Source organism: Ochotona curzoniae, unplaced genomic scaffold (assembly GCF_017591425.1).
Source record: "Ochotona curzoniae isolate NIBS_2020 unplaced genomic scaffold, NIBS_Ocur_1.0 contig_66, whole genome shotgun sequence".
NCBI classification, from domain to species: domain Eukaryota; kingdom Metazoa; phylum Chordata; class Mammalia; order Lagomorpha; family Ochotonidae; genus Ochotona; species Ochotona curzoniae.
Genome location: NW_024466512.1, coordinates 24,340,771 through 24,593,309, shown reverse-complemented (window position 1 = coordinate 24,593,309; position 252,539 = coordinate 24,340,771). Strand labels below are relative to the sequence as shown.

Below are 252,539 nucleotides of genomic sequence, written 5' to 3'. Positions count from 1 at the left end.
TTCATCCAGAAATGTTCACTGGCCCAATATTAAGTTAAATTCTAAAAAAACCAGTCAAATATTGAAGAAAATGTAATGGGAAATGCCATCAAGCATTTCTTGAATTTAGTCTCATTTTAAGAATTGAAACATAGGGCCCGGCACAATAGCATAATAGTTAAGGTCCTAACTTGAACGCGCCAGGATCCCATATGGGCGCCAATTCTAATCCCCAAAGCTCCATTTCTCATCCGGCTCCCTGCTTGTGGCCTGGGAAGGCAGTCGAGGATGGTCCAAAGCCTTGGGACCCTGCACTTGTGTGGGAGACCCAGAAGAAGTTTCTGGATCCTGGCATCAGATCGGCGCAGCACCAGCTGTTGCAGCCACTTGGGGAGTGAATCATTGAACAGAAGATCTTCCTCTCTGTCTCTCCTCCTCTCTGCACATCTGCCTTTCCAACAAAATAAAATAAAAATTAAAAAAAAAAAGAGAATTGAAACATAGTTTATGTAACATAACATCTGTGTAACAATTTCTGATTTTTCAGTTGTTCAATTCAGCTGTTTTTAGTTTATTGGCAAGGTCGTGCTACTACTGCTGCTACCAGCTATTTCCAGAATGTTCCATTTTTCCCAAAAGAAACTATGTATCTGTTAGGAGTCATTCTCAAGTCATTCTTTGCCCTGCTCTGGCAGTCACTGGCATACTCTGTCTATCTGGATTTGCCCATTTTGGACATTTCCTATACATGGAAGCAAATACCGTGTGGCCTTATAGACTTGCTTCATTTCACTTAGCTTAATGTTTCAAGGATTTGTCAACGTTTAGCATGTACCAATCCTTCATTCTATTTTGTGGTTAAACAGAGTACCTCTTGCTTGTCCAACATTTTATCATTAAAAAATATTATAGCAAAATACTATAATATAAAGTGTATGATCTTAGCCACTTTTAAAATATACATGTATGTCGGGGCTGCCGTTGAGTTACTGCTTGGGACACGGCATCCCAACCACAGTGCTGGCTGCTTGGCTTCTCATCCAGCTTCTTGCCATTGCACTTGGGATGGTAACCCCAAGTGTTTAGGCCTTGCCACACAGGTGGGAGGCCTGGATGGAGTTCCAAGCTTTTGGCTTTGACCTGGTCAAGCCCTGGCTGTTGTAGCCATTTGGAGATGGAAGATCTTCCTCTTGCCCTCTCTGTCACCTACCTTTCAAATTAACAACAAAAACAGCACATTTAGAGTATTTACAAACATCACCATCATTTGTCTGCAGAACTCTTCTCATTGTACAAAACCGATTTCCCTCTCGCTCCAGTCCCTGGCAGCTACTGTTCAATTTTCTGTCACTGAATCCTAGGTAGCTCGTATATAAGGATATTTCAAAAAACTGATGGGGCAGGCAATATGGCATAGTAGGTTAAGCCTTGGCCTTCAGCGTCAACATCCCATAAGAGCATTTATTCAAGTCTCAGCTCTTTCACTTGTGATTTGGCTCTCTGCTGACACACTTGGGAAAGCAGTACCAGGTGGCTCAAGTCCTCGGGTCCCACACCAATATGAGAGACCCAGAAGACGCTCCAGGTTCTTGGCTTTGGACTAGCTTAGCTCAGACCAACGTGTCCACTTGGGAGTGAATCAACAGGTGGAAGATCACTTTGTCTCTCCTTTCTCTGTAAATCTAAAAGAAAAAAAATTAAACTTTAATAAAATAAAACTTGGGCCTGGTGCATTAGCCTGGTAGTTAAAGTCCTTGCCTTGCATGCACTGGGACCCCATATGGGTGTCAGTTCGTGCCCCAGCTGCTCCACTTCCCTTCTAGCTCTCTGCTGTGGCCTGGGAAAGCAATCGAGGATGACTCAAAGCCTCGGGACCCTGCACCTGCGTGCGAGACCTGGAGGAAGCTCCTGGCTCCTGGCTTTGGATGGGCTCTGCCCTGGCCACAGTGGCCACTTGAGGGAGAAACGCCCATATTCACCATTTCCAAACCTAAACCACTTCAAGCCTCAAGCACAGTCAAACACACGCTAATTGTTATCTTAAGTCATTGAGTTCTGAAGGAATGTTTTACCCAGCAAGACCTCATGAAAACGGCTGGAAGCACAAAAACATGTGACGCACCGTGGAAATGGTGAGTTGGAAAGAGACGCCCCCAAATCACTCCGTTCCCGCCCCAACTGTTTCCTCCAGACGCGTGGGCGCCTCCTGGCGGTAAGAGGCGTACCTGCAGGTCCCTCACCATCCCTCCTTCCATCTCTTCACTGTTCTACATGTTTCTTCAGATTCATTTATTCTTATTTGAAAGGCAGACTTACAGAGAAAAAGAGAAACAAAAAGATCTTCCAACGACTGGCTCACTCCACAAATGTATAGCGGCTGCAACTGAGCTATTACCAAAGACAGGAGCCAGGAGCTCGTCCATGTCTCCCACACCAGTAAACCGTACCAAGGCTTTGGGCCATCCTCTACTGCTCTCCCAGGCCACAAGCAGAGAGCTGGATGGGAAGTGGAGCAGCTGGAACATGAACCGGTGCCCGTATGGGATGCTTGCTGCTGGAGGATTAGCCAGTTGAAGCACTGCACTGGCTTTTAAAAAGATTTATTTATTACTTGAAAGGCAGCGTTATACAGAGAGAGGGAGAGACAGAGTGATCTTTCACCCAATGGTTCACTCCCCAAATGGCTGCAAGAGCTGGAACCAGGCCAGTCCCAAGCCAGGAGCTTCTTCCAGGTCTCCCACATGCCTGCCTCGGCCCAAACATTTAGGTCAGCTGCGCCTTTCCCAGGCACAACAGCAAGGAGCTGGATTGGAATTGGAGCAGCTAGGACCCAAGGTGGTACTCATACAGGATGCCGGTGCTACAGGTGGTTGCTTTGCTCGTTATGCCACAGGTATAGGAGCAGAAGTTACTGAATAATACCTTTCCTTTCTTTTTAAGATTCATTTATTTTGGGCTCAGCACTTTAGCCCAGTGGCTAAAGTCCTCACCTTGCACACACTGGGATCCCTTATGGGCACTGATTTTAATCCCAGTAGCCCCGCTTCCCATCCAGCTCCCTACCTGTGGCCCGGGAAGGCAGTCGAGGATGGCCCAAAGCCTTGGGACCCTGCACCCATTGTGGGAGACCCGGAAGAAGCTCCTGGTTCCTGACTTCGTATTAGCTCAGCTCTGCCCATAGTGGCCGCTTGGGAAATGAATCGTCGGACAGAAGATCTTCCTCTCTCTCTCCTCCTCTCTGTATATCTGACTTTCCAATTAAAAAAAAATATTCACGCCACTTGATGCAGTAGCTCCTGGAGTGTAATGGTAACTGCTGTCAAACAAAGAAGTAAATAAATACCTCAAAAGGATGTGCGTGAAGAAGCAGGGGTGAACACAGACAGGCTTTGCAGGAGGGAGGTGAGCGCTGCGGTTAAGCGAGAAATGGTCCAGGGTTTCGCCTTCAGGATGGGGTGAGAGGCCAGGAGTTTGGATTTCTAGGCCTGCTGCACAGAGCAGGGCCTGCAGAAGTTGCTGAGTGTTGGGGCTGGAGGGGCAGGAGGTCAGCTGCACAGCTGCCTGCGGCTGGGGCAGTCCGGGAAGGGTGCAGGTGGCTGGCTGCTGCTTCCAGGCCTGGGCTGGACTCCTCAGGAGCAGCGTAGGGAGGGTCCCCCCCCCTCACAGCTCCCAGTGTAAGCAGTGCGACTCCTGATGAGTGCAGGAGGCGGGGCGGGGCTGGCTGACAGAGGCCCCTGGGGGAGAGCACCCAGTGAGGAGGCCACTACAGGCACAGTAAGGTGGGTGCTGTTATGACAGCCGGTGTCCGGGTCAGAATCCTCCTAAGTTGGAGTTGATGGAAGGAACTAAACATTTTACTGTGGAGGCTGGGAAACTCTCCACCACTAACTGCTGATACACACACACACACATATATTTGCATTTCTATACATATACATATTTAAAACAGGTTTGTTTATTTGTATCTTCCATCTGCTGGTTCCATGCCAGGCTCATGGCAGGAGCTCCATCAGGGTCTCCCACACGGATATCAGAAACCCAACCGTCTCTGGTCATCGGATGCTGCTTCCCGGGGCGTTAGGAGGCGGCTGGATCCGCAGACGTGTCAGTGTTAGAGGAAAAGAGAGAAAACATGCCGGTTGAGCTGAGCTTCTCTTCGACTGTTCCCTGCAGCGGGGCACCTCCTGGGCCCCACGGGGCTCTGCTCCCGCTCCCAGGGCAGGACCAGAGTTACCGAGGGACAGGGAGGAAAGGGGCGCAGGCGCACTGCTGACGCGGGCGCTCCCCCGGCGCGCCGTGGGCGGGCGCGGTGACGTCACGAGGACGCGTCCCGGAAGCGCGGCGGCCGCGGCGGAGGCGTCACAGGCTCCGGGACCTGCGGCTTTAGAACGGCCCTGGGAGGAGGCGTGGCGTCGGGCTGGGGCGCCCCGGAGGAGACGCTCCGGCGCCCGGCGGGCCTCCTGGTTCCCCGTGGCTGTGCGTGCCCTTCCACCCACCGACCCGGCGGCCGGGAAGGTGAGGCGTCCCCCTCCCGCCGGCGTGGCTCCGCCGCTGGAATTGGCGCCTAGGCCTCGCGGGGGCCTCCGCCTGCTGGCCGGGCGACCTGGGCCCTGGCTTTCCCTGTCTGGGCCTCAGGGGAGCCCCATCAGGCCCCCTGGGTTGCAAAGCTGGTGGGCTGGGCACTTGCTGGTGTTGACCCGCTAAGCACCTTCCTGGGCCGTTTACCTTGGCCCTGGGAACTTGGGGCTCCCCGCCGTCCCTTTGTCATGTTCCTTCCGCCCCACATCGCACCTGCCTACCTGGCATTGGTTTAGGTTGCTGTTTGTCTAGGGGTTCATTCCCCCCCTCCCGCCCAGCCTCCCCGTTTGCTGCTGGGCTTTGGCTTCAGGAAGTGGGGTGTGGGAGTCTGTCCCTTGTCAGAGAGGGAAAGTGGTGCAAGATGGTGATGGGTTTGCAATCTAGGCAAAGATTTTCCAGGGCAGGGTAGTGGTACCCACCCAGCTCCCTGCAGGGTGGGTGGGTAGAGGTGAAAGAAAGTTGAGACGACACACTGACTTGCCTGGGCAACAAGGTGCCCTTGGTCTCTGAGGTTTATCCACTTGATGGGTCCTTGGGTAGAAAAGCATTGAGTGCAGAGTCTGAAGACCAGGATTTTATGTCTGAGGACTTGACGTTGCTGTCCCGTGGGGCTGCAGGTTTGTTGTGGTCACCATGTAAGACGATGCACGTGTGTTGGGAATTGTGCTTACAGGATGCAGGCGTTGGAGCGGGAGGGCAGTGCGCCCGAGGTGGGCCCCAGCGTGGTGCCTGAAGCTTCGCAGGAGTCCCCGCCTGCCCCTACCAAGTCGTCGGCGTTCGATCTTTTCAACTTGGTCCTTTCCTACAAGCGGCTGGAGGTCTACCTGGAGCCCCTGAAGGATGCGGGGGACGGCGTCCGATACTTGCTCAGGTACAGCCGTGGTGGACCTGCCCCAGCCTGCAGGGGCCTCTGCCTTCCTGCTCGGTGAGAACAATGATGACGGTCACTTAGGCAATGACTGGACTGCCCTTCCTGCCCTGGTCTGACCTGGTCTGACCGGTTCTGAGAGGTCTGTCTGGCCCCTGGACCACCCTGGGTCCCAGGCTCAGCACAGCTAAGTCAGGTTCTGGGTTTGATCTGGTCCTTCTTGAAGTTTCTTCATAACTGGATGGGCTCCTACCTCAACCACCCTTAGTTTAGAGCAGCCTTATTTTATTTTTTCTTTTCTCCCATTATTTACATTAAAATTAGGAAATAGGGCCCGGCGCGGTGGCGCAAGTGGTTAAAGGTCCTCGCATTGCACGCCCGGGATCCCATATGGGCGCCGGTTCTAATCCCGGCAGCCCCGCTTCCCTTCCAGCTCCCTGCCTGTGGCCTGGGAAAGCAGTCGAGGACGGCCCAAAGCTTTGGGACCCTGCACCCGCGTGGGAGACCCGGAAGAGGCTCCTGGCTTCGGACCGACATAGCATCGGCCCGTTGCGCTCACTTGGGGAGTGAATCATCGGACGGAAGATCTTCCTCTCTGTCTCTCCTCTCTGTATATCCGCCTTTCCAATGAAAAAATAATAAAAATAAATCTTTAAAAAAAAAAATTAGGAAATAGCTGTGACTAGGCAGGTACCCTTTTTGTTAATCATTTCGGACTGTGAATCTTAAATGTTCTTTTATCCTTTTTGCTTTGCTTTTCATCCTCCATAATGTTTTGTTTTTCTCCTTTCAGTTTGCTTTACTTCTTCTTTTTAAGATTTATTTTTATTGGAAAGTCAGATATACAGAGAGGAAGAAAGGCAGAGAGGAAGATCTTCCACCTGCTGATTCAATCCCCAAGTGACCGCCATGGCTGAGGCTGAGCTGATCCGAAGCCAGGAGCCAGGAGCTTCTTCTGGGTCTCCCACATGGGTGCAGGGTCCCAAAGCTTTGGGCCATCCTCGACTGCTTTCCCAGGCCACAAGCAGGGAGTTGGATGGGAAGTGGAGCTGCCAGGATTAGAACCAGCGCCCATATGGGATCCCAGTGCACTCAAGACAAGTACTTTAGCCACTATGCAATCACGCCGGGCCCCAACTACATTTCTTAAAGAGAATAGACCCTTACAAGTACAAGTTCCCACAATGTTAATTGCTTCTCTTATTAGATATTTTATACATTCTTCCTTGTTGGAGAATGTTCTAGTAGATCATCTAGTTTGCTCACCCCTGGGGATGATCTGTGAGGTGTGGACTCCTTTATTGGTTGCCTGCTCAAGGGAGGCCCACAGTCCGCCCCTTCTTGGTTCAGGGTGTCCCAGGCCGTCGCCCTCTTGGCCTGGAGGTCCTGTCCTGCGCTGAGCTGCCCCGCTGTGTTGATGAAGATTCTCTGTGTCGTAGGTGGCAGATGCCTGTGTGCTCCTTGCTCACCTGCCTGGGCCTCAACGTGCTGTTCCTCACCTTGAACGAGGGTAAGAACTGCTTCCGGGAGCCAGAGGGTTGGTGGCGGTGAGGGAACACAGAGTGGCCGCTCCGCCTGAGGGAGCCACTCGGCTTGCCCTGGAGGGAACTCTTTCGTGTCTGCTGGTGGCCAAGCAGGGCTGCAGATGGTCAGTGCAGGCCGGGGGCCGCTGGTGCTCTATCATGCGCAGTGCTGTGCTGGCGCAGTGAGCAGCCCACGTGTCTGCTCCTGTTGTTAAAGTACTTCCTTCCAGACTGATTGCAGATGCAGATGCAGTGACCTTTTCCATTTTGGTGTCTGCACTGGTACAGGGGTTGTTTGGGTACGTGGCATGGGCTAAAGGTGTGGGAGGTGAGCTGGTGGGGAATGTCTTTGTTCTATCTCTTGATTGACTGAGGCGCCAGAAAGGGCTGCCGGGCAGTCACCAGCACTGAGAGGTGGTGGGAAGCCTTCGAGTTGGAAGTGTGAACTCAGTGTAGACTCAGTGTGGACTCGTGTGCTCCTGTAAGGTGTGGGCGGTGCTGTTTCTTGCAGACCTGTTACATTAGAGGTTGTGAAGAGCCCTTTTCCTGTGGTAACTGCAGTAAAAAGCCAGCCCCCGTTGGGAAATGCACGGAGGTCTGGGACAGGATATTCGGAGGAGCTCTGCCTTTCGCAGGTTGAACTGGTCTTTCCTAGGTGTCCCTTCATTTCCTGTGGGGACATGCTCTCAGTGGCTTGGCAGTAAAGCCAGTTCACCTAAGGTCACGTCCTGGTTCCTGGTCGAACTGAGCCTGATCAGACTTTCCCAGTCTCTGTGTGGCCACCTTCTCTGGAGGTTCGATTTTCTTCTGAGTGTATTTCCAGAGTAAGTCAGTTCATGTGGTGGCATTTCCCCAGTAGTTGCTGTGGCCACTGCTCTGTCAGCTTGATGTCGGGGAGCAAGCGCCGCCCATGAGTTTTCTCTTTGCCTCACTCCACAGTGCTCAGTGGTGTGCCAGATCCAGTGCTTCTGGGCTGCCCTAATGGCTCTGAGGACCAGATGTTAGTCATTGAGGCTCTGAAGGGAGCCGCTTCAGTGACCAAGTGACAGAGTCTCAGCCCTCGAGATCTACAACACCTATAAGGTGTCATTCGTTGTGTGGTGGATGAGGGCTGTAAGGAAAAATGGAGCTGGTTTGGACAGCTGGGACAGGGCTTGAGGAGCCATGTCCTACTGGGGGCCGGGGAAGGCCTCTCGGAGGAGCGGAGAGAGCATGTGGACATTTGGGCAGGCAGGCCGCAGGTCCTCACTCACCTGGGTTACCTGAGGAATGTTCTTGGACCCTCTAGGTGCGTGGTACTCCATGGGTGCCCTCGTGATCTCAGTGCCTGCCCTGCTGGGCTACCTCCAGGAAGTATGCCGAGCCCGGCTACCCGAGTCTGAGCTGATGCGGAGGAAGTATTACAGCGTGAGGCAGGAGGACCTGCAGAGGGTGCGCCTGTCACGCCCCGAGGCCGTGGCCGAGGTGAAGAGCTTGTGAGTATGGCAGGAGGCTCGGGAGTGGAGAGAGCCTGCCACGGCAGTCACAGGGCCGCCCTGCTCAAAGCCCGCATAGGTGCAGGGGCCCAAGTCTCAGACACATTGGCAGGGAGCTGGATCAGAAGTGGGGTGGCTGGAGCTCAAACTGACTACTGCATGGGACGCCAGTGTCACAGGTGAGGCTTAACCGGCTGTGCCTCGACACTGGTCCTACATGGCATCTAAGCTGGAGCAGTACTTCTTCAGTTTTTAGTTCTCATGACGTTGACGTTTTGTCATAGTTCAAGCTTATTTTATTATTTTTTTCTTGAATTTCCCTCAGTTTTGGGTTGTTTGATTCCTTGTGGTTCAGACTATGTGCTTAGGGCAGGAATATGACATGTGAGCTGTGCTGTCAGCCTGTGTAGTCACATGATACCAGCAGGTGCTAACTGCTCGGTCTGGGAGGTTTCAGCACTGCCACTGAGCATTTTACCCTTTACTGTTAGTGGTCAGATCTTTGGTGACTGCAAATATCTTGTTCCCCACCTTCACCCAACATCTGTTGGTCTTGCCTTCATCAGTTTATTGATGGTTGCAAAAGTGATTTTGTCATTATCATTCCATGTACAGTTATTGTCTGTTTATTGTTGAGAAGTCTTTTTTTTTTTTTTGAGATTTATTTATTTTTATTGGAAAGATTTACAGAAAGAATAAGAGACAAAGGTTTTGCATCTAATGTTCACTCCCCAAATGGCTGCAACAGCCAGAGCTGAGCCAATCTGAAGCCAGGAGCCTCCTCTGGGTCTCCCACATGGCTGCAGGGTCCCAAGGCTTTGGGCTGTCCTCTACTGCCTTCTCAGGCCACAAACAGGGAGCTGGGTGGAAAGTGGAGCAGTCAGGATATGAGCTAGTGTCCATTTGTATCCCGGTGCATGCAAGGTGAGGACTTTAGCCACTAGGCTACTGCGCCAGGCCCTGTTATTTATTATGCTATCAGCTGGTCCCACGTGTGTTTAGGGGTTGCTTCTGGGTTTTTTGGATGTGTCCATGTCCTTTCTGAGTATGTCTTCATGGTACAGCAGGACATTCCAACTTATATCTTCCTTGTACAGTCTGGAAGTACCCATTTTTCCAAAGAGCCCTATAGAAACCCATATCTGGGTTCAAGATGAGCTCATTGCTTTTTTTGGGGGGAGTGCAATTGTATTAAAAAATAATAAAAAACTAATTTCAAGTGCATCTACTGTATGTCATAAGGTGGATGCCATTGATCTGTATCCTGCCGCTTATCCTGCAGCTGCTGTGTACGTGTTGGCTAGATAATGCTGATCCTGCAGCCCTGGAAGAGCTAGCAGGAGAACAGAGCAGGAGCCTTAAACTCCCTGTAGCTCCAACAGAGGCCCCAGAAAGGGACTGAAATGTGAGTGTAGTGGCTTGGTCAGGCCCTTCCCTCTGGTGCTCTGCAGAACCATCTGGTATGTGTACAGAGGTTGGCCATCCCTCGCCAGCTGTGCCTGTGAGCCCCTGGGTTCTGCTTGCCCGTAGCATCTGTGTGTTTGGGTGCAGGTGGGGTGGGCCTGTCCACTCACAGACTCCCTGAATCGGCAGCTTGATCCAGCTGGAGGCCCTCCTGAACCGCCTGTGCTGCGCCTGCGAAGCTGCCTACCGTGTGCTTCACTGGGAGAACCCCCTGGTGTCCTCACAGTGAGTAGCTCCTCTCATACATGGGCTGACCTGGAGGAATTTGCACCTTGAGCCCCAAGCCAGGCCAGCTTCCTGTCTGAGGGGAAGAGTGCCTCTTCAGCAGGTGGATGCCTGTCTGCACTTACACGTCCAGGCTGTTAGGCCATGGGTTTTGTTTAGATACTTTTATAGGCATACAAATATTTTAATATTATGAAAATACTGCCAGCTGATATAGTCACCGATCTGTTTGGCTTGCCTTGTACAGTGGTTATGTGCATGTACTTTGAATAGTTTCATAATGTGGTATTTGTTTTGCTTCATTTATTTATAAGTGGTTTACTTTGTTGCTTTTTCCTTTGGGGCTATTTTTATATTAGGTTAATATAGAGCAAATATAATTTATGAAACTTTTTTCTGTTATAGGTTTTGTCCTTTTCATGAAATTTTTATGAATTTAGTTTGATATTTTCAAAAAGATTTTCTTAGAATAACATTTTAGGGGCTTGCACATTGGCTCAATTGACTAATCCTCTGCCTGACAGTGCTGGGATCCATATGGGCACCAGTTCATGTCCACTTTCCATCCTGCTCCCTGCTTGTGGCCTGGGAAGGTAGAGGGGGATGACCCAAAGCTTTGGGACCCTGCACCCGTGTGGGAGACCCAGAAGAAGCTCCTGGCTTCAGATCAGCTTGGTTTTAGATCAGCTCAGCTCCAGCTCTTCTGATCATTTGGAGAGTGAACCATCAAATAGACGATCTTTCTCTGTTGTTTTTTCCTCTCTCTGTAAATCTTACCTTTCCAATGAAAACTAATCTTAAAATAACATTAAAAGACATTTATTAAGGGCAGAGTTATGTTGAGGATAAGAGAGACAGGTCTTCCATCTGCTGATCCAGTCCCCAAATGGCCACAAAGCCAGGATGGGGCCAGGCCAAAGTGAAGAGCCAGGAGCTTTATTCTAGGTCTCTGTGGATTCAGAGGAGCTGAGTCCTTGGACTGTCCTCTACAGCTTTCTCAGGCATGTTAATAGGGAATAGGAATGGAGATGGAACAACTGGGCCTTGAACTGGTGCCCACATGGAATGCTGGCATTGCAGGCAGCAGTTTTGTTTGCCAGACGACAGTGTTGCCCCTAGAATAAATTTAAGGATGAAACAACTGCATCACATGGGTAAATGTTATCAAGACTCATCCTGTGTGAATAATCATGCTAATATTTAGTCTTCTCCTTGTGCCAGACAATGCTCAGCATGTTCTTTGTGTTACCTCACTGTGTAGTCAGCATTGTCCGAGTCTCCATTTCATCTGTGAAGGGACCTGATGTGCGGAGAACCCAGGACTTGCCCCAGTGCGCAGTGGCAGAGCTATATTTAAATGCCAACCTGGCCCACTCAGGGCTTCAGAGGAGTGATGACTGTTGGTTCAGTTTATTGCCCCCAGCCTCGGACACACCGTGGCCTCACCAGCTGCAGCAACTGGCTGCTCAGTGTGGCTTCATCACTGCTTGCCACGTGTTTGATGGACAGGTCTCCCTGGTTGACATCAGGTCCAGAGCTCTTTCTGTCCTGGCCCTTCTGTGGCTGTCTCTAAACATGTTTCCCTTGATCCTAAGGATTTCCTGTCCTGTGCTTCCTCCCTAGGTTCTATGGGGCTCTTCTGGGAACAGTTTGCATGCTGTATCTGCTGCCACTCTGCTGGGTCTTTGCCCTTTTAAACAGCACACTCTTCCTGGGGAATGGGGAGTTCTTCCGGGGTAAGTGCTTGAGAGTTGGAAGGCTGCTGCAGGCTCAGAGTCACCCTGCTGAGCCTCCACCAGGGGGAGCACTACACAGTGGAGTGCCTTAGCCCTTCCGAAGGTGGATGAATCTGGGCTGAGGTGATACCAGCCACAAATTGTCCTGGCATTTGCTGCCTGATGATTGTATGTTCCCAGAGTGCCCATCTGCTGCCTGTCGTATGAAGTGCTGAGACAGTCTGGAGGACCCCAAGTCACAGGGGCTTGGGCCTGTGAATGTGCTAGGGTGGTTGCTATATGCATATATGGTGTAAAAATTGTTTTATCATTAATATTTGAAAGATAGAGTGACAGAGAAAAGGATCTATTCTGATTCATCCCCCACTAGCCAGGACTGGGCCAGGCTGAAACCAGGAGCCTGGAACTCCATCTGAGTCGTCCACGTGGGTGGCAGGGGACTCAGGTACTTGGGCTGTCATCGACTGCTCGCCCTGGTATATTAGCAGGGAGCTGGACTAGAAGTGGTGTAGCTGGTGCTCTCGTATGGGAAGCAGGCATCACAATAGTGACTTATCCTGCTGTGCTGCAGTGAGGGGCCCAAATAGTCATAATAAAGAAACCATCGTTTGTTAAGCACTTCTACTTGACTCTCTAGGCAGTCTGGAGTAGCTGGTCGTGTGTGTTTATTCATGAGGCTTGGTGACATGCTTGGAGCAAGGAAGGTGACTTGTCCCTACAGCAGAGGGTCGGAGCTGGAGGGAGCTAGTGGGCTGTGGAAGTGAGCGCTTGCCCAGCACTGCTCACACTATGTCTGCTTCCTGCCGCTCCTCCTGGCCCTGGGCAGTGGTGTCAGAGTACAGGACGGCTGTGCAGCGACGGCTGAGCCCCAGGCAGGAAGAGCCTGCTTGCCAGAGTCTCCCACCACCAGATGCTGTGGCAAAGTCTGCTCTGCTGGACAGCACGCCTGACCCCACGCCCACGGAGGTGAGTACCTGAGTGCAGGAGCCGAACCCCTCTCATGCAGGGTCTGAGCCGTTCTTTACTGCTTGCTCCTGGGTTGCCTCTGCTGCAGTTCCTGCTGCTTCCCAGGCCTGATCTGAGTGCCTGCCTGGTGATCATTGTCATCAGAACAGCTGCTCTGTGCCTCACTGTGGGCTTGCTGGGTGGCACGTGCTGTGCTGCATACCTGATGTTGGCAGCACCATGAGTGTAGCGATCGCAGGAGAAGGCTGAGGCAGAGTGGCTGCCAGGGTTCCAGGGTCAGGCCCTGGCTCTACACCTGTGTGCAGCTGCCTGCTGTGTGGTCACCGTTGGTCTAGCTGTGGTCTCATCTCCTCCCGCTGTCCCTGGTGGGTGGAGGTTGCTGTGTTTCCTGTGACTTCCTTCTTTCCTGCGGTTGTGCCATTCTCCTTGGGCAGGAACAGATGCTTGGGGAGCCTGGCTGCCTGCTCAGAGAAGCCCTCTGCCTCAGGGAACTGGGCTGCCATTCTTCTCCTGTCATCGTCTCTTCTTAGGACCTCACGCCGGGCAGTGTGGAGGAGGCTGAAGAGGCGGAGCCAGATGAGGAGTTTAAGGATGCCATTGAGGTGGGCACTTTCTCACCACTCTCTGTGAACCAGACCAGAAGGGCAGTTCCCCTAGAGCTGATGGTTTTTCTTATGTCCCAAAGAGAAGGCCAAACTTGCTGTGAAGTAGAATGCACGGGTTGAAAGGATGCTGATGACTGCTGCCTCTTCAGTTGCCTGTCTGGCCAATTCTGGCTGCCCAGCCTAGGGCAGTTCTGGGGCCTTTGGGTAAACCTTTTCCAGGAGTTGTTTCACCTTTTCTGGAAGCAATGAGCCTGCTTTCTTTGAGGTGGGGAGGCCGCTGTCCTGCCTTTCTGTGCTTCTGTTCCTTTCAGGAGCAGGGAGCGGATGAAGAGAAATTGTATGTGGGTATGTGGCCAAGTACTGGGTCAGGAAAAGTTAGACAGCCTTCTTGATTTTAGGACAGTGGTTCAAACTGACAGTCTGAGAAATGGTTTTTTTTTTTTTTTTTGTTTGTTTGTTTTTAATAATCTTACTTAGTTGATTAGGGTACAAAGGGTCAAGGGCTGCAAGAAAGTGGATAATACCATTGTTTCCACACTAATGTCATTTTTTTCCCTGTATCTGGGGTCAGGGGAGAAACTGAGAAGTGTTTTATTTGGCATGCAAAGTAAAGGACCTTTTTTGTTGTTGTTGTTGAAAGATTTATTTTATTTTTTATTGGAAAGTCAGATATACAGAGAGGAGAGACAGAGAGGAAGATCTTCTATCTATTGATTGATGCCCGAAGCGGCTGCCACGGTCAGAACTGAGCCAATCTGAAACCAGGAGCTTGGAGTCTTTTTGGGTCTCCCATGCGGGTGCAGGGTCCCAAGGCTTTGGGCCGTCCTTGACTGCTTTCCCAGGCCACAAGCAGGAAGCTGGATGGGAAGAAGTAGAGCTGCTGGGGTTACAAAGGGCACCCTTATGGAATGCCAGCGTGTGCAAGGCGAGGGCTTTAGCCACTAGACTGCTGTGCTGGGCCCTTAAAGGACTTTTTAAAAACATTTATTTAAAGGAAACGAATTTCTTGTGGTTCAGTATAGTTTTAGGAACATAATGATACCTCTTACCCTGCCCTCCCTCCGTCTGGTAATGGTTTGAGCCAGTGTGTAAATGTGGGGTGTTGTAGTCAGAGTTCCCAATTTTCAGTTTCTTGGTGTCCCTGAGTCTGCAGCAGCCCAGGTAGCTGCAGACAGACTGTTTCCTTTTGGTAAATCACATGCTGTGGTTGTGAACAGTCCCTCACACCTTGTCCCCGGTCACTGAAGCCTAGTGGAGGTGGTTTTATTGTCACACTGACACTATTATTAGAGTAGGAAATCCTTTCTCTTCAGGTCTCTGTGAAGTGAGAAATAGAAATACAAGCTGTAAGGCTCGTGAATTTTCACTGGGCCTGTGATTTAGATGTGGCCTGCTGTGCTAGTCCGTCAGCACTGTCCCTCAAGGCATTTAAAGTTTCAACAACTAAAAGATTTGTCCAAGACTTTGATGTTCAGTTGTAGACTGATTCTAGCAGAGAGGAGAGATATGTATAGCAGGGATCTTCAAGCATATATATATTTTTTAATTTATTGGAAAGGCAAAGTTAGAGAGAGAGAAATAGAACTCCCATCCACTGCTTCGCTTCCCAGAAGGCTGCAGTGCTAGGGCTGGGACAGGCTGAAGCCGGGAGGTGAACTCTACTCTGGTCTGCCACGTGAGTAGCAAGATCCCAAATATTTGGGCCATTTTGCTCTTCCTTTCCAGGTTCTTTAGTAGGAAGCTGAATCAGAAATGGAGTAGCCAGGACTTGAGTATGGGATGCCAGTATTGCAGGTGGCAGCTTAATCCGTCGTGCCACCATGCCAGCCCTTTTCAAGCATTTTTGTTCATGACCCACAGTAAGGAACACATTTTGCATCTTGAGCCAGTTAACTCTTACATCTGTAAAACAGATAGACATAAGAAATTTTATTTATTTATTTATTTTAAAATAAATTTTAAAACATGTTTTCTTTCCTACTTTGTTCTCTTCTGTTCAAATAATGAGCCACTAAATTGAGTTTACTCTGGCCTGGTACAATGGCTCAATTGGCTAATTTTCTCCCTTCAAATACCAGGATCCCTTGTGGGCACCAGTTCATGTTCCATCTGTTCCACTTTCCATCTAGCTCCCTGCTTGTGGTCTGAGAAGGCAGAAGGGGATGGCCCAAAGCTTTGGGTCCCTGAACCCAAGTGGGAGACCTGGAAGAAGTTCCTGGTTCTTGGCTTCAGATTGGCTCAGCTCAACCGGTGCAACCATTTAGAGAGTGAACCATCAGATGGAAGATCTTTCTCTCCATCTCTCTTTTCTGTTAAAAAAACAAAACAAAACAAACAAACAAAACAAAACCCAACAGTGCAGTGTTCTCTAGTGTCTTATTTGGGGCATCTGTTAATATCTCCCTTTGGGAATACTCAGGACTCAGCAGTTCTGGGGTTCCTTTTGTCTGGAGGTCTCCTTCCAGCAACTTCTTCCTTCCTGCTATTTCTCTGTTTTCTCTCCTTCTCCCCTGCACCTCGGGAGGCAGGAGACCCATTTGGTGGTGCTGGTAAGTAGGAAGATGGGTGAGGTGGATGGGACTGAGTGGGCTGGGCCAGACCGGGAGAGCTGGCTGAGCCTGCGGTGCTGCAGCTGATGGGTTTGCTGTGTTGGGGTGGCTTGCATGCTGAAGCCTTCTGAGAGAGGCCAGGGCTGCAAGGAGCTGTTCCCGCAGGATGACGACGAGGGTGCCCCTTGCCTGGTGGAGGATGACCTGGTGCTGCAGGACAACGGCTTCCTGAGCAAGAATGAGGTGCTGCGCAGCAGGGTGTCGCGGATTACAGAGCGCCTCCGCAAGCGCTGCCCAGCCAACACCTTCGGTACTGGGCGGGGAGCAGACCGCAGGGACCGCTGGGGCTGCGGGGCTGTCAGTTAGGGAACTGGGCATAGTGCCTGTGGGACCGCTGAGGGAGGGAGTGTGGGTTCTTCCTTCTCCTCTCAATCAGACTTCATTTGCAGGAAGATGGGAACTGGGTTTAGGCCATGCCCTCCAGGCCTGCACAGGACTACGATCCTGAGACAGAGCCTTAGAAGAAGTTGTGCACCCTGCCAAGAAGGGAATCAGGTCTCGCTGCCTGGGTCAAGTTCCAGGTCATCAGAGTATCCTTGCACTTTAGCTCATGTCCCATGCCTCAGCTTCCCTTCTGTGCAAGAGGCTGATAGTTCTTATCCCGCAGGGCTGTTGTGATTTGTAAATGGTATGTTAATATGCAAGGCCCTCTCCGGTCATATAGATTTTCAGGAGCTTGTTGTGGCAGCTTTAGAGATACTGATTAAGCTGTTAACCCAGCTTGACCACCTGGCTGGCATCAGGAGCACCAGGAGCTGAGCCAGATACAACTGTAGTACATGTCTGGAGGAGTTGGTGACCCTGGAACCAGCCCCATGCTGAGGAGTGCAGAGTGCATGACTTCTGCCGGCTCTCAGCTGAGGGAGCAGTGCAGGGGGCTGTCTTTTGGTGTGGTGTGAGTGCTAAGGTCTGTGCCTGGAAGGGTGTGGGGTTTGCTCAAGGACTCCAGGGGCTGCCACCTCCTCATGTGGCATTCAGGGCAGTTGTTTGCTCAGAATATTTTTTTTTCAAATATTTTATTATTTTTTTAAATTTGAAAGACAGGTTTTACAGAGAGGAAGATAGAGAAAGAAGGTCTTGCATCCACTAGTTCACTCTCCAAAAAGCCACAATGGTAATTGCTGAGCTGATCTGAAGCCAGGAGCTTCCTTTGGGTTCCCGTATGAGCACAGGTTCTAAGGACTTGGGCCATCCTCTGTTGCTTTCCCAGGCCATTAGCAGAGAGCTGGATGGGAAGCAGAACATCAATGCCCATTTGAGATGCTGGCATCACAGATGGTAGCTTAACATACTTGCGGCCTCCAGACACCTTCTCTCTCTCTCTCTGTTAAATATTTTTAAAAATTTATTTTATTGGAAAGGTAGATTTTACAGAGAGAAGAAGTGAGAGAATGATCTTCTGTATGCTGGTTCAGTACCCAAGTGGCTGCAGTGGCTGGAGCTAAGCTGATCCAAAGCCAGGAGTCAGGAGCTTTTTCCGGGTTTCCCACGGGGGTGCAGGGTCCCAAGGCTTTGGGCCATCCTCCTCTGCCTTCCTAGGCCATAAGCAGGAAGCTGGATGGGAAGTGGACAGCTCTCCCTGTCCTTTGATGTTGAGTGGCGAGTTAGGAAGCCAGGACAGAACCTTTGTTGGGAATGGGGTCTGAAGCTCGGTAAGTGCTGGAGGGCGCCCAGGCATTCTCCATGGCTGCTGCCTGCCTCAGCCTGGGTCGGTGCGCAGTCCTCCTGGCCTCAGACCTGGGGTGCTGCTGCACAGTTGTTCACTGGACCACATGGCTAGTCCACGTGGTTCTGAGCAGTCTGACCCCGGCCAGAATATTGTCTTGGAGTTACTGCTTCTAATGTCCCATTCCCTTCTGCCCAGCCTAGGAAAGGCCTCCCCATTCTCGGAGTCTTTCCTGCAGCTGCATCTGCAGGTTGCTGGTTTCCTGGTTTGGCACCGCCAGGAGCCACAGAATCTGCTGTTCTCTCTCCTTGACACTGCTGGGTGATCTAACAGACAGTGTTGGGTATTTATCGTGAATGCCTTGGGCTACATTTCCCTTAACTTCAGCCAGTCTCTTTCTTTGAACCCAGGGACTTTAGTGAGAGCCAGGAGTGATTTCTGGCTGGGCTGAGGCAGCAGCCACGCGTTGCTGCCAGGATAGCTTTGGGACCTTTGTATGTACGTGAGGCCTAGTACTTGTTCCTGGCCTGCAGGTGAGCGAGACACTCCGCACCACTTCGGTCTTCATTTTGCAGAGATGTCTGTCTTCCCCATACTTCAGTTATTCTAACAGCCAGCCCCCTGTCCATTTTGATTTATTTCTTTGAGAGGCAGGGACATACCCTGCAAGTAAGAATTGATAGGCTGCACCAGGTCCAGGCTGAGTTGTTGGTTTATTCCCCAAATGTTCACAGTACCCACACTTGGGACAACGATGAGCCTAAAAGCTGCTCCCAGAAGCAGAAACCAGGTCTCCCGTGTGGTGGCAGCAGCCCTGGGAGCCGGCTCCACTGCCTTCCAGGGGCTGCAGTAGCAGGAGCTGTAGCAGAGGGTGCAGCCGAGAATTGAACACAGGCACTCGATGGGAATGTGGACACAACACTTGCTCCTCTCCCAGCAATTTTTCAAACTGTTGTTGCCTCCTCTTTGCCATTTTTTGGAAACATGCTGTCATTTCATCATTCACAGTTCTTTAGGCAGAGTCCTCCCAGCTCTGTCTTCTCCATGCCCCTTCACAGGACCTGTGCGTTCTGCCCTCCATGTCTTCCTGGTTCTGAACTTCTTTGGAATGTTGTAATGTCACAGCAGAGTCTGGGTTTCTTGGAGTCATTTCAGTTTTGTTCTGTCAAGTTTTTTTTTTTTGTTTTGTTTTTAAGATTTATTTATTTGTAAGTCAGAGAGGGAGAGATTCGTCTGTCTGCTGTTTCACTCCCCAGATAGCAGCAGCTTTATGGGCCAGGCAGAAGCCAGGAGCTTGGAATGCCGTGGTAGGCTCCCACTGGGTGGTTGGGGCCCAGGCACTTGTGCAGTGACCTGTTGGCTTCCTAGGCACTTCAGCAAGGTGCTGCGTTGGAAACAGAGCAACAGACTCCAGTCCATATGAGATTCTAGCTTAATTTGCTGTGCCATAGGGCTGGTACTTCTACGCTGTCAAATATTTGTAAGGCGAGGCCTTGGAGGTAGTCAGGGCAGGCTTCATCAGGCTCCTGCCAGCTGAGCTGGATTTCCAGGGGAAGGTTCTACAGCGTTCTCCTTGGTTTCAGCTGAGCCTACAGGTAGGGCCGCTAAGCTTCTGGAGAAATCAGGGGCCATTGGTCACAGGTGGCCTGGCAGCTGATTCCAGGGACTGTCAACCTTTTGTTCCAAGTTTGAGTCTTTCCTTTTGGCTCAGAATCTCGGCTGTGCTCATTGTTCACTCTGTCCAGCCTGATCTCCTGAGGGTCCTATTAAATGGACCTTTAATCACTTGCGCCACCGCGCCGGGCCCGGGTCCTATTAAATGGAAAACTGCCAGAAACAGTTGAGAATTGAGAGGCTGAGCTGGGTCAGGACTGAGCTGTTTCCTTGTCTCTCAGGGACCTGCACGGGCTGCTCTGCCACCTTCTCAATGCTCAAGAAGAGGGTAAGTCTCTCTGAGGGCTTGTTTCCCGGGACAGTGTCCGTGGGACCGGGTGGCACTTCATGTCCTTGATGGGGCAGTGGCCGTGTGCCTGGGCGTGCTTCACATCCTTGTTTTGCGGAAGTGAGTGTAATTCCCTTTGTCCCCATGCTCACATCTTCCGTAGCTTTCCCGGGTGTTCTGCTCGGTCTTTTACTCCGTGTAGGTACCTCCCCAGTTCTGCTTTCTGTGAATGCTACCAACTGGTGAGGGTGAGGGAGGCCCATCTGGCCTCAGGCTTCCCTTGACACTGGTTTTGGCTCTTGCCTACAGCGGAACTGCAGTAACTGTGGAAACAGCTTTTGCTCTCGGTGCTGCTCCTTCAAGGTGCCCAAGTCTTCCATGGGGGCCACAGGTGAGTGGTCAGGGTGGCAGGTGTTTGGGAAGTAGGGGACTTGGCTATTCCTGCCCCTGCAAGGGGAGGCTGCTTTGTGGGAAAGGAGTGAGGGGTCCAGGAAACCCAGCGTCCCAGTCTGAGGCCTGCAGTGACATCTACTCCATCCCTGGTGAACACGGGCAGTGGCTTGTGAGATGGGAGCGAAACACAGCAACAGAGTGACCATGGTGACTGCATTGCAGTTACAAGCTGGTGTCTGCAACATGAGGAGCTCACTTGCAGCTCCTCTTGCTGCTGCATTCCTCGGAAGCCACTGTCTTGAGGTTACTCTTTATTATCTTAGTAACAATTTTAACAAAGCTAAACTCATTTCTTTTCCTTGTACTGGACATGCTTGTAAATGAAACAAAATAAAACAAAACATACAGATAAGCAACAGGAAAATCTTCTTGCTTACCCGAGAGAATGGTCAGGTGTAGACCCTCAGGTTCCCCCGTTAGTGTAGGATAAACGCCTGTGCTCTTGAAAGCTGTGGTCATGTTTCACACGCTGCTTTATGTTCATTTACAGCATTAAAACCAAGTGCTTTTCCCTTCTGATCTTGATCTTGCAAGTAACACGTGCTTATTAACTAGAAAATTTGGAAATTACTATACAGAAGAAGAAGGAAGAGAAAAATAATCCTGTAATCTTACCACCCAGAGATAACCACTGCTAAAATGTTTTAGGAAAATTTCCCCTGCTATTTTATTTAAAAATCATTTTTAAGAGGTGTTCTGTTATTGCCAAAAGAATTTCTAGCAGAACACCTGGCAGAGGCCTGTGCTGGCATTCTCACCTCAGCGTTTCCTTGGAAGGAGGTGTCGGGGGCAGGCCAGGGCGCTGGGCTGGGAAGGGCTGGGCCGGGCTGTGGGTGGCCTGTGGGGTTTGGGGAGGATGGTTCTGTTAGTTGGGGCTATGAGCCAGAAGGCACCAGCAGACTTCTCACCGAGATCTTCCTTTCTTTCCAGCGCCCGAAGCCCAGAGAGAGACTGTGTTTGTGTGTGCCTCGTGTAACCAGACCTTGAGCAAGTGAGAAGGGAGGCCAGGTGCCAGCTGCCCCAGTCTCTAAGGCCAGCAGTAGGTTTCCCCTCTCTTCCAGCTGCTATGGGGTGGTCAGGCAGGGTGGCCTGGATGGTTAGAAGGCTTCCTCCTGCGTCCCTTCTGAGCTCAAACTGAGGGGAGAGAAGCCCCTGCGGGGCTTGTGGTCCTTCTCTGCCTAGCCTGAATGTCCTCAGGGCTGAGCCAGGAGTGTCCACTAGAGGGCAGCAAGAAGCCAGCCCGCTCTCCATCTGGCTCTGAGCAGGGCTGACCCTGCTGCGTCTGGGAATTCTAGACCTGAGGCTGAGGAGAGTTTCTTCCCTTTAGGGTGTTGGAGCAGTCCCTCGGCCTGGGAGAACGCACACAGGGCTTGGGAGTGCTGCAATTCTGTGATGCCAGGATCTGACCATTTTCTCTTCAGAAGATGTGACCAGAGCTAGCTGGACTAGCAGTGCTTCTAGAAACAGGGTTGCGGTTCCTAAGCTTCCCAGAGAGGAAAGTGTTTGGCAGGCCTGGCTGAGTCACTCAGTGTTACCTGGAGGATAGGGAGACCTCAGCCCTGCCTTGCAGTCTTAGCCCCCGCAGTGCTGTGCTCTTTCCATGTGCTGCTTGCTTGGTCACTCCATTCCCCGTCCATAACTCCCACCCCTTGGAGTCCATGGCAGCCTTCCTCAACCGGCCCACCCTCTTTGGACATGTGAGGCCAGATGACTGGAGCAGAGATCCTGAAGCCCTTGACCTTCAGGGGCCTGGGAAATGTAGGAACACGCTGGGTGAGTCCTGCATTCCATGGCAGTTCCCAAGAGAGGAGCCTCAGTTGTGGGATAGGGTGAGAGGGGTCCCCCAATTCTTCTCAACAATTTTATATTGACTCAGAGATGCTGAGGGACCTAGGTCTCCCCAAGCCATGAGCTGGCTCAGGCACTCCTCCCTCCCTCCCTAGAGCTGCCCTGCCTTTTTGAAGTATTTATTTATTTATTTCCTGGTTCCTGGGAACATGCAGCTTAAGGAGAGGAATGAACGAGACGAGGGGCCTGTCCTACCTGAGATGCCCCCGTGGTTAGGGGCTGCTTGGCATCCAGGAGCCACAGGTGGCTTCATGGTGGGCGTTTCTGGTCTTTAAGTGGGAGCAGGCAGGAAGGCTGCGGAGACAAGGCCAGCTTTGTCACCAGGCCCAGCACTGTAGGGCTCAGTAGCTCAGGTGCCGGTCCTGGAGAACCAGGCAGCCTTGGTGTATCTGCTGTGACCTGCTTTGAGAAGGAAGTGCCCTGTGCTTCATTACACTGGAGATGAACCAAGATGACCTCTGCGTACGGAGAGTCTCCAATAAAAAGGCCTCATACTCCTTGGGCTCTTGTCCTGTCCTTGTGCTGGCGACACTCTTCCAGAGCTGAGGTGCTGAGCTCCCGGGCACGGCCTTGCTTTGCATCCTGGTTTGGGGACCAGGAGGAACAAGGTTGTGCCTTGCACACAGGAGGGCATCTGTGTAAGCTTATCGGATTGACTGGAGGCCGTCTTGTGACCCAATCCTGAGGGCTGGGGTTGGTGCAGGTTCAACAGTGCAAGCTTTAGTAAATCCTTCCAAGAAGGCCGCAGAGGGTCAGCCCTGGGAAGCCGAGCGGCCGCAGGAAAGTGAGTTTGCTGAGAAGGGAAGCAGAAGCCCTGCTCTGGGAGCTGGTGTCGGCTGTACTGGTGCACCTTTCCTTCGTTGTTGGCTGTGGCCCTGAGCGGCAGCCACTGTTCTGCCCCTGCAGCTGCACCAGGCGCCGGCCAGGAACCAGCCAGGAACCAGCCCTAGCTCTGCACTGAATTACCTTGTTAGTTGCTGTGCGAAATCTCTGCCACTTATTTATCTGTGAAACGGGTGCAATGGTGCTTTCTGGGGCTGCTGGGAGAGTTCAGTGAGATGGTTCTGAGATGGTGCCGGGCAGACACCTGGTGCTCAGGAAATGCCAGTCTCATCCTGACAGGCTTTGGGCAGAACAGAGTGCCTTGGGGCCCTGCACCAGTGGGTTGTTTTTGAATTTGAGATTGTTAGAGAAGAGTGTCAGGGAGAAGGATGGGTGGGGAATGAAAAAGCAGTATCATTCTATTTTTGGAAAATGAAAACAGTGCCAGATGATGGTGAGAGATTCAGAAGGCACTATGGGAGCCCGGGCTGAGGCACGGCTTTCATCTTCATCCTCAGGTCAGCAGCCTCCTTGTCTGCTTGAGCTCTCTGGGAGAGCAGTAGCAGTGAGGTGTGCCTTTCAGCTCGTGGCTTCCCAGTAGGCACAGCACCTGTGCTTGGGCTTACCCTTGTTGAATTCTGAGAGCAGGAGCAGGACGGGGGCGCCAGGTTCTGGACAGTTGCCTCCCGTTCTCATGGCCTGGCTGGATGTAGAGTTCTGTGGGCCCTTCTGGTTGGATGGTATGTTGCACAGTCTTTGGTGAGCCCTTGGCAGCCATTGAACTCCTGGTTCTTTCTGGGGTCCTCAGGATTTGTGACAGATATGGTGTGTCTACTGGTCCCTGTCCCTGGAGGCTTGCAGTGCTGCAGCCAGGGGAGCCAGTGTGTCTTGCATGTCGCAGGTGCTTGTGGGGACCACGTAAGGGAAGCCTTGGGATGAGCATAGCTGCCCTGCATGTTGTCCCCTGGCTGCCGGGCCTGCTCCCCTCCCAACATCCCCACACCAGAACAGAGGCAGCCTTGTGCCAGGAGCTCTCCCCAAGGCCCCAGCTCCCAGCCACCCTCCCTCCTGCTTTGGCTGGGCTCCTAGAGCACCCCAGAGCAGCACATTCCATTCTGTGGCACAGCTGGGGGCAGGGGATTCCGGATTCCCCTGACCACCCCAGCAGAGCTGGCTGCTGTCTGGGCTGGGACACTGAGTCCTAGCCACACGCATTCCAACAGCAGCCACCCCTCCCCCCTGCTCCCTACCCTGTGTCAGATTTCCCCTGGGAGTGAACTTGATCCAGGATTACAGCCTACTAAACAGTTGTGGGATGTGAGCTGCCTTTGTGAGGACCTGAGGAGAGAGGGCTGGCGCACCCGGAGGGGAGGAGGACTTGTGGCTGGACTGCCTCTGGAGACAAGCCCTGGGCTCCTCTGCTTGCAGGAGTCTTGGGAGTGGGACTGGCGCAGGGTCCCCAGATACCTTCCAGTGAGGCAGGCTGGCAGAGGCATGGCTGTCTGCACCTGCCGGCTTGGGACCTGGCCCTACAGCCAGTGGTCTGGTGGCTAAGAGCATGAGGTCAGCCTCTAGCCCCCACGGTGTATGCGTTGGCTTGTTGGCCTCAGCCACCATCATTAAAATGCCACTGAGTGCCGCAGAGGGCTGTTGGGAAAGTGCCTGCCACCCAGCGTGCCTTGACAGTGACTGATAGCTAGTTTTGTGTCTTACTCCACAGTGTCGCTCACACACCACCTGAAGCCCCAGATGTAGGCTCTAGCTCCCTTCTTATTTATTTTTAACATTATTTATTTGAAAGAACTATAAAGAGTGAGAGAGCGCTTTCATCCACTGGTTCACTCCCAAGGTACCTAAATGGAACAGGACTGGGCTGGGCTGAGGGAGCTAGGTGCTCTTCTTGGGTTTCCAATTGGCAGTGGCAGGGCCCAGACAGTTGGGTCATCTTGCTGTTGCTGACCCAGACATATGGGCAGTGAGGCGGATGACAGTGGAACAGACGGGATATGAATTGGTGCCCACATATGATACTACTGTCACAGGTAGCAGCTTTACATGCTGTGCTACAAGGCCAGCTCGATCTAGCTCCAAGTAAGTCCTGACTTGGATGAGGTACTGTTGACTTACAAATGAAGTGTTTTACTGAGGATCTGTTACGCAGGCACTGCTTGCTAGGTTAGAGCTTTTCATGAATTAGCATACTAATTACCATCTAAGGAACATTTCCTAAATGATGTGCACTGATTTCAGGTTCTCTTGCCTTTCCCCAGCACATTGCTGAGCACTGGGCAAGTAGACTTCACTGCGTTGTGCAGCTGGGTGGTGGTCTCGGGGTCAGCCTTTTTCACTTAAGTGCTGGGCCTGGAAGGCAGGCAGGGTGGGGCTGTGCTACCCATGCCCACCCCAGCCCTGGTGGTGGGCTGTCTGCCCCTTGCTCTTTGCTGAGAACTGCAATTTTGTACCCAGCTGGAAAACTTGACTTCCTCTGCTCTCTTGCTGTGTGGCATCATTCTGGCCAGTGAGCTAGAAGTGGAAATCTACCAGGTGGGACTGGGTGGGAAATTACTGTTTTTTGGATCAGAAGGGCCGAGCCAGCTGACATGTGGGTTTTGCTCCTAGCCCTTCGCTGGGAGCTGCCTGGAATGTGGTGCAGGTGGGAGGAGGAGGAGCAGCACTTGAAAGCCAAAACAAAAGCTGGTAGGGGGGTTGGACCTCCCGCCCATTCACCTGCAGCCTCCTGCATGGAGAATCCCCACTCTGCTTGGGGTTTCTGCCCATGTGGTGGTCACGGAGCAGTGTTCACTGAGCCTGGGCCGTGGCTCCTGTTGGCTGGGTGCATCATGGAGGGAGAAAGGAATGAAAGAGGGAGCTCAGGCCTTAGGAGTATTCCTCTGGGCCCCAGAAAAAAGGTTGTTGATGGTGGAGTCTGGGAGCGGATCCTGGTGGGCACTGTGAGGAATGCCTTCCTGGGTGTCACGGGATGAGCTCAGGGAGCCGTCTCCCCACTACCCCACTCCTGGCTCTGCTGCCAGCACCTGACAGAGGTGGGTATTGTCCTTCAGCCAGCCATGGTCCCAGCCCTGTGTGCGCAGTGGAAAAATCACCCCTGCTCCTGGTTGACCGTAGAAGTGTCTGTAAATATTTGGTCGGGATGGAGGCTGGGAGACAAGGCGCAGCTTCAGGGAGCCAGGGGAGCTGGGCTGAGCTCTGGTCAGGGTGGGTGGCCATGGTTCCTCCCCCCACCTTCTCAGGAGAGGAGAAACAAACGAGCTTCTGCTGCTGCTGACCTGAGTGGAGGCCACCTGACTGCCCCAGGGAGATTAATGGGGGGGGGGAGCTGTCAGACCACCTGCTCGCTGGACCGCAGGGCAGCTCAGAATAGCTTGAACCAGCCTTACTGCAGGCTGAGCTTTGGGCCTTCATGGAGATGCTGCATTTCCGGGAAGGAGCTGTGAGAGCCTGGCTGTCCATGCCTCAACAGAAGCAGGCTTAATGGGACCTGGCAGCCTAGCCCCTCCCCACTGGCAGGAAGGCCTTGGGTGCTCTGCCCCCTGACCTGCCCTGTCCCTCAGCACCATTTGGCAGACCCCTGCAGGGAGCTCCTTCCTGGCACTGCCCTTTTCCTCCACTGGCTGTTTGAGGGTGGTGGTCTCTTGTCTCTCTGCCCTGTCCACTTTCATCTGCCTGCTGGAGCTTTCAGCCCCCTCAGTTAACTTCTGTATTCCGTGGATTTCAGCTCTGGCTGCACATCAGGGAGCATCTAAAAACAGGTTTCTGGGCTCTCCAAAGAGATTCTCATTTGGTTGCATTGGGGAGGGGCAGTGTTGTGTAAAAACCCTCCAGGGTCAGATGTGTATGTGTTAAAATGCAGGTGCGAGTGCACCCTGTGCCTCTGACCAACTCCCAGGAGATGCTGAGACCGCCTGTCAGGGACCCTGTGTGGGGCTGCGCTGGCTCCAGCCTTTGCTTCCTGTGGGGCAGGACTGTAACTCATGGTACCCGAAGGCTGTAGGGGAGGAGGGCCTTAACTCTGCAGTTCCCTGTGGGCCAGTCTTCCCAACTCCCCAGGACGGGGTGTCCACATGAGGGAGGCACTGCAGCGCTCTGGGAGGTCTTCTGACCATGGTGCAGGCTGGGTGAGGACTTGGTACCTCTGTCCCTCCTCAGAGGCAAGAGGATTGTCACCTCCATCCCCCAGCTCTTGGTCTGAGAGGGTGACCCTCACCACGTGCCCTCTAGGATCCTATAAGAAGAGGTGTGACTTAGATATTCCACAAAGGTCTTTGTGGCCAGGCAGTGTAGGTTAAATAAGAATCCCATTCTGAGCTTCCCCTCCCCCCACCGCTGCAGAACCAACAAGAACACCATCGGGTCCAAGCCAACTGGTGTTTTCTTTGATTTAATTAAAAACTTAACAAAAATTGAGAGCTGAGCCCCACCAGTAGCAGTTATCTAGTTCCTATGGCCTCAGAGCAGAAGCAACAACTCAAGCCTTCAGGGTCAGAAGTGACTGGAGTTGCCATGTGACCCTGGGCTGCCGACCTGTGGGAGGGGTCTGCATAGGTCAGGCGAGGCCACTCTGCAGTCCCTGGGCAGCTCCTGGCTTTGGGGTAGGAGAGTACAGACGGGAGGATGGCGTGTGCTGGAGGGCATCAACGACCTAGCTCCTATTCTTTAGGAGTGGCAATGAGGACACAAACAGGGTGGGCTCAGCTTAAGAACTGTGGCTTCCCTCTGCCACATGGGGCCCCTTCACCAGCACCGGGGCACCTGTACTGCCTCCACACTGGAAACCAGCTCCTTAGCCACTCTGGGCCCTGCCACCTGTGCCTCTCCCTCCCTAGCTTTCTGAGACCCTGGTGGTTCCCCCAACAAAACAGTAAGCTTCAAGGTGGCCAGCCCCTGCCACACACCCATCCTTCGGGGTCTGTGCCCAACACCTCTGCACAAAGCAGGGCTGGGGCATTCTGGGAGTGGGGACAGGAACTAAGGGCAAGGCGCAGCTGGCTGGGGAGCAGGGGGAGGAGCATCCTTCAGTGGGGTTCTGCAGCCCCATAGAAGAAGGGGTAGTAGAGGGAGCAGGGGTAGGAGAACATGAATTTGACTGCGAACTTCATCTCCTTATTCTTCTTGTCCCAGCGGTAGACAGCCATGAGCAGCAGCTGGCCGTCCACCTTGCGGCCCATGACCAGGAAGCTGCCTGTTAGGCTGTCCAGCTGCGGGCAGGGGCAGCCTGCCCCATTCTTCATGTGCAACACCAGCCTCTTGGTGTCCTTACGTTTCAGGGGGCCTGGCTTCAGCAGCTTCTTCTTTTTCTGCGCGCCAATCAATTTGCGGTCACCGTTCTCCACCTTGACTTCCTTGATGCGCATTTTGACCACTGTGGGAAGGGATGGGGCAGTTTGAAAATGGCCAGGTCTGCTCTGGATGCTGGTGGCTCAGCTTGGAGCAGGTGCATTCTGGGTGTACAAGGGATGGGGCTCTTAAAAGCTGTTGGATTTTGGTAGTGTGGCGTCCCAGCCTTGAGGCTCAGGACCAGGGGCCTGAGTCTTGCCCTGATTGCCTGCAATGACCTGAGGCTGGCCTGCTCTGCAGTTAGGGCCTTCCAGTGATAGCATGTGTGGGGTGGGGAATGGGCTGGGGTGTGGGGCCCAGCGAGGGGAGGGTGAAGGTGGGAATGCCACTGGGAGGAGGACCTAGGGACAGAGGATGCTGGGCCTGGGGATCTCAGGATGGCTCCCTGGGGGACTTGGGCTGTATGTGCAGGGCACATGAGTGGGTAGAGCAGTGGCGGGCTGGGAGTTGCTCAACAGCTGAGTCTGGGAATGGCCACCCTGTTGCATGCATACCGTTGCCACAGCTGACCACATCACTGAGTGGGGTTGGGAAGAGATGTGCACAGATCTGCTGCTGCTGGTGCAGACACCCCATGCTGGGCTGTGCGTGTGTGGCTGCAGGGGTGGGATGTGTGTGGTGTTTCTGTGTGTCAGTATGTGTGAGGGAATGTGGGGAAGCTGGCTACCTTAGAGATTCATACAGCTGCAGATTAGGAGCCTTGGGCTGTGGGGGCACAGAGGGCTACTCAGCGAACCTTTCTCTTCTTCAGGGAGAAGAGAGTACCCACTTGGGAAAGGAAGTTCTGTTAAAATCTGTTGCTCTTTCTCCTTCTCCCTGCCCCACATCCCATTGGTATGTTCTTTCCAAACAGGCCAGCATCATATACTACTTCTGTGAAGTCAGGATTTGGTTCTTATAGACAAGGGCTGGACATGGAACAGGTGATGGATTTGGCCAAGGTTGTGTATGGGACATGGGTCTCTATGAGTCAGGCCCTGATCAGACATGGCTCGCTGGTTCAAGTAAGGGAGAGGCTCTGTTTGCAGTGGTGGGGACAGGTGACCGTGGCACTCCTAGCCAGCGGTACACTGGGTATGAGGCAGAGACACCCCGGGTTAAAGTTTGCCTCCTATAGTGTCATCCACCTCTAGGCTAAGCCTGCATCCCTGAGAGGCCGTCGAGCCATGGGAGTCCCTCTATGGACAGCCGTGGTTGTAGTGGCTCAGGGGCCATGGCCTTGAGGACTTCTGAGGTTGCTGAGATGTGCAGAAAGAGGGCGAGAGTGTGTGGTTGTCAGGTTCTGTAAGGGATCTGTGGTGTGGTACTCCAGGAGACAGGATCCACTGAGGCAGAGGTGGGCATTGGTGGGCATGTGGGTCAGGGGTGGGGCTTGGGGGCACCAGGGCGCGGCCGCTGGACCTCACACTCACCGAAGTCACTGGAGCACATCTGCTCCATGAGGCCGTCAGCGCTGTGCTCCATTTCACACTGGGCGCAGATCTTGGTCACTGAAGAGACAGGCGGGGCGGGGTGGGGCAGTTGGTGAGCACAACACAGTCCATGGAGCTACATGGGGGCTAGGCCCTTCCACTGACCAGGCATCCTCCTGCCGAGTCTCCACTATCTGCCTGAGATGTGGGGTAACAGCAGTCATACCAGTGCCTGCTCTGCGAGTGGGTGTGATGACCACAGGAGGCTGTGCAGGTCATAGCTGCCAGGTGGACATAGAACTGCCCCATGGCCCTGCCCCGTGGGCACATGCCGAGCAAGTCAGTAGTAGTACTCTGATTTGAGAGAATAGGAACCTGAGGCTCATGGCGGTTACCCACGTCTGCAAAGCCAGTGAGGAGCTGGCTTCAGAGGTAAGGATTGGTTTTTCCCAGTCCTGGACTAGGGTGGCGGTGCAAGAGTAAAGCTAGTTGGGCTGGAAAGGGCTATATGAGACTCACCCTAACAGGTAGCTTAGTAGAACTGATTTTTACAGTGGTGCTCAGAGAAGATGGGGCAGGTGGAGGGAGGCTCAGGATGGATTTTGGGCCTGGGGTTTCTGTGCTCACCAGGATGTTCGTGTCTGGGCTCAAAAACGCTGCAGAAGGGTGGGACTTCTGCTCCCTCTGCTCCCTCCACCACCTGTTGCCCCAACACTCCCAGCACAGTACCCTATAGCAAAGGGCAGGATGTAGGTGAGGTTAACCTTGGGTGGGGTACTGCCCCTTTAGGGCAGCTTGGCAGTGCTGGGGGTAACCAACCAGGGGAGGCTTTCCTGCTTAGTGCTGCCCAGGTGGGCTTGGGAGGAATTTGGCAGGTGGTGGAGGAATGGGGAAGAGCTGTGTGGGCCAGCACAGGAGGGGAGACAGAGCAGGGAGAGATGGGTTGATGGGATTGGGGGTGCGGTGGGGAGCCAGAACTCCTGTCTTACTGCTTCTGTAGGAATTGGTTTGCTCCCTGTTTCAAGGATGGAGAAGTGGAATCTGAGAGGAGTGAGGAAAGTTAACAGCCTGTCCCAGGGTGGCCTTTGGACATGGATGGGCTTAAGGTGAAAGGCTCACAGAGGAGGGACTTGGGGAAATGTAGGAGTTAGGGTTCTGGACACAAAATTGGGGGGTGTGCCTCAGGAGTACTGAGTCCCCCCATCCCTGGGCTGCTCCTCTTCTAACCCCTCCCGCCTACCCAGGAGTTCTTCGGGAGTACTCAGAGGAATGGAGGCTGGGGAGAACCTGTGGGCACAGCTGGAGCGGCAGAGCTCCCTGGCCTGGCAGCTTTGGGGAGATGGAAGGCTGCAGGGGAACAGGGCTGAGCGGGGTCTTCCTGTGTGTGGGGTGGGTGAGAGTTTGGAACCTTTCAAGAGGCTCACGGAGCTGAGCTAGGGGGGCTTTGGGGAGCAACCTTCGTCCCTTCAGGTGCTCAGCTTGTGCCACCCAGGGAGCGGGGGCTGTGGCGGCGGCGCTACCTGGAGGCGCGGTGGCGGGCAGGTGCCCGAACTGCACGGCGATGCAGAGGTCGTTGTCCAAGGGGAACTTGTGACAATGCAGCATCTCGGGCCAGGGGAAGCCGTAAGCCTCCATGAGCGGCGCGCAGCCGGCGCGCACAGCCTCACACAGCGAGCGGCACGGGTAGATGGGCCGGTCGAGGCAGACAGGAGCGAAGAGCGAGCACAGGAAGACCTGCGTGTCCGAGTGGCAGCGCTTGGCCAGCAGTGGCAACCAGCTGCTTGCCTGCTGCTTCACTTCAGCCAGGCTTTCGTGCTCCAGCAAGTTGGGCAGTCGCATACGCTTGTAGCCCACAGTGTGGCAGAGCGGCAGGTCAGCGGGGATGTCGAGGCACTGCGGCGGCTTGGAGTAGGAGCGGCCATGCAACGGCTCGGCCTGCCAGCTGTAGTAGTCGTACTCCTCGCCTCTCGCCAGCGCACCCAGCAGCAGCGCCAGCGCGGCCGCCCGTGCGCCCACCGCCGCCCGCATGGCTGCGCTGTCCCCCGCGCACGCCCTGAAGACCCCGACGCCCGGTGTGCAGCACCCTCAGGTGTCCCAGCTTGCGTCCCCAACTCCGTATGCCTCAGCCCGTGCTGCAGCTGAGGGCGTCCAAGTGGGTGGCAGCCTGCACTCTGAATGCTGCTGGCGCCTCCCACCTCGGGGCTCCAACCCCGGTCCCGCCGCTGGGCCCAGCCAATCTGCGGCCGCCTGGCCCCCGCCCCGAGGCATGGGGCAGGGTGGGGCCCTCGCCCCTCCTGCCCTGGCCCAAGCCCCTCGATGGCTTCCCCGCCCGGACGCGCCTTGTCTAGCGCCTCTCTCCCAGGCTCCCTGGCCTCCCTCAACCTTTCCCTCGCCCCTCACCTTCCCCATCCTTTCTCCTTATCTCCAGCACGGTCTCTCCTGTTCCTCTTCTCACGCACTCACCTCGCTTATCTCTGTCCGGGCCCTCCCCCTCCACTCTGTTTTCTCTTCCCTGACACCTTGGTTCTTCGCCCTGGCGGGGAGGCTATGGCTGTCTGCCCCCTCCTGGTGCCGGTGCATATCCTCCATCCTCACCCTGGGTGTTAAGGCATTCATGAGCTTCCTCGTGGTGCCCGTGAATGCCTGCTGGCTGCCTAACGAAAAGGGTGATAGGCAGGCATCCCAGCCCGGAACGGCTGAAGGATAGAGTAGCGTAGGCCGGGTGGGGCAGAATACTGCTCAGCCTCACCAAGGACTGCGGGCTGCACCCTGTGTGCCAGGTGTGTCTGTAAGCACGTTGCACAGATTGAAGAGGGGCAGGTGTTCCAGAGGCTCAGAGAAATAAGGGTTTTACACCCAGGTGGTCTGACTCCTGAGTCAGCCCAGAGCAACCAGGAGGTCTGGGCTCCAAGTGTGTGCTTAGGGCTGTGAGGGGAGGGGTGGCAGAGTGAGGTCACAGATCACTTGTGCAGGAGCCAGGGTTTGAACTTAGGTGTTGGGTGCCCAAAGACCAAACACTGTGGGAGAAGGCAAGAACAGACCATGTCTCTGAAGAGGGTCTCTAGGAAGAGGTTGCCTCCTGTTCTTGGTGTCTCCCACCTGGCCCTGGCTTTGCCGTCCACAGTTGCTGTAAGAGGAACCTGGACAGAGGCTTGGAGGCAGGGAGGACTCCTTGAGGGCCCAGTCTGACATCACTCCTCCCCAGCTTCCGTGAGGAGGGTGCCCTGATGTGGAGTGTCTCAGAGGCGGGCTGGGGGCTGGCTTTGCCTGGAAGCTGGCTGCCGGGGCACTTACCCCTCCTGGCAGTATCCAGAGTTTCTGGCTTTCCTTGGATCCATCCTTACAGTTGTATGGGGAGAGGAGAGGGAGGGTCATGTAAGGAGAACCTACTCTGTGTGGAGCACCTACTACACACAAGCCATGGGGGGGAGATGGCTGGGGATGCAGGCGTACCTGATGTAGCCCTCTCCACCTGACCTAGTCACAGTGTGGGTGGAGGAAGATGTAGCACACAGAGCCGGAGAGTAGGGCAGGATGTCTTGTGATGTCCAGGTGAGCAATGTAGAGCCTTTCCTTCCCTCTTCTCCCTCTCTCAACCTCACAGGTTCTGTGAATGGCCACGCGACAGGTAAAGAACTGGCAGTGCCACTGTAGCAATGGTGCTGAGCCCCACCAGGCTCATATCCTGCCGCTGGCTGGCTGGTGTCAACACCTGACCCTGGATTTCCTTGTTTGTGAGGTGGAACTTCCCTGGCAATTATTGTGGGGAAATAGAATCAATGGGAAGAAAGTCCCCTACACTGAATTGCCATGAATGGGGGTGCGGAGAGGGTCATGTTCTGAAAACCCCCAGGCACACCTTGCCCCGACTGTGGTGTGGGGACTCTGAGCAGCAGTGATGGGCTGGCCAGGTTATGTCTTCAGAGGAGGTGTGGCTTTGGGCACTGGGAGGGGTGTGGCAGCCTTGCAGGGAGCTGTGCAAGGTGCTGCTCTTTGTGCAGCCTGTTGGCTCTGCTACTGTTGGCATCCCAGAGTCTGACCTGGACAGAGCTGCGCATGGTAACAGCAGCACATGGCCCGAGGGCTGGGTCTCTTTCTGGCAGCCTGAGGGATGCTAAGGGGTAGTGAGGTCAGGTTGGGAGCCTCCTGGAAGCGGAGATTGAGCAGACTTTACCTGGCAAGTCTTGGGGCAGCCCAGGGCTGAGGTGTAGACATGCCCTGCAGAGGGTCCCCGCCCTGGGCTGGCACCAGGAAACTCTTCCTGGGCGGCCTGCTCTCTGATGTGGTACTTTCTTGAGGAGGCTGAACTGGGACCTGTCAGCTGGGTGAACACCTGGTGTGCTTGGCATCTGTCCCTCTCAGAGCGCCTGCGTTTGGCCGGTCGCTGCCCGCAGCTGCCCATGTGTGCTCAGGGTTGGTTGTGAGCGGAATCCATGGAGAGACCTCTACACTTAGCACAGACTCTTTGCGGGGGTTGGGGGGGGGGGTTGGAGGGTACCAGGTCGGAACTGTACATAACTCAGAGGCCTGCTCAGTGCATGGAGTAGCCCAATGGATTTCAGGGTAGTAGAGTGAGAGAAGTGTGTTGATATGATTTTGGATTCTACATTTAAGAAACTGCCAAATGTTAATTCTTTGGGTAGCATCAAAGAATAGCCACAATTATCTGAAAAGGCTATTAACATTCTCCTCCTTTTTCCAACTTCATTTATGTGAGAAGCCAATTTTTTTTTAAGTGTAATTCAGCCCAAACATATATGGCAAGAGATTGAACACAGAAGCAGCTATGAGAATCCAGCTGTCTTCCATTAAGCTGGACATTAAAGAGATTTGCAGGGTCCAGTGCAGTAGCCTAGTGGCTAAAGTCCTAACCTTATATGTGCTAGGATCCCATATGACCACCAGTTTTAATCCCAGCAGCCCCACTTCCCATCCAGCTCCCTGCTTGTGGCCTGGGAAAGCAGTCAAGGATAGCCCAAAGCCTTGGGACCCTGCACCCACTTGGGAGACCCCGAAGAAGCTCCTGGCTTTGGCTCAGCTCAGCTTCAGCCGTTGCAGCCACTTGGGGAGTGAACCATTGGACAGAAGATCTTTCTGTCTCTCCTCCTCCCTGTATATCTGACTTTCCAATAAAAATAAACTCTTTAAAAAAACAGAAATTTGCCAAGTGTCAAACAACGTTCTTGCTAATCTGTTTTTGGAACATGATTTTAAATATAAATGCATGTCAATGTGTGATGTTCTGTTATTATTTTAAGTGAACTCATAAATAGATTTTCATTTTATTATTTGTTTTAAAGGTTTATTTTTTTTAATTAGAAAGTCAGATATACAGAGAAAAGATACAGAGAGGAAGATGTTCTGTCCGATTGTTCACTCCCCTACCAGCCTCAATGGCTGGAGCTGTGCCAATCCCAAGCAGGAGCCTCTTCTGGGTCTCCCACACAGGTGCAGGGTCCCAAAGTCTTGGGCCGTCCTCGACTGCTTTCCCAGGTCACAAGCAGGGAGCTGGATGAGAAGTGGAGCTGCCGGGATTAGAACTGGCGCCCATATGGGATCCTGGCATGTTCAAGGCAAGGACCCTTAACTGCTATGCTATCGCACTGGGCCCATTTCTTCATTTTAAAAATTGCAAATATGGCTAATAATTGTAGGTGTACACCTAAAAAAGAAAGAAAGCAAGCTCTTTAGAATTCCCACTCAGGTTTTTTTTTTTAAAGATTTATTTTTTTTTATTGGAAAGGCAGATATACAGAGAGGAGAGACAGAGAGGAAGATCTTCCGTCCGATGATTCACTCCCCAAGTGAGCGCAATGGCCGATGCTCTGCCGATCCGAAGCCAGGAGCCTCTTCCGGGTCTCCCACGCAGGTGCAGGGTCCCCTCCTGGGAGGAGGTCTTGCCTGCTTCCCAGGAGAGGGAACTCAAACCCTTGTGAGTATTGCCCGGTCTCCAGCGATCTCCTGCCTTTCTTCACGGCCCCTGCAAGGACTCTGTGTTCGCTGCTGTGGGTGCTAAGCAGAAGCCCAGGGTGAATGGTCTTTGTCAGTAACAAAACTATTATTGCTGCAGTTCTCAAGCAGCACGCTCTTTGTCCTCTACTGTTTTCTGAAAGTGGAAACCAAAACTCACCCTCTGGACACCCCATCTTCAGCACCTGTTTAATATCCAGCCCTCTGGCTTTATCACTGCTAAGTCAACATCTGTCCCCAAGGCTCCCAGCTGGGTAGGACTGCTGTGCTGAGCAACCAGCCTGTGCTCTGATCAGGACTGCCAGGCACCCTGATGGCATTGAGTACTGGCTCTCAGCATTGTAAGTGATCTGATGTGGCTCAGGGGTCAAAAGCTCAAGCCAGGCTTGTCTTGGGCACTGGAGATGGTCCAGATCTGGATGGGCCTGTGTCAGGGAGAAGGGCAAGTAGAATAGGCATCCCTGGCATTCTCTGGGCAGGCCTGTGGGTGGCAGGAAGACTGAGGGATGTTCTTTTCTTCCTGGGTTCCTGGCACACCCAGTAGGCAGCTCTGGCTAGAAGCATGTCAGAGAGACAGTGACATGCTTTGGATAAAAATGTGAACTCTGGAGCCAGAACTGGATTGTAATCTCAATAGTGTCTCTTGACAACCTCATATGAGTTCTTTAGCCTCTTCATACTTCAGTTTTCTACCTATGAAGTGGGAATATTAATAACAGTAATTCCTGATAGAATTGTTGAGAAGGCTAAGAATTACTTTGAGTTAGGTACACAGTAAGATCATCTATATAGTTATCAGTGGTTGCTAGAGACCATCCCCAAATTCTGGAGCTCTTCTCCTTGCTTTCAAGCTTCTCCTGGGTCCGCATGTGCTCTTGCTGTCTCACTCCGCCCATTCTCGCTGCCCCAATGGGCTCTCCGCAGCTGCCCCCAGGCTGTTGTTCCCCCACTCCAACTGCAGGCCTGCTAGCCTCTGCCTTCAGTCTAAGACCCTCAGTGGCTTCCACTGGTCCTGGGAAAAGGGGCAGACCTCCTCACTGCTCAGCACCTGCAGCCTCCCCCTTCACTGGTCGTCATCTGTTTGTTTCCTCCAGTCTTGGCTTCCAACTGGATTGAGAGTGGCCTGGGATGATCTGAGAATGTCTTGAGGAGTATCTTCTGGGCTTTCTGTGTGGATGACAGGGACTGAAGCGCTTGGGCCATCTTCTGCTGCTTTTCCCAGACTGTTAGCAGAGATTGGATCAGAAGTCGAGCAGCCGGGGCATTAACCAGTGCCCATATGATATGCTGGCTTTGCAGGCAGCATCTTTCTTTCTTTTTTTTTTTTTTTTTTTTTTTTAGATATATTTATTTTTTATTGGAAAGTCAGATACACAGAGAGGAAAAGAGACAGAGAGGAAGATCTTCTGGCTGCAAAGACTGGAGCTGAGCCAATCCGAAGTCAAGAGCCAGAAGCTTCTTCCAGGTCTCACACGTGGGTACAGGGTCCCAAGGCTTTAGGCCATCCTTGACTGCTTTCCCAGGCCACAAGCAGGGAGCTGGATGGGAAGTAGGGCAGCTGGGATAGGAACTGGCACCCATATGGGATCCTGGCACATGCAAGGTTAGGACTTTAGCCATTAGGCTACCATGCTGGGGCCTGCAGGCAGCATCTTAACTCATTACATTGTAGCACTTGCCATTGTTATCTTCTCTTGTGTCTAGCACACTGTCTGTCACATAGGATGTGCTTGGTGAGTGTTGCGAGAATGGATGGAGGGATAGACAAGGACTTGGGGGAGTTAATGAGAGAAGAAAGTGCTTTTTGAAACCACACAGACTCAGGCTGGAGCCTAGAGCTAGTCTGGGACTCTGTTGGGCTTCCTGAGACATCCAGAGACGATCAGGAGGCTCAGGGTGACTGTGCTGCTAGGACCCGAGTGGGGAAGGGGGTCGAATGGGGTTTCAGCTGCCAGGCTTGCTGAGGTGTGCATGGGTCCTGACAGATAAGCTCCTAAATTCAGGTTGACTTCCTTTCCTCTTTCCTCTCTTGAATCCTAGCTTAGGGGATGCTGGGGGGCTGGCATTGTGTTCTGGGCTGTGTGTAGCTTCCCTTTGTTATCCCAGCAGCACTGTGTCCTTCCAAGTAAAAATAGGCTTGGCCTGGCACAGTGGCCTAGTGGCTAAAGTCCTAACCTTGAACTTGCCGGGATCCCATATGGGCGCCAGTTCTAATCCTGATAACCCCGCTTCCCATCTAGCTCCCTGCTTGTGGCCTGGGAAAGCAGTCAAGGATGGCCCCAAACCTTGGGACCCTGCACCCACGTGGGATACCTGGAGGAAGTTCCTGGCTCCTGGCTTTGGATTGGCTCAGCCCTGGCCATGGTGGTCACCTGGGGACTGAATCATTGGACGGAAGATCTTCCTCTTTGTCTCTCCACTTCTCTGTATATCTGATTTTGCAATAAAAATAGATAAATCTTAAAAAAAAAAAAAGAAAAGAAAATAGGCTCAGAGAGTGCAATGCCTTTCCTAGAGTCATAGCCCATAGGCAGGACCAGACCTCCAGCCCTGGCTTTCATCCTGGGGCAGCGTGGGGCAGGTGTCTGGGTAGAGCACTGGCTGTGGAACATTGATTCAGGTGGCCCTGCAGTGCGGCTGGCAAGGCTGCTGCCCTCAGGGAGGCACCATGACGAACAGGTGCATGGGTTGTTCGCCATCACAACTTCAGCTACTTTCTGGCTGGGCTGCGGAAGTGGTGTGGAGTCACCGGGTGCAGAGACACGGAGGTGCCTGTGCTGTGAGGATTGGACCCTAGTTTCTTTGCTGAGTTCTGGGAAAGATTCAATGAGGAGTATTCGAAGGACCTTGAGATGGCTGTTGTGTCAGTGTTCTTAGTGTCTGTGCACACAGGGGAGGTGGACAGCCTGGCTGTGGTGGGGGGGGGGTGTCCCAGGGACCCCAGATGTATCAAATGCTACAACCGCAGGCTGCACTCTGGTTGCTGACCACCCAGGGTCTGGGAAGGCAGCACTGAAGGCTTAAGAATGGTTCCCCATGTTCCCATGGGTCAACAATGGGTGGCTCGTTTTCCTGAAGAGACAGTAGCTGATTTCTTTGTCTTTGGCTGGAGTTACATGCTGTCAGGACAGAACTACTGCCCAGCAGTTGATTGGCAGTCCCCGCCTGGCTGATGAATATAAAAACCAGGGATAGGGACTGGGCGTCGATTGACTGAGCCAGGGGACAGTAGGTTGGGGAGGCTTTGGGAAGGGCAGGCAGACTCTGTGCTCTGGGTGCAGGAGAGGAAGTCAGGCACCCCTGGGAGGACCCTGGGGTCAGGACTGTGAAGGGGAAACCCAGGACAGGAGTGTCAGGGGTGGGGGCCAGCTGTCAGGGAATCCTGGGCCAACAATGGCCTCATTAAGCAGAGGGCGGAGCTGGGCAGGGCCACAACTTGTGGGGCAGAGGACACAGCTGACTGGGTCTCCACTCCTTGTCCCCAGCCAATGGAGCAATTGTCCTCAGCTGGGAGGAAGCTGGGCTCCCCCGCCTGGGAATAGCTGGATGCCTGCCCTTGGGGCCTCTGAGCTGTGTTGGCCTTGCCTGGCCCCAGGAGGCTCCCCTGCACTGTCTGCGGGCACTCCAGGTTCTGTTTCTAATGACTGGCAGCACACGAGGCTCTCTGAAAGCAGTCCCCACTGGCCTTCCAGCTGTTCCTGCAAGACCTGGGCCCTGCGGGGGTTTGTCTCCGAGCTGTGATCTCAGGCCACTGTGCTCCAGGGCTTCTGGCTTGCCTCCTTGGGTCTCAGCTGCTGTACCTGTCCAGTGAGAAGGCTGAGTCAGAAGTTTCCTTAAGCTAGATGCTGGTGGGCTGCGTGCCTATGAGGGCTGTGGCTTGGTCATGGGGCTGTGGAGGCTATGACCAGCATGTGGTAGCTAGGAGCTGCTGACTGCCTGCAATGTGCAACACAGCCCCACACTACCCCAGTGCTGACGGAGTCCCTGATTAGGAGTATAGAAGGATCAGTGCTTTTTGCTGTGCTTATTTGCATTTTTTCATTTACTTAAAAAATTTTATGTATTTATTTATTTGAGGAGAGACAAAAAGAGAGGATCTTCTGTCTGTTGGTTCACTTCCCAAATGGCTGAAACATGTAGGGCTGGGCCAAGCTGGAGCCTGGAACACCGTCTGGGTTTCTCACTTGGCCACCTTTTACTATTTTGTCAGCTGTTATTGGCAGGGAGCTGAATCAAGCATGGAACAGCCGAGACTCAAAGCAGTGCCGGTGCATCACAATGCCGGCCCCCAATCCAGGAGCTTTCAATGTGAGGCTGAACGGAATGGCTGCCTCCTTACTCATTAGCCTTGCCTATGTCTCTTGTTTTTTTTTTTTGTTTTTTTTTTTTTTTAATTTTTGTTTAATGCTCAGAGGGCAATGGGCACATGAGGTTTGGGGATGGACTTCCTGTGGCTATGGTGTATCCTTGGCCTTCAGGGCTCACCTGGACTGCCTCCACCTTCCTGTAACTCCTGCAGAGAGGTTGGAAGTTTCCAAACTCTGTTTTGCAAAGCAGTCATCCCAGAAGCTGGGAGAAGCACATGTCAGATTGCTGGGCACCTGTGGGAGAGTCCCCCTAAGTCCAAGCCATTCCCATGTGCTGCTGCTGCTGGAGCTGCAACTGCGGTGGGCAGAGCTGGCCTTGGAACAGCTCTGCTTCCTTCCTCCTGGCATGCTACAGTCCTGTCAGCCTGAGATGAGAAATTTTCTCTTCTGGAAGCTCCAAACAAGCCAGAATTCCCTTCACTGTCCTGCTCTGCCTAGAACAGTCAGTTGGGTTTCTGTCCATCTTATCTACCCTTCCCGGAACATGAGTTCATTGTTAGCTGCATTTGTGTATCTAGCCCTGTGCTAAGAACTTTATTATCTCCTGTAAACCCTCTTGTGGGGGCAGACGTTCAGCCTCTGGTTAAGATGTCACTTAGGTTCCCTGCTTGCCATATCACAGTGCCTCAGTTCAAGTCTGGGTTCCACTCCCAGTCCAGCTTCCTGCTAATGCACACCCTGGAGGGAGCAGTGGACGTTTGGGCTCCAGTGGTAGGGCTCTTGTCACCCGCGTGGGAGATGTGAATTGGGTCCCAGCTCTGGTTTGGCCTGGGTCCTGCCAAGGCTGTGTGGACATCTGGGGAGTGAACCAGCAGGTGGGAGCTCTGACTGTCCTGTCTCTACCACACCCACACCTACCCACACGTCCCTACGTCCCCACAGACACACCTTCTGGCCAGTGCCGGGGAGGTAGGTGTCACTGTTATTGTGCTCTGTTTGCAGGTGAGTGAGGCGCTTGGCCATGATCACACGGTGGGAGTCTCCCAGGTGGGTGACTGCAGCACACGAGGGACTGGGGAGGACAGCCAGGTCTCACTGAGTCTGGATGTCCATAATTACCCTCCCACTCCCAGAGAGGGTTGCCTGGTGCTATTGGTTATACTATATGGATGAAAACCTGTAACCTGTATTTTTTTTTTAGGGCCTGGCACAATGGTTCAATGTTTATTTTATTTAATTAATTAATTTATTTTTGGCTCAATGATTAAATACTTATCTTGCAAATGCAGGGGTCCCATATTGATGCTGGTTTGTGTCCAAGCTGCTATGCTTTCCATCCAGCTCCTTGCTTGTGGCCTTGGAAAGCAGTCGAGGATGGCCCAAAGCCTTGGGACCCTGTACTCACTTGGAAGATCGGAAAGACTCCTGGCTTTGGATCAGCTCAGCTTTTGCTGTTGTAGCCGTTTGGGAAGTGAACCAGCTGATGCAAGATCTTTCTCTTTGTTTCTGCTTCTCTCTGTAAATTTGATCTGCCTTTTCAATAAAAATAAACAAATCTTTAAAAGGAAGATGCGTTTTGTGAGAGGCAAAGTCGTCCCAATGAGAGAATTAGAGAAATCCTTATCCGCTGGTTCACTACCCAAGTAGCTGCAATGGTGGGCGTTGGGACAGACTGAATCCAGGAGCCTCTCCCGTGTCTCCCATGGGGATGCAGAAACGCAAACACTTACGCCATCTTCTGCTGCTCTCCCAGGTGCATTAGCAGGGAGCTGGATTGGAAGTGGGACAGCCGACTTGAATCAGCACTTATATGGGATTCTGGTGCTGCAGGTGATAGCTTAATGCACTGTGCCACAATGCTGACCCTGAGAGCTTGTGTCTGAAGACTTCCCAGCGCTACTTGCTCAGGGGAGATCCCCACAGGGACAGTAGCTGAGAGAAGCTGGGTTCCTGGTGAGGGTGACTCATCTTCATGGGGTGTCAGGGATCCCATCCATGATCCTGTCTCAGCCTGCCAGCAGCTGAGGAAGACATGCATGAAAACTCCCCATTTTACAGATGAGGAGACTAAGGCTCAGAAATATTACCTTCCTCAAGGTGTCTTGGGCAGTCAGTGATAGTGCTGGAACTGAACAAAACAGATTCTCCAAGACCCCACACTTCCCACTGCTCCCTGAGTCCAGATAGTGTTAAAGTCAGGAAGAGGAAAGGCCTGTGCTTCCCCTCCCCCAGCCCATCCTGGGGTCTGATAGCAACATGGGGTCGGTGCCCTGCTGCCCCCATCGTGACGAGGCCACGGGGTCATGGCAAGGTACATTCCTTCCCCTCCACTCATATTACCCAGCCTCTGGCTTCCTGGAATTTTTGTGAAAATTCCAAATTGCTTGGCAATAAGTTCTCTTCCCTAGTGTTTGCAAATAGGAACTGAGCACCCTTCAGCTTCCAGAGCACACACGCACACCCTTTCCTGCTTTCAGCCTGTGCCAGGGCCCTGCTCAGAGCAAAGCAGAGCTGGTAGGGGACCAGCAGGCAGGGTGAGGGCAGCGGGGCCAGGCGGCTGGAGCCAAGTTAGCTGATGATTTCCTGGATCCCAGGCCATCTCTGAGGGAAGGAGAACTGTCCCTTGAGGAATCAGGACTCAGGGTTCTGGCCTGCCCTGTGCCACCCAGGCCCTGAACTTCTCATCTCCATGTCCTGGGGAGAGGAGCAGGTGTAGTCCCGTCCACCATATGATGGCCTGCAGGTGCAGGTCACTGCCTGGCAGTGCAAAGCCTGGCACTTGGGTAAGATACACATGCTCACCATCTGTGTGCTACCAAGGAGCCAAATTTCAAATTTAATTCTGTTTGAGTCAAGTAATGTGAAACCAGCTGCCTTCCTGTGGATACCTCCGTGGGACTTGAAACAGTCAGTGATGAGTGCCCTTCCCTTCTCTCTGGTCTAGAAACACATTTGTCATGGCATTCACCTGGGAGGCCTGGCTTGTTCCCTGCTTCTGGCTTCAGCCTGGCCTTGCCATGGGTGGGAGATCTCTGTCTCTGACTCTCAAAACAAAACCTTTTCCTTGAGCCACTGCTCCCTGCTATTTCCTTCCCCGGCCCCAGCCACCTCCCTGATGCTTCCTGTTCTGGACACTTTATATAAACCGCACTCTCCTCTCATGTGGCCTTTGGTGCCTCTTCCCTCTTCATGTCACAGGACGTTTTGAGTTCATCCATGTTGTAACAGTCAATTCTATGATTCCCTTTCAATGGCTCCATGGTATTCCCTCACTAAATTTTAATTTCTCTCTCTCTTTTAAAGATTTTTAAATTATTTTTATTGTAAAGTTAGATTTATGGAGAGAAGGAGAGACAGAAATATCTTCTGTCTGCTGGTTCATTCCCCAAGTAACCGTAACAGCCAGAGCTGAGCTCATGTAAAGCCAGGAGCTTCCTCGGGATCTCCCATGTAGGTGCAGAGTTCCAAGGCTTTGGACCATCCTCCACTGCTTTCCCAGGCCACAAGCAGGGAGCTGGATGGGAAATGTAGCAAGTGGGGCACAAACCAGTGCCCTGGCACCCATATGGGATCCTGGCAGATGCAAGGCAAGGAGCTAACATGTCAGGCTCTGAATTTTAATTTTTTAAAGACTCAGATAGCCAGGTGTGACCTGTGGCTGTTCTGGATGACTGGGAACTCCTGTGTCCTTGTAGACAAGGGAGGACACGGAGTCTCCCCAACCCCCCATGCCTGATGGCACCTGAGTGGGTTCCTGGGTCAGTGGAAGTAGCTGGAGAGGGGAAGGCTGCAGGCTGGTCTGGGGCCCCTGACACAGCCTCAGACTTTGGCCAGAGACCCACATAGATTTTGAGGTCTTACCAGGCCAGACCCTGGCTGTGTGTTGTGGATTCCAGTCCTACCCTTTTTTCAGGGTGGGGACTCAGAGGGACGAAGTCACTTGCTCAAGGTCATGCAGTTGGTGGGTGAGAGGAGACAGGACCATGACACTAAGTCCCCAACCCCATGGTCATCACTATCAGGCTGCACTTTCAGATTCCAGAGAAGCCGACCCAGAACCCAGCTCACGCTCAGCCATGTGACCTGAAACCCAGCCTTCCAGCATCTCTGAGTAGAAACTGCCTGGGTGATATGGGTGCCATGGGGAGTTGGGGAGGGGAGGCTGATGAGGGGCATCACTTGGTGGGACCCTGTTGTTATCAGTGCCCCGGCGCCCTTCGCTGCCCCCACTATTAATTGATCTGGCCTGGAGGCCCTGCTGACTGCAGGTCCAGAGTAAACAGGGCAGATAGCAGATAGCTGCCCTTTGCCCTTTGGGAAGGGGCAGCCCCAGGAATGCCTTTGGAGTAGGGGAAAGAAGCCTGGCTTCTTGGGGGCCCCCCAAGAGTCAAGCAGATATCCTCTGGTGGGGGCCTGCTGGGCACCCTCTTTGTTGTTCTCCATCAAAGGTCTTGGGAGCTAGGCGGGGCTGGTAGAACTCTGACTTCCCTCTCTCTTCCTCTGTCCACCATCCACCCACCCACTCATCCATACATCCACCTACTTAAATGCCTGCCTGCTTACCCATCCACCCTCTGGTCCACTCATTGATACATGTACTTGCCCAATTACCTACCTCTTTACCCATCTGTCCATTTATCCACCCACCTGTCCATCTGCTGATCTGTCCACCCATCAGTACTTCTTCCTTTCCTACATCCTTCCGTCCTTTTCACCCATTCTCTGTTCTGTCCGTTCATCTACTATTCCTCCTCTTTAGAGCATCCATCTTTACCTTGCTGCCTGTTCTCCCCAGAGCCTGCGCCTCCTACATTTCCTCCTTCTCAGCCCAGCCCCTCATTTATCTTCGTTTCTTCCCTGTTTATGGTGCCCGCGTTTGTTGAGGAAGCAGAGGAGATTGGTCCCCCTGAGTGAGGGAACGACTGGCCATGGGGCTTGGATTCCTGTGCAGTCCTTCCACAGCTGCCTGCCTTCAGGCATACTGGTGGTTCATGTGCAGAATGAAGTTCCGTTCCTCTCACCTAAGACTGACTTTTCCACCTGCAGGGACTCAGGGGGTAGTGATGTGGGCACTGGTAACCTTGCCCTGGGGAGGGCTTGTGACTCATCTGTCCTTTGCTCCCGGGGCTATGCCTGCTTTGGGTGCTGTCTGTGGGATAAGAAACTTCTGCAGTGTGGTGTGGGATAGTCCAAGTGAGCTTCCCAACAGTCCTGCTGAGGGGACAAAGTGGACATCCTTATTTATGCACCCCTTACAGAGGTTCAGAGTGTGAAGGGATTTACCCCATGAAGGAGCAACCACAAAACCCACCTGGGGACCCATGCTGTACGGTCATGCAGCTGGGCAGATTTGGGGAGTTGTGTTCCTGGTGACCCCTCCAAAAGCTGGGGATTGCAAGAGTTGCAGAGATCCATTCACTGAGCCCCGGTTAAGATCAGGTGTCGTCTTGGGTACCTCTCATATTTTAGGGGAACTCAACCAGTACTGATGGGAGAGTGATGGAGGCCAGGGACAGACCCTTTTGGAGCCCCTCCTGCTTCCAGTCTGCTGCAGAGCTCTTGGGTTGATCTGGGGGGACAGATCATGTCCTCCCCCAGCCCTGCCACCACCCATTAATCCTTAACCACTGCAGCTGGGAGATAAGATAGCAGCCGCCCATTAATCAAGGCTGCCTGACAGGAGGTGGGGGCAGGGAGACAGGGGGAGATAAGTCCCCTGCCCGGGGTGGCGGGTCCTCTAGGACAAGGCAGTGGAGGTTGCTGGAAAGTTTGGCCGCAGGTTCTGTTGGCTCTCAGGTATTTGGACAGGGTGGGCTCCAGGAAGGGTGGTCATGGGCTCCAAGAACTTAAATAAGTAACAGCACCTCTCTGAGCCTGTGCCTGTGTCTGAAAAGCCAGGTTGGGGTAGAAAGCAGATGAGATGTCCCGAAGGGTCCTTAGAGTTGGAGCTGCCTGGGGAAGAGGGCAGAGGGAGGGGTGCACTCACCTGCTGGCAGGAAGATGGACAGCAGGCTGTGATTCATCCCAGAACCCTTCTTAGTCACTCTTAGAGGAGAGTAAGTGGGTGGCAGCAGTGGTGCCTGTTAGGGGGACAAGCGTGGACAGATGGGCGCTTGAGCCACTGTGCCCTCCCTGGGCTGTGTTGCACACAGGTTAGGCACCTGACGCTGGAGTAGCAGAGTATGATTCAGATCCCAGCTCAGCCACCTGTTGGTGTCTTCTCATGTGGTTGACTGCTCCTAGAGGCACCTCGGTTTCCCCATCTGTGCCTCTTGAGAACAGGGGAGGTTTGCCCGGGAGGGGGATAGGAGATGCTCAGCCCCATCTCTGTCAGGTGCTTGCTGACGATTCATTCTGCTGCTGATTTCCTTCTGACCAGGTCCCTGGGCCCCTGGTGTCACACAGACACCTGGAGGAGGGGCCGGCAGCTCAGCTCCGAGCACATGCTGGTCTGCAGATGCCAGGTGGGAAGCACACTGGGGGTACGTCTGTAATGAGTGGAGAGCAAGCACAGCACAACCCACGGTCCTTGTCCCCCATGGCTTCTGTGGCTCAGGACCTCAGGGGACAGGGTGGCTGGGTAGCCCTCACTCAGGCTGTCCTGCGCAATTGAGACCCAGGTGCTGGCCAGGGCTACGGTCATGTGATGGCTTGGCTAGAATGGTGCGTCTGATGCCGGGGCTATTCAGAGGCCTGGTGGGCAGCACGAGTGTCCTCACAATGGGGCAGCTAGCTTCTGGAGCTGACAAGCCAAGGTTGCAGGCGTGGAGGGCAAGGGCGAGCTGCTTGTCTCATATCTCTGACATGATGACATGAACCAGCAGGGGCAGCCCACCCTCCAGGGAAGGGTGCATTTATTGGACTCCCCATCCCATCTCCCAGACACTAACAGCTGCCCCAGGCCCAGGTGCAGGTGCTGGGATTGCATTCCTTCCAAACTTTACCTCTACCTTCCAAATTAGGAATTACCCTTCTTTTATGGGTGAGGCCATGGTGATTCAGAGAAGCAAAGGGATTTGCCTGGGACCACCCAGCTTGGAGTGCCCACAGTGCTGTCTGGCCTGGGGGCCTGGCCTTTCCTGTCTACTAGGCCACTCTGGACCCCAGCTCATCCATACCCAAGCTAGTCTTGGCTTTGAAGCTACACAGGTCTGGCTGGGGGTAAAAGGAGGCTGTGTTGGTTTGGGGTTGGAATTGACATACAGGGCACAGGACTGTCACTGGGGACAACCACTATCAATGTCATACTATCTAGGTTTGCGTTCCGACTCCAGAATTTGCCACATGCCTCAGTCTCTCATCAGGATAGCGGGAGTGATAGTAGCCCCAGGCAGGCCTGCTGAAGGAGCAGGTGAAGTGTGTCTGCACTGGTGGGTATGTCGGCTACCAGCCACTTGGCTTGTGACCATCACTGCTACCTTCCAGGTCTGTGTTAGCAAGAACGAGAGCCAAGAACCAGACCCATGTGTTCTGATCCAGCATGCCAGTCTTTTACCCGCTAGGCTAACACCTGTCCCTTGCCCTCCCTCTTCTCCTGGTGGAAGCAGGGTCCCTCCCTCCCAGTCTGCACAGGCCAGTGCACATCTGGCTCAGCAAACCAGTATCTGAGACCTGTCGCTCTGTGTGAGGAGCTGAGTTGGACCCACGAACCTCAGGACAGGAGGCCTCCGGCCATGGCAGGATTCTGGCCAGCCTGCTGACTGCCCCAAAACTTTCCACTCTACATCTCCCTGAGTTCTGAGTAGCTTCTCTTTACTTATCTTTTCCACAGTGTAGAGGGAATTCCAGCTACCCACATTGGCCAGCAGAGGGAGCAGGTGCTGTGTCTGTAAACAACACAGGAGGCTCCAGGTGAAACATTGGCAACCCCAAATGCAGAGGCTGGCTGGAGTGGGGTGACTTGGTGTGGGGGTTGCATCCTGGGGCCTCCCCAGGGGCCCAGCCCTAACTCCCCAGAGCCCAGGAGATAGGACAGGAGGAAGGAAGAGACAGGGTGGTATTCCCTGGGCCTGGGGTGTCAGATCTGTTTCTACCTTTCATGGAGTCCCCAGGAGGAAGCGGAGGCACCACCTGTACCCCATGGTGCATGTCTGTGCTTGGTCACCTACAGGACCTGGTGGACTGGGATGGGATGCCGTCTGAGTGCCAGCTGCCTCCTCAATCACCACGAGGCAGCAACTGGGGATACATGGTCCACCAGACTCCTGTAGGATCATTTGGGGAGCCATTCCCTGGAGGAATTGGAGTTGGGTGGACCTGGCCCTGAGCCTGATGAAGCCATGCCCCCATATTTGTGACCTTGGCTGGGACACTTGGCATCTGTGGGCATCTGCAGGGCAGCGAAGAGGCTTCCTCCGTGGTGTGAGGATTGTGGCGTGCGCATTGCTGCTCTGCTTCTCATAGGCCTTCCACATGTGGGGATTAGTTTCCTTGCCTTGTGGTGGATCACCACAACACTGCACCTCAAGTCACACATGCACCAGTTTACACTTCCTGTGGGTCAATTGCTCAGGAACAGCTCCCTGGGGCCTCTGCTCAGGGTGTCTGTTGGCTGGGTCCAGGCTCAGTGAGGCAAGCCTTGCCAATGTGGGTTATCAGAACTCCTTCCCTTGTAGCTGTGTCTCCAGGGCCAGCTGGAGAGATCCTTCTGATGTGTTGCCTTCTTTGAAAGGGGGCACCTGATTTGGCCATGGCCACCTTGGGGGGGACTCTCTTGTTATGACCTCAGCACTTGCTGGCCACACACTTTCCCTGGGAGTCACTGGGCCTGGCCACACTCAAGGCGGCAATTTCAAGGCCATTCTGAAATGATCCCCATGATAAAATTCTCACAACAATAGTGTGATGACCAGTATAGTTATTTTCATAATTGGTTCTTTAGTTTTGAGACAAACTCAAAAGGAATGTCAATTACAAAGATATTGCTCAGCTCCCATAAAACAGTTCATGTGCAAATCCAAGATGCACTTCTCAGATGGAAGTAACCCACTTCTCATTCCACACTCCGTGTTAAACACAGAACTGCCTAGGAAGTGCCCCAGAATGAGACACAAAACTGTGGTTCTGTTTTGTTTCCACACTTGATGTTGGTTATTGGGGAATGTGTGCTTGGGTAGGGCTTTGGCGGAGGGGAGAACCACACCCTGCACCTGCAGCTGGCTGGCATCATGCTGAGCTGTCAGGAACATACTGCAGACACACAGGTGGGGAGCCAGTGGCACCTCCCTTTACAATGGGATATTCTCCGCAGAGAAAAAGGAGTTAAATGAGCAATCAAGCTATGAAAAGACATGGAGGCAACTTCAATACAAAATGCAAAAGGACAGAAGCCAGTCTGAAAAGGCTACATAGCCATGCAATTCGAGGGTGCAGCAGCCTTTGGAAGACAGCACATTGCAGATGATGAATGGATCAGTGGTTTTGAGGAGTTTTGGGTGGTCAGGGCTGGGCAGGTGGAGCCCAGAGGTTGCTGAGGGCAGTGGAGCTGGCAAGTAATGTTAGAATGGAGATGGTGGATACAGGTCATGATACGTGTGGCAACCACCAGCCATCCAAGGCCCTACTGCAAAACCACCATGGGTGTTACTTAGTAGCATTGTATCAGCAGGGGTGGTAGCAAATCACCCAAACAAGATGTTACTAATAAGGAAAACTGTGTGAACTTAATCGTACCTTCAGCCCAACACTGCTGTAAAAACCAGGTTGGGGCAGGTGTTGTTCCCTGGTCCAGCTGCCACTTGTGACAGCTGCATCCTGTGTAGAGCATCTGGGTTTAAGTCCTGCCTCTGCTTCTGACCCAGCTCCCTGCTGTTGTGCTTTCTTGAAGGCAGTAGGTGATGGCTTAAGTACCTGGTTTCCTGCTACCCGTATAGGAGACCTGGATACAGTGCCAGGTCCTTGGCTTCAGCCTGGCCTAGCCCAGGCAGCTGTAGTTGCAGACATTTGGGGAGTAAACCAGCAGACAGAAAGTCTCTCTGCCTCTCAAAAATAAATATATTGGGCCTGGCATGGTGGCCTAGTGGCTAAAGTCCTCACCTCGCATGCGCTGCCATCCCATATGGGTGCTGGTTTGTATCTTGGCTGCTCTATTTCCCTTCCAGATCTCTGTGGCCTGGGAAAGCAGTTGAGGATGGCCCAAAACCTGGGAAACCTGCACCTACGTGCGAGATCTGGAAGAAACTCCTGGCTCTTAGCTTCAGTTTGGCTCAGCTCTGGTGTTGTAGCTATTTGGGGAGTGAACCAGCTGATGGAAGATCTTCCTCTCTGTCTCTAAATCTTACAAAAAAAAAAGGTAAATAAATTGTCACTGACACAATTTATAATTGTTGATTGGTGATAAGATTTAGGCTGAATTTTTATTTGATTTACCGACTTTTAGAATTCTTGGTGAGCACTCCCACCCCTGCGCTTGTGACCATGCCTGCCAACCTCCCTGGCCCACCTCTGCCGGCATGCACTGCAGGATGTGGCCTCTCACAGCGTGAGACCTGCTCTCTAGGTAAGAGACAACTGATTTTTTTTTTTAAAAAAGATTTATTTTTTATTGCGAAGTCAGATATGCAGAGAGGAGGAGAGACAGAGAGGAAGATCTTCTGTCCAATGATTCACTCCCCAAGTGACTGCATTGGCTGCTGCTGTGCTGATCTGAAGCCAGGAGCCAGGAACTTCTGGGTCTTACACGGGTGCAGGGTCCCAAGGCTTTGGGTCATCCTCAACTGCTTTCCCAGGCCACAAGCAGGGAGCTGGATGGGAAGTGGAGCTGCCGGGATTAGAACTGGCGCCCATACGGTATCTTGGTGCTTTCAAAGTGAGGACTTTAGCTGCTAGGCCACCATGTTGGGCCCTACAACTGGTTTTTTAATGTGTGTCTTTTAAAAGCTTTCCATTTTAAAATAGGCTTTACATTTTAGAACAGTTTTAAGTTCATAGCAAAGCTGAGCAGAAAATACAGAGAATTTCACACCCAGATGTACATAGCCTCCCACACCATGGAAATCCCTGTCACTGAGTAGCCTACTGCCGGTTCTCAGTAACACTGACACAGCGCTGGTCACACCCAATCCACGGTTTGCCAGAGGCTTGCTGCTGATGGGTTTAGACAAATGGACAGTGGATGCAGAGCTGGGCCCTGGTGTCAGCAGTGAGCAAGTCCCAGGGCAGAGGAGCCCAGGCCCTTAGCACAGGGTAGCAGCCTTCAAAGTTTATTTAGTGAGGTTGGGGGAGGAAATGGCTGTGGAGTGGGTAACCAGCAACGTCTGCCCAAAGCCACACTTGTGAAAAAACAAGTTTATGTTTTGCTTATTAAATAATGCATTTCAGCAGATCTGAGAAGTATGCAAGCAAAGCTCACCACAGTCTGGGGCTCTTTACTCTGTCCTTGTGTGGTATCATCTCCTTCCAGAATTCTTTTTGCCTTGTGAGATTCCAAGTCAGGACCATATCCTGCTACTGATTGTGGCATCTTTAAATACATATATAAAATATTAAGGTGTATATATGATCATCATCTTCTGATTGATACCTCAGAGGCTTGAAATATCCCACATTCGGCCAGGCGGGAGTCAGAGTATGAAAACTCCATCCAGGTCTCCCACATGAGTGCAGGGATTCACTCGCTTGAGTGTCACCTGACCTGCCTCCGGGTGTGCATCTGCAGGAAGCTAAAATTGGGAACAGAGCCAGGGCTTTTTTTTTTTTTAATTATTTATTTTTATTAGAAAGGTAAATTTACAGAGAGGAGAGACAGAAAGGTCTTCCATCTGCTGGTTCACTCCCCAAGTAGCTGCAATGGCTGGAACTGAGCTAACCTGAAACCAGGAGCTTCTTCTGGGTTTCCCACACAGATGCTGGGTCCTGAGGCTTTGGGCAGGCCTTAACTGCCTTTCCAGGTTACAAGCAGGGAGCTGGATGGGAAGTGGAGCAGCCAGGACACAAACTGGAGCCCATCTAGGATCCCAGTGCTTGAATAGGGATGGTTAGCCTATTGAGTCACAATGCCAGCCTGACTTTTTCATAGTTTTGATCACTGCCAAATTTTTCAGACTTGGACCTACATTTCTCTGAGTGCAGTACACACAGTGGCTTCTTAGTTTCTGTCTGATCATGGTAATGTTTCCTGTAGTCTCAGCTCTCTTTCTGCTGCCCGTGGCTCCTTTTGTTCTTGTCGGGTTGGCAATAACATCGTCAAGGCTATGAATCAAAATCCAGAGAGCGTTTTTATTTGCTTCAGCTGAATGCTGGGAGATGTCACCAATTTGTGACTGTTGCAGTTCCAGTTTGGGGCACTATTGTTTCCTGCTAAGAAGCCAGGATACAGGTCTGCGTGGGGGCTAATGGGCATCAGGCTCCCACCACACATCCATCCAGGGGTGTGGGTCTCAGTCCTCTGCAGGACCTGGGTTTCCTACATTTCTACCTTTGACAAGCTCTGCGTTTTCACCTCTTTGCCTCCATCCCTGACAGGACTCCAAAGCATAGCCCTGCCCCAGGTAGACAAGTACAGCTCAGATAGAAGCAGCTTGGCTGGCTGGGCCTCAACCTTGGCTTTCCTGTGCTTGTTTCTGTTACCAACAGCTCCTGCATTGGCCAGGAGCGTGCTGACAGTGTCATGTGGGGAAGGGTGTCCTTACCATGTGGTCACTCTGCGTTCACACTTTTCTGTTCCTGCCAGCAGCCGTGCTGGCCGTCGAGGAGCTGGAGATGGCTGTCAGTGCCGACTTTGCTTCCTTCTCGTTCCTTGCCTTGGCAGAGGAAGCTGCTCCCCCTTGTAGGCCTTTGATTTCTTTGATCATTGATTTGCAGCATGATGCTACGAGTAAGATCTGCTCTGATTATCTCCTTTAGTAATGCCTGGGAGAAGCCCAGCGCACTGCTGGGTATGTGAGGGTGCTGGGGAAGTGTTGTGTGAATATTAATATGAATGTTCCGTTGCAGTTCAGTTGCAAATACTGGGCAAGTCCTCCAAGTAATGGTGGTTTCCCAACCTCTCTCTCTGTAGCTGGCAGTCCAGGGCTGCATTCACAACTGTACTTGCTCGTCCTCTGACACCTGCCGTCTAGCAATGCCTGTGTGATCAGTGTGTTACCTCTTGGTCCCGCTGGCTGCCTGGGCTGCACCTGCAGTTCCAGGCAGCACAGGGAGAAAGGGCAGGAAAAGGGCATGGCCCTCCCTTTCTGGGAGACTTCTTGGCTGACTTGCACAACACGCCCGCCTGACCTCCAAGGAGCCGGGCCTTAAACACAGCTCACAGAAGCTGCTGAAGAACTGGGAAATGGACTCGCCGAGCTGGAGCGCTGGGCTGTCTGTAGGCTTCTTTTTCTAAGGAAAAGGGGCCTTGGTAGGCAGCTGGCAGGTTCTGCAATGGCGACCTTGAGTGACCCCCTCATCCATGGATTTCACTTTCCCTTCGCTTCCCACTAGGCACTGGTATTTGGGGTGTACAGGGCAGAGCCCTGCAGGGGAGTCAGTGTTGCTGGGCCCTGCCTACTGACTGTTGTGGGCCCCACCTTCCCAAACAGTCCTATGTGGTTTCTAATTCCTCCTGGGGATAAGACTGCTCCTTATTTTAATTTAAACAAAAAGTTTATTTATTTCTTTTTAAAAAGATGTATTTATTTTTATTGGAAAGTCAGATATACACAGAAGAGAAGAGATAGAAAGATCTTCCATCCACTGATCCACCACCCCCCCAAGTGGCCACAAGGGCTGGAGATGAGCTAATGTGAAGCCAAGAGCCAGGAACCTCCTCTGGGTCTCCCATGTGGGTGTAGGGTCCCGAGGCTTTGGGTTGTCCCCAACTGCTTTCTCAGGCCACAAGCAGGGAGCTGGATGGGAAGCAGGGCCACTGAGACACAAACCAATGCCCACATGGGATCCTGGTGCATGCAAGGTGAGGACCCAGCCACTAAGCTACTGTGCTGAGCTCCCCCAAATTATTTATTTTTATTAGAAATGTAGATTTACAGAGACAAGGAGAGATAGAGAGAATTATCTGTCTAATTATTCCTTCCCCAAATGGTTGCAGTGGCCAGAGCTGAGTTGATCCGAAGCCAGGAGCTAGGACCTTCTTCCGGATTTCCCACATGGGTGCAGGATCTTAAGGGTTTGAGCCATTCTCTTCTGCCTTTCCAGTCCACAAGCAGGGAGCTGGATGGGAAGTGGAGCAGCTGGGACACAAACTGGTGCCCATATGGGGTGCCAGCACTTACAGATGGAGGATTAACCAATTGAGCCATTATGCTGGGTATCAAGACTGCTCTTGTAGAGCCCACAGACAAGTGGTTTTCAGTTCCTTCTGAGAGTGGCATGCTGCAACAGCCTGTGGTTCTATCATGCTTACATCTCAGGGAGTGTGCGTGGCAAGTGCTCCAGGTGAGGAGAATGGAGCCGAAGGCAAAAGGATGTCTACTTCACTGGGCCTCCCTGGCTTTGGGGTGGGGCAACAAGGGTCCTTCTGCCTTTAGGGTCAAGGTCATTGGTTTCCATGGTGTTAGAGAAAGAGAAGGGCTGGACAGAAGAAAGAGGTTGGGACAGGGAGGATGCAGAGTTAAGAACCTGGTATACTTGGCCTTGTAGGCCCCTCTGCCCTCTCCAAAGCCCTTGACTGTGCCCAGTGTGTGGGACACATGGAGAGCACCCGTGAGAAGCTGGCATGCCAGCTCTGTCTGTCACGATGTCCTCATTAGTGCCTCCCACATCCGTTGGCGGGACCTCATAAACGTGGCGCATCTGACCTTTCGGGCTGCAGATGCTGTGGCTGCCAGGGCCGATCAAAGAAGCCCCGGACAGAGGCCTGGGGGCCTGGGCCAGTGCCCGGGGCTCTTCCCCCTCTCCTGTAGGGCCCTGGTCCCTGCCAGGGTGGGGTGTGCCTGGGTGCGTCGTGCTGGGCTCACTCCAGTGGGTTCTGAAGAGCTACAGGGGAGGATGTGTGAGTCATGGTGCCTGGATCCAAAGCTGGCTCTGACCGCTACATACTTGGGCGACATTGGACATGCTGTTGTCTGTTCCCCAGTGTGCATTATGGAGACACTGGTAGCATATATGACACAGGGTTACTGCAAGATGGCCGTGAGATACGAGGACAGAGCATGCCTGGAGCAGGCAGGAGCTCCTGGGCAGAGGGGGCAGGGAGGAGTAGTGGCAGACAGCTGTGGGGCTGGTTGTTCTGCCCAGAGGGGCTGGGCTGCAGGGACTGTGTGTGTGTGTGTGTGTGTGTGTGTGTGTGTGTGTGTATGGCAGGGGGAAGATGCGCCACACAGCTTCCTGTGCCTAAAGCTGCAGGAAGTCTGCCAAGGCTGGGCAAGTAGGGACAAAGTATCTTTGCAGGAAGATGGGGCAGGATGCAGTGAAAGGGAGTGAGGGAGGAAGTAAGGCCGCAGGGCAGCAGAACCAAGCCAGGCTGCACTCAGAATGGACCCCTATGTCCCCAGCAGAGCTCAGGGCGCACAGGCAGCCACCAGCACAGACGCCAATGCAGACATGCATGGCCTGCCATGTTGTGTTAAGCCACACCCGGGAATGTGCTCCCAGAGCCAGGGGAGGAGTTGACTCAGGCCAGAGCAATGTTCTTGGAAGCTTCTGTGGCCATGGGGAGGAAGGCTTGGAGGGTCATGGTGGGTTCCATGGAGCAACCAGCATCTCCAGGTCGTGACCTGCTTATGGCTGGGGAAGTTCTCATGGTGCAAAGGGAGTGGGTCTCAATGGTTAACCATAGCCTGTGTGTGGCACCTGCCATTGCCCACTCCCTACTCTTCCTGCCTGTCCTGGCTTGCTGGTGGCCGATTGTGGTGTGGGAGAGTGAGAAGCCAGCAGGCACAGCAAGATTTTGGGCAGATATGCTGGGTCTGAGGTCAGAAGAGGCAAATGGCAGCCTGGCTGTGGCGTCTTGGTCACCAAGTGCAATGTTTATGCTAACTTAATAATTACAGTGCTGTCATTACAGATGCTGGTGAATAATGAATGTGAATTAATATTGAGACTAACTCTTGTCTAGTGCTTACTGTGTGCTGGGCATTGTGCCAAGCACTACCTTGTAGGAACTGCCTCCTACTCCTCCCTGGAAGCACACGAGAAAGGTGTCTCCAGTCCCATTTCCTCTTATTTTATTTTTATTGAAGACATTTATTTTTATTGGAAAGTCAGATATACAGAGAAAAGGAGATACAGAGAGGAAGATCTTCTATCCGCTGATTCACTCCCCAAGTGGCCGCAGTGGCTGGAGCTCAGCCGATCTGAAGCCAGGAGCCAGGAACTTCTTCCGGGTTGGCCACGTGGATGCAGGGTCCCAAGGCTTTGGGCTGTCCTCAACTGCTTTCCCAGACCATAAGCAGGGAGCTGGATGGGAAGTGGGGCTGCTAGGACACAAATTGGTACCTGTATGGGATCCTGGTGGGTACATATAAGGTGAGGACTTTAGCCACTAGGCTACTGTGCCAGGCCCATTTCCTCTTTTAGAATAAAATATTCTTATTTATTTGTAAGGTAGAAAGAGACAGATACACAAGAAATTTTTTTTACATAAATTCATTTTTGAAGATTTATTTGTTTTTGTTGGAAAGCCTGATTTACAGAGAGAAAGATCTTCCATCTCTGGTTCACTTCCTAAGTGGCTACAATGGCTGGAGCTGAGCCAATCCAATGCCAGGAGCCAGGAGCTTCTTCTGTGTCTCTCGAGGGCGCAGGGTCCAAGGCCTTGTGCCATCCTCTACTGCTTTCTGAGCCCCTAAGTAGGGAGTTGGATGGGAAATGGAGCAGGAGAATATGAACTAGCACCCATATGTGATTCTGGCTCATGCAAGGCAAGGATTTAGCCACTGAGCTATTGCACTGGGCCCACAAAGAGATATTTTTTATGTGCTGGTTTACTCCTTAAATGCTTGCATAGCTGGGGCTAGGCCAGGCTGGAGCTGGGAGATGGGTACTCAATCCAGGTCTCCCACCTGGGTGGCAGGGATCCAGGCATTTGGCAGCACCTGCTTCTTCCTGGCATGTACATTAGCAGGAAGCTGGAGCTGGGATCAGAACTAGGCGCTCTGGCATGGGTGCAGCATCCTGCATTGATTTAGCTGCTGTGCCAAAGCATCCACTTCTCTATCCCAAAGATGGAGCTGCAACCAGGGAGCCTAGTTAACATATTCAGGGTCACGCTGCGGGCAAAGGACGGAAACTGGGACTGCCCCACACTGTGTCTATCCCACAGACTGCATGCTGTGTGCCATGGACAGACTGCCACCTTCTTCCTTCTCTTCAGCAAGAGTGGGTTGAAGTGCTTTGATCCAGAGGAACAGAATCAACTGAAAGATGTGGTGAGTGTGACCTCCATCATTGTGTACTGCTTGTGATTGGTAGAGCCCCTGCTCGAGGGACCAGAGGCACTAAGCCAAGCACAGGCAAAGCCCTGCCCCTTGGGATCTCAACTCCAGCACCATGTGGGCAGGTGCTGTGGCATTGTGCGTAGCCTGGAACTCTGCACACGGTGACACATGTGATGGGCTCCACTGGCTTCTGGCTGATGGGGAGAGCCACAAAAGCAAGAGATGCTTGGGTTGCCCCCAGCCTCTGGGGGCCTTGGGAGCCAGCTGTGTGGAGAACCTTCCAAGGGAGGAACCTTACAGGGGAGGCCACAGCGAGGAGGGTGGGAATGCAGGAAGTAGGGGAGCAGAGCCCAGGCTGGACGAGGCCGGCAGCACTGGCAGGGGTTTGAGTTTCATCCTAGGGCTTGTGTAAGTTGAAAGTGCCTATGTGGCTGAGAATTGGGCCAGCAATGGCACCAGCATACACAAGCTAATTTTTCTCACTTAAAAAGAAGACTAGAGAGACTGTTACTGGCTTAGCAGGTAAAGGTGCCACCTGTGATGCTTGCATCCCATATGAGTGCCAGTTTGTGTCCCAGCTGCTCCATTTCTCATCCTGATCCCTGCTTAGGATTTGGGAAAACAGAGGAGGTTGGCCAAAGGCCTTGGACCCTGCACCCATGTGGAAGACCTAGAAGAGGCTTCTGGCTCCTGGCTTTGAATTGGTCATTGCAGCTATTTGGGGAGTGAACCAGCAGACTGAAGATCTTTATTTTTGTCTCTCCTTCTCTCTGTACATCTGCCTTTCCAATTAAAAAAAAAAAAAGACTAGAATTGGCCAACTGTTGGGACTAACTCAGTGGCTGGAGGGTGTTCTGGTGGAATTTCTGTCACCTTCCCTCAAGGCTCAAAGTGGCTGCAGCTGTTCCAGGCATCACATCTCCATGTGAGGCGGTCAGTGCCTGATACTGCTTTCCTCAGAGCTGTTCTTAGCTGCCAGAGATGCTGGGACAGGGAGTCGAGGGTGGGAATGAATCTGTTTTTGTGGGGAGGGGAAACGAATTTTTTTGGCTTGTAGTGGAGGCAGGAGGAAGAGCAAGGGCTAGGGAGGGTGTGGGTGTAGGGGCAGCTGCGATGGTGGTTCTCAGATTCTGGTGACTTTAGGATACATCCACGTGGCAGGGGCCTCAGCTCCTGCACTTGACACCTGCTCCCAGGAGATGCAGCTGTGCCTGCTCCGTTGCCTATGCTTGACTAACGATCACGGGCAGACTCCATTAGAGTTGCAAGTAAGAAGGTGGCTGCTTGATTTCTGTGGCTCTGTGAAGAGTGCTGTATGTGGAACACGGGAACACCAGGAGGCGCAACATGGGGAGAGTCTTTGTAGGGCAGGGTGACATTCTCCCCTTCCCCACAGATGTGGCACGTGATGTCCTCACATCCCTTTATTGTCGGTGTTTGGGTTGCCCCCAGCCTCTGGCTCAGTGACTAGCATGGTTCTGAGTGTCAGCGTACATGGACCTGGTGCCGCTGGCAGCAGGAAGCCAGGGCAGGGGTAGAATTCAGAATGAGTCCTGGGATTTTGGTGTGGGGGTGACTGAGGCCAGGAAGGAACTAGAAAGAACCCTGCACCCACTGGGTGGTATTTTATTCAGGGTTGTTTGTAGGAGTTAGCAGCTGTGAAATTACCTTAATCGGGGTGGTTGAACAGTGCCTTAATAAGCGACCCCTCTGGGACCTGGTCCATACTTGCCAGCAACTGCCTGATTAGAGTCAGCCCTCACCCCGAAGTCTGGAGACCTCGTGCAGCACTCTCGGGACTGGGGCAGCCTCAGAACCAAGGCTGGTTAACAAGGACCAGGGAACCCTTTGCTGCGAAAAGTGGCTTGATTTGGCCTCTTGGGTCACCAAGCTTAAAGCATTGACAACCCAGCCCTTAGCAGAAAATACCGGCTGAGCCCTGGTCCAGCTCAGTCAGAAGGCTTGTGTGTTCAACTGGAGCACAAAGGCAAAGCAGAGCCAGGCTGCGGCCGCTTCCCTGGACTCTGGCCTCTCTTGGGTCTCTCCTGGTGGCCAGCAGTGCTGCCCGCCCATCCTGCCCCACGTGACCAGCCCCAGTGGCTGGGCCATGGGGTAATTGATGCCAGCACAGTGCTGTTTACCAGTACAAGTGATTTATTCCACGTCTGAATTTTAAATGGGACCTGTGCTGCCTAGGCAGCTGTCTGGGTTAGAAAATTGCCTCTAATAAATGTGTGCAATAAATCGGTTCTTCGGAACTTAAAGAAAGGTATTCAAGTTTTATAAGAGAAGATCTGCGTCTCCTCATCCTCGCTAAGTATATGTTGCGTAAATAATTAAAAACAATGGTCTGAATGGGCACTAAATGATCAGCTTGCCAAAACGCAATCATGGCTTTTATTTTTCCAATTAATCATGAAAAAAAGAAAGAAAACAGACCACAGTTTCTCCCCAGTGAGGCCTTCTCTTTGCTCGCCAGGAGTCAGGGAGCGTGTGCATCCCTCGACACCCCCCATCCAGTGGCACTAGGAGCCGCCTTGCCTACAGGCATCTGCAAAGGTGAGTGGGTGAGTGGCCAGCATTTGGGTCTTTTCTCTGTTGGACAGGTCTGGACTTCACGGGGCTGCTGCAGCGGTGCCCTGGGCTGGTAGTCTGTGGGTAGCAGAGTTGCCTTCCTGTTCTCAAGCTCACCCAGCTCCCCGGGGGCTGGCTCTTAACAGGCGATCAGCTTGCAGCCCTTCCTTGAGGTCTCGGATTGTTGGGCTCAGGGTGTCCACAGACTGTCCCCTCGGAGCCTGCTGGGGTCATTCCTAGCAAGGCCATCTTGGCCAGCCTCCAGCCACTTCCCCAGAGGACCTTTGAGGGTGCTGGGCCAGGCAGGGTAGCCTTCTGGGAGGCATTTGGGACCTTTGGCAAATGTCTGTCCCTCAGTGGTGACCTCTGTGAGCTAAGGGAGACTGCCAGGGTGGCCTGGGCGAGGCCTTTGGAAGTCTGCTGGCCTCACTTCCCCCTGACCAAGTGGGGCTCCCAGGATCTCTGCTCCCCAGCTGAGAGTGTTGGTCCTGGGGTGACCTGCTTCACTGGGCCGCGGTGGCTGGCAGCCTCTGTCCTTCAAGATCCCTGCAGCAGCAGGTGTTTGTGCAGCATCCCCATCCTGCTGTCCTCGACACATGGGGCACGCCAGTGAGCAAAGCAGACATGGGGGTGCAACGGAAGTGTGTCAAGTCCTGCTCTTGAATAAGGTGCCATGCTGCTGGTATATGGAGGTGTGTGTCTCTATCTGTGTGTGTATGTGTCTGTGGAAATGTGTTTGTTATGTCTATGTGTGGGCATGTGTCTCTGTGCCTGTGTGTATAATGTTTATCAGTATGTGTCTGTGTGCCTATGTGCATGTATATGTGCTTATGCTTGTGTGTCTTTGTGTCTGTGTGCTTGTTGGTTGCTTGTGCAGAGAGGGCTTCCTGTGAGAGGAGCCGTGGGCCATGGCACTGCCTGCTTAGTGGGGCCCACCGAAGCATGCTGGCAGCACTGGGGCAGGTGCATGAGCAAGGGTGAGAAGTGACAGAAGTTGAGCCAGTTCAAATCAGCACCCCCATGGGGCTGGAGCCTGGCTCACTGTGGGGGCACAGTTTGCTCACAAGAGTTTCTTATATTTTCAAATAAATTCACTCCAGAAGGGGCTGGTTGGGGTTTTGAATCTTTTGTAAAATGGCTGGGGACATTTTCCTGCAGCCTGCTTCTCAGGGGCCCCAACAATGAGCGTTTCTGGGGCTGCTGGTCATGCAGACTTCAAGGCACGTGACGAGTCCAGAATGGGGCCCTGTCACCACTCATGTCCATCAGTTCTTTGGCTCCTTGAGTCTGCCCCCCGAGGGCTGGCTCTGTGGGTGCCTGCTGGCAAGCAGTATACTGTACTTGGTTTCACCCTGACCTTTCTAGCGGTCCTTGTGACTAACTTCCCTTCTTCCCAAGGTCTGCAGACCACACCTCCTGATTCAGGGTCAGAAAACTTTAGCACCTGCTCTGTGCCTTGCTCTGGCAAATCTGAGGCTGGGGTTGGTTACGCTTGGCCCAGACACAGCGGACTCTGTGTCCAGTTACTGGCCATGGGCTCAGCCCCAACAGCAGCAGCAGGTGGTTGTGGAACATGCATACCTGCATGGTTGCCTTGGAGATGCAGGGGTAGGTTAGCAGCCTAGGGGTTAAGATTCTGGTGAGAGACGCTGGACTTTATGCTAGATATGTGTTTGCAAGGAACGAATCTCAACTGAACTTGAACTGTGGTTATGCAACAAGGTGGAGGAATCCACCATGGGGGGAGGGGTATGGGAGGGGTGGGAGGAATCCCCAGTGCCTATAAAACTGTATCACATAATACAATGTTAACAACAACAACAACAAAAAAAGATTCTGGTGAGGACATCGTGTTCTACACTGGAGTACCCGGCTTGGTTCCCACTAAGGGCTCCTGCTAATGTGGACACTGGGAGGCAGCAGTGATGGCTCAAGCATTTGGGTCCCTGCTACCCAGGTGGAAGAGTTGAATTGTGTTCCCAGCTTCTGGCCTTGGTTCAGTTGGGGAGATTCCCAAAGAAACCTCGTTTGAGGTGATTCCAGACCTGATTCTTGGGTGTACTTGCCAATACAGGCTCTGACACAGTCTGTCACCCCAGTCGGCCCTCGCACGTACTGGTGGTTGCAATTGCTGGGTCTGTCTCCAGCCCCAAGTTTTACACAAACCAACGGAGTTAGAGCCTAGCCCAATCCTGCCCATCACATACTCGGCCTTCACACAAAGCAGTGGGAGCTGCAGTCTAGTAGGAGTGACCTGCAATAACCACCCCCATGCCTGCCCCCTGCTCTGGTTTCTGTGCTTGCCAATATGTACGGCAGACCGGCCCAGTCTATCCCACATATCATTCAGCTCTCATACAGCATTGAAGTCTAGTTAACCCCAACCAGCCCCACTATCCAGTCCACTCTGGTGCCAGTGGGTGCCACTCTCTGTCTAGCCATATCTGCCCCTAGTCCTGGTTCTTATGCACCAGCGGGAGTGGCAGCCCAAGAGGAAGGTGCCCACTGTTTTCCTGATGGACCTACTCCTACTCCAGGATCTTGCACTCTCCAGGTGGTTCTGCAGTTTAGCTTAACAGAATTTGCCCTCCATGCCAGCACCTGCCCAGCTGATGCTGCAGCAAAGACCAACTAACCCCTACCCACTCTGGCTTATGCATGCTCCAGTAGGAACAGTCAGCACAGACTGGCTTTCCCTTGATCCAGCTCACATGCAGGCCAACAGGTGTTGTAGCCCTGCCTGGCCTGGTCTGCACCAATCCCAGCTCTCATGCTCACCAGTGGGAGTAGTGGTCCAGCAGGGGAACTCCATGCAGCCCCCCTTCTGTGTTCTCTTCCTACCCCCCGGGTCTCATGTGTGCTGGTTGAGTGCTGCGGCCCAGTCTGGCATGGCCCGCCTCATCTCAGCATTTGCCAGTGGGTAATATAGCCTGACCTGGCCCACTCCCACCCTGCCAGTTCCAACTCATGCTGGTGGAGGCTACAGCCTAGCCCAACCCAGCCCCATCAGTCCCCAGTCCCAGCCCTAATTTAAACTGGCTGATATTGCAGCCCCACCTGGCCTGACCCACACACCATTTTGATTTTCGGATTTACCAGGCCCCCACCCAGCACAGCCTGCCCTTCTGTCCTGGCCTTTGTATGAGCTGGCCTGCTCCACACCCTGTTGTAGGGTGCACATGTGGATGCTGCAGTCCGGATCTACCCAGCCTGTTCCTAGCTCTAGTACCGTGAGTGTTGGAAAATTTCATGGTCATGCCTAGTTCAGCCCATCACCACCCCAATTCTCAAGCTAACCAGTGGGACTTGTATTTCCACAGGGTTTGGCTCACAAATCCCCCACAGAATCTACCCTGGATCTGGTTTTGTTGCATGCTGGTTAGTGTCATTGTCCAGCCTTGTGTGTTCTGACACTCAGTCAGGTACTAGGATCTAACCCTGCCAGACAGGCCCCCAGCCCTAGCTTTCATGTGGGCTGGCAATGTTCCGTGCTAATAAACCTAGCTCAGAACTCCCATATGGGCTTGCATATCAGTCTGTCCCAGAAAGGTCTTCTGGTTTCTCCTCTCCAAACCACCAGGTTTCAGTCTTCTTGCTTACCAACAGGTACAGTGAACTTGTCACTGGAGTCCTTCTGGAGTCATTCCTTACCTACATGTACAGTGGCCTTAGCCAAGGATGTCCTTTAGCAATAATTTCTCACCAGGGCATGAGTCCACAGGTCATCGCTGATCCTCACCTGTGCGATCTCCCAGTCACCCTGCAAATCCACAATCCCAAGCACCCAGGGCAGGCTGCCGGGTGGCCCGAGGATTTCACTCAGTGCCATTGGCACCCAGGCTACCCAAGCAGCCACTGGACCCAGGTAGGGGAAGATGCCTCCTTCTCCTACCCTTGGTGGCAGCCCATGGCCACCTGTGCAGCTGGCCAGACCCTGAGAAAGATTGACTTATTTATTTGAAAGTCAGTTACAGAGAGAGGGATACATAGATTCTACTTACTGGTTTAGTGCATCCTGCCTCCTGGTGGAGTAATCTTGCTCTGTTGCCTAACAAGGGCTAGCAGGTGCATAGCCTGCAGCCCAAAACTCTGCTGGTTAGTGGGATTATTGAGAGGATTCTTACCTGACTGCCACCCAAGGTGACACATGCATGAACACACATCCTTGTCCTGTCAAAGGGAATGCCTCTTCAAACTGATGTACGGTGTGACGTCATGGTCACTGTGGCTCAGGACAGGAGGCTGTGTCCACCGTCTCTCGGGGATGGCTGGCGCCACTCACTCTCAGCGGGTGTGTCGCTCTCTGGCTTCCCGCCCCAGTGCTGGGTGCTTATGTTGGTCCCAGGGCCATCCAATCACTGCTGAGTGTACCTCCTGGTTTTGTGCCGGTGTTGAGCAGTGTATATTTTGTGATCCCCTGTGAGCCCCAAACACTGGATGGAAACAGGCCAGCTCACTCTTTCTCCCTCTTAGTTGTGTGTGGGGATAGATGGACAGTGGCCTAGCAGTTGGGGAATGTGAATGGCTCCTAAGGCAAGGGGCATGGGTCGGGGATGGGAGTAGGAGTGGGTGAATGTTGTCTTTGACCATCACTGTGGCCCTTGGGATGTTTGTCATCGCCATAGGCCTCTGAACTTGTTGTGTCCTTATTCCCTGAGCTGCTGTAGTGGGTCATCCTGTTACTTGCAGCCAAAAGCATGACCCAGATGCTGGTGGTCTCCGAAGGGCCTGAAGGGCTGCTGGGGAGGCAGGAGCACATGTGGGAGTCCGGGGATCACTGCTCACAGCAATGCAAAATTCAGCAGCAGCTGTGTTCTTACAGGCACAGGTGTCCTGGGAGGGAGGAGGGAGCTGGGTGGGCGGGGTGAGACTAGGCTTAGGGGAGCATTCATAGAGGAGGAGTGGGAGAGGTGCCAAGGCACCGAGAGGGAGATCTGTGATTCAGAGCTGGGCTGTGAGACCTGCTTCTGTCATGTGCTTGTAGGAAGGGCATGGGAAACAAACCTTCTCTCGCTCAGCCTCAGTTTTCATGTAGGTGAAATGGAATGATAATAGGGTTTAAGTCACAGGGCTTTGGGAGGATCTGAAAAGAGTTTAGCATGGAATGTGAGAGCTGCTGTGTTGATGGCGCTGGAGCAGGAGGCCCTGCAAGGCCACTGTTTGTACTCCTGCACCTGCCCTTTCCCTGCTAGGACTTGAGAAGGGATCCTGTGACCTGGCAGTTTAGTTTCTCCCCATCTGCCAGAGCCTGCAGTCTGCCAAGACCCCAGGATCCCAGAACTTGGTGGCTCTGGGAGGGAGGCAGTGACTGATGAGACACCTGGCATCCCCGCCAGCTGCTGGGCCAGGAAAGCATGCTCTGGCTTCTCTTGCTAAAGCCAGCCAGCGGGAGCTGGTGAAGGAACATTCCTGGGATTTGCCTCCTCTGCCCTCCAGGTATGCAACTGGCCTGCCCCTGATTCTTCCCCAGCTTCAGTTTTGTGCCATGAATCCTGTAGCCTGTGTCTGTCTGCCATCGCCTTTTGTATCAGGTGGGATGCAGGTAGACAGTGGTTTAGGCTGTGATGAAACTGAATTATTTCCAAAGTTTGAACTAGAAAGGATGGACAGATCAAAACTGCCAGCAAGGACTCTACTTAGCCATTCACCCAGTACTTTCTTTTCTTAGCTTTTTTGGTGACAAAGTGGCTGCCACAGCTCCATCCATCGTGACCTCACTCAAGCACATCAAAGCAGGAAGAAGGGGCAGTTTCTTCCATTAAGTGTCTGTCTCTTCTATCAGAAAAAGAAACCTTTTGGCAGATTTGTTTGGGTGTTTCATTGATTATAACTGTATCCTGGGCCCGGCGCGGTGGCGCAGTGGTTAAAGTCCTTACCTTGCACGCCTGGGATCCCATATGGGCGCCGGTTCTATCCCGGCAGCCCCGCTTCCCATCGAGCTCCCTGCCTGTGGCCCGGGAAAGCAGTCGAGGACGGCCCAAAGCTTTGGGACCCTGCACCCGTGTGGGAGACCCGGAATAGGCTCCTGGCTTCGGCTCGGCATAGCATCGGCCGTTGTGCTCACTTGGGGAGTGAATCATCGGATGGAAGATCTTCCTCTCTGTCTCTCCTCTCTGTATATCCGCCTTTCCAATAAAAAAATAATAAAAATAAATCTTTAAAAAAAAATAACTGTATCCTGACTGCAAGGGAAAATGATGGAAAAGTAAGAACCCGACAGGAGTCATGTGGTTAGTGTGGCTCAGCTGTGGTTTATGTCTTGGGTCTTGCAGGAAAGCAGAGTCTGTAGCAACGAGGAGGAGGAAATGATGTTAGGGTACATATCAATTGTCTTTCTAAAGTCCTGTGTCACCATTGGTGTGACGGCCCAAGCTGTCAGATCTACCCCTGTCTGGGAGAGGTGTCCCAAGTTCCCGTGGAAGTGTGTGGGGGTGAAGGTGCTACACCACCAGCTTCTCCATGTGGCTACAGAATCCTTCACTTCGTTATCAAGGCTGTCCAAGGGGCCAGAGCTGCGCTGCGGCTGTCTGCAGCATGCACAGGTGTGAGATGGAGACGATGTTTGGCCTGTCTCATGCGGCCTGTGGCACGAGAAAAAGGCTGATTGTTACCACAATGACTGTCCTGTCCCTGGATATTATATCAAACAAATAATGGCACGCATTTACATTTTTTCCAGATGCACAGTGGCCTTAGTTGGGTATGCTTTGGCACAGCCCCTGAACCCTGGTGTGGCTCCTGTGACCAGGGCCAAGCCTTGGACGTCCCCGGGCCTCTCTCTGTGTCCCTTTAAGCAGGAAACAAGGCAGCCACCTTTCTGGGTTCCTAAGAGGATGACTGAGATGACCAGGAAGAAGGCCAGGCGACTGATGTGTTTGTATTACTTCCTGTCCTTGGTGTCCCTTTCACTCTGTATCCACCTGGCAGGCCCGAGTCTGCATCTCAGCTAGTCGAGTTGGGTGGGAATGGGAGATGGGCGGTGGGCCCGGGGCTCCTGTTGGCATGCACCCTTCTCTAGGGCTCCTTTGTTCCTGCAGGGACTCCTAGGACCCTCTCCCAGGGATGTGGGGGTGGGGTAGGCACAACAGCAAGATACTGAGGTGAAGGCACCGAGGCACGTGGGGGTGGTTCCAGACACCTGCTGGGGTCTTGTTCTGAGCAGCTGGCATTTTGGGCACAGTGGAGGCCCCACGTGGCAGGGGCACAGCAAGCCTGCCTCCCTGCCCTGCACCTGTGCAAAAGGTCACACCTGTCTTTTTGCAGCCTTTTTGGTCGATCACTCAGGCATGGGGCCAGCTCCAGGGAGCAAGACAGTGGCTGGTGGGCAGGGCAGAGCCACCTTCTTGGCCACGTGGCCTGACAGCTTCTGGGCTTGGGCCAGAAAGCTGTGCAGGAAAGAGGAGGGCGGGAGAGATGTGTCACAGGAAAAGTATTGTTCTGGGGTGGGGTGAGGTGGGGCAGGGCAGGGCGGGGCTGGGCAGAGCTGGGCTACTTTCCCCTTTGGAACTTGTAATGATGGGGGTGGTAGGGAGTGAGGGTCAGGACGTGAATCCAGGGGCGGGTAGGCAGGAACGAGGAAGTGGGGAGGTGAACATTCTTGCACTATTTTTCTAAAGTTTTATTTATTTTATTTTGAAAGGAAGAGACAGCTTCATTGATTGATTTTTCCATCTTCTGATTCATTCAACCAAATCTCCCCAAATGCCTACGGCAGCCCAGGTCTGTCGTAGGAGCTGAAGTTTGGACTCACACGTGGATGATACTGCATGCTGTCTTCCAAGGTACGCATTAGCAGGAATTGGAAACAGATCTGGAAATCAAGCCTAGGCACCCTGAGGTAGGACACGGTGTCCAAGTGGTGATGTAAGTCACCGTTCTCAATGCCCGCCCTGCTTGGTATTTTCTAGAGCTCCATGGGCATGGAAGGTGCCATACAGGCTGCTCACCTGCAATCTGGGTGGAGCAGGGTGGTGTGGCCCACTGGGCTTCTTGTGCTGGCTTAGGCTGTGAGCGGCTTCTCTGGGAGGAGCCAGAGAAGGCACACAAAGCAACCAGCTCTGAGGCCTGGAAGGCAGCTGGAGTTGGGGCCAGGGTCTGTGGCAGAGGCCTCACCATGGCCGCCGAGCAGCCTGCTCTGCGAATTGGTGATCCTCAGGATTGGCTTCCAGGCGAGGGGCCTCAGTCACAGCTTCCACACTATGTGGAACCTTACATGAGATTGACACATGTCAGGAAGCTTGTGGGAAGGCAAGTCGGTGCTGTGGCTTTCAGGTTCAGTTCTCAAAAATGTCCCTTTGGAGTCAGCAGGTGCAATGAAGGATTGGGAAAGAATTGAGCTTCCAGTTATTCTCTGCCTGTGGGGCCTGGAGTGGGGAGGAGCTGAAGGTTCTGCTAACTCCATTCCACTCAGCTTCTTTTGCAGTCGAGCCCGAGCCAGGTGCTTTGAGCAGCTTTCAAATATGGATTTATTTTCATTTTCATTGAAGGATAGAGAGATGGAGGTTGAGAGAGACACAGAAAAATCTTGTATCCACTGGCTCACTTCCCAAATGCTAACAGCCGCTAGAGTCAGGAGGCTGGAGCTCTGTCCGGGTCTGCTACATAGAAGACAATGTAGTCCTCACACTACTTCTGAAGCAGGTGACAATGCTCTGAGCAGGTTTTTGCTGGTGTGGCAACATTCTACTTCCTGCTGCTGCTGACAGCACTTTCTGCTTTCTCAGGGGTATTTCGTACAGGGGCAATGGACAGAGAAGGGAGTGCTGGTCTACCAGGAGACCTGCCTGCAGCTCTAGCCACCTACTGGTTGCCTGGCCTCAGGTGGGCTTGGCCTGCTGATCTTGGCTTCTTCATATCCACATTGGGGGATTTTGCTGTCATCTGCAGCCAAGCCACAGGAGCCAGATATACCTGCCCACCTGATTCCATTAAAAATGCAACAGGAGAAACATTTGAAGTCATGATCTGATGACCATGGATGGTCTGATGGTCTCCGTGTCCTGCCCCACCCCAGTGAGAGAGCTGAAGTCGGGATGGGAGGAACAAAAGTAAACCAAGGCCGGAGTCTAGTACAGATGGCAATCAGCACAGCCTCATTTGCATGTTGACTGTGAAAAAGTAAAAGTGGGGGCCTGATACGATGGCTCAGTAGCTAAATCCTTGCCTTGCACACACCAGGATCTCATATGGGCATCGGTTCGTGTTCTGGCTGCCCTACTTCCTATCCAGCTCTCTGCTTGTGGCCTGGAAAGCAGTCAAGGACGACCTAAAGCCTTGGGACCCTGCACCTGCGTGGGAGACCCAGAAGTTCCTGGCTCCTGTCTTTGGACCAGCTCAGCTCCGGCTGTTGCAACTACTTGGTGAGTGAACCGGCAGACAAAAGATCTTTCTTCCTGTATTTCCTTCTGTCTATAAATCTGCCTTTCTAATAAAAATAAAAATAAATCCTAAAAAAAACTTTTTAAAGTCAAGATGTGTCTTCCAAATGCTACAGCAATCACGGAGAGCAAACCAGGAACCAATGCCAACAGGTGAGCACATGGAAACACCAAGAAACTGTGTCCCAGTGAACACAGAACAAGGGCACACAAAGCTGATGGCACAAAGGGAACACTGACTGCAAGATGGCAGACTCCTTCCAACCCTCTCGACAGCTGCATTCTATGCAAGAGGCCTGCACATCAGCTAGAGGTCATCTTGGGTAGATGGAAGAAGCAGACCTAAACATGAGGACGCAGATGCCTGTCGGGTGAGAGGACAGAGAAAGACGTGCTAGGCAAAAGGAGGCTGGCATGGCTGCCTTCACCCAAAGTAGATTCCAGAACAAAGAATACTAGCTGAGAAATCTGTGAGGCGGTCTCAGAAAGTTCATGAGAAAAATCCCATATTATCTTGAAAACATCTTTATTTCTTTATTTTGGTCTACTTGAAAGGCAGAGAGATAAACAGAGATCTTCTGTCTGCTGCTTTATCCCTCTCTCCCCTCCCCCCAGACGTCTGCAAGAGCCAGGGCTGGCCTGGGGCTGGAGTCAGGAGCTGAGAATTCAGAGTGGGTGTTTTACATGAGTGTGAATAACACAAGAACTTGGGTGCCATCTGATACCTTCCAGAGGGACCAACTCAGAAAGCTACATCATAAGCAAAACTCGACCTCAAAACCATTCACTTGGCCTTGGGACATGGCATCCAAACAGTGCCAAACTTCCACCCCTATGTTATCTTCTAATTCCAATTTCAATACCTATCAATATCTAACCTAGGGCAACAGCAATCCTTGCCTCACTGGATTTGGGGAAGAATCAGGGCAGCTATGACTTGGGAGCTGGTTTCTTGGTTCATGAAACAGGACGCAGGGGCAGTTGAACCTCACTCACTTAGAAGAGGAGCATCTGCACCCCTAGAATCAGGCAGCTGAGTTCAAGCTGTTTGTCCTTAGGAAGTAGGAAGGAAGTAGCAGGCAGTGGCTTGGAGCAGGCCAGGCAATGTAGGTGGGAGCGCTGTAGCCCAGGGAAGTCAGTGCAGTGGCGCCTGGCTGGTGTCTGTAGGCCTGGAGAGTTTTCCAGAAGCTGTGGTGATGAAAGCTGCCCTCCTCTGCAGGAGGGGATGTGTGGGACCGGGCTGAGCCTCTATCCCAGAGGCATCCCAGCAAGAAGCCGGTGAACAGTTCCTGCGCTCTTTACTGAAGTAGCACCAGTTCGTGAGTCTGAACGGAGGAAGGAGTGGCTGGCACCATGGTGCTGTGCATTAAGCCACCACTCGCAATGCTGGCATCCCATATCAGGGTGCTGGTTTGATTCCTGCCCACTCCACTTCTGATCCAGCTTTCAGGAAAACAGTGGAAAATGCCCCAAGTTCTTGGATTCCTGCCACCCATGTGAAAGACGTGGATGGAATTCCAGACTCCTGACTCAGCCTCAGTTGTTTGGGGATGTGAACCTGTGAATGGAAGATCTCTGCATTTTCTTTTTTGGTCTGTCACTCTGCCTTTCAAATAAATAAAATAAATCTTTGAAACAAACAAACCGAGTCAGAGTGTGGATCCGTGAGGGATGGCAAAACTCAGCCAGCCGGAGGTTTAAATCCAGGCACCAAGGAAGGGAAGGGACAGAGCAAGGGATGTGAAGCTGAGTGAGATTCATTATTTTTAGTGTTTTTTGTTGATTGTTTTTTAAGTGAACTTCACATCACATACAGCCAACCATGCTGAAATGTGTAAGTCTGTGGTGTTTTGTGCACTCAAGATTCAGTGTAACCAATCCCTGTTTCCTCAGTCTGAACAAAATCCTGTCCCCTTTACATAATCCCTGCCAGTCCTTCCCTGCTCTTCCCCCAGCCCCGGCAGCCATGAGTCCATGTACCCCACTTCAGCTTTGCCTGTTCTGCTTATTTAGCGTAGAAGGGATCGTGCCACGGCACCCTTGAGCTCAGGCTGCTTTCACTTAGTGTACTGACTCACGGTTCATGTGTGGGCTGAGTGTGCGATGTAGTTTCACCTCATTCCTTTTTATGGCTGGATACTAGTCCAGTGTGTGTGAACACCATGGTGTGTTTTTCTGCTCAGCCTTGGGGGACCCTTGGCTGCTGCCCAGTGTGGGCTGTTGGGGTAACATTGCTGTGACTTCAGGAGAACTGCTGTGTGCAGGCCCCTGTTGGTTCTCTTGCATACCTGCTGAGGGTGCAGTTGCCCGGTCCTTTGGAAATTCTCTGTCTCTATCTCAGGGAGTCATTCAGCCATTTTTCACAATGGCCCCACCTCTAGCTATTCCAAGTGCTGGGATAATGTAACATCATAGAAATCTGGCAGCTTTTTCATGGAGCAATTTGAAAAGTTTTAAAGTAATTTTAAAAATCATGGTTCTGTGTGTAAGGGCTTATTGTAGCAATTCAAATAAAGAAACTTCTAGAAGAAAAAATGTCTTCCTCTGCTCCCCTGTCCCCATTGTGCTCCATATCCCCTAGTTGACCTTGTTAACTCTCAGGTGTATATCCATTTAGACATTTCCTTGGCTTTGGTACAATTTAAAAAGTTTTTAATGTCCTATTATTCATATCACCTTGCTTTGAAATCTTTCCAGCCATTTCCCATGCATTTCAATTGTTCCGGAGATGCACTGAGCCAGAGGGTCCTTGTGATCTGAGCCTTGTTTTTGTGTGAGGTCTGAGCTTTGGGGATGGACAAATCTGACTCTGTGGGAGGGTGTTGGATAAGGAATATATTACAATTCTTTCTTAGTATCTGTACACCAAATCCTTTGTAAGTAGCCCATGAATGGCTCTTATAAGGAGACAGCAGGAGGGAGGAGTTGGGGACCACAGGCTCTGAGCTCAGCTTGCACCTTAATTTAACACTTACTCATTCTTCCCTGTTGAGTGAGGAGTTGTTTATGTGTGCCTCTGCCTGATTCCTCACTCCTCACCCATGCACACAGCTGAGCAAGCTTGGGGCACCCCTGGGGGCTGGTGTGGCTGTTGTGTGGGTGAGCATGGGCTCCGACCTCATTTGCCCTCAGCTTAGAGTCACAAAGGGGTGTCCCTGGGGTCAGGCTCCCTGCTGGGTGTCTGGGCTCAGGCCCTGTGGGAGGCCAGTGTGAAAGCAGGTGCACTTGTTTATGGTGGCACAGGCTGTGGCACCCAGCTGGGCAAATAATTATCATTGCCAGGAGCTGGAAGCCAGGAGAGGCTGGGAGGCCTGGGTCCCTTTCCAGGGAGGTATAAATAGCCCGCCTGTAGGAGCGGAAGAAGGCAGCGCGCAGGAGCAGAGGTGGGAGTGCTGGCCAGGGGATGAATTCTGGTTGTTTGGGCAGGAATGGGTGGCATTGCGTGGTCTGTGGCCAGGAGAGTGCCTGGCAGGGGTGCTCCTTCCCGTGCCTGGGGTTCTTCTCCATTTGTCCCCCTGGAACCTGGCCTGCCAGGCTGGAGTTCCTGTACTGGCAAGGTGCATTGTGTATGGCGACAGACCCCTTTGGCCCAGCCTCCCGCCTTCCTGCAGGAGCAGGCTGTTGAGGTGGGGGCGTAGGGTCCTCCAGCTCCACAGGGCATACAGCATTTGTTCAGGAGAGGTCCCGACAGCGCTGGCCAGCTCCCAGCCTGACTCATCCAGAAACACTCTATAAATAACCCACTGAGGGGCTGGGCTGCTACCCTGAGCTCCAGGAGCAGGTGGCATCCCGAGGTGCTGAGAGCATGGCACTTAATGTCTGTCGGGAGCCAGGGTCAGGGATGCAGGTGGTAAGGGAGGCATGGCCATCCTGGGACAGCCTCCTGACAACCATGATGTTAGGGACCTCTCTTGGGGCACAGTGGGATGTCTGGCTGGATTCACTGAGCTAATACATGTTGGACTAGACATGCTGAGCTACCTGTGATGGGCCACTTCCCCTCTCTGGGTCTTAGACCCTCATTGGTGAAATGAGAGTGTTAACCTAGGTGGGCACTAAGGAGTTTCTATGTGGCGGCCAGCTTGGCCTTTCTAATTAGACTCCAAGGAGATTCTCTGGGCAACCCTGCACCTGGCAGTGTGCCAAAACCCCTGTGCCACTGCAGTGGGATCAGGCTTGTCTGCTGCCATTCACTCCAGTGCCAGTTAGGGGTGTCTGCCCATTGGCCAATGTCATGGTCCTAGCCACAGCTGTCTGGGTCAGCTGTGACTGTGGCAGAGTCAGTCAAGGGGAAAACACCTGCCACCTACAGAGGGTGCTGTGCTTGTTAGACTCATGCCTCCCCAACACTACCATACTCCCCAAGCAGCTCAGCCCACCAGGAGGGCCTGGGACCTGCTCCAGTCACACTGCCCCAAGTGGTGGAGGTCACAGGTGTTTTGATTCCAAGGAGGAGTCCTCATTCCTCCCCTCCTTGTTAAAAAGGAGTTGTTAATGACTGGAACAAAAAACATCCAAACCACAGCTTTTGGAAGAACCACTTGTTCTTGCTGGCCTTGTTCCTCTCTTTGAACTTGACCTCAGCCTTCCACCAGGCCTCATGTTTGAGAGCAGGGATCTGAAGACATCCTTGTTGACCATAGTTTTATTCAAAGGAGTATCCACAGGGCACCTGGCAGGTCCGAGGTGACTGCAGTTATAAACACTCACAGAAGACTCCATCTTTGACCCCTTGGCAAGTTTCTTCTTAACCATGGTGGCTATTACTTAATGGGAACAGCAGTCACCCCAGCTCCCAGAGTGTGGCCGAAGGGGCAGCCAGAGGGGCCGTCACCAGTGTTCCTTGCAACAGCCTTGTGTGCAGCGTTTAGCTGTCTGGTTGTGGTCAGCACCCTTTTCCCGGGTTTCTGAAGTTGGCTCATTTTGCAACCACCCAGGCCTGTAAAAAGGAAGATATTTTCGTTCTCTCTGAGTGGAAAGATCTAACATTGGCAAGTTGGTGCCAGGAGGCAGGTATCCCTGTGTGGGAAAGGTGGGCCCCGTTTACTCCTGACAAGCGCTTGTTCTGGTCTCAGGCCTGGCTCTCAGCCTTGTCTGTGGTATTTGAGTATGACACCCCTGTGGCACAAACTTGCGTGTATGTGGGCTGCATGACCTGCACCAAGGGTCTAGGTACTGACAAGGGGGTTCTGTCACCAGTCAGGGCGAGGCCAGGGTTCTGAAGAGCATGTGCAGACAGGGCCTGATGACTGTCCCTGATGATTGTCTTCAAGAAGGACGAGACCTTCCAGCTGTGGATAGCAGACTAGGACCTGGGAGGCAAATTTCATTGCTGTTACTGCTAGAACATTCTATTGGAGAGGTCATGAGTGGGGCATCTCTGAGGGTCCTCCTGGAAGGGTTGTGGCAGCCCCCAATATATCAGGCATAGAATCCCCAGGAGCTTGCTTGTAGGCTCCAGTCCTGCAGCTCCCTGAGTGGGGTGCCACAGGGATGGGACAGGGGGTGTCTCTGAGCATGCGGCCCCTTGGCTGGAGGGTGGCTCCTCTGCAAGTCTCTGTGGCTGAATGTTAAAACACAGGGCCCTGCTAAAGGCAGATGTGGGCTTTGGATGGGAAAGAGCAAGGAGGCGAGACTGCTATGTGCTGAGAGTACGCCCAGGACTGGGCAATGTGTTAGCAGGGGATCCAGCTTCCACTCAGTCTGTGTGAGAGGCTCTCCCTGGCCCCAGCTTATGGAGGAGGATGGCCCAGGGTAAATAGTTTGCTCCCAGCTTCACACAGCTGTGGAGAGGTAGAGCAAGAACTTGGTTCCAGCTGGTTCTAAAGTGCAGAGGGCTCCCTCTTTGGTTGCAAGCATCGTTATCCTACAGCATCGTGGCTCTACCTCTGTCTGACCAGAGGTATGGGAATGTACCCAGAAACTTGATGGAGAATGAAACTGCCTTGGAGAGGGGGCTGGCACAGTGGCATATTAGGTTAGGCCTCTCACTGCAGCGCTGACACCCCATGTGGATGCTGGTTTGAGTCTTGGCTGCTCCATTTCTGATCCAGCTCTCTGCTTAATGACCTGGTAAGGCAAGAGAGGATGGCTCAAGTTCTTGGGCTCCTGCACCCATGTGGGAGACCCAGAAAGAAGCTCCTGGCTATTGGCTTTGGATCTGCTCAGTTATGGCTGTTGTAGCCATTTGGGGAGATGAATTAATGATGGAAGACCTCTCTCTTTTTCCTTTTTTTTGTGTGTAAAAATCTGCCTTTCAAATAGAAATAAATTCATTGTTAATTTTTTTTAATGTGCTGCAGAAAGTAGAACTATCCTAGGGTAATGCATAGTGCTGGTAGCACTTGAACCTGAGACCTACCTGGCTGTTAAATTGATGGACTGGGGAGACTGACATGAATAAGCTCTGTCCGCTGACCTTGACCTGGAGTGTGTGTTGTGCAGCAGGCTGGCTGAAGGACCTGATGTCATGCCTTGCACTTTTGGGGAGGTGGGCAGCAGTGGGCATGTTGGAGACCATCGGGGGGGTCCACTGGAGAGACAGAGATGAACTGTCCTGGAAGATGGATTGGTGTGGCGGAAGACGGCTCAAGGCAGCTAGAAGAGCACGTGCAACTGTCTTGGAAGCTGGGAGCATGTGGGGAGTTGTGGAAGCTGGAGGGTAGCTTCCTGTGGCTGAGGGGTGGGGGCAGATGAGAAGAGGGGCATGAGTGGGACCAGCCTGCACTGGGGAGGGTGTGTGTCCCAGGGACTCTGCTAACTCAGGTGGAGCCTCAGTTTCCTCAACTAGAAAGCGGGAGAAGCAAATCCTTCCTGTCACCGGGTCACTGTAGGATTTAGACTCCATGGCAATGGCAGAGCCAGTGGCCCTGAGCTTGACACAGGTGTAGCTGTTGCTGCTGCTGGTGGTAATGATGGTTATGACTGTGGTAGCCATAACCTAGCTTCCTCACACAGGAGCAGCCCTGTTAGACAGGAGGCAGAGATGTCCATCCTCTGCCACTGTCCAGCACTGCCCTCTGCTGCGATGCCCTGTCAGCCAGCTCCTTCTGTCTCCTCCCTCAGGCATGCTGCTGCTCCTCACTGTCCCTCTGCTGTGCCCACACTGATCTCTTTGCCCTGTGTTCAGCTTGCGAGGTTGCTCCTGCCTCAGGGCCTTGGCACTTGCGGCTGCCTTTATCTCAAATCCTCCACCTCAGGCATCTGTCTGTCTCATTCCCAACCCCTTTGAGGGTATTTAAAAAATGATTTGTATTTATTTGGAAGGTATATTTTACAGAGAGAGAAGGAGAGACTGAGAGAAGGTCTTCCATCCACTAGTTCACCCCTCAAATGACTGCAATGGCCACTTCTACTGTTCTCCAGGCCATGAGCAGGGAGCTGGATCAGAAATGGAGCAGCTGGGACTTGAACCAGCACTTAAGTTGGATGCTGGCAGTGTAGGTGTAAGCTTAGCCTACTACACCATGGCACCAGCCCCTTAACATGTATTTCGATTGTCTGTTGCTTGCCATGCCCATTTGAATAGAAGCCCTATCATGGGGCTGGCATTGTGAATGCCTCTGCTCTTTATGAAGCCAGCATCCCAAATCAGAGTTCAGGTTTGAATGCTGGCTGCTCGTTTCCCATCCCGCTCCCTGCTCATGCATCTAGGAAGTGGAGAGTGGCCTATGTGCTTGGGCTCCTGCAACCATCCCCATCTCCTGGCTTGGGTATGGCTCAGCTCCAACCAGGGGTGGAAGATCTTGCTATCTCTGTGTGCCTCTCCTTCTCTGTGACACTCTGCCTTTCAAATAAACAAATACATTTAAAAAATAATAAACATTTTCCTTGTTGTATCCCATTGTATCCACAGGCTTGGTGCTTAGGGGGAGGGATTGTTAGGTTTGTTATTGGGGTTACTGGGGTGCTGGGGGGGCAGTGGCAGGAGCAGGTTGGCTCAGCAGGAGTCCTGGGCACTGTGGCTAGCCTGTCAACAGTGGGCTCCAGCTTGTTCCACTGCTCAGGGACCAGCTGTCTCCTTCAGTCTCTGCATGTCTGCAGCAGCAGCCAAGGAGTTAAGCTGCTTGCTGACTGCCTTCCTCTCTCCCCTCCCTTTCCCGCCCTCTCTGGAGGTTCCCTTCCTGCCAGGAGCATGTGGGCAAAGAGGGAAGGTTGGCAGCTCTGTGCCACTCATTCCCGAGGAATTTCCCCAGGTCCCCAAGCAGCCCTGCACCTGGGTGGCCTGACCCGGAGCCCAGGAGCAGACTCAGCTGTGGTGGTTGCTGGGTAGCCACCAGACCCTTCTGAGGTGTCGCAAAGCCTTCCTGGCCCGGCCTGGCCCGGCGCATCCTGCTCTGGGCAGCTGCTGTTTGTGGAGCCCTGGGCTGTGTCCAAGCATGGAGGAAATACTGTGATCACCCAGTCTCTCTCTGCTGGGGGTGCCTCTGAGACCCCTGCCCCTCCCTGTAGCCCCACATTTCAAACCGCATCATCCCCGCATTCCGTATGCTTATTGTCTCACCTGCAGTGTGGTCCATTGCCTGGTTACCGTGGCTGACAGTGTGGTCCATTGCCTGGTTACCATGGCCTCTGTGAGGCCTGCAGGGGTGAGGTTTTGAAGTGCATGCTGACCTTTGGCTTCTGGATTCCCATGAGGGGGACTGGGGACTCACAAGAAGCAGGGCCAGATCTGGAATCAGATTCATGATGAAGCTGTCGTCCCTGGGCAAGTTGCCAGATCCCAGCTGCATCTAAGGGTGCCCTGAGATGCTGTGTGTAAGACCTTAATGTCAGGCTTACCACAGGCTGGAGGCCCAGTGAGCAATCATGGGTGCTGCAGCAGGCTACAGGGCCTGCTGGTTTGCCTGCCCCTGGCTCAGCTGTTAAAAGAAACATGCTAGCCTAGCCAGCTAGCCAGCTGGCCCCCAGGAATCCATGGGCACAAGGCAAGGGTGCCATCTCTTGGGCTCCCCACGCAGAGCCTGGTCCCCCAGCCAGCTCCCTCTGCTTGGCTACCCTTGGCCGTGCTGGAGTGGGTTCCTGAGCTCAGGAGAGACCCCCTGCCTTCTGAGTATGGCACATCCTCTTACCCACAGTGACATCAGCCTCCCAGAGGCCCCACGAGCATCCTGCTTCCCTGCAGGGGAAGCCGCTGCAAGACAGAGGAATCAGAGTCTTGGGGGTCAGGCCTGGGGGGCCATGAGATCTACCACTCCCTGTAAATGATGAAGAATCTGCACTCCAGAGGGGGTTTAGGACCTGTCATCTGTCACATGTCACACAGTCAGTGGGTAGTCAGCTTCCTGCATTGCTTGCTCCTGTCAGGTAGTTGTTGGTGACCCCACCAAGGATTCTGACTGTTCTGTTCCCAAGTACAGGTCAGTGAGACAGGTCACATGCAGGCATGGACACAGCAGAGGGCAGTGAGGATTAGGGTGCTCTCTGCATCCAAGGGATCAGGTTCTCTGTCCCCAGTAGCCTGGAAGGCTGACCCCCAAGGCTGTTGCCAAAAATAGCCTTCCCTTTTCTTGCATTCTTGCTCTTGAAGTCCCCGACTTCACCCTCAGCAGCAGAAAGGGAGGGACTGCCAGGGACTGCTGTCTGCTCCCTTTAGCGCTCTGTTTATGCTGCTTTTGTGATCCTGGCTTCTGATGTTTTCCTTGTTGGCTGCAGGCCACGGCCTCCCTGATTTTCATTCCAAGAAGGATGGGAGCCAAGTCAGTCTCCGAGGCCACCGACAGGGCCTCTGCAGTCACCCACATCCTGCCCAGAACTCCCAGGACAGAGCCCCTGCTGGCCTGTGCCCTCACACCCACCCTTCACACCCACTCTTCCCAACCTGCTCGTCCATCTCCAGGATTCCTACAGGTGCTCACTCCGGCCTGGGGACTGTGTGTCTCTGCAAGCCTCTTCCAACACACTTGCAGACAAGGCTCATCTCTGCAGAAGGCTGCAGTCTGGCTGGTATCTCCTGCCTGGGAAGTACCGGGCAGGATGCAGTCTGTCTCAGCAGTCCCTCCAGCTCGGCTGCAGTGGTGGTGTCTGCCTGGGAGCCACTATCAGTGCGACACAGCACTTCCCATTGGCTCTGGTGGGAAGCCACAACTCAGAGCTGGTCAAGATCTTTGGCCTCGTGTCCTCATGGCATGGACCAGAGATCCAGCAAAGCCCACCACTCCCCTCCCGAGTGTCCCCGTGCAGGGCTTGTTGCTGAAATGCACTCTGACCATAGAGCCTGGGCCAATGACTGCTGCAGCACCCTGTCTCAAGAGGAGCTCTGTCTCTAGCACCCGCCCCAGCCCATTGGTAGAGTCTCCAGGCTTGGCTTAAGCTGAGGTTAGGTACCCTCAGGGGTGGTGCCCTGCTCCTTCCGTTAGGAAATGGCTGCCCAACCTCAGAGCTTTCCCTGAGAGGAAATGGTTCCTGCCACTAAGCTCCCAAATTCCCTGGGATTCACCTTACTCCCTTTCCCATAATTATACCCTCTTATGCCATCCCAGCACTTCCCCTGCTTTGTGGGGCTCCACACCTTGTGGAGCCTTGCATGGGATTATCCTGTTCCATTTTACTTGGCAAGGCCCCATGTGTGAGTCTTTTCTTCTGTTATAATTATTCCATCTCCCCCGTTGCTGCATTGTTTCAGCTATTTTATGTCTGAACATCCTCCAATTTGGGGTATTTTTCTGGAATGGTGGTTGCCAAGTACCAATGCCACAGTCAGGAAAGACCTCATTAGGATCAGGTCGGGGGAGGAAGCATACTCACGAGGAGTTGTGGCCTGCCAGTAGCAGAGCCATCTGGAGGATCTCACCTCCTTCCCTCGGCTGCCAAGATACAGCCTGAAGACAGAGGGTCCTCACCAGGCCCCTCCTAGGCACAACAGCCATGGGGCAGTGCCCTCTCTGAACATGAAATTGCATCTATCAGCATGTCTCTCATCTCAGCCTCTGTTCACCAGACTGGTTCAGCTTTTGTATTCAATCAGCAAGCATTTATAAAGTACGAGCCCTGTGCCAGGCCTGGAGCTCAGCAGTGGGGGGCCTTTGGCAAACCAATGACCGGTAGTCCCTGGGACTTAAGGTCAAGTCATGGGGAGACAGCAATACAACAGATTAACGTGGACAGCTTGGGACCAAAGGGACGTCTGCCAGAGTCCAGAGAGGGAGAGTGACCGAGGGGTCAGTGGGAGGGTGTGGCCAAGAGGGCCTCTGAGCAGCTAGCAACAAAGCTGAGCTCTGAAGGGGAATGAAGGTGTGAGAAGGTGGGTCCTGCAAGAAGGCAGAGTGAGAAAGAGCCAGCCTAGTAGCAGGATGGCCTGAGGTCGGTGTGTACGAGCCAGGGCTAGAGGGCCCAGTGGCCACAAAGGGAGGCCCTGTGCCAGTGTGAGCATTTGGCTTTTCAACTGACTTGCAGGCTGCAACGTGCCCTAGTGACTGAGCTTAGCCAAGTCTCTGTCCTCTCTCTATTGAGCTCAAGCCCCTGGTTTGTTAGAAGGTTGTGGGGAGATTGGTAGTTGAAGTAGCTGTGTCTGGCATAGGACATGGCCTCTGGAAAGGGGCTGATTCTTCCTCTTCTCAATATGTCCACACCCTGTTCATCAAGGAAAGATAGCCAGGGTCTGGCTTGCTGTCCATCCCACCTGAGTGGGGCTATCCTCTCTCATCTGATGCCCAGGCTCACTGAGCAGTCTCCTGGCCTCGAGGGGTGGTTGTCCAAGCCCTGGTGCTGGGCACCACACCATAACTACCACATGTGGTTATGCAGTGAGAAGGGCTCTGTTCCCGTGATGGGCTGGCATGAGTACCATCACCTCACTTGCATTCTCTCCCCTTTTCTAGTCTTTGAGATTCCACGGATATGAGAGACGCTTCTGGGAGGAGTGGAAGTCTTGACTAACAAGGACAGGGAGAACACCTGTGTGCCCACTGCCCGGCTTCACAGTAGGGGATTTCCTTCCCTGCGGGGGTCCCCTGTATTCTGGTCATCAAGCCTGCGTAGAATTCACCATTTTCTTGAATTTTGTGCTTTTGCTTTATGAGTGTGTGTGCTTTCTTCATGGTTTCGCACTTCTGTATATGTCCTGGATCACGTGTTGTTTTTATTTTTTGCTTGTTTTGGAACTGGATACACATGCGAGCACCGACTGTCACCATACTCCTTTTTGGTTCTGCCCCGTCTCTTCTGAGATTCATGCATGTTGTTACTGCTCTGTACTATTTCATTAGGGGACTAGGTCATGAGTAAATTATTATTTTTTTATTAAAGATTTATTTATTTATTTATTGGAAAGTCAGATTTACAGAGAAAAAGATCTTCCATCCTTTGGTTCACTCCCCAAATGGCCGCAATGGCTGGAGCTGAGCTAATTCGAAGCCAGGAGCCAGGAGCTTCTTCTGGGTCTCCCACGTGGCTTTGGACTGTCCTGTACTGCTTTCCCAAGCCACAAGGAGGGAGCTGGAAGGAAAGTGGAGCAGCTAGGATACAAACTGGTGCCCATATGGGATCCTGGCACATGCAAGGTGAGGATTTTAATTACTAGGGCCCAAGAGTGAATTATTTATCCTTGAATCTAACAATAATTGGATTGTTTTCAGTAGTTTTATGTCACAAACAATGCTGCTGTGGACATTCCCGTTGGAGTGGACATACAGGTGCAGTGTCTACACCTTGGTGTTGCATTCCTGGTTGTGTGATCAGCCTGCACACTTTCTCAAATGGCTGGACCTGCTGATAATCCCATCAGCATTACAGACATGCTGGTGTTACTCTGTCGCCTTCCCACTCTGTGGGTGGAATCTTTTTATTAAATTTTATTTATGTATGAGAAAGAGTGTGAGCAGTTTTCCATTTGTTGGTTGGTGTGCTCCCCAAATGCCTGCAATGGCTGAAGCTGAGCTGGGGCAGAAACTGAGAGCTGGGAATTTGCAGCAAGCCTCCCATGTGGCAGAGACCCACCTACTCAAGTCATCACTGCCGCCTCCCAGGATGTGTTAGCAGGAAGCTGATGACAGGAGTTCGAGCTAGGACTTGAACCCAGGTGCTCCAGTGTGGGACATAGGTGTCTTGACTGCTAGATTAAGGAACCACTTGGTCCCATTTGTGGATTTTTTTCTTCATTTTAGTTGATCTCTCTCTCTCTTTTTAAAAGATTTATTTTTATTGGAAAGGCAGATTTTCAGAGAGAAGGAGAGACATAAAGAAAGATCTTCCATTTCCTAATTTACTCTCCAAATGGCTGCAAGTGGCTGGAGCTGAGCTGAGCTGAAGCCAGGAGCTTCTTCTGGGTCTTCCACATGGATGCAGAGGTCCAAGACTTTGGGACATCCTCTGCTGCTTTCCCATAAGAGCTATATGAGAAGTGGAGCAACTGGGACACAAACTGGTGCCTATACGGGATGCTGGCACTTGAAAGGGGAGGAGGCTTAGCCATCTGGGCCATTGTGCTGGCCCCTTTAGGTCTTGGGGGTGATGTCTCATGCCCTCTTGATTTCCTCTCATGTTCTCAAAGCAGCTGTGCTTTGTTTTGTGGAGGTCTAGGTCTTTCCAATGTTGATTCTGTGCTCATGTCCTCCCTTCTTTCCTCCTTTCTTTCCTTTTTTTTTTTTTTTAAGATTTATTTATTTTTATTGGAAAGGCAGATATACAGAGAGGAGGAGAGACAGGGAGGGAGATCTTCTGTCCAATGGTTCACTCCCCAAGTGACCGCAATGGCTGGAGCTGAGCCAATCTGAAGCCAGGAGCCAGGAGCTCTTCTGGGTCTCCCACGTGGGTGCAGGAGCCCAAGGTTTTGGGCTGTCCTTGACTGCTTTCCCAGGCCACAAGCAGGGAGCTGGATGGGAAGTGGAGCTGCTGGGATTAGAACCAGTGACCATATGGGATCCCAGTGCGTGCAAGGCGAGGACTTTAACCACTGTGCTCTCACGCCAGGCCCATGTCCTCCCTTCTTGCAGCTGGTGGAGAAGAACAGGACTCAGTTCTCTGCCAAGGCCTGGTCCTCCCTGTTCTCCTTCCAGGGCCGAGTCCTTTCCTTCCTCCTCATCATCCTTAGCGTTCCCCTAGATTTTGCGAATGGGCATCGTGACACTGCAGACAGGGTTGGCCATAGGTGCAGTCTGTATTTTCAGCCTCTTTCTTGCCTTCCTTCTCCAGAGTATGACAACGATAAGCAGCTTCCTGGCTTCCCTTGCAACCAGAAGTGGCCATGTGACCCAGGCCTAGCTCATTAGATGTAAGAGCAGGTCAGCGAGGAGGCTTCTGGGAGAGATTTATCTCCCTGAGGGAGGAAGCAGGCCCTTTACTTCCTGCATGCCCTAGCTGCTTGCCTACAAGTGTGGTGTTGGGTGCTGCAGCAGCCTTCCTGTAGCTAGGAGGCAGCAGGTCTGAGAATGAGGAGCTAGTGTGCTCCAGATGTTGCTGAGATGGGATGGACAAAGACTGGGCTCTTGGGGTGATGGGAGCTAGTCACTGAGCTGCCTTCTCCAGCCTTCTTGTTAGGTCAGCTGAATGGCTTCACCACTCGGTTGATGTTAGTAGGACATACTATTTACTGCTGAAATATCTGGACTGATGGGTGTCTGTGTGCATCTTGTCCCTTGCTTTTTCAGTTTTTTTGTTCACTGGCTTCTTTTGGACTTTAAACAACTGCACTTTCTGGAGACTGTAATGTAATGCTAGTCCCTCTTGAACTGTCTGTGACAGCTGACCCTGTTGGGCCATTCGTGTGTGTGTGTGTGTGTGTGTGTGTGTGTGTGTGTGTGTGTGTGTGTGGTGTGGGCGGGGGTGGTTCCTTCTCTCTAGGCTGCTGTGTTGTCATCTCAGGAGGCTGCCTTTAGCTCCTCTCTTATTTTTTCTTGCTTTGGCACCTCCTCCCCATGAGCTGCCTGGACACCTGCTGTGGCCACAAGAGGCACTTAGCTCTTTGCAGAGCTCACTGTGCTGGCTCTTTATAATGCTCCTATCCCGACTCTATGGAGGTAGAGCCAAGGCTCACAGAAGCTCATGAACTTATCCAAGGCTCTCTGGTTAGAGGCAACACAGCTGGGCTTGGAATTGAGAGGTCTTCAAATTCGACTACACCATCTTGCCCAAAGTTAGACAGTCAATGTCCTTCTCAGAGCTCCTGTAATCCTCTCCTAAATGACTCATGCTTATGGCACCAATTAGGGGTTTTATGGAGAGTCCACTCCAGCTTTCACCTGCGTGGACCATCATCATGGTGCTGAACAGTCCCTGGGGCTGCTGTGCTCTCCACACACTTGGTATGGACTTGACTTAATCCGCCTTTGACTTTATACCATAAAGTCAAAGTATACCATACCTCCTGGCCCAGAGAAGGACGTATGGTCTTGTATTATTTCTGCTTTTCTCCCTTCTACACCTTGCATTCTTAGAGGCAGCAGCCTTGGGTGACTCTGTTGGAGCTATTCCTATCACCTGTCCCTCTGTTACCATTTTCAGGCAGTGCCTTGTGCCCAGCACCTGGGCTAGCATGCTGGCACCCTCCCTGCCCTCCCTGCTCCCACCCTTCCCCTGCTAATCCACCTCCAGTGCTGCTCCCACACTGCTCCTTTAACGCAGTGCTTTTTTCTCCCCTACAGGTCCTCAAGGCAGTGGGAGACCAAGTTCTGGCTCCCGCGGTTCTTCACAGCCGGTCCTTATTGGTTCTGTTTGGAAGCTTGTGTTCATTTATTTGAGAGGCAGAGTTACAAAGAGAAGGTAAGACAGAAATCTGCCATCTGCTGGTTCATATTTTAAACAGACATCTGGTTGGGGCTGAGCCAGGCTGAAGGCAGCAGCCAGGAGTTTCATCCAGGTCCCATAGGGGTGGCAGCAGCCTGAGCACTTGGAGCATTGCTGCTTTTACAAGGGCATTAGCAAGGAGCTGGATTGGAAGTGGAACAGCTGGGACCTGAACCCATGCCCATATGTGATGCCAGGCTGCAGCTTTACCTGCTGTGCCACAGTGTGGACTCCCACCTGAAGAGCTGTCAAGTAGAGAAGCAGGCAAAGGGGAGGGAGTGTGAATGGGAAGGTTCAGATGGGAATAAGGAGTTGCTTTTGAGGCACTGACAAATAGCCACCTCTGGCTGCGGTTGCCATGCAGAATGTGAGGGGCTGACTGGGGAGAAGGACTGGGAGGCAGAGCCAGGCTGCTGAGGCATGGGGCTTTAGTGAGGACAGGGTAACCTTTTTTTTTTTTTTTAATTTAAAAGGTTTGTTTATTTTAGAGGCAGAGTTACAGAGAGACAGGGAGAGACAGAGATATTGAAGCCAGGGTCCAGGGGCTTCATCTGGGTTTCCCATGTGGGTGCAGGGGTCCAAGCACTTGGATCATCCTCTGCTGCTTTTCTAGGCCATCAGCAGGGAGCTGAATCAGAAGTGGAGCAGCTGGGACTCAAACAAGCACCCACATAGAATACCAGTGCTGCAGGTTACCTAATAAGTCTAGGAGCACTGTCTTAAGGGGGTGAAATTTTTAGGCAAGGGGGCAACAGGTACAGGCCAATGGCCCAGGTCAAAAGCAAGGATGGCTGAGCTGGAGGCAGGGAATGTGAAACACCTGCAGAACTGGAAATTCTGTGGGATATGCCCTGTGCCCCGGACACTGCTCAGGAACCCCAAGAGCTCTGGGGAGCACAGGAAGATACAAGCCACAGAGCAGCATGTGGGAGGCCGTGGCTGTGGCTTTGGGATGGTCAGAGGAAGACGTCCTGGGATTGATGGGATTTTGAGGTGATTAGAGCAAGACGGGGTTCCTGGTGTTGGAGAGGAGGGGGCTGGGACAGCATCTTGTCCTTCCTACCTGCCCAGAGTGGTGCTGGAACACCGTGAATGTTCAAGCATGTCCCAGGGACGAGGGCTACTGGCTCTGGGCATGTCTGGGCTCCACCATCCCTGGTTAAAGCACCCCTGTCTCTGCTTGCCACAGCAGGGTCCATCCTTGGGAATAGGCATTCCTCTCTAGCCTCTACTGGCCTAAGTAGTTGCTTCCTTCCCAAAGCAACTGGACTGACTTGTCTCAACTTGTGAAGCCTACAAGGGGGCCTGGGCTGAATTCACGCTCTGTAATGGCATCATTCTCCTCTACCCCCTGCTCTGAAAAATTCTGTATCATTGACATATAAAATTCTTGCTTTTACTTCTTCTAGAAGAAACCAGATGCAGGCTGATGCTAGTAGAATCTCAAAGCAGCTGTTCTCTCTCCCCTTTCCAGAGAATTTTACCTGTACTAATTCAACAAGTGTCAGTTGAGCCAGACATTTTCCTAGACATTTAGGATCCATCAAGGGGCAGACAGCAAAGACCCCCTGCCCAGGTAGACAACCCAACAGGCAAGACAACAGAAGACACAAGGGATGAATCACTTTTCTAGGAAAAGTGTTGAATGCTGTAGAGAAAGCATGAAAGAGCTAAATCTGTTATCTACCAGTCAGTCAACTCACAGTGTGGGAAGGAGGGTGAAAAGCCAGGTGTGGTGGGGTTGTGCAGGGAGAGTCAGGACACAGCCTCTGTTTATTGTGTGTCTCTTGTCCCAGGCTGGAACCTTAAGCTCGTTGCATGTTCATTTTGGTTAAAATACAAATTAAGCCCAAATGGTGATGTAATGTATTGGGAGGTGAGGGTAGCATTGTGAGCCAGGTGATCTTCTGTCACCGCGGAAACAGGGCAAGGTTTCTAAAGTTGATAGCTCGAACCATGGAAGTATAGGCGGGTGGTCTAGCAACGTAAAGGCAACTGAGAATTGAAAGCAGGTGACATGGACAGACTGCAAGGTCATTTTTGCAGGGACAGGATGGAGCAGGTGGGGGACCCATGGCTCTCTCGTTTGGATTTTTGAAAGCATAGCCTGGAGTTACTTGGATGGTTCCAGAAATCATTTGCAGAGCCAAGGGGTGGGAGTGGGGAAGTGCTCAGAGAGGAGAGAGGCCTGGGAGGGGGACAGGGGGACTTCTGCAGAATAAGGAGGTGGTAGAGCCAGCACATTCTGTCTCCCTTCCTCCAGAACAACCTTCTTTCATTTGGTTCTGAGATCTGACGTCATGTGAGGCTATGTTTGAACAAAGGGTTCTGCAGCTAAAATTGGTTTGCACTCCATGATCCCTCTTGGTTCTCATAATTAATACTGCTTTATAGGCACCTGGTACCCTTTATGCCCATGCCTATTAACTCCCTGCAATGATTTCCGTCATGTAGTCAGAGGCTTCCAGTCTTCCCCTGCATGTTGTGGTTTGAGCGATGGTGATTCAGCTCTCAGCCTGCTTGGGGGGGAAGAAAGCAGCCGTTCGGTCACCCCTGTCTGGCATCCAGCATGGAGGCTGCTGAAATGACAGGTGACCATTGTGACGAAGGTCCCCTGACGTGCCCCTAGTACTTGCAGTCTCTCTGGGGATAGCTGGGAATTGCATTTACAGAACCTTGCCTCCCACTCCACTTCCTCTGAGGAGAGCAAGTGAGAGCTGTAACTATGAATGAAGCTAAGGAAGGAGACAGCTCCTGTGGCTTAGTCACCTGCTAGTGACTCCCCTGGCAGAAATGTCACGGAGCAGAAATGCCTGCTCTGACACTGTTTTTAGGACAGGTCTCTTCCATTTCATGTCTTGTGCCACAGCTGCTTTCTTGAATTAAGGGTTCCAGGGCTTTGTTGTTCCTGAGCACTTTGATCTACTCTTTGCTGGGGGTGTGGTGGGGCGTGGCAGGGTGCTCTGGGAAAGATGTTACACTAATCCTTGAAGGCCAAGTTCAAATGGCAAGCAGTTTGTAAAATCTTGTCTGGAACCCAACTCTGAGGAATCTGTCTTCCGGTTAGCCCTTGTTACAAACCCTACTGTCTCAGTCTGTTTGCTGTTGCTAAAAACATGATGCCACAGACAAGCAGCATTGCGAAGGGAGGTTTATTTTGGCTAGGGTTCAAGGCCAAGGCTAGGGGTCCACTCCTGGTGACTGCCTCTTGCTGACACCTGAGGCAGTGCAGAGCATTGCCTGCAGAGAAATAGGGAGAACCACAGAGACCCATGCTTGGATAACCTATCAGCCTATTAATTGCATGATGGATGAATCCATTAATGAGGGCTGGGCGCTTATCGCCTCTGAGAGGTCCCACCTGGTCCCCTCTCTTAATGGGGGTTACCCCTCAACCTGAGTTTCTGAGGGCACGGACTGTAGCACTGGCCATTACTGGTGTGCCCGGGGTTGGGAACAGCTTGTGGTCACCTTTCTCCCTCCAGCACATGGTACATGTTCAAAGATGGCTCATGAGTGCAGTGAAGCAGGCTTCCCGGTACCTGTTCTGTGCTCTAGGAAATCCTGCTAGCCCCTTGAGATGTCCCTGTGGGAGCATTTCCAGTGAGGTAGTTCCATAAACCTCGAAAAGACCCAAATCAGAAGAGTCAGGTAATGTGGAGAAAGCTGCCTGTGTCATATGGATCCTATCTGGGGAGAGAGAACTGTAGTTGTCCCATTTTACAGGTTGGAGAACTGAGGCCACTGAGGTTAGTCTGCGATCACATGGTGTAAACAGCAGAACCAGAGGTGGTGATGCGATCCTCTGGCTGTAGAGACACAGTGCCCTACCATAGACTTCCCATGGTCTTCACCATGTGCTGTGACATTTTCCAAGCATGCAGCATCCCCCAGCCTGCCCTGCTCTTCCTGTGTGTCCCTGAGGTCTGTCAGCTCTTCCCCGGCTCCTCTGCAGTCTGCAGCCGTTCATTTTTCTCTCATCTCTTTCCAGATCTCACAATTTCCAAATCTTTCAGTTGGTTTCTTTTCCTGGCTCTGGTCCTTTTTCTGTTGGAGACTTTCCAGTGCAGCCGCAGATTGGAGGATGATAACAGCGAATTAGTTCGTGGCTCTTCTTTGATGTTATTTTGTGGGCAAACTCATTAATTTATGACAAACACATCAAAGAGCTGGGCTCTTGCACAGGACTGGGCTGTCCCAGGGCTTGTGAATAATAGTGATTATTCAGATTAAATCTCAAAGGCCCCAGGAGTTGGACTCCATATGCCTGGAATGTGGGACTATCCCATCTTGCAACGTCCCCCCCCAGCCTTGAATTAGCACAAGTGAACTCTCCCCTCTCCCCACTTCCAGGATGGATCTCTGCTCGGGGCTTCCATGTTCATGCCCTAAGCCTTGAGATCTGTCAAGATTGTTATAATAACCCTCAGGCAATGTAGTGAAAAAAGCAGAGGCTGTTCCTGGCTGTTCCAGGTTAGAGCAGCTGGATGTTACCAAGGATCATGGGTGAGCTCAAGGCCCTTCCTAGATAGAGTCCCAGTCCTCCAATGTCAAGTGCAAGAGCTCCGGACTACACAACAGGATGGCTGAAATGTGATTGGCACTCAGAGAACTTTCTGTACACACTCGTCAAGGAAGAGCATGATAGTTTCTGGCTGTTGCTGTCTCCCAACCAGCTCACACCAGTGATTGTTGATCCTGCCTCTTTCACTATCCACGTGGGGAGGGGAACTGTGCACCTGTCCAAAGTCATTCCCTCAGCTTGCCCTGAGGGGGAATTGCAATGAATGCACTAAACAATGATTGACTTGAAAATCCCACCCCCACCCACCCCCAACACACTGAGAGATGTTCCATTTGCTAGCTCATTCCCTCAGTGCCTGCAGTAGCCAGGACTGGGCCAGGTTGAAGCCAGAAATTCCATCTGGGTGACAGGGACCTAAGGACTTGGAGCTATTGGGAGCAGAGTAGCTGGGACTCCAATTAGCACTCAGATATTGCATGTGATTAAGCAGCATGCTTATTCCATCAGGCCACAATGCCTGCCCCAACCGTCTCCTGGGTTAGCAATGTTTTTCCCTCTACTGGGCTCCCTTCATCAGCTTTCAAGGAGTCTCCAACGCCTCCCTTCTTTAAGGAACCTGGTCTGCTCCCACTCTTCAGACCACACACTGGCCTTTCTTCCCTCCCTTCCCTGCCAAGTGCCTCTGCCGAGTTGTCTGCTCTCCATAGCTCAACTTCCTCTCTTCCAACCTGACTCTCAGCCCACTTATATCAACATCCCTTCTCCACACAACTGGAATAACTCTTATCAACGTCCCTGGTGACCTTCTTGCTGCCAAGCCCAATGATTGGCTCTGGTCCTCATCATATTCCACATTTGAGCGCCATCGACACAGTGGGCAAGGCTCTCACCCAGCCTTCTTGGCTTGTCACTAAGATACCTCTCTCTTTTTCTCTCTGGTCACCTCCTTCACTGCCGCCTTTTGTCTCCTATCCCATAAGTCACGATGTGTCCAGGATCACTTGGACAGTGTTTCCAGCTTTTCCACTCCCTTGATGATCTCAACTACAGTCATGGTTTTAAATACCATGCTCATGCAGATGACTCTGGAAGGCAAAGCTCCAACTCCACCCTGCTCCGCCAGACCCCAGTGCCTGTTGCATTTACAAGCTGCCCCTCAAACCTCAAGCTTAGGCCAGTAGACACCAGCAACACACCACGGTCCCTACACTGTCTAGCTACTCAGCCTTTTCCTCCCCAACCCCGTCTCAATAAATGGCTCAGACCTCAATACTTGGAGTCACATCCAATCCATCTGAAGGCCCTCAGATTACTTTCGGCTTGTATCCAGAATGTGGTCACTTTTCACCATGCCTGTTATTTAAGGTTTAATTTTTATTTGAAAGGTCATTGTGGATGGAAGTAATTCTCTCTAGTTTCCCCTCTTTCTCTGTAAAGCTTTTATTTTGAATAAAAACAAAATAAATCTTCAAAAACTTTTAATTATGAGCCTGGTGCGGTAGCCTAGCAGCTGAAGTTTTTGCCTTGCCCGAACCAGGATCTTGTATGGGCACTGGTTCTAATCCCGGCAGCCCCACTTCCCAATCCAGCTCCCTGCTTGTGGCCTGGGAAGGCAGAGGAAGATGGCCCAAAGCCTTGGGACCCTGCATACATGTGGGATACCCGAAAGAGGCTCCAGGCTCCTGATCTCGGATTGGCTCAGCTCTGGCTGTTGCAGCTATTTAGAGAGTGAACCAGCGGATGAAGGATCTTTCTCTGTTTCTCTTTCCCTCTATGAATATGCCTCTCCAATAAAAAGGTAAAATAATTATTTTAAAAATCCTTTCAATTATGGGCCCGCACTGTAGCAAAGTAAGTTGCTGCTTGCCATGCTAGTGTCCCATATCAGAGTGCTGGTTCCAGCCCTGACTGCTCAACTTCCAATTCAGTTTCCTGCTTATGCACCTGGAAGGCAACAGAAAATACCCAAGCACTTAGGTCTTTGTCACCCATGTGGGACCTGGATGGAGTTCCAGGCTTCTGGCTTTGGCCTGGTCCAGCACTGGTATTGTGGTCATTCAAAGAATGAACCGGCAGGTGGAATGGACTACCTCTTCCCCACTACCACGCTCTCTCTGCCTCTACCTTTCAGTGTCATTCTGCCTTTCAAATAAATAAAATAAATCCTGCAGTTGGATACCATTATGCCTGTATTCTAAATTTTGTAAAGCTTGCCATCTCACTTTCTGCATCGTGGTCTGCAGGCCTTCTACCCTGGCTCCTGCTGTCTCTGTGATGTCAGCTGCTGTCTCCCTTCCCCGTATGCACAGTAACCTAGCTACCTTGGTGTCCTGGCTGTTCTCCAGGCATGCTAAGTCCACTCCTGCCCTGCACTCCATGCTCTCTGCATTGTCCTTCTTCCCTTGGGGTGTGTATGTCTTTTCCTTTACACCTTTGCCCAAATTTACCTCAGACAAAATTTCCCCCGACTATTCCTTCTAAAACAATCTATTACCCTGTGCTCTGACCAGGCCTCATTTGCTTCAGTAATGATCAAAACTCAACAGGTAAGTACTCATTTACTCACGTATTGTATGCTGTTATCCCCTGTATCAATCTGTAAGTTTAGTAAGAACAGAGTCAAGCCTGGTACAATGGCTTAGTGGCTAAATCCTTGCACTGCATGTGCCAAGGAACCAGTTCATGTCTTGGCTGCTCCACTTCCAATCTAGCTCCCTGCTTGTGGCCTGGGAAAAGCAGTGGAGGATGGCCCAGGGCTGCATCCATGTGGGGAGACTTAGAGGAGGCTTCTGGCTTTGGCTTTGGATTGGCTCAGCTTCTGGCCATTGCAGACATTTGAGGAATGAACCAAATGGTTTGTTCCACCTCACAGTTGGATGGAAAGGCTTTCTCTCTGTCTCACCTCTCTGCAAACCTGCCTTTCTAATTTAAAACAAATCTTAAAAACAAAGAAACAAACAGAGTCTTGTAAGTGTAGACAACCCGGGTGTCTTTAAAACAGTGCTTGTTACACAATCGGTGCTCACCAAATACAAGTGGACTTCAAAAAGTGTATGAGAAATGGAACTAAAAGATGCTTTATTTTGGTATAAATCATTTAAAAAAAACTTTTGCATGGATTTTTTTTCATAAACTTTTTGAAGACCCTTCATATACAATGAATGAATGACTTTGTTGAACACCCCCAAGCAGGCTTCTTGTCATTGTGTGCAGTGTAAATAAAATCAGAATCAATTCCATGTGAGGAGCACACGGAGACCGCCAGATATGTGGTCAGCTATTACCAGTGACCTCCATGGGATCCACAGGCAGCCTCAGCTTGCTTCCTGATGCCAAATCATTTGCTGAACTGTGAGGTAGAACAAAACGCCCGCCTTTGACTGTTTGCCATGTCACTGTCCTCTGGGACTCGGTGTGCTCAGCTATGAAATCGGCAGTCGGTGCTGTGGGTGTGGCTCTGCCAGTGGATGCTCTCCAGGAAGCCCAAGGGAGCCGTCCAGTTAGGAAGACCAGCTACGCTGGAGGCACAGAGGCGTGACTGCTTGTGTCTGCCTCAGCAGCCACGCGACCTCGGGCAACTTGCTCTTTCCTCATTTGTAAAGTGGGAATAATAATAATAAAAAGAATAGTAAGAGCATATAACCGAAGGAGTAATCATGCAGGATGCTGAAGACCATCCATGCAGAATGATATTTCTAAGTAAATATCAGCTATTAAATAGAGACTCTAAGGTGGACTATGTGAACCAATGGATTCTGGAGAGATTTCATCATGCTTGGAGTGGTGAGATTGGTGATTATTCAGAGCTGTTGAACTATCGAAACCTCATGAACAGGACCCTCAGAGCATGCCCCACAATGGGGACCCTGGTGTGGTGGTGGGTGACTGGACCCAGGGTGCAGAGGTGTTTGGGAGACCGGGTGTGGCTTCTCTCCCCTTCCCCTCAGGTACAGGAAGAAAAAAAAATGAGCGTGGAAATAGTGATCTCATCCACCTTCCTGTAGCTCTTGACCCTAATCACCCTAATCAACTATGTAAAAATCATCAAAAATAAAAATAATTTGAAAAGATTCTTTAAAAAATTTTAATATATATGTCAGCTATCAGAAATGCAGTTTGGAATTTGTAAGAGGCTGTTGCTGTTCACATGTTTGTCAGGGAATAAACTCCCAAGAATATTAGAAGACAAGGAATTTTTAAGGCTGTGAGAGGGACTGTGGTTAGGTAAAATGGTCTGAGTTGTAGGAGCTGTGTGGTGAAACGCTTAGGATTAAAGCCTCACAGCGTCCTTCTGTTGTTAATTATTATCAAGTCACATCCGTCTCAGTTTCTCTAGCTACCAAGAAAGTAAATGTGGTGAAGTGTCCATTGTTGAAGCAGCCAGATAGGAGAGTTCATGGTGCTGGTTTTCTTTTTTTTTTTTTTTCAACTTTTCTGTGTGTTTGAAAATTTCAAAGTAAAATGTTGAAGGGTTCTAGACACAGTTAAGTGAAGTCCAACTTCATTAAAAAATGCTTGAGAGCCATAGAGAGAGAGAGATACAGTTAGTCCCATCTGCTGGTTCACTCCCTCTCAACAGCCTGACCTGGGCAGCCCGAAGCCAGAAACAGGGACTCAGTCCGGGTTTCCCAGGGAAATGTAGGCAAGCACAGGTGCCATCACCTGCGCCCACAGTGTGCAGAAGCAAGAAGCTCAAAGTGGGGGCAGAGCTGACTGCAGCCCAGGCCCTCCAATGGGACACAGGGGTCCCAGCAGCCAGGCCTCCTGTTGGCACCTCTGGCACCTCTGCGTGGGCTGCCCTGAGGCCTCTGGGGCATGGGAGATTAGACTCAGGGGCGGGACCTGGATGAGTAAGAAGCCAGACATGTTGGTGTTTCCTTCTTGCTTATTAAGCAAACACACGGATGGGCCACCTGGAGGGATGGAAGGGGTGATGCCCAAGATGTAAAGGCTGTGCAGGGCCACACCTGCCCTCTGTGAGAGCCAGCACATGGGTCTGGAACCATCTGTGCCTACTGTTTGAGTGGTGGCAGCAGGTAGGGGTGTGTGTGCAGTCTGGGGCACAGAAGAGAGAGGGAAGCATGGGGGTAGGACCAGGGCCAGAAGGAGCATCCAGGAGAGACTGAATTCTGAGCTTTCTGCAAGAAGGGACTCCACGGACTGCAGCGGCTTCCGAGGGCGAATGGGACTCCTTGTGGCAGGGGGAAAGAGGGTGGAGAGGCGGCCAGGCATTCCTGGACTGCAAAGATAGGAAATGGGAGCGAAAGGAGAGAAAATAATTCACCCGAGGAAGCCTGCAGGAGGGCGGGGGAAGGGCCGGAGTCGGGTGCTGGGAAGACAGACGCCGCGCTCGGGGATGGTCAGCTCCTGAAGCTAGCAGTCCCTCCCCGGCCACTCCGGCCACTCCGGCCCCTCCAGCCTCCAGGTCCCCCGGGGCGGTACCGGCCAGCGCCTAGCTCCCGGCGCCCTTGCGTGGCCCAGGGGGGAGGGGGCCAGGGAGGCGGGGCCTGGGCAGGCCGGGCCCCGAGTCTGCGGCCGCGGGCGGGGCTCCTCGGGAGGGCGCCGGAGTCGGGGGACTCGGTGTCCCCCTCCCCGCCCGCCAGGCGCCTGGCCGCTCCTCCCCCGGCCGCCCCTCGCCCCCGCCGCTTCAGGAGGTAAGCCGGCTGCTTGCCTGCAGGAGCGGCGGCAGCAGCAGCAGGCGATCGCGGCCGGGAGAGCCTCGGGCGCGGCCTCGCCTCCCGGGCCCGGCGACCGCATCAGCACCGAGGACAGCGCAGCGCCCCCCCCCCCCGCCCCCCGTATCAGCACCGTGGACAGTGCCCCGACTCGCCACCACCTGCCCACCCAGGACCCGGGTCAGCACTGCGGACAGCCCCCTCACCTGGCCCCGGAGCGGTCAGTGCCACCCGCCTTCCCGGAACATGGCCACTGAGGTAGGGGTCGATTCCGCAACTGTGCGTGCCGACTGTCCCGCGGGAGCGAGTGCACGACGAGGGAGAACTGGGTGGGGGTGGGAGGTGGTAAGCCCAGGAGGAGGAGGTGGGGGAGGGTGGGAGAGAGGAGCCCCTTGTCGCCTGGATCCCCAGGCTGCCCGCACCACTTGTTGGCACTGGCACCAGGGTTGCTGAAGGGCCCTCCGCCCCTGGAAGACAAGTCCTGATACCTCTTCCCCAGAGGGTTGGAGCAGGCAGATGAGGGAAGGCAACTGTGGTTGCTAGGCGGTGCATCACCCAGCTTCTGAACCTGAAGCTTGGCTAGCCGACAACAGACCTGCCTACACATCCGCATTTCCTTTGGAAGAGGGAGGGGACAAAGAGAACCCCAACGGATGGTTTTGATGAGCTGCCTCTCCCACCCCTAGCATTGTGCACAGTACCCTTGCTTGCTGTTTCACCACATCTGACATTCCTGACTCAGGTGTGCACAATACCCCCTACCCTGAGTCTGTTGGGAGGTGCTGCCTACTTCAGGGTGTCACCTTTAACGGACTTGTGGGCTAGGGGCAGAATCTTGGTGCTTGAAGAGCTTGCGACATTTCGCCTTCCAGCCCCAGGGACTCCTCCTGTCTTCTGATCTTTAGAGAGAGACCGCTACATCCCTGCTCCTTACTTGAGGAAGCAGAAGGCAGCGACCGGTTTGGTACTCACACAGCATGCCAGTCACAGGGCTCCAAGTTTCATTCTTTGAATTTCTGGAGTGGGATCCAGGACAGCGCAGTCTCCCCCTTGTCTGATGTTAACTGCCTTTGTGGTATCTCCACACTTCCGGCACCATTGGGGACAGTGCCAGGAGGAGAGCAGAGGCCTCCGCACGAGTGCCTCCGGGCGTCCGGGGAGCAGCGTGACCGTAATACTGATGCCATTGTTGTGATTCCACTGAAGTCCCCGCCACGCCAGGGAGCGCTTGCCTGGCATTGTGGTGCTTTCACACAAAGCACAGCATTGGCCAGGAGGAAGGTGTACACTCCCAGGACCCGGTGAGGGGCCGAGCTGCAGGCAGACTCTCAGAGCTTGCCGAGTGGAGGAATGCAGAGTGTTCAGAGGGCCAGGGAGCTGGTCCATCTTTCAGACTGCGGCAGATACAGCTGAAGCCAGGCCGTGTGGGATGCTCAGGCAGCTGCCTCCATGCTCAGATCCTATGGATCTTAAAAGGTCCCTCTATCCCCTGTGTGTCTCCTTCTTGAGTCCACCAGGATCTCCAGGCTCATGTCCTTAGGGCAAGGTGGCGTTCCAGGAGGCTGCAGTGAGGCCTGTGTGCCTCTCCTGGGAGCAGCTTTGGTTTATCACGCCTCGGCAAGTCTTAGCACTGGCCCATGTGCAAAGTACCATGGCACTGGTGATTTCGTTTGAGGCTTAGCCCAGCCCTGTGAAGTGGGCAAGGATGGGGTCATTAGCTGCAATTAGCAGAGGTGATGACTGAGCCTGGGAAGCTTGCTGGATCCCTGTGAAGGGCCCAGGGAGGCGTCACTACCCCATTTTGCAGGTGATGCAACTGGAACATTCACAGCATTCTTCCAGAAAACACATCTATGAGATAGCAGAGCCAGGATAGAAAGTTGAGTCCCACGCCTCTGTCCTCACTGCTGACATTTTTGTTGTGTTTTGTTTTGGCAGCATCCATAATTATCCAATTAGCCAATTATGTTGCTAAGAGTCTTGACAGGAGACTTTGATGGGGATTGGGAGAAGCGCGAAGGAGTCAGGAAGGACTGGAGTGTGAAGACCTGGGCTCCCAACTGGCCTGGCTGGGCTAGCGTAGGGCCGAGGGACAGAGGACGGAGCAGAGGGCAAGCATGGTCCCAGGAGCAGGAAGCCTTAGCTCGCCAAGGTGCCAAGGCACTGGACGTGCGCACGATCTGTGCTCAGGGATGAGGCATTCACCCCAGGCTCCTTCACTATTAGAACTAGGGTGAGATTACCAGGAAGCAGCTGTTGGGAGCAGGAAAACCTCACACCCAGTTTCCGTGGCTGTCACCTTAGGATTCTAAATAGGAATTCAGCTCCAGTGGAAGGCAGGAGAAAAGAGAACTGAGGGGGTGAGAGGGAAGAGAGAGAGGATGGCTGTGGGTGCAGCTAGGGTGGTTCTTCCTGAGTTCTGTTGAGGAGTCAGTCCAAGGGAGAAGTGTGTGGGCCAGGTCCTCAGAGGAGGGTGGAGCCTCCTGAGTGGTACGCTGACCTCATTTGGAAGGCTGTGAGGAGACTGTTTCCTGAGCAGTGCAGTTCTGTGAATGTGTGTCATGGGGAGCAGGGTCTGCCGCGGGAAGGGACACTGGCAGGTGCCTGGCTGGGCGGGGGCATCTCTGAGTGGTGGACTTTAGCTCCTCAGAGAATTAAAAAAAAAAATTAAGGTTTTATTTATTTGAAAGGCAGAGTTAAAGAAAAAGAGGAGAGAGAGAGAGGTTTTCCACATACTGATTCAGTCCCCAAATGACTTTAATGGCTGGGACTGGGCCAGGCCAAAGCCAGGAGCCAGGACTCAGGAATTTCTTCAGGGTTTCCCACATGGATGTGGGGACCCAGACACTTGGGCCATCTTCCACGGCTCTCCCAGGTGCATTAGCAAGGTGGATTGAACAGCTGGGACATGAGCCAGCACCCAATTGGGATGCCTGTGCTACAGGCTGCAACTTATCCGGCTATGCCACTGTGCTGGCCCTGGCCTCTCAGAGCTTTTTAAATGCTTCCAAGCAGAGCATTTGGAGGTTTCCTCTCTGGAGCATGGAATTAGCAATCACTAGATGGGTACCAGTGAGGGCTGACAAGAAGGGAAGCCTGTATGTGGTCTTCCATCCTCAGGCCTGACCTGGCTGCTTGTGTCTCATGGTGCGCTACTCTTGTGCCATACCCCAGCGAGGTAACCCAGCCCTGGCACATCTGCTGAATCCCTGATTCTGGAGTTGAGCATCGCCTGCAGCCAATGGAACCAGATGCTCTTTACTCAGGAGGCAGGCATGCACCAGGTTGGTATCCTGTTGATCTCAAGCAAACTGGGTGTGGGAGCCCATTTGCCACCTAGGGCTTTTGCCTACCCAGACCGTGCGGTTGACAGGTAGCATACAGACCTCAGTGTGTGGCCTGCAGTGCCTGCTCTGCAAGCAGTCACCCCACTCTGTCATGCTGCAGTTTGAAAACCAGGGCCTGTGACATGATTCTTGGTTGTGTCCTTACTCAGCTGCCAGCAGGCTTGGGAGAGGTGATGTGAGGAAGAGGCAGTTGGAGGAAAGCAGGAGAGGGAGAGAAGCTGAGATCTTTGGGTCAGTGAAGAAACCCCTTGGGGTGCTCAGGGGAGGCCTGAAAGCTGATACCGCTCTGGAAAGGGCAGCCATGTTTGGTGCTCTTCCTGTAATATTTTTGGAACATCATGGATTTTCACTTCTTGATGAATGCATGGCTGGCAGGTGGTCTGGAGCCTGGCTGCAGCACCTGTGGAAGGGCTCTTGCTGTGACATTTTTCACAGGAGTTCGGTACTGGAAGCTGTGGTCCAAACAGTGCCTTCTTGGACTAGTGTAGTGCCTCTAAATGCATGAAATTGGTTGGAAACATTGAAGCATCCAGGTATTGATAGTAAGATCTGGATTTGTGGCATCTTGAAAAATTGAAATCTCTGTTGACCTCTTAGGGGAGTGATCTGCTGCCTCCTTGAGACAGGCCAGGCCTTTGCTGCTTAGTCACTGACAGCCCCTGGAATCACTTGTGTCCCAGTCTCTGATGAGGCTCTGGAAGGTTGTGGAGTTCCCAGTTAAGGAAATGGTGGGGGGCAGGGAGGCAGGCAGAGAAGGGATGACGTCCCCAGGGATATGGGCTCAAGTCAGGTCTCTGGGTCTGGCACCATGGGACAGCGTTCCACCAGGGCTTCTTGGTATTTCACAGGGGAGCCCCCGAGGGTGGAGGGAGCTGGAGTCCCTGGCTTGCCCTAACTCCTGCCCTTTTTGCAGCTGCAGATGGGTCTGTGATGGGCGTGCTTTGTGAAGTTTAGGGAGACCAAAGTTTTGTCCTATGAAATGTGTCTGTTGCCACCCTATGGCCAGTTCCTCCAGGGTCCCCACACAGTCTCCAGGGAGAGTGACTGGCTGTCCTCACTGTCCTCAGCCAGAGTCAGGCTGTCCTCTCAGAGTGCACAGGACATTGGCCTCTCTTGTTCATACGATCAAAGCCCAGAAGAGGACGTGGACTGTCCCACACAAGGTGGCATCCAATGACTTACTGGCTTAGTCTGATGGAAGTTTACTACCCGGGCAAATGTTCTTCACCAGTAGGTAAATCTCTTCTAGGCACTGAGTCGGGGACCCAGGTCTTTTGCAGTTAGTGGTTCCACCATCTGCAACACAGCAGTCTTGGTTTTAGTGGAATGGAAAAGAGCCAGAAAGCAGGGAGCATCTTTAGGAATCAAGAGGATGCTTGATTCACATCACTTCCACTCCCACGGCATTCAGATGGCCACACCTGATGTGAGATGTGGTATGGCTAGGAGGGAGGAGAGGCAGCTCACGCCCCAATGTGGCAGCACATGTGTATGTGTGCATGTTGGCTGCCTTTAGGCACCAAGAGGTGTGGCTGAAGCCCTGCCCCTTTCCCGTTTTTTCCATTCTTACCACTATCTTCCTTGGTTCAGACAAACTTGAATTTTCCCCAAGACCTGCCAGGATGATAGCTTAGGGACAGGGGGATTCACTGTCAAGATGGACTGGCTTGGGCCTGGCACAATGGTTCAGTGGCTAAATCCTCACCTTGCAATCACCAAGGATCCCATGTGGGCAATGGCTCATGTTCTGGCTGTTCTACTTCCCATCCAGCTCCCTACCTGTGGCTTGGGAAAGCAGTATAGGACGACCCAAAGCCTTGGGATCCTGTACCCATGTGGGAGACCCAGAGAAGGCTCCTGGCTCCTGGCTTCAGGTCGGTTCAGCTCCAGCTGTTGTAACCACTTGGGAAGTAAACCAGTGGATGGAAGATCTTTCTGTTTCTCTCTCCTTCTCTCTGTAAATCTACCTTTCCAGAAAGAAAATAAATCTTAAAAAAAAATAAGATTGACTATGTCTTGTAAGTTGGGGCTAGATGGGAAGAGGAAGGCTACAACCCTCTCCTCTTGCCTTTTGAAACAGAACAATATGAAGCTTTAGGCAGACAGGGCAGGCCCATTGATGGTGAGCTGATGGATATTGTCAAAGCCTTCTGTACTTTTCAGAATTATTTTAGGAACCTAGTAGATGGCAATGAGATTTCCTCAATGGAATGTTTAGATTGGAAGAGTCAGGGGGTACTAAAGTTAGAGGTGCTCACCTGTGTAACCCACCCCAAGACGCAGAGCAACCTGGATTCCTGCCTTTTCAGCCCTTGATCCACTGCTTACTTGGGCCTCCTACCTTGCTGACTTCCGTCTCTGGTCATTCTTTCTTCCAGCTTTTAGGCAAACCTGAGCTTCTTCCCAGCCCCCCTCCCCGCTCCCCCCACCCCCCGCTTCCCGCCCCAGCAGAAATCCCTCCTGTTTCCTGAACCAACTATGACCCCCTCTGCACTCCCACCTCCCTGCAGCCCCTCCCCACCCTGCAAGCCAGCCCAGACCAGCGTCTAGTCTCTGAGGTGATCTCCCTCAAGCTCACTTCCGACTCCTGTCTGCATTGGCTTTCCTCCTCCCTCCCCTTCCCGCCTACCCCTTCCCCTGGTGACTCCTGGCTTCCTTTATGACTCAACACAGGCTCCAGGAAGCCTTTTCTGAGTGAGCTTGTCCGGGTGAGACACTGCTCCTCAGCAGCATTTATCACAGTCGAATTCATTATATATTTGCTTGCTTTCCTCCCTGGAGCTCGGCGTCCCCAGAGCCTGGCCCTAGTAGAGACTCAATGAGTGGGAGCCCAGTGAGTGCATGGATTCAGCTTAATTACAGGGAATGAGCTGGCTGCCTGCACACTCTGCCTTTGGTGCCAGAGCTTCAAGTGGCTCCAGTGTTGGACGTAGCTCCCTCAGTGGGATGCTTGTCTCCCAAGTGGGGGACGAGGCTGCAGAGATGGAAGAAGGAGGCTTTGTGCTCCAGAGGGACTGAGCCATCCCCTCCAATGCTACAGTCGACTTCAGTGTCAAATCTGCAGGTGTGAAAGCGGCAGGAACCACTTGGCCAGTTCCTGCGAGGGAGGGAAGGTTGTTTCCTAAGCCCACTTTGTCCCCAGTTTTCTCTGGGGAGCTTGGGATGTTCCTGGTCTGTTTCATACTGTGACAAGAAGTGCTGGGTAAAGGCCATCTGTGGCCTGGTCTTCTCTTCTCTTCTCTTCTTTTCTTTTCTTTTCTTTTCTTTTCTTTTCTTTTCTTTTCTTTTCTTTTCTTTTCTTTTCTTTTCTGTTCCTTTCTCTTTTCTTTCTTTCTTTCTGCCTTTCTTTCTCTTTCCTTGCTTCCTTTGTCTTTTTTTTAAAGCTATATATTGTTTAATTAGTTTGAAAGGAAGAACTAGAAAAAAAGAGAGAATGAATCTACCATATGCTGGTTCACTCACCAAATTGGTACAATGGCCAGGGCTGAGCCAGGCTGAAGCCAGGAGCCAGAAGCTTCTTCCTGGTCTCCTTCATGGGTGTAAGCACTCGAGCCTTCTTCCACTGCTTTCCCAAGTGCATTAGCAGGGAGCTGGATTGGAAATGAAGCAGCCAGGACTCAAACCAGTGTCCATATGGCATGCTGGCACTGCACGTGGTGGCTCTACGTGCTATGCCACAGGACCTGCTCCCATCCAGGGTATTTTCTGGCCTGGGCCTGAGTTCAAGAGTATACCAGATGCTCTTCTGTCTCGCATGCTCGCCTCTCCAACCCTGTTACTAACCCCACTTGAGGTCTGAGAATTAAGCCTTACCTAGCGCCGGGTTTCCTAAGGTCAGGTCTGACAAGTTAGAATTACTTGGTATATGCTGAATGAATACATAAAAACAGAGAGATTGAGAGGAAGAGGGCCTGAGCCAGCCCCAGGAAGCCTTGCTAAATTGGTTTCAGGCTCTGCCACAGCTCCAGAGTCTCTCGTTTTTGAGTCAGTGTTGACTCTGGGTTAGACTTGTTAAAGATCTCCCTGGGACAATTGAAGGCAACTTCACAGGGACATGCCATGGTCCTGCCTTCCCTTGGCCTTCCTGGAGCACCTATGGGGTGGCCCAGTCATGCCCAGCGTTAGCCCTGGAAGCCTCACGGCCCAGGGCAGCCCTCAGCTTTGGGTCCTCCTCCATAGGTGCACAATCTGCAGGAGCTACGGCGGAGCGCCTCGCTGGCCACCAAAGTCTTTATCCAGAGAGACTACAGTGACGGCACCATCTGTCAGTTCCAGACCAAGTTCCCCCCAGAGCTGGACAGCCGGGTAAGGACACTTGAACCCAGCACCATGGTGGAACTGAGGGTCTTACAGGACTCGCATGGCACGTGATGACACATGACATTGTGGGCCACCTAGCATGTTCAGCCACTTCAAGTGGGAGAACAGAACAAAGTCCTCATGCCATCTTGCATTCTCTTATTAGAAAGTTAGGGCTGCATCTCAGAAACCTCAGAGACTTTCAGGCTAGCAGGTCTCGAATTTCAGTTGCTGGAGAGTCGTGCAGAGTGTTGGCTTAAATAGACAGGAATTCCTGTGTGCTGGTGGATGATGTTACATGTCCCCCAGGGGCCGACTCCACTGCTGGACGCTCAGGACTCTGCAGTTCCCAGCAGCATTACCCAGCTGAGCTGCCCAGGAAGGTTTCCCGGGGAGCTCAGAAAACCCTCCACCCAGGCTGCGCTTTCGGCAGGACCAGAATCTCCCCCTGTGAAGCTCAGACATCTGCATGGCTTTAAAGTTTAAAAACTTTAAAATTAACTAAAATGCATTGGAAACATAATTAGTTAAACCTTGGTTTCAAAGAAAATTGTAATTATCCTTTGTTTGGGGGGTGGGGAGAGAGAGAGAAAGGGAATGTCATTCATTGGTTTACTCCCTAAAAGAGCCTGAATCTCAGCCCAAATCCTTCTCATGGATAGCAGGGGCTCAAGTACTTGGCCCTCACCAGCTGCCTCCCAGGTGTACATTAGCTGGAAGCTGGAATTGAGAGCAAGGCCAGGACTTGAATCCAAGCACCCTGATATAGGATGTGGTATGCTTAACCACCGTTAGCCAAAATGTCCACCCCATAACCCTCGGTTTCCAGTGAGAAACCGCAGGTGCATTGAAGTAAGGAATTACAGCTCACACTGGGGGAGCTGCTGCTGTTTCTTCTTGGAAAGGACCCTTGCAGTGCATCAGCTTGGGGTTGATGTGATGTCCTCTGCTGCTCTGCTTGGTCCTCAACTAAAGACTATTTGAGACTTTGGGAGTGAGTTTTGGACACGGATTCACTGTAAAAGCTGCTCAGGTGATTGGTTACTGGCACTGTGATCTGCGCATGGACAACACGGGCACCACCAGGAGCTCGTTAGCAGGACCCTGGAGGGTACCTGCCTCTGCTGACCTTGTACCTCCACTTTAACCAGGGCCTCATGTTCTTTGTGGCTGCATGGCAGCCGGGAGGCATTGCCTCAGCCCATCCTCCCAGCTTGCAGAGGGATCTGACGGCTGGCGTGAGACGATCCAAGTTGCACAGGAAGTTAGGGCGGAGGTTTGGGGCAGGGAGGATAGAGGTTGGAGGTGATGTGACTGGGGCCCTAGGGCACTGGGGCCCTTAGCTGTCAGCTGGGGGTGACAGTGATAGCTTTCAGATAGAAGTATTGGGGATCAAGTGTACCAGTGCTGGCCTTAGGAGGTGTCCAGTGGGTGCTGGCCGTGATGACAGGTAAGACAGCCTCTCTGAGGTGTCCAACCACACAGGTTTCCTGGTGCCTTTGACTTCTGGGAGAGACTCCTGACATTGCATCCCAGTGGTCTCAGTAGCTGGAGACCCATCAGAACATAGACAACCCCTACAAATTTGGTCCTGAGCTCTTACACAGCCAGCCAAAAAGGGGGTAACAGTCGGGGTCACTTTGAGACTCTAAAAGGGTGGGGAAGATCAAGGCAGCTTCCTGTTTCTGAGGGCAGCCCGGCAGCCATTGCAGTCTCATTGTAGAGATATTTAAGTCCTTTGTCCAGAGTCATGCAGCCAGGGGACAGCCAGGTCGCCCGGCTCCCATTCCCATGCCTGCACCCTCTGCGGTGTCACCAGTGTACATGGCATCATCTGCCCCCTCCCCCACATGCCGCCCCATCCATACCATCAACCCCACTGCCACCTGCCACTGTGCACCTGTGAGGGTGGCTGACCCCAGCCAGATCTGTCCTTCTCCACCCACAGATCGAGCGGCAGCTCTTTGAGGAGACAGTCAAGACCCTGAACAGCTTTTATGCAGAGGCTGAGAAGATTGGAGGCAGCTCGTACCTGGAGGGCTGCCTGGCCTGTGCCACGGCCTACTTCATCTTCCTCTGCATGGAGACTCATTATGAGAAGGTGGCCACCCTTCTCCCCTCCCTGCACCCCTGCCACCGGGCCCTCCTGCCACTGCCCTCCTCACCTGCCCCTCCTGCCACCGGGCCCTCCTGCCCCTCCCCTCCTCACCTGCCCCTCCTGCCGCAGGGTCCTCCTGCCCCTCCCCTCCTCACCTGCCCCTCCTGCCGCAGGGCCCTCCTGCCCCTCCCCTCCTCACCTGCCCCTCCTGCCGCAGGGCCCTCCTGCCACTCTGGTCCTCACTGGCTCCCTCTTCTGCTGCAGGTTCTCAGGAAGATCTCGCGCTACATCCAGGAGCAGAATGAGAAGATCTTCGCGCCTCGAGGCCTCCTGCTCACCGACCCTGTGGAACGTGGGATGAGGGTTGTATCCTTCAGAGCTACTCGGTGCAGGGCACAGAGTTGTCAACCAGTGGGCCCCTTGGTGAGGCTACCAGGAAATGGAGGTGTGCCCACCCCCACCAGCACTGATGGGGCCGTGAGTGACAGGGCTTGCACATGGAGGCTTAAAATTGGCCAGATTTTTTTTAAGGTTTATTTATTTGAAAGGGGGGGAAAGACAGAGAGGGAGTGAGGTGTTCGATCCACTAGCTCATTCCCCAGTAATAATGACTGGCACTGGCTAAGGCTGAAACCAGGATTCTGAATTCCATCTGTGCCTCCCACATGGGTGGCAGGGGTTCTGAGCACTTGAGCCATCTTGTTCTTCTTTTTCTTAAAAATACTTATTTATTTTAATTTGAAAGGTAGATTTTACAGAGAGAAAAGGCCCTCCATGTGCTGGTTCACTGCAAATGGCCACAGTGGCCAGAGCTGAGCTGATCTGACACTGGCAGCCAGGAGCTTCTTCTAAGCCTTCGATGTGGGTGCAGGGTGCTGAGGACTTGGGCCATCCTCTGCTGCTTTCCTTGGCCGTAAACAAGAGCTGGATCAGAAGTGAGGCAGCTGCTTGGTCTGGTGCAATGGTTCAGTGGCCAAGTCCTTGCCTTGCAGGTGCTGAAATCCCATGAAAGCACGAATTCATGTCTCGACTGCTCCATTTCCCATCCAGCTCCTTTCTCTCTGTAAATCTCTCTCTCTCTGTCTTTCCTTCTCTCTGTAAATCTGCCTTTCCAATAAAAATAAATAAATAAATCTTAAAAAAAAAGAGAGAGAGAAATAGAGCAGCTGGGACAACTGGTGCCCTTATGGGGTGCTGGTGCCACCGGCTGGGGGGAGGATTAGCCCGTTGCACCACTGTGCTAGGCACCCTTGAGCCATCTTCTGCTGCCTGGCACATTGGTAAGCAGCTAGAGTGAAAGTAGAGCAGCCAGGACTTGAACCAGCATACCTATGGGCTGCTGGAAGTCTTGTAAGGTTTTTGTGGATGTGAATTCATACAAAGCTCCCTGCAGCCCGTGAGCTGGGCAATGGCTCTTCTTTCCTTGCAGGCGTGGGCACAATGCTTGGCGTCCTGCAGTTGTTGCATGCCAGGCCAGGGTTGCCACACACCCTTAGCCGTGTGGCTCTCAGGCCGGTGGAGAATTGGCCAGTCCTTGCTTGTGTGTGTCCGCAGATTCCTGTCTTCTTTGTTTACTCTCTCCTGGTAGCTCCTGTTGGGTGAGAAAAGCCGGGTCTACGGGAAGCAGCTCAACCATGATGGAGAACAGTGCTCAGCACCTTGGTGGGTTCGGTTCTGCTATTTCCCCCAGGATGGCATGACCCTGGTGTGCATTTGGCGGCAAAGCCAAGAGGGGAAAATAAGGCAAACAAATGCAGGCACCATCATGCTCAACAAGGCCAGGGCCAGCCACGGTGCTCAGGACTCACTGACCACCATGTCCTTCACGAAGGCTTCACGGCAAGACTCTATAATGACCCCCATTTCATGGAGGTGGCACGTGAGGACTGGTACCAAGTGACCCGCCCATGAGCGGCTGAGTCAGGATTTGAATGCAGGACCCAGACATCCTAGGGTGTGGCCTTACAGGCTCTGGAACACAAGCCCTGGTGCACTCATGGCTTGTACCAGGAATCTCTGGGCAAGCGGGCTGGGTGGGGTGCAGCTCTCAGCCACCCGGCATCTCCCACACCACCGGCAGCTCTCCTTAACGCGCTGCCCAGATCGAGATCTCCATCTACGAGGACCGGTGCAGCAGCGGCAGCTCCAGTAGCGGCAGCAGCAGCAGTGCCAGTGGCAGCAGCGGCGGCGGGGGCGGGGCGGGGACCCGGTGACTGGCCGAGAGTCCCCGCAGTGAGGCGTACTGCCGGGGCGAGGGCCTTCCAGACCTGCGGCGGATACGCTACCAGAGCACCCGATTCTGAGTCCTTTCTGGGCCACTGCTGGGGAGTGGCCTCCTGCGCCCTGCTCTCCCCCCACCCCGCAGGATGGGCCCCTTCCTGAGTGAGGGTTTTCCTAGTGGGGGAAGGCTGGGGTGGGCAGGACATGGTCAGCATCTCCTGGCTTCTGCAGAGGGCCCGGTCTGTTTCCCCAACTGTGTTCATCCACTCCTCACGATGCCCCAGCCTGAAGCCTTCAACTGCCCCGGGATCTCCCCTACCCTCGCAGCCCTGCTCTCACCCCCGGCTCTCTCCCTGCTCTGCTCCTTCTGATGCCACCACAGGACCCCTGCCCATTGGTGACCCAGCCTCTGTCAAGGCAGGGGAGATGGGTGGTGTGGTGGGGAGCTGTCCAACCAGCTCCTGACCTCACCTTGGTTTGTGGTTTTCCTGTCCCTGTCCAGAGCCGAGGCTTGCCTGGAACTGTCCACTGCTGACACTTAGCAGGCTACCAGGCACTGTAGTGTGGGTTACAGCCCGGGGTGTGAGGTTCTAGGGGGTCTGAGAGAGCTCTCTGTTGGTAGGTGTCATCCTGGGGAGTCTGAACTCCTGAGCTGGAGCCAACTTCCTGAGATTAGAACCTGTGTGTGTGTGTGTGTGTGTATGTGATATGTATGTGTGTGTGGATACACGTGTGAGGGCTGTGTGTATGATGCACATGTGTTAATGAGAGCATGTATGCGTGTGCACATTGTGTAAGGAAAGAAATGTGTGCACACATGAACACATACATGTGCACTGGTGTGAGTGTGTACATATGTGTGTCGGCCATGGCCGCATGCTTTTCAGTGTGTGTGCATCTGAAGGCATGAGTGTCTGTGTGTACATGGGAGTGTCATGTGAGGGTACATAGGTACATACATACATATGTGTGTATTGTGGGGAGATGGTGTACACGCATACATGTGATTGTGTGTATATGGGGGCAGTGCATGTGCCTGCACATGTGTCTGCATGGCCCACACTGTGTGTTCCTCTTGGCTGCAAGCCCACAGCTGCCCCTCTATGTCCTGTGTTGTCTTGGCCACATGGTGGTCTTTCCTGTGTGGGTCCAGCCTGGCCTTCTGTAAATAAATGTTTCAAAGTCCCTGGCCCCATGCCTTGGGCTGCCATGGACATGTGGTCCTGGGCATGTCCTAGCAGAAGGGAAGCTGGGACTCTGGGGGGCAGAGCCACCCTCTCTCTGGCCGCCAGGGTCCCTCTCCTGGCTACTTTGATGTTGGGCCTGCAGACATTGTGTCTTGGCTCTGTACAGTGAAGCTTCCTTGGGTGTTTGAAGGAGCTGACAACCCACAGACTGGGGAGGGCCTCTTTGCTAGGGAGGTGGGAAGGTCCAGCCTGGTGTTGCTCTGGTTCCGAGGCCTTGGGAAGCCAGTGGGAAGGGGCAGCTGCCAGCCTGGTACCCTGCAGATGCGCAGGAAGGGGCTGCTATGCCAACCCACAAGGGGCAGCGAGTGGCCCTGAGACACCAGCTTTGGCAGGAGCTTTGGGAAACCCGAGAGGGGCCTGTGTTTTTCCTGTTGGCTATGGGAGCCACTGGAGCGAAGCAGGTGCCAAGCTGGAGGGCTAGAGAGGGCTACTCTGGTCCCCGGGCCCTAGTGAATACGGGTCCCTGGGTCGCCCTGAGAGCTGCAGCCACTCTGACCCCAGGCTGTGGCCTGTGGCCACCTTGGCCTTCATGCAGCTGGTTATCCCATCTGACCTGTGCATCTTGCAACACGGTGCCCATTTGTAATTTTCTTCTCCAATAAAAGAATTTGCTCAGCTGGAGGGCCTGTGCCACGTTCCCTGCCCCCATGATGGCTGGCGGCAGTGCTCAGGTGTCGGAGGCCAGTGTGTATCCAAGGAGGTGGTGGCACTGTCACGGGGCGTACCAATGGGGAGGTCTCTCCAGGGCCTCTCACAGAGATTCTTTGCGGGACATCTGCAACTTGGGTAGAGAGACTATGTGCACAGGCAGCTGGTTCCTGTATTAGGCCATACCTGTTGCTTAAATCCTGACCCTGGGTTGGGCATAACATCACCCAGAACTAAAATGAGGGAATGCGTGGTGTTGGAGCCTAGCAGAGTTGTGTTTTGGATATTATTAAACCAATCATCTATCGAGCACCTACTGTGTGCCAATGCCAAGTGGTGCTGTGCATGTGGGGAAAGGCCCGGGAGGGGGCAGAGTGACTTGCCCCCCCAATTCTCAGCCTGTGGATGACGGATCTCCCACCCAGCACTCATGGTCACCAGTTGCCAGTGGCACCCTTGGGGGGGCTCAGGGTCTGTCTGCAGGGATGCTTCTGCCAGGCTGTGGGGATGGCAGCTCTGGGGGTTCACCACTGCTTCCCAGGGGCAGCTGGACTTGCTGCCTGCACTCGGAGCTGGCCCTGCTCCCAAACACCCAGCAGCTGCTTCCTGTTGCCATGTTTGGGACAGGAAGTGGGATCCATGCTAAGGCTGGGTTGGAGCCCCCAACCCAGGAGAGAGGAACAGGAAGATTTACTCAAGGACAAAACCAGTTCTCAGTGCTGGGCTGGCCGAGACATTCACGCCTTCCAACATCAATGGCAGTAAGCATGGCTACAAGCCTGGTTGACACTCCCTGTGTGGCCCACCTGTGCCCTGGTCCCCTACCCTTCAGCAGTAGGTGTGCTTTTTTTTTTAAGATTTATTTTTATTGTAAAGTCAGATATACAGAAAGGAGAAACAGAGAGGAAGATCTGTCTGATGGTTCACTACCCAAGTGGCTGCAACAGCCGGAGCTGAGCTGATCCAAAGCCAGAAGCCCAGAGCCTCTTTTGGGTCTCCCATGTGGGTGCAGGGTCCCAAGGTCTTGGGCCATCCTCTACTGCCTTTCCAGGCCACAAGCAGGGAGCTGGGTGGGAAGCAGGGCCACCGAGATTAGAGCTAGTGCCCGTATGGGATCCAGGAGGGTGAAAGGTGAGGGCATTAGCCATTAGGCTATCGCGCCGGGCCCTGGTAGGGATGTTTTAAGGATGAGGACGCTGTAGTCCACCACAGGGTGTGGGTGGGCCAAGCCTGCAGGTGCCCTGGACCAGGAAGGGTGGGGGGATCCAGCTTGTTGGGTGCGTGGTGATGCTGGCTTCTGTTTGCTGGCTCAGTTGCCTGGATCCTGTATGCCTCTGGCCTGTCAGAGATGGACTTCATAAGCATTCGAGAGGTGACAGAACCCTGCCTGACCCTCTGCGGTCGCCCTGCCTGCCTTGGCCAAAGGCAGCCCATACGTCAGGGTTTGTAGAAGCTCATGGCGCCTCCCAGTGGCAGAGTCGCACACTGCAGCCGGGAATCAAGCAGGGGAGGGGCAGTCACGGAGCTCTTCCAGGACCCCCAGACCCAGTGCCACAAGGAGCCTTTCTATTCGTCCGGGAGGTGCAGAGGAGGCGGGCCTAAGCGGTAGGACTCTGTCCCCAAGACCAGTCGTCTAACGGTGAGGAAAGCCCAGGAAGGAGTGGCTCCACCTTAAGACGCAGCAAGGAACCTAGGCACCTATGCTCAGAGAGGGACTTGATTTGGGACTCGGCTTCCTGACCCTGCTACTGGCCCAGGCACCTTGCTGCGTTCCAGAGCTGTCCGGGGCTGGGAGAATTTGCCCTAAGTGTTGGGAGAAAAGCCTGATGACTCCCCAGTGAAGGCAATGAGCCCCTGAGTCTTTCACAGACTGGTATGTGTGTGTGTGGGGGTGGGTGGATGCGGGGGAGCGTGCCAGAGACTCCAACAGGAAGTCCCCTGGTTCCCTGAGGACAGCCAGGCACCAGACTAGTGTGAACTGGAGGATTCCATTGCAAAGGGACTCTACAGTGAGAGAAGTCAAGACTGTGGGCACCCTGGGTGGAGTGCAGGGGCTTCTGGGAGTTCTTGAGCAGGTGCCATTCAGAGCTAGACGCATGCGTAGTTCTGTACAGCAGAAGCATGTCAATAAAAATGTAACTCCCAAGCAGAAAAAATAAAGTGCAAAATACAGATGAATGTTTTATTAAATGCCTGTAAATATAGCATGATGACCAGCAGGGCAGTTGCAGCCAACACACACACACACACACACACACACACACACACACACACACACACACACACGTGTGTGATCTTGACACGGGGTGGGCAGGAATAGGCTTCCCCTGATGAGGAGCTAGTACTTCCTCCGTGTGTGTCCTGTGTATCTTCCTCTCTGGAGATTCTCTGCATCCTTCCACAGATCTGATGTAATGCCTATTTCTGAGGCATTAGTGAGAAGTTGGGCGCATGTTCCTGGTCCTTTTAGTCTCCTGCCATCCTCTCGGGGCCAGCCGTGGGTGTGGACCCTAGGAGGACAGCTCCAAAGGACCCTAGGAGGACAGCTCCTGTGGCTCACGGCCCCTCCTAGGCAGTCGGTTCAAAGTTCCCACCACTTTAGCATTTGTATCATGGAGTGGCCCCAGGGCTGGCTGGGTTAGAACCAGGGACGCTGGAGGAGCGGGGGCAGCAAACAGGGGTCCCCAGTGGTCCCCTTGGCTCTCCTGCATCTCGTTGGGCCACACTTGAGAAGAGAGTGCTGTGAGGGTGCACCTGTTTGCCCTGTGGCTGTGGCCCATGACCTCGCCACGCACTGCCTGTGAGCAGTGGGTCAGAGTGGATGCTCACATATCCTGTGCTCTGCCGGCTGCCTGGCGTGCGCAGCCTTTGTCATGGCATTCACCTCTGCAGCCCAGTGTGGCAGGCTGTGTCTGAAACCTTATTTTACGGACGAGGATGCGGATGTTCCAGGTGGTTAGGTAGCCTGATGAGGGCCTACAGCTAGTGTGTGCCCGAACAAAGCCTCGAACCCGAACACCCGGCTCAGCCGAATCCTGTTCTCCTTCTGCCACAATCTGTCATCGTCAAGACACGCGCCTCCGTTCTACCTGGATTGACTCATAGAGACGGATTCCAGACCCCGGCAGGAACACGTGAGCCCACGTAGACACAGAAAAATTAGCCTGGCAGGCACATGGAGGTGCTACTTATTTTAGAGTAATTCAGGTCATCGATTTCTGTAATGGAAAAGTGATTGGGGACTGGCTGCCACCTGCGACAGTGCGGCATGAGGCCGGGGCCGGGCAATGTGAGACCCTGTTCGTGGGCTCACACAGCGGCTCCTCTTCCACCCCCTGCTGCCCCAAGTTAGCAAACTCCTTGGGGTGGGGGCTGGAGGGGGCCTTCCGCACCCTCCTGCCCTGCTCCGAGTGGCTTCACAGGCTGTTGCCATTCAGAGCCACATCTCGCATCAGGCTGTGGGGACCGGGAGGCTCCTGGGGCCCAGGGGCCACCGAGGGTAGTGGGCAGCAGCTCTCTGCCCTGCTGCCCGGATGGGTCCTCATGGCTTTGCTCCTGCCCTCTGCCCAGCCTGGGATTGGAGTACAGCCCTACCCAGGGATCCCAGAGCCCCATGATTTGGATGTAGTCATTTCTGGGGCAGAGGGCTCAGAGGGTGGCGTTTCCTAGGGAGATGGGGAGATAGACTGGATGCGGGGCAGACAGGTGCTGATGCATCTCCAGACAGAGAGGCAGGTGAATGGCTGGGCACTGCCCGTCCCTGGTGCCTGTGCGGGTATGAACACGGGGCTGCCGGTGCTTTAGTGGAGGGGTTGGGGATGCTGAGGTCACCCTGTCCCCACATGAACCCGGCACTGGCACCTCCGTGTGATGGATGAATCTTGTCAAGAAGGATTCTTACAGGGCCAGCACCACCCCAACTAATGCGTGGTGAATTGGGCCTTGGCAGCAGAAGGATTGGGGGACCACAGACTCTGGAGTGGATGTTCCAGGTGCTGCTCTGCCTGACCTGCCTTCCTTCAAGGGCGCCCCCTGGTGGCTTCATCAGACTGTCCCGCCCCCATTTTACCATGGAGAAATGCAGGTGCTGTGAAGGGAGCCATGGTTGGAGCCCCCTTCCCAGGCTGGGAGTGTCTGGGATTCAGGCCTGAGCTGCTGATCCCCAACTCTCAGGGGGAGGAGAAGATCTGAAGGATGGACACCAGGAAGGGAGAGGGAAAGCCTCAGGGCCTTTGCATTGACTTTTTAAAGATGAATATAGGGTTTTTGTACCTGCAGACAGCTTCCGTGGTGGGCACTGAGCCAGGCACAGAGAGTCCATCATCTATCTTCTATGCTCACCCCAGACAGCAACGAGTCTTGTGTCTGGGACCTGAAGCTGAGGTGGGAGCATGTTTAGCTAACCTTCCTCTCTTTGGCCTAAATTGGGCCTGTGCCCTGGTCCCCATGAGTGCAGGGGAACCTTGGGTGAGGTTTCTCCTCGCCCTCGGAGGGAGGCAGCAGGTTAGCCCTGAGATGGTGGAGGGGCCGCGGTGCATGATACACCCCCTTCTCACCCCGGACCTCAGTCCCTTGCTCCCATCACCAAGCCTCGCACCGCGGCTTCTCGGAGCTCCGGCGGGCACGTGTCCTGACTCACTACCCCAGTCAGCAAGTGGGGAGAACACACACCGTCTCTCACATTCTTGAAGATGTGGGGGCACTCAAGACTCTGAAAGCCTCCAGCCTTGTCAGGGAGGCTAGCTGGGCCTACACCAAGCAGCATGAGCAGCGAGGAGCCCCACACCATCACCCAGACCCCTGGTCCTTTTGTGGGTGGTCCCCAAGAAAGCCACAGAGCGTCTTGAAGCTGGATGAGAGAACGTCTCAGCTATCTCGGCCTCGTCCGATGCAGCTATGAGCCCAGTGCACCAGCCCTCTGTGACCCTGACCCCTGCCATGCCCTGGGCCCCCTGCCCTGGGCCACACCCCCTGCTCACTTCCTCTGGCTGTTGGCCTTCTCTGTGAGCATGGCCCTTGGGGGAGCTGTGGCAACCCCAGGACAGCCAGGCCCCCCACAGGTTGGCTCTGCCCCTGAAGGGCCTTTTGTGCTGCTGCTAACCTGTCAGCTTGCTGAGAGTGGCCCACACTCTCCACGTCTTCCCTCCATCCCTACGGCATACTCACAGATGTCTGGGGCAGCAGCAGGACACACTGGGAAGCTAGGAGCATTGGACAGACCCAGGGCTCCATCCTGGGCTTTGCTACTTCAACATCACCATCACCATCAATTTCTCTAACCTGCTGAGGTTTTGGTGCCAGGAGCCGTGTCAAGTTTATGATCATGAGTCTATACTCCATTTTATAGAGTGGATGACTGAGGCATGAGTACTTCACCTACCTCAAAGTCCTTGCTCACATGATTCTTCCTTAGGGAAGCCCACCCGGCCTCTCTCCCTACTTACAGTGGTATACCACCTCCATCCAGATGCCCCCCAATTGTCAAAATACTGCCCCCTGCTCTGGGCGCTTGGCAGCTCTGGCACACTGTATGCCCATCTTCCCAGGGCTATTTTGCAGGGCCTGTTGGGCACAGCCAGGGCAGGGATTGGGCCAGGAGAGCTCACAGGTAACTATGCCACTAGCCCTGAGCCCAGTATACAGCAGGTGTCCAGGGGGGCCTCAGGTGTCAGCGATTTGCAGCCCTCCCAGAGCCCAGGTTGTGGGATTGGGCAGCTGCTGGCCTCAGGTGCAGTGACTAATCGCAGCCTGGGTGAGCTTGGCCTTCTCTCCCTTTGAGCCTCAGTCGGCCGGGAGTGAAGACAGCCTGACCACAGTGATCTGTGGGGTGGGGTGAGGACAAGTGGGGCCAGAGGTGTGAAATTCCTGGCAGGCAGTAGGCACTCTGCCAGCCCGAGGACTTGGCATCTCTTCCTGCTTTGAGATTCTCCGGGCAGGCTCCCCTTTGACATGGCAGCCCCTGCAGTGGAGAAGCTGCCGAGGGAGGGCCCCATGTTACCTGCTCACGCTTCCTGTCTTCCTTATTCCTCCTTCCTGGATGTGTCTGTTGCTAAGGAGACGCTATACTGGTTCCAAGTAAGGCCCTCTTGTGTCCGGGATCCTTGGTTGGGGGATATTGGGCTGGAATCTTCTGGAAGGATTCAGCTGGCTCCCCAGGGAAAAGGAAGCTTTCTCTTTCTGTCTCCACTGGGCTCCTGAAGGTTGGCGTGGGCCACAGTCTGGTGACACAGGACTGGGTGTGATGCCCAGACCCTGGGAGGGGCCATAGCAGCCAGAGTGACACAAAATCAGACTCCTGGCCCTCAGAATGGCACCTTCCCAGAGCAGGACTGGCAACGGAGGTGGAACTGGAGGAGGCCTGGGGGCTGACTCACGGGGGCAGGGGTATGCTTGTTGCAAGCCACGCCATCTCTTGCAGGTTGGACTGGCTGCCGGGAGGCTGATCTTGGGTCTCTGGGCTCCATCTCCCTTTGACACGGTGGCAGGAGATGCTGACTTCTGTGGACACCAGCTGGCCGCCCTGGGTCCAGGTAGGAGGCAGTGTGGTGGTTGTGGGCATGAACCACAGTGCCAGGGGCTGAGATCCAGTTGCTCCTCCTCTGTCCCCACTGTGCAACCCCACTTCCACTCGGCTCATCTGTCAGACTGGGCTCCCGCAAGCCCTTGCCTCTCATGAAGGTTGAACACATAGATTTTTGCAAAGAGCCTGGGCCGCGCCAGACGTTCCCAGCTCCCTGAGTGGGAGTCTTCAGCTTTGTTTGAAGGAGCACACACCTGGGAAGAGGGAGGATGCTCAGACAGCATGGAAGTGGCGGCTCTACAGGGTGAGACGTAGCTGCTGCTTGCCCTATGGGGGACCAGCCCCACCGCAGACACGGCCCTCTGGCTCAGCTTGTTGCCTGATCTGAAGATATTTACTGTTTGTGTCACAATTCCAAGTCCAATAAAAGTTCACAAAGACTCAGCAGCCCAAGCAGGGCTTGAAGATAGAGAGGAAAATAAAACAATATGCTGTGACTGAGATGGCAAGGCGAGGGTTTGGATGCGCCCCGATTCCCCACCCTGGGCCCTAGAAGAAGGAGGATGGAGATGCAGAGCCCAGCTGGCTTGGATGGGGCTTTGTGCCCACACACTGTGGCTGGTTTGTACACTGAACTTGGGCACCTGCTGCACTCCTGGGCTGCGCCCTGGTCTCTGGGGCCTGCGGAGTTTGGTTGGTCCAGGAGCCATGTCCACTGCATCTTTCAGGCTCTTAGTTCTTCCAGCACAAGCATGAAAGGGGCAGAAAGCTTGACCTTGTAACTGGAGGTCACCCTGAAGTCCTTGGCAGGCTGTCTTCTTCCTTGTCCCTCCTCTGTTTCCTTGTCATTTGGGGGAACTTTTGGGGCTTTGTCTTAACTCACCATCTCATACCCACTTGTTTATTTCCAAACAGGTAGCAGCTTCCAGAATGAATGGGGTGGGGGGAGTTGGCTACACCACAGACCAGATGATGTGGTGGGAAAGGGGTCCCATCCCAGGGAGGGGCCAGCTGTGACCTTGGGCAGAGGGACCTTGGTCATCTCTGGGGTCCTTTCAGATCTTCAGTTCGATCTCAAGAATCCAGGGGTGGGCTTGGTGGAAGTGGAGTGACTTTTAAGTGGGTACACTCTTATTCAGAGAAGTTGTAACGGTTTTCATTTCAAAACTTTTCATTTACACTCCTGTTCCAACTGTAAAAACAGCACTAGCTACGAGAAACTCATATTTTGTGATTTATTGGGAATATTATTACGGTATCAGGAAATAGGATTTTTTTGTGTTAAATGTGTTTTTAAAAGGCTTGCTGCATTCTTAAGTGAGATTTTATTATATCTTGGAGCGACTTTTCCTTCCGATGAAGAACAGATCTATGATTTATCAGGAGCCTCTACGACCCAGGATGCTGGAGATCACATTTTATGCCTTTGCACCTTTCTTGGGGTCTGTGCCAACCACAGGGGCTTCCTGAGTCCTGGGCATATTGCAGAGTCCATGTTGCAAGGTGCTTTCTAGAAATCAAGCTAACCTGAGACTAGAGTGGGCTCAGTCACACACAGGAGTCTTGGGAAGGAAAGAGCCCTTCGAGGACCATGAGCCCAACTCTCCTGATCAGATTAGGGAAGCTGGGGCCTGGAGGGGAGGAACTGACTCAGTGAAGCCCAGGTCTGTCCCCTTGCTCCTCCTAAACCTTGACCTGGTCCCTGCCCTGGCCTGCCTCCCAGACACGGACGCTGCTGCATGAGCCTGCGCCCTGTGCAGGCCTGCGAGTGTTTTCTACAGTAGGACTGGACTTTCCAGCACTGCCTGGTGGATGGGCTGCAGCTCATTCGGCATTCCCCCAGCATCCACCTGCCTGGACAACCTCGTCTGTTTTCCACCAGCTAAGTGCTAATATCTGGTACAGAGGTTATTGGCATGATTTCTCTAGAAAACAGGCTGGAAGATTAGCAAGTTCAAACTTCTTCTTTTTTTTTTTTTTATAATCAAGAATCCCAAAGGGGTACCTGGTTCTTTCCCACCACCCCTGACCAACCCTTGTAAGACTTTCTCTACCACAGGAAGTTGGGGTGCACAGGCCAAGCCAGCGGGCACCAGGCACCTTCTCCAAGCAACTGCCTGGGAGCCATCTTTGTTAGTGGGCAAACGAGAAGCTCATGAGACACTGGCAGACACCAAGCAGACAGGCCCCTTGGGATTCTTTGGAAGGACTGAAGTGGGGAGGGAGGTCTTTACTTTTTCTGTTTCCTTAGAAAATATGCAAAAAAAAAAATAATAAAAAGGCTTCACCAACAGCACAGTGGCACCAACATCTCCCTTTCAAAAGATGGTACCCCCTGCTGGCTAGACACGAGGAGCCTGCAGCGGGATCTACTGGGCGTGGAGAGAGGCAGCCGCGAGACACAGCTTTCCACAAAGGCCGTTAGCTCTGTTTCGTTTTTCCTTTATTGATAGGATTTAAAGTGCATAGAACTGAAGGCAAAGTCCAAGGCCTAGAACCAGATAGGAGGCCCGGGATAGAGGCCCCGAGATTCTAAAGGCTGCCGAGGAAAACCCACCTAAAAAGGCCACTTGTGCTGCAAAAGGGATGGGGGCAGGGGTGGCAGAGAGTGGGGAAGAAGGGGGAGGGGGTGGGGTGGAGGGAGGCGTTTGGGAGGAAGAAGACAAACACCAGTTCAGAAATGCAGCCAACGGTGACTCGCAGGAGCTAGCTTTACATCCCACCTACAAAAACACGGGCCGGTTTCAAGGTGGGCACGCTGGCCTTGGCACATGTAACAAGAGTGGTGGCCTCAGGCCAGCACACGGCTCCCCCTGGGTCCCCTAAGGGGTGGGGGGACTTCTCCAGGCCTGTCTTGGACCTATGAGAGGGTCTAGACAGCCTCCACATGTCCCACAGAGGGTAGGGGCGCAGTCTTGGTCGGGCTCCCCTCCTACCCCGAGCTGCCCCAGGGAAGGGGTCCCACTCACCCACACAGGCCGTGCCGTCCTCGTTGGGCTCATAGCCCCGATTGCACCTCTTGTTTGTCCGGCACCTGTAGCTCCCATAGGTGTTGACACACACGGGCTTGTCACGGGGACACACGAAGGGGAACTGGATGCATTCGTTGGTGTCTGAAAGGCAAGCGATACAGCTCTCCAGGGTGGTGTGGGACGGGGTGTCTTGGTTCAGGTTCTGCCTTCTTGCCCACTCGGGGCCCGCAGGCACACTCCTTCTCCTTGCTTGGCTGCTCCTGGCCTTCCTCAGGGTGGCTTCTCCTGCACTTGACCTCTGTCTCTTAGGGTCGCTTGGCTCCAGTCTTCCCTTTCTATGGCTACTATTTCTGTAGGTCCTCTCATTCTATATGGATGACTTCACACTCCCTGTCTCCAGCCACAACCGCTCCCCGGGGCTGCCCAGTGACCACTGACCTGCTTGGTAGCTGCACCTGCTCAGCTGCTATACATCTCAGACTCAGGATGTCCAAAATGTTACCCTGGGCGTCCCTCTGTGCCCCTGCTCTCATCTTCCCTGGCTCCATCAGTGCCACCACTGAACACTCCGTCCTCAGTGGCCTGCATTCCTGCAGTCCTCTGAGCCCTGTGTGCAGCCTGGCCTCTTTTCTACTCTCACTACTCTGCCACAACCCCATTCTCCTGCCTGAATTGTGCTGTGGCTTGCTTGCTGGTCTCTAGATTTCCTCTCTTGCCTCCAGTGAGGTCTACAATCCAGGGGCCAGAGTGATCTTTGCAAAATGAGAACCACATCCAGAACTTCCTAGGTCCCATCGGAGTGCAAAGCCTATGCTCCCGGCCTACCTCCTGTGCGTAGCCTGGGCCTGTAGGGGCTGTTCCCCCGTGTCCCTGTGCCTCTCTCACTGCCTGGGGCTGGATGGCCTCCAGCTGGTTCCTCTTGCGTCTCCTCAGTGAAGGCTGCAGGGGAAGCTTTAGAAGCCACTGTCCAAGGGGCTAGGAGGGAGGACTCCCGGGTGGGCAGTTGTTGGGGCGAGGGCTTTAGGCTGCCCCTTTTCCTTGCCAGGTCCTTGGGGACCCCCACAGAGCAGCTGTGCCAGGAAGGCCTCCGTTTCTGCCCCTAAGACATCATGACCACACCTCTCCCTGTTTCACCCTCATGGTCCAGGTAAGGCCACCCCTGCTATCTGCCCTACTGGTTGGCCATGGCATGAGGCGGTTCCACTGGTGCCAAGGTAGAGCCACAGCTGCCCTGGTCCCCCAGCATATCCTTTCCTTGGGACTCGTGGCAGGACGCACTGAGCTGGGTGACCTGGACGGCTCAGCCCACAGGTCAGCAGCCTCACTCCCGCCTCCACGAGTCAGAGCCAGTGGTTGTCTTAGCATCTGCAGCCCGGGACAAGGTCCTCCCACCTCTGGCCTCTCTGCCTCCTGTTGGCTGACAACATCCAAGGAAGAGTCGGTCCCACCCCTGTGCCATCCCTTGCTATCACCTGCAGGCCACTTACCCATGCAATGGCCGCTTTCCTGCTGAGAGAATCCTTGGCCGCACTGCAAGGAAGGCAGAAGCAGAAAGAGCAGTGAGCAGGCAATTCCTTCTTAGGGCCCCCAGCTGACCACAAGGGCTCTGAGCTCAGACTTTCCATGTGTGCGAAGCTTTCCCTGAAGTCTTCTGAGCCTAGTCGCCTTCCCTGGTGTGGGGTTTGAGTGATTCCTGCTCCTTGGAACCAACCGGTCCCCGTTAGAGTGGGAAAGGGGTCCAGAGATTGGTCCTGTGCTGCTCTTAAAGAGCCCCCAGAGACCTTGCTGCAGGGCCCAAGCTCCACCCTTAGGGCAACAGGGCAGGAGGAGAGAGCCGTGGGCAGAATGAAGAAGGTGGTAGGCAGCCTGAAGATCGCTGGATCCTAGTCTCCAATCAGCTGTGCAGCCTCTAAGGAGACCCACTGGATTTCCCTCCCTCGGCCTTGATTTTCCTCTTTTGTAAACCGAGTGTAGAGACCCTCACACGTACACCAGGCTGTGGGGGAGGAGCAGAAGAGATGTGGTGTGCACGGGGGTGTGCACATTACAAATGGAGGGACCATAGTGAAGAGGGGGTGGGTAGCTGAAAGCCAAAGCTGCTGACTGGATGCCGCACCTCCAGGGGGTCTGGGTCCCGAAGCACGTCCTCATCTCTGGGATACAGGATCTCCAGAACGGAGTTCATCTCCCCACTGGCCACGCTGCGGCTGGCCATCTTGCCATCTGGCCACGTCACCTCCACGCTGCTTGCTTCATCTTTCCCTGTGGGATGGAGAGAGAGGGCCTGAGTCGCAGAAGGACAATGAGGCAGGGCTGCAGTTGTAGCGTCCGTGGTGTTTACCCATGCCGTGTCACTGCCCACCTTTCCCGGGGTCCTGTTCCCGTTGGACTGATTGCTCCTGGCCGAGCCGGTCTGTCACACACCCACTTGATGAAAAGCAGCATCTGAACACTGTATGTGCTGGGAGATGCTGAACAAAGCAGCCCTCTGGAGAGCAACACGGCCCAATGGAACCTTCTAGAAAGGCTGTGAATCGTTCCTGTCCAATGCCGTGGTCCTGAGCCATGTGTGAAGTGGGACTGATGTGACTGGGAAAGTGAATTTTAAATCCTGCATCAGTGTAATCAGCTTATGTGTCAATGAGCACATAGAGCTATGGGCTCCCCTATTGGGCAGCAAGAAGCTGTCCTCATGGGAAGGCTTCTTGGCAAGCAGGTAGGTGCGAGTCCAGGGTTCAAATCTCATTTCTGCCACTTCTCTGTTGTACTCTGGAGAACACGGCAAGGAGTGGGAGGTGGATCCCGGGGATGAGTCCCAGCTGCGAAGCTGGCTGGCCTCTAGGGCAAATCCCAAAGTTGGTGAGAAGTGGAACTAAAAGTTGGTTTTGCACAAAATTTCACTGATAGACACAGGCTTGGCATGTGGTTGGCACTGTCTGGGTGGGGGAAGGAGGGTTGCGTTCTGTGGAATTTCCACTCCAGTGCAGGGAGACTGAGACTGACATATAGCTAACAAGTGACAGGCTTAGGGAAAAAAACAAACGAACAACAAACAAACATGGGGTAGAGAGGGTCTGGGGGCTGGCTGGGGGCCAGGGCATCAGCAGGCAAAGTGCTCTGTGAAGACATGGGAGAGAGACCCCAGCAGGGCTGAGCCAATGGAGGCCAGAGATGATCCCAGTGGCTGCCCTGCCCACATCCCATGAGCTGACCGTCTGCAGCGGCAGGAAGCAGGGCCGAAAGATCTGTTAGGTGTTCAGGCATTGTCAGAGGCTGCCCTGGCCCCTTGTGTAAGGAACCAGGCTCGTCCCGGTGGCAAGGCCCAGCTAATGGTGATGGACAGGGGTGAGAGGATGAGGGGCCACTCTCAGCAGACAGCAAGGAGAACATGGGAGCAAGGCCTGTCTTTATCACTCTCCTGGGCTGATGGGATGCAGGCATGGAGATGGCAGGGGGTGGGGGAGTGCACAGGGTCCTGCAACGGGGGGTCTTCAGATGCACAGCTCCTCACAAGCATCATTCTTAGACTGAATAAATCATGTACCACCCACCTGCCTGTGCTGCTTTTTCTAATGTGCCTAGATACTGTTAGCAATCAAATGAAACTTTAAAGGGCTGTTGACTTTATATTAGCTTTTGGTCACTACTGTCCACCAATGGATTGATTGGTTGATTGCTTTTTATTTTATGTGAAGGGGAGAGAGAGAGAGAGAGACAGAGAGCGAGCAAATGAGAATGTCCCCCAAAGGCCTACAGTGGCTTGGGCTTGGCTTTGGCCTGCGTCAGGAGCTGGGAACCCAACCCGACTCTCTCAAGCTGGGACTCATCCATTGAGCCCGCATCTGTCGTCTCCCCATCATTGCAAAGCTGCAGTCAGGGACCAGAGCTGGATGCTGAACCCAGGCACTCTGACAGGGCCTGTGACAGCTGAATCCCTAGGCTCAATTCCTGCTCTTGTGAAATACTTTGATGCGTAAAAGGGGTTCCCCCAGCTTAGGAAAGGGAGCAGGGAGCCATGAGCAGACCTTGAGGAGAATCTAGGTGCAGAGGTCCTCTGAGGGCGGGGCTGACACGGTACCTGGCGGAGGCAGCCGGGGCGCAGGGAAAGGTCCAGCTGCATCTTTCTCAGGGTGGGGTTGGGGGAGCGGGCCCTGTTGCCACTGGGGGTTCCAGAAGAAGTTACGCTGTGAGAGCCACCCCATGCGGCTTCGCCAGCTTCCCTGGGTTTGGTCCCCTTTTGCTCTCTGGCCTGACCTTCTCGCAGTCCCACTGGAATGTTCCATCATCACTGCTACTGTGCAGGGAGCAAATGAGGACAGACCAGCTGCCTGGCTCTGTCAGCATCAGGGGGCGAGCCTGCCCAGGGGCGAAGCGCAGGCTGCAGGTGACGCAGGGACCCCCAGCTCAGGGTTCTCCTGCCAAAGGATTCTCCTTCCTGGAGCTGTTTTCTCTTTCTCAAAACATTTCTCTCCAATCCCTGTTCAAAGGGGGGAGGGGGACCTGCAGGCGTTGCTGCACCCATTGTCTGGATGCAGTCACCGAGGCTTGCAGAGGTGAAGTAACCTGTAAGTGTCTGAGCTAGGACCGGAATTCAGTTTGCCTGGGCTCCCAGACACCGGCTGGGAACAGCCTGCCAGGGCTGGGCGCAGGGGAGGGGAGGGCAGAGACGGGACAGCAGAGACACGGGGTCAGGAGCAGCACAAGTGGCTTCTGGCAGCTTTTAAAGGACAAAGGCCAGGGAGGCCCGGAGAATTGTGCTTTTCAGAAGAATTACAAGCAAAACAGATGGTGGGAATACAGTTGGTGGAATATTTTTGCACTTTAATAAAGCCGTTTTTATGTGGGCCAGCGAATTCTCCTTCCCTAAATGAGCACCAGCCGGTTTGGAGGCAGCTGTGAGTCACTAGCAAACAATTAGCTGAGAGGCAGGGGGCGTGGGAGTGGGGCCCTGGCGCTGCCCAAGTGGGGGGCCAGGCAGGGGCTCGTGGGGACAAGGAGATTACTGGCGCTTGTCTGTGTGCTCTGGGTTTGACAGCACGTGGCCTCTGGCCTGTTGCCACCAGCAAGTGGATAGCCAGGGTGTGAGACTGGCAGGGGTGGGCGCGTGCATGCTGGGCCTGCACCCAACCAGTGCTGCAAGCAGAAACGTACAGTTGGCAAGCTGGCAGTTCGTGTGTACCCAGGAGGAGCAAGGATGAATCGAGGCAAGGGGCAGGGAGCTAAGGATCCTGGCTAGGGCAGGGGGCTATGGACCCTGGCCAGGGCAAGGGGCTGTGTGGCTCATGGCCAGGGCAGGTGCCCGCTGAGAAGGGGCAGGTCTGCAAGAATAGGTTGAGAGCCCTTTTACCTGCAGAGGCGGCCCTCTAGGAACTCCAGAGAGCACTGTGCTGGCCCCGGGTCCTGATGCAAGGTGGATGTCTGGAGGAAGTAGGTGTACAGGTGAGGGAGTCCCGTGAAGGCGGTCCTCCAGGCCTGATGCAGCCAGGGTGGGGCAGAGCAGGACACGCCCACCAACCTTGGCCACGTCAGGAGCAAGGAAGGAAGGGAGCAGGGTCCCTTGGGGCTAGCTGCAGCCTCGTGAGCATGGCAGGGGGGCTCCCAGAAGCCCTCTCCCCTCCGCATCCTGAGTCCCCTCTCCTCTAGACTCGAGCTCTTTCCCCTCGAGACCCGAACCCCCTCCTCTCTAGACCCCACCTAGCCTCTGTGCCACCTCTACTGTCAGCCACCTGAAGCGACCTTTCCCTGCTCATTCATACCCTGCTTGTGTCCCACCTCAACCCTGGCTGCTCAGGATGGGGATCGGGGTAGCTGACCAGCCTGAGGGTGCAGCAGAATGCCACCATGCAGTATGGAGGACAGCAGCCATAGAAGGCTGTCCAGGGCTCGGTGTGAAGGGAAGTTGTCACAATGACCGGAACAGTGTCATCATTTTTGTTGGAAAATAGATGCCAAGCAGCACCTGTCTGTAATGAAAGCACCCAGAGGCTCGGGGTAGAGGGACCTCCCGGCTTGCCCTTCCCTCCACATCGCCATCCCCTCCCCTCTCCACATTGTCTGTGTTCAACATCTAACACTTTACACACATTCTCCCTGTTATGCTGTTGGGTTCTACACTTCCCTTCCTTCTGCAAGGATACGAGACTGCACAGAGAGGATCTCTGTGGCGCTGGACATAGTACCCGCTCAGCCACCATGTGTGGGTCACAATGACCGATGGGGCCTGGAAGCGTGGCAGAAACACTGGCTTTCCACCCAGGATGCCGACATGCTGGTGAGATTGTGCTTGGTCTTCACTGCCTCTTGAAGTGATTCGGTTTCTAATTTCCTCAGCAATGGGCTTGTGCGTGTGCACACATACACATATGTACACATGTATGCACAGGCATCGACAAGCCGTCCGAATGCTGTTCCTGCTGGAGGGTCCGAGTGCAGCCCTGCCCTCTCGGGCTACTTCCCTGGCTTCCCAGGTGCCCCGCCCTCCCCCAGGCACCTGCTGTCTTGAGCTTGGCCCTCCAGCTGTTGGTCACTGCTCCCCTTCCATTTCTGGTCACCAGGCCATTCCCATTGATGGCACTGTGTCCTGAGCCCGGAGCCTTCATCTGCCCCAATCCCTTCCACCCTTTGTGGTGGCTGCATCCCAGGTTGGCCTCCTCAGGACAAGAACCCCACAGCAGAGCTCGCTCCTCCTGCCCGCGTCCTCTTGTGGCCATAAGGCCGGAGTGAGGACAGTGCCTTGCACAGGAGGTCCTGGCTCCATCTGCCTGTTCCAGTGTCTGTCGGTCTCCCCTGCCCCACCTCTCAGCTCCTCAATCCTCTGCCCCCTGGTCCTCCCCATCAGCTCTCTCCTCCCCGCTGCTCTGCCAGCTCCAGCCTCTGCCCAGATCCTCTGGGACTATGAGGTCCCCAGGTTGATGGCTTTTCTGTCCTCTCAGTGGCCTGGGGAGAGCCTGGCTGTAGTTCATGAGCCCTGGGGGAGCCCTGTCCTCACAGCAGTCCCCGTTCCCTCCCCTTTCTGGGAGAAGATTCCTGCAACAGAGAGGAGCCTGAGGGGGCACCCTTTGGGGGTGGAGGGAGCCTGAGTTCAGAGAAAAAGCAAATCCCTCAGCCTTGAATAGCCAGGGTGGGGTGGGCGATTGGAAGGGGCTCCCAGCCTGGGCATGGCACACCTCAGGAGGCTGCTGAGCCCCTGGAGCCCACCCAGTGATCAGGCCAGGGCTGCCTATTGGAGGGAGCGGGTTGATTCTACGGGACAGGCAGATTGCCACCAGAGGGAGGACCTGGTGCAGCCTCCACTGTGAGGACACATCCCAGGTGGGGAAGCCCAGTGGGAGCCCAGCCTTACTGCTGATGCACTCTGCCAGCCTCCATCTCGTTGTCTGTACAAAGGGCTGGGTGTGGATGCCCAGCCTGATACCCAGGTAAGCATTCCACCCAAGGGACAGGGTGGTCACTGGGGTGCTTGAACAGCCTCCCTTGGGTTACCTGGTCCCTGAGAGGATGTGGATGCCAGAGAAGCCAGGAGCAGAGTGAGAGTGAGGCTGGGTGCTTACACAGCACAGTGACAGGAGGTGGCCCAGGGCTGTGATCAGCAATTCAAACCACCTTGTCCAAGGTGGTGGGGCAGAATCCAAGGCTCCCTACCTTGTGCAGGTGTGTGGTTGGGACAGGCTACTTAACCTCCACCTCAGTCTCTCCCTCCAAGGCAGGTTTCAGACGATGATAACCGAATCGTCCCTTTCCCAAGGCACTCAGCCTGATGCTTGGGCATCTCCCAAACGCTGGGTAAACGCTGGCTCCTGATGGCATGCAGGGACTCTGGTGCATTTAGAAGTCACACCTTCAGGGCCCGCCTAGCTGATTGCTGCCTCAGGAGTGACAGATTGGCTAACCCCAGGCCGGTCCAGCCAGGGTGCAATAGCCTGAGAACACGCTCATACAACCGGACCGTGGGTCCCCTCAATATTTATGGCCTGTTTGTCGGCCTACATAAATATTATGTGTCCCCCTATAAAAACTGGAGGATGCACAGTGTACATGCCTGTGTATGCACACACATACACACAATTCAGAAGAAAATAAAGATCAACTACTCCAACAGGCCTGGGCTGGAAGCACAGCGGTGCTGTGTAAGTGTCACAAGGTCTTGCAGTTCTTAACTGTTCTCATCCTCCATTTTCCCGTATTAAATGAGCCTATCTCAGAGCAGCTGTGAGCATGAAGCATCAGAAAGTACCCACACTGTGTCTTGAACGAGTCACTAGATTAAGGCAGATGCTCAGTAGTGCATCACATTTTTCTGCTATTCCTAGCTGTTTGCTAGGTATAAATCTCATGTGTATAGTATGAACTTATGTATGTATCCGTTAACTTGAGACTGTATTGATTACTCTTTCTCTATTGAACTTACTCTGCTTTGGGGGTCAGACTGGTGGTACAACCCATGCCTGCAAGGCACTGGTTTGTGTTCCAGCTGCTCCACTTCTGATCTCGCATCCTATTTATGACCTGGGAAAGCACTGGAGGATGGCTCAAGTCCTTGGAATCCTGTTCCCACATGGGAGAACAGAAGAAGCTCCTGGCTCCCAGCTTTGGATTGGCTCAGCTCCAGCCATTGTGGCCATTTGGGGAGTGTAAATTCTGCCTTTTAAATTAGATAAATAAATAAATAAACCTTTAAAAAAAGCTATGTCACTTCATGAGGTGCTAACGCATAGGGAAGGAGTCTGGTTTTGAACCTAGGAATCTTTGACTACATACCTGAGTCCATCAAGTGTAATACTTGCTTCAGTAGACACTGCTGGCTCCCCTAAGTGCTTGTCAGCATTTCTTTCCTTGATTGGACACCCTGGCATCCCCTCCAGCACAAGGCATTTCCCCCTAATCCCATCTTCCATGCATTTCTTCAAAAAGCACTTTATTTTGAAATAATCAGACTCAAGGAGAGTTGCAAAGACAGTACAGACAGGTCCTGAGTATTGGTTACTAAGTACCTCCAAGTGGGGACAGTCTAGATCAAAGCCAGGTGTCTGACCTCGTATAGCTGTGTGTCTACAGCTCAACGTCATTTCACCACTACTATGACCAAGATGTGGAGCTGTTCCACCACCATCAGGGTCCTGTGGGACTGTCCCTATAAGGTCTTTCCACCATCTCTGCCCTAGGTCACTGTCACTTTGGCACCTCTGCAATGTCATCTCTTTAGAGTGTCATTGTTAGGACTGGGTCATCCCAGAGGCTCAGGCATTAGAGATCTGGCCCCTAACATCTTATTTTTAAGGGTTAAGGAATGAATCTTAATGGATCAAGGGCAGACTTGATCCAAGGCTGGTGGCCAGGAGGTGGGAGTATGCCCCAGGGGTGGAGTGTTGGTTCTAAGAGGCCCTTGGCTCTCTGTGCTTGCCGCTCCTGGCTCACCACATGGTTTTTGCCCCAGTACGTGTTCCACCTCTCTCTGCAGTCTTCGACTCCAGACCAGCCGGGGTTGTGTGAGAGAGAAACCTTTTACAGTAGAAGCAGGAGCCTCCTAATATTTTAGTGATGGCAATAGAAGTTTGACTCCTGCAATTCTGTAACCAGCATCGCCCACCTGCAGATGAGCTCTTGGCTGTTGTGCTGCCAGCCTGCCCACTCCTCTTTCCCCCCAGTGCTGTTCCAGGGCACGGACGTGCCAATCGCCTGTTGATGGACATCTGGATTGCCTGTGGGGTTTGGTTATGACATGCACAATGGCTACGCACAGACTGTGAAGAGCTGTGTGTGAATGCGTTAGCTTTCATTCATACCTCAGGACACCCAGGTGGTGCCCAGCTTCGCAGGGTTCCATGTACGGTCTTGTGTTTCCACAAGAGTGTGAAGTGATATGTATTCAGTGGAGGAGCAGCACAATGCCACATTCCCTGGAGATGCCAGGCAGTGGCTGTACCATCAGGGGATCCCCCCTAACGCCATCCTATACTCTATGCTGCGCTGTGCTGCTAGGCTAGCATGGGGGCAGGTGAAATGTAACCTTCCCCAGTCGCAGAACCAGGCAAGGGTTATCAGTCAGACGTGGCTTGTCAGCTCCGACAGTGGGCGTCGCATGCGTGAGGTTTTAGAGAGAAGCTGCATAGTTCTACTCTCGCTCTGTCCTGGCGCATAGGCCCCTGCTTCTCTGACCCCTCAGCACAGCCCAGACCCTTGTCAGCACTTGCTATTGTCTCCAGTTGCTGTTCTAATGAGTAAGCAGGGACGTGTTGTGTATGCGCTGTGTGTGTGCTCATGTGACATGGGAGTGTTAGCGGTTTTATGTGTGTGAAAAAGATAGGACTTTCCCGTTCCCCTTTCTGCTGACAGGAACCAACTCTGCTGCAGATGGTGATGCCTGCTTGACAACACAGCGCTCCCCAAGGCTCCTGCACAAAGGGCCTCATTGCAGCTCTGGGCACAGAACTGGCTCCCAGGAGGCCAGGGACAAGCTGGTACAGTCTAGCACGTGAAGGACAAGGCCACAGCCCTGGACAAATATGCTCTGACTCCAGGGTGAGCTGCTCCACAGGGGCACACAAACCCAGCTGGTATTTCCATGGCCATCCTCTGAGCTTGGCATCACCTCACGGGCAGGGTTTGTTCCTGGAAGCTTTGTCCACCAAGGCCATGTCAGCCTCACCCCTACCCCACTACCCGCTGTGGCAGGCTGCAGGATCTAGTCTCAGGATCCTGAGACTGACTCACCTAGGCCGAAGTGAGCCACGGGCTCCATCTCGCACAGGTAGCCTGAGCCCCCATCGATGATCCTCAGGTGGGCCCCACTCTTCTTGGTGTAGAGTACGACCTTGGCACCCCGGGCAAAGGCCCCAAACCGGGTTCGGGGCACCACTCGCAACCAGTTGTTGCTGAAGCCCTGCAGGGAGGGGAGGAGCAGCCATGGGCACCATAGTGGGGAGGGGTGGCAGGGGGAAAGAGAAAGGAACAGAGGCCTGATAGAAAGGGGGTGCTGGGAGAGGCAGGGGAGGAGGCCTGGGAGGACAGATTTTGACAGGTGGGTGACAAATGTGGGCAGAGGGCAAAGGCCTCCCTGGCTGGATGTTGGCTTCCTCCAGGCCTGGGGGAGTTCCGAGTGAGCAGCTCGTTTACGCTCCCTTGCCCACCCTCCCTCAGGCAGGTCTAGGCCATCACATACCTGATTTCCCCGGAACACGGACAGTGGCTGGGCCATGGATTCCCCGTGGGACAGGATGAGGTCGAGCATTCCGTCCTGGTCAAAGTCGGTCACCACGCCCCCTGCAAGCGATACATACCCCTCTACAGTTCCCGCGATGAGCCCCTCTCCACACTGTTCCCTGGGACTATGCCTGCATACGGTGGTCGGACCCTCTATGGCCATGCAAACCTGTCTAGCCTTCCTGCCTCTTCAGGTGCGCAGGTGTGGGTCAGTTGACTGAGTGCCTGCATGAGCAGGGCCTCCCCTTGGGCCTGGGACCAATAGTAGACCATGTGACAGTAGCACCCTGTGTAACAGCAGCACCCTGTATAACAGTAGAGCGTGTGACAGTAGGCCGTGTGACAGAAGCACCCTGTGTGACAGATGTAGAGGAAGCAGGGCCAGCAAAGGGAGCTTCCCCAAGAGCACAAAGCCAGGCACGGGCAGAGCTGGCTCTCAACACCCCTGGTCCAGTGTTCTCTGTCTGAGGCCAAGCTGGATGCCTGAAGGGGAGGTGTCAGATGCAGGACTCTGCCTCCTGAGCACAAGTGACTTTTTGCTCTGTGTCCCACCCCTCTCTGGTACTGCATGCCCAGAGCCCAGAGATTCTCGCTCCTACCTTCCGCCCCTGCCTGGCCCTGCCACAGGGTCCCTTGCTTGGCCCTCCTACAGGGTGCCTCTTGCTCTGGGTGCCTCCTTCCCTGGTTTGGGAAGTGGGAACTACGGCCCTCAGGCGGCCTCACCTGTGCCCCGGCCCTCGGGCTCCAGGGCATCACCAGGGTTGAGCTCCTCGATGAGGGGGTCTCCGTGCTCCCTGCGGATGACCCTGCAGGAGAGAGACAGGCCCGCAGGGGTGAGGCCCTTGGGATCCCTTCACTCCCTTCTGCCCCAGGTACTCCCTTCCCCTCCAGGTTCCTTAAAGCACCACTGATCCCAGAGCAGCTACTCTCTACTCACTGGCCCTGCCTACACCCTGGCCGTTCCCTTCTTGGGTTTTAATTTATGTGGGTAAATATTGATTTTTCCTTCCCTAATGGATGAATTACAGACAGCCCAGGGCAGGGCAGCTGATGGATGGAGAAAGGGCGGAGATACAACCACCTCCAAGTGACCTTCGGCTTCTTCCAAGGGGTTCTGGGCTCCTGGCTCTGGATGCTTGCTGGGTTCAAACCCTTCATTCTGCCCCTGCCCTGCCTTCTCCATTAGTCTTGCCAGAAGCAACTGGTCCTCCTCTGCCTCTGGCACAGTCTGACCTTTGTCATTTCCCACCTGTGTGGGAGCATCTGATCTGTTACTCACCAGCAACTCTACTGCCTGGGGTCTCTCTGGCAGTACCTGGCCCGCAGCTGCCCCAGTGCCCTGGCTCTTGGACAGCTCCAGGCCATCTGCGTGCTGCACAGGAAACCCCAAGGGCAAGTGGGAGGAGAGGGGGGCTTTTTGCAATTTAGGGGTTCTAGCTGAACTCTGTGTCTCGGGAACAGGTGATCAGTCAAGTCTGCATGAGCCCTGGCCGCAGCAGGCCTGATGCTGCAACCAGCAGGCAGCCTTCTGCTTTCTCGCTTCTCACTCGAGCTGCTCCCAGCACCCTGGATATGCAGCCCCAGAGTTCAGAATCCCGGTGAAGAGAGAAGGGGCTCAGAGGGCTGTGAGCTCAGCCACGTGCACTGTCTGCACACATCACCGTGTGCCTGGGCCTTGCCCTTCTGTGCAGGTATGCATGGGTGTGTGTATGCCTGTCAGAGGTGTGAGGCCTTGACCTGCAGACACCCACTGCCCCTCGCCAGTTCAGATCTTGCAGATTCTGCACCAGTCATGCAGAGACCCTTTTGGGTCAAGAGACAATGCAGTGCAGGGTTGCTGGGGACAAAACCTGGCTGTTGCATTGCATTTACGTATCCTGTGAACCAAGTGTTCTAACAGCCACCTCTGTGTGTCCGGGCATGGGTGGGGCTGGGCCATGAGGAGCAGCCGCAAGGACAGGACTCCAAGTCTGGGTCAATTCAGGTGCTGAGCTGTGATTCAGGGAAGGCTCTCCAGGGGAGGGTCAGCTAAGCTGAGCCCAGCATGTGAGCAGGCACCTGTCACACAGCTGAGCAGGAGGAGGAACAAGGGCGAAAGGGTGCGGGCAGCCTGTGGCCTAGGGCTGGTGCAGCCCAGACTGGAAAAGAACTTGGAGGTCAGGCGTGTGTACCTGGGGAGGGTGGGGAGGTGGGAGTCAGGGATGAGCCTGGGACCATCTCTGAAGGCCAAGGACTGTGAGTGCAAGAGGGATGTGGGCAGCTGTGCATTCTCAACAGCTGCTCTGCAGGAGGAGAGGTGATGCGAGGGTCCCCTGGATGGGGAGCAGGCACCCCAGGTGAGGCCCAGGGCTGCTGGAGAGGTAGAATTGTGAGCAGAGTGGAGGCACGAGCAGAGAGACCACATTCTGCAGCTGGTCTGGAGAGCCCCTCTTTGTACCTGCTGTGTGTGATTATCAGTTCCCTAGCTCCATTCCCTGTGTCCCATTTGGACGAGGGGACTGCCCTGGCACATTCAAGCTCACCAGGGCCTGGTTGTGTTCGAGGCTCAAGGAACCCGCAGTGTTCTGTCCCATGACAGGTGAAGAGCTCCTGCTCTGTGGGGCTGGGGGAGGGGGAGGACCAGTTTTGCAGAGCTGTCCTTTTTGAGGACAGCCCGGGCTGTAGCCCCTGAGTCGGGTGCCCAGGACCCAGCGAGCTGCCTTGGAGACTTGGGCATGGCCACATTCCTGGGAAGTGACTCACACTGTGCCGTGTGGGAGCGTACATAATGGCACTGAGTGGCCACATGGTGGCTGTGTCCACCCACAGCTCTGGGCCAGCCCATCTTGGTGTGAAGTGGACTGGGTAGTGGGCAGGTAGGGGAAATGCTTGGATTCTCTGGTCACAGAGCTGGGGGTGGGTGGGGGAAGGCCTGGACTCCGCAGTGACACTATATTAGCTGGAGAAGGAAAGCAGTGTCTCCGTTAACGAGCAATTGATCTTCTGCAATTAATCTGGAAGTTGTGAATAAGCTTTTTTTTGCAAGGCACCTAATTAGTAAATCTGGTGCCCTCAGGGGGTGATCGCATCCAGTCAGGATGGATGCTTGGTTCATAATGATATTTCCAAACATGCTTAGTCACAGTGCTCTGCTGGGAGAGGAGCTGGGACTTCTGGGGGCGAGGGGGTGAGCTGACCCATTTGGATTCCAGTGTTTCCACCCAGCCCTGAGCCGCATTAGCATGTTCTAGGCCAGGAACAAGGAGGTGTGAGGCTGCAACGTCCTAGGGTGCGATCCCCAGCAGCAGCTGGCAGCCTTGAGGGTGACAAGTCAGCAGGTGCCCCTGCACTGGGGCAGGATTCAGACCTTCAGGTCTCCCTGCCCCAGATTCTGAGTGTCGAGAGCAGGGTGGGGCTTTGGGTGTCTGTGCTCTTGAGAGGCATGCTGGGCAGTCTTGATGCGAGTGGGCCGTCCCCCCTCCAAACTCCCTGGACAGAGAAGTGTGGCCTGAGACAAGGCAGCCCCTCCCTGTCACCCTGGGAACACACTGGCATTGGGTACCTTGGCTCCTCCTGTCTCTAACCCTTGCGACTTGGCCATGGCTCATCAGCTGTCTACTCCATCCCTTCCCAAACTGAGAAAACCCTTGGGAAGAGGTGGTGAAGCCTGTGGGGGAACCTGCCACTATCTTCGGCAAAGGTGAGTTATTGGTGGTCATGCTAGTGGCTCTGAGAAAAGCTATGGCAAGGAAAGCTGCTTCTTTTTGCTTGGTACAAATTATCCAGACATGCTCGGCTCCATGACCTCTGTCTGTGGCAGCCTAGGTTACGACCTTGTGGAGATGGAACTTGGGGCACAGTGAGGGCCATGGCCCACTGCCCTGCAGCAGTGGGAAGCCAGCTCTGGGCCCCCGAGTCTCCATCCATCCCAGCAGCCTCATGCTCAAGTCCTGTCTCCATCAGAGGACTTTCTTCCTTCATGGCACCTACTTCCTGGCCCTGGTCATCCTTCCCTTCACTTCTGATCCTTTACCCTTCATCCCAACCAGAGCCTCACGCCCCATGCCCCATCCCACCGTCAGCTGGGGGCAGGGATGCATACCGGAAGAGGCGGTTGGCTGAGGAGGTGCGGGAGGCAATGTTGTTGAAAAAGATCTCCAGCTCCTGGTCATTGTCAAAGTCGGCAGCGATGACGGTACGGACAGGAGATGGCGAGGAGAACTTTGACGAGGCTATGTCCTGGAGCAGAGAGGGCTGCTGGTGAGCAGGCAAGGGAGGGGGCTGGGCAGGGGCCCGGCACAAGAGGCCCACACTTCCTGTCTTACCTTCTACGGAAGGAGCTGGGGCGGGATGGGGGGAGTGAGCACTGCTTTTGGGAGCACAGAGCCCTGGGGGGGCCCTGGCTGCTGTCAGGACAAGCAGGAGGGACCTGTGACTTCTCAGCAGTCCTTAGAGGCACCGCAGGTATGAAAGCACCCATTTCACAGGAAGTAACCAAGACCCAGAAAGATGAGGGTATGGCTCAAGCCAGGGCTTCTGAATCAAGTGCTCGACCTTTCCTCCTGCACAGGCTCACTCCTCTGGGGTGAGTGGGAACTGGGTGGAACCGTGCTCCACCACGGATGAGTGGGACTGTCTCGGGCAGGTCATTCTAGCCCTCCAGCTCCGCTCTGCTCATCAGTATCATTGGACAAACAGAGCCTCCAAGGAGGTGGGGACTGCATGTAAAACACCTGGCCGAGGGTGGGCCAGAGGCACGTGGCCTGCATTGTTCCTGCATTGACCTTGATGGGGAGTGTGAAGGAGGCCACTGCCACCTTGGTGTGGGCCCTGTGCCTGCCGATTTGCTGGTTAGAGCTGTTTGCTTTGAGGGATCTAGAACTTGTGGGGAGACCCCAACCCAGAAGAGCAGAACTGGGATCTCAAAGTGCTGGTAGAGCTTTAGGCAGGCCTGGTGAAGGGTACCTTCCTTCCTGAGCACAATATCCATCCCCACCATTCGTGGGTTTGTCCCTTAAAGCCCTGGATGCCTGTCCAAATCCCAGAGCCTGCAGGGAGGGGACTGGGAGAGGCCTGACCAGTGTCTCCAGAAGGAGTCTCTGTGCCCAGGCCTGGCCCTGCCCTCCACCTCCTGCTGCAGGCCTGTTCCCAGGACCGTGGCCATGAGCTGGCCAGGGTTCACTGCCTACTGTGGGGGCAGGGAGGGGACCCCATCAGTGCAGTTGTGAACTGATTGAGAGCCTAGCCAGTTGGTCAGGGTGGGCTGAGTGGGAACAGAGAGAGACCTCAGACCTCATGATTGTACTATTGGTTCTAGAAGAACGGAGTCCTCTGTGGCCCCCTTGGGATGGCACCACTGGCCCCCTGGACTTCTGAGACTTCGGTGTACGGAAGCTCTCAGCACAAGTGCTGGCACACAGAGGCCCTTGTTCACTGGTGCATCTACCATGAGGAGGAGGATTACTTCCAGGATCTCTGCGAAGGGCCAGCAGGAGGACAGACATGTGGGGCCAGGCAGCTCTTTTGCTGGGAACCACCCTGTGCACTGAGGGATGGTCAGTGGTGTCCCTGGCCTCCCCTGGTCCATGCCCCCAGCACCTGCTCCCTCCAGTTGTGACTACTTCAAAGGTCCCTGGAGGCTGTCCAGTAAGGAGGGGTGAGAACTGGGTGAGAAGAAAGGCCCAGGTGCAGAGGGAAGTCACCCAGGACCCCGGGATCCACTGCCCTGACTTCAGAGCAAGCCTCCTCCCGTTTCTCCCCAGGCAGACAGGCAGGCAGCCACAGAGAGTGCTCCTGCAAGGGAGGGAGCTTGTGGTGGTAGCCTTTCCATTATAATGCACGTACAGGTCCCTGGAGACTTCCCCAGGGAGCAGCAAATGTGTGGAGAACACTGGAATCTTCCCATTCCATTTGGACTTTTCGGCAAGGGCTGAGCACCTCCAGAATCATGCCTCCCCAAATCAGCTTCAAGGGGGCCCAGGTGCTCTGTTGTCCTCCCTGAGCAAGCCCCAGACTCAAGTCCATTCTGCCGGTGGCACCTCCGGCATGGTTAACGGGGGGGAATAGCTCTCAGGGGGCATCCAGGGAGAGGGACACGGTCAGCAGCTGGGGGTCAGCTCGCCCAGCATCTGTCTGCTGAGGAGCAGCTGCTGGGGACACTGGACCCCCAGCCTCTCCAAATCTCCCAAGACTTCACCCTTGATCTGAACCTCAACCTGGAAACTCAGGCTGGAGCTACTGACCAGCTACTGACCCAGGAACTGGCTGGATCCAGAGAAGAAAGTCTGTCCCACGGGACCTCCCCTGTGCACCTGCTTCTTTCTGTTCTGGGCAGCAGACCCACAGCAGCCCAGGCTGGAGACTGCTGTCCCAGATATTACCTTCATCTCAGACTCTGCATGGACCCCTGCCCAACCTGGTAAGAGGCATAGGGCAGGGCCGCGGCTCAGGGCGGGGCTTCAGTGTAGTGCCGGGCAGGGGTCAGATGTCCCCTTCTTACCCGAAAGTGGACCTTCCCGTGGGCACTCATCTGCAGGTAGAGGCGATGGGGACCATTCCAGTTGCCGTAGACAATGTCCACTTTGCCATCCCGGTTGAAGTCAGCGAGGGCAACACCTCTGCCATGCTGGAGGGGGTCGTCCACCCCTGGGGAGGAGAGGGTAGGGGAGGCCGGAGCCTTCGGGGCAGTGTCCCTTGTACACCCCATAGGCATTTGCCCCAAGCCCAAAGGGAGAGTGACCCTGGCTTGCTAGGCACGGATGGAGGATGGAGCCACTGCATCCCAGGTCTCTGGGGGCAGGAGGTGGGACGTGGGTCTGATTGCAGAGAGGACTACAGACATTCTCAAGCTGCTTTTGTCCAGTAAGCCGACTATTCCACTCAGTGCTGGGGGCAGTACGGGTGGGGGTGTGTACTCGAGGGAGTGCTGGAGGCCAAAGCCCCTTCAGAGGGGCCATCTCAAACAGATCATGTGACTGCTTAATTGAAGTCTCTCCATGATTCCCCAGGCCTGTTGGGTCAAGTTCAAATCCTGCTTTCAAGGCCTTGCTTGGTGAGGCCCAGCTGCCCTGGTCTCTACCCAGGGCCACTCTTCCTCTACCTGCTCCTGTCATGTCCCACGTGACCAGGCACTTCCCAGCTTCTGGGCCTTTGTTTAGGCTGGTCTCTGCTGCGGCCGGGAGCAGAGCTTCTCCAGGCTTGTGGTTACCTGACTACTTGTTATTCTGCTCTCAGTGCTAATGTCACCTCCTCAGGGACACCTTCCCTGATCACCTCATCTATACTGCTCCCTCCACCTGCCTCCTGCCTCTCCTTTCTGCGTCACCGGGTGGATGCCCGGGGCCCGGGGTGCTGTGGTGTTTCCTGGGGGTGTCCTTGTGTGGCAGCAGGCTCTCCAGGCAGACCTGACATGCCGCGAGGTCAGGATGCTTGTCCCAACTCCCCCGCACACGCAAAGCTTTTGTCTCTGTGTCTGCAGTTGCCTGCTGGTTTTGAGTAAGTGCTCGCTGGATGAATGAAGAGACAGGAATAACTTGACAGAAGGCAAACTGGGGACACTGTGACAGCAGAGGAAATATAGTAACCATGACAGAGAAACCCAGAGCGTGCCTTGTGAGCTGGGGGTGGAGAGGCTCTGTATTCAATGTCACCTGTGCCTGCCACTCCTGAGGCTGGAGCACGTGGTCTGACCCAAGCAATGGCCTGACCTCTTGCTGCCCGAGGCAGACCTGCTCCCCCGGGCAGGTGAGAGCTGAGGCGTGTAGGGCACCAGCTCCTTGTGCCCACGCTGACCCTTGTCAGAAGAGAACAGCTGGGACGCAGGGCTGGTGGGTCATGGGACCATGTGATGGGGAAAGAGGAGGCGCAAGGCAAACAGGAAGATCATGAAGGTGGGAGCCAGGATGAGGGGCAGCTGGGAAACTTGGGGGCTGAGCAGCCTCGGAAGGCAGGCATGAAGGGGAGGAGTGTGGTGAGATTAATTCTCGGTCAGACTCCCTGGCCCAGGTGTCCGTGGCCTTCCGCGGTGGCCCATTTCTCTCCTATCTATGAGGCACCTTGACAAGGAGCTGGTTCCTGTTCTCGCGAGGAATCGGCACCAGGCTGCCTTCCACAGCAGCATCTGTTTGGGTGATGAATGCCCTCTTGACATGTCTTGTTAAACCTCTGCAATCATTCTGACTTTCAATTACGGGCCTTGTACCTTCCTCTCTCCTCCTGCCTGATACCTGCTCTCGCTCCAACCTGTCCGCTCACCTCTGCTCCGTCTCTTTAACACCTTATCAGATCCTTTGGGCCTTCTCTACTAGTCTCTCTACCACGAGGAAATTCCCTGCAGGAGCACGGCACTAGGAGGAGAGAGCTGGTGCCCTGTGCTCCAACTTTAGCTTAGCTGGGAAGGGAGAGGAGGTAGGAGGTAGGGGGTGGGGCTGACTGGCCACAAGATGGGAGTGGGCAGCTGTGCTAGGCCAGGAGTCCCCCGAATGCAGGCTTCCAAGCAGACAGCCAGCAGAGCACACATGCCCAGGGCAACGAGAGCAGACTGGCCCCACTGCGGAACCTGGACACCAGCTGTTGGCTGCTGCCAGTGGCTGGACCGCTACTGTCCCTTCTCCCTTGGCCAGAGCTCTGCTCTCTGGCCCCAAGGGCCACTCTTCCTCTTACAGTGCTCCTGTCATGCTCCACATGACCAGGGACTTTCCAGCTTCTGGGCTTTTACTTAGGCTGGTCTCTGCTCAGGCCTGGCTGCTTGTGCCATCAAACCCATCTTTGGCAAGGCAGAGAGGGAGAGGAGGGCTTGAAGGGCAGACTAATTGTGTCCACTGTCTCACTTAGCTACAAGTTCCTGGGTGACCCTGGGGTGCCAAGCATTGGGCCAAGAATGAGTAGGGCAGTGGCCAGAGCATGGGGAGCCTGTTGACAAGTCATCATGGTGCTGGAGAAGCCTGGGTGAGTGGTCTGTGCAAAAGGTTGTGGGAACACACAGGAGGGACTGGTCTATGGCTGGTGGCACAGGAGGCCAGGCCAAAGGTGACCTGTGAGTGAAGGGTTGGAACCAGACGGAACAGCTGCAGTAGGGCAAAGGGCACAGTGATTTGGGATGAGGGAGTGGTGGCTGCAGAAGCCTCGAGGCTGCCAGAGGATGGGTCTCAGGGCACAAGGCCAGGAGCCTGGGCCACTGCTTTGTCCCACTTCTAACACTGTGTGTGCATTTCACCCATGTTTATAATGTTAGGGCCTTGTCTGGGGTGCTCTCTACCTTATTCAGGTCAACACCCACAGCTCTAAGCACCAGCTGGGTGCTCAGCAGGGCTTTCCTCCCTGGTGACCAGATGAAACTGAACGATTGAGACAAAAGGGAAAGGCAGCTTGGAAGGGAAACAGGCTGAGAGACACAGGCGTCTGAGGGTTACGGGCCAATCCCAGGCTCTGGAGAAATTCATGGTCAGGAGTCCCAGATCCCCTTTCCCAGCACTGCCTGCCCCCTGCGGCGGAGTTACGGAGGACATGGGTGTGGCAGTAATAGCACTGCCTGAGGGGCGCACAGTGGGTTCTGATCTCCACAAGGCCGGGGAGGGCCCTGCTGCAGGGCGTGAGGCAGCAGAGAGGCCCTGGGGCTGGGGGCTGTGTCACTCACCAGCACTGGCTGCAGCATCCACAAAAGTACCATTGCCTTGGTTGTGGAAGAGGAAGTTGGGCCCGTTCTCATTGTCGCAGAAGATATCCGAGGCACTGCTGCTAAGGATGGGGCCCACGCTGACCCCTCGGCCACCTAGGACAGCACACAGACCCCACAGTGAGCAGCAGAAGTGCAGCCTGAACCATCTGAGGCAGGGGAGGTGACCCAGAGAGCCTCGCAGTGAGGCCTGGAGCTCTGACCTTCCAGACACCTGCTGGGGTCTATCTGGGCTCCCAGTCTGCTTGACTGAAAGGAGATGGACAGCCCAGAGGATGAGGCCAGCCAAAGCCTTGCTCACACTGCTGTCAGGTCACAGGTGTACCAGCCTGCTTCTTCCTCACTCTGGGTCCTGTGTACGCTGATCACATGCTGGGTGTGTCCCTGCTTTAACAACCCACAGGAACAGGCTCCAGCCACAGGACCAGGCGGCTCACTTAGCTGTATCTGAGCAAACTGGTTGCATGGGTCATGGCACTTTCATGTCATGGTCCCATCTGCAGCTACTCGTGATTGGGCACGTCCTTACACATGCCCTTGGAGGAATGCCCATGAGCTGTCATTAGGGGGAAGAATAATCCTTCAAGTCATGGCATTGTGTACTGGCCCTTCTCTGAACAAGAAGAGGAACATACAAGGTATTTCTGAATATACGTGGTTGTACAAGCTCATTTGAGTTTGGACAGAGTGAGAAAGGCCACACCCCATGCTGCCAACAGAGGACTGGGGAGGGAAGGCGAGGCGGCTGTGGCCTTTGTCTGCATTGTTTGGCTTGTGGCAACAGGAATTGCTCCTGTAGTTTAAAAGGGAAAAAATCCAATAAGGTATATATTTTAAAAAGAAAGAAATCAAGCCAGCTCTACATTAGCCTTTGAAGTCAGCAAGATCAAATCTAAGCTGCCCATGTCAGGTAGTCCAGCCCTCAAATGTGTTGAGCGCATCCGCCCCCAGCCAGCAGGTTTCAACAAAGCCTCGTTGCTTGCCATGCCTGTTGGAAATAAAGGGCAGAAGGCAACCTGTCTGGGACCAGGATATGGATTCTTAGTCCTGGCCTAGCTTTGTACAAGCTGCATGTGTGGGTGATCACCCCAGGTCCCTGCCCTGCTGCCTAGGGGGCGTGGCTTAAGCCTAACCCTCCCCTTGACCTGAGGCACAGCCTTCAGGCCTACAGGTGGCGTGTGACCTCCTGTGACATCACCAGAAGATCTAGGGAGACAGACCTGTCATACAGCCAATTACAGCGTCTGGTGGGCGTGGGGTCTGCCAGAAGGCTCCCTCCTGCCCTCCCCTTCCTTACTCTTTCAAACCTGCAACCTGTGCGTAATGAAGCAGACATTCCTCACCAGCTTGTCTCCGGTGGTGCTTGCCTCACCCTCAGTGACCTCGGGGCCTGCTGGCAGACCTAAACCCTGAGATGCATGACCTTGAGAAAGTTACATGATCTTCTGAATGTCAGTTTTTTTCATCTGTGAAATGGGTCTGTCTTGTCTACGTTGGGGAGTCTTACAGGAGCAAACGAGGTGAGCTAAACTGATCAGAATGAGTATGATTAAAAACGACCAAGATGACAAGGGGAGAAAAGGGAAACCTCATGCTGCTGATGGGAGAGGAAATTAGTACAGTTAATACGGAAATCAGTAGGGAAGTTTCTGAAGATGTTAAGGACAGGACGATGCTATGGTCCAGCAGGGCCGGCACTGGGCACATTCTTGACAGAATCGCTCCACGGAAAGGGCTCCTGAACTGCCACGTCTCCTGGCGAGCCTTCCCAGCATCAAGAAACAGAGGCTCCCCAGCTGCTGCATCAGCTGATGAACGGATGAAGAAAACGCGAACAAAGACATGATAAGAGAAGAAATGCTAATCGCCCCATCGGATCACTGGGCCTTGTTTACGTGTATTAACCTCTTGCACCCCATAAATATTTACAGATATCATGTCAATTATAAAGCAAGAGTAACAGTAAAAAGGAAAATGTGGCATGCACACCCAGTGGGAAAGAGAACCAGCCTCCAGAGGGGCCTGGAGGACCCTGTGCCGAGTGAGAGGGGCCGGGCTCTGGGAGGCGGAACTTCAACACGCGGACCCCTCAGGACCACAGAGGACTGGTTCCCGGGGCGAGGGTGGGGAGCTGGGGAGAAGCTGGTCCCAGGAGCCAAAGGCCTGAGCTCTGTTGTAGCCCTTGGTGAGTGCGCTGCACTCAGCAAGCTCCTGGAACATGGAGTTGAAAGATGTTTGTTTTGATATGCAGTTTTTAAAAAATCCACGTGGTTTTTCACAACATGCACTTTTCATGAGCTTTTGGAAGATGCTCATATGCTTGAGGTGACGAGGACAGCTGAAGGGTTCTCCGTACACACAGAGTGTGGAGAAATGCAAATGCTAATTACTCTGATTTAGCCATTCCACAATATATACCTTTTTAAACCATCGTATTGTATGGGACAAATGTATGTGATTTTTTTATTAGTTTGTTTTATCAGATGAAGAGATGAAATACGATTTATGAAAGGGCCTCGTGGGCCAGCTGTAAGAGAAATGCAGAAACCCAGGCCCTTTCCAAATCCAAGCCTGCACCCAAACAAGACCCTGCTGGTGGGTGTGCACCCTCAAGTTCAAAGAGCTCTGCTCCAAAGACTGCTCGGCTGAACAACAGCAGGTGTTGGGAGCTGCCGAAGAAATCAGGTGAGACCTGGGCAGACCTGGGCAGTGCTGGCCAGGAACCCAGCTGCCTACCCTGGGATGATGGTGGGGGCTTCCCAAAGCCCCATGCTAACTCGGGAAGGATTTTTTTCTCCTTGGCAAAATGGCACTGGAGGAGATCATGGAGCCTAACTCCCAGTGCTAGTTCACAGCTAGGAAGACGGGTGGGCCAAGGGTTCAGCCACTCCTGCTCTCCAGGTTGGAGTCTTTGCTTGCCTGTCCCAGACCTTGGGTCACCCAAATCCCCAGACACTCTGAACGGCTCTCAGTGAGCATCCACACTTCCTGAAAACAGCCTCATGGTCCCCAGCACGTCCGTGCTATGTCCTGTGAGACACAGCATCACTTTCCACGGTAGGATCTGTGGTTCAAGGTGGGGTGGCTTTCAGAGGCCCTTCCAAAGCCAAAGGAAGGGTGCTGAGTCACCACCCCACGGGAGCTACTGCCCCTCAACACAAGAGCCGCTGTGTGGCTGCTGGCCGCTGGCTGCTGGCCGCTGCCCCGTCCTGTCTAGACTCCAGCCCGAGTGGGCTTCGTGAGACGCCCTTAACCCTTTCCAGGTCTCTGGAAATCTCAGGTGACACTGAGGAACCTGCCGCCACATGCCTCCATCCTTCCTTCCTGCTCTGGCATCTTCCAATTTCCTCCCTGCCTCTGGCTCCTAAGCCATGACACATTCCCTTCATTTTCTACAAAGCAGGTTATTTCCCTTTTGGACAAATTTCTAAATCTTTCTAATTAACTAATTGGGTTGGGTTGAAGCCTTGCACCATTTGTAACCTGTAATTACTAGAAAATTGCCATGGTAACCACACTACTAATTAGTGACAATTTATTGCCATAGCAACCGGACCATAACAGAGATGTTACCCACAACTCCTACTTGGCAAGTTGGCCATGCAGTTGGGGAGCAGGTGAGCAGAGAGTCGGGGAGCCTGCCTCTTGGGCATCGGCCCCGGCTGCCTCAGTGAGGGGCTCCAACTGCACTTGGAGGCGGGCAGCCAGGTGTTGGCACTCCTGACCCATGCCACAGGGGACCCTCGGCTCCCAGATCTTCAAACCAGTGAAACCTACCAGTGTTAAACAGAGCCGTGGGTCTTACTCCCAGAGACCCCATCCTCAGCAACTACTAGAACCTTCCCCATACTCTTTTTCCTCCCCCTCACTCTTCTTTCTTCTTTCCTTATTTCTTCCTTTCATCCTTTTTTAAGGCAGAGTGTGACTTAGAGGGGGAGAGACCTAATGTCCCACCTGCTGGTTTACTCCCCAAATGCCTAAATCAACTGAGGCCGGGCCACGCTGAGGTCAGGAGCCAAGAACTTCCTCCAGGTCTCCACACGGCCGGATCCTTGAGTCACCACTCTCTGCCTTCCAGGGTATACAGCAGCAGAAAGTGTCATCAGGAACCCGGACACTGCTACGTGAGACCGGGGTGTTCCACTGTGCCAAACACCTGCCCCTCTTCTTCTTCCTTTGTGACCTCCAACCCCGGGGTGCCTAAGTCTTAGCACATACCACATGGGGCTCCCCAGGGACACTTAGGGACACCTTTATTGAGCCTTTGAGAATGACTCCAATCTGCCTCCCTCAGTTCTTTCTCTTTTGAGGGTGGTACCTTCTGCAAGGAACACACAATTCCCCAGTTAGGGTTGAAGAGCTGGGCTGGGGATCAGCAAGTCCAAGTGTGAGCTGTGTGACCTCAGACACATCACCAAACCTTTCTGGCTTCTGTTTTCTCACCTATAACATGAGACTGACAATAATAATAGCTCTTTCTCGGGGCTGTCATAAATACTAAGTGAACTGGTTTTTGGAAGGTACCTTGGAAAATGTCAGGTGCCACATAGTCATTAGCTGGGACTATTTACCACCTGCTGGGTGAATGATATGCCTTTATTTTCCCCCAGCACTTCCACGCTTCCAAGGCCTCCTAGTTCTTCCTGCTGTGGGTGTGCATGCTCCTTCCTGCCCAGTCTCCTACGGATGCCCCATGTCTCCTGCCACCAGCGCTGGCTCTGCTGGTCTCTCTTTGGGCCCAAACTTCATGGCTGGATGAAGAACTGACCCCCAGCCCTTGGGTGAGGCAGACTTTCCCTAAGTGACCCACCTCTCAGATCACACCTGAGGCAGGCACGAGGGGTGTGAAAAGGGCAGAGAAAGGGCTGGTCCTTGGGAGGGGGATGGTGCACGCTACTAGGCTGATCCTAACTGGGGCATGAGGATGCAGAGGTGAGGTGGCACGGGGATACACAGTGATGGGCAAAGGTCTATGGTCTCTCGCCTGGATCTTCCTGGCTGCAGCTGCAGGAATTCGGGCAGTGTGCCCTCCTGGCTGTGGTCTCCTGCCCTGGAAGATGTGTGGGGGAATGAGGTCTCCAAGGCACACTGCAGCTCTGCTCTTCAGTGAACGTGGCCTTCAGGGCGGTCCACAGGAAAAGCTGGGCAATGCATCCTATACCTTCTGCACTGGTGGGGATTCTGAGTCAAGGCCCTGCAGCTAAGGCCTGGATCCATGGGATTCACCAGCTGGGACTACAATACCAAGAGGGGCCTGGTGGGCACCAGGATCTGCAGACAGCTAAAAACATCCAGAGAAGAATAGCAACACAGAGTGGGAGAACAGGCAGTGAGTGCAGAGCATGTACTGGTGCCAGGTGTGCATGCCCATGAGTGTATGCGCAGCGCATGCGACTGAGGGTGTGTCTGTGTTGCTGGAGAAGGGAGGGGAAAGAGCAGGATAGCAACCAGAAATGTTCTGAAAAATTCTAAAACAGAAAAACACTGTGTTGATGCTGGGGCTGCCATGCCTATCCCCCTAAGGACCTTCAGCTGCTGGGCACGGCTCCAATGCTAGTCAGTGGAGGGTGTTAAATGGGGCACTGCCACCACACCCTGCCCCATCCAGTCCTGCTCTGCGGGAGGTGAAAGAAGGGAGGTGGGAGATCTCTGACCTCAGCGTGCGGGAGACAGCCCCTCCCTGTGTCACTCCCAGGAGGGGGCTGCAAGGAGCTGCCTGGGGCGGAGGGTTCATATACATGCATATATTTTAATGGGAGAGACCCCACTGGCTCATCCCCTGATGGCTGCAAGAGCTGGGGCTAGAACTGAAAGTGGCTAGCCGGGAAGGCAATCAGGGTCCCCTGCATTGCTGATAGGAACCCCCGACCTGAGGCATCACTCGCTGCCTTTCAGCATGTGAGCATTAGCAGGAAGCTGGAACCTGGAGCTGGAGGCAGTGTGGGACCCGGGCACTCTATGTGGGATGTGGCCACTTTAACGGGGACGCTGGGCGCTGGGCTAAATCCCCACCCCAAACACCACACTGTTATGACATCTGTGAGCTTTGTAGGACGGCTGAACCCAGTTAATCAACATATGTGCTGCCTCACACTTACTTTTCACAGTGAGAACATTTAAAATGCACCCTCTTAGCAATGAACAATAATAAAATGCATTGTTATACAACACAGCTCTTGAACTTGGCTTTCTTGCTAACTGAAATTGTCTATCTCCAACATCTCCCGAAACCCTCCCCCTTCCCTATCATTTTCTAGGCAAGGAAGTTGCGGTGCCACCACAGCCAACAGGCAGGGGTGTCACAACATGAATCCATGGTTTCTCTCTTCCAGACAGGGGACAGGCCTCAGCAGGCCTGGGGGTGTGGCCAGAATGCCCAGCCACAGGCCTGATGAGCTTTTAAACTCTCTTCTGTTAGCTGAGAAAACAGTGCATACAAAATTACATTTCTGTTCTAGAACAGATCTGTGTTTGAAAGAAAAATGACATCCTTTCTTGACAATCACTGAATCCACCTGACACACGGGAAAATATAGAGCCCATGTGGGACCTGTGCCAATCTCCCAGGGTTCCTGGGTCCCTGCCCTGCCTGCTCGGCTGCCCATGCTCCCCTGGGAAGTCGGGTGCCCAGTGGCCCCCGCCCTGCAGTCCCGGTCGAGCTGCCGTGGGGCTCGGCCAGGAGGCCTCAGCTGGGCTTTCGGCATCTCTGGTAATGACTTCCTATAAATCAGAGCTGCCCTCACTTTGTTCATGCTGCTCCCGGCCAACAGCAAACTCCCCGCCCCACCTCATAAATCCACCTTCATTTCCTTCCCAAATTTCTTTTAAGGCTTCTTTAATTACCACGTCGCAGCCGGGACAGATGCTCCTTCAAAGGGTGAGGCCAAAGCATGGTGCTCCTGGTGGAGGTGGGAGCAAGTGGGGAGCCTGGGTTGAGTTGCGGGGGGGGGGGGGGGGGGGCAGGGTCACAGAAAGCATTCCGAGCCGGCTGGCAGGCAGCCCCAACACACACACAGGGGACAGCTGCAGGGTGGGGCTGGGTCTGTCCCTCTGTGTGTCCCCTTGGACCCCCTGTTGGGCCTTGGGGCTACTCCATTGGCACTGAGTATGTGCCAGTCCCTGCATAGGCAACGTGCCTGGCTCCTTCTGTTGGTTCTCTGAGTGCTAAGGCGAGCTGGTCTGGGGAGGTTTAACTGGTCCCTTGCCATGTCAGCTGGAAGTCAGGAGGAGTGGGGTTCACATGTGGCAGGCTGCAGCACGAGGCGCTCAGGCACTGAGGGCAGGGCCGAGATCCCTGGGCTGCAGAGGTGGCTCAGGATTCTGGTTTCTCATTTTCCACTTCCTCTGGTTCCGTGCCCTTTGCCCTGGCAAGTACCCATTTCTCAGAACTCCTAGGCATGACACCTCCTGGCACCTCCTGGCTCCATGAGGTCGTGGGCAGCTGAGAAGTTAGGATTTGGAAATGGGGGTGGGTGGGGGAGTGGTCTTGTTGCAGTCTCCAAGAGTGCCAGCTGCTCTCTGCTGTCCTCCAGGGTGAGGGGAAAGGGGGCTCTGAGTCCCCTGAGAGTGGGCACAGTGGCCACTAGATGGCACTGTGACCCAGCAGAGCGGCAGCTGCCAGGCGTGTAAGCCTCCCCACCCCCTCCCGCGGGGGGGTCCATGGCTGGTGCCTGGGTAGCACCATGGCCTGATCTTCAGCCAGTGTGGGCAGGCCTCCCCCTGCTGCCCTGAACACCCCACATAGGCGGCTGCTGCAGCATCAGCAGTCTGGGGCCTGCGGTTCAAGTCCTGCACTCTAGGCCCTGGGGATGCATTCTCAGCGGGTATGGGGTCTTTCCATTCTCTGGCCCTTTGGGTTATGCTGGCTGCGGCAGGTTCAAGTTGGAGGTCACAGAAAGGCAGCTGGCTGTGGCAGGTGAGGCACTGGGGGGTGGGGTGGGCTCTAGGGGTTAGTTCTCTACCAATCTCCTGTGTGACCTTGAGTGTGTGCCTTCTCTTCTCTGGGCCTTGGCTGTGGCTTTGGAAGATGGCAGGGTCTTCCCAGTCCTGCAGCCACCCAGCAGGTGGGTGCTGTGGGGCTTGGCACCCCGAGTGCACATTTGGCAAGGTTCGCTCTCCTCTCAGCCTGCTCAGTGCCCCCCTCTTCCCATCCCTGCCTGCTTCCCAGGCCCCCTGGCACTGGCCTGGCTCTGAGCACTGGCCATGTGCCCAGAACCTCAACCATCAGGCAGGGCTCAGCATGACAGCCCTTACATTTGGGGTGCATTCCTGGAGCTCAAGGGGATACATGGGGCTATTTTTCCAGCCAGATGTCCATGTGTCATCCACAGAGCGACAAGGAGGGGCTGTAGGCCAGTGTTGGGGGGCTTGACGGGCAGGGGAAGGGTGGGTTGTGGAAGGCGGGCAGACAGAACAGTCACTTGGTGGGCCAAATGGCTTCCTGTCGGCCAAACAGCTTTTGGAAGTCGGCAGCACTGCCACGATGCGTCCTCTGGGCACACCAGCTGCCCCGGCCTCCCTCCATCCCTCTGCAGCAGCTCCTCTGCCTTCCTTTAGCACTCCGTGCTCCCAGCTCAGCCCCGCTCAGTTGGCTGGTGCTCCCAGACCCACGCCTGCTCCTCAGCTGTCTCCTCTCGGCCCCTTCCTGCTCGTTCCTCCGTTCCGTGCCAGCTCAGTCAGCGTGAACAATGTCCCCTCTGTGCTCAAGTCTGGCTGCGACCTCCCGAATTCTTTTATTCTCTGCATCAACTGCCCTTCCAGGTCTCGCCTCCTCCGTTCCAACGCATCATTCTCAAGTGCTTCCTCCCTCCCCCACCCCTCCCCCTTTCCTCCCGCTTCTTCTGCAAGATCAAGGCACTTAATTGCCAAGCCAGCCCAGTGCACAGAACGCGGAACTATTTGGAAAAAAATTGACTGTACAAATCTCGGCCGAGGTGCCTGCATGTTTATTCCTGCTCTGAGGGAAGCATGGTTTATTGCTGACACCCGGCCTTTCTGCCGTTCATCCACACACGGAGCTCGCAGGCACTTTGATGGGGCCTGAGCTGTGCAAACTATTTTATGGTCCGGCTATTTATTCCCCCCAAACTTTGTCAGTCACGCCAGCATCCATGTCCACCTTCCAGCAAGGTGGAGAGTTGCCGAGAAAAGTGTCATGGACTTAGGGGAGGTGGTGGGCACCTTTTCTGGGGAGGGCTTCCAGGTGGTGCCCCCAGTCAGGTGGTGGACAGGGGGCGTGGCCTAAAGGATGCCCCTGATGGTCCCAGGGGACTGCCATCTGGGAGGCTCTGTCTTGGTTGGGAGGGATTTGCTGGGAAGGCCACAAGCCAGGAGAGTGTTTCTGTATCTCCATCGCAGCTGGGCATGGGTGAGGTTGGAGCGGACATGAGCCATCATCATTGTACACAGCCTGGCTTCCTGGTCTTTGGCAACCAGGACAGGAACTGGCTGAGCTCTGCCCTCAGCAGGCTGCTGGTGGATTATCAGGGTGATGGCATTTGAAAAGCAGTGCTTTCTAGCCACAAGCTGATAACAGGCCCACCACCTGGAGAGCCGGGTGTGGAAAGCAGGGCTGCCAAGCAGGTACCGGGGAGGTTTTGGAAGAAGTATGTGATTCTTGGAGCTCAGTTACCAGATACGGGACCTGGAAGAAGCGCAGGGATTGAGCGCTGGCCTCCTGGCCCTGAGGTGTGAGTCAGTCGTTTCGTCTGCTGTCGGGGCAGTAGGGAGAACTCTCAGACTCACCCTTTGTGATCTGCCCAAGAGCAGAGCCTTGTTGGGCGCAGCAGGGACTGGGCAGGGGACTCCCGGGAGCCGCAGGTGCCGTGGGGGTGTCTCAGCCCCGCATCCCCACAAGCCCCTAGGCCTGCTGTCCTCACTGCGTCCTCCAAGGCTTGCATCTGCCAGAGTCCACCAGGCACTGGACAGATGGTGACAGAGGCAGCAGGTCGAATAAAGTGCTCCTGTGCCCCTCCCTGGAGACACCTGCTTCGTGGAGGCTCCAAGGGCTTAGATCCCAGCTTGCTGGGCCCCCAACTCCCTGCTCCCAACCCACCTGGGCACCCCGCATACCTGTGTACTTGCTGACTCCGGCTTCGGCAGCCACATCTCTGAGTGCCAAGATGCCCCGGGACAGGTCGCTGGCCTCGGGGTCCATCTCAATGAGTGCATCTGGCCCCACATTACCATGGGCATAGTTGGCGATGTAGATGGCGTAGCGTCCAGAGCCCTGCAGGGCATGGGGAAGGAGGTGGTGAGCAGCCCACCTGGGCTCTGCCCCGAGCCAGATCCCCGGCTCCTGTGGGTGATGCAGGCGGGGCAGACAGTAACCCAAATGGGGCCTGCTCATGCAGGCTGTGATGTGAATGCTGCCCCCAGAGCCGCTCCACGGAGCAGCCCGCAGCAGCATCCCCTCCCATCCCGTTCCGGTAGAGCACCCCAACCCGCTCCCCCACAGCCACCTCTTTATAGACAATTTTCTAATGTGCCTCCCTCCAGCTGCGCTCTCTCCAGCTGCCAGCTAGGGTAGCTGCTCAATAAATATTTGCTGATTGATTGATCCACCAATTCCCATCATTCTCTGTCTCTCGCTCCCATTCGGGCTCACCCTAGCCAAGATGACAAGCAAATTCCCGAGCCACCACCCTTTCCCATTTCCCATCCTGCCCTTCGCATGAAAAGGCCGGGTCTCCCTTCCCTCTCACAGTCCCTTCTCTCCCCGCTGATTACAGAGAGAGACATTTTCTGCAGTTCCCTCCAGAGCACTGGCTCAGGCATCCTCCCACTTGTGGCACCCAGGAGGAATCCTGGGCACCAGCCCTCTCCACCAGGCATTCTCTCGTCCGCCACAGAGCTGCTCAGAGAGTCTGGGCTGCCTGTCGGTTGTTGCCCCAGTGTTATTTCTCCAGTCACTGCCTCCTGCTTCCCTAGAGGGGCACACATTCTCAGTCAGGTGCTAGCAGCTCTCCTCTAGCCTTTCATTGCTTCCCGCCAAGCAGGCAGGCAGCTACATCTTTCTTGAGCACTGACTGTGCAAGGTGGCCTGCTGGAGGGGCTCTGGGGACAAAGTCCTTGTTCTCCTGTGGCTTTCCTTGGAAGGGCAGTCATCAGCACCAGGGGATAGGAGAGAAACAGCCACATGCAAGGTAGCTGGTCTGTGCCCTCGTCGCCCGTCTTCTGGGACCCTGTGCTGGTTTCTGTTATTGCCCTGTGGCACCACGCCCTAAAGTCCTCTCCCGTCTTCCTGTCTGCCCTTTCCAGGGTCTGTTTTCTCCATCGAGGCTGAAGAAGAGCCACGGCAGGTGTGGCTAACACAAGAGATCCTGGGGGTGTCCTGGGGACACGTGGGTGCCTAAGCAAGCAACTGGAGTTGAAGGTAGGGGCTGAGGCATGGCTTCCAGGGTGACGCTAAGCTCAGAGGCCTAGCCCTTCCCTACAAGAGGTTTTCCTGGCCGGGGGTGGGTGGGGGTGTCTCAGCTAGGAGATGTGGACTAGGAAAGAGGTTTTCAGGCAAAGACAAGCAAGACAGTGAAGCACCCAGGGAAGACCATGACCAGCTCGGGCTCAGTGTGGCTGGAATAAAAAATTCCAGGCAGGGAATGTCAAGGCAGGGAGATGGAGGAGGCGACAAAGCTGGCCTCCCAGGACTCCCAGGCCCCTGCCCTTCTGGTTCTCTGCCCTGCTGCCCAGGAAACCACGCAGATCTTGCTCCTGCAGCGTGATGGCATCTGCCAGTGTGCAGGACACAGGGAAGTCAGCCCCACCCAGACCTGCCGAGCCTGAATCTGCATTGTAACAAGACCCACGGGGGCCCAGTTAGAAACGTGCTGCTTTACACTGGAGTGTTGCAAGGCTCTCCCCATCCCAGGGGCATGGTGTGTGTGTGTATAGTATTGGGACAGAGAGCGAACAGGAGGCCACAGGGAAAACACGCCATCATGAACCATTCCCGACCCTACCAGCTGTTAGCAAGCTCATCAACAAATGGGCAATTAAGTCCAAACGGACTGCAATACGCTCTGTAAGAAATCCCGACCTCCATCCCGCCCAGTGGTAGCTAGTTCTTTGCTTCTCTGAAATGGATGAACATCGATGGCTCACAGTGACAGAAGACTGCTCAAGACCACAGCGACTCTGGCCAGGGGAGATGGTTCCCGAGAAAGGAGCCTCATTCTGCAGCTTTAGGTTCTGGGTAGGGGGTTCTCACATATCCGAATCGCTGTAGAGCTTGCTCACACACAGATGCTGGGGCTGGCTATGGCGCAGTGCACTGTGCAAGGCTTGGCTGTTCTGCTTCTGATCCAGTTCCCTGCTAATGCACCCTGGGAAATGAGATGTGGATGGAGCTCGCGGCTCCTGACTTCAGCCATGCCCGGCCAGGGTTGTTTGTGGATATTTGGGCGATGAATCAGTGGACGCAAGATCTCTTTCTTTGTTTCTCCCCCATGCCTCTGTGTCATTCTGCCTTTCAAATAAAATAAATCTTGAAATGCGAGCAGCTGCAGCCGCTAACCGCACCCCCAGCTTCTGACTCAGGAGGTGTGGGCTGGGCTCTGAGAACATTTGTTTCTTGCTGGATCCCAGATGAGGTGGATGCTCCCGTTCTAAGTGCACCACTAGAACCCTGATCTAGGGCTCTCCACCTGCACCCCAGCACTGGCTCTGTGGCCCGGAGCAGACCTCGCATGGCCTCGAGGCTGCATTCTGTCACACGTGAAATGGGGACTACATTCTCCCTGCTTCCTGGCAGGGCTGTTGAGAAGATGAAATGAGACAACGCCTGTGAAAGGTCTTTGAAAAGATAAAAATGCTATATAAACATGAGGCATAATCATTATAGATCAGGGCACGCTTCTTGTAAGAGATCGTGGACTTCGAGCTGGATCCAGAGGGAGAGGTGTAAGGAGGCAGCAGCAGACAAAGGGCAGGCAGAGGTTCCAGGTGTGGGGCAAGAACAGGGGGCAGGGGAGGGGAGGGGACAGCATGGGTGGGGGCTGGGCTACTCACTGGGCACTTGGGCTTCTAGATGTAGCATTGTAGCCACTGGCCGGGCTAACTGACCCCCTCTCCCTCATGTCTTAGGTCTGGCAACTGCCTGCCTGCCTTCCTTCCTTCCTTCCTTCCTTCCCTCTCTTTCTTTTTGTTTCTTTTCTTCTTCTTTTAAAGTTTACTTATTTATTTGAAAGTCAGTTACTGAGAGAAAAACACAGATCTTCCATCTGCTGGTTCATTTCTCAAGTAGCTGCACCGTTAGGGCTGGGCCAGGCAGAAGCCAGGAGCCAGGAGCTTCCTCCAGGTCTCCAATGTGGGTTCAGTGGCCCGAGGACTCAGGGCACCCTCTGCTGCTTTCCCAGGTGCATTAGCGGAGAGCTGGATCAGAAGTGGAGCATCTGGGACTTGAACTGGTGCCCCCACAGGGGGCTGTCATCGTAAGGAGGCTTTACCAAAGCACCAGACTCTGCCCCTGCATTTCTGATAGTGCTCATGCTGATGGTTTGGGGACTACACTTTGAGATCTGCTGAGCAAGCGCACAGAGCCCCAGTGGGGACTACGGGACCAAGAACGACTGGTGTCAAGAATGCTGTGGTAGCACTCATGGTTAGAAACCAGCGTCTGGTGTTATTTCATTCACAGGCAGGATAGCAGAGGCAGGCGGGGCTTGGTTCCTGGCTTTGCCTGCACAGGGCTGTGTGGCTAAGGTCAAGCTGCTGAACCGCTTGCAGCCTGAGGTTCTGGATCTCTCCAGTGGACCCTGATGCACCTGCCTTACAGGGCAGATGTGTGCCAACCCTCAGCATGGGGCGCGGCACATGTGTCCTTAATGCCTGCCAGCTGCTGTCTGTGTCATTGTGCCGTCCTGTCCCTGAGCTCCCCCTGCCCTTGGCCTCTGCCTGCTCCCCTCTCATCAGTACTCAGGCCCGAGAGGGTGGCTACACTCCAAAGTAGCCCCTCTCCTGGGAGTGGACCAGATCAGCTGTCAGGTTTCGTTATTCCTGAGGCTCAGGGGACAGGCTGAGGCCGGGGCTGAGTCCCCGCATGTGCTGGGGAGTGGGATGGTTTTGGTAGGTGTGCTGACCTTGTCAGGACAAAAAATGCATCTCTCATGGGTGCCCTCCACACCCCTCGATCAATTTGCCGAGAAGTTTCCCGGCACCCAAGTACGGCTGGAGAACATGAGGAGATGAGCATGAGGCCCGGGCCCTCCCCACCCCAGACTGCGCCCAGAGCCTCTCCCTGTCCCTGTCATTGCCCCCCACACCCGCCCCCTTAAGCAGGCAGGCGTCCAGGTGGCTTCGATTCAGGTCAGGGCTAAATGTGGCTTCACAGCCCAGCTTGGCTCCTCTTCCCAGCACCAGCTTGTTAAGAAATAAATATTTATACCTGGCACCTGCCTTCTCCCAAGGCCTAGAGGCCCCCTGCTGCGAAGCTTCACGCTGAATCCCCAAACCCTTCAGTGTCATCACAATCCCGGGGTGAGCCACTCCCCTTGCCCCCTCTCCCAGCACAGGGGATGGAGCCGTTTCGTGGAAGCTGGGCAGCAGCTGGGGCTCTGATCCAGAGCAACTGCTGATCAAGCCAGGGAGGGGGGGTGGCAGGGGAGCAGGTGACAGGAGGGATAAATCACTGCCACCACAAGCTTCGGGCTCCTGCTGGGCCTGCCAGGACAGGAGCCCCCCGCCCCATGCAGTGCACGGCAGATGGCTGCAGCAACTCCCGCCCTTCCCACTCAGCCTTCCTTCCCCATCCAGGGGTACACGGCAGGCCTGGAGGCAGGAAAGGAGCCCTGAGTCAGTACAGAACTGTCCCCCAACCAGTTCTACCCACCCATGATCTCCTCTGTTGGGCCTTGATCTGTTCACAGGTGCTCAGGGCTCCGTGCCATGCACCTCTGCAACGTTTGCTGAATGAATGAATGAGCACAGGGTTTAGAACTAGAAGATTCCGGCTCACATCCTAGCCACAACCACTAACCCATTTTGGGTCCCCAGGCAAGTGGCTGGCTGCCCAAGCTGGCCAAGTCCTCTCTAGGTCCCAGGGGACCTGCTGGGAGAAGGCAGTGCGCCATGGGCTCTGACTCTCTTGCAAGGCCAGGCTCTAATGCTCAGTGCCTACCCCTGGGCACAGGGGTTCACCAGGTAGTATGGCTGCGGGTTCTGCCTTGCACAGCCATGCTGTGCCATCTGCCGGCTCCTTTCCTGGCAGTTGCGTGCCTTCTGCTTCCCCTTAGCCCCCATGCCACCTAGTACTCACCGTCCTGTCCACACAAGCCACAGAGCGCCCCGCAAAGAGGTTGGCCACGCCACGCGCCACGTTGACCTCATCACTCAGGATATCTTCCCAGCGGTTGTTACGGAACTTGAACAGCTTGTCTGTGTATGTGGCCACTCCTAGAGAGAGGAATGGAAGGAGGAAGAGAGGGCAAGCACACGGTGGGCTCAGACGAAGGTTCTGAGCTCCAGGTATGCCTTATGGCAACTGCCACCAGGTGGTCGGGTCCATAGTGGACGGTCATTTGCTATGAGGAAGAGTTCACCCCGTCCACCTTGTAGCAGTCATGCCTGGCCAGACGCCCCTCTCCAGGAGCACCCCGCCTTCCCTGCTAGGCTGCAGGACATGACCTGGGTCTCTGAAGAAATGGTCTCGCTTGGTGGGTAGGTCTCTAAGCCCACGTTGAGGAAGGCACCGGAGTGTGACCAGGGGTGAGGTGGTTCAGCCTGGAGCTGGCTGCAGGGTTAGGGGGGCCCTTAGAGGCTCCTCTCCTGGGCTGGGAGCCTCAGAGCACGTCTCCACTTTTTTTTCCCCCTGGTCTCTTGGAGGACTGGAAGGAAACCAAGGACCTCCAGCTCACCTCTCTCCAAAGGCGAGTTCAGGGATTCTGGGACTTTGGAGCCTGCTTCCCACTAAGCCTTTGCTCTGGGGATGTGGCCGGAGTCCCCAGCACTTCCAAGTGACCACCAGGCGGAGCTCCACCCTCCACCCCTCTCGGAATTTACTTGCTGCTCTTGGGAGGCCAGAGTGTTCACATACCCTGGGAAGGGACCACACTCCGCCTTCATGATGAACACAGGTAGAGTGGCTGCGGAAGCTGAAGGAGCTGGGGAGGCTGGGCTGGGAGAAGACCAGGAGACAGAGCCCCGAGTCCGACTCTGGCCAGCCAGGGAGGAAGCTGCGGGCTCAGGCTAGTGGCAGGCAGTGTGGGAGGGCAGGGCAGAACTCGGGATGTGGACGAGCAAGTCCAAGCCCTGATGCTTGTTCACCTTAGGGTCTACCCGGGTGACTCTAAGAGAAGGTGAATGAGAGCAAAGATAAATGGCCTCTTATGACTCAGCTAGGATTGGACAGGGGATCTGGTCCCTGGGACTTTGTGAGAGGCCCTGTGGGAGCTGGACCTCCTCTGTGGGGGTGGACAGTGGCTCAGCCCCCTGCTACTAACCATGATGATGTCCTGCAGGGAACCTATTTGCATGAAGTGGGACCAGCAGAGGCTGTAACAAGCTCCCCTGGGCCCAGGGCAGGTTGTGCTGTATCCACTGGGCTTCCCGTACAGCACTTGTGGCCTCCAGTGCTGGGCCTTGGATCCAGGCCCCAGTCACTGTAGCTGATGCAGAGGCAGCAGTGAGCACCCCACAACTTCCAGGTGCCCAAGAGCCTCCAGGTTAGCCTCTGCACTTCCAGCCTCTGACCCTGGCCAGCTGCAAGTATCCCTCACCCAGCTCCATTGAACCTGGGCCGCCTGAACCTGTGCAGCTCCGGCCAGCCTGGTCTGGAAATGCCCAGGGTTACACTCCCCTAGCTGGCAGGAGCTCGGAGGGCTCCTCTGGCCTCAATGGAAGAAATTTCTCAAGTTGTCCAGCTTTACTTCAACCTGACAAGAAAATAGGCTCAGGCTGCCTCTACCTGCTCTGCTTGACCCCGGTCTTTGTGAGTGGGCCTGGAGCAAGGATTCTACCAACATCTGGGTTTGGGAAAGGCTCATCTCCCTTTGGAAGTGCCACCATGGACCTTAATCTGCTACAACTTCGAAAAGTGTTGCAACAGATGACCTGCCTGGTTCTATTTTGTTCAACTCTGCCCTTCTCAGGCATACTTGGTGTGCTGCCTCTTTTGTTTGTTTTTTCAGTGTTGCACACCACCTGTCAAGCACCTGTGGGGCCAGCATTGCTTCCAGCTAGGCATTGTCTTAGGGTGCTGACATCCGGGCAGGCTCTGGGCTTTGTGGCCAGAGGGCTCAGGGTGCTGTGTGCTGGCCCCACTGTCTCCTGGCTTCCGAGCTCCGCAGGGATGCCCAGAAGAATAAACTAATTAAGGTAAAATGTGCAACAGCAATGCGGGGCCTTGTAGATCATAAGCGGGAACGGCAAAATCAATGGCAGCCCCTCTGCAGGCAGAGGCCTGCAGGCCTGGGCGACAGGAGGACAGGAGCCGGTGATTTAGGAAGAGCAAGCGGTCTGGCAGCTGCAACCTGGGTAATTAGGTGTGTCAGGAAGACAGATAAACAGCGAGCTGTGCAGGTCGATGGCACAGGCAATAAACACCCAGTCCCGGCCCCCGGCCCTTGTCAGTGCCCACGCTTGCCTTCTGGCTCTGTTAGCTGCAGGCTGCCCCAGGGTCCCTCACCTAGCCCGGGAATGCTGACCTGAAAGAGGAGAAAAGGACTGTGTTTGGTGAGAGGAGACGTGGGAAAACCAGGAAGGCATTATTCAGGGACAGGGTCGTGACTTCCAGAGGAGACACTTCTAAGAATTCACATTCCCAGGCCAGATTCTGGGATTTGACATTTAAAGAGTCTTGCTGTCACAGGGTCCAGGGGATCTGCTGCTTCCTGCCGGGCACCCGTGGTTAGGCTCAGGGGGTGCGGTTCAGATGCCAGGTGCTGCGGGAGGACATGGAGAGGCACAGCCTCTATTCCTGACTCAGAGTGCTTATGAGGGCTAGGCAGACCAACAGGGCACTTCACATGCACTCACTCCTTAACCCTATTTTGCAAACAAAGCACCAAGGCCCAAGAGATGAAGGGGTTTGCCTAACAGTCCACAGCCAGCACAGCACAGCAGCACAGGAAGGGGGAAATGGGGCCCTGTGTTTCCGAGAGAGGAGACAGGCATCTGCCCAGGATGAGAAGGACCAATGGAACAACACTTGGGTGTGGAGTGCTTGGTCTGGCCAGGCTGAGTGAAGCAGCTGCTCACAACCATTGCCTCATCCAAACCCCGGAGTCCCATTTTACAGATGGGGAAATCAGCAGCCAACAGGCTGAATCGATCGCCCAGAGCAGGTAAGTGATGGACCAGGTCAAAGGTGGATGGTTGTGACTGTGGAGTCTGTACTGTGCACTGTGAGCCACAGCATGGCCAGGCAGGGAGGGACAGCGGCCCTCCAAGCAGGCAAGGTGGCAGGAAGAAGGCACAGAGGGGACCTGGAGCCTGCCCAGGAGCACGGGCTGTGAAGCACTCCCTGGGGGGAAATGTGGCGGAGTGGGGAGCCCTAGCAATCCCAGGACTGAAGGCAAGGGGGCCACTGCTGGGGGGTGTCAGAAGGATGCTGTATACAGGGAGCCCAGCAGGCATGGGAACAAGTAGTGGGTGGCCAGCACTGTGGGAGCATGTGGCGGGCAGCCTGTTCTGTTCTGTGGGTTCTCAGGGCTGACAGATGTGGTGATGATCTCTGTGGAAGGAACCTGAGTAGGACTGGTGGGGGTGGTGGGCAGAGCAAGGGGGGTTAAACTGTGTGGGGACAGTGACCCAAGCAGGTACAGGAGGCCAGCTGGGTGGTGAGGAGCAGCTTGGTTTCAGATAGTTTGCAATTGGAGTGGTCACCAGGGGGCCAAGAAGACCTGGCAATGAAGGATGGCAAGTCACACAACCGGGGATGGGAAAGAACAGGGCTATAGCGTGAATCCCAGGAGCACCATGTTAGGGGCACAGCGGGGAGGGGGAGAGGCAGTCGAGGAACAACCGTCAGGCATACAGGCTGGGAAGGCGGGGTTGGCTCTTCATCTGGAAAGGTTAGGGCATCCAGACCAGTGGTGTCAATCAAGCCAAGTTACCATCCTGTTGTCCTGTCTCACCCAGCACCACCCCCCGGGGGCGGCCTGGAGCCACAGGGAGGAAGGCTCTTCTGCCAGGACCTGTCTCCAGTGCTGCAGATGACCCGACTCAGGGTCTGAGGCTGGTGACAGGTGTGTGTGACAGGGCAGCGGTCTCCACCCCGCCCCAACCTCCTTCTATGGCAAAGAGAGTACAGAAAACAGCACAGTAGAGGCGGTAGCCAGCGACGTTCCCTTCCCTGGGGTGTCAAATGGAATCATGAGAACAGCCCCCCATTCCTTCATCAGGCTGGGAGGGCTAATGGAATGATGTCAAGGGCTTTATACAGTGCTGGGCACCTGAGCAGTTCAATGATAACCACCGTATCAGCATCACCAGCATCAGGGAACCCCGGTGCACAGTAAGGTCTGTGGCAGGCCACAGGAGGTAAGTGTGTCATCAGGCACTGAACGTTTTAGCAGACTCGGTTACTGGAGAACCAGCAGGGCAGGGAAGACCTTGGGGCAAGGCAACCTTAGAAAGGGGTGAACTCTGACCCCAGCTTCCTGCCCTTGACAATGATGTCCCATGATCACCCCACCAGGAGAGGTGGTGCCTTCATGCCACAGGGAGATGGTGCTCTGAGGGTTAACTTGTCTGTCTGGGGAGGTTCAGCTGTTGTGATGTGGGCTGGAGGCTGCACAGCCCTCACGTGGTTTGGGTGACAGCAGCAGCTTGTAGCAGGCAGTCCCAGCTGGCTCTACGCTGGGATCAAGGAGTGGCCTCCAGGGCCGCATACACTGCCCTGTGCAGCTCTCTCTGGCAGCCACGGAATGTCCTCACTGAATGATGAGGCACACTGGGAGGGGAGGGGCCCAGGACCATTTCCCCCTTGGGGCCCTATTAGGAGAGTTGCATCCATGTGGAACCTGGCTGGCTGGGAAGGACAAGAAGAGGGTGGAGACCCAGGGTAGGGCAGCTCAGACTGCTGGGCTCAAGGAAGCTCCTGGACCTTGAAGCAGGGTGTGGTCTGCAGAGACCTCAGAGTCTGTATTGCTGTGAGCTTCTGGTTGAAGGCGAAGCCGTGGGGGCCACGCATCACACCTCTGCAAGGTGCAGAGTCTGCAGGGTATGAAGGCGCTCCTGAGGTGGCCCAGTGCCACCGCCTGAGGCCCCTGTCCCCTCTCTGGCATGCAAACCTCTCCCCAGAGGTCACAAAGGCCCCGGGGCCTCTCTAGCCACCACCTGGAGCCCAGCAGCCAGCAAATTCACAAAATGAAAGTTTCCCTGCTACAAAACTTAACATGAGAGAAAAAAAAAAAAAGAAAAATGACAAGAGACAACTCATCGCGACTCATGTATTCCAGGCAAAGGGCTGATTTCCCTAATTTATAAAGAGGTGTTTTGGATCCAGAAGGAAAAGGCCAATAATCAATAGAAAGACGCGGGCAGAGGCTTCGAGTAGACCACAGTTGCAAATACATAAAAACCGTCGCAGCCTCACTCATTTTAAGAAAAATGAAAATTAAAACTACACTTGGAAATCAATGTTTTCCCATCAAGTTGGCAAATACTAAAAGAAATTGATGACATATCTTCGTGGGGAGGGCGGACAGTGCACTCAGAGGGGAAGGATGGAAGTATGCTGTCCCTAGCAGGTGCTGTTGGCTTGCCTGGCAAAGCCGTGCTGCCAAGTCCTCTGAGGGGGCAACTCCCTCTCCATGAGCGTCTCACACATACACCTGCAGGCGTGGCCACAGCTGCTGCACGGGACACCTACATCTCATACTGGAGCGCCAGCTTGAGTTTCAGATCTTCTGTTTCTCATTCAGCTCCCTGCTAAAGCTCCTGGGAAGGCAGGGGAAGATGGGCTGGGTCCTCGGGCCCCTGCCATCCCATGAGAGTCAGATGGAGTTCAGGGCCCTCGGCTTTGATCTGCTCCAGCCCTGGCTCTTGCAGGCATCCTGAGATGTGAGCCAGCAAAGGAAAAATCTCTCTCTCTCTCTCTCTCTCTCCTTCTTCCACCCCCATCTCTGCCTTTGTAGTAGATGAAAATAAATATTAACACATACAGACAAAAAGCAAACCCCAAGCCATTAAGCTGCAATTGTGTCAAGTGGTACCATGCACAGACTTGCCCACTTGGTGCACTTCTTATAAGGGCAAAAGATTATAAACACTAAATGTCCATTGGTTGAGGACCCATGGAATTCATGCCGAGCTTATCAATGGAGTAGTATACAGTCATAAAGAGAGTGAGAAAGCTCTGTGAGTGGCCATGGACTGGTGTCTGGAATGCACTGTCATGTGATGTCAGATGACAGATGCAAGGTGCAGAACCGCGAGTGGGACCTGTGAGTGTCATGTACACAGGGGGGGACAGGTGAATTCTTCAAACAGTGCCTGGTGTATGGCAGATCTCCACACCTTTTTGGTTTATTTAAATGGGTAGAAGTAAGGTGAATGTGGCTGACTCAGCCACTGCCCATGTGCTTGGCATGTCAGGCCTGTCTGTGGGCAGTTCAAGGCCACTCAGTGAAGGCTGATGTGGGCCTGTGGAGGGCCCCACAGGGAGGGGCTCGATTAGGGAGCTGCTGGTCCTGCTTCTGGTCCCCCTGATGCCCTGCACATGCTCCCACCTGGCTCTCACTGCGTAGCACTGCCTGGAACACTGCCTTGTATTTTCCCAGGTGGATCAAGTCATAAACTGGTCTCGTGGCCCTGGCCTTTTTGGAGTGGGGGCAAGCTTCCTCCTTGCCTTCTCTCTCACCTGACTGCCACTCCTCACCCTGGATGCATTCCCCCTGGCGCCTTCATCTGGGCAGTGCTTATACTACGGCCCTGTTCTCTATGCCAGGACACCTGCAGAGAAGACCACTCGGAGAGTGCTTACCCAGCCCTAGCACGGCCCCAGCTGCTTTCCTGTCCTTAGCTTTGGTTGTCCTTAATGCTTAGTAAGCGATAAGCACTTCTCAGGGCCTGCAGCTCAACAGTTGAGTAAGATGCAGCGCTTGCCCTGCCCGAAGAGGCCTCCAGCGGGAGACACCAGCAGGAAACCCTCAGTGAGTGTTGTGCAGGGGCCAGTGGAGGAGGAATGGTAGGACAGGCACGATGGCTTTAGACGAGGTGCTCCCAGAAGACCTCATGTGAGGGCTCTGAGACCATCGGGGGAAAGCATTTGGGGCAGAAGGAACAGCAAGTGCAAAGTTCTCCAGCAGGAATGGAGTTGAACAGACATGGAGAGAATGAGGTCAGGGCACCCCAAGTGGTTTCAGGAGGGGCAGGGATCTAGTCCAAGGCTGCTGAAGGAACTGAGCTCATGAGGTTGTAGGACTCTTCCTATGCCATGGATGAAGGATCTGGAACTGACAGGGGCCAAGTGGGTCACCCACGGTCACCCAGTAAGTGCAGGCTGAATCCCAAGCCTGACTGACCCCACAGGACACTGGGTGCAGGGACTTCATTGCATCTGGCCAGTTGAGGCAGGTCAGTGGACCTGTGCCTTTGCCGGGGCCCTCCCACTCTCCAGCACAGGCTATGGGAGGCCCAGGCTGAAGGCTGTGGACTGGCCGGGGCCGGCAGGGCTCCGGGAGGGACTGCAGGTTTCTCTCCGTGGTCAGGGTGGCAGTGGTTGAGTGCGTGCCAGCTGGCCCCGAGGAAGTGCTGACCTGGCACAAATGGCAACGAATCAATTGAATCACTCAACCGAAAAATTAACTCAGACCCACAGAACGTCGCCAGGAGGTATGTGTCCAGGTCCAGCTCTGGCCACTGTCCTCGTCCTATGGCCCTACAGCTCTGGCTCCTCCAGGGGGAACGTTTGGGCCTCCACCCCAACATCTTATGACTTCCTTCCCTCCTGCTGCTCCTCATGGCCAGGGGCCCACCTGCTCTGCCTGGACTCAGCCAATTCTAAGGAAACTCCTAAGATGGTCAGATTGGGCTGGGGTCACTCAGGGCCAGAGTGACTGGCACAGGGACATGGTCTTGAAGCTTAGAGTCAAAGGTCTGGCAGAGGAGGTCAAGCATCTGGAAAGGTACCAGGCCTCTCTAGGGACACAGTGGGAACTCCATGAGGGTGGGAGTACTGTGCTTCAGGCACTAAGCTGTCCTCTGCACCTGCAATAGTGTCTGGCATTGAGTTGGGACCCAGTAATGGCAGGCAGACATGGAGGGACGTGCCGAGTTTTCTACCAAGCAGATTTGGGGGTGGTGGCCCCTCATCTCAACCGCCTGCAGGAATCGGCTGAGGAGCTCTATAATCTGATCCCTGGCTCCCCAGATCCGGGTTGGGGTGCTCAGGAAGCAGCTGAATGGGGTTTGTTGAGAGCAGGTGCAGAGACGCAGCCCTACTCTGGGTTCACAGTGGAGCGCGAGAGCGGCTGTTGCCTTGGGAAGCCCTGGCAGCTCCCACGCAGGTGCTCTGTGCAGGCTGCCGAGCCTGCATACAGAAGCCCTTCTGTCATCCTCCCTGTTCCTGCCTCCCAGGCCTTCCAGAACCTTCCTTAGGATTCACCCTCCTGCAGGCATCCGTTGGTGTTGCCCCCTTTCCGACCTTGCCCCACATGGCAGAGCTGATCAGCCCATCAATTAATTGTGTCCTAATCCAATCTCGCCTCGGTTGGCGAGAGGGCAGTAAATCCAGCTGGGTGCTCATGCCCTGATATTTGTGTAGGGATAATTACTATCTCTCAGGCCTCACTCGGTGGCAAGATGAGATGAAAACCCATAAAACACCACTCGGGGCTGTGGCTCATTGTTTCTTGGCTGCACACGGCTGGCTGTCAGCCAGCACCTCCCGCCCCTGCCTGTGACATGGGCTCCAGCCCTTCTCCTCCCATTCATGTGGCTGGCAGGGCAGTCTGGGGACCTCAGCAGGGCTCAGGTTTGGCAACCAGTAGGGATAGCATTATGACCCATGAGAATGGTATGTGTGTGTGTCTGGGAGATCCCCAAAGCCTTGTAATCTCCAGCCTTTAAGAGGCTGGGAGGGTCTGGGATGGTGACTGCCCTGGTCTGAGCCACAAGGTCTCATCCAAAAGAGCCTGTTGCTAGGTGGGGAGTGAGAGTGCATTCTGCAGGTACACGCATGGCCGGGGCCTCTTGAACAGCTGTGCCGGCTCAGGAGGGACTGGCCACAACCCCAGCAGGTTGAGGTCAGACCCGAGAAACCATGGAAATCATGGTGGCAGTCAGCTACAGGAACACAAGGCAAGCTGGGTGCTGTCCCAGGAGGGCAAGACAGAAATTTCTGGAGGCCCAAGGGTGCTCAATACTATATGAGATTTTCCAGAAGCCATGAGAAGCGGGTGCTATGAGGCTGATGTTCAATGGTTAACGTGCAGTGCTTAGAGCCCAGCACAGCAGGTGGTACCCGAGCATCAGCTGCCACTGGGCATCATTGCTGCTCCTCAGCTTCGAGGTCCAAACCATGTACCCAGCCCTCTGTGTGTGGGACTTTGCTCCTCCAAGTGTGGCCCCTGAAGGGCAGCCCAGTCCTGGAGTGCATCCAAAATGCAAGGTCTTGGCCTCCTGAGCCCCAGGGACTTGGATGCTATGGCTAGAGAAGGCCCAGCCAGAAAGTCTCCGTGCACTCCTCAGCAGCCTGCCCATGGCCCCTGGGAGCTGGCTCTGAGAAGATAAGCAAGAGCTGTGAAGGTGCCCTCTGTGATCCCAGAGAGATGCTGATGGACAAATGGTACAGGCGGGGAAAGGAAGGGAGGGCAGACAGGAAGGGTCTTAGGGTTGTATAGACATAGGTCAGAGCATCTGGGGACAGTGGCCTTTGCTCATGCTGCTTCCCCACCTCTGTCAGGGCCTGGGAGACAGAAATGTGAGCCTCCTGCAACTGGGAAGAGTAGGTCCTGCTGGTGCCTCTACCAAGGGAGCACAGAACAGAGCCTGGGAACCAGTGACAGGAGTTTGAGGAAGGGTTCCTGTTGCGCTGCCCTCAGCAGGGGTGGAGCAGGAAGGGCCGGGAGCCTCAGTCCTTACCTGAGAAGGCGTTGTTGGTGTTGAGGAAGTAGATCTCCTCACGGCCGTCCCCATCGATGTCACAGGCTGTGACCCCAATGGCGTTTCCCTGGCGGTCCCGCAATGCATAGTAGGGCGAGCTGCGCTCATCCACGGCGATGTTCACCAGCCGCTTCTGAGGCCGGTCATACTTCAGAACCAGGTTGGGGCCATTGTACCTGGAGGCGGAAGGGGGCAGGGCTGCTGGGGAGGAGCAGCTAGGCCCACCCTGGCCCACCCCACCAGCATTGGGCTCAGTCCTGGTGCTTTCCAGGGGAGCCCTCAGCAGCCTTTCCTTAGGGGTCCCTGAGTGTTCTGAGTCAGAGTAGGATATAGGCTGAGAAAGTCAGCCGGACCTAGGTGGGACACACTCAAGCAGCAGGGCGTGGAGGGGAGTGGGCAGAGTGACAATCCCCTTGAAAACAAAAACCTCCCTGACACTTCTCTTTCACCATATCATTCGTTTAGATCTAACAGCCCATTTGATAGACAAGGCAACCGATGAAGCTCTTTAGAGAAATGCAGGTTCAGAGAACTTCCCCAGGTCACACAACCAGTGAATGGCAGGTGCAGGGTCTCTAGGCCAAGTTCCTTCTGCTCTCCCAAGAGCTGTCATGTGAACAGCCTTGGAGGAGCAGAAGGCTTTGAGATTTGGGATAACTCTCTCCTGAAAGGAGATCCCAGCATCTAAGCAGGAGCCTGAAGTTAGCATCTCAGGTTGGCGAACACAGGTGCATCTGAAGTTGTTAGGAGAATCTGTCTGACTGCTGGGTCCAGGGAACTCAGGTCCACAGATGGGGAAGCCCAACAACGGTCATCTCTCCCATGCTGCCTCTTCCTGCTGAAGCCCCAAGTATGTTCTTTCTTTTTGAAAAAGAAATATATCTCTTAACTTCATTTTTCCTTGAACTTTTAAAAAGTTTATTTTTGTAAATTTGAAAAGCAGAACAGCACACATTCACACGCAGAGATAGAAGGATTTGTCATTTGTTGGCTCAGTCTAAATGACCAAACCAGGGCTGGGCCAGACTGAAGCCAGAAGCCTGAACCTCTATCCAGGTCTCCCATGTGGCTGGTTGGGGCTCAAGTACTCGGGCCATCATCCGTTGCCTCTCAGGATGGGTTAGCAGGAAGCTGGGACTGGAACTGGCACTCTAATCTGGGGTGTTCCAGTGGTACCTGCCCACAGCCCCAGGCACACTCTTTCCTCAGGGACTTAGCACATGCAGCCCTCTCTGACCAGAATGTTGTTCCTCCACATGGCTGGCTCTGTGCCTGCTTCAGGCCCTTCTCTGGGACAGCTTCCCTGCCCATGCTTTAGAAATTTGCAACAAGCACTGCCCACTCCCAGCACGCTCCGTCCCTCCCTCTGCTCTCGCACAGCTTTCACCACTGGCGGATGATTCTGCGCTTCTTGTTCATTTTTCCCTTCACTGGTCCCAATTAAGCTCCAAGAGGGCAGAATTTTGTCTGTTTTGTCCCCAGTATTGAACAACTGTCTGCCACACAGCTGTTGCTCAGTAAATGTTTGTGGGAGGAATGAGTGAAACCCCAAACATCAGGTCTGAGCCAAGGGACAGAGGTGTCCCCTGGTCCCGTTCTCCCCATAAGAGTGCATGCCAGAGGCCTCCCGAGGTAGCAGTGTTGCGAAGGTCTGAGGACTCCACCCACCTTCTGGGAACATAGCTTGCCTCAATTCCAGAGGAACCCAGTCAAACCCCACTAACACATCCTAGCCCCCTCTGCCGTGCTGGAACCCTAGCAGGTGCATCCAAGGTGCAGGAGAGCCCCAGGAGAGGCTTGGGAGGCAGAAAAGCGCTGTCCAAGGTACTGGAAAAGGCACTTCTTTCCCCAACAGTGCCAGGAATCCCTCTCCTTCCTTTCCAAGATGTAGATGCCAGGGAGGACTGGGGAAGGCTGAGCACTGGGTGGCGATGCTTCCTGGCACTCTCGTTAGGGGCTGAGTCAGCATCCTGGGTGAGAGGGTGACACCTTGATGGACAGCACCATGTGCAGGTAGCTCCAGGCCCTGGGGAGAGGCAGTGCTGTGTGGGCGCTGATTTCACCCTGAAGGCCGGCCCTCAAGAACGTCAGTCACATAGCTTGTTAGCGCAGCACTGGGTCTCTGACTGTGTCCTAAGGGTCTGAATCCTGTGTTCCTTCCACGTGGAGTCCTATGCATGAGAACTCAGAAACGGCTGAGTACCTCATGCAAACAGCGGCGATCATAACAGCACTGCCTCGTCACTGTGCTTCACAGTTTATAAAGCACTTTCTCATCTTTGATCTCATTTGCTTTTTAAAGTTTATTTTCATGTATTTGAAAGAGAGAAAGAGAGGGAGGGAGGTTCCTTCAAATATACAAAGTAGTCAGGACTGGGCCAGGCTGAAGCAAGGGACCTGAAGCTCCACCTGAGTTTTCCCCATGGGTAGCAGGGCCCAGGCATCGAAGCCATCACCAACCTTCCCAGAGTGTGGCATTAGCAGGAAGCTGGATTATAATTGGGGACCCTGAGAAGGGATGCAGGCAGCCAGGTGGTGACTTAACTGCTGTGCCAAATGCTTGCCCCATTTGCCTCTTAAAGGGCCCAGTTTTTGCAGAGATGAAGCTGGTGGTGTAGGGTTGGTCAGTTCTCCCACTTGAATCTCCTCTTTTGTGAAAAATAAGAGCTGCACTAATTTACAGGACCACAGAATGTGTGGACAACTATGGCTCTTGGAGTCACTCCTGAGCCTGCCACTGTGTCCGTCAGAGCCTTTCTCTGCTGATGCTGGTATTGTGTGTGTGTGTGTGTGTGTGTGTGTGTGTGTGTGTGTGTGTGTTACAGTCCCAGCTGTGTTAAGAATTCTAGAACCTAGGTGAGGAGCTCTGGGGGTCTGGGTATAGCTATACCCCAATGACAAGCACCGAGCAGGGGCCCCTCTCCCAGGCTGTGATGAGGAGCCACCATCAGATGCCAGCCCTGACCCCTCCTGGCATCTGCACTCTTTTCTTTTCCCCAAGCCCAGGTTCCCAGGGGAAAGGTGGGAGAAGGTTGGACCTTCTGTTTTAATTGAGGTGGCCAGAGTATGTACCCAAGGTCCTTGCACTTACAGCATCAGCCCTGACTCATCTTTTCTTCACTCCTGCATGCCTAGGGACAGGCACGAAGCCAGATCAGCAGCTCCAAGGTACAGTTCTTGGCAAGCAAGGTGCAAGGCCACGGGTGGAATGCAGGTTTGCCAGCCCTTCCCCGCCTGCCAGGGCACCCTTGGCTGGGGCTGCAGCCCCACCCTGGGAGCTCCCATAGTCTTACCCCTCCCTGCTTGCTCTGTATCTGCCAGAACCTGTGTCTTTGCTCAGGAACCACCCCATTCCACGTGGAGCCTACCCTGACTGCTGGGTGTGGTCTTCTCAGCTCCGGATCCCTACACAATCTGTACCTCACCCATTCCTGTGTGGGCAGAGCTGCCAGGTTCCACCCTCACCCCTTCTGTTACACACACACTTTCAGAGTGCAGGAGAGTGGATGCACCTGTATTCTACTGTGCCTAGTGTAGTGTATAGCACACAGAAGGTGCTTAATAAATGCCTGTTGGATATAAGAACAAATGAGTGAGTGAACGAATGAATGAAATCAGCAGAGGGGTCGCCATGTGTCTGGTATTATTCTAAGTGCTGCTTGCCCATCTCATTACATCTTCATGACAATTGGAAGGTGCAGGTTCTAGAGGCAAGGGGCCTGGGGCGAGGCCAGGAGTGGTCTAGGAGTGAGGTTGTAGCCCCTGCCTGGCTCTGACCTTGTGCTTGTCACCAGGTCCCTCTGAGCTTCAGTCCCACATCTCTAACCCAGGACTGCTCCACACCTCTCAGGACTGGTGTGAGACCTCATTGTGGCAACACTGGGTAAACTGTGAAGTTACACAGTTACAAGATCTCAGCATCAGTCAAAAGTCCCAGGAAGCCACAGCTCAGCAAGCTGGGTGGGGTGGGAGAAGACTGGACCTTCTGTCTTAACTGAGGTGGCCAGAGCATGCACCCAAGATCCTGTACTCACGGTATTGGCCCTGTTTCCCTGGGGAAACCACAGCTTCACTGCAGCCCTCAGCCTGCTGATCCTCTGCGAGGGTTCACCTTTTATGCTATCCACTGCCACAGACTACACCCCAATGCCCTGGTGTTCCCCACTGCCTCAGTGCTCTCAGGGTTACCCCCCAGGCACCTGCCACATCCTTTTCTCTTGCTGCCTTTTGACTGTGTTGCCTATTTCCTGTGCTCTCTCTACCGTTCCCCTTCCAAATCCTCTCTCCTCTCGCCACCTTCTCAGGTCAGGGCTCCCAGGTCCTGCTCCAAAGCCTTCTTGCCTTCCTTCTCTCTGCCCGTTCACTCACAGAGAATATCCATCCCCGTGAATGACAACTCTCAGATTTATGAGTCCAGCCCAGATCTGCAGTCCACGCTCAGACCCATATATCCGCCGGCCTCCCTGACACGGCTCCCTGCACGGCCCATGTTGGTTCTGATGGAATGCGGCCAGAGCAGGACTATTGATCGCCTGCGCCCGCCTCCCAAATGTGGGCACCCACGTCCTGCCAGCAGCGCCCTGGACTGGCCTTGGCTCCCACCCCCGCCCCCTTCATCTGGCAATCGCTGTCATTCCTACCTCCCAGGATATTTCAAGCTCTTCCCCTTTTCCCAGCACTGCCACAGGCTCCGGACAGCCTCCGCTCTCTGTCACCTCACCTGCTCCTGCGACTCTCATCTCTGATCACAGAAGTCAGAGCGTGCCGTCCTGCCTGCAGCCTTCTGTGGATGCCCACCGTCAGGGAGCCTAGCCCAGGGGTCTCTTCACGTCCTGGCAGGTGTGGCTCCCAGCCTGGGGCCTGCCTCTTGCCTCCCCTCTCGAGTGGTTCTGCAGCCTGCCCCCTCTAAGCTGTTCATCTTAAAGGCAACTCCTTGGAGACAGCTTCTCCACCTACTCCTGTCTGTTTCCCTGGGGAACCACGGCTTCACCAGGCAGACACAGTGGGTGTCTTTGTTCCCGCCTGTCTTCTCCCTACCCAGTGCCCAGTAAGTGCTCAAAGAATGCTTGCACAGCAGAGGGAAGAGAAGGAGCCTGGGGAAGGTACAAGGGTGTTGCTGGGGGCTGAACAGAAGGTGGGTTGTGCCACCAGGCTCCTGCTTGGTCTTTGGCTCTCCATGTGCATCAACCCCCTAAACAGGTGCACAGACACAGCAATGACAAACAGATGTCCTGGCTGCCATGACAGGGACTCACCAAACTCTACCCACAGACACAGACGGGTGACTTTTTTCTGAGAGACTTGCTGGCCCAAGTGACAAGAAGTCACCTGTGTGGTTACAGAAGGCAAGTCTGAAAATAGGATACAATTCTTGAGGACACATCATATACCAGGGCCAAACAATCTACTTACAGTAACTCATTTGATACAAAAAGAGGCACTTTTTTTTTTTAAGTTTGGAAAGATATATAAAAACTTGTGCAATATCTATTTTGAAAATTAAAAGCAGGAAACGTCTTTTTCATTAAAACTGGGAAAGAGCTATCTATTCAACATTGTTATTGGGGAGAGAGGTGGAACAGAAAGAGAGAGAAAAATGGAAACAAAGGGTTAAGGAGCCCGTCAGCAGAAAGACACACACAGTAAAGTGCAGGGATAGGCAGACAAGGGGTGCTTCGTGGTTCCCCAAGGGTGACTGGAATAACCCTAGGAGGCCTAAAGTCACGGTCATGGCCAACACTCACACGGCATCTGAGAGATGCCCCCATTTGGGCATTTTGCAGAATTTTCTCTAAAGATTTGGGAAGACATAGTGCATTTTCACAACCATGAGTTTGAGGGGGGTTTGATTCTTAGGCACTCCAACACCTTCATTTTGTAGATGAAGAAAATGAGTTTCAGAGGAAAATGACTTTTTGAACGTGAAATAGAAAATTGTTGAATAGAATATATGGGAAAACTTATTCTTGGTTCTGAAGCAGATTCAAGGGCCAAGTCTGACTTGCCACTTGATTATGTAAATAAAGATGCATTGCAACCTACACATACCCATTTGCTTACATATTGTCAATAGCTGTTTTTGTTAAACAAGCTGCAGAGTTGAGGGTTCATATTAGGCATCAGAGAACCCTATAGCTGATAATATTTTACTCTCTGGGAGCTGGCTCAACTAGCTAATCATCTACCTTCAAGCACTGGCATCTCATATGGACACCACTCATGTCCTGTCTGCTCCACTTTTGTTTTGGCCTCATACTTGTGGCCTGGGAAAGCAAGGTTTTAAAAAATTATTTATTTATTGGCTTGAAAGAGAGACAGAGAGGTATCACTAATTTGTTGGTTCTCTTCTCAAATACCTGCAACAGCTAGTGTTGGGAACTCAAAGCCAAGAGACTGAAGCTTAATCCAAGTCTTCCATGTAAGCAGAGGAACCCAAGTACTGGGGACATCACTGCTGCCTCCCAGGGCATGCATTACAGCAGGAAGCTGGAACGGAAGCTGGTGCTGGGACTTGAGCCCAGGTATTCATAGTGGCTTTACTGCTTCATTAAATGCCTGCCTTGTGCCTGGCCTTTCAGATGCCTAGTAGCTTCCATGTGGACTTTGGGGTGAAGTTAGCTGCCATGCAGGCAGTTTGCTACTTTGAGACCACCATGCTACAAGGAAGGCCAGGATGGCCCCAGGAGAGGCCAGGCAAAAGAGCACAGAGCACCTATTAGATATGTGGATTCTGCAGCCAGTCAGCCTGGCTGACATCTGGATGCAGCTGTGCAAATGACACAGCGGATGTCACATGGAGCAGAAGAGCCACCCAGTTGAGCTCTGACCAAATTCTTACCACTCAGAATTGTGAGAAATAATGAATTATTTGTAAGCTGATGCATTATTTTTTCTTGAAAAGAAGGCAGAAGATGAGGAATTACCATCTCAGACCTCTGGGGATGAAGAGTTCCTCCAGGAATGTAGGAACATAGATGACTCACAAACAAGGGGAATTTTCTGGGATTGGTTTAGAACTTAGAATGGGCATGTCTGGGCCACGCTGGGTTGATACTTGGGTTTCAGAATATCAGAGGACCCACGTAGAGCCTGAGGGTGGAAGGGTAATAAGAAAGTCCCTTTTTTTCTATTCCTCTTTTTCTTCCCAGCCACATCTAAATGTTTCTCATTTTAAACTCACAGCCTTAAGCATAGATTATTTCTTTGCAAATGTGTGTAATGCTCTTTTTCCCTTTTTACACATTTAGTTCTTTGAAAGCCATTGAAGTTAAATAGGACCAGAAAGCATATGGGAAGGCATTCCACCAGGAGGTTCACAGATTGCATCCCAGAATAGGATACAACCAGACGCCAGGTATTAGCTTAAAGAAATGGAGACTTTGGTAATGGGAGGGCTCTGGGCATGATGAGAATCTGGGGTGAGGGGCTCACAAGGAACAAGCTGAATAAGGTTGAAAAGGGTAGCTGAGAAAACAACAACGATCAAACTTGATCCTGACTTAGGAGCTGGCTAGGGTGGAGAAGACCCCACAAATACATTGCTCTATTGCTGACGGTAACTTCACGATGAAGGAGAAAAGCGCTTCATGAGGAGTGGATGGTTTTTTAATAAAGGGATGCTTGGTACCCAGAGGTCAGGATAAGCCACAGTGATGAGTGCTTCTGCTGGATAAAACTCCACGCACACTGATTGATTTATGCCTTGTTCTAAAAAAGATCTGTGCTCAGCATGTGCTCTGTGCCCTTGGAATTTCTTATGTTTTCATGAGCACATAAGCACCCAGAAGGCAGAGACCATCATATGAAGCTCCAGCCTCCATCAAACCCAGGACAACGCCAGCAAAGAGCAGGTGCTCTGCTATGTCTGGGATTGCTGATGAGGAGGAAAGAGGTTGTGACTCCATTCATCAATGTCTGTTTCCAGAGACAGAGAAACATTTGGGGTGGGATGTCCACAGATGGGCAAGGAGGGATTCAGAGAGCAGTCGGAAGCCACATGAGCCAGGATTCTTTGGTGGCAAGTGACCAACACCCGGTCTGAACCAGTAGAGGAATTTACTGGTCCAGCTGTCCAAACTGCAGGAGTAGTTAGGCACAGCGGCTGGAGTCAGGTGGCTGTGAGGACCTGGCTTTCCTTCCCCCTTCCTCTCTCCACTGTCAGTTGGACGCATTCTCTCACACCACCCTTCTCCACAAAGCTGGAATGGTGGCAGAACTCCCAGCCTCTCAGTTCACTCTCAGCATTGTTCTAGACCTCCGAGTGGTCTAGATAAGGTCACATGTCCATGCATACAGCTGAGAGTTGGGAGTGCAGGGTGGACAGGCTTCAGCTGGAGGAGTTGCGTGGCTTTAGAGGTGTCTGGAAGGGTGACAGCTGTGTCTCCAGGTGGCACCAGACCCACTGGCCTGTTCATTCTGGAGACACAGTGACCAAGGACAACACAGAAAGAAGGCAGCACCTCCCAGGCATTGTCTGTGTCATAATCCCTCAAGGAGCCCCAGCATGCAGTAAACACAGAACTTGGAGCAACTGTTCCACTCACAGGGTTCTGCATATGGGCCTGGCTCTTGATCTCCTGCCTGACCCTGTCCAAACCTGTGTTCCAGGCAGCAAGAATGGGCTTCAGGCAGACAGGGCAGGGAGAGGTGACCACAGAGTCAGCTCATCTACTTGTGATGGATTCAGGCAAATCCCTACCAAAGTTCTGCTCAAACTTGCTATTCTTCAGCCAAAGTATCCACCAATGGATGAGAAGACAAAGACTCCATAGAGTATTATTCAGTTGTAAAAAAAGAATGCAGTTCTGCTAATTGTGGCAATATGGAAGGAACCAGAGGACATCACATTAAATGGAATGTGTGACATACAAAAAGACAAATATCATGTGCTTTCACTCATTGTGGATACTTAAGAATGAATATCATAGAAGCAGACAATGGGATAGTAGTTATTAGAGACTGGGAAGGGGAAGGAGCTAGGAGGTTAGAAAGGGGGATCGAGGGGGCTGGCGTGTTTGCTTCATTGGCCAATTCTTCACTTCTGAGCACTGGCATCCCATATGAATGCCAGTTCATATCCTGGCTGCTCCACCTCTGATCCTGCTCCCTGCTTGTAGCCTGGGAAAGCCTCGGGACCCTGCACCCACGTAGGAGACCCCGGAATAAGCTCCTTGCTCCTGGCTTCAGATTGGCTCAGCTCCAGCCCTTGTGGCCATTTGAGGGAGTGAACCAGCTGATGGAAGATCTTTGTCTTTCTTTCTCTCTGTAATTCTGCCTTTCCAATAAAAATAAATAAATCTTAAAAAGAGAGAAGAGGATCAAAATGTAGTTAGGAGGCAGGCATGTAGCCTAACGCTTATGATGCGTATACCCCACATTGAAAACACGTGGATTCTAGATCCAGAGCTGGCTCCTGATGGTAATTCCTGCTACTGCCAACTCCGGGATGCGACAGTGATGGCCCGTGTGACTGAGTCCCTGACACTCAGAGACCTGGATTCAGTTCCTGGCTCTTGCCTTCATCTGGTCTCGGTCTGTTTGTTGTGACCATTTTGGAGAGTGAACCAGAAGGGGAGTTCTTGCCCTCTTTCCCTCTCAAATAGTACACAAATAACAGAAAACACAGTGAGCCGGGGGGACTGGCTCTAGTATTTTGTAGATTAGTAGGGCAAATGTAGTCCACACTAATTTATGGTTTATTTCAAAATAGCCAGAAGAGTCCAAAAGTTCCCAACAAATAGATTTGGTAAATGTTGAGATGGAAATGCTAATTACGCTGGCTCAATCATCTTACACTGTACATGTGTTTCACATTGCTGTATCCTCATAAATACATTCAAATACTATGCATTGATTAAATAAAAAAATAAAAATAAATAAATAAAAATGCAAAGAAGATACCAAGAACCGCCCCAGGCCAGTGCCCCAATCCCTGCACGGGACAGCTGTGTTTATAACCTCAGTGCCAGACCTCCTCCTCAGCACTAGATCCCTGGCTTTTAGCTTACCAGAATATTGGTGGTATATTTTTAAAAGTTTAAATTTTAATGAATTGTCTTATGAGAAAATACTTAACAATGGTTATTTTTTTCAAGTGTGTTGAAGGGTACATAATTTTTCCTACATCACAATAAAATCATAATAAGATTAAAAGTGTTCTTTTGTGTTCGAGATATCTGGAAGGTTCTTGCTAAGATGTTGCTGGTTTTCGTCTCTCTTTCAGATGGGACCAAGGGGTAGAGTGGTGGGGCAAGCAGCTTGACTTCAGTGCTCAACTTCACTCAGTCCCTCTGAAATCCCATTTGCAGGCCCAGCACACTGATGGTACATGAGGGGCACACAGCGTTCATGGTGAAATTCTCTGCTTAGAGTCTGCCTTGTGCAGCAGATGGGGAGTGGCCGCAGCCCCAAGCTTGCAGAGGAGTGAGAATAGGGTCTTCATGAAGAAGGTGCTTCTGATCCTGAACTGGAAGGATGCATAGCAGTTTCCTAAGAGATGTGCAGGTCAGGCATTCATGAATCCAAAAGGAATATTGTGGGCTAAGGATTGAGTGAGGGAAAAGAGAAGGATATTCAGGGAGTGGGGTAGTCAATCTGGCTGGCACAGACATGCCAAGTGGGCAACGGACACAGTCGTGCAGGGTGAGGGAGGCTGGATTCCATGAGACTTCACAGGCTATTCCAGGAAACCCTGAGCTAACAAGAGCTGGCTCTGCTCCTGGCAAGCCAGAGTGGGCTCAGGAAAGTGAGGATTAAGGAGAGAGGGTGGCCAGCGCTGCCACATGCTTTTGAGAGGTCAAGAGGCCCAGGGCTGGGAAAAGCCAATACAGTTGACAATTTGGAAGCTATGTTGACCTCTGCAGAAGATGCTGCCTTGGTGAGGAGATGGCAAGTTGGTTTGGGGAGCTTGGCAGTGGGCAAGCAGCTATATGGATGACTCACTAGGACACAAATGGCCAGCAAGCCTGGGATGGGACCGGGGCACAGGAGTTAAGTGAAGGTTTCTCATGCTTTGGGGCCCATGCTTGTGGGTGGCCAAGAGGACAAGACCAAGATGGGATGGGGGATTCAGAGCAGCCGGGAAGGTGTACAGTGAGGGGTGAGTGCTGGGGGCCAGCAGATGGGTTAGGCCTGAAAGGAAAGATGGAAGGAAGGAAGGAAGGGAGAAAGGAAGGAAAAAGTGACACATCATGATGGTGAGAGGGAAAGGAGACCCCTAGAATTGGTGCAGAGCCAGTGCAGCATCTGGCTGAGAGCAGGGTACGGAAGTCATGGCTAGAGCAAGGAAATGATGTAACGGCAACCAGGAGGCTCCCTCGCGGTTGTTCATCATGATGGTGGGGTCTGTGGTATCAGTCACGTTAGAGGGGGAGGTCAGGTGAGCAGAAGGAACGTGAGCTGCAGAGGGCAGGGGTGGGACCTCAGTCCTGGTCTCTCAGACAAGGCAGCACCTGTACCACGTCAGAGCAACCCATGCCATGAGGCCAGGGCAAGGCCAGACAGGAGGTGCAGGTCATGCTAGCTCAGGGAACAATGCTGGCTGGGGAAGGAATGGGTACTAGAGCTCTCCTGACCCAGGATCAGGGACGCCTGTCTTCGGCCCTTGGGAATGGCTGGATGAAGCTGGCAGAGGAGTGGCAGCTCCCCAGAGTGGGAACAGAAGGAAGTCATAACCCAGGGCTGGAGCTACCACCCTGCCAAGGGCAGACCCTGTTCAGTCGCTCTGCTCCTAGAGGCTGCTCTCCTCCCCAGCCTCACTTTCCTCACCCATCCACTGAGTGGGCAGATGTCAGCTTCGCCATAGGGCTGTGCGGAGGATTAAGCTAATACCTGGAAGGTGCTTAATCCATTGCTGGCCCTGAGCAGATGTTCAGGAGGTGCTGGAGAGGGTGTCTTTCTTCTCCCTTACACACTCCGTGTCTGACACACAATGGCGAGCTCGATAAATATTTTTGAAAGAATGAATTATTATTATTACCCGTGTAGCCCTGAGCAGAGGAGCTGTGAGCTCTACAGAGTTCTGGCCTCTATTTTATTCTCCTAGCCCCCTAAAACCATGCTTGATAAAGGAACCTGCTCGCATACACTAGCATTTAGTTTCCTCATCTATAAAGTGAGGTTAATCGTATTTGCTCTAGTTCAAGGTCAAAGGAGACCATCTATGCAGACTGTGGCACAGGTGTAGATTTTAGACACACATACACAAAGGGTATGCACACACACACACGTACACACAGCCTGTACATATGGTTATTGTCTGCAGCTGAGCCCGCTTGCCTGGGTCCTCCAGAGAGCCCTCACTCTTCTACCCAATTCAACAGGAGCTGAATATTCAAGGGAGAACAGGAGAGTGCTGTAAGCCAGCCTGCTCTGATGTCTGGATTGGCCAAGCAAGGAGACAGGTCACTAAGACACATGGGTCCCTGGGGGAGAACAGGCAGTGGATAGATCTTGGCCGCTGACAGGCAGGGTCTTTCTTCAAAGGTAAGTTCCAGGTGGGCTCTTTCTGGTCACAGCACAGGGTGAGGGGGGGATGATCAAGTCAGAAAAAGGGGCCCCTACAAGCCCAGGGCTCTGTGCAGCCACAGCCCTGGGGCCAGATTCTAGATATGTGGCAGGCCCCCATGCCCCAGGATCACCATCTGCTTAGAATTCCTGATGAAGTCACCGCAGGAGTCTCTCGCGGCTGTCCAGCACCCCCCAGGGCATGCAATGCTGTGCTCCATTCCATTCTGCCAGGCTGAGTGCAGACCGCATGCATCAGCTGTTCTGTTTGCTGGACTCCGTTCCCGACTCACCCTGGCTATCCCAGCCCAGCGGGACAATCAAGTTCCTTCTAGTTTTCTCTCTCACGTTGCAGCTAATGGACTGAGTATGCCTGGTTGTGTCTTGGGAAATAATGGCTGGAGGAGGCAGCAGAAGCCTTCCAGTTGCTATGGAGTGTTAACTGATGAATTAAACTCTTCATTTTGATTTGAAGAAAATGGTCCTAGAAGAGACTTTGCTTTAAAAAATAAATAAATAAAGCTGCCAACAACTAAAGGCATTCATCCACAGGGGTCTTTGTTGCCAAGCTGGCTTGAATTCCCTCAGCCATGCATTAACACTAATCAGAATCTGGCTATTGGAGCTAACATGCATTAAAGTTGAGGGGTAGAAACATTGTGTGCTAAGTACTAGCGAGCAAGTACCAAGCTCTACCTAGGCATTTATTTCTTCAAAGTGCTGGCTGCACTAAAAATTGCCCAGCTGACGAGCAGTTAAGATGAATAGTTATTTTAATTACAAATGAGAGGTACATGACTATAATCTAAGATATTAAGTAAACAGACATTTTTATAGCTGGAATCATCCACTTAGAACAAAGCCCCTGCTGGAGCTGATGCATCGCAATTGCAAAAAAAAGAGGTGCAAGTAGCTTCTTGCTGCTCAGTGTGCAGCGTGCAGTGGCGTCATCGCAAGTGAGAGCAAGGTAAGAAAATGCAAAGGCTCCGGCCCCACACCAGATCTAAGACTCCAGAATCTGCCTTCCCATAGGTGAGCAGAGGATTCATGTGCACAATAACTCAGGTTACAGAAGCACTGGTCTAGACCACCATCTTACAGTGGCCTGTTTACCACTTCCATGAGGGACATCCTAGAGCTTGTTAAAAATGAAAATTCCAGAGGCCAGTATGGTGACATACTAAGCTAATCTGCCTATAGCACTGGCATCCCAGATGGGCACTGATTTGTGTTCCAGCTGCTCCGCTTCTAATCCAGCTCCCTGCTTATAGGCTTGGGAAGCAACAGAAAATGGCTCAAATCCTTGGGCCCCCTTCTCCCACATGGAAGACCTGGAAGAAGCTTCTGGCTGCTGGCTATGGATTAGATGAGCTCTGGCCGCTGTGTCCATTTGGAGAGTGAACTAGCAGATGGAAGATCTTTCTCTCTCTCTACCTATTTCTCTTTGTGAATCTGCATTTCAAATTAAAATAAACAAATCTTTAAAAATGCAAATTCTTGAGCACTTCCCAGACCCACTGAATCACAGAGGCTTGGACGTGGAGCCCAGCAATCCACCTTCCAAACACATTCTACATGCTTTCCATGGTCATCAAAACGTGTGACCCCATGCCCCTACCCAGTCCTTCCCGTCTCCTTCCTGCTTGGGTGTCTGAGCGCAGTGGAGAAGGACTGGCTGGTGCATGTCTCTCTGATTCAGGGGCTTATAACAACATGGTTACACCTGAACACACAGAAAACAGCTATGACTCGCATACCTGGAAGGGTGCTAATGATTAACTCACAATTCACAAGGCTCTCCCTCCCACACTTGTGGACACATGTCCGTCTCACAGGTGGAGCATGGCACACACATGATCCTCAGCTTCCCCTTTCTCCTCTGTGGAGTGAGCATGTCTTCAACCCCAGGGAACTAGGTGCTCTCTCAAGCCTCTGGGCCAAGCCCTGCCCATGGCTCAGCCACTCGGGCATCCCGCTCCAGCAGACAGGAGACCAGTGATTTCTCCATTAGCCTCTGCCCATTCCACCCCACATCCACCACCCCAGGTCCCATCCCAACACACAGATCAGAAACGGGCCAGGGCAAGTGCCGCCAGCTGCGCGTGCTCAGTCCTCCGGAATGGCAGCAGCTTTCTTCTTTTTTGTGTGATGTGTGTATTTGGTTCCTTCGGAAAGGCAGAGATGTGGACCATAGCACTCTCTTTCAGAGATAAGAGAAACCAGCCAGCTTCTTTTGAAATTCAATGTCTGACAAGTGGAGAGGGGACGATGTGTGACAGAAGCCAGGCTGGAGGTCTCTGTTGATTCAGGACCTCAACAGACAGCCAAGAGGCGGCCAGGCCTCAGTGGCGGCTCTGTGAGACGGTGTCCTTGTTGGCCGCCTTGGCCCTGACCTCGGCACTGGAATGCAGCTCAAAGACAGACAAAGCACTCGCTTTCATCCTCACAGCCTTGTTGCCTGAGCAGTGCGGGCAGGGCCAGGATGGCTGGCCATGCTGGTGACTTCCTCCTCTCTGTGGTCCAGGCAGCTCAAAGTGAGAAAGCGAGGCCAGGAGGGCTCAGTCCCAGGCCCAAGTCACACAGCTGGAAAGTGGCAGAGCTGAGCCTTGAATTGGGCTCTTCTGACTCCAAGTGTCTGCTTCTCCTCCCCACCGCATGTTAATGCCTTGTTTTTCTCCTGTTCATGAGCTAACATATTATTTTAACTAGACTAGGGACTCCTTTTGGCAAAGCTTTCTCCAAATTACACCAGCGAGTACAGAACCAGCATGTGACACCCCCTTCAGCAGGTGTGGTGGCCAAAAACAGAGATATTACCTCTTTATTCTGCGGCTCTGACAAATTCTCGGGCAGTGTAGCTGACACATCACCGCTGCCAGATGGCTGTGGAAGAGAGCTCCCCCATGGTTTGGCTGCTGCAGGGTTCACCCTGGAGGGGCCCCTTTGCCGCTGATGAGCAGGGCAAGACCGGGCTAGATGCTAGGTCCCCCCGAGCCTCATAGCTGCCTGGTAGCAGCACAGTCTTAACTCAGCCCTGCTCTGCTTGCCTGGGAGAGGCCGACCTGGACATCCAGCGAGGGAAGAGTTTGTGGAGTGAGTACATAGCTAGGAGGCATCCTGGCTTGTCTGCCGAGTACCCCCACAGGCCTGGGTGTAGATGGTGATAAAGTGGAATGTGACAGCACAAATAAGGCTCCTGTCCGCACAATCATTAGACTCAACAGATAAATGTAGACCTGTTGTCAGAAATGACAATCTGGCTGCTACAAATAACTGACTCGACACGGTGATTGCTGGAGCCGAGGTTCGGGAGGCAAGTGGAATCCTCAGCAGTGCCCAGATCATGCTCTTTGAGGGCTCTCGGAAGATGTGAGCGGGCGGTTGGTTGTCACGCACCCTTGAGGCTACACTCCCCGGACTGCAGCCAGCGCCCTGTGCCTTCGACTTTTTATAAAGCCACTGCCACTAATGACAGCATTTTAAAAGTTCACAGAAAAATGGAATGAAAAGTCAACGTGCATTTCCATGCACGTTTAGAGAAGCCCTTGTATAATATAGTATGTGAGCTGGGCCATGATTCCCACAAGGGCCAGCTTGGACCACCCTAACACAGAACCACAAATGGGAGGCACGGCGCACAAACACATCCCTCCCATGGTCCCACCAATGCCACGGCAAGGTTGGCCTGCCTCCCAAGGCTCTGTCCCTGGCCGCTTGCCTCTTCCAGGGCCTGGTTGGGTATTCAAAGGTGATGTTCAGGCACACACACACACGTCTACTTGGGCAGGGGAGCTGCCATTCAACCAATACCTACTTCTCGGGACTCACATTTACCTTCCTATAAGATGTATCAGTTGGGATGGCAATGGCAGTGGGCAGAGAGTGCCCTGTGTGGGTGATTTTCCTGGCAATGCTGCGAGGCCAGGGCTTGCAGAGACGCTAAGGCCCATGACCTTCACCTTCTCTGAGAGTTTCTGAACTGGGGTCTGTGGGGTCCCAGGGTTTCCCAGAGGTTCCTTAAAGACTCTAAGGGGAAGTCGGGGCAGGAAAAGGAAGGCTCTAGCCCAAACTCCCCTCCATCAAGGCAGCTCCACTCTGAGCTGATTTCTTCCATTTTTATAAAAAATATTTATATGTTTGAAAGGCAGAGCAGCAGAAAGAAAAGAAGGAAGGAAGGGAGGGTGAGTGAAAACAAGAGTGAGTGAGATCTTTCACTGTGGAGTTACCAGTCACATGGTCCCAAGAGCCAGGCCTGCGCCAGGCTTAAGCCAGGAGCCAGGAACTTCATCCCGGTCTCTCATGTGGGTAGCAGGGGCTCAAGCACTTGTGCCATCATCTGCTGCCTTCTCAGGTATAATAGCAGGGAGCTGGATTGAAAGTGGACATCCAGGACCCAAACCAGTGTCCTGGTGTGGAATGTTGTGGGGGGGGGGGGAGGGTGGTTGCAAGTGGTGGTTTAAGCTGCTATGCCACAATGCCAGCCTCTGATCTGATTTCCATGTTAGAGTGTTGCATATGATTTTAGCTTTGCATCAAAGGATTCCGCGAAAAAAAAAAAAAAGTTTGAAACCTACTGCCTTGTTTGGCTTGGGCAGGAGCCTGCCTCTGAATCAGACACACCCCAGACCGCATCTCCTCTCTGTCCTTCCCTGGTTCTGTACCCTGGGGCAGTCAACTAACTGAGCACACACCTCTCATCTGTGCAGAGTCCACCCCAGAGGGCTCTAGTGAGACGTGGAAGAGATGGTGCACCTGCAATGCTTAGAAAGGTTTGCAGCAACAAGAGCTCATATTTCCTCTGGCGCCTCTACCCTTCAGTTCCCTTGAGAGTCAATCTGGGACTTCCTCAAAGGAAAAATGTTCATTCAGAGCAGGTGCATTCCTCTTACAAGAGCTTCCGGAGGAGACGGTGGGCAGCCCAGGCAGTGTACCTGTTAGGGTGTTGTCACCCACCCTGTGCTCCAAGGGTCTACTCACCCTTGCAGAGGGTATGCTGACAGATTCAGGATGCAGCCACTGCCTCAGATAGGAGTTCCCAAAAGGCTGTGGTGACAAATTGTAAAGGCAGGGCCCCACCTCCTGGAAGATGTCACCCTGGTTTGGTATCTTTGATCATCACAACGATTTATTTACCAACCTCTGTGGGGCAGACACTGGGTGACTTGGCAGCCAGCACAAGGAGCCATGTCACAGGACATAGGATAGGACAGGGAGTGGGACTTGTGTTTTTTTATAAGTCAGTGATTACATTCGCTTCCAGATTGAGAGAGACACGTGAGTTCCAGCAGGCAGGAAGACTGACATCAACTCTCCGATAAATTCCAAAACAGCTGCTCTGAGCAGAGATTCTGATTGAATTTTAGAATGTGTCATCATGACAGCTTAACATGCATCGACTGCTCACAGCCTGCCCTGCACTGGGCTAGGAGCTCTGTGCACAGGTACTCTTACCACCCCACTTTGCCTTTTAGCAGACATGACGAAGGACCTCCAGTGCTCCCTAGGGGTTGTCTTTGAGTGATGGCGCACGTACCCAACCTCTGGAGCTGGGTTCAGCCCAGCACTGACCCCCCTCTACAGCCAGTGTTCTGAGAGAGAACTCACACTGCTGCTTGCTGAGCACTCCAGCCTCTGGTCCTTCATATCCAACTTGACACCTGCAGCACCAGCAGTAGTCAGGCAAAGCAAAACTGAACAGGAAACTCACCACTACCTTCCCCCTGCCAGGATACAAGCAAGCCAATCGCTTCTGGACTCTCCTCTGTATCACAGAGGTTACCACCACAGGTCCCCTGAAAGAAGCACAGATGAATACAACCCTGGGCTATCTCCCTCAGGGTGCAGTGATCTGCTCTGCTCTCAAATGGAGGGCTGGGAGGCAGGGAGAACCTTCTAGAAAGTACACATGAAGTAGAGAAGCAGGACATTTATTTTAAGAGATGAGGCACTTTGAGGTCACTTTAATGGTCAACTTGGATGAGGGCCGGCAGCCTCTCTGGAAGGGGTGGTGGGAGATGTCTCAGGATGAAGAGAGGGTGGCAGAAGGGGAATGGGAAGGAGGGTTTGTTTCCAACAGTGGTGCAGCAGCTGCCCCAGGCCTTAATCACAGAGAACTCACTATGGGCCATGCGTACTTGGCCTGGTCTGCAAGGTAGGGTACATGGCTGCCTCCATTTTGCTGACAAGAAAAGCAAGAATGATGGTGCAGAGCTGGAAAGCAGCAGAGCCCTGGCAAATCCAGGCCTGTGGCCTGGCCTCCTAAAGCTTGTGTTTTGGTTTCTTGAAAGATTTATTTATTTAGAAGTCAGAGAGATAGAGGTCTTCTAATTGCTGGTTCACGTCCCAAGTGGCCACAACAGCCAGGGATGTGACAGGTCAAAGTCAGGAGCTTCATCTGGTCTCCTGTGTGAGTACAGGGGTTCAAGCACTTGATCCATCCTCTGCTTCTTTGCCAGGTCATGAGCAGGGAGCTGGATTGGAAGCAGAGCAGCCAGAGCACCAACTGGAGCCCAAAATGGGATTTTGGTGTTGCAGGAAGTAATTTCAACTGTTACTCGCCACCACACTGGCCCTGAACTTCCATTCTTAAGGAAGTTTTTCTCCTGCCTTTCCCTGGCCCTTCCCTGGCCCTTGCCTGGCCTCAGCCTCCTGAGGGTAGATTCACTTTTGATGCTGCAAGGACAGCTCCCTTCCACTGTCTATGACTATTTTATTGAATTCAGTAGCCACTCTACTTCCCAAGAGACTAAGACCGCAGTGTGTGAAACATCAAAGGTGCTAAGTAGGGGGCCAGGTACAGGAGATGATGGGTGAAGGGTTTAGAAAGAAGTTGTGGTCATCAGTAACCCTGGCCAGTTTCTGTGTCAGCCAGAAAAGAGCTGAATTTGGAAGGATGGTGCCAGACCAGCCCCATGCCTGCACCAGCTCTGGGGCTGCCTCCTTCTTACCTCGCCAGGGCCTGACTGCAGGCTGAGCAGAAGAGTGGGTATGGTAGGCAGTGGGGCAGCCACAAAATGGGGGGTTTCCTGATAGGCTCCAGCTGCCCACGCCCCAGAACCGCTCGGGGGAGGAGGAAGTGGTTTAGAAGCAGAGAACTGCGCAGTCTGTGCCTTCTTGGAATGAGGGAGACGATGAGCACATCTTAATGCCAGTTGGCAAAAGAAAGGGGACAATTTCTTCTGCAAGACGTTTCAGTGCCCATCATGCTGCTGGCATCAGGGAACGTGAGGCGTGAGTCATCTTTTGGAGTTTAGGAAAGTGGACAAGGGCAGCAGAGGTCTTTCCAGGCCCTCATCCATCCCCTGGGACAAACCTGGACAGCTATAGGGGTCTGCTGCCTTTTTTTCTTCTAATGAGCAGGCTTCATTTTTCACAGCAGTTTTAGGTTTATGGCAAAAACAAGCTGAAAGAACAGACTTCTGTCGCTTGCTCCCCTCCCCATCACAAACATCTGGCACCAGAGGCCACATGTGTTGTCATGATGATCAGGGATATGACGGTAGCAGCACCCCAAGGTGACAGTTTACATCAGAGTTCATACAGGGTGGTTAGTGTTCTACAGGTTGCCCTTTTCTTAGATGACTGGAAAAGGAAGCATAATAGGTGCCAGTCACTCAGCCAGCTTTATATTCCCCCAAACCCTGGAGGAATTTTTAACACACACCTAAAAATAATAAAAGAATGTATATATTTGAAACGCAGCAGTTACTGGGATGAGGGGAGTCAGAGATATCTTCCACCTGCTGATGCACTCCCCAAATGCCCACAACAACCAGGATGGGCCAGGTTGAAGCCACAGTGGCAGGGACTCAAGTACTTGAGCCATCACGTGCTGCGCCTCCTAGGGTCGGCATCATCAGAAAGCTGGACTGGAAATGGAACAGGGGTTCACACCTAAGTACTTTGCTGTGGGATGCCCCTGTCCCAAACAACATTCTAACCATTTAGCCACATGCCTGCATCCACTTCTTTTTTCTAGAAAATATAACCACTTGGTCCAAGAGGCAGATTGGGACAAATAGCATGGCCCTGTAAAACAAGAACCATTTCCCACCCCCGCTGCTTTGGGTGGTATGTTCAGTGGTTTGTTCTCTCTGTAGAAAGTGCCAAGAGGTCTATAAAAATATGAGGATGGTGGACTACTCATGCCAACTTCGGGACCCAAAAGAAACGAGAGAGTGAAAGAGCAGTGAGTGTCTGAGACTCCATGGAAGACACGAGCCTTGGAATGAGACTCAGATTCAAGGCCTGCATCTGGAAGTGAGCAGTAAGGATAGAATTATTCTAAGAAGTCTGTAATACGTCGCAAATGCCTACGCACCAGCGGTCCTCAAGACTACCCCAAGCCTCAGTGATGAGCTAGGAGGATACAGCCTCAGCATATCGTATCACTCATAGCTGGGGAGAGAGACACAAAGCAGAATTAGCAAAGGGAAAAGGTAGGTGGGCTGACGTCTGGAGGTAACCAGGCACAGGCTTCCAAGAGTCCCTCCCAGGGGAGCACACAGACAACGCTTGATTTCCCCAGCAACGAGTTGTGACAACACATGTGAAATGTTATCTACCAGGAAAGCTCATTAGAGGCTCCGCGCCCAGGGTTTGTACTAGGGTTGGTCCCACGGGCATCCTCTGCTTTACAGGTATCAAAACTGCAGACGTCTAGAAGGAAAGCAGGTGCTCAACACAAACCACATTATTTATACCAACAGTTGAGGCATAGAGTCATTTGTATCAGTACTGGGGATGCTGCGACCCTCCGCATGTCCAAGTTCCCAGACATTAGCCACAGGTAAAACGCTGCATGACCAAGAGTGGAAGTTTCAGATCTGCCATAGCTCTGTACAGCAGAGCTTGTTCCAACATTGGCACACAGCAGGTGCTCAATAAATATCAGTTCTCCTTGGCAGCAGGAAGGAGTAATGATCATATAAACACTAATTTCTTCCAAGTCAAATCGGGTACCCTCTGGTTAAGCTGCATCTCGGGATGCCTGCATCCCCCACCGGACTGCTCGGGAGCATATTCTGCCTCCACTTCTGATCTGCCTTCCTGCTAGTGTGCCTGCAGGCAGCAGACGATAGTCCAATTACTTGAGTTCCTGACACCTATGTGGGAGGCTGGGATGGGGTTCCTGGCACCTGACTTTGACCTGACCTAGTTTTTGCTGTTGCAGGAATTTGGGGAGTGAACCATGGATGGAAGATCTCAGTCTCTGTCATTCTTTCTTTCAGATAAATAAAAGTTAATTTTAAAACAAACGTGGGTACCATACGGGAAATGCAGAGCACACACCTACACACAAGTGAGTTTCCACCACGTATCTACACACACAACCACGCATGCAGGATGAAGTAACCGCTTACAACACGAACTGTTTTCTCCCTGAAGTCAAACCATTATCTGTCCCTCTCTGGTCTCAGCTACAGTTCTGATTAGCATGGTTTCTGAGTATTTAGCTGAGTCATTGATCAAAAGAGGTTCAATGAGGCAGGCCCTGGAATGGGATCTTCCATGTGGCTTATGAATCCATGCTGAGGATGTGATTCTAACTACAGAACTCATCATCTGCCTATGGGTCAGCACATTCGTTGTGATGATGTGTGGGGAGACGGCTAACTGCTCCACTGAAATAACAATAAACGATGACTACAGCATCTTGCCAGTCTCCCGGCTGGGCCTCCCTGCAAGGAGACAGGGGTAATGGAGCTAGCTCTTGGTGATCTCCACATTATGTCCTAAACGCTTACAAGCCATTTGCTGAAATTCACCATTTTTTTCAGTTTTCACGCCCACTCCTTTATTACTATTTTTGAAATAATCTTCCCATTTTCCCCCCTACCATAGGACCATCACAGGTCACCAGAAGAAGGGCTGCAGCTTATCCTGTCATTGCCCCACTTCAGATGACCAGATGTGTACCTGCCTGCCACAGGGTGTGGCAGAGCTTGGGCCTCCCTGTTGGGGTTGGGAGGCCCCTGTGGAGAAGATGGAGGGGAGCAGAAGCAGAAGGGTCTGCCTTCTTTGTCTCACTGGTGACGCGACTCCATCCCCCAACACCGCCTGCTCTTCTCATTCTTTGTGACTTCAGATGAAAACAGCACTTCACTCCCAGACATCAATCATCAGGGAAAGAAAAAATGTCACTCAAAGTCCACCAAAATCACAGGGGCGTCACTATAGCTGTTCTGCCACTTTGGCACACATCTGAATTTTTCTCAATAGAATTCGTTTTCAAAACTCAACCAACAGCAGGTGAATGTTAGAAAAACAAAGATTATCTGTCTAGATCTTGGGTCTAGTAAAAGGAGGGGAAGGACTCAGGATATGACCAGGAGGGGGCAGAGGGAGACACAGGGTCTCAGAGGTTTGTGGGCCTGCTAAGCCTAAGCCCATAGTCAAGATGCAATCTCGGCTGATTCCTCTGCCCCCTGAGATTGGTGGCGGCAAAGGCAGAGAACTCCGATTCAAACCGATGCTGGGCGCTCAGGCTCCATGCAGCAGTCTTGTGCCCTCCGCTGCAATGGCATCTACTTCAGGCTTGAGTCTGATTTTAGCTGGAACTGCATGAGTCCCAATACATACTCAGCGTTGGAGTCTTCCTCAAGGTGACCCTCTTGGGTGGTGCCAATTTTACAACCCAAGACTCCCACAGACGGTGCTCTGATCTCTCACGTTCTTCAGACATCATGGTGCTCAGGCACCAAGGGACTCCCTGTCCTCCTCCGTGCGGCCCCAAGCTCACTGCTTCCCTTCTTATGCATCCACCTGTGCCTGGGCTCTCTGGCCAGAGCCTAAGTCAGGAGAGAAGTGAGCCAGGCAAAGCCGGCTCTCTGAACAAGTCCGAGCGGATGGATCGTGCCCACTTCCTTAGGAGAAGTTTTTGTGCCACAGCGCCCAGGGTGCTCTGGGTGGGTAAGAATGCTCAGAGCCATTGTCTGAAGGTCTGAAGGCAGATTGCCGCTGGGTAGCCGCACCCTCCCTCCGAGAGCCTCCCTCTCATTACTAAAAAGCACCTTCAGAGCATCATATTATTAGGTTATTGATTGTTGTTGGCTTCAAGGTTTAATTCAGTAACAACCAGGGTTGTGGAGAGCTTTAAATGAAACGGACGCGCCGAAGACCCACGCGAATGTTCCAATTTTCCACTGGCTTTCACAGGGAGCTTTGGCAATGCCCGTGGGGACCGTGTGTGTGTGGGGGGAGTGGTTCTTGGTACTGTGAGTTCTTACAGGTGGAGAATTCAGGGGCCGGCTGCAGAGCAAGGCGCCGCGGGCTCTCGGCCCAGAAAATAGAAAGGCAGAGAGTTCCACAGGAATCCAAACAACACCCGCTCCCTCTGTCACCGCACATTAAATGATCCGGCACCGAAATTCAATACACACCTCGGGCACTCTTGCGGAACGGCACCCGCACATCTCGGAGCCATCGGCATCCCGGGAAGAACAGAATAGCAAAAAATAAAAAATAAAATAAAAAAAGTGCTTTTCCTTGGAACAGATGCAGGAATGAAAAGAGACCACACTGGGAAGCCCAGCCCCGGCTGTGATGAGAGGGCACAGGGTTTCAAATGTACGACCAGGCCACCTGGCAGCAGCTCCTCCTCTGCTCAAAGCTCGTGGGCTGCCAGGACCCCTGCCGGTGTGCAGGAACCCCAGGCACAAGCAGGAGGGACAGTCAGAGGCAGCCCAGCCCCGGTGTCCCATCCACCAGTTACTGTCCACACCATGCTGAAACCAGCCCCCACCATTCCTAATTGATATCTTCATGCCTTCCTCTATTGCCCAGAAGGGAGCTTCTCAAGGTGTGGTCCCCTGGCCTACAGCCACAGCCTGACCTGGGTGTGTGCTCAAAACACATCTTCTGGGCCCAGCACAATGGCTCAATTAGCTAATTCTCTGCCTACAAGTGCCAGGATCCCAAATAGGGACTGGTTCATGTCCTGGCTGCTCCACATCCCATCCAGCTCCCTGCTTGTAGCCTGGGAAAGCAGTCGAGGACAGCCTTTGGGACCCTGCATTTGCATGGAAGACCTGGAAGAAGCTCCTGGCTCCTGGCTTTAGATCGGCTCAGCTCCAACCATTGTGGCCATTTGGTGAGTAAACCAGTGGATGGAAGATCTTTGTCTCTTTGAACATGTCCTCCATGACAGTTTCATTTTAGAAGAGATCGGGCGCGTTCAGGGTGGCATAGCCATAGACTACAGTTTCATTTTAAAATTGTAAAATAACCTATGTGAGAGGCAGAGGGCACCTACTCACGGAGGGCTTCCTGAAATGCTGGGCCCGAGAAGGCATTGGCAGAAAACCGGAGCCAAGAACCGAACCAGGTACTCTGATGTGGGATCTGGGCCCTTAGTGACTTGGTTCCTCAGCTCAAGGGATCTCGATGCTTGTTCACACCTGAGAACCACTGCCTGGACGGTGGCAGGAACCTGCCAGTCTCCTGCCCCAAGTTCATCCCCACACTGCCACCAGATGCCTCCAGAGCTACCCTTGTCTGTTTTTTTTTTTCCCATGAAACGTTTTAAATGTTTATTTTATTTATATAAAAGGCAGAGTTGCAGAGGGAGGTGGGGAGAGAAACAGAGACAGAGAGATTGTCCATCCACTGGTTTACTCTCCAGATGGCTGCAATGGCTAGAACTGGGCTGGTCCGAAGCTGGGAGTCAGGTCCCACATGTGAGTGTGTGGTTTCAAGCACTTGGGCCTTGTCCCAACTACTTTCCCAAGTGCATCAGCAGGGTGGAATCAGAAGTGAACTAGCTGGGACTTGAATTAGTGCTCATATGGAATGTTGGCATTACAGATGCTGGCTTTACCTGTGCCAGGCCCCCGAGCCGGCCATCTTAAATACAAACTGCATGGGCTTTAGTAGCAGGTCTAATCCTGCACACAGTAGGAGCCAGATAACTACTGACTGACTGAAATATTATAAAAGTGAGTGGTTGCTCACTGACCTATGAACAAGTAGGGATTCCTCATAAGGCAGAATAATATTACAGTACTTACTATTTTTGTTTGTATTTTTTAGTAACTGACATTTGTGGACCATATACATGGTTCTAGGCACATTGGTAAGCTCATTGCATTAATTGCCTTTTTTTAAAATTTATTTTTTATTTGGAAGGATACTCACACATGGATTGATTTTCAATCCACTGACTCCCTCTAAATTTTCACAACAGTTGAAGTTAGGGCAGGCCGAAGCCAGACTCCACCTGGGTCTCCTATGTGTGTGGCAGAGACTGTGCTCAAGCCACCACCTGCTGCCTCCCCAGGTGCACACTGGCAGGAAGCAGAATGCTAAGTGAAGCGAGCACTCAGATCCAGGCACTCTGATGTGGGTTGTGGGCGCAAGTGGTGTGAGACCCAAACACCTGTGCCCCACTCTCCCTGCCACACACACTGTTTAAAAACTAGCCTATCATCCAGGGAGGTTGAGTCCAATAGTCACCCTTTAGGATAACGAAGTCGACTCAGAGGTTCTAGAACTTGCGCAAGGACCCGCAGCTTCACCTGCCTCCTAGGCTCCTTCCCTTAGTGTGTATTCTTCCCTCTTCCACCGACACGATCTTCCTGGGCTCCACACTGGGCTGCAGTCGGTCCTTCTTACAGCAAACCTCCTTCCTTGTCTCCTGCCTGGAGACCTGAACCCTCCAAACTCGGCTTTCAGAGCCCCCTTCAAGACAGAATGAAGCACTTGCGAATAATACTAACAAGCAGCGCTTGGTGCTGGCTGGCAGGTGGGGGCCTGAGAGCCCTTAGCAGAGCATGCACTGTAAGTGATTCTCAAGGTATCTGCATCAGAATCACCTATGTAGCAAGTGAGACATGTAGAGTTGCAGGCTATGCGCCACCCCCAGGTGACCCCTCTTCCCAACACAGCAGGCTTGCGATCAGGCCCAGGAATGCCTCCTCTCCTCGCACCCCATGCCACACGATGATGTGGCACAGGCATGCTGGAGGCCCACTGCCCTGGAGTGTCTGCTTTTCTCGTTCACACAGGAGCCCTGCAGCCGAGGCTTGAGAGGCTCGCCGTGTGACAGGCCGTCAAGAATGAATGACGGAGGTCTTTTCTCTCGAAACGCTTGAGGTGGGGTGGGCTGTCCCATAAAACACTCCTAGGAGAAAAGAGGCCACAGCAGAAACAGCCTCTCCAGATGCGGCGCCAGCTGTTGGCACGTACGAAATAAGCCTGGGTGCGAGCGGAAGACACATGTTCCGAGCCACAAAAGCTTGACGTATCGACTTTGGCAAGGCCTGCAGACCACACGGCCCTGATAATGTTATTAATGCTGACTGTGTTTGCCTGACCTTATCAGGCCCTATGAAGAGCACAGGTGTCTAATTAAGTTCAGATGCCAGCACCCCTGACTTCTCTTTCCGTTGCTTCTGAGCCCATCATTTACTCTGACATCCCGAGATGATTAGTCTTTAAAACCAATGGAAGCTGGCCATTAGCATGTGTAAGGTGCTTGTCATGGTTTGTGCTTACACTAATCCAGGGCTCAGTGAGGGAGGGTGCTTCAAGCTCCTTGGCATGACACCAGCCCAGCTGGTGGGAGACCCAGGCTTATCACCCATCACACTTGCCACCCAGCTCAGTCCTCATCTCCGTCTATTCAACATCCACAGATGATGTCTTGGTTTACTGATCAAAAAGGCAGATGACAGAACAAATTAGGGGAGAGGAGGCTGGTGCTGGATGTTAGAACAGGGACCCACCAGAGATTGGTGAGGCAGGAGTGATTCATTATTAGGGGCTGGATGAAAGTCTCCTTGCGCCATCTCTGTGCTCAAAGCAAAAGCTAAAACAATGGCATCTATAAAGCACAACTTGCATGCCAGTGGCACATTTGCAAACATGAGCTCCTTTGCAGACATAGAATCCCTGAATTCTTGAACTCTATGAGGCAAGTCCTATCATTACCCCCATTTTAAAGATGAGGAAAACTGAGGCAAGTGTAGTTGAGCAGCTACAAGTGATATTAGATTCAAGTTTGTTTTCCAGTTCCACACCTGCCAAATTTCCTCTCTTTTGGTAGTTTCCAAGAGCATTTGAAATACTCATGGTATTGGAAGACTCCCTGCCTCCAGAAATTAGACTTTCTTTTTCTCTTTTATTTTTGGAAAGCATCAATTCTGCAGTTACCTCTCTTATTGATTGCACTGGGGGCTATTGAGACGGACATTGCAGAGTCCAATGGGAGATGAGTGTGAGACGGTTGCCCTCCAAGTGAAAGGCACTATGGGTCCCATTACTAGAGACACGTGTGCCTGCTCCTCGTTGGGCGGGGGACGGCAACCCACCCAGAGTATTGTGTTCAGTTCTGGCACCTCAAAGGACTCGAGCAGGCAGCTGTCAAACTCAGCTGTGGCTGGAGAAGGGACAGAGGGTCACAGGAAGGAGGCAGAGGGGGCAGGGTAAGTATGATGACAGCTGTTGGGACGTGGCCTGGAGAGACACAGCACTGACCTGTGGTGGGACATTTCTAAGCTGATGAAGGCTGGTGCTGGAGTCAAAGCCGGTACATAAGTAGGGAAATCGGATTTTATTTTGTTTCTTTTAAATAAAGTTCTTAGTTTAGGATAGCCTTACATTTACAGGAAAAAAAATGCAGACAGTACACAAGTTCCCATACATGCCACAGCCAGTTTCCTCAATCATTAACATTCAATGTTAGCTGCTACATTTGTCACAATTACTGAGCCAAGATCGATACACTATTATTAATTAATGTCCATAGTTCATTTGGGCTTCTTCAGTGTTTACCAACGTCCTTTTTCTGTCCCAGGATCCCACCCCGGCGTCCACACTGCTTGTAGCTGTCAGCACTCCATAGCGCCCGTCAGCGGGCACAGCTTCTCCCTGGGTCGGGTACTCGGCAAGCTTCCTTCTACCTGGATTTGTCTGATGTTTTTCTTTGGGTTGGACCGGGGTTTACGGGCCATGGGGAAAGGCCACCACTCACAGAGCTGCACATCCGCAGGCCCGACTCCTGGTGGTGTTGACTGTGATCGCCTGGCTGATGTCACGTCGGGGGTTTACCCAGTATGGGTAGCTGCCCCCTCCCTCGGTCGGCGCTATTTGGAAGGAAGTCAGTTTGCAGAGCCCACACAGAAGGAGTGGGGACTGACACTTCACTTCCTTGAGGATGCAATATCCACATCAATTATTTGGAATTCTCTTACCTGGGAGATTTATCTATTCTCCCATAAATATAGGAGAATATTTATGAAATCACTTATTTATATCAGTGGAGGTACACTGATATTTATTTTTTACTTTGGGTTGTAAGCCACTGCTACTTTATTGATGAGGTTGCACGAAGTGTTCCTGCATCAGCCACTGGGACCTCGGGCTCTGGCTTCTGGGGCTCCCCATCTCTGTGGAGCACCGCACGGCAGTGGCTTTTTTGAGTATTTCCTTACTGTCTGGCGCCACCAGATGCTCCAGGCTCATGGTATGTATATCCTGTCCTAGCGTTTTAGAATCAGTCACTTCTCTGATTCATTTTGTTGGAGGATAGTGTTAGGAACCAAGTTTTTGGGGCTTCTTTGCTTTTTGCTACTAGGGTGTCAGTTGCTTTTGGGGTCCTTGAGGTGACAGAGCAAGGAAGTTGATGTGTGTACTAACCTGTGTAGATACCTATGTCTATTTCCATGTGTAGCCATCTGTACCCACGCTAAGCCGAATGTGAATTCACACGACTATATCTGTATGACTGAACAAATCATCCTATTTTGGGGAGGCTGATTTTTACACAGCATAAAGATATTCTACCCAGTTGGAGCTGATTGCCTCCGGAGCTGGTAAGTATGCTGTCTCCGGGCATATTCAAGCAGTCTGGGTACCCATAAAGAAAGGAGGGGGGGAATCTTGTGAATAGAACTGGAGAAGTAAGTTCAATGAATGATATTCAAGGGCTCTTCCTGCCCTATGATTGTTAAGACAGAGCGGGACCCATTAGCCATATATGGCTTCCCAGAGGAATATGATTTTTTCTGGCTTCCAGAAATCTAAGATCTGGGCAAGGAGAAAGAGCTGGAATTCAGGACAAATAAAAAGATGCACTGTTCATCAGGTAGGAAATTTATGGCATTTGTAATCTAAGGAAGAGAAAACAGACTTAAAATATACATGAAGCTCAAAAAGGTTTTAAATTCACAGATGACAGCACCAAAATGGGTTCTGAAAGGAAATCACGCTGGCTCGCCAGGGAGGGCATTTACATTTAAGCAGTTAATTCTGTTGTCCCTTTAACAGCCCTGGGCATGTGGAATCGGAGGAACAGGTCTTTCTTCTGTAGCCCATGATCTGGTTAGGGGAATTGGGGTCAGCAGAGAGCAAGAGAAGGGAGATGGGAGCGCCTGGAGGATCTAGGTTCCCTAGAAGGCAGCACTGACCTGGGCTGTAACGCCTCGGGCAGGGGACCACCCCCCAGTGTGTGACAGAAGCCCTCTTCAGAGCAGCCTCTCAAAAGCCACGTCCTAAAGGAGCATGAAGGGCCTCTTGCGGGACGAGTAGAGATTAGGGACAAAGGGTTCCTACACCAAGAGGTGTCACTAAAGCTGCAATGTTCTGAGCCAGGCAGTCTGCAGATGAACCTGGAGCTTCAACTCTAAGCCCTCTCCTTAGCGGAGGTTCATGCTGCAGTGTCTCAGCCACACCTGGAGCTCAGCGAGTGGCCTTGGTGCTCGAGCCTGCCTAGGGCAGGTCCAGTACAGGCTGGTCATCCTGAGAAATTTTTAGTAGGTCTCCCCACCCCATCCAGTGTCCTGGTTTGGGTGACAGCTGTGTGGTCACTGTTCCTGACACCGAGCAGTGGGTATGAAGGCACAGGTGAGGGTGGGCAGCAACCAGGATGGCCAGCTCTGCTATTTCAGTCTGAGAGCATGCGTACACGGCAAGTGGGGCTTCTCCCGTGGAGCAGGAAAAGATTCTAGAATCTCCTGGGGTCTGAGGACTTGGGGGCCAAGGAAAGAGATTGACAGGGCTTTCCAGGTGCCAAGGCTCCTTCCCCTGAGCACTTGTCACTCTACAGAACCCAAGCCTCCCACCGGGGCCCTTGCCCTTCCTGCCTCTTTCTCTACCTTTCTCTCTCCCAAGCCTGCGTTTCCCCTGCCAATATCAAAAGACTGCCACTGCGCATCACCCTGTTGATGATGATTCTTGAGATTAAAGAGTTGGCTGATCTTTGGTCAAACGTAACCATGGAAATCTGAGATATTAACCACTGCCTGCTGGGGCCTTCTCTGATGAGACGCCCTCAGATTCTCCCCACTCTGGAAAGAAGGGATAAATGTCAGGCAGCCCTACAGAGCCTGGATCTGCAGCACGGATCTGACTGTGCCCTCTCTCCCCGCCCAGGCCCACCCCAGTCGGTAACCCGCAGAGGGCCCCACATGCCAAAGGGTCCAGATTAGCGCTGATGCCCAGGAGGAGGGGAGCAGACTCTGTCGTCAGGCATTGCTGCTGTCTTCTACCCAGCCTCACTCCTTGGTGACCTCACGCAGTATCAGGGCTTTAAATACCATCCGTACGCTGACAACTCCCAAATTTATATCTCTACCCCAGACCTCTTCCTTGAACTCCAGACTCATATATCCAACTGCCTGCTCGACATTGTTCTTGAATGTTTAATAGACATTTCAAACTTAACTTGTCAAAAACAGAGCTCCCCGTTGCCCATCTAGATCTACTCCTGCTGTTTTCCTTCCTCAACGTCTGACTTCCAGGTGCTCAAGCCAAAAGCTTCATCATGTCTCACTCGATTCCTCTCCCACCTCCCAGCTCATTTGCCAATCCGATTAGCTCTATCTTACAATCTGTGGTTGTTCCTCCAGGGAACTGAAAATATCGAAAAAAAAAATTGCATCTGCATTAAACATGTATAGATGTATTTGCTCTTGCCATTCCTACACAACACAGTCTGACTATTCCACCACATCTCTACTACATTTGGTGCTGGAAGACATCTCGAGAGGATTTAAAGTCTTGAGAGGAGGTGGGTAAACTTGATGCCAATCCTATGCCATATTACAGAAGCTACTTGGGCAGCCATGCAAGTTAATATTTGCAGGGGCTTCTGCAGTCAATCCCCTCTGGTCATTTCTCACACGCCTGTTCACCTCTGGTCTAAGCTCCGTCGCCTTCTATGGTTTGAACACCACTTGACTCCCCAGCACATACATTAACACGCAAAGCCTTCAGTTAGCAGTTAAAGGATTAACATTAACTGCCAAGGCAGCAGGGGTGGAGGCTTGACTCAGTTATGGTGTCGGAAGGTGGCACCTTTGGGAAGTGACTGGCTTGGGTCAGGCTTCCCCCAAGGGTGGTACCCAGGATCATCTCCCGATGGCTATAAAGGAAGCAATGGGAGTGTGGAAGTTGAGGATGCTCCCTGCTTTTCTAGCCTTCATCAAGTGCTGGGTTTCTGGGTGCCCCCTGGTCTGGGACCACCAGCCTCCTTCCCTCCCGGGAACTCCTCCCAGGCCCCTTAGTTTTGGTGACAAAGGCTGACAAGCAAGCGAGTGTGTCTTCCATGGGGATCACTGCGATAACCTCCCTGTGGCCACCCAGCCCCTTCTCTTCCTTTCTGCTCTGTACTCCGCACGTGGAAATCACAGCACTGCTTCCCCCGTGTGGGCCCGTCCTCTGGGTCCGTGGGTCTGAGCCACTGTCCTCGTGGCCTGGGTCTTGCAGTGGCGTTCCTATGGCCTTGGGCACACTTGGGCTTCTTGGAGTTTCAAGTTCCTCCCTCAGGGCTTTGCCCCAGCAGCACCCTTTGCCCCAGACAACCACAGGGAGCTCCCCTCTGCTCCCTCAGGGCCTGTCTCCAGCTCCTTAGAGAGGTCTTCCCTAGCACTCCTCTCCCCTGCCCCATCTTAACTTCTCTGCTTAGCCCGCACACCGCCTCATCCACGTCAGGGCTTCGTTCTTGTCTTTCTCCCTCCCTACATGCGGACTGTATCAGGGTAGCAGTTTAGCCTACTGGCTCCCAGCACTTTCTCCTCTGCCCCCACAGGGACACAGGTGATGGTGGCACTAATCCATCTGTAAGGAGCAACTGCACGTGAAGGAGTAGGTACAACATCTTTACTAAGAAAATGATCAGAGGACATAAAAAGACAATTTAGAGAGAGGGGCACATCCTAGCTAATGAAGAAATAAAACAAAAGAAGTTCACCTTCATTAGGAATGCTCAAAGAAATGCATATTAAAACAATGACAGGTGATACTGTTGGTATCAAAGCAACAAAATATAAGCCGGATGATAATATCCAGAGCTGGCAGACACACCGACACACTGATAGAGGCAGTATAAATCTCTAAAGGATTTTGGGAAAGCAAAGCAGAGCTACGTGTCAAGAGTCTAAGTATTTTTCATGCCTTTTGATTGATGACGAGGAATCTACTCCGGAGAAGTCCGCCATTCAGACAAAATCCTATGAGGACGGATGGGTGAACGGATAAATAAAATGAGACAGGTACACACTGTGGAATATTATTCAGCCTTAAAAAGGGAGGAAATTCTGACACAGGCAACAATTTGTTTCAACTCTGAGGGACATTATACCAAGTGAAATAAGGCAGGTCCAAAAAGACAGGGATGGTGCAGATGAACTCATCTGAGGCATGCAGAGCTGTCAGACACCCAGACAGGAAGTGCTGTGTCTGTCACACTCGGGATGCGGGGGAAATGAGCGGTTGTTTGTTATTTATTGGGTCCGGTTTGTCTGGAAAGATGGAAAGAGTTCTGTGAGTGGTGATGGTTGCCTCTCAGTGAGAATGGACTTGCTCTCACCGAACCACTCCCAACAACATGGCTAAGCAGGTGCATATTCCTGTTACGGGTTGTGTACCACAACTTAAAGAAAACATGATTTAGGAACGAACATCAGAGCTGCAGCCAAGGTCAGCAGCAATTTCTTTACATACCTTGGAGAGAGAGAACGGATAACACATGTTTTCCAGAGATATCACCACTTGGCTTGTGGTGTGCATTTATCTCTCAGCAAAATATGAAAAAAAAAAGAGTACACATGTAATTTCTCACTGAGGAACTGTGTATTGTGGTAAAAGAAGAAACTAACATGATACCTATTGGCAGGGGAGTAGTGGTATGAATTGTGTAATATTCCACGCCATGGAATATTAGGCAGGCATTAACAATTACTTTTACAAATACATGTACAACCTGGTGAACCCGGCATCGATGGGAGTGAAGAAGCACGATACAACATTTACAGTGTGCTAAGATCTGGAGTTTGAGGAAAGCGCACAGGCACGGCAGATTGTCCCGTGGTAGCCGTCTCAATGGTACGTGGCTCCCTCGCTCTGATGAATCCCTGTCAAGAGCAGCTGCACGTCCTCAGTGGTACCAAAGTCATGACATTCTCCCAAATGAGGGCGTCTTAGATTTAATGAAAATGTCTCAGATTGTACGAAGCGCAGACTGAAAGGAAGCAATGTGCCAAAATGTTAACAGTAATTACACGTGTGTTTCTTTACATCTTTCCACAGTTTTAAGAAATTTCTATAATGAGCTTGTGGTACCTTCAGAATCAGAAGAAGAAAAAAAAAAAAAACGGAGTGTGTTAAAAATATCTCCTCAGAGGCCAGCGGCTGCCTGACAGGACAGAGTGTCACCACCAGCTTCTTCTGTCCTGGCGGCCCCCAGGACACAGCCTGGCCTTCCACACCTCCATCTCCTCCCTGCCCTCAACTCTGCCCTCCGCCCGGGCGTATGCCCATCTCTGAACCCGCCTCCTCCACGAAGACTTCCTGTTGATTCCCCGCCAGCAAGGAGCAGCAGGGTCCTCGGTGTTCCCAAACCACTCGCTGCCACATCCTTCTCCCTGCTGAATTTCTGGAAAGGGCTCCTCATGTCCCGTGGCCGCCACCTCGTCCACCGGCCTAACCTCCCGGGGAACGCCTGCGCAGCATCACCACCACTGAGGCTGACTTGGTCAGCTGGCGAGTCCACTGTCCTAGCTTTCATGTTCCTTCACCAAATCTCGCACCTCAGTGACCACCTTTCTAGAATGTTCTCCCATAACTCTCCTTTCCATCACTGAACCCTTTTGACGCAGTGTTGATGACCTCAGCCTTCCTTTCTGGGCCCCTTCATTGCAGTAGGAGGCTCCAGAGGCTCTTGGCACCTCACAAAACCCACAGTGTGCTGTGATCCCCGCAGCATGCACATGGCCTGCAGGACGGCCCAGCCCGTTCTGTCTCAGAAAAGGTTAAAAACGGCTGTCTTCCCCTCCCATTCTCTAGTGACCACATCCACTTTTGATCCCAAGATAAAATATGAAACATCTCTTATATTTTTATCTCTCCTCCAGGAACTTCCGTGAGCCAGCGGAGTGGGGGTTGTTCCTCAGTCACCACCCAGCCACCGTGCCTGCAGGGGCCAGGGGCAAGGGGCTGGCCACAGGGCAAGGGGGCAGCGGGGACCGAAGCTGCCACCCAGCAGAGCCGAGCACAGCCAGCAGCTGGCTAGCTCGGCCCAGGTCGCCAAGGTCAGCTACTTACAACCCAAAAAGGAGCCAGTGGGCGTGCTCAGCGCATCTGAATAGAATCCCTTTTGGGTCTCCAGGATGCTCAGGCTGCCCTCTTCCAACATTTCCCAATATCCTCAGAAAGACAGGAAAAAAAAAGTATACGTATGTGTGTATGTACGTATGTATTAATCCAGAGGAGGAGAAATAGCTTTGGTGGAAATTGTTTTCTCCTCGGAGTCTCCGGAGCTGTTGAACTCCTTCAAGATGTAAAATGGATGTCAGCTCCAATTCCCTGCTCCCGTCACCTGCGCCCCTCCTGGGCGTGGCCAGCCGCGGCCCGTGCGGGGGACCCTGCACCCGGCTCCTGGCGGCCGCCCACTTGGGAGTAACGAGGACGCGCTCCGATCCTAAGGCCGGTCTTTATGCTCCCTGCTCAGAGATAGGAAAAAAAAAAAAAAGACCCTTTTCTTCTGCTTGATATATTTAGTAACGACCTTAAAGAGTCTGCGAGGCTGAATGAATGCAGCATCTCGCTGCATTGGAAGCAGCTGCCACGTCGGCACAGACAGGAGGAGGGAGAGACGGGAGGGGAAGGAGAGGCGGCGACCAGGGGGAGAAACGGAGCGAGCTGAGGCAGGGGGGAGCCGGGAAGGGGAGGAGGTGGAGACTGTGCGAGGAAGCCCGGAGGATGCGCGGAGGGGCGGGGGCGGCGTGGGCCATCGCCGCGTGCACCAGCCAGGGGATCGATTCCCCGGTGACCGCGGAGGGTCAGCTCCAGAGGATGGCTGTGCGCGCTGCGCTGGCCGGAGCCTACCGTTAAATCTGGCTAAATGGCAGCACTTAAGGGCCTTGTGAAGGAATCTAATTTGCTTACAAGGTTCGCCTACAAATTTATATGTCGGCATTTAACACAAAACACTGCTGAACCAATCCCGGGAGAAGGGGTTGGGCCGTGGCGCCTGGCTAGCTTCACCTGGCAGGGACAGCTGGTTTCTAACCTATCTCCCGGCAGGTGGGTTCAAAAGATTTCAACCCTCCCAGCCTCGGGGTGCAGGGAGAGAGGGGAGGCCTATGAGCCTGTAGACCTCTCTTTCAGTTCTTTGGGGAGAAAAAACTCAGAGATCCAACACCACCCGGTATGTATCAAAGAGGAGAGCGCATTAACTCTTGTCTGGCCCAGATGATGGGAAGGCTGTCAGCCAGGGGCTCTGGCACTGTTCTAGTGGGCCCTTCCTCCCCAGGGTCTGCACAGCTTGCACCTGGAGCAGGGTGGGTGGAACCCAGCCAAAGCTCTGTTGGCACTCTGCACCCAGAACCTCTCTCTCTTCTTCCCACCTGAGAGAGAGGCAGGATGCACCTGGCAGGGTGGGCTCCGGGGCCCTGGGTGAGCAGCCAGCTGGCTGATGCCTTATGAAGGCATGAACAGTCTCACGGTCTCCCATCTCCCTACCCCTCTCCTTGGGGTCACACTGTGGGCCCTTCCGGAGACCAAGGAGGCAGAGCTCATGGCTCCAGAGGCAGTGAGGGGTGAGAGGGGCTGAGTCCTTAGAGAGCAGATTCCTGGTTTCCCCAGCACAGCAAGGCAGCCTGCCGCTTGCTGTCCTCAAGGGCGGCACTGATTACGTGGAAAGCCCCATGGTGAGGCGTAAACAAAAATCTTCAGTAGGTCCTCAGTGCCCGCTCTGCTTCTAACAGGGCTGGCAGTGCTGATTAGTGATCTAAAAACGGCCAGGATAAAGAACACCCAATGTCTTCCCCATAGAGGCAATAGAGTCAGCAGTGCAGGCACCAGCCCCAGGCTGCCCAGCTTCGCACCCACTGGTATTGGGTTTGTACAGGTTAGCTGACCTGGACAGGCCTCGCCCATGTCACCTGTGATCAGGGGTGGTCGTGTGAGTACCCACCTCACAGAGGGCGGAGCACTCAAAAGAATGACAGCGGTGAGAGTTTAATGTCCAGCAGTGATGGCGCACTTCGCTCCCCAGTGCTGCCCCCTCTGAAATCCCATCTATTCCCTGGGCAGACCCACTCTACTGCCAGCCCTTCCAGAAGGTTGCAGACTCCTCCTGTGAGGATTCCTCTCTCCTCCCACCCAGCCCCCAGCTGCCCTTCCCCTTTACTCCTGGTCCAGGATCCATCACATTCTACGCTGTGTGCTAGGTATTTGTGGATAGACTGCCGTCTTCCTCAGCACAGCCCTGCGCCTTATGTATCTATTTCTCCCTGAGCACCTGGTCGTATGCCTGGTCGTACGGCTCGATAAGTGTGGAGTTGAGCAAAATGTCGACCGGGACGGGCTGGCTCAGCTGCTCTTGTTCATTTGGTAGCAGGGAGCATTCTGTGCAAAGGTGTGACGTGGATGCTTCCTCAGCGTCCTCTGCGGGACCTTCAGGACAGGGGTAGCCCGAGTGGAGCATCTCCACTTGGTTGGTATTCATGAGCCATTTTCTGCCAAATTACGACGGGGTTTGCCTGGGATTTATGGGTAAGTTCTGAACAGCTGGGCCAGGTGGGCCCTGACAGCTAAGAGGGCCCGGGGTAATTGATAACGGGGCCTCTGCTCGGGCACCTTTTGTGACAGGCTCTGTGAGTCCGTTGGCAAGCTGCTCACCATGACAGGCTCTGAATTGTGATGTCTGGAATACCAGGGTCAGGAGGAGCGGTTCTAGCAACGCCATCGTCTGGTGCCCTAGTGAGAGGAAGCCGGGCTCAGGAGACTGCGGGGCGTCTGAGCGGCTCTGCTCACCCGAGGGGGCAGGCGTTGGGGAGAATTCAAGCCTTGTGTGGTTTCCACCTCTGGTTCTGGTGCTTATGTGATGACATTCCTGCCGGCAGAAAGCAAGCCAGCTGTTTGCAATCTATGCTGATATATTTTTCCCCCTGAGAGACTCTTCGTGGTGACTCTCCAGGGCACCAGACCAAATGAGAGCCTGAAGAAGGAGGACAGGGAGGAAGTCGGCTCTGAGAACCCAAGGGGGGTCTTAGGTCTGCTTAGCAAGGAAGCAAGGAGGCCTGCCTTGGAGACGGAGCTGAAAAAAGAAACCGTTGGCTTCATGGAGTTGGTTTTTGCTATCAAAACTGAAGCCTAAAATAACTCAACAAGTTCCCTATTGGAATTGATGCGCACCTCCCAAGCGTAAATCAGACTGGCGGGAACCAGTGTGCTGCCATCATCAGTATGTATGGCCCAGCCTGAGCTGTGCCTAAGCTGAAGGCCGGGTGCGACATCAGCAGGGACTCCAGTCTTTTGCCTTCCCCGACAGGGAGGGAAGGCCCTGCTGCTTCTGCCTAGCGTGCATGTCAGTGTCAGAAAAGACCCAAGGACCCCCGATGCTGGACCAAAGGATGGGGACAGGTTAACTCCAAGGATGCAGCCAGACTAGGCAATAATCCTCCCCTACTCCCAACTCTGACTAAATGAACATGGTTGGCATTCAGGCTGACCTGGATTTGCTACTCAAAGTATGGTCTACAGATCAACAAAGAGCTTACCAGAAATTCACAGTCACAGGCGATGCCCCAGACTCCTTGAGTGAGAGGCTCCATGTTAGCAGGTTCCCAGTGATTTATGTGCATGGGAGAATCTGAGACACACTGTGTTAAGCTCCAGCTCTCACCAGCCCCAATCCTTGCCCTCCTGCTTAGTATATAACCAAACATAAGGACAAAGCCTCCCATGGTCTTACATCATAGGATGCTAGGAGATCCCAGTGAGACAAGAATTGGAAAGAGCTTGAAGTGCCAGCTGATTGCCACACGTTACCTTGAGCTGGCTTCCTGTTCTGTATGCCTGCCCAGCTCAAAACCACTCTAGAGACTGTCTTGTCTTTTCTTTTTAAAAGAGCTATTTATTTTTTTATCAGAAAGGCAGATGATATTTATAGAGAGAAGGAGAAACAGAGAGAAAGATATTCCATCCTCTGGTTCACTCCCCAAGTGGCTGCAATGGTCAGAGCTGAGCCAATCTGAAACCAGGAGCCAGGAGCTTCTTCTGGTTTCCCAGGAGGATGCAGGGTTCCAAAGCTTTGGGGCGGTCCTCTACTGCTTTCCTAGACCACAGGCAGGGAGCTGGGAGGGAAGTAGAGTAGCCAGGATACGAACCTGCACCCATATGGGATCCTGGTGGATACAAGGTAAGAATGGGGCTAGTAGGCTGTTGTTGTAGTTCCAGTCTCATCTGCCAGTGTCCCCTCCACAAAGGCTTTCCTCCTGGTCACTTCCTGTCCTCTGAAATCACATTGTTCTCTCTCTCTCTGTGTGTGTGTGTGTGTGTGTGTGTTGCTTTCCTTCCAAGAACTCCATTCAGGCAAGACTCTGGTCTGACTCAACTGCCACTCCTTCCAGGTGAGATAACACTGCCTGGCAGTCATGAGCCATCATGTGTGTTTTGCTGAGAGATCTGATGAATCTGCACTGGGGTCTGACAGTGTGTGTAATAACCTGTGACTGAGGGAGGAGATGGAGGCAGCGTGCTCCTTGAATCACTGTGTGGATGCCTCCGTGGGGATCCCTGCAAATGTCCAAGGGCCCATTCCCCAAGCAAACGCGGAGTCAGAGAAATGTTTCCTCCAAAGCACAAACCACCAGAGCCTGAGGGTAGGATGGAGTGGTGGCGGGGGGAGGGAAGCAACATTTGAAGTGCAATCTTGGAGTGCCCGCATCCCATGTCAGAATGCCAACTCCAGTCCTGGCACTTCTGCTTCCAATCCAGGTTGTTACTAATGCCCACCCTGGGAGGCAGCAGGTGATGGTTCAAGCACTTGAGTCCCTGCCGCTCAGGTGTGCTTCCTGAGTCATGGAGTTTCTCCTCCCTCAGTCACTGGCCTTGGTCTGATCCAGTCCTGGCTGTTGAAGCCATTTTGGGGAGGGAACCAGCAGATAAAAGATTCTCTCTTCTCTCTCTGCCTTTCAAATAAAATGAAACCACAAAAGCACCAAGCCAGTGATCTGACTAGCACCTTCTCCGGACACAGCCCATCAGAAACTGTGCGACAGGGCCCTGTGATCCGCTGTGGCAGGCCCTCCAAGCTTAAGGAACACTGGTGCAGCAAGCAGTGACTTCTCTTTGTCAAAGCCCTGCTCAAGCAGCACCTGCAGGGGGTCAGAGTGTGGTTGGCACAGAGCTGGAGAGTGAGTGGGTACAGAGGTTGCAACCCACCTTGCTGGCTCCTTTGCTTCTCTTCTTTTAGCCCTTCTATGCCTCTCTGATTGTTGGACTGGAGGTGGAAGACAGCTGGCCAGCTCCAAGCAATTCTTCTTTTACCAGTGTTTCTTTAGAGTAAGTCAGGTTGATTTAATTTTAATCAGCAGAGGCAGCAGAGCGGCGGTTCTCAACCCTGGCTGCACCTTTAGAATCGCCTGGAGAGCTTTAAGATACTGAAGCCTGGGCCCTACCCCAGGACAATTAAATCAGAACACATTGGGGTGGAGCTGGTTACTGGTATTTGTTCTAGAAGCTCCCTGGATGATTCTAACTTGCAGGCAGGCAAGAACCAGTGCAGTCGTGTCAGATCCTGTCTCCCAGGCCTGTCTGATGAAAGGAATCACCAGGGCCCTTCTTAAAGTGACCACTTCCCAGGGAGCCCTCCATGAAGGACTGGCAGAGGTGCCCCATGGGCTAAGGGGATTTCCCTTTAACACAACCAGGTCACTCTTCCAGCCTGATGGCTACAGTGGGCCGTGGGCCTGTGTTCTTCACAATCTGGAGCAGGTTCTGGGACATTTCTCCTACCTCTGCTCCTCTGTAACACAGACGCCAGGAGAGTCTCCCCAAGGCCTGCTGAGGATCAGAGGAGAAGGGCCTCATCCAGAGCTCAGCACAACGCCAGGCAGTCACGGCAGGATCTCTAGCAAGATACTTGCTCTCATTTTCAGTTTTCGCCATACGCGCGGGTTCTATCTCCCCTATAATCAGGGACCAGACCTCTAGACCTTCTTCTAGAACATGCTTCTAGAACTTCATGCTTCTCAGCCCTCCAGAACCTCCAGTGCTGGGCTAGGATGGTTTTTTTTTTTTTTTTTTTTTTTTGAGAGACAGAGATCTCCCAGCCACTGATTCACTCCTCAAATGCTCACTGCTGCCAGGACCTGGACAGACTAACACCAGCAGCCTGACACTCCATTCAGGTTTCCCACCTTGTGGCAGGGACCCAATGATGTGAACTTTTTGCCTCTCAGGATGGCAAGAAGCGGGGATCGGGAGCTGGAGTAGAGACCCACACCCAGGCACTCTGATGCGGGATTTAGGCCTCTAAAACGGCAGGTCAAATGCCTACCCCGCAGGATGAGTTTGAATTCATCGTCAGTTGTGTCTGCGAAGTCCTGTCCACTGAAGGTCACAGCTGGGTCCTTAAGAATAATGAAGGTGTAATGATGTTGATCAAATGGCCACACCGTGGCATGCAAGGTCAAGGCCTTAGAGGCCATGAAGGTGGCCAACACGTGTATGTTCCTGACACATGGATTTGTTATGTACACTAGCTCAACCAGCTCAAAGTCACCAAGAAATGCCTATAACCTCGAACTATCCCCTTTGATTCTGTGGGTAGCTTCACTGCTCTGTCTTTACGTGGCTGAAGAGTTGTAGCTTCTACAAAAAATAGGAGGCTTTAGACTATAATCTTAGGTGGGACATGGGGGAAAAAAACGATGAGAAGGTAGAGGAAGTATCCTACTCCAAGTGCCATCCAAGCCCACCAGGTTGGAGTTGAAGATGCCTTAATCATGTGGTCCAGTTGCCTCATGCCACAGCTAGGAGCAGGGGGCCTTTCATTTCCAGCTCTGACATCACTTAGAGGGAGAGAAATAGAGGCCTCTACACACAGCAGGGCAGAGGCTCAAAGGAATACAGCACAAAGAAATAGAACAATGAGCCCTGAAGGTGTCTGGTACTCTCCTAACATTGTAAAACACACGCTAGCATAGACTTAAGCGCCATACACACGCACACACACGGCAGTTGCCAGCTTCCTAGTTATTACTGGATGGAAAACTGCTAAGTCAGAATGAATCTGCCCCAAAGCTATGAAAAGACCTTTTCAAAAAACTTCTCAGTTAAGGCTTCAACTCCATCCTGCAAAACCAGGCAAAAGAATCTGCAGAATCCCTCTAATTTTTCTCGACAAGGTACAGAACACTGTCAAGCAACTGAAAGACAAAGCACCTGGAGCCTATAGAATTTCTGCTAACATTTCGTAAATGAGGTGAAGAGAAACATGTAATTGTTCTCCCTGCTCTCTTCCTGAGGGTCTGAAATGCTGAAAACAAAACAATAACAACCAAAAAATCCTTTAGGGTGACCTTATAGATGCTATCATCATGATCATTAGACATTTTTCTTGACTGTAAATAAAAAATGTGAGCCAATTTTATAAAAATTTGAAAAAAAAAAATAGAAAATAAAAATAACCTCTAACTCAACCACCTGGAATAGCACTTAATACTTTGGCGTGCCTTCTTCTAGTCCTTTTCTGTGCATATTTAAATGTGCTACAGCAAGTTTTACATTATGCTTCTTTACATTAGTTATAATATGAATATTTCTCTCATATCCTGAAATATTCTTGGAGGAGAATTTTTAAGGAATTTTATTATGCTGATGTTTCATTACTAACCATTTTGTTAGTTATTGATTATTAAGATGCTTCTGTTTTTTGGCTATTATAAAAAGTATAACAAAGTATAACAGTCTTGCAAAAATACCTATTTTTATTTGAAAGGCACAGAAACAGACAGCAGGAGAGAGAGTGTGCGTGTGTGTTATTTTTCATCTGCTGGTTTACTCCCAAATGCCTGCAACAGCCAGGACTAGACCAGGCCTAAAACAGGAGTCAGTAATTCCCTTTTAGGTCTTCCACATATGTAGCAGGGACTCGAGAACTTGAACCATCTTCTGCCTCCTGAGGTGTGCTGGCAGGAGGCTGGATCAGAAGCAAAGGACACCACCCCAAGCCTTCCCATATGTGGTATCATATCCCAAGCAGTAGCTTTATCTACTGCACCTCAATGCTCATCCTTGCAAATAAATTTTTCACCATTTATTTATGATTATTTCTCCAGGACAGTTAGAGAAGGAAAATTATAGAGTCAAATGTTCTGTGTGTTTTTAAGGATTTAAGTACTTCTTGATAGATTTCTTAGGTTTTCATATTCCCACTGGTAGCTCATGAAAATACCCATCTCAACACTGAGTAGTGTAACTTGCCTAAACCTTTGCCAGTTCTGTTAGTGAAAACTGGAGTCTGAATTTAGGTTGCATCTTGAAAATTTCCACTTTTTTTCCCCCCGTCTGTTGCTCCTCTTCTGGGAATGACTGGTTATGATCATTGCGAGAACTCGCACACAAAGTGAAACTGTGCATGTCACATTACAGGAGGTCCCTGGCAGGGCTGTCTTCTTCCAGCAACTCGCTGTGACTTTGAGACATCTAGACTCAGACTCGTAACTGGCTTGCTCCTACCTCCTGCCAGTGGCAACAAGAATTCAGAAACCAGACTCCTATTCTTTTTGCCTTATCTGATTTCATGAAAGCTTCTGACTCACTCAAGTGATAGCTACTGAGGGAAGATGCCCATCACTACTAATGCCCACCAAAACATACGAGCATTTAATGTCTCTGTGCCACTCCATGGGTAGAAACCTTAGAGAATGGGAACCTTCTCCAACCCTTCAAGGTCAACACAAAGGCAAATGAGGCTGAGCTTCTTTCCGACGCTCCCTGGCATTTCCTTTTCAGTGGGTAGGTTATGTCGCTACCCGTCTTACTGCATGAAGTTAAATCAGTCAGTGGACGGTAAATCTCTGCTGACTCGGAGGGAGAAGTAAAACCCACTCCGATCTAATCAAATCTAATCATCAAGCTCAAAAATGCTGCTGCGGCGGCTTTAATTTCAGTAACAGATCTTCACACAACTGTCAACATCATTACCAAAACACATCAGAAAATTGGATGAAAGCGCAACACGTAGACAATCATAACCCTCCACCATCAATCTCTGGTGGTCCCCAGTTGACAATTCAGATTAGGGGGCAAGTCTCTAGGGGACCCACTTTGTAAATCAACTTCACAAAAAGGATAGTATTGACTCTAGAAATATCTGGTTGTGTGAATTCAAGAGAGAAATAGGAATGAAAAGTATCAAAACACAGGGACAAACTTCACAGTCTCTCCTATTTATTAGGGGATGACATGACACAGACAACTAAGACTTGAAGGATGCTGGGAAACTTGCCTGTGGAGAGATTTCCAAACATAGGGAGTCAACAAATAAACACCTTTTGACACACAAAAGGGAAGGGCACCGAGCAACGGTCAGCCAATGGCAGTTCTGCTGGGCAAACCATGTAGACGTCAACCCCAGGCTCCTGATGCTAACGCAGTGATGGAGTGTGCACGGGAGAATGCAAAAGGATATCTGTTAGTAAGCCTCAGATGGACATGAAGTGTGCCGAGGGACAATGGTGATGGCCACCCTGTTAGGACTGCCCTCAATCGCCAGGGAAGCCACAGAGCGAGTTAAAGAGGAAGGATTTGAGATGCCAGGACATACATGCCCACACACAGGGAGCACCTGTGTTGTGTCAGGCCCTGGACTTCCACTCAAGAAAACAGGTTTAGAGAGGTTAAATAATTTGTCCAAGGTCAGACAGATAGTTAAAGCCAGGACATTCACTGAGAAACTAGCACTTCAATTTTTTATGACAAGAGATAGAAAAGGGATGTTTGACAGAAATGAGTTACAGAACAAATAAATAATCCAAGAACGTCTTTGGAGCTGGCTAGAAGTAGAGATTCTTCTCTTCTTCCCCTCTTTGGGCTGTGATCTTTTGATCACAAACAGATGGAAACTGCCAGACACCAAGGGACAGAAGTCAATTCTGAAAGCTTCACTCCTCCTTTGTCTCCCCATCAAAAGGCACATCAAGAGCCATACCTGTTTCTTCTGCCCCCTGCCTGAAATAGGGATACTTCAATTGCTAGAATGGCTCAGGGCCCCAGCACCTGGCACAAGGGCATGAGGGTGGTTGACCAAGGGTTTGCTCACTTCTCCTGCCTTGCTGTATGGGGGTGGACTGATCGAGCTTATCAAGATGGGGGGAGGAGAAGGTGTGTTCCACAGACTCTAATTTTTCAGCTTGGGGCCCACAGTTCCACCCGCACAGACACACCCACCCACCCACACACACACAAACACTTTTATTTTGGGAAACCTAATGGCAAACCTCTTCCCATCTAAGAACAACTCAGAAAGCAAGGAAGCGTTCATGATGTCTATTATGGGGTCCTTAAATCGGAGGGTTGCCAATGTTCTCCTAGTTTAGACTGGCAGTTTCTCCTTGGGCAGAAGACACAGAACAGCAGACAATGGCCACTGCCTGTTAATCTCCATGTGCTGTCAACATGGAGGGAAAAGTCCTCGTGTGGCCATGGCCAGGGGGAGAGCTTCTTAAAGGGCATGTTGGGGATTTTCCAAAGAGTTCTAACTCTTAGGGATCGGACACATGTCTCCACTGTGGAGTGTGCCTTTTAGATAATTAGATGGACTATTTAATGAATATGCCAGAGTAACTCGCTTCACATGAGTCGGCTTCTCTCTCCTGAGCAGTCGTCAGAGATGCCACCCATCCATCCCAGGGCTGCTGCCATTGTTCCAGATGCTTTGGGGCTCCCTCGAGAATTTTCTTCAAATTGATGCCATATCACTTGGAATTTGCACAATGGTGGCAGATCCTCATCCTGTGAGGCTGGATTTTATTTTTGGAAACAGTCGAGAGGCTTTCTGGCATTTGTAGCCAAGCCTGGTGAATAACCAGCTGATTGAGCTGGTAATGTCGCTTTGGGTCCAAATTGAAGCCTGGTCATGTGGCCTTGTGTTCCTGTGTGACAAGGAACAGACACCCAAGGTCATGTCAGATGGGCAGGGTCACAGTACCTGGAGTGTGCAGACAGCCTTCTGGTAGCCTCCACGATGAAGGCAGCGCTAGTGCAGACAGGTGATGCTCAGTGGAGTCCTTTAGTTGTAAATAGTAACCAAAGCCAACTCTGCCTGCCTTACAGCAAAAGGAAGTTGACTGGCAGGTAATGGGGGAGCTCACTGGCTTAAAAGGAAGGCTGAAGCACCAGGCTCTGGACAGATAGCTCCAGAAGGAGCCCGAACCTTCTGACAGCCTCACTCAGGTGAAAAAAGGACTAAATTCCAAATAATTCTTCCATCCTTGCATTGTTCTGAAAAATGGAAGACTCAGGGGAGATTCCAATTGGATGCATTTAGGACTTGTGCCCGCCTCTTGGCTCAGCCCCTTGGCAACTGCTGGAAGAAGCTCCAGAGAGGTATCTACAGAGCGAGGGCAGTTTCCTGGACTATCATTTCTCCAGAAACTTCCCACAAAAGGCAAGAAGCAATCTCTTGCTAGGAAAGAAGAATGTTTTTAGGAAGAGGGAATGCCAGGCACCAAAACCTGACAAAAATTAACCATAGCTAAGTCCTGCTGTTATTCTTACCACTGCCGTAGATGCTACGCACAGCATGAAGCGTGACTCTATTTGTCAATATTTTCTCACGTTGTAAACACACTGGCCTCATTAGCTGTCTCCCACTCTGTGAGCTGACGGATTCTCTCTCCTGCATCACAGAGCTCCTAGGAAATGAGCTACTCCCTGGTTTGCTCTGTTCCCTCCAGGGGGAGCCAGATCCTGTCCCTTTCTGCAGAAGGCTCAGGCGTCCTGAGAACCACGCTGATTCTTCTTTCTAATGAAGAGAGCAGGTGCTCCTCCTGCTTGTGGCATGCCCACCACAGCCACATTTGGCAGCCACTCCGAGGCCACATTGCACAGCTGTCACTGTGGATGAGCTGGGGCGTGAGTGACAACAGCTTTTGGTCAGCCCAGAGGTACACTTGCCTCTGCAAAGTGCCAACATTCGCTGTGTAGACCAAATGTGCCTGTTCCCAAGAAAACCATCCACCAGCATGTCCATAGGAAATCCACCTTCCAACTCCCGTACACACAGGGCAGGCCACATGTACATAACCAAGACTGTTACCAAAGTACAAGGCAGGTCCAGAGCGGTAGCTGGCCCACTCCTCCTAGCCAGCCTGACACTGACATAAGGGACCCTTTTGAATTGCCAAGCTCCGAGGGGAAGCACTGGCCTCATGGTGTCCCTGGCCAGCAGGGGACAGAGCACACAGTTACAGCTTCCCTGCTGAGGCTCTGCATGAAGTCCTTCCAGGCCAGAGCACCTGCAGGATGCCACCAAAGCTGCCTGCAGCCCTCCACAAGGCCAGGAATGCAGCCCTGAGAGTCTTCAGAACAACAGGCTAAGAGGAAGGGTTGCGTTACAGGAAGGAAGAAGAGAAAATGGAGGATGAGGCTGTACCTAGGGTGGCCAGAGATGGAGAAGATGCTCCCATGCTCAGCGAAGTTCTTTGGCTATAAGCAACAAAACGAACTCTGCCTAACTTACAGAAAACAAAAACTGATAGGCAGGCTATAGGGAGGAGGGCTGCTCTGAAGTGAAACACACAGGGGGTGGAGGAGAAAGCTTGGGGGTGGAATGGTGGGTGAAGCAAGGAGCCTTAGCTCACCAGCAGCCTCCAGCCTGCGGCCGAGTGCAGGGGAGGGCATGGGCTCAGGACCCTCACTCCTCTAAACCTCAGTGTCCTAATCTGTTAAGCCAGGCAAGGCCTGAAATTAGTGGTTCTTGTTTCCCAGGCATGGTGGAGGCACACCACACAGCCGAGTGCCAGCACCTTATGGAGATGCCAACACTGTGGAGCTGTGCCTTAAGGACTTTGAGGGTTCCCAGCATGGTGGGTTTTAAAAACACCAACTTTGGGCCTAGTATGGTAACACAGTGGCTAAAGTCCTCACCTTGCATGCCCAGGATCCCATATGGGTGCTGGTTCGTACCCTGGCTATGCCACTTCCCTTCCAGCTCCCTGCCTGTGGCCTGAGAAAGCAGTTGAGGAAAGCCCAAAGCCTTGGGACCCTGCACCCACGTGGGAGACCCAGAAGCATATCCTGGCTTTGGATTGGCTCAGCTCCAGCCACTGTGACCAATTGGGGAGTGAACCAGTGGATGGAAAATCTTTCTGTATTTCCTCTCTGTATATCTGACTTTCCAAGAAAAATAAGTAAATCTTAAAGAAAGAAAGAAAGAAAGAAAGAAAGAAAACACCAAGTTCTGGGGCACTCATGCAGGGCTGCCAATGTTTCATTTTGTTAACTAACACAATAAAGAAAACATCCAACTCCCCCTCCACACTATAACCATCAAAATACTTCTTAATACCAAAAAAAAAAAAAAAAAAAGGCAAGAACAAAATCGTAGGAATTTTAAAAAGCATGCTTCAGAGGGAATATTTTTATCCTTGTGAAAAATTACATCTTTTTATTTAGTTCATTTTGCAACACAGTGAAGACACCGTGATTTCACACACACAGAGCCCAGCTCTGAAACAAGGGGCGGCGGGGCAGGGAAGCTTTGAGCCAGTCCAGCCACCGTCACCTCCCGGCTCCAGCCCTTCAATATCTGCATGTCCCTCAGCAGGGACCTGCCTTGAGGTCTCACTTTCTTCTCAATGAACCGGAAACGAGAGCACCTCTGCCATAAATGAGAATACGCGTGAAATGCCCAGTGTAGTCTAGTACATGGTGGATACTGAGCCAAGGCTAAAGCCAGAGCGTGTCCACACTGGTTGGAGAGAGGGCTGGGTTACTTTCTGTTCTTGAGACTCTCAGTGTATTAAGAAATGAGGATGTGTTAAAATAGGAACACCACAGTCATCTGCATAATTTTAAAACATTCACATAAGAAATATTTGAAGCATAGCCACCCAAAAACACGACCTGGTGTGCGCAGCCCCAGGACTCCTACACTTGGAAGAGGAAGAGTCAGGCCAGATCCACAGCTCCTCTGGCGAGCCCCGGTTGACTTCGGAGTTTGGGTCTCACGAATGGCATCTCCTGGGCACCCACTGGTTCATCTTTTTTCTCCTTTGTTCTGGGTTCATCTGAACATTTCACCAGGTCTTCCTACATTGGTTAATTGTTCTGAGCATGCAAATTTCCTTGGAAATCTATCTAGTGTCTTCTTTGCATCACTAGATCTCAATAGTTTTCTAAAGGATTGAAATTGAGGGTTAGGAGGGAAGAAAAAATGGGAACTGAAGTGGATGATTTAAGTAAGAGATTCCAGGGCAGCCAGGGAGGGGACGAGGCCAGTGCTGCCAGCTCCCAGGGCTGCTGACGGAAACTCAGCCAGGGCTCTGAGACTTTCCACAAGACTGTGTGTGTGTATGTGGTAGGTGGGCACCTTATTGCTCAACTCAAATCCCTGGTCCTTTGTTTCTTTGCTGTCTTCCCCTTTAGAATGCCAACTTCATGACAACAGGGACCATGTCCACCCTGGCCACCCTGTCTCTAATACTAATGTTAGAGCTGGGCACACAGGAGGTACCCAACAAATGTCTGCTAAATGACCACATCAAGATTATCTGGGGCTGACATTGTGTTGCAGTCAGCTAATCTGCCTCTTGCAACGCTAGCTTCCACTACTGGAGTGCTGGCTTGAGAGCAGCTGCTCTGCTTGCCATCCAGCACCCTGCCAATCATCCAGGAGGAGGCGGAGGATGACTCCAGTGCTTGGGACCCTGGTATCCACAGGGGAGACCCGAATGGACCTCCTGGTTTCAGGCTTCTGGCTTTTAGCTGGCCCAGCTGTGGTTGTTGTGGCCATTTAGGGAATAAATTAGTAGATGGAAGATCCTCTCTATCTTTTTTTCAACACTCAAGCCAAGCTTTAAAGAAAAAGCCAGAGTGTGCATCTGCTCAGCTCCCTCTGTTCCCAGATCAAGGAGTGGAACCCTTACATATGGTAAAACAATCCTTCCCCTTTTCAGGCTCTCACATTCTCCTTGAACAGAAAGGTGGGCATGAGGCCACTAGGAATCTTTCTCCGCGTGTGGCTCTTCCTATGGTGATTGGGTCGAGGTGAGTCAGGCCCAGAACTGCTGAAAGTTTTGGTTCCACAGAAGGATGCTTAGAAATGCTGAAGCTGATGATGAGTTCCTGGGGGGTGTGAGCTGCCCCTGGGGTGCCCCCACCAGACCTTCAATCGGGGTGTGATGAGGATGGTGGTTAAGCAAAGGCCAGCTTCTATCACAATCAAAAGCCGTGACTCATCTTGTTTGATAAAGACGAGAACTGACCAGAAAGCAACACTCGGGTATTTGCCAAAAGATGAGACTGTGGAAGAGCTTATGGGTAAATGCCAGGTGACCAGACAGTGGCAGGTGATCTGTGAGGACTCCCTGCATGTTGGACATTCTGTGCAGCTGCTGTCGTGACTCACGGAATAGTCACAGTGGACAGGCAATAGGCTGCAGACAGCAGGCCAGACTTCCGGGTGTGTCTGGGATGGTGCTTTCAGATGAGATGAGCGTTTGATTGTGTGCCCTCAGTGAGCCTGCCTGCCCTCGCCTGGTGCAGCCTTGTCTAACTGGTGGAGGGGCTAAACAGAACAAAGGCAGGAAGGATGCTGCTTAGCTGGGACATCTCCTCTTCTCCAGGCCCTGGCCTTCAGGTTAGTCTGAACTACATGGCCAGCCTTCCTGGGCCTCTGCTTCTCTAAGTAAAACCCAATCCACCTCCGCCATAGAGCTGAGAAGTAAGCTGCCAACTACTGTCTCTGTTTGGTGGATGAGGAAACCAGAACTCGTGGAGGGCAGGCAACTTGTCTGAGGTTCACGGCTAGGAAAGGCAGGAGCCAGAGTCCGCTGTGACTGAACGACCCCCTTCCTCCAGCCGTGCACCTCTTTTCTCCTTTTCTTCTCCCATCTCTTTCTTCTCGCATCCTCGCTCCCCTGTCTTGTCTGAAGTCCCCCGCGCTCTCTTCTTTTGCTGACCCTTCTCTTGCTCCTTTTAATCCCATTTTCATGATGGCACATAAGCATATATTTTCAGCTCATGGCATTCACCCCCTTTAAAGTCAGAAGATACCTTTTAATGTTTAAAAAGAATCTCCCTATAATGGTAGCTGTAACATGCTCCGGTTGAGAAAGTGCCTGCGTGCAGACGGAACCTCAGACGCCTTACAATAACTCCGTGACCTCCAGGCTGGTGCTCACTGCTTGAAAACACCAGGGAGAATCCGCCCCCCGCCCCCCATCCTTCTGTCGGCCTGGCTTGCCACAATACAGAGGCCTCATAAATGCTACCATGGAGCTCTTTTTGGTTCACCCTCTTCCTCGAGGCTACTCATTTCTTCTGAAATGTGGTCTTTTTGTCCTTCCTTTAATATGTTTAATTATTTAAGAAGGCATGAACTATGTGATACTTACGTTTTATACATCACCTCTTGATTATTCAGGGGCTGATTAATTCATGGGTCGTCCCAATCATATCCTTCTCTCTTTGCCCATTTTGTTTTATCATTCCCCTTCTTATTAGCAAGAATGTACAGTGGGAATGAGAAATGATTCTGGTTCCGAATTACGAATTGTGATAAAATATTTGGCTGGAAGAAGTTGGAATTATTTTCCAAAGTAAGGATTTCTTTCATTCGTCAGGCATATTGATTCTCTCCGAGCTTGTTCTCTTTCACTACTCACCTCCAGGGCTCAGTGAGGTGCCCGGCACACGGCCGCTTAATAAAACATTTTGTGAAATGAATGAATATGAGCGGACTAATATAATAGGAGTAAATAAACTTTTTTCCTAGGTGGGGAATTGATTGATAGGAGACTAAGTCAATGTAAGATAACTTATTTCAGGGTGACAGATCCTACAGAACAGTAATGTTTAAAAGACTGTGTGAAGAATTAACAGCAGAAGATCTACGCTCTAATTTAAAACCAAAACTATTACATAGTGATGTTATTTCATCGTTGGGAAGAGGGAGTGGAGAAGCATTATGGTTACTAAGATGAGGGTGGGTCTAGGTAAACTCCTCCTGTTAAATTAGGCATTAAGTAAACATAATCATTCTCAACACATTAGCAATTGAGCACTTGCTATGTGTCAGGTACTGTGCTAAGCAATTTACATGTCTTGTCTCATTTGTCTTCGCCATAACTCAGAAAGCACTATTATCTGACAGCCATCAGAAAGTTACCCATGTTCCCTGAAATTTTCTGTAGTTCGCCAGCTTTCTGAACTAGAAACGGACTTGTCTCCTTTTAACTCCTTAGTTTTTTAAAGATTCATTTTCCCATGAAAAGTTAGGTGTGCTCAAAAAAATTGACTTAGATTTTAGACATGCCCTTGAAGACTTTGAGATATCTGCTATTTCACCAGCTCTTACTTCTTAACATTAATGGATTGTCTGGAAAGGAACTTTGATAATGAGACCTGCCATGTTTTCTGAGTCTTCCCAATTTGTGGGAGCAAAATGGAGTACGTGGCAGGATGTGGCAGTGGGAAGACACTGACCTAGGGCTGTGCCAGGGCTCTGGAGCTCCCTGCAAAGCAGGTCCTGAAATGGCTTCGCCCAGACCCTCTCAGAACAGCTCGATGGAGCAAAGACTGAGTTGGTGGAGGGCTACATCGGCTACAGCTGGGTACAGCAGTGGCAGCCCGCCACAACAGGGAAGCAACTTTGAGAGATCCCGGGGACCTGAAGCACAGGGTTGTCTGGATCTCAAATTGTGTGTTCTGTTCTTGCTTATGTGTTTTTCTTTTTCTTTCCTACCAAAATGACTTAACTGTGAAAAAAGGAAGAGATCCTGGGGATCCCAGAGTTACAGTCCATCTTATTTGGAGGAGGGAGGTGAAACTATCTCCTTCTTCCTCTTCTATATTTTGCTTTCGTTTGGAGGGAAGGATAAGGTTACTGATGGAAAAACATATGTTCAAAAATATAAAGCTAATTATGGAAAACAGTATGGAAGTTCCTCAAAAAAACTAAAAATAGAACTACCATATGATCCAGAAATCCTACTACTGAGTCTATAACCAAAGAAGATGGAATAGATCTGTTAAAGAGACATCTACACTCCCATGCTCACTGAGGCATCACTCATGATAGACCAGATATGCAATCAACGTATGTGTCTCTCAACAGATGGATCAAGAAACTGTATATGTACACAATGAGGTATTATTCAGCTTTCCAAAAAAAAAAAAAAACAAAACAATCTGTCATTTATGACAACAAGACTACCTCTAGAGGACATGATGCTTAGCAAAATACACTGGGCACAGGAACAAAAATTGTAGGACACACTCAGATGTGGAATCTTGGAATGCTGAACTCACAGAAGCAGAGAGTAATATGGTGGTTATCAGGGCTGGTGTCAGGAATGGGGGTGTGGAGGAACTGGTCACAGGGTGCAAAGCCTCAGTCACGCCATGAAGAAGTCCTAGAAGTAGACTGCACAACATGGGCGCTAGAGGTAATTCTTGACAATCATTAGCAGAGTAAATTTTAAATATTGTCATCACAAAAGGTATGTGAAGTAATACACTTGTTAATTAGCTCATGTTAGCCATTCAACATTGTATATGTGCTGCAAAACATAATGTTTTCACGCTAAATACATATGTATATATACACATATGTTTATATAATACATATATTTATATTTATATAATGTTGCCATTTAACATGAATAAAGGCGAAAGCAAAGCTAGCATTTATACAACTGCTTAGTGGGACATTTGGGAGAATTCCACTCTTCTCCAAGGTGTTCAATGGAAACACAGAAGAACCAGAATGGAGGCTCAGTGCTACTGTCAAGTCCCTTGGGATGATCTAGTCAATGAAGTCCTATGGCTTAAATGAAAGGGAAATGAACACAACAGCCTTGCTGTAACTGTAAAATATCAAACCCATGACATCCTAGAGCAATTTCATCTTCAGATGGATTTCAGTGTTTACAAGAAACTAGAATATTGACAGACCTGGGGTCGCAGACCTGGTTACAAGTGTTGACATGGAGCCTCTATAGCTTTCTGCTCTGTTACTTCCACATATGTTTTATGCCCCAGAACTACGGTGGCTGAAAGGAAGGGATCATATTCAGTCTTTGCTAAGGCACTGAGCACACAATTATGCACACGGTAAGTAGGCATGTAGGATTTGCTTACTGAATTGATGGATGTTGCTCTCAAGACTAAGGTCCTTGAATCAATCACTTCTGAGTAGTTAATGTTTACTATTTTCATTAATTTCCTTACCTAAGATCGTTCATCTAGCCACAAGACCCCTGACTATTTCATTTCATTGAATACCAACCATGTGCTAGGCACTGTAGGTGCACAGATGTGAAAGATAAAGTACCTGCCTGTAGGAGCCTGCAATCTAATGTGAGAAGAGGAATTTTAAAAGGATTATTGATCAAAGTGTGCATAGAGAATGTTTGTTATTTAATTAAGGAACATTGTGATTTTCTTTCGGTTTGGGTTTAAAGTCTGAGCCATGTAGCAAAGACTCGTTGGTAAACATAGGCCACGGCTGATCACAGATTGTCAATTGCTTTTACATATTCTTCAGTCTTTCTTCTGGTTGAGATGGGCTCTAAGGTGGATGTGGTTATGCTCTGTTTTGAAGCACAGTGCTTGATAGAGTCCTTGTTGGCCTGCAGAGACTGCCTTTGTCGGATTTATAAGCCTTGAGTTTAGGCATTAGATCAGAAGAGTAGTTCTGGAAGAAAGGAGGAAGAGAAGGATTTACTGAAGCCACAGAAGGGTGTTCCAGAACTGAAGAACCGCGGGAGACCCATAGCCTGGGGGCCTCAGAGACCTTAGCCTACTCTTGGGTGTCACCTTTGTTCTTCCAGGATCCAACTATAGTCTAAGAGCAATGAAAGAGCCCTTCTTCTCAGGACCCAGGCAGAAACCTCAGACCATGACAGTGATTGGACAGTCTCAGACTACAAGGAGCCCAGGACCAACCACTACACTATCGCGCCAGGCCCCATGAATTCTTGATAATAAAAGAGCATAAGATTTAGAAATTCTAAGTTAATTGACAGCTCCAGATGTGCTTCTATTTGTGTGCACACCTCTGAAAAATTCTACCTGGACAGAACAAGTAAATCTCACACACAATGTGCTGGTATTTTTAATATCTTCAAGGGAATCTTAATAAGGGACACCTTACCTCATGGACAAGTGAACTGAACAGGAGTGGTGAACAAATGGGAACAAGAAGCTCAGAACACTGTGAAACATGTAACTGATCCTTGAGCTAACACAGACGGATGCTGAACCCTGTATGCCTCACCTTCCAATAAAAATAAATCAATCTTTAAAAAAGAAATTACCAGGGAAATTTGAAAAAGGATCATATGAAGTAAACAGTTGTGAGATGAAAACTCAACAGTTTAGATGTAACTAAAGAAAGAATTAATGAACTGGAAGATATACCTGAGAAATCACCCAGAATGTGACGGTACAGAGAGATTGGAGATGAAATAGCATGAGAAAGATGAAGAGATGTGGACAGAGTCCCAGAAGGACAGAGAAGAAAGAGTGGAGAGATTTAAAAAGATGGCCGAGAAATATTCATCACCATTGAGAGGCATGACTCCTCAGATTCAGAAAACACAAACTAAGCTTTAAATTAGATATTCATTTCTACATGTATGCTAGTAAAATACAAAAGATGAAAAAGAGAGAAAGATAACTTAGAAAGGAATGTCATTGCTAATAAAAAGTATCTCAAATGCAATAACGATAAACACCATGGAATAAATAATATTCAACATGAAGTTCTGAATGCAGAGAAACAACAATCTTCCAAGACCAGAGAGATAGTAAAGATATCTCTATTAGTCTGTTTTTCCTCACTATAATGAAAGTCTTGAGGTTGTACAACTTTATGTAGGTCACACATCTAGAGGTTCCAGGGGCCACATCTGGTGGTGGCCTTCTCGGTGGCAGAGTCCTAGGCAATGTGGGGCACCAAACAGCAACAAAAGGAGAGTGTGCACAAGTGTCCTCCAGTTGCTCTCCTCATGTAAAGCCATCAGGAGTCCACCACGGGCCTCCCTCCTCACGCCCTGACCTAAGCCTAGCCACCCCCCAAGGCCCTTGTGTGGAACATTGCACTTGGGCTAAGTTCCACCACACTAACCTCTCACACAAACCATATGCAAACCACAGCCATGTTCTCAGGTTTGAACAGTGAGACAGTTTGCCAGTGTCCAACAGCTAGTAAAGGAGCACCCAAAAGTGGGCTATCATGAAGATCTTTCTGAGATGCAGGAAGGAAAGCTAAGTCAAATGAAATGGTAAAACTCAGTATAAGCTTAGAATTTTGTCTATATAAAATAATAATAATAACAATATTATTCTTTCTCTCCCTCTTTCCATCTTTCTAACTCTACTTTTCAAATAAATAAATAAATCTTTATTTTAAAAAAGCGAAAGAAACAACAATGTAATGAAAAGGACAAGGCAATACTATGGAAACTATGGGAAAAAAATACATGAGGGATCTTCAATAAGTTCTTGGAGATGCATTTTATGAAATAGACTACATATGAATTTCAAAACTGCTCCCAGATAGACTTACATTTTTAAGTTCCCATTTCTCCCTAACTTCTTCAGATCCTCCCATACCAGTCAGCATGTGGAGTTTCAATCATGCGTGGGTCAAAACTCTTGGGTATAAAGTTGTGCCCATAATGAACATGCAGACTTCCTTTTCTTGTCATTGTTCCCCAAACAGAGCAGCATGAGGTTCCTGTACACACCACTTACATATACTAGGTACTCTACATCACCTGGAGACAACTGAAGGCATACAGAGAATGGCCTGGGCTATCAGAAAATACTACAGTATTGTAACAACATGACCTTCTGCGGATCTTCGCCTCTGTAGGGGATTTTAGAATCACTCCCCTGTGGACATGGAGGGGTGACTGAGTGTTCCTGGCCAATACGAACCAGAAGGGGGAGAGTCCCACTACGTACCAAGCAGAGGCGTCAGCAGGGAGGGACAGAGTCTCTTGGTAGCAATCATGGCTCCATTCCCCTGAAAGTTGCAACTAATAAGTTAACCTCACCATGAATAAAATCAAGGTTGGCAGGATCACAGGAGGGAATGGACAGCCACAGCAGGGATCACAAAACAAACGTCTCCATTAGTAATAGCCAAGCAGGAAACGACTTAACAGAGATGACAATTTGAGCAACACAGCTAGCAAGGTTACTTGAATGTGTGTATGCAGAACGGCTGACCCGCCTCTTCACCACCCCTGTGTCCCGCGGCAGAGGCCTGGACCTCGCAGGCTCATCCGCCAAGTGGGGCAGCCCTCTCTCCACAACGCTTTCATGAAATCGAACGGGTCTCTGGCGATGACTCCTCAGTACCTTACATATCTCTAGAAAAGGGAAAACTCTGCCAATTAAGTGCAGGCTTGCAATCGGAAGTCACATCTCGATTTTAGAGACAGTGAGATGTTTAAAAAAAAAAATCCATAACTCTTAGAAAGGCTGCATAACATGCAAGTGCTGGGCCACTGAGAAGGAGAAGATGCAAGGAGCACACACCCACTCCACACTCCCTCCGGGGCCTGGGGCCCAAGCAGGCGGAGGCACACGCAGGGGAGATCACTTGAAACCTGAAGGCGGCAATGTTTGTGTTCAGCTTCTTCACATTGGATGTTTTCTTAGATACTTGCACCTGAACAGTAACCTCTTCCTTCAGACTGCCAGAGCTACAGCATCCTTGCAATAAACTGATAGAGCCACCTGCTATCCAGGCCCTCTGGGCTGCGGAGGAGAAGGGAGGTAAGAACACAAAGAGGGGAGAGGCAGGGTGAGGTTGGATCTGCCTCCTGAGAGGGGAGGCAGCGGGGCATAAACAATGGGCAGTGCAGGCCCATGCTGTGGGGAGGCCTGGCCTCAGCGTTGCCCGCCCTGTGCCAGCTTGTGGCAGCCTGTCCTGGCGCCCACAGATCTGAGAATATCCTTAAGCCAGTCCTCCACTTAAAACACAGAGAGAGACTTCAAGGAATGCGGTTGGTGACAGAGCATACGAATACTTTCTGAATGGATGGAAAATTCAGATGACTAAAAGTAGCTCTGCCATTTTCAGCAGAGGCAATTTCAGTGTCTTAATTATATTACTATTTTTGAAGGGCTTTTTATAAATACTCTTCACTACTCTGTGAAAATCAAGTTTTGTGGTAGAAATATCTTTTTAAAAATAAATTTAAAAATAAACAAACAACAACAAGTGAATCTCAAGCTAGCTTTGACCTGGAGGAGCCTCTGTCCCTTTATTAAACAGACCCTAGGGCTACCAGTATCATCTTTCCAAGGTCACCTTGCTGCCCCCTCCCCAGGCTTCCTCAGCCCCAGGCAGAAGTGTCCTGGGACACCTCTGACCTTATCTGTCAGGTGACACTGGTCACTTAAGACCTCTCCCAGTTTGAGTCCATTTGTCCCACCTGGGACAATGAGACCACCAAGTCCTGACTTCCTTCTCTCCACCTCCAGTCACCCATCACACTGAGTATCAACAGATTGTCCCAGGATCAGTGAATCTAGATGACCACCAAGGAACTAAGTGTGTCTCTGGGAACTCTTTTCTAAACTGCACACGCTCCTACACTGGGGAGTGACCATGATGACAAACAACACATCCGTTGCTGGCTCAGATGCTTAACTTTACATCTTCACTTGACTGGATTAAGAATAACCTAAAAACCCTGGGAAAGTGTTATTTGGGGTGTGTCTGTGAAAGAGCTTCCAAATGCGATTAACACATGAGCCTGGGGGGACCTAGCCTGACACAGGTGCAGTCAACACAGATGGCAAATGGGCTCGACTCACCACTTTCAGTTTCTGGCTGAGAGTTACGCCCTCAGCTTCCCTGGTTCCGAGGCCCCTGGTCTGGGGCTGAATCATGCTCCCAGCACCCCAGGGTCTCCAGCCCACAGGCAACCATGCTGGGACTTTCCAGCAAGAACAATCACCTGAGCCAATTCCCCTCCTCAATCCTCTTTCATATCTCCATTGATTGCATCTCTGACACGGTGGCATATTTCTTTTATTGCTATGAAACTATAAACATTCCACTGTGAAAATTCTCTGAGGCCATAGCCATCACCTCTGGAAAAATGATGCCAAACACTGAACCTTTTACCCACTATGGTGCTGCCCGTGGCTGCTGAGACAAATGACCACACACTGAATGCTTAAAACGATGCAAACCAATGACCCTCCAGTTATGTACGTTGATGCTTGATGCTGGTCTTACAGAGCTGAAATCAGGGTGCGGGCAGAGCAGACCCCGTCCTGGAGGCTCTGAGGGCCCATCTGTAGCCCTACCTTTCTCAGCCTCTGGAGGTCTCCCACATTCCTTAGCTCTTGGCCCCTCGCTCCATGTTCAAGGCCAGGAACGGTGGGGCGAGTGCTTCTCCCAGCCCGTCACCCTGACCTGTTCTTCTGCTTCCTCTTAAAGATGTTGTGATTACATGGAGCCAACCTAGAGGACCCAGCCCTCTTCCTCCTCATCACAAGATCCTTAACTTAAAAATCTGCAAAATCCCCTTTGCTCTGCAAGCTAACATATCCATGGGACATGAGGAGGTGGGCCTCTTTGGGAGACTACTGTCATACCTGCCTTGGCTGCCACCCTCGCCCTGTCTGTGTGCCTGGAGTGACAGTATCAGGCTGTAGTCTCTTGAGCTGGCCAGGAGAGGCTGAAAGCTGAGTGGAGGACAGGGGTGGCATGTTTGCCCACTGCTTGGGTTGGGGAGAAGGAGCTCTGGGTGCAGCCATGAAACATCTCTGGCCAGCTGGCCACACACTGCCAAGGAACCTGCTTGGAAGAGTTTGAAGAATGGGTTAAAAAGTCCTGCTTCTACTTGTGTCTTATTAGTATTCAAAATCAGGGGCAGTCCACGCTGCACTACAGCAGAAGAGCCAGCACCCGGCAATCATTCTTCTACCACACCGTCGACAATGAATGTCAGGGTCAAGGGTGACTTACTTCAGAAATATACTTTTGCAGGGGCAGCTTTAGTGGAAGTCCTTTGGCAGTCTGAATCAGGAAGTATTGAAGTTCCTCAATGTGGTTTCTCACAGCGGCATTTTTTCTCTGCCAATGTAGAATAACCCCCCCCCCTTTTTTTCCTTCCTGGAACTGTTAAATCTAAATTGATAAAGTTCAGACCCTGGGACACATAGCTGTGCTCCTGGTAGGTGCTGCAATAGCTGTTGAACTGAATCATTCCCACGTTCATCTTTTATTTCTAGGTTATGAAGACACGAAAAAGATTGAGAATGAAAGCAATTTGGTGATTCCTTCTAAGATTTAAAACATGCTCGCTCAAATCCTCGATCCAGGATTCCCATGTGGCGGTAGCTATCGCAGAGAGAAGGAAGAGTACGCAAACAGCGGAGGGCATTAGGGCAGAGTGGTCAGTGGCCACAGACGAGAAGCAGCTTAAATGTTGCTCAAGGAATGGCAGGATGCAGATGGGACACCCACTCTAAGCAACTTTCAAAAGCCAGATCTGGATGTCTGGATGTTACAGAGAAAGAAAGTTTGGGAATGATGTTTATCAGTATGGTTCCTACAAAATTATGTAGCTTGTTATATAAATAGCATAAAAATTTATATAGCATAGAATCTCTATTTTATAGCTATATCTGCAGATAGATAGATAGTTAGAGGAGGGTACTTCAAAACTATTATAGAAAAATGGAGTTACAAGTATGTGTTTCAGACTGCTCAGGTTCCGATCCCAGCTCTGTGCCCAACTCTAGCTTCTTGTAAATGCAGATGTTGTAACAGCGGAATTACTCAATCAATTGAATTCTTGCCTCTTACATGGGAGATCTGGACTATTATCCCTGCTCCTGGCATGCGCCTTGGCCAAATCTAGTCATTGCAAGGATCTACAGCATGAACCAGCAGATGGGAGTTCTGTCTCTCAAATACGTTTTAAAAAATGTTTTTAGGGATTGATGCTATGATACAGTAGGTTAAGCCTCTGATGGTGGTGCCAGTATCCCCTATGGTCACTGGTCCATGTCCCAGCTATTCTACTTCCAATCCAGCTCTTTACTATGATCTGGGAACAGTGGAGGATGGCTCAAAACCTTGGGCTCCTGCACCCACATGGGAGATCTGGAAGAAGTCCTGCATCTTGGCTTCAGATTGGCTCAGCTCTGGCTATTGTAGCCATCTGGGGAGTGAATCAGCTGATGGAAGGTTTTCTCTCTCTCTCCCTCTCTCTAATTCCCAAGTAAAATAAATAAATCTGTTAAAAATTGTTTCAAAGTATGTATTGGGTTTGATGAAAAAAATGTTTTCATAATAAATGGAAATCCTTGCTAAGAAAAACTATGCATGAATTTTAAGATTTCATTTTTTTTAAAGATTTATTTATTTTTATAGGAAAGGCAGATACACGGAGAAAAGGAGAGAGGGGAAGATCTTTCATCTGCTGATTCACTCCCCAAGTGGCTGCAATTGCTGGTGCTGAGCTGATCCGAAGCCAGGGGCCAGAAGCCCAGATCCTCTTCTGGGTCTTGCACGCAGGTACAGGGTCCCAAGGCTTTGGCCGTCCTCAACTGCTTTCCTAGGCCACAAGCAGGGAGCTGAATGGGAAGTGGGGCTACTAAGACATGAATCAGCACCCATATGGGATCCCAGAGGGTGCAAGGTGAGGCCTTTTAGCTGCTAGACTACCGTGCTGGGTCCAAAAAAAAGGTTTGTTTTTTTTAAAATAAAAATGTAAATAATAAAAAATTAAAATAAACCTACACTTTTTAAGTAGAGTTTAACTAATTATATTTGAAAGGAAGAGAGCCAAACAAAACAATGGCTGGGGCTTGAACAAGTTGGAAACCACAACCCAGGGAGTCAGTCCAGGTCTTCTAAGCATGTGGCAAGGATCCACACGGAAGCCATCCCATCCCCTGCCGCCTCCCAGGGAGCCCACAAGCAGGAAGCCGGAATGCGGAGCTGAGCCGGCGTGTGAAGCCAGGCATTCAGATACAGAACGCAGGCATCTGAGCTGCTGTATCAAATGTCTCCCTTCCCTCCACACACACATTTACATTTTTAATTCCACTTCACACAAACTTTTTTTCAATAGTTATTTATTTGGAGTTACAGAGAGAGGCTAGATAAAGCGCCACCTGCTGATTTACCCCCAAACTGCTGCAACAGCCAGGGCTGTGCTAGGTGTGGAAGCCAGAAACCAGGAGCTAGGGACTCCATCAAGGTCTCCTATGGGAATGACAGAGACCCAGCCACTTGGGCCATCTCACACGGCCATTGCAGGCACATTAGCAGGAAGATGACACAAACTGGTGCTCATGAGGGATGCAAGCACTGCAGACAGTAGCTCAACTTGCTGTACCACAACACTGTCCCCAGACTTTTTTTTTTTTAAAGATGTTTTTATTTTTATTGGAAAATCAGATATACAGAGAGAAGCAGAGACAGAGAGGAAGATCTCTGTCTGCTGACTCACTCCCCAAGTGGCTACAATGGCTGGAGCTGAGCCAATCTGAAGCCAGGAGCCCAGAGCTTCTTCTGGGTCTTCCACATGGGTGCAGAGTCCCAAGCTTTGGACCATTCTTGAGTGCTTTCCCAGGCCACAAGCAGGGAGCTAGATGGTAAACGGGGTTGCTGGGACACAAACCGGCGGCCATACGGGATCCCGGCACGTGCAAGGCAAGGACCTTAGCCACTAGGCTACTGCACTTGGCACTGCCCCTCCTCCCAAACTTTTTAAAGTACCCTCTTACATCTAAATATATTTATGCACAGACTTCATCTGTCTACTGTACCTTCAATACCATGAAACTATCCTCTACACTATGTGTATCTACATATATTTCTAATAAAACACAGAAATGCTGTTTTGGTGAAACCATAGATAAATGTCGTATTCCTTGTCACTGTTATTATTTATAATGGTAAAATATCTCCTACACGATCATGATTAATCTGGTAATTGAATATAGTTTGCCTTTCAAATAACTCAATTAACTTAACTAAATTAAAAAAAAGTTCCCTGATAATGTTGCAGAATTAAAGGGGGAAAAAAAGAAAACACTGCTTTCCAATCTGTAGCATCCCTTTAAATGAAACCCTTCCGAGTGTGACGAATGCGTTAAGGTTTTATCAAATGAATGCTCTTTGTGTAGAAAAACTGATCTAAATCATGATTTCTAGGTTACAACCACTACAATCTTTCCATTTGAGCACACTCCTGAAGGAAACCGAGAAGGGGAGGTTATCTCAGACCTCTGGGGATGCCCCAGGAAACAAAAGCTGCTCTGAAGGAATTGTGCGAGATTGACACCAACAGGAATTCCTTTCCAGACTCTGCCAGAAGGTAGATTGGGCGTTTAGTTCCACTGAGAAAAGGGGAAGCCACTGGGCTTCCTATTTACCCAGGGAACCGGTCCTGAAGATCCTCAATGGCCTGTACGTGCGTGGTGGTCTCTGGGGGTGATCAAATCCTCCCCTCGCCCCGCAGGGAGGAGGCTACTGCAGACCGCAATCACGCACCTGCCGGTTGACAGATAAGCCCTCGGTATGCGGAGGCACTCGCCCAGCTGTGGCAGAAGCGCCTGCGGGCCCACTCCCTCCCCCATCCCCGCAGAACAAAGGGCGGTCATTTTCCGCTCCTCCCAGAGTCCAAGGCACGCACACACCTTCCATCACAATTAAGTCAAGGATCCGAAACGCAACATAAACCCACCCGCGACGCGCTCAAAATCAATGCCGTCAATATCCAGAACGAGGATACCGAAAAAGCAAAACAAAACAAACCTATTCAGAGAGTAAACACTCAAAGCAACAGGGCTCCCGTCAGACACCCTCCAAGGTCAACAAATTCAAGACAAGTTCAAGCCCTACGCCTTAGAAACTGAAGAGCTGGCCATTATCCCAGGGGTGGCAAAAGTAAACGCCTTCAGGGACTGCATAATGGAAAGATCTACAAGATAATAGAGACTGGGCCTGTCTGGCGCAGGACCACAGGTGCCCCAGGTAAAGGCATTCAAATACAATTTTAAAAAATGTACACCTGTTTCATAATTCTTCACCAGAGACTATGCAATCAGAAAGGAAGGCAGAGTTTAACCGTGGGTATGGAATGAATGAAACACAGGTTGGAGTCAAAACTGGAGTGGGGTCAAAGGGTACACATGAGTCTCAAGGTGGGACAGTGGCCTTAGAAACAGACAAACAGGTTGCAAGAAACGGCCTATGCGGCTGTACAAGCAGGGATCCAGATCAGCCGAATCAGTCCTAAACAGCAGCATGAGTGGGCTGGATTACTGAGTAGATGGAACCCTCTGGGCTCCCGAAGACTTGCGGGGTGGAGCAAACGACCTCCCAAGGTCCCGACTTCAATATGTCTGTATGATCAGCTCTTGGTTACCCAGGCCCAAGAAGAAGACAGTGACAAATCATCCTCAGCTGAAGATAATAAAAAGTTATATTTGCCTTTGGAATGTATGTTGGTACTTAAATTAGAACGTAGCTTTGTGACGCTCTGAGAATTCACAATGCTGCACAACAGCCACAAAGAAAGCCTGACCAGGAGCTGGGAGGCTGCCCAACATTGCCATCCTGTCCTCCTGGTGCTCTTAAGTCTTTGCTGGGGGTGAGCAATAGACATAATTTTTCAGAATAACACCCAGTAGCTTAAGCTTTCTCAGACAGGCGCTGCCTGGGCCAACCCTTCCCTGGGAGAACAAATAGCAGCCCTTCTGAACAACTGGCCCAGGGTCAGGATGCATGTTGGGGGTCGGGTGGGTGAGGGGGGTGGAGACTGGCTCTGTTCCCTGAGAATAAGTCCAGGCCCTGCAGACCCACAGTGAGTGGCAATCCAGAGCAGGTGGAGTCATCCACTCCTCTAACTTAGCAGTGGTCAAGTTCTCTGCCATCGAGGGCACTACAGCAAAATATCTTGAGTTCATTGGATGGGAGAGAGGAGTTCATTGAAGAGGAGGGTGAAATGAATGTCCAGTACTTGGAAAGAAAGACGCTGCAGGCCTGGAAGATGTGTGGGGGGGGTCCAGTTCCCCACACTTCAGAGGGTTGGGGACGCGGGGTTGGGGGAGGGGATGGAGACCTGGGCACAAAAAACCCATGCTGACACTCAGGCTCAGGGAACGGATCCTGGCCAATGTTTCCATGGGGGCATTAGCAGTCCTTCTGCCCTGTCAGGGGAAAGGAGCCACTGACAATTCTTCCACCAAATGCTGCTGCCCAAACAGACCCAAGTCAGGATTGGCCTGGGGGCAAGACTTGCTCAGTTAGTTATTCGGAAAGATGGATCATAAGCAAGGCAGTGCGGCCCATGACCACTATTGCAACATGCCTTTGATAGGAGGCCTTGGCCTGTGTGTGTGTGTGTGCACACTGCGGGCAGTTTGCTGGGCTCGCTGTCATTTTCTTTACTTCTATGTGTAACCTTATGAAAGTCGCCCCTGTGCAGGCCTGGGAACTCCCTGTAGAAGGAAGCACGGCGGTTCCATTCACATCTCTGGTCCTGTTTATTCCCACACTAATGTGCTGACATGTGAGAGTATTTCATGGTCCGGGATGAAAGGACAGCACATTTGGAGAAGGAGGCTGTTGGGGAGCCAGACGGAGATGAGGGTCACCCAGCAGGAGACAAAGCCAACTAACAATTCTGAGCAGCTCAGACATGCATTCTAGTCCTCGAACCCAGTCTCTGGCAGGTGGCATGCAGGTATGGTGTGGGGGGAGGCAGGTAGTCCATGGTCTGTCCAGGGAGTGACCGCCACTCTCAGAGCTGAACATGGGCGAGCTGTGCGGCTGCGGCTCTGTGCCGGCCACCCTGAGAGAGAAGGGTCCCTCTCACCACTCCCTCTTCTCCCCCTTCATCCTCTGCTCTCTAGGCTTTCTTTCTAAAAGTGTGGAACTACACTGTTCAATTAAATACAGTTATTTAACAAAAAAATTCCAGCAATTAAAAATTCAGTTCCTTGACTATAAAACCACACACTCAAATAGCCACCGGTCGGGACACCACACAGGGGCTTCAAAAGGTCGTTGGAAATGTGTGCTACACTGAACACCATTTCCCTTGAACTTCTGGATGCCCCTTGTGGTGGACAGCTTCAACAGAGAACATCCGCAGTGCCACAGAAAGCTCTACTGGATGGCAGCCCGCGCCTCACCTCCTGCAGGGTCAGGACTGGAGGCTGAGGGCGGAATACATGCATACATGAAAACAAACATGCACTTTTCCAAGTATCTTTTCCTGCAGCCCACCACTACCGACCTTTACGACTGGTGGGGTGTGGGTGCCCATTTTACAGCTAAGGAAAGTGAGTCTGTGGAGCTAAGAGAGTCTATACGAGGCTCATGACTACTGGGTTAAGTAGGAGTAGAATTAAGATCCCCGTCTTCGAGTTCCAAGGTCAATGTTTCCTATTGTTACATGCAATTTCTACAAATCACACTACCTGCCAGGTATTTTGTTCAGGACTACCATAAAAGCACCAGGCTCCCAGGATGAAGCTGTCTGGCCCCTGTAGTGCTATTACTGGCTGACGGATTTTTAAAGCAGTGATAACTAAACTTTTGCACAGCATAGTCTGGCAGTTCTACAGTCGAGAAGTCTTGGGGCTCAAATCCTAACTCACTCACTTACTGCTTACTTGACAGAGAGCAGGCTGCTTGAAGCCTGTGAGCCCCCATTTCCTTTTCCCTAGGTGGGCATGATAGCATGGTAGGGGGAACTTCAAAGACTTCCTGGACAATGGAATTAGAAGGTGAGAAAGTGGGCAGGCAGTAGCCTCGTAGTTAAGATGCATGTGGGATGCCTGCATCCCACATTACAGTGCTTGGGTTTGAGTCTTAGATTCATTTCTGATTCCAGATTCCTACTACACCCCAGGTGGCAGCAGGTGATGGCCCAAGTGCTTGGGTCTCTGCTACCCACGTGGAGACCAGATGGAGTTCCTAGATTCCAGCTTAGCCTGGCCCAGCCCTGGATGCTGTGGGCACTAGGGGAGTACAGTGGTAAATGCAAGATCTCTCTCTCTCTTTCTCTCGCTCACTCGCTGTCCCCCCATACCCTTCTCACTGCCTTTCAAATGAAACACTGAAAATGAAAACAGATAGGAGGAGCCCGAGTGCAATCATCACAACAGAAGTGCTTGAAGCTGCCTTTACTTTACGGAAGACCAGCGGATAAGAGCTGTCTGCATCTTCCTCTTTTAATTTCTACGTTGCTCAAGTAAACAAAATTAATTAAAAATGTTTCCAAAAGATAAGTTTGGTACCAATAAATTGTAAATCTGCACAAAGATTTTTCGAAATAGGCGTTTTCCATAAACCTTTTGAAGACTCTTCACATACTTCTTAGTGCTGTCAGGAGGATGAAATAACACGATGCATGGTGCCTGGCGCATATTCATGCTCGGTAAATCATCATTATCACTGGTGATTGGCAGGATTTACAAGGCACTGTCATGTGTCATTGCTTATGAGGCTTCAGGACAGGGCAATGCAGCTGCCTCCCTTTAGATGACCTGTCAGAATCTCACCGAGTGGAGGGACTGACTCAAGGTCATCCGTCTGAACAGGAGCCACAGGGTCCCAGGCAGGGTCCTGGGCCTTCCTTGCTCTGCAATGCTGCATTTCAGGACCCAAGGGCTCAGTGAGTGCCAAGGCATGGTTAGGGGAGGTGTGGCAATCCTCTTAATTTCCTTTTCTCCCTCTTGGAAGTGGGTGATTAACTTTTTCCTGAGTTTTACACAGAGTGCTGTGAAAAGGCAGCCTTAAGCATCATATATCACAACTCTGTCACCCATAAGTCTCCCCTAGTTTTTAAAAAATATTTATTTATTTTTATTGCAAAGTCAGATATACAGAGGAGAAGAGACAGAGAGAAAGACCTTCCATCCACTGATTCACGCCCCAAGTAGCCATAACAGCTGGAGCTGAGTCAATCTTAAACCAGGAGCCCGGAGCCTCTTCCAGATCTCCCATACAGGTGCAGGGTCCCAAGGCTTTGGGTCTTTCCTGACTGTTTTTCCAGGCCACAAGCAGGGAGCTAGATGGGAAGCAGGGCTGCTGGGATTAGAACTGAACTGGTGCCCATATGGAATCCTAGCAAATTTAAGGTGAAGACTTTAGCTTAATATTAGGCTACCGTGCCGGGCCCAAGTCTGCCCCCACCCCCACCCCCCAGTTTTGATTTTCACTTTTTCTTTTATGTAAAAGTCAAGGGAAAAGGCAGACAGAGAGAAAGCATCTTGCATCTGCTGGTTCACTGACCAAATGGCTGCATCAGGTAAGAACTCAACCTGGCTCTCCCTGTGGGAGGCAGGGACTAAAGTACTTATGGCTTCAGCTGCTGCCTTCCAGGACTCACCTTGGAAGCAAGCTGGAATCGGAGGCAGCAGTGAGACTAGCTCCCAGGCATTCTGATCTGGGACCAAGCAGTGTCTCAACTACTGTGCCAAACGCCCACCCTCTCCCCTCCTATCAGGACATCTGTGAGCTCCGGGAAGGAAGCGGCAGCTGCAAAACCAAGAAGGCATGGCAACCACGAGAAGAGAGGACCAGTTTTCTCCCTGGGAAGCCTTTGGATCCAACCTCTTTCTGTCAAAATGCAACCTCCTCCATCCCAACCTCCCGCTAGGTTCTTGCCCCCCACAACCCTGACTGCACCCAGCCAGCAGGTGACCGGAGCCCAAGCAACAGGCACATATGTTGCTGCAAGTCCTTGGCTCTGGGCCTCACTTGCCACTCCACCCCAGCACAGCGGAGGTTTCCCAAGCCCACCTGTGACACTCAGGACAAGGGACACTCACCCTGCCACAACGATCTCGAAATCCCCGTCGTGGTCCACGTCGGTCACTGCCACGCCGTAGTTGAGCTGGGTGGGGTTGCTGTCATAGTCAGGGGGCAGGATGGAGTTGGTGACCGCAGTGAACATGGGTTCAGCCCGCTGCGACCCCTCGGTCAGGGGCAGAAACCACAGCAGCAGCAGGCACAGTGACATCTGCGGCATCTGAAACCCAAAGGCACAAGCGTCACAGAGAGGTCCTGCAGCCGAAGCTGGCCAGGAAAACCTGTGAGGGCCCGTGGGTCCTTCTCCCCTGTTCCCGAAGACCAGGGCAAGTCCCGGTCTGCTGCTTTCCCATAAGCCCTGCCCAGCTCGCCCTGTCCCATCACAGAGGGGTATCCTCCCTCCCCGTCCTGCCACCACCCCACGCTCTCTTACTGCAGCCATCCGCGCTGTACATCAGTCTCCTCCACTAATACCTCCCATGTGGGAGTGCTCATGGTCTGTCTTCCATGGCTGCAGTGTAAGCCCCGCCTGGGCAAGGCTCTTGGCTTCTGCTTTATCCAGCGACATCCCCCGAGCCTGGGACAGGGTGCCCGGCAGGCACTCAATGCATGTTTGTGGAAGGAAGGAAGGGGAGGACACCAATGTGCAGGCGTCTCCTGTGCTCTGGGAGTAAGAGTGAGACGATGCAGAAAATGACAGCTCGCCAACCGTGCAGAGGCAGGGGCCAAGCCCTTGGGAGGATCCAGGTCTAGAACAAGAGGAGAGGCGGCGAAGGCTTGTCCTCTTGCGGGATGCCACCCAGAAGCTGCGTGGTAGGGAATCCCTGACTTGGCTGGCTCCCTGAGTCAACATCCCTCCCCAGGGCAGCCGGCCACCACCTCGATACCAAGAGGCAGCCAGTTAGGGGACTCCTTCCAGCAGATCCGGCGGGGAGCACATCATTCACTTGGAGAAATTAAACCATTGCATGCGTGTTTTATTATAAATTAATTATGTATAATGCATTGTATAATTCATTATTATATCTCTAACATAACTCAGGGTGTTGCCAAGCAGCCTAGGGCTATGGGAGCTGATGGCACACACCCAGGAGATGCCTGAGAATGGCCAAGAAGGGGGAAGGATTCCACCTGCTGTGAGCAAGAGCCAAGGCGATGCTTAGAACGCTCCAGACGGTGCCACCCTGCGACTCTGCCTTGGGCCTGAGCTCACAACTCCGAGTGTTCAAGGAGCCGCCAGAATGAGTGACACAAAGGGCACGGGTCTGGTCCCAGCAGGCAGAGCGGTGCCGTCCTGCCTTCAGAAGGCAGCAACCCTCCTCTTGGTGGAGTCTCTCCCACTGGCCTGTCAGGGCGCCTGGCGGCTGAGAGCCAGGCTGAGTGAGGCTGATGTCTTAATGAGAGGAAGGGCAAGGAAGATCTGAAGATTGTCTGCCATATGGAGGGAGAGCTCCTGCCAGCAAACGAGCATGCTCCAGTTCAAGAACTGAGAGCCTACCCGACAGGAGCCGGGCACTGCCATTGGAGCCAAGTGCGAGTCAGACGCCTTCCTGAGGCCTTGCAGGAGAGGCATGTGAGAGATACAGGGGTATGGCTCTGGCTGCCAGGCAGAAGTGGATCTCGGGGCACCTTCCCAGAAAAGAGGTTGCTGTGGAAGGTCCAGGCCCACGTGGGCAGTGCATGACCCAGCGAGGTCACTCCGACCTGCAGCGATGTCCCAACAAGGCAGTTGCTGCCACAAGCTGTCTAATCGCTGAAGGCAAATTCATCCCTACACCAGCACTACAACATGCCAGAAAGCCTACTTAGATGAAGGAAACTCAAAACTGGGTGAGTGAGCAGTTAGGGACTGGCGAATGGGAAAGAACATTTAACAACCAGCGTGGATGTGCTGATGAGCACGGACCTGAAGGTCAGCGGGCATCTCAGCGTATGACCTCTATCGCAGGGAGAGCGAATGGGTTTCCACTTGAGAGGCAAATCCAATTGATTGGCAGGGGCTCGAGAGAGTGCTGTGCTCAGCGACAGCACCTGCTACAGGCACGGAGCGAGAAGCGGACCTGGTGAGCATGCCTTCCAGGACCCAGGTGGCTCTGTCCAGGCACTATGCCTGCAGTTTGGGTCACTGCCACCAGGGGAGGGGGTCCTAGGAAGGCCCATGGGCTTCACTGGTAGACATGTTCTAACAAAGGCACAAGAGGCAAGAACCCGGAGGCGGTCTCCTGGTTTACACTCTTTCAGGTAAGACTTAACCAAAGGAACCACGGGACGGAAGAAACTGCTCTGCACTGTCACTTATCGATAAATAACCTAAAGTAAAAAGGAGCAGTGCCCCGATGGCTCACCTCTATTTTGTTTGGTGACCTTGAACAAGTCACAGTCCTTGGGGGTTCTGGTTCTCTTCTGCAAAATGAAGATTTGGGAGAAAATCTCTTAGGAGACCTTTCCACCTCTGAAATTTGGTGTTGGATTAAAGTATTTTTTTTGAAAAAAAAAAAAACAAGTAGATCTTCAGCAATTTCCCTCTTTGGTAAACTTCAGGCCAATCTGTGTCATTTCCCCCGGTGAACATTATGCCTTCCAGGTGTGTGTGAGGGGCGGGGAGAGCGGGACAAAGAGGTCTCCTTCACATTTCATTCCTCTGCAGCACCTCATGGACCCACCCACCTGACTCATATCAGTAGCAGGCCAGAGACAGGCAGGCTCAGGAGGAAGCCTGGTCCATATCCACTGGCTGCTGTCAGGCTCGGGCGAAGGGAATCATTGTCATGCTTCTCCACACGCTGGCTCCGCCAAGTGGTCCCCAGTCCATCAGCATCAGCTTCATTTAGGAGTTTGTTAAGATATGCAGAACTTTGGGCCTCACCCGGACCCAATAAATCAGAATATGCATTTTAACAAGATTTCAGGGGATTTGGATGTCCATTAGAATTTGAGAAATTCTGTTCAGTATTGGATGTAGGCTGGCATCGCCTGGGGAGCCTCCCAAACTTCTCATGCCTCGCAAGGGTTTCTCGGATAAGACACCAAAAGCACACATACCAACAAGATAAGTAAAAACCACCATCAATGAGCAAAGAGGCAACCCAACTAGTGGGAGAAAACATCTGCAAATCTCTACTAATATCCAGAATATTTCAAGAACTGCTACAATTCAGCAGCAACAACAAACACAACTTGATTCGAAATGGGTAAAAATCTTGAATAGCTATTTCCTCTCAAGATTCACAAATGGCCAATGAGAATATAAAACTAATCATAAGGGAAATGCAAATCAAAGCCATAAGGAGATACCATTTCACACCCATAAAGATGGCTATCATTTAATTAAAAAAAAAACATAACAAGTGTTGGTGTGAATGTGGAGGAATCTGAACTCTTGCATTGCTGGAAGAAATGTGAAAACAGTGCCACTGCTGTGTAAAACAGCCAAGCAGTTCCTAGAAAAATCCACACAGGATTCCTACAGGATCCAGAAACTCCGGTTCTGAGCATATGTCCAAAAGTGAAAGAGATCTGAACTGATAGGAATACACGCATGCTCATAGTAGCATTATTCAAAATAGCCAAAAGACAGAAGCAACCCAAGGGCCTATGGATGGTTGAGTGGATAAAAAGATAAACGGAGTATTATTCATCATTAAAAAGGAAGAAAAGTTGGATTTACGCTGCAATCTGGATAAATCGCAAAGGCATTATGTTAAGTGAAATAAACTAGTCACAAAGGACACATATTATAAGAGGTACCCAGAGTAGTCAAATCGAGAGAGACAGAGAGGAGAGCAACGGTTACCATGGCCGAGGGAGATGGGATGGGGAGTTAGTGTTTAGTGGGTATGGTGTTTAGTTGGGTATAAATAAAAAGATTCAGGCATAGGTGGTGCTGACAGTTGTACTATGCCTAATGCCACATATTTACACCTAAATATCCTTCAAAAGATAGAGTTCAGATTCTGTGTATTTTACCAAAAAAACATACGGATGCCTGGATCTCCTCACAAGATATTCCAATTCAATTGGCATAGGATGTAGCCTGGACATGGGATTTTTAAAACTAATTTAGTTTTTATCTTTGAAAAGAAACACAGAGACAGAGAGCGCCCACCTGTTGGTTCATTCCTAAAACACCCAGGGATGGCTCATGGCTGAAACTGAGAACACAGCTTTAGGTCTTCTAGGTCAGGACAAGAACCCAGCTACTGGAACCATCACTGCTGTTTCCCACGGTCTGTGTTTGTAGGAAACTAGAGTCATGAGCCAGAGTCAGGAATCAAACGCAGGTTCTCTGATGTGGAAGGTGAGCACCTAAACCACTAGGCTACACTCCTGCTCCTGGGCATGAGGGTCTCCGAAAGCTCCCATGATTCTAGTACTTGAGAAACACTCTTCTATCCCAGTGCTTTAGCACTTCAGAAACTTTAATGTGTGTATAAATCTCCTGCTGGTCTTATTAAAATGCAGATTCAGGTTCACTAACTTCGCAGTAGAGCCCAGGATTCTAGCAAGTTTCCCAGTGTTGTTGACACTGGTCCATACACCATACACTGAAGAGCAGAGTTCTCCATTGGATGTAACCTCATCCCAGAGTTACCAGGTCGGGCCATACACTCCAGTGAAGGGCTGGGAGGGGGTCCAGAAGCCCCTCTACTGGTTCCAGATCTCAGCAGCTGGAATCAACCTCAGGGTTATGCAACCCCCAGGACTGCCCAGGACTGTTCAGTTTGTCTCTATGCACTCCCAGCACCAGCCATTTTCGGTTCAAGGTCAAATGCTCCCAACTGACAGAGAATGACAAGGAGGAATTCTGACTCTAATTTTTGCAAGAGGGTGAAAAGGAAGGAGAGGACAGAATCAATGGGAAAGGGTCAGATCCAGGGGACAAGAGACGGGTGCCACCAAAGGACAGAGCCTAGCGACGGCGGAATGAGCAGAAATCTGCAGGCCAAGGCAGTGAGGCGTGCCAAGGTGTACGCACAAACCATCGCAGGGGACGCCCTGTTACCATTTGTGAAATGAAGGAAAAAAGGAATATATCCCAATGATCATGTGAATCAGCAGAAAGTGTGTGCAACTTGTCATATTTAACAGGTATTTAAAAGCTGTGCTTGTTCTAAAGAGATGCTCCTTCGGCAACACTGTTCATATGCACCTTTAGAAGGTCATGCGAGATGTAGATTCTCATTCTGGCTGTCTGGGGCTGGGGCCTGGGGTCTGCATTTCTAACCAACTGACTGGGGATGCCTGGCTGCTAGTCTGCAGACCTTCCTTTTAGTACCAAGCCCCAGAGTCACCTCAGGGTGATGTTACATTGTGCTGCTTCCCAGGTGCCTCAGCCAGCTTTCAATGGAAGTGGCTTGGGGCGCGGTGTGAGTGCCCTATCTTTTGAGCAGCTGCCCACACGATGCTCTCGGGTGCTCTAAGAATCCCTGCCCTGGCTTCCCGGTCCCCAGATGGGAGTGTAAGCTGCAATCTGATTTGAAGTGAAAAATGTTGCTGCTACCAAAATTCATCATCGGCTTGTTGAAGTATATGAAGAAAATCTATTTAGCTAGAGAGTGTCAAAGGAGGAAGGGGATATGAAGTTTGGCAAAGAAAGCAGAGCAGGGTGATTCTTCCTGCAGTGACAGAGCAGTGGGCACCCTGAGTCACCTCCTAGTTGGCGTGGCTGGCTTGGGGCCTCTTGTCACCCCACTGTGCACCATTGGAGCTTCTGGGGGAACAGGTAGAAAAGATAAAAGCAATAAACAAGAAGGCTGAACCTAATGCTTTTGTTGCCTCAAATGCTTGTGCATGGAGCATCCAGCAGGAAGAGTGTTCATGGTACTCACCAGCAGGCCTAGTACTAGAGTGGAGCAGAGTACTAGTGAGTCTGTGCTAAGTGCCATGCACTATGTACTGGAGAAACAGTGTGTTCTAGGAAAGCAACAATGACTTAAACTTGGTCCTTGTCCTCAGGGAGCCCCCCTGATGGGTAACTGGGCAGCTGTGACACCTGCTACAGGGGCCAGGGAAGACCACTCGGGGGGTGGAGAAGTCCCTAAGAGGATAACCCCAAAGGTGGTGCTTGGGCAGAGGGGCGAGCCCAGAGCACACCAGACCTCAGTGAGGTAGGCTGTTCCTGTGCAGAGGGGAAAGCGGGCGTCCCCAGGACCAGGGTGGCAGGACGTGTTTCAGGCTACGAAGAGAACTGCTTGGTCGTAAGGGTTTCATAAAAATGCATGACAGGCCAGCTTTGTCAGTCATCCCCAATGGGGCAGAGAACCCAAAGTCTGGAGCCTGCAACCTGAATTTCAATCCCAAACCCACCACCGACCAGCTCACAACCCTGGGGACCCATCCTGATCTTTGATGTCTTCATCTGTAACAGGGCACTCAACCCCTCCAGGCCATTGAGGGCGAGTAAGCCATGGGCCACAGCAGGGCTGGCTGCTTGCCTGTCTTCCTTTTGCAAGGCACACACCAGGGGTGGCCAGGCCGAGGCCATGACTGCGGGTCACGAGCAGCAAAGCCCTGTTTTCTGTGGTTTCTGGACATGGTGGATTGAGTCTGAAAAGTGGTAACCAGGCAACATGAATGCTCTGCTGTGGGGGTCAGGCAGCAGTGGGGAGAGGCTTTGGGGAGCAGTTTTCAGGGTAAGCAGTTTTTGTGTGTCCATTAGAAGAGCTGAGGGCATACCCTAAGCTCTCTCAAAAGCAGGAGGCCTGAATGTTCCCACCACTGGGAGCGAGCAGAAAACACATAGGACGGTGGGCTTCCACGGGAACACTGGGGCCACATGGAGCCCCTTCACCTGAGGAGCTCCTGGAACAAGCCAAGCTGGAGAAGCCGGGACAGAGCTGCCTGGGCTCACATCCCCACAGCACCACTTGGTGCACCCCACATGGGCCTGACATTGTGATGGTAGCTGGGGGTGGGGCAGGGGCATGCCAAAAGAGATGAACGAGCCAGTGGAGGAGCCTGGACGTCGCTTCAGAGCGGCAGGAGGAGAGGGTGGAGCCATGCAGGCAGACCCCCGCCTGCCTCTCAGGGCTTCTGGCCCTGGTCGTGAGTTAGCAGGGAGTTCTCCCAGGTGTTTCCATGTGTCCATATGGAAGAGAGGGATTCCTGACCAGTGAGATTGTGCTGCCCCTGCTATCGGGGGCACACCTGGCAATGTCTGGGTGATGTGTGAGGGTGTAACAACCAGAGAAGAGTGTGCTACTGTCATACACAGGGGTGGGGGCCAGGGATCCTGCTGGACACGCCACAACACACAAGGCAGCTCCCCACAAAGCATCCTGCAGCCCCAGGAGTCTCTGGTGAGACGGAGCCACCCTGACGCGAGCCACACTCCAGGCCTCCCCATTACCCACATCAGCCTGGGTGTGGACCTGCCTCCCCACAGGGGTTGTTCTGCCATGCATTAAGCTTCCCCGGGCAGGCTTGGCACTGCCACCACTCTGGGGAGGACTGCTGTGGGCAGGTGCAGGGAGCTGCAGCAGGCCCAAGGGACTCCACGCAGAAGCCTGGACTGCCACACAGCCACCTCTACATAGGGGTGGCATTCCACCTCCTTTTGCTGAGCCTCTCCTCTCTTCTCCTTCACTCACTCTGAATCTGAAGTAGGGGTGGGTGCCCCTCACATCCCAGCACAGCCAGGGGCTGGGAATCTGGCAGCCATCTTGGTTCCTGCACCTCCCTCACCTGCTCACCCACTGGGTAACCGAGTCAACACTGCCTCACTGGCTCCTGCCCCTGAGCTCTCACTGCTGGGATGGTCCCCCACTTAATCCCTCACCTTGATGCTGTCCCGGGTCCTCTCATCTCATCCCTGTTTCCACATGGCCTTTGGCCTTGTTAAACAGAAGTGACCCAGGGCTCTGCAAAGCAGAGGGTGAGGCTCTCAGCCTGGGGCACAGCCTACACTCTTGGCAGCAAATACCATGGGAGGAATGGATGACAATAACCTTGATGTTACCGACCACCGCTCTACCCCTTTACACAGATGGCCCCTGGAAGCCTCCTCCCGAGCTGATGAGGAAGGAACAGCTGCCATCCTGTCACAAAGGAAACCAGGCAGGCTAAGGAACTGCCCAAAGTTACACAGCCAGTGCACAGTAGAGTCACAATTTGTGTCTAAGCAAACCAGCTCCATAGTTGATCTTCCCAACCAGGGCTGGGACCGTCTGGCCTGCGGGTTGCCTAAGGCCCACAAACTCATCTGGTCTGGCCCTGCCAAGGCAACCACAGGCGGGACTCAAAATCCAATAAATCCATAAGCAGGCTGATTTTTAAGCCGATCATTTTGCATGGCCCGCAAACGACGTGATAAATACCCAGATGGCCCTTGGCAGGGAGAACAGTTTTTTCCATCGTTGTTCTAGGCATCACATTCAACAGTTTCTTTCACTGACACAAACTTGTTTTCAGCCAAGTGCAACAGGAACACAGCAGAAGGAGCAAGGCACGGGACCTGGAGAAACTGAGGCAGGTACATGAGAGAGCAAGGGGCAGCTGGCCAGGAGACTGAGAGGAGGAAAGTTCCAGGCTGATGAGATGGCAGGTGTGTGCATGGTGGAAGCAAGGGTTTGTGCGGTCCATGGAGGCGCTGTGTGGCTGGAACACAGGGTGGAGCAGGGCACCCTGTTAGGAGGGAACTGGGAAGATGCTGGCAGCCTCGTGAATGACCTGGGCCATGAGAGATAGGGAGTGCAATGGCCAGAGTGGTGGGTGGGAAAGAACACTGTGGCAGGGCTTGTAGGGGTGGCTAGGACAGGGGCGCACTGGGCTGGAGAGGGAAGGTGAAGGCTGTGGCCCAAAGGAGGGAAGACACTGGGGCTGTTGTCACTGCTTTCACGTGTGCATTCCTTGTTGCTCATGTACCTCTTCCGTCAGGCACTGTTCCCGGCACCAGAAAGAAACAGCTGAAAATAAGGGTGAGTTCTTGCCTCCGTGGAACACACATTCAATACTACAGCTGCCAGTTTCTCCGCCCTGTCCCCTGTGTTAGGGCTCTGCAGCGCCAGCCTGGAAGGCTGCAGGCAGGTCCCCCTGCCCCACCTTCCCTCTACCTGGAGACAGCTTGTCACCACTGCCTGCAGTGGCGCTCTCACACAGACAAGGCCTTGGGTGCTGCTCCCGGGAAAGGCAGGTGACGACTCAGGGGACTCGTGCTGGGAGACTGGTGGCCTAATGAAATGGCGTTTCTGACACTGAGGGGGAGACACTAGAGGACACTGACACTAGGGGAGAGTCCCCTAGGCTTACATGCAAGGTGGAGTGGATTCTTAATAAGTATTATTAATTGCTCTGACTTCCCGTTGCAGGAAGTGCAACTTCTGTTTCTGCTCTGAAACAGAATGAGATGACTGTGTGGCAAGCGCTGGCGCAAGGGGAGTGCGTCCGGGTCAGGAAACAGCCACAACCATCATGCTCTGTCCACCAACAACGAATGTGTGCTGAAGGAACAAATGCAGCAGGCGACGGGATGCAGGCCTGCCAGGTGCTCCCCGGCCAGGAGGACTTGCCAAGTGTTGAATGGAAAAGCTCTGGACTACAAGACTTTGAGGAATAGGCTTGTTTCCCTTCCTAATTTATCCAGGACCCCTGGTGGATTTTTTTTCTGATGCCTTCCGTGCCGCTTTTCCAGACTCAGGCCTTCCTGGTACAGTGGGACAGACATTTGGAAGAGAAGACAAAGCCATGGTGCCTGGTCCAAATGAGTGGACAGTCTACCAGGGCTGAGACACAGCAGGAGCCAAGCCCAGGGGTGAGTGTGAGAGGGAGGGACTACCCAGAAGTCTCCCCAGGAAGGTGGAGGCCGATGCCTGGGAGGAGCCGGGTGGGGGGAGCATGCTGTTCCACCTCTGGTCACTGGGATAGCCCCTGAGTTCAGTGATGAGCCAATGACCTTGTCACTGTACTTGTTGAGTGCAAACGAAGATAAGAGTAACAGAACAGCAGAAGGGGTCATTTTACACTCTCTGCACTCTCGATTCTCCCGTAGCTAATTAAAGTCATACGTCAAAATGTCTCTGGGAAGAGATCTTTAAGGATGTGTCTGTTAAGTAAACAAGGTTTTACTAATTAATGACCCACCTTCCCAGTCCTCCTTGAAGTTCTCTGCAGAACCTTCCTGCAAAGCAGGGCTGAGCAGGAAAGGGTGGCCTTCTTCCCTTCCTGGGGGGGAGTGGGACCAATCCAGTCGCCCATCATCTCAGGGGTTATCAGTCTCTCCTCCGATGTTCATCAGATTGCCTGGGCTGAGACCAACTCACAAGGCCAGGGGCTGGAATCTTTCCAAGTCAACCCTTTGCTTCTCACGGAGTCAATCCAATTCCTTTCGAGAAGCAATTTTATCCTGGTTTCTTGGTGTGTAGTGTGGTTGAAGGGCATGTCTTGGGACCTTCCTCTAAAGATGACAGCTATGCTATACACTTCATTGCTGAGCCTGCTCGCTGCCCTTCCACCATCACACATCCTCACAGAGAAGCATAGGAGAGGAGGCAAGGCTCGTCCAAGATTATACAATGAGTCAGTGGCACAGCCAGAAATAGAACTTTCCAAACTCCCGAATTCTTAATAATAGCAATAGTAATAAATAGTCTCTTTATGATTTGGCAAGTGTTTTCACAGCTCGCATTTAATCTTCATTTGCCACAACTTTGGGGACAGTCTGGGCAAAGTTCAGCCTCCAGCAGGAAGCAGATCCGAGCTTCAGGCCAGCTGGGCTACCTGCTCGCCTGGCAGCCCTTGCTGGTCCCCTCTGTTCTCAGGATCTCACCATCTCAGCTGTGAAATGGGAGAGCTGGATGACAATGTGCCTGAAGTCTCTGTCTCCTCCAATGTGGTCCAGGGCTTCTCGGCCTCGGCGACGTGGACCTCCAGGGCTGGATAACGCTGTGCTGGGTGTCTCAGGATGGTCAGCGGAACCACTGGCTTCTCTCCCGTGGACGCCAGGAGTGGTCCTTGGCCTGGCTGTAGCAATGACAGTATCTCCTACGGCCCTTCCCGTGGCTGCCAAAGGACTTCAATCAGGTCCAGATGAGGAGGGATTTAGTGGAAAAAAAAGAGGTCTCCCTGATCCCTCCTCTTCTCTAGCCCCCTCACACCTTCCGGACACAATCTCCCAGTGCTCTGCAGCTACGCGTTTCTGAAATGCCCTAGGTGGCCCAGTGTGTGTCTGTTGTGATAATGAGCTGATTTCATACTTGCTCCTAAGCGGAGTTCACAGGTTTGTGCCTCCTAAGTGAGCAGCCGGGCTCTCCATCACCCAGCAGAGCCGAGGCTGGCGGCCGTGCACAGCTGGCAGGAGGCTTGGAGCGTGCTTTTACATACCGCAGCTCTGAGAAGCCTTCTCCCCAGCCAGAGGCTTCAATGGCTCTGGGTCTTCCCCACATTCAGGGTTACCCAAAGGCCCATAACATGTCTTTGCCCAAGAAAGGCAGACGCCCAAGTGAAAACCCTGAGGGACAGGAGGGGAGGTGGCAAGAAGGCAGCCCCGCCCAGGACGCTGCTGCACAGACCTGGACACTTGGCCTCCCATGGGTGGCAAGGGAAGGCTCTGACACTGATACGGCAACAGCCTGTCCCCTTCCAGCTCAGGACATCTTTTCACCTGCCCAAGAACACGGCCACACCACCGACTGCCTCTCTGGACTTGCTGCCCCACCTTGTCACAGGAATGCCAGCTTCACCACATAACTGATGTGCCCAGTAACATCTGCAGAGGTCAAGGTGTTTGGCCAGGACCCCTAAGCCAGGGACCAGGGCGGCAGCCTGCTAGCCTTACAAGCAGACCAGGGCAGGGTCAGCCATCTAGCAGGGACGTCTTCCTGCCTCCTTAGGGTCTCAGACGCTTCATCCCTCCCCCATGGCAACAGGAACCCAGAGAGCTTGTGCCCTAGTTACAGCCTCATACAGCTATCTGCCTTCGGTCTTACCAGTAACCCATACCTCGAGAGAGCATGTCCATTTCTCTGGCTAAGGCTGCCCAGAGGCCTGTCGCTCCCCAGGGCTCCCTTAGTCCCTGGTGGGGAACACACACCTCATCCATGAGCTAGAGGGAGATAAGGAAACTTCCAGCACCTTCAGCAGCAACAAGCATCCCTTGGGTGAGAGCATGAGGAGTGAAGAGGTTTCGCGTCTTCCGGCAGGACAGCAATGGGTCCTCAAGACGGGGTCTGCCACTCGGCCGAAGCTCCAGGGGAAGCTGGAGGAAGGCCACTGGGTATGCCAAGCGGCTGGGGTGGGAACAGCTAAGCTGCAGCTGCCAGGACGCTCAGCTCCCTCCCTCCTGGAGTCTATCTCGGGTGTTGAGGGCCAGACTCACAGAACACAAGAAAGGGCAGTGGAAATGGCAGCACCTTCCAGGTCACCCAAGAAACCTGAACATGAGGATTTTGCAAAAAATAGAACAGTCCAGGATTCTGCCCTTGAGCTGGAAGCAGCAGGATGGAGGGGACACATAGACACCCAGTCCACCCAAGGCCTGAGCTTGGCGGGGGGGCAGGGAGGGGGTCCCAGCAGCAGGGTGGGGAGTGACAGCTGGACAGACATAGCCACTCCTGTATGTCAAGCAGGGTCATGAAGGCTCCAGCCCTGGAGAGGGACTGGGTACTTAACTATTGCTACATGCACAGACACCTACAGCGGCTTGATGTTTGCCTAAAAGAAAACTCGAATTGTAGGAAAGATCGTGGAGGAAGGCAAAGAATAGTTACGGTTCTCTACGACCTGTGTAGGAACATTACCAGAACTTATCTGCTCCTCGTCTGGCTGCTCTGAATAACAGTCGGAGGAAATTTCCCCAAGCTTGTTAATTCGCCAAAGCGTCGTCAGTTATTACAAGTACCTGCTGTACCGAGAACAGAAACCACTGTTCATGGTAACGAGGAAGCACATCGCTGGAGTGCAAAGAGCTCTCTCTGCACAGAGACCCGGGGGGTCCCAGGGCTCAGTCCCAACTCTCCCACCTCGGGCAAGACCCCTCCCGGTAACACTGGCTGACGCAGAAGAGGACTGGGGAAGGAAGCTGGCTTGAAGAACCAGGTGTTTTTCAAAATTTCATTCTTGCTTGAATGAGCCTTTAATGAGTTCAAAGTGCACACCAGCACCAAGCACACAGTGGGACCAGGCACCAGTTCTCTCTGGAATATTGGGCTTACATCTGCTCCCACTGCAATTGAGGTCACAGCAACACCTGCCGCCTAGGAAGCACACAGTGAAGGGGTTCAATGACAACAGTGATGTCTGGGGGCTGTGGCCTAACCTGATGCTACTGTGGCCAGTGAAGGGCAAGTGGTAAGAAAGTCAGGGGTCCCTAGCCAGGTACCGTTGCCGCCCCCTACTGGACACCAAGCCCACAGCCTCACATAGAACCGATTCTGGCCAGGGGAGTGCTGGCTCTAGGAGTCCCATTGCACACCCTAGGATGATACAAGCTGTTGGTCTGCATATTCACAGGGTCGAGTCCTGCACAGCCATAGAATGTCTCACCACACCACTAAGGCGCTAAGGACTAAGCACAGAGCTGGGAACATCCGTGCAGCCCCGATGGAGCCAAGAAGCAACAAGCAGTTATGTCACTGCACAGACCCTTCACGTTGAAAGGCTTTGAGAAATGCGGCAAGCAAATGTTGAGTGCAGGTAGGCAGAGAACCAAGCCAGGCTGGGGGTTTGACTCAACGGTCTTGGTGAAAGATCTCCAGGCTGGAGTAGACCTTCTGGGAACGTGCACATTCAGGGATGGGATGTGAGGGACACAGCTAGCAGACGCAGAACAGGCCAACGCCGCCCCCCTCCCTCCAGCCATTCAAAACAGTTGGAAAGTGGAATACTCTAATTGTGGTCCCATGAGCCAACATCCAACTGCCTCCGTGTTCTCTCAAGTCGACTTTAGGATGCGTTTCCAGAAGGATTCCGAACCAAGCCAGAAGGAGAGGAAACACATCCTGGAAGGCTCTAGCCACCGCCATGTTCCCACTCACCCGCTCCTTCTTGGTCCAGTCTGACTCTCCCAAGTTGCCCTAATTGTATCTTGGGTTTTTAGGCCTCCAGGGCATCAGGCTCCCAGACCTCCCCTCTAGAGCTTTTCTGTTCCCCCTCAAGTTCTTCCCTGATTCAAGACAACACCACAGAGCTGACCCCCACTTCCAGAAGCCTGCCCCCCTTTCTCCCGGGAATCGCCCGGGGAGACCTGCACCTACCCCAGAAGATACCTCAAGTGCGACTCAGGCACGCATCCTGCTCCTGGGACTGGTGCCCCTCGGGGATGCACAGAGTCCACACCCGGGAGCCCACCGCCAGCAGCAGCAGGAATATTCATTAGTCATTCCCGGAGGAAGCCCACCCCTCCCCAGCCCGGGAGCGTCTGCCCGCCACTCCGCCACTCCGGGAGGCTCCCACCCAGCCTGGCATGACTTCGGATTCTTTAGTTGGCTTCTGCAGAAGCGGGACCAGCCAGGGCTCCCCACCACCGCACTGCAAAGACGCGCGCTACGCTGCTGGGCATGCCCCCAAGCGCGGCGGATGTTCCATCGAAGCCTCCAGGGTCTCCACGGGGTCCACGGGGACTCCCCCGCTCCCGCCCCGGTTGCCCTGGAATGCCTGAAGCGGGCTCGCCTGAGACAGTCTGAAGGCGAGACCACACCTCGGTCCAGCAAAAGGCGGCTGGCAGCTACGCTGTGCGCGGTGCTGGTTCCAGGAGCGCTCTGTCAGCCAACGCTGTGCCCGCGAGACAGATCGGTTTCCCCGGGGACGGAGAGCCGGCCCTCCAGGACGCTTTCCCAGCCCGGGAGCGAAGGCGCTCGGCCCGCCGCACGGTAGCGTCCCCAGCCCTGAACTGAGCCTGCGAGGCTGGGTGACTCCGCGACAGCCCCCAACCCCCCAACCCCTGGCACATCTCTCGTCACCTGCTCCGCCTCCTCCCACATTGCTGACCTCCAGAGCCCCCCACCCCTCCCCGTGGGCTGCAGAGGGTCGTCCCCACGCCGCAGCTCCCGGGCCACCTCCAGCCGAGCGTCCAGCTCTCGTCCCTGGCCAGCGGGATCGACTCTGCGCGCCCACCGAGTCCCGCGCCTCATTGGCAAGTTGGGGAGCCTAAGCCGCCGCTTCCGCGGTCCCGGTCCTCCCAGACTCCCGGTGGCTTCCCCGCCACCTCGGCGAGCGGATGGGGAGGGGTGCGTGGGGTTGGAGAAACTTTCTCCTCCGGGGATGGGGGCGCTCGAGCGGGTACTCACAGCGAGGTCGGCGCTGCCAACCATCCTGGACGCCGCTCGGCCCCACCGCCGGGGAGGGGGGCGCGGGAGCGCGGGCGCTCGCTGCTGCCGCCGCCGCCGCCGCCGCCTCGCCGCTCCCAGCCCCGGTCCCGGGCTGGCCTCGAGCCTCCCGCCCCGACGCCGTGCGCTCGCTTTATACAACTCCACTCGAGCGCGCCCGGCCTTATGTAAAGGCTGGCGGAGGCCCGCAGCCAATGGCGCGGCAGCTGGAGCCGGGGGCCCTTGGGCGGGGGGCGTCCGCGCAGCCAATCGCCGCCTGGAGAGCTCCGGGAGCCGGGTGGGGGAAGGGGTCGCCTCCCCGCGCTGATTTAGGAGCCGGGATTGCGGTGGCAGCAGCCGGCAGCCCGGCTGGCCCGGCGCGGCGCGTGGCGGGCCCCGCGGTGGGCGGCGGCGGCGGCCAAGGGCGGGCGCCCCCTGCGTGCCACCGCGCCCCGCCGCTGCGACGCGTAACCTTCTGGAGGCTGCCGGGCCTGGCGAGGCACCAAGCGGAGAGGGCGCGCCTTGGCGGGGCGCACGGGGCCCTGGGCCGGCGGGAAGCCGCGATCCCTTGGGAGGAAGCGCCGGGAAGGAAGGCCCCCGGGGTGGGAGGGCCGCGAGCCCCAGCACCCCGCGGGCAGCCCTGCGATGCGCGCGCGGCCGAGGAGGAGGGAGACGGCGGGAGCAGCCGCGCCGCCTTCCAGTCCCCTAGATTGCGATCTGGCCGTCGCCGGGCCGGGCCGGGCCTGGCCGCACGAGCTGCGCTGATGGCGAGATTGCATGCTGCGGAGCGAGCGCCGAGCGGATTTTTATCTGGCCTGGGGACGTGTCCGAGCCTCCAGGGAGCTGCTCAGTATGGGGAGCAGAGCTTCACGACCGCCTCAGCGGGCGGGGAGCGGACAGCAGAGCTCCGAGCTCGGCTGGGCAGCGTCTGCTATCCCCGCCCGCGCCGCGCCCGCCCCGGGCCGTGTCCCTACCCCGCTCCACCCCGCCTGGCCCCGCGGGCTTGGCGCACCTGTCCTGGCCCCGCGGCGGTGCTTGGGAAGGCATCTCCCTGACTCTCTGGACCAGGTTCACACCCCAGGTGCTATTCTCTAGGACAAGATGCTTGGTCAGCTTGACCAAAAATGCAAGTGCCCGGGGCGGGAAAGCAGGCTGGGTCGACTTAGTTTGGGCCCTTAGAAAAAAGCCTGGCACACACAGAGTAGGCGCCTGGTGAGTCTATACTGAATTGGATTTTGAGCTTTGGTGAGCCAGGTTTGGGGTGTTGAAACTTGAAGAATGATAGACCTGGATTCCCCGGACAGAAAGGATTGGAACCATCCCTGTCTCCCCACCGGTGGGCGCTGTCCTGGCCATCAGCCTCAACCCAGTGCGAGACCCTACAGTCCACGACTGTGAACAGAACTACACCAGCGTGACGACGCCAGCCCTGCCCTGAGTGTCTGAGATCTCCTCTGGGGAGACATGGCCAATCACACACTCCTGTTTGGCCCAAGCTCTCAGCCCTTTGAGGGCTGTGCACTCCTTGAGAACCTGGTTTTAAAATGACCAAATCTCTATTAAAAACCCGTGTGCACGACTTTACACAGTCGCAGGTGCATCCCTTGAGAATCATTTCGCAAGTTTCCTGGGGCTCTGCTCAAGGTCAACTGGCTTCTCCAGGTCACAGTTTGCTTCTGGGGGTCACGAGCCCTTTGGAAACTTTAGCATGTCTGACCAGTGTTATTGTTCTGTTTCCAGGAACACATTCCCTCGCATGCACATGTTGACCTGCCAGTTGGGGACAGGTCATGGATCAGTCTAGCAACCTTCGCCTGACAGCAAAAAGACACCTGCTCCCGGCTCCCCCTGTAGGGAGTCCCATTGGTTCTGCACCTAAGGGATCCCACCACCACCACCGTGCTCCCAGGGCGCCTGAGTCATGTGGCCATAGCTCTGGCCCTTGATAGGCTGTCTCCATATTCACCTCTCTGCATCACCAACCCCCTACATACGGAAGCAAGTTGCAGGTTGTCATATTCTGTCAGATCCGTGAGTGTTCCTTAGGCAGGAACTCCAACTCAGGGAGACAGCCTGTGACTGGTAATTAGCCAGTTTCACTCCATCCCAAGCATCTGAGCACACCTTTCTTGGTTTTGTTCTCACTTCCCTCCCTGCTGGCGTAGCTGTGAGCAGCAGCCCCAGCTGCGGGGCCTCGCCTCCCCTCTCGCTAGCAGCATGAGTCACCGGCACTGTGGTGATCAACATCAGCCTTCCAGATGTGAGCATGATTGCTGTGGACAAGTCTGTAATGATCTCACACTCTCCTGTGCCTATCCAGGTAATGGGAGCCACAGACCGGAGGTGCTGGGCAGGACACAAAGACGCAGGAGACGGAATGTTCCAGCCAGGAACTTATCCAGAGAGAGGATAAGTCTGCGTCTGACCCTGCGAGAGTTGCAGCCTGTCCTGGCCTTTCTCATCTGCCATTCCTCTCCTACCTCCCATGCCCATTCACTCTGCCCAGGTTGGTGTCCACTCACAGCTGCAGCCCCATGGCTGCCCATGCCCTGGCAGATACCTCCCCCACCCCTACATTGCACAGACACAATCCCCCTCCCCCAGGGCACATATCACGGTTATGAGCAACATCGTGTCTCCCCCATCAAGCTCATATTCGGAAGTCCTCATGCCCACAGTGACTGCATATGGAGAATGGGCGTTTTAAATAGGTAATTAGGTTAAGCAGTTCCAGAGGACTGGGGCTCTAATCAAATAGAATCAACATCTTTTTTATTTTTTTTAAAGATTTATTTATTTTTATTGAAAAGGCAGATTTAAAGAGAGAAGAAGAGACAGAGAGAATGATCTTTCATCCACTAGTTCACGCCCTAAGTGTCCTCGATGGCTGGAGCTGAGCCAATCCAAAGTCAGGAGCCAGGAGCTTATTCTGGATCGCGCACGTGAGCGCAGGGTCCCAAGGCTTTGGGTCATCTTCTATTGCTTTCCCAACATCCTGACTCCAGCCTCCTGTACTCTAGGGTCTTTCCACAGATGTCCCCTGACAATCCTTGCCCCTTCTCACCTAGACACCTTCTGATAACGTGTTCTCATTTTCTGAAATCTAGGCTAAGACTCACCTGTGCTTGCTTGCAAAACTGCCCTGGCCAGGCAGTTCTGCTCAGCTCTCCCGCAGGTGTGCCACCCATAACAATCCCTTATACACCTTGCCTTTCCCCCTCTCAGTGTTTCTTAGACATTGAACTTGGCCTTTGGACCAGAACATGAGCTCCTCTATGTCCAGAGTTTGTATTTTATACTTGGGCACCTCGTGGAGCCCAGCATGGAGCTGGACAGAATGAGTGCATATATCTGCTGATTCATTCATTCCATTTAAACACGTTTGCTTAAAAATATTAGGAAGGTTTGTGGGAGTTCATTTCTAAACACAGGACATTGGTGTGCACTGACCCCGCCATCGTCACAGCCCATGGGATCGGGGCTCTTAGCATCTGGCTCTTTCCTGTGGACTAGGCTCAGACGGGGCCACAAGTTGTTCCTAGACCAAGCTGCCAAGTGCATCCCAAACCTGTGTGACCTGCCATTCACAAAGGACCTTGCTTCTAGCCCTTTGTCTGAATCGAAGGTTTCCGGTGGCCTTGACTGATCCGCTGGGCTGTCCTCTGCCATCCAGATGCAGAGGAGGGGCTGGCACTCCTCAGATCTTCGAGATGTGTGTCCAAACAGATCTGTCTGACATACTTGTTGCTAGGGACGCTCCGCGGTTTAGAAATTAGATATGTTCTGTGAGTATCTGGGTAGAGTCAGATGTCAGACATGCTGCTATTGCCTTATGACATATATGGAGCTTTTAAAAAGATCTGTTTATTTGAAAGAAAGTGTGTGTGGGGGGGAGAGACAGAGAGACAGAGAAAGGATCTTTCCTCTGCTGGCTTCCTCTCCACTTCTCTCATAGCAACCAAGACTGTACTAGCTAAAGCCAGGAGCTTCCAATGGGTCTCCCACTGGGTGACAGGGGCCCAAACACTTGGGCTGTCTTCCACTGACCCACCCAGGTGACCAGCAGGGAGCTGGACTACCAGAAGTGAAGCAGCTGGGACACGATTCAGTACTGAATGGGAGGTTTTACCTACTGCCCCACAACACTGCCTGCACTATATGGCTTTTTACACTAACTGGGGATGAACAGAAAGCACTTTCATACTCATCCACAGGTCTTGTCACCAATGTACAAAGAAAAAAGCCCTCTTAATTTCCAGAAATTTGAGGATTTAGAATTGCAGACAAATGGGATTGTA

The 252,539-nt window shown here is 52.7% G+C and overlaps 5 protein-coding genes across 7 annotated transcripts; 3 read left to right on the top strand and 2 right to left on the bottom strand.

Moving 5' to 3' along the window:
- The first annotated feature begins 4,329 nt into the window (after positions 1-4,329).
- Positions 4,330-22,434, top strand: ZFYVE27 (zinc finger FYVE-type containing 27). 3 transcript variants are annotated; one of them, XM_040992348.1, is made up of 14 exons: positions 4,330-4,494; positions 5,231-5,428; positions 6,865-6,935; positions 8,237-8,423; positions 10,017-10,112; positions 11,736-11,848; positions 12,675-12,814; positions 13,345-13,416; positions 15,948-15,968; positions 16,134-16,278; positions 19,590-19,636; positions 19,946-20,027; positions 21,020-21,128; positions 21,417-22,434. In XM_040992348.1, the coding sequence occupies exons 2-13, from the start codon at positions 5,232-5,234 to the stop codon at positions 21,082-21,084; spliced, it is 1,236 nt and encodes a 411-aa protein (XP_040848282.1). In that variant the 5' UTR covers positions 4,330-4,494; position 5,231; the 3' UTR covers positions 21,085-21,128; positions 21,417-22,434. The 3 variants fall into 3 exon arrangements, with proteins under 3 accessions (XP_040848282.1, XP_040848283.1, XP_040848284.1); XM_040992349.1 differs by lacking the exon at positions 15,948-15,968 and having other exon boundaries at positions 21,020-22,434; XM_040992350.1 differs by lacking the exons at positions 4,330-4,494; positions 5,231-5,428; positions 6,865-6,935; positions 8,237-8,423; positions 15,948-15,968 and adding an exon at positions 9,597-9,828 and having other exon boundaries at positions 21,020-22,434.
- Positions 22,435-27,792: 5,358 nt separating this feature from the next.
- On the bottom strand, positions 27,793-31,632 carry SFRP5 (secreted frizzled related protein 5). Its single transcript, XM_040991823.1, has 3 exons — positions 31,047-31,632; positions 29,527-29,604; positions 27,793-28,139 (listed from the first exon to the last, which is right to left on the bottom strand). Exons 1-3 carry the CDS (start codon positions 31,552-31,554, stop codon positions 27,793-27,795), a joined length of 933 nt encoding a protein of 310 aa, XP_040847757.1. The 5' UTR covers positions 31,555-31,632.
- Positions 31,633-95,232: 63,600 nt separating this feature from the next.
- On the top strand, positions 95,233-107,047 carry GOLGA7B (golgin A7 family member B). Its single transcript, XM_040991822.1, has 5 exons — positions 95,233-95,244; positions 102,513-102,638; positions 104,581-104,733; positions 104,995-105,096; positions 106,833-107,047. The coding sequence occupies exons 1-5, from the start codon at positions 95,233-95,235 to the stop codon at positions 106,941-106,943; spliced, it is 504 nt and encodes a 167-aa protein (XP_040847756.1). The 3' UTR covers positions 106,944-107,047.
- A 10,753-nt stretch (positions 107,048-117,800) lies between these two features.
- Positions 117,801-233,447, bottom strand: CRTAC1 (cartilage acidic protein 1). The gene is made up of 15 exons (XM_040992510.1): positions 233,439-233,447; positions 233,026-233,225; positions 164,209-164,405; positions 154,439-154,575; positions 149,260-149,416; positions 139,150-139,284; positions 136,015-136,160; positions 133,618-133,754; positions 130,260-130,342; positions 129,496-129,596; positions 129,048-129,216; positions 120,454-120,599; positions 119,825-119,867; positions 118,335-118,478; positions 117,801-117,940 (listed from the first exon to the last, which is right to left on the bottom strand). The coding sequence occupies exons 1-15, from the start codon at positions 233,445-233,447 to the stop codon at positions 117,822-117,824; spliced, it is 1,923 nt and encodes a 640-aa protein (XP_040848444.1). The 3' UTR covers positions 117,801-117,821.
- A 14,706-nt stretch (positions 233,448-248,153) lies between these two features.
- On the top strand, positions 248,154-249,296 carry LOC121164386 (translation initiation factor IF-2-like). Its single transcript, XM_040992509.1, has one exon. The coding sequence runs from the start codon at positions 248,154-248,156 to the stop codon at positions 249,294-249,296; it is 1,143 nt and encodes a 380-aa protein (XP_040848443.1).
- Positions 249,297-252,539: the final 3,243 nt, after the last annotated feature.

Excerpts from the sequence above, each read along its gene's own strand:
- SFRP5 (XM_040991823.1), bottom strand. The coding sequence starts at position 31,554 with ATGCGGGCGGCGGTGGGCGCACGGGCGGCCGCGCTGGCGCTGCTGCTG. Across the intron at positions 29,605-31,046 it reads GCCCGCCACCGCGCCTCCAG|TGACCAAGATCTGCGCCCAG; the intron begins GTAGCGCCGCCG and ends CTGTCTCTTCAG. Across the intron at positions 28,140-29,526 it reads GATGTGCTCCAGTGACTTCG|TGGTCAAAATGCGCATCAAG; the intron begins GTGAGTGTGAGG and ends CCCTTCCCACAG.
- GOLGA7B (XM_040991822.1), top strand. Across the intron at positions 104,734-104,994 it reads TGGAGACTCATTATGAGAAG|GTTCTCAGGAAGATCTCGCG; the intron begins GTGGCCACCCTT and ends CTTCTGCTGCAG. Across the intron at positions 105,097-106,832 it reads TGGAACGTGGGATGAGGGTT|ATCGAGATCTCCATCTACGA; the intron begins GTATCCTTCAGA and ends CGCGCTGCCCAG.
- ZFYVE27 (XM_040992348.1), top strand. The coding sequence starts at position 5,232 with ATGCAGGCGTTGGAGCGGGAGGGCAGTGCGCCCGAGGTGGGCCCCAGC. Across the intron at positions 11,849-12,674 it reads GAATGGGGAGTTCTTCCGGG|TGGTGTCAGAGTACAGGACG; the intron begins GTAAGTGCTTGA and ends GGCCCTGGGCAG. Across the intron at positions 13,417-15,947 it reads AGTTTAAGGATGCCATTGAG|GAGACCCATTTGGTGGTGCT; the intron begins GTGGGCACTTTC and ends CTCGGGAGGCAG.
- LOC121164386 (XM_040992509.1), top strand. The coding sequence starts at position 248,154 with ATGGGGAGGGGTGCGTGGGGTTGGAGAAACTTTCTCCTCCGGGGATGG.
- CRTAC1 (XM_040992510.1), bottom strand. Across the intron at positions 136,161-139,149 it reads GGATGCTGCAGCCAGTGCTG|GGGTGGACGACCCCCTCCAG; the intron begins GTGAGTGACACA and ends TCTCCTCCCCAG. Across the intron at positions 118,479-119,824 it reads GGAAAGCGGCCATTGCATGG|ACACCAACGAATGCATCCAG; the intron begins GTAAGTGGCCTG and ends CTTGCCTTTCAG.